Source organism: Oenanthe melanoleuca, chromosome 4A (genome assembly GCF_029582105.1).
Source record: "Oenanthe melanoleuca isolate GR-GAL-2019-014 chromosome 4A, OMel1.0, whole genome shotgun sequence".
In the NCBI taxonomy this organism is placed as follows: Eukaryota; Metazoa; Chordata; class Aves; order Passeriformes; family Muscicapidae; genus Oenanthe; species Oenanthe melanoleuca.
Genome location: NC_079338.1, coordinates 2258045 through 2543826, shown reverse-complemented (window position 1 = coordinate 2543826; position 285782 = coordinate 2258045). Strand labels below are relative to the sequence as shown.

Below are 285782 nucleotides of genomic sequence, written 5' to 3'. Positions count from 1 at the left end.
TGATCAGGCTGACAGATGGCATGCAATGCCATTTTCCTACTCAGCAGAAAATGGAAAAAATATAATAAAGACACGACAGAGATTAAAGTCTTTATCAATGAGACTTGAAATCTAGTGCACCATATGCTTGGTATAAAAAGAAACATTCATCTGAAAAAATTAAAGCAGTGCATAGGCTGAATTTATCTGTTACTCCTTGTAGACTCTGTGGTTAGGTTTTAATCCAGAATTTTAAACATGAGTGTAACTGCAGTGAGTGATAATGTGCTGCTCCAGCATCTTCCTTGCTCTCTAGTAGCAAGTCCTTCCCTCACTGCTCCAAAAATGAGATTCTCTCTGTGCTGAGGTGATTTTCAGGAATTTTCAGGTCAGCAGGAAATGGGCTGGTGCTCCCAGACCTGCTCCCCACCCCATTTGTTGGTGGCAGATCTGACCCAACGCTCAGGGCAGAGGGATCTGAGCCAGCAGAGCCTTTGAGATGCATCTTCAATCCCCAGGATTGTTTCTGCCAGGATTGTTGTGGCTGCTCTCTCCTGGGTGTTCCTTAGTGGCAACAGGTGAGGTTTGCTGGATGCTTGAAATGTAGGCTCACAAACTCTGTTGGTAAAAAATACATCCCTGCAGGGATGGCCATCACTCCTTCCTGGGAAAATGCCAGTGGCCAGTTCAGGTGTATGGAAATTCTGGACCCATGGTCCATCCCTGGGCACAAATTCACTGCACAAAGACAGAGTTTCAGAGCTGGAATCGCTGGGATACTCAGGTGAGTGCCTGGTGCTTGGAAGTCCCACTGGAGTTACTGCACTTGCTGAAAATCAGGTGTTCACTGAAGTGCATCCCCTAATCTGGAGCAGGGATCAGGTCTGAGGGAGCAGAGAAGCCAAAATGCTGCTGTGGGTGTCCCCTGAGGATGTGAACTCTGTTTATGCCACGAGATAAAAGTGGCTGGGAAGGCTAAAGGCACAGACAGCAGTGATGGCTCTGCTCCCACTGGGGCAAGGGGACATTTCCCAGCCTTAGTGATGAATTTGCAACACACAAAACTGGTGATTTGGAAATGTCACCATTTCCCCCCTCTTAACCCTACCTATTAGCTTGTTCTCTGGGGTAGGTACTGGTCTGAGCAGCAGCTTTTTTCAACCACACTCACATGAGAGAGCAGGAATTTGTTTGGAACAGGGAGAGAGGCCATTCAGCCCATTTTCATTCTCTTCTGACACTCCAGAGTAAGACAAGAGAAGAGAGATATTCAGTTTTCTTATTCATCCAGATGAGATTGCTGAGACAGCAGGACCATAAACCCAAAAAATTTTACCTGGCTGAGCCCTAGGAAAGCTTCATCACACACAATGAATATAAAGACAAAGTACAGCTTGTGTGGAAAACTGGCATGGGGAAGAATTTTTGGTTAAAAACTGAGCTCATCTCTGTTAAGAAACACTGAGGTGCTGGTTCTGTACCTTTTTAAAGATCACTCCTAAGTCACTGCTCAAGAGGGCACCTCCAAGTGCTTGTAGTCAAATCCTGCTCACATCTGGATTTTGTGGCATCATAATCAGGATATTAGTGCCTTATCTCATCAGTTTATCAGTTTAACCCAAATTCTCTTGTTCTTTTTGCCCCTGAATCAGAAATACCTAATTCAGAGACTGTAAATCCCATAATTTCTTGCTGGTTTAGGTTCATATTGGGTATGTGCAGCACAAGTGAGAGAGGCTGTGGATAGACCCAACTCAGAAGATGGCAATGTCCATGCTGGATTGTGCTGGAGGCCACTCCAGCAGCCAGGAGAGGCTGCAACATTTTCCTAGTGTCCTGGTTTGAAGGACAATTATTCTGCCAATAAAGGCAGAAGCTTCTCTTTGAAATGGAGAATGTAAACCCCCTCCCTCCAAATTATTATTATAATTTTGAAATTAAGGGGTTCTCAGGCAAAGATATGGGAATTAGGAAGAACAGTTCTTTACTAGGAAAATTAAAATAGAAATGCAGTATTACACAGAACAATCCCAACCCTGCCAGAGTCAGAATCCAAGCTGACACCCGTCAGTCAGTCAGGGTGTTGGCACAGTCCCATTCAATGGTGGCTGCATCCTCCTGCAGGGGCAGATGTGGTTCAGCTGGAGCAGTGCTCCTGGAGAAGGTGCAGTTTCCTCTGAAGCTCCAGGGATGATGTGGAAAGGTCTGGATTTCCTCTGGAATCCAGTGGAAAGAAGGTGCCTTGGTGTCCAAAATGTCAGTTTTGATCTGGGTAGGAAAGGCTTGGCTCCTCCCCTGGCTGGAGCATCTCCCAGTGGGATGATGGAATTTTATCAGTCATGCACTGGGACTCAGTGGCCATGAACAGGAGATATCTCCTGGAGGGAGGATGGGCTGTGGGAAGATAAAGATGATTGCCCAGCTGGTTTAAAGATGGCCCATGAGCAGATAATGTGTGCCAGGAGATCAGGGTCACTGCCCCACCCGGCTGCAGCAGATGGGGACAGAATCCACATTTCTGTCACATCCTGTATTGCAGCCCAACACACTTAGGAAATGCTCCCAGACTCTCATATGCAGCCCTGAGCCCAGGGATTCTATCCTTGAGATCCCTCATGGATATTTTCTTCTGTAACTTCCCCCTGCTTGTTTTTGAGCTTTGTAATCTTCTAGCACCCACTGCATCCTGTGGCAAGGAGTTCCAATTCACTCATTCACATATTCTCTTAAAAACTATTTTTTAAAATTATTTTCTGCTGGTTGTCTCCCATTCCTGGAGTCTTGATTGACTCCCCAAGGGCAATCCCATGACCCTGGATGTTCCTGGCTTTAGGATGTGTCAGCTTGTCAGGGCTGCATAAGAGTTCCATTGGAACAAGGCTTGGTCTCTGTGTTCCCAAGCAGCAAAAACCCACTATATTACTCAGCAGTATATTCATGCTATAAATACACATTTTTTTTCGCATTAATTCATCCTTATTTACCACAGCAGATAACAGAACTCCGGGCTCAGATCCATGCAGCAATAAAAAACGACAGAAATTTCTCCCAGATTATAAAGATTTGTCATGTTGTCACTACGTTTATTTTCTCCATCTATTTCTCTCCTTTCTGTGCATTGCTTTATGCTCTGCAGGGCCCTCAGGGGAGGCAAAGAGGGTATTGTTTTGAAAAATATAAGGGTTTTTTGATTAAAGGATACAAAATTAATTTGCTTCACAGAGCCTGGAAGCACATTATTTGACAACTGTACTTCACTGAGCAAACACAGCACACATGGCCAAATTCATCATGTTGATCACCAGACCCTGGCCATTTGTTCTCCAGACTGGGGCGTCTCTTTTGCAATTAGAGAACGTGAATTTGGTAAAACACATGGAAACATGGGTTGTTTTTTTCACTAGCTTGCACAAGGTTGGAGAGATGATGTGGCTTCAGCTCCCACTGGACTGGGAATAGTGTTGGAGCACAGCAGAGATAGAAGAGTCACAGTGGCTCTCTCTGAAGGGTAGACTTTTCCCTTTTAAAGGATTGGGAACTGAGATTCAGAGTCACATCTGCATGAGCAGCAGAGCATCATCCCTGCCCTCATGCTGGTGCCAGTTACCAGGCACTGCACTCTGAGCTTATTTTGGATGTGTGATGCTCTCAAAACAGAGCACAGCCAGTCCTTGGGCAGGCACCCTCACCAACTGGGAAACACAGCTGATGACAATTGGCTTTTTTGGGTATTTATGCACCAGAAAAGGCACATCTGTGCTGTGCTGTCCCCGTGGGTGCAGCTCCACTGGGACATGTCCCTGATGCACAACAGTCACATTGCCTGCTGAGCCTCTGTTTTGCTTTTTTGTTTTTGAGGAAGAGCCCAAAATTACTCACACAGGCAGAAATGTCACTATGGAAACAAGGAGACAGTTTAGCCTAGTTTGGCCAGTAGTGACAGAGCTGCTCTAATAACCCAGAAGATGGTGAGACCTTGGCTGTCTGCAGAGAGCTCCTGGGGAGCACAAATCCTTAAAACTTCCAAAATGTCTCTATATTGGGCCTAACAGACATTATCAACTCTTTCTTATTCTCACAGCACCTTCCCACATCTGAAGGACTTTGGGATGGGATGGGATCTGAGCAAACCTTGTGAAGACACCCTTGTTTTTCCCATCCCACTGGGTCAGATCTCTCCATCAGCTTGTGTTTAGCAATCACATGATGTTTGCACTCACAGAGCAGTCCAGGTGTGTTTTCTGCAGCCCCAGGCTCAGGATGGAGAATGTTATAAAAACAAGTTGGATGAAACCCTGCTGCTTGTGAGCTCTGGAGAGAGTGCACATCCCCATCTCCCTTCTCCCCATGATTTATTGGCCTCCATTTGCCTCAGTCCATGCAGAGAGCTTTCAGGAAGCTGCTGCTGTAACCATTTTTCTCTGCAGATGTGTTCTCTGCAGGGTCTTACCCCACAGCCACTTGTCTGAAAGATGAACATGAGGAATACATGGAGATGAGACCCTTCCTGCAGATCAGCAGCAGCTCTCCCTGCCAGCACAGACTCTCACACCTCCTGTGCTATGAAACTAATTTAAGTTGAAAATACAATTAGAAGCAGCAATTCTGTAATGCCAGTGTTTTAAATACCTTCCAGGCAGCTTTGTGCCCAGAGAGAAACTCGATGTCACATCCAAGTGGATGGTCCCCAAAGAAGGCTGGGTGAGAATAAGCTCCTAAGGACCCCCTCAGGGAAATTTTGGATCTTTATTCCTGCCAAAGGTGGGGAACATGCCTGGGGCTCCCACCAATCCCAGAGACCCTCAGCTTGAGCCAGTTTCCCTGTGGCAAACAAAGTAATGAGTCTGGTTGGGATGGTTTGGGGATGGTTGGGGCAAATTACTGGTGAGGAAGGAAAAGAGAAGGAAAAGAGAGGTTTTAACCATCCTGGGCACATCAAACCTTCTCTGTCCCAGAGCACCAGAAGTGCTTGGTGGCCTCAGAGCTCCTGCAGGTATCAGGACCAGACCTGCTGCCTGGGAAGTGTTTCCAGCCATGCTGGGAGCTTCAGGGGAGGTTCACACTTTAATCCATGAGCAACACTCAGCTTTAGCTCAGCCTTTGAGCACACAACTTCCTCCAGTGCTGTCAGTCACCATCCACCCCTGGAACAACATGAGAAAGCAAAATCCTTCTGCCTTTTCAAGCCTTTCCCCAGCTCAGGTCAAAGTTAGCTTGCAGGGATGATTTTTGTCACTCTCTCCATGGGAGCAGCTAAGCCAGTGCAGGGGTGGGAGATGAATTTGGGGAGAGGAGTAAGAGACACACACAGACACACTCCCACCTGAATTTCCTCAGCATCAGAAGATGCTTTCAGTACAGCCAGGGAGCTGTGACCAAAGGTTGGCACCATTTCAGAAATGCATGATTTCCTCAAAAAAATATATATAGTTTTTAAAGATAATTAATTGATCCATTTCAGCTTTTGCTTTTTATTCTTTTTTCTTTTATCTGCTATTTCCTCAGCCCATCATTCCTAATCTGTAACTGTGTCATCTTTTACACAATCACATTTCTTACAATAGGCAGCTTAAAAGAAAATTAATCCTGAAGGGTCAAATCTATCCTGGTCCTTTCTGGGCTCTTGTTTCTGATCTGATCCATTTTTTTTCCATGCTGCTCCAAAGCAGTGGAAACAAATCTTCCTGCAAATCACTGCCTCCTTCAGCCTGTGATTCCTCTTATATGATTCATTTAGTTCTGTATAGGAGATAAAATGAGGCAAGATGATAATTTTTTTCTCACTGAGGCAAGTTTATATTGGGACTTCCTGGAGTCCAGCACTTCTTACTCTCCTTACTCTCACTGTGGTACTACTAAAAACACACAGGAAAGTGAGCTGGTGAAGAAAGGCTGTGAAAAATGTGAGGGATCTGTCAGGTTTCTCCACGTTAGGAGACACAAGGGTTTTGTCTCAGGCTGCTCTAGTAAACAGAATGTAAAATTGCAGAGTGAGAGGTAGAATGATCTCCCATACACAGTATAATTTCTGTGGGAGGGAGATGTCTGCACCATTAGTTATCCTGAACATGTTCTCCTTTGCCTGCATGGTGCTTTCGATCTTGAGTCTCAGAAATCTTCCCCTTGGAGAACACTGAAGTGAAAGGCTGAATCAAGGATGAATTAATTGTGCTCAGTAATTGCAGTGCTCACATTACCTGGTCCTTCAGAGCAGTGGGAAGAGCAGCTGCTCTGCCCTGGCAGGTTCTGCTCCTGAAGAGCAGAATGTTGGATTTTAATGCTTATTTCAGTCCCCAGCATCTCGGGGAGCACGTGCAATGTTTGCTGATGCCAAAGTGGTCCCTGCCCTGGGATGAGCCCGGGCAAAATGCAAGGTCCTGCTGAGCTTTGCCAAGGTCTTGGCTGCTGCAGAGGCACTTCACATTCAGCCAGGGAGGCTCTGGTGAAGGAGCAGCACAGACAAACTGGAATTTCAGCGTTGGCTTGTCAGCTTTCAGCCCTTTTCAGCTCTCTATGTCCCTTTACAGACTGGAGGTCACACTGGCAGCTTGGCCAGGGCTGCCACCAGAGACCTGATCAACCTGGTGACCCCTCCCATGCCAGCCTCCCATGGCAGAGAAAGCTGGTGGCTTTAATTTAAGACTCAAACAGTGCTGTGACAGCTCCACTCTCCCACTAACCACCATCCTTCCCAAGAAACTTGCCACCAACTGGGGAAATTATTCACCTTTGTCAGACACTTTGATGTGAGGCAGGGATGCTGTGGCATCCCTTGTCACCACAAGTGGCAGGGACTATCTGTAAAACTGCATTGGAGAATAAGAACAGTCCCAAAAGGCATGTGTCAGTATTAATTGCCCACTGAACCCACCTACTTTTAATTTTGGAGGTGTTTCTGCTGTGCTGCTCTGAGCTTTTCAGATCTTTCATTCAGCACAGGTTGCTTTGACTGGTCCAGAGGTTACTGAGCACTCAGGGTGTGCAGTGGGGGAGAAGGAGGGAGAAAAGAAACCTGAAACTTGAATATTCCCTGCAAAGATGTGCTGCTTTTTACCCACAAATCAAGTGCTCTTTGAATTTCCAAGGCTCACCTCCTCTTCCAAAGTGGCACAAAGAAATTCCCAAACCCCTCAGAAGAATCTTATGCCCATTGACTTTACAGCACATTGGAGAGCAATCCATAATGAACATAGATTGCCAAAAAAAGTCACAGAGATCAGCCTGGATGAACATTTTGGCTCTGGATGCAGCAGTGCCAAGTCAGAAGACAAGCAGACACACACAGCTCAACTTTTTTCATAAGAGCACACTTTAAATGGATGTCATCCCTATATATTTTTTGCTTTTAATGTGAAGTTTCACTACTTTAAAATTAACTTCACTTCTGACATATAATGATGTGATTGTTCATCACATCTTTGATTCTACATTAGCTGTTGGAATTCAAGACTCTTTTTTCCACCTTTTTTTGAGTGTTTTAATAACAAAGTTCAGTTAAAAAAAAAAAAAAAAAAAAAAAAGAAGAAGGTTTGTCCTCATATGCATTTCCCATGCGTGTGTAAAACTCACAGGGCTGATCTGAAAGCCCTCCATGAGCTTTTAAAAACTCTACAATCTATTGCTGTCGTTTCATATCTAACAGCAGGTGCTATTAAAGGACATAAAATATGTCAACGTAACCCTGGAGGAAATGGGAAGGGAGCACCGTGGTTGCAGAGCTTTGTGTGCAGCAGGAGAGTGACAAGTGGTGGGTGTTTGCTTCTGGCACGTTCCCCTGGCAGCCTCCTTGCCTGGAGGGGTGCAGAGTTAGGCACCAGCTCTTTACAATATGAATTGCAAATTTAGATCCTTTTTTTTTTTTTTGGGGAGGGGGAGTTTTTATGGAGGAAAAAGGCAGGGCACTGCTTCTTGTTTAGCAAACAGATCTCCTGATGTTCCCAGAGGGGGAGGGAAGGGAAATCCCTAATGATACAGGAGTCATCAGTCATTGTCACACGGGTGTAAAGGCATCATTACCATGTCAGTGTCATCCCTGGGCTCCGGGGAGAGGGGGCTGGCAGGCACTGGGACTAAGTCAGAGAATCCCAGAATAGTTTTGGGTTGGAAGGGACCCTAAATCTCACCTTATTCCAACCCCATAGTGCCATAGGCAGGCTCCCCTTCCACTAGACCAGGTGGAAAATCTTGAATGATTTTCACTGCAACCCAGAAAACTTCTTCCCAAGTAGTAAACTGGGAACAGAAAGAAGCAGAAAAAATTCTGAATTTAGATCCCATCTCTGAATTTCACTGGAGCTGATATATCCCCAAGGCTCTGGGCTTGGCAGAGCAGAGGGTGCTGATATTACCTGCATTTCCTAAATGTGGGATCTCTCCTCTGCATTTCAGTTGCATTTCAAGCATCCAATGAGATTAAAAAATTCTCAGTGGCTCTAAACACATGTATGTGTGTTTATACAGATAGATACAGATATCTATATAGATATCTAGATTTATATATGCATGGATATAAAAAATATATATACTTGTGTGTGTATATTCATCCCTACTATGAATCTAGAGTACAGTGTTCCTCTAGCCCAAATTTAGATTAAGGGCAAAAACCTGGTTTTCACAGAATGGTTTGGGTTGGAAGAGACCTGAAAAATCTTCTACTTCCAAACCCAAGCAGGGACACCTTCCACTAGACCAGGTTGCTCAGAGCTCCATCCAACTTCCAGGGATGGGGAAGTGTTCAAGTGTTATTTCATCCTGGCAGCATCCAACAATTGAGGATTTGTGCCTTTAGGAATTTTCTGCTACAGCTGGGCTCTTGCTTGTACAGCACATGGAATGCAAGCTACAACCTAAAATACTCAAGGGAATTAAAAGCATAAAGGCTGTGGAGTTGTAAAGTGAAGGAAGGAAAGCATTGGTTCACTGTGAAAAGAAAGAAGGATGTATTTCCTCTTTTGTTCTTATTACATCGTGGATAATGTCAGTGAAGGCAAAATGCAAATGGCACCAGGAAGAACAGAAACTTCCCCTAAATCAGGGTTTCTCACTGAAACCTGTCATGATTTTGGTATAAGAACAAGAAAGTGCAAATGATGGCGAGGGATGTCAGTGCAGGTGAGGCATGGGGTGTTCTGAAGCTCAGAGAGGATGAGTGCTCTCAAGGCAAAGGGTTCTCAGGACACAGGGATGGGGCTGGAAGCTGCTCAGGACTGGCAGCAGAACACTTTCCTGCCTGCTGTGAATCCTGGCTCCTGTGCACAGTTTGAAGCAATCCAAAGTAGGCTCTGGGGCAGATAAATTACATTATTAGCTGTGTCTGACTTACTACCTCACTCTGCCTGGAGATTGCTCTCTTCCAAGGACAGGGATTGGGAAGATTCACCCTAAAAATGTTTGGACCACAGAGGGTCCGTGGGGTGTGACTGCAAAACCCACCCAACCTCAATGTGACAACAGTACAAAAGTATATACACATACAGAGGTGTGTATGTGCACTGGGGATGTTAAAATCCAAAAAGTAAATGCTGTTACAGAGCCATGTTCTTGTGTTGTCTTATGTTCTCAGCATTATGTAGAGGACAACAACAAAAACAGGGAAGAAATTTGCTACAAGCAGAATAACTGCAGCTTTTGACATGCATTCAGCTGGGGAAAGGCAGAATGGTATTAAAAAAAATAACAGAAAAGCAAAAGCCCATTTTTCAAATTAATTAAACAACCATAGCAGCCCAAATTTTGGTAGAGTCCTTTGAAATGCAGAGTTATCACTCTTGCTTTAAAGCTGGCTGTAAAGCACATCCTTTATCTTCACTCTCCCAGCCACCTGCTCTCTGGAGATGAGTCCAAGGAATTGCAATAAAACCCTGCAAGTGGAGCAAGGCAGAGGGAAGAGGATGACTCCAATCACATGTCCAAGGATTTCCTGGCACAATATTAGGAGTCAGCCATGGGGTGCACTGGGTGTTGGGTGTCCTCTGAAAACCCCAAATATCTCCACAAGTGAATGTGGACCTCTAATAAAAGTTGCCCCACTGTGCTGGGATGGGTGCAGAGCCTGCTGGGGTGTTCACAAAGGGAAAAAAAAAATGGCATTTTCACTGTCATTTACCAAAGTGATCCATTTACTGCAGTCTGCTTCATCTGAGGCTCTCCAGCTGCTCCTGCTGTGCATTAATCACTGACACAACCCTGGGGATGGCTGCAGGAGCTGGGTGCTGCTGAGGCAGGCAAAGAGAAAAAGCTGCTGCACAAAACTGGAAGGGTTTTGGAAGGGCTTGACTGCAGCCCTGCTGCAATTTTTAATGTGCCTGTGATTTAAGGCCACAGAATTACAGAATGGTTTGAGTTGGAAGGATCTTAAAGATCATCTGGGACACCTCCCACTGTCCCAGGTTGCTCCAACTTGGACATTTCCAGGGATCCAGGGGCAGCCACAGCTGCTCTGGGCACCTGTGCCAGGTTCTCCCCACCCTCCCAGGGAAAAATCTCTTCCTGATATCCAACCTGAACCTGCTGCTGTTGGGTTTTCCTGGGATATTTGTTTTTATCTTACCTTATATTTAAATATACCTATATATATAAACAACAGGATGGGAATGCTGGAGCACCTGTCTCAAAATTTTATTCCACCACAACCACCAGTCTCATTTTACAGAACCAAGCAAGGGAGGTGGAACAGCTTCAGCTGCTGGCACAGCAGAAATTCTCTTTGTTACAAAATCTTTTAAAAACTTTCTAGCCAATAGCATAGCATTAAAAGCTGACAAGTGTTTGCTCAGGCCAATTAATAAAGCTACAGATACATCTTGCTTTGAACAATGCTTGCTTGTGATAGCTTAAAACAATGGATAAAGCTTCATTATTAAGCTTACATATTTCTACCTTCTTGTTTAACATATTTTCTTGAGGTCTGTCTCTACACAGCTCACAGTTTCTTGTCCTTGCATCTTCAGCATTCTTGCATTTCTCCATCCTGAGTGTAGTGGTTTTGGTTTGCTAATTCGAAATTTTTTTGTTGTGAGATAGGATTAGGAGCAAGGTAAAATAGGCTTAACTTTAAATGGTACAAAGAGAAACTATAAGAAAAAGAAATAATAAAAATTAGAATGAAACTTTAGATTATTTTTTTCCACTGAAAACGTTTAGAAAACGTTTATTTTTTAAATAAACAGTTTATTTTTTAAATATTTTTTATTAATATATTTGGGAGAGGAGACTTGTGAAGCTTTGCAAACCACCATAATGAGATTTGCTTTCACAGAGCTTTCTGAGAGTTCTATACCTTTTCTGTTTCCCAGATGGTTTTTTTTGCAGCAGTTTGCCTCAGAGAGCGGTGGGTGATGCTGAGATGAGGGTATTGGTGGGTCCCCAGCAGAGCAGCCTTTGGGGCATGTCTTGGGCTGCAATACAGGATGTGACAGAAATGTGGATTCTGTCCCCATCTGTTAACCCAGCTGGGGCAGTGACCCTGATCTCCTGGCACACATTATCTGCTCATGGGCCATCTTTAAACCAGCTGGGCAATCATCTTTATCTTCCCACAGCCCATCCTCCCTCCAGGAGATATCTCCTGTTCATGGCCACTGAGTCCCAGGGCATGACTGATAAAATTCCATCATCCCACTGGGAGATGCTCCAGCCAGGGGAGGAGCCAAGCCTTTCCTACCCAGATAAAAACTGAGATTTTGGACACCAAGGCACCTTCTTTCCACTGGATTCCAGAGGAAAGCCAGACCTTTCCACATCATCCCTGGAGCTTCAGAGGAAACTGCACCTTCTCCAGGAGCACTGCTCCAGCTGAACCACATCTGCCCCTGCAGGAGGATGCAGCCACCATTGAATGGGACTGTGCCAACACCCTGACTGACTGACGGGTGTCAGCTTGGATTCTGGCTCTGGCAGGGTTTGGGATTGTTCTTTGGAATACTGCATTTCTATTTTAATTTTCCTAGTAAAGAACTGTTCTTCCTAATTCCCATCTCTTTGCCTGAGAGCTCCTTAATTTCAAAATGATAATAATAATTTGGAGGGAGGGGGTTTACATTCTCCATTTCAAAGAGAAGCTTCTGCCTTTGTTGGCAGACACCTGTCCTTCAAACCAGGTCAGGGCAGCAGATTTTGGGGTGCCAAAGGGAGAAGGGTAGGGCAGGACAGCTCACTTCTCCTCACTAGAAAACAAGAAATCTTCAGGAAGACAGAGATTCCTTTCCTTTACTCACAGCTTGCAGCATCACTGGCAGCCAGGGCAGGGGGTGGGAAACAGGGAAATAATTTGGGAGCTGGAGGAGACCCAGGAAAGGCTGGCAAGGTCAGGGGAGGGGATGCTCTGGCAGGGCTCAGGGCATCCTTGCAAACCCTGCCCTTCATCCAGGTGGCTGAAACTGCAGTTTGGCAAGACAAAATCTGCATCATCCAACTCCAGCGAGCTCCATGGAAGGAGGCCAGAGCTTTTCTGGCTGAGTGGATGCACATTCCTGGCCCATTAAATGTTTTGGGGGAATATGGGCTGGAAAGTGGTTTTTATGCATGCTGGCAACAGGTTTTTTAATAGGGTCACTACCCAGAATGGCTGGGATGGTATTTATATTGTAATGTATATTCTGAAGGTATAATTTGCTGGAATTGTCACATTTATGGGAAAATCAATAACGTTTTGAAACTTCTTTAATGTTTTGTGTCACATGTGGTGCTTAGGTAAAATAATGGGCTTCATCCTCATTTAGCAAGAATGATACCTTCATGTTGGGAACCAATGTTTTAAAAAATTCATTTCCACATCAGATTTGAAGCTGGGTGTTTAATATAGAGATGTTAGGGGGTTTTGATTAATATCTTCATTCCCTTGTTCATAGAGCAGTGTTATTAATAATGGCAAGCAAAATTGAGACATTTTTCATGCAGGTTTTTAATGGAAAATTTTATTTGAAAGTTTATTTTGGAACAACAGGTATTTCATACAAGAAAAAAAAAATATTGGTTAGTTTGCAGCCAGTTATCCTATCAAAAATCTCTTGCTCAGAAAGGTTTTGCTGAGCTAAGGGCTATTTCCTTCATCATCTCTCCAAGGAGGCAAGGGCATCTCAGCAAATTCTGCTGAATAGAGCCTTGACAAGAGATGCAGATTGACATTACAGCCCAGAAAACGTCTACAAGCAGCTGTCACAGCATGTTCTTATTATCAAATCTCACATTTTATTGTCACCAAAACCGAGATGGAATCCTTATGGCCGTCCCTGACAACATTTCTGTATCAAATGGGAGGCTCCTATTCCCAGACCTAATGAGCCCTGAAACCTGCCAATGGCCCCAGGCAGAACATGGCCCAAGCTGGATTTGAACAACGTGGAATTTTGATAGAAATTTTGCTTTTTAGGTGGGAAGAAGGGCTCATTTGTGTGAGAAGTGTCTTTGCAAAGCTGGGCAGGGAGCTGGGAGTGCTGGGCTACGTGCTGCTCTGGTGGTCAGAGGTGCATCAGCTGAGCACATGGCTCTTTAATTGAATGCATAAATAACAATACAGGAGGATCTGAGAGTGCAAACAGCCCAGCTGTGATTTGTGTCTCCCACAGAGCCCATCCCTGCCAACCCACCCCTCCCCAGACGCCTCTTTCAAAGGTGGCACAGCCCAAAACCCTCACTTGCCAAAAAAGTTTGAAACTGGCAGGAACCTCTCTCAAATCCCTTCTCCACAGCTGAATCCCCATATCCTCCCAGCAAGTGCCTCATGTGCTGTGAACATTTTATTGGCTCATTCCCTGGAGCAGCCTACACAGGCTCCTGCCCATCCCTGCTGGCTCCTGTGCCCTGGGGAAATGAGCCTGGAAACTGAGGAAAACCCAGACAAGCTCCCAGTCCAGCCACAACAGCACAGTCCTGTCCAGTTAGGCAGAGGAAGGTGAACTTTCATGTGAGCAGAATGGGAAAATAACAGAAAATTGCAAGGAAATACTATTTTTGTGTTTTTTTTGTTTGTTTGTTTTTTTTTTGTTTTTTTTGGGTTTTTTTTGTTTGTTTGTTTGTTTTTTGGTTTTTTTTTTTTTTTTTTTTAAATAAATCTATTTCCAGCAATACTGCTTTCTTCAAATGTTTCTCTCAGATTTTGTCTTGCTGGACCATCCTGGCTTGCTGGATGCTGGACATGCTGCTTGAGCAGCTTCTTCCCAGGGCTGATACAAGCCCAAATGCCCCCAGCCCATCCTGTCCCTCCTGGGGAGGGAGGCAGGCTCAGCAGCAGGAATCAGTAAAATGAGCATTTTCAGCCACACCAAGGTGATTGCAGCCAGAAAGACCAGAATAGAGATTTAATCAGGGCAATGTGCTTTTAATTTGCTTTTTTTTTTTTTTTTTTCCTACTTTGTAACAGGCCCACTGAACAGCCTGGGAAGAGGAATAATTAAAACATGAGGCCTGAGAGCAGCCTGGGTAGCAACTGCAAAAAATTTCGTTGAAAGCCAGGTTTAATTGTGCCTGCCAGCTGCCTTCCAGCAAACTGCTGCCACACCAAGTGCTTTGGAGGGAAAAGGGGACCATTTGCTGAACAGCTTTGATGTTCTGGGCTTGCTCAGGCTGCCCTGGAGGGCATTTCATAGAATCACAGAATGGTTTGGGTTGGAAGGGACCTTAAAGATCATCTCAGTCCACTCCTTGCCATGGGCAGGGACACCTTCCACTATCCCAGATTGATTCAAGCTCCATCCAGCCTGGCCTTGGGCACTTCCAGCTGCTCTGGGCACCTGTGCCAGGGCCTCCCCACCCTCACAGGGAGGAATTTCTTGCTTATATCTGATTTTATCTGATTTTATCTGATTTAATTGATGGGTTTCTCTCTCTTGGGGAGCCACCACAGAGCTTCTCTGCCCCAGTGTCAGAGATGAAAACTGGGATGAGATGCTGGGGAAGCATCCCTGTGGCCTGATCCCAGAGCAGCACAGAGCTCTAAAGCACAAAAAAAAAATAATGACCCAAGGTCTTGCCACAGCCTTAGAGGAAAAAGCTGATGTTGTTCTCTTCAGTCTTTTCAAAAACTAAACAGTCATTTTTCTATAGAGCAGTGGGGGTTTTTTTATTGATGAAAATCTAGAAGGTTCTGAACTCCTTCAAGAAATACAAAATCCCCCTTCTCCCTTTTTGCAAGCCAAAGTTACTGGATGTACTGAAATGAGATTCACCAACATCAGTCCTCTGATCTGCATTTTATGAAGAATAAACTCACCTTCAAACCCCTCCAGGCTCTAGGCAAACCTGTAGGAAGCAAACAAGTGAGAAACTTTTGCCTTCTGATACTTATGCCATCCCTGACATGATATTTTATTAAAATTATGACCTGCCCCAGCTGCAGACTGCCCTCCACCTGCCCCAACAGTCCCTTTCCAGACCATAATGTCAGAACCCTTAGGAAGGGATCTCCCATTGCCCTGCCCACTCTGCATTTGCCCTGCAAATTCTGTAAAGCTCTGGAGCATTTAAATCATGAAAGAGAAGAAGGAGGACAGGAGCTTGTTGTGCTGCACAGAGAATATTGTTTTCCTCAGCACCATTTTCCTCAGGTGCCAGGGAAGGCAATTTTGCTCCCTCTTCATTCCTTGTGTCTCATAAATGCTCTGCAGTTCTGCTGGAACAGAAATCAGCTCCCAGAAGACATTTTAAGAGTAAATTATTGTTGGATACTGCTGGGAACCAGGGGAAAAGCAGCCTTGAAGCCTTGGGTTTCTCAGGCTGCTCAAGGACAAGGAATTATAACAATGATTAAACACCTGCTGGAGATGAGATGTTTTGCATAAAGCATGTTTTCAAAGAGGTGTTGCCTTCTTGGACCAATGAGTTTCCTCTATTCTGTTTTGCATAAACTACCCTATATATAAGTGTAGTGTTTATTTAAATAAAGCTCTTTCTGCTTCTCCATTACATGAAAAACTATGTTGCATAATCCTTTCTGCTGCTCCTAGAGCCAAAATGGAACAGAAAATAGTCCCAAATTTCCTGGCAGGAGCCTGTTACCAGTGACAGAGCAGCTCTTGGGGCTACAGGGCAGGGGTGCAGCTCCAAGTCAGGATGAAGCTGTGGCTGTGTGTGTGGAAATGCAGCAGCTCCATGGTTTGTGAACCCTGGCAGGAGGCACTGCAGGAGCTGCACTTCCCTCTGATCCCAGGGGAAAAGCAGAAGCTCCCCCCACAGTCTTTAATTAACGCCTGGATAATGAGAAATCTGAGTGTGGAAACATTCCAGCAGCACAGGGCAGAGTTCACACTCATCTCCCAGTGCTGGATCCTCCCAGCTGCACAAGCCCCACCAGTGGTTGCTCCCAAAACATCACAGGAATTGGCACACGGGAATTCCCAGCCAGGGCATCCCCACCCTGCTGGGGCTTGGCTCAGGCTCCAAAACTCAAACTGGGAGGGGAAGACCAGGACAGAGAGCACCAACTGTGCTGGCAAGCTGGAGGCAGATGCATCATCCAGGGAGGAAATGACATTCAGTGGTTAGTCTGGGGACGTGGTTCCAAATTTCTCTGTGCTGCCTGAGCTCAGTGACTGGCTGTGATAAATATTCCTGGGTGGAATCAGTTTTTCCCAATGTCCTAGAGCCACTTTGTGAAGCATTCAGGTGGGCATCTAAACCCAGAGCAAGGCTGGCTGTTTGAAGATTCTTGTCTGGAGAACTGGGAAATTATAACAGCAAACGAAATTACAGCAGAGCAAAAAAAAAAATGCCATTTTTGAGCAAGGTGTTACCTGCAAAACCCAGGTGGGCCCTTCCCTCCCCCAGCACTCCCACTGCAGTGTCCTGCTGTAGCAGGAATATGATTCTTGTTCAAAGAGACCTTTTTAAAAGAGGAAATAGCTATTTTCCACCCACAGGAGGAGATGGAGGTCAGTTGTCCAGGGTGACCTGGTGAGGCTTGGCAGGGACAGCAGCAGATGGGGGACATGGGCTGCCAGTCCCCGGCCAGACTCTTGTCCCTCCCAGCCAAATTGCTGGTGACTCAGTAAGTTTTTTTTCATTTCCTTCTGAACCTCCAGCAGCTGTGAGCTGTGGGGCTGAGGGCAGTGTGATCCCCATACCCAGAGTCTAAGCAGGTTTTCCAGTTCCTAAAATCTAGGGTAGATTAGAAAGTCATTTTTGTTGTCATATTTAGGTCTATTAGTAGCCTGTCAGATAAATTATCTCTGATCTCACTGATGACACTTGGTTGGGCTCCAGCTCCAAGCAAACCACAACTCTGCTGGTGGCTGACTTTGTTATTCCCAGCCAGTTGTCAGCAGGAGAAGAAAAATCATTACAAATTTTGTCACTTCCATTTGGTCCAGATTGGACAAACCAGGATGGAAACTTTAATGCCTCATGAAAACAGAGCCATTGACTGTAAGTGGCATTTGCTGGCTTTTCCTCTCTGTGCTCTTTAGAGCCATCTCTGAGCTGTTTGTGGGCTGCAAGTGTTGGAGTTGGAAGGGCTGGATGCTGGCAAACACGATCACCCTTCACCTGGATGGGGGGGTTCCTATGAGAGACTGGATTTAAACTAAAAGAAAAGAGATTTAGATTAGATGTGGGAAAGGAATTTTTCCCTGTGAGGGTGGGGAGGTCCTGGGACAGCTGTTGCTGCCCCTGGATCCCTGGAAGTGTCCAAGGCCAGGCTGGACAGGGCTTGGAGCAGTCTGGGATAGTGAAATGAGATGAATTTTAGAGTTCCTGCCAACCCACACCATTCCATTATTCTATAATCTATCAATGTGTGCTTGCAGGGAGACAAAATGAGAATCAGAAATTATCAGCCCCAAAGCCTTCTGCCTTTTAATTTATTTGTGACCAATGAGTGACTCGTTGTTACAACCCTCTCCCATTTTAAAGAGTGTTTTGGCAGGTTTCCACCCACTAATACCATATAGATAATTCTCTCACAATGTACCATAGATAATGCAATTAGCCTAGAGTTTCCATAGACATGTTTTATATTATCTACTTAAAATAATCCTGTTTCCTTGCTGTAATCTAATCTAGCTGTGACTTGGTGTGCCCTAAACAAGATATATGGTTGAAGGCAAGATAGAAATGCTAAACAAGGGGAGGACAGGTGCTGTACCCTTGTTTTTCAATTAAGACACTATGGATCCTGAGTAGATTCAATGCTACATCTGTGGCACTTTTGTGTGACAGAAAGGAAAGGAAAGGAAAAAAAGGGAAAGGGAAAGGGAAAGGGAAAGGGAAAGGGAAAGGGAAAGGGAAAGGGAAAGGGAAAGGGAAAGGGAAAGGGAAAGGGAAAGGGAAAGGGAAAGGGAAAGGGAAAGGGAAAGGGAAAGGGGGAAAGGGAAAGGGAAAGGGAAAGGGAAAGGGAAAGGGAAAGGGAAAGGGAAAGGGAAAGGATCCCTTGTTTACATATCAGACCAGATTCTGCCTTGCATTTTCATACACCCTGTGCCCTCTGGGTTGCACATCTGGTGGGTCTCAGCTTAAATCCCTCAGGTGGGTCAGTGCCACAACTCCTGTCCCCAAGGCAGGGACTCTTTTTTGTGCCCAGGACACTGAGCTCTGTCAGTCAAAATCCTGGGAATGGGCACTGATTCCTCCTGCCCTGAGCCACACAACCCACAAATGAGCTTTCCTTGTAGACATGTATATTTTATAAACAAACATTCAGCCTGCAAATTCCAAACATCCTTTAGAGTTGTTGTTACAGCTGAAAATCCTGATGGATGTAGCAGGGCTCGCAGGTATAACACAAGCAGTGGTTTTGCCAGAGTTTAAAGTCAGATTAGTCAATACAAATGGAGGGCCTGGATGTGCTTGTAGCATCAGAGATGCATCATCTGTTCGAGCTTCTGAGGGCCCTGTTCAGCAGGGCACTGGAGCATGTGCTCAGCTGCAGGAGCATGAATCCCATCCCTGCACCCTGTGGGATTCCTGGCTGTGCTCAGAGATAAAAACTCCTCCAAAGTGGCTTAAATACTCCATGAGCAGGGATGGAGTGGCTCCTCAAACAGGTTTGAGTTTCAGGATGTTCCTGTTTGTGTGGGCTGAGTACCCCACCCTGCTGTCACCCCCTGTCCCCAAAGCCACATTTGTCCCCATTTGTCCCCATCTGTCTGAACAGGCTGGTACCTGCCTTGGACCATGATTTCCACTTGAATCCATTCACTTTGGCTTCCCTAGGCTTGTGTCCCAATGCAAGTAGACAATTTGTTCTACTCCCCTTCATTAGAAAGCTGGCTTTCCCCATTTATTATCTCATTGAGATAAAATAATATATACCATAAAAATAATTCCAGATTTAAACTCCTGCATTCATAGTCCTTCCCATCTGCCTCTCTTTTTTCTCTTTTTCTTTTTTCTTTCTTTAAAATTGCTCCATCACCACTGAACTGCAGTGTCTCTAATCCATGTGTGGATGAGGATGCAGGAAATCCAAATTACCTTATTAATATACAGTAATTTCCAAAAGCATTAAAAGCAGACACGAATTATGGCAGACGCTGTAAAGCAGCAGAAAGAAAAAATCTAATAACATGTAAAGGAAGAGAAAACCGTGCTCCGGAAAGCTTTTTACAAGTTAAAGAAGGATGATATAAAATCCAGTGGGTAGGAGCATCTGGAGATTAAGTGAATGGGAGCATGGAAATGCTTGTCAGAAATGCTGAGCATCCCTCGCACAGCTCAATCACCAGTTAATTACCACGGCTCAATCACCAGTTAATTACTGGTGAAGGGGTCGCTTTGTTCTGTGGCTGTGAGATGGTCTCAGCCTATTAAAGGCTCCACGTATTGATGGTTAGTTCCTTTTTTCCTTCTGCTTTTACTTAAGATTGAAGCACGAGGGATGGATTTTTGTGTTCGGACTCGGTTGTTTATTAATTCTTATTTATAGTACAGAGAGTTTTGCAGCACTTGTAGCTAACGAGCCAAAAAAGCGAGAAAATGTTGGTAGATTTAGTTACAAGGTCTTTTAAAGGTAAACTATCCAATTAAAAACTAACATATATATTATTTATACTTTTGACCCAATAGCCAAACACCCGTGACCCACAATGCGGGATTTTCTATCCAACTAAAAACTACTACCTGAAACTAAAAAGAAGGAGCAAGAAGGAAGAAGAGACAACGCCCAAGAACTTCCATCTTGTTACTTATTGCTATATTCTATATACTAGACTTATAGTCTATATATATAAGTATAGATAAGATTATATATAAGATTCTATATAAGATATAGAATATAATTATATAGAGAGATTATATATTATATATATAAGATATATATTACTATATATACTTATGTAGTGTATATATATACTTATATAATGTATATATATACACACTATATATACATATATATACATATATACATATATATACTATTTATATATATATATATACACATATATACATATACATATACATATACATATACATATACATATACATATACATATACATATACATACTTATATATTACTATATTCTATATATTACTGTATTCTATATATTAGGCTTATTACTATATTCTAAAACCGAAAATTCCAAACCCTTTACCATGTGATATTTCACACTGCTACACACCAGTGCTTTTAACTCCATCACTCAATTTTTGAAGCCTTCTCCAAGGCTCCAATTTAAAAGCAGTGTTATTTTAGGGGTCAGCGCCAGAAAGCACAGAAAGTTCAAAACTCCCTGGCTTCAGGGCTCCAGCAGCAGCCCTTCTCAGCGTCCCAGGCAGCAGTGATGTCCCGAAGGCAGGCGCTAATGGCAGCATTTATCACTGCCATCACACTTCATTACCGCGGTTTAGAGTTTAATGGAGCGAGCAGAGGCTCCTCTGCCTTGCCCCCGGCAGCTGCTCCCGAGCGCTCGGGATGGCGCTGTAAGGGTTAATTTAGGGAGCACGGCAGTGTGACAGCGCTGCTTGGCCTCGCTCAGAGGGAAATCAGAGCTGGGGCAGATGGTGGGATGTGCAGAACCCAGGTGGGATGTGCAGAACCCAGGTGGGATGGCAAAACCTCGGGTGGGATGGCAAAACCTCGGGTGGGATGTGCAGAACCCCAGAGTGGTGACAGAACTTCAGGTAGGATGTGCAGAACCCATGTGGGATGTGCAGAACCTCAGGTGGGATGTGCAGAACCTCGGGTGGGAGGTGCAGAATCCTGGGTAGGAAGTACAGAACCCAGGTGAAACATGCAGAACCTCAGGTGGAATGTGCAGCACCCAGGTGGGATGCGCAGAACCCAGGTGGGAGGTGTAGAACCCCAGGTGGGATGTGCAAAACCCCAGGTAGGATGTGTAGAACCCCAGGTGGGATGTGCAGAACCCGGGTGGGAGGTGAAGAACCCCAGGTGGGATGTGCAAAACCCCATTGTGATGTCTCATGACACAAAGAAGGCAAAATCTGGCCCAAAAAAAAGGGAGCAGCAGCCAGACATGACACCCACAACGCCAAGGGACCAGCACAGAGCTCTTCCTGCAGGTCTGTCTCTGCCCCAGCACGAGGAATTGGAGGATTTATGGCTTTTGCAAGTCCCCTCTGATCAGGGCAGGTTTATAAGAGTGTGTATAAACATGAACACTCTGTGATGAGCAAATAATGAGAGCACCTCCGTGAAAAAAGAGAAGAATGTGCAAATGGTTGAGCAAGCAATGAGCAGTTTGCAAATGTAGAGGCAGCAGCCAAAACTCCTGCTGCATGATGGTGTTTTGGATGCTGGTTGTCACACACAGCAACCCAGCCAGGTAATTTGCTGCCTTTAGAACTGAAACAACTTCATTTTTCTTGCTTGAAGTGTTAGCTTGGTGCCAGCTGCTCTTGTACTGCCTCTGTTGTTCCTTGCCTCTCATCAAGCACGCTGCTCTGCCGTGGGGAAATGTCAGTTTGAGAGATCCCACAATCTATTACTGCCCCAATTCATCCAAATTCGTCCAGCTACTTCAGTTATAGGGTCCAAAAGGGCATAGAGAGCCTCAAATTTAGTATCCAAGTCACATAATACATGTTAAAGAGCTTGGAGAGTTAAGCCAGCTTCAGCTACCCTGCTTTAATTTTTTAAACTCCAAAGCTCCCTAGAAAGCGTCTTCCAGAGGAGGATAGTTACTTAAATCCTAAACACTCTGATAAAAATGCTATTTAAAACATTGGGATACATGAAAAAGAGGCACTTGAAAGTGAATAAAACATTCAGCAAAGTAATTGTGCACACACATAAAACACTCACCCCGTGCACACTCTGCTGGTTTTGCATTCTAAACTTCAAATAATGGCCCATGAATTAATGCTGAATATAATGTGAAGGTTATGGAATGAAATAAAGTACAGTAGCAAAACAAACCCCCCAAACTCTATAAATAAACCCTGCCTGCTGTCCTGAGCTGTCCCCCAAACACACGTTCTTGTTCCACCCATGAATTGTGGTGCCTTGTATACTGTCCATCAGGGATTTAATTTCATTATTTCATCAAGGGAAGATCATAAAATCCGATTTTACAGCTACTGTAGAGAGGCTGAAAAGTGCCCAGAGAGGAGATGGAGTACACTGTTATTCCTGATTGACTCGAGCCAGATTGATTTCATCATGAGGGGAGTATTTATTAAAGTCTTCTCAGCCACTAAATAATCAGAATGATATAGAGTTTGTACCTGTGGTAAAGGAATTCCCTCACCAACATCCCCTGGACAGGCTGGTGAGCCTGAGGATCCCTCTGCAAGGGTGAGATTTTCATTGGTAGCACATTTAGCATAAAATGTGGCTGTATTTCCTGCCCCATCTTACACTCAGCCTCTTTTAGAGACCACCTTGTGCATAAAATTAACTTCCATCCCATCTGCACCTTCAAACTTAGTGGAAGAGGCTGGGTGAGTGGCCTGGATGGCTCATTTCAAAGCATCTTCATAAAGACACTGAAATAAATGATGAAGAAAAGCCAGCCCAAACCAGCTCTAAATCCATCTGCTGTCGAAATGTAACTTAGGAATCTTTATTTGAAAATAAAATCAGGCATCTAATTTTTCTCAATTTAAACTTCATGGCCATCCCCTGTGCCTTCCTGCAGGTGCCCAGAGGTGATGGATTGTCTGTCCCTGCTGTGAAACTGGAATTCAAGGTGAACCTTTTTTCCTTTCACCTTTGAAAATATGAAGTCTAATATTAATACAAGGAGTAATTTTTAGGCCTTCCCAGGTGCAAACTGGGCTGAACCACAGCAGGGCTCAGAGGGGCAGAGCTCAGCTTTCTCTCTTCTTCCAGTCTCCAAAACCTCTCCATCATTCCAGTCTGAATTTTGTTGAATTTGGGTATAGGAGCAGTGGAAAGGATAATGAAACATAGTTCCTCATGTAATGGAGAAGCAAAAAAAAACTTTATTTAAAGAAACACTACACTTATATAGGGTAGTTTGTGCAAAACAGGATAGAAAAGACTCATTGGTCCAAGAAGGCAACACCTCTTTGAAATCATGCTTTATGCAAAACATCACATCTCATGTATCCAGCAGGTGTTTAAACATTGTTATAATTCCTTGTCCTTGAGCAGCCTGAGAAACCCAAGGCTGCTTTTTCCCTGGTTTCCAGCAGTATCCAAGGACAGAATTTTATTCCATGCCCATTGGCACATGGCAGCCTGGCTCCTGCAGGGAAATAGTGAGGGGATGTGTTCCTCAGGGGATTTTGCCTTGCCCAGAACCTGTCAGTGCCTCAGCACTGTCCTCTGCTCCCTGGGAAGGGCAGGGTCACCTGCCTGCAAATCCTGGGCTCCTGTTCCTGAAGGAGGAGTGGGAATGGCAGGAGAGGGTTACAAACACCTCTGGCTGGTTGGATTCCCTTGAGGATCTCTCCAGGGTGACACTGAGAAGGCAGCAGGGCCACCCCAAGTCCTTGGGCTCCAAGCCAAGCCCAGGCACTGCCAGTCCCAAGGATTTCTGTGATGGTTTGCTTGACTCACAGACAGAAACTCTGCCAGAAATCCTATGAAAAACCCAATTTTTGTGTTGAGAATTGGAGGCTTGGGGCAGTGTTACCAACCCAGTTTTAATTTAGAACCTCCTGATAATCTGGTGCCACTGAAGTGACAAAGTTGGACCCATGCTCCAACAAGGTTCTATTGATGTCTGGCCCTGCAGTTAATGTTTCCAAATATTTCTGTATTTCCATCAATCACTGAGAGACTTCTTGTTTCTCTTAGCATGCCACATGCTGGAAGCATCCCCTCAAAGGGCTGCCAGGGCAAAATCAGAACCTAATCTTGTAAGGAAAAAGCTTCAAAATGGCCTCAGGTTTGAATACATTAAAAATGAAGATAAAATTCCTGCTGGCATTTGAACATGCTGAGTTGATCCCTGAGCCTCACTGTGCCCACAGCTTGTCCTGGAGTTTCTCCTTTACTTCTGGAATCATGGGTTTGGGTTGGAAGGGACCTTCAAGACCATCCTATTTCATCCTCCCTGCCATGGGCAGGGACACCTTCCACCATCCCAGGCTGCTCTGAGCCCCTTCCAGCCTGGCCTTGGACATTTCCAGGGGCAGCCACAGCTTCTCTGAGAAACCTCTGCCAGTGCCTCCCCACCCTCACAAAGAAGGATTTCTTCCTAAAATCTAATCTAAGTATGCCCTTTTTCATTCCCCCTTGTCCTGTCCCTCCATCCCTTGTCCCTCTCCAGCTCTCCTTTAGGCTCTGGAAGGGGCTCTGAGCTCTCCCTGGAGCCTTCTCTTCTCCAGGTGAGCACCCCCAGCTCTCCCAGCCTGGCTCCAGAGCAGAGGGGCTCCAGCCCTCTGAGCAGCTCTGTGGAAGTGCAGAATTTGGGGGAGTAACACTCAAACCCTGAGCTCTAAACATGGATCAAGGCCCCGAGCAAAGTTTATCTGCCTTTGGTGATTGGCAGCCCAAACTGCCTCTGCTCTGAAGAGACCAAAGCTGAAACTAAGCTGTCAAATCATTAAACCAGATCAGGCTTTGGTTCAGGTTTCCAGCCCATCCAGCCCTGTGCATCCCAGCCCTGCTGTGGATTCACTCCCCTGGTGGAGGAGATGTCTTTTTTTCAGGAATGAACAGTACTTTGGTATTAATACTGGCACAGCCCTTCCCTCTAAGGGATGTGCTTCCCTTAGCAGCAGCCCTACACAAAGAAGAGGGATCTCTGAGAACTATCAAAACCAAGAGGTCAGAAGGGAAGCAGAAGAGTTCAGGTACCCAAAAGCAGCCCAGGGCACAGCTGGTAAGATTAAATTGTTCAGAGAAGAACAGCAAAAAAAGCTTTTCCTTGTTCTCCTCCCAGTACTATTTTAATCAGTTCAGCAGAAGAAATCCCTGCAAGGCACCTCTCACCAGTTTATTTATTTTACTGGTAAACATGTATGAAATGACAGATATTCCTATGGAAACTTGAATCCTGTGGAATTTGACAGGTCGTAGAAAATGAGGCCAGGGGCTTGTAACAAGTGATATGTTCATTACCTTGCCTGTGCTGAGATAGCAGGAAATACCCACCTGGCTTTGTGAGAGAATTTCTGAGGACAGATGTGCTGATTTCTGCAAAGCACTTGGAGACCCAGCATGGAGCAGCAGAGCCAGTGTGTTGTTTGGAGCTGGGCCCTGCTCCCCATGAGCACAGCAGCAAAGCTGGGGCCCAAAGGTGCTTTTCAAGATTTCCAAGTGCCTGACCTTCCCATTTCAGCAATACTTGGCATTGCACTCACATACACACACATACATACAAAAACCAATAAATGAGATTTAATCGTTTTTTTCCTGGTACTCATACAGCTGCACTATTCTGGGAATCATTTTGTTGCAGCATTCAGGGGCAAATTAGTCTTGCCAATAATTGCTGAGTGACAAGTGTGTTGTGTTTTCTCCTCCTGGATGTTTCCATCTCTCCCTCCCCTGTATTTAACACAGATTTTTGACTTGCTGTTCTCTGCACTGAGGATTCTTGTCTGTGATTCTTGTCTGACACTGTCAGGGGAGATGGATACCCAGGCTCTCTTCCCAGATAGGTTTGTGCCAGATTAAAGGATTCCATTATTTGGGATTTGGTTGCTCTGAGATGAGGCTGGTGGATGGTTAATCCAGAAATTGGATGTTTATGTTGTTGCTATCGAGCTAGGATGCAGAAAAAAAAAATATAACAACATGGCTTCCTTCATGAGGCAGAAAAGAAGCAAAAGCAAAAATGTTTATAAAGAAGCAAGCACACTTTTATAGACTAGATCATGGAGCTGAGGGTAGACTTGATTTCATTGGGGCAAGGAAGGTAACACCCCTTGTCACATCACATCTCTCACACACCCTGCAGATGCACAATCTTTATTATTAATTCTTTCTGTTATGGTTTCCTTTGAGCAGCCTGAGAAAATCCAAGCTGCTTTTTCCATGGCTATCACCAGTATCCCACATTGTCCTCAAAATTGGTTCTCCCAGTCCTCAGAGTTCAACCAGCCACTTTTCCCCCTGTGTAAATCCTGAGGCACCCATCCATCCCTGGAGCTGGTGCCCTCTTTCCTGGTCACTCCACTGCTCCCACATCACGTGGAAGTCAGCACTGGACTGTGGGGTTTCATCCTCCTGTGCCTCTGACACACTCAGGGTGCTGTGATCCCTCATGTCTGGCCATGCCTGGGGTGGGAGATGCACAAAGTTCACAGAATACCCTGAGCTGGAGGGATCCACAAGGATCCTCAAAGGACACAACTCCTGAGTTCTGTTAGTCTTTCAAAATCTGAGCCATGAAAATTGGGTGATTAGGGAGAAAAAAAAACAACAACAACAACAAAAAACAAAAAACTCTGGCCTGTAACCAGGAGTGTGTTTGTGGGATTGAGAAATTGATGATTTTCTGCTCCTGAAGATGGACTCCCAGTGCCTGCACCCACTGCCCTGCCTGGGGCACTGGGTCAGGGTGCCAAGCTCTCTCCCCTCTTTTATTCCCTCCCTACTGAAGTCAGAGCAAACTTTTCCCTTCATTCCCCTCTCTTCCCCACCAGGCAGGGATGCAGAGTTTCAGGCTTTACTTCTAGGCACAGGCAAATGGTTTATACCAGAAACCTCAATATTCCCTGGAGCCTCATCCCTCCAAATCAAATTTTGCCCCTCACCAAGGTCTCACTCCACTCCCTGTGTGCTGTCCTGCATTGGAGGCAATCCCATCAGTGCTCTTACTCAGACCTGCAGCTGAAATAAAATGTTTCTTTGTACAGAAAACACTTTTCCAAGAGCTGGCCATGATAGAAGCAATGGATAAGGATGCTCTCCCTGATGGACCATGGTCACTCTCCCTCAGCCTTCAGCCCTTGCTGGGGCTGGGCAGTGCTGGGTGGGGACCAAACCCTCTGCCAGAGCTGCTGGAAAATGCCTTTTTCAGTGTCAGGGCTCAATCTGTCTGGGAGAAAATCTCTTTGATCCATTCTCCTGGCATTTGCAACAGAAATGCAGCACAAACCTATTCCTGTGGGAATTCTCTGAGACACCAGGCTGTTTAAGATGAGCTGGAGATCAGCACAACAGAGGCAGCTCAGCTCTTCTTTGGGTTGTAAAAGTATTGTCAGGCACGATTCTGGGTCAGGAAAAGGTGTGGTGGAGCAGGAAAGAGCCTCCAGCCTCTCAAACCACCCCCAAAAAACCATATTGCTGACCACAATATTTTGGCTGCAGCTCTCACAGGAGTGGCTGGCACACCTCACCCCTCATCCATCCTTTCTAACAGCCCCTGCTTGCCATGAAAACAGCACCAACTTTATTCTGTTGCTCTTTAGTTTCTTGAACATTATTCCCAAATTGTAGCTCTGGAAAAGATTTTGACATCCTCAGTAGGAGTGAGGGGAATGAGGAGGAGATTGAGCCACACAGAGCTGTATATAATTAATGAGGAAACTTCTACCCATGAGGTTAAACCTGGGTGAGTTACTCTGAGCATTGAATTCTGGGGTCTGGGAAAGATCATTTTAGGGCTTCATGGATTGTTTTCTCTGAAAACAAGTTTAATATTGTCTAAAAGTATTATCAGCAGATGTATGAAACTACCATGTCTGCTTATCAAATACAGAAAACTGTGATCTTTTAGGAGAAATCTGCTGCAGGAGGATGCAGCCACCATTGAATGGGACTGCTGCCAACACCCTGACTGACTGATGGGTGTCAGTGGTTTGGGATTTTTTTGTAATACTGTATTTATATTTTAATTTTTTCCTAGTAAATAACTGCTATTCCTATTCCCATATCTTTGCCTGAGAGCCCCTTAATTTCAAAATTATAATAATTTGGAGGGAGGGGGTTTACATTCTCCATTTCAAAGAGAATCTTCTGCCTTTATTGGCAGACACCTGTCCTTCAAACCAAGACAATGTGGCAAAACAAAATCCACCCCCCATTGTTTATTGTAAAGATGGGTTTCATCTGCCCTGAGAGGTGGGAGGTGCCACTGGCTCCTCTGGGTGTCCCTCTCCCCTGGGGGACACAGCCAAGGGGTGACAAAGTCCCTTTCCACCTTCTCACCCAACCAGGTGAACATTCCCCAGCTTCTCTCTCAGTTCCTGGGTAATTAATACAGCTGGAAAATAGAAATTGTAGGTGTTTGATTTCCTTCCTGGGGGAATGTTGTTGTTCCATGCCGTGGCTTTTCCTCCCAAACTCTTTGTAAGTGCCCCCCCTGCACATCCCTGAGGACCTGCTCAGGTACTTCATTAGGGGCTCAATTACCTTGAATTGAAATCTGGCCTCCTTTTCTATTTTTAACAGTAGCCCAAAATTAAGGCATGACTCAAGGAAAACACCAAAAAAACCCCATTTTTGTATCTTGCTTGAAACTGGAGGGAGATTGACTGAAACAAGCAGCTGAAGGGGGCTCAAAATTGGGGAAAACTCACCTGCAGTGCCACTTCTGCACATGGAGCACATCCATCAGCCCCAATCCTGCTCCAGCACTGGGATCAAGCAGGAGACAGCACCTGGAAGTAAGGCAGGTCTGGAGGACAAGCATCACTGCTCCACAGGGAGTGGAACCCTTCCCAAATGTGGGAAATGGATTTGTAAGGAGTTTTCAGGGTTTAATAGGAGGTTTCTATAGCATGTGTTTGTATGTAAATTTGGAAATAAAAATGTTATCTTAAAAATACCATGGAATAGGACAGATATTGTTAAGAGAGGAATGGAGCTAGAAAAAAGTTTCAATGGGTGGCCTTGCAAATAAGACTAAATGCTTTAAAAAAAACAGAACTATGAAAAATGCATTGTAATAGAACCCACGAGGGGTGATTTTAAATGATTGGCTTTAAGGCATTTTACAACATGATGTGACAAAAGCTGATAGGCCAAGAAACACTTATAATGTATTGTAATTAAGAAATAGTTGGCTTCTGATTGTGATAGTGTGAATTGTAACATCTGTCTCACCCTTCATACGAGACTAAAAATAAAATAAAAGTTTTTTAAAACACCTCTCAGTTGCCCCATCTCTAGGTCAAAAAAGAGCAAAACCCAACACCAATCACTCCTAACAGCCAAATGACTTCTAAAAAGAATTTAGTGCTTCCTGGAGCAGAGCTGGAGCTGTATTTCTGTGTCATCCTGTCTGGTAATTGTCACTTGTTTGGGCCTGTGGCTGCTTGGCAGCAAGGATGGGTAGGCAATAATGCAGCAGATTATTAATTATGCTGGTTTATAAACTCTCCATCTTATCTACAAACAGATATTTACTCTGACAAGGAGCCTGTGCATCCAGGCACAGCCAGCTACAAGGTGTTATTAATTGCAGCACATGGCTGTTTACAGAGATACAACCCCTCTTCCACCTCAAAAGGGATTTTAAACTGAGACCTCTCCCAGAAACGTGTGTGAAAAATGGACCTGAAATGAAATTCTTCACCACGATGCTATTTTTAAGGCAGAATTGCATTTTCGCTCTCCAGGCACATCAGCCCCGCAGCAGGGGCGTTAGATTAAACTGCAAAATTTAAATAAATGACACTTTAAGGATGCCCTGGAGTCAGGCAGCTCCTGGAGATGAGATGTCTGCAGGGAGGGAGCAGCAGTGTGGTTGTGTGTGGGCATCTCTCCTGCCTGGGGAAGCTGCTCCCATGGCCCCACCTGACCTGGGCAGAGCCTCTTCTTCCCCTGGCACTGCTCAGGTGAGCCTTGCACATCAGAGCAGCTGGAAGAGCTGGGGGTTTGCTTTTAGGGTCACCATGGTGGTCAGAAATGACCCAGCTCAGGAGCTGGCACAGCTCCCTCTGCCCCATTCCATTCTGGCAGCCCAGTGCCATGGTTTTCCCAACATAAGCCCACAGGGGTTTTATTCCTGCTCTCTTCCATCAGCTGGGTTTTGCACAGGCTCAAAAATTTGGCTGAAATACGGGGATGTCCTCAAGATGCAGAGAATATAACATTGATAAACATCTTATTAGCATTTTCCCAATAAATGTTTTGTCCTCTCTGGTAGGCAGAGTGTCCCTGTTTCCCTGAAATACCCAGGCTGCCCTCACCCCCATCCTCCCCTCCTCGAGCTGTTGTGACAACACAGACACCCATTTTTACAGAACAACTCACCCTTACTGATGTCAAATGTTGTTAAAATAATCTTCCTAGAAAGCTGCTTGATTTATGGTTACTTTTTACTGCTGGGCTTTTTTTTTTTTTTTTTTTTTTTTTTTTTTTTTTTTTTTAAGAAAATCAATCCTTTTGTACTTTCCCCTTTGAAAAATTCCTCCAGTAAATTTCCTCCTCTGAACTACTGTGACAGAAATCACTTCCCTGCCCTTTCTGCTTTTTAAGAAATGGGAAAATCAGAGGCAATAAATGACAAACCTCTGAGCCTCATTGACAGAAATGGGATGGTTCTGAAAAACAAATATTATTTATAGTTATCACTGTTTTCCTAGTTTGTTCCTGTTTTTCAGCCATGTCTCCTGAGCTGTGCTACATATCTGAAATGGCATTTTGGGCTTTTTTTTCCATGTTATTGGCATCTCATGTCCCTGTGATGGTGTGGCAGCTCAAATCCCAGTTTACTGGAGTGCTGTAATGGTTTTGGAAGCAAAACCAGTGAGACACTCTAAGTCAAAGATACAATTTAATAGGAAAAAAAGAGAAAAATAAAATACATGCAATAGTACAAAAGAAAAACCACTGAGAGTCAGAATACAACCTGACACCCTGCTAGTCAGGGTGGTAGTAGCAGTCCAGATGAAATGGTCTTGTAGAAAGGTCTGGTAGCTCTTGTCCTCTGGAAATGGGTGGACAAAGGCTGCTCTGATGTTCCAAATCTCAGTTTTTATCTAGGTAGGAAATGTTTGGCTCCTCCCCCTGGGTGGAGCATCTCCCAGTGGGATGATGTAATTTTATCAGTCATGCAGTGGGACTCACTGGCCATTAACAGGAGATATCTCCTGGAGGGAGGATTGGAAAGATAAAGATGATTGCCCCACCTGGTTTTTAACAGCTGGCCCATTAGCAGAGGATATCTCCCACAGAGATAAGGATCACTGCCCCACCTGGTTTCAGCAGAAGGTGATAGAGTACAGACTTTTGGGCACATCTTTACATTGTAACCTAGGACAAGTGTACCAGGGGCTGCCCAGGAATTTCCCTACTGGGGGAAGTGGTTAAATAGGATCCTCAGCTGCTCCAGAGGCTGGAGGATGACTCAGTGCTTGCTCCAGGCTGTGAGAGTTCAGCTGGTTTTGTCCTTGTAGGGAGCTGGAGTTATCAGCCCTGCTGCTGCACATGACAAGCAGTTCCTCAATCGTTTTATGCAAAAGTTCACAGTAGGACAGTTTTATTTTTGGATATGGCAATGAGTGAAAGTTTGGCAGAAGGAGGCAGGATTTGGATGGAGGAAATCAGACAGGGCTCCACCCCACGTTTCTCCAGCTTGGGGAATTTTGGATTTGAGCACTGACGCCTGTTTTCTGTGCACACAGCAGAGCTTTGAAGCCCCAAAGGAGATATCAATAAAAACAACACTTAGGAGGCTCTTGAGAGAGCCATATTTTTGTCCAAAACTCACTCTAGCACTTCCCTGGGTGTCACAAGGACGCCACCCTGTCCCTCCCAGCTCACACCAAGTGTGAGGTGACCCCAAATCCCACCGAGAAAACACCCCTGCAGGATGATAATTGCAAAACCTCAGTCCAACCAGCAGCTCTGCTGTCATCTCTACATCCATCAGATGCACCTTGTGGGAGGGCAGAAGGCCTGAGATTAGATTGCACTGCAATCTTCAAGAAAAACTGCTTTTTGATGACAAAAGTGATGAATTGCTGTCCGTTCTGGGAAGATCATATCTGTGTGTGGCAGTCAGAGCTGTTCAGTGCTCTGAGGCTGAGGGTGATGAATCAGTAAAGTATGGCCTGGAACTCATCCAAGGGAGGAAAAAAATCTCTGTTTTATACATATATACAAACATACCTCCACACATGGGTTTCTTGAGTCTGAAACTCATTTTCTGCTGCCCAAAGAGCAGCAGTTTTCCATTAAATAACCCAAGATTTCACCCACTCCCACCTTTGTTTGTACCTAGGACAGGATGTTATGAGGATGAGGAGGGAAGCTGATGATGCCCCATATAATGAGGTTTCATTAATAAGCTGTTCATCTCACATTTATGACACATTTTTTCCCAGGCTGTGACTGGTCTAGGTTGGACAGAGCTTGGAGCCACCTGGTCTGGTGGGATATGCCCGTGGCAGGGGCTTGGAACAAGATGGGCTTTAAGGTTCCTTACAATTCTCTGATTCTATCATTCTATAACTGTATGATTTTACAAAAGCAGGTATAAAACACACAGCCCCTTCCCCAGGCACGCTGTGATTGAGACATTAAATGGAGAAGAAATTGCCAATCTATTAAAAGACATCTGCTTTTAAAGATAAACCCAGCCCTTGTTGCAATTTCCAAGGTGACTCTTTTATTTTATTCTGAAAACTGCCTGGAAGGAGGCTGGAGGAGAAGCAGAGGGGATCATTCCTCCTGTGCCCCAGCCCTGTGTAGCTTCTCCACTGGTCTGGGAGGAAAAGCTGCTGCTCTGGCACCTGCTAAAACCTGGGCAGGTTTTAGTGCTGCTCCTCATTTATGGTGGCAACTCCAGGAGTGGCTCTGGCCACATTTTCTGTTTGTTTTCTGGGCAGGCTGCCAGGTGGGAAGGGGTCAGGATATGCAAAATTTCATCCAGCATCACCACAAACAGGTTGTAAAATACTCACAGCACCTACAAGCCGTGCAAGCCTGGGATCTGACAGGACACTGGCTTCTCTCTTCCCCAAAGAGAGGGAAAAACAGCATTTAAAACACTCAGAGCCTGCTAAGGTTTGCTGTCAGGGCCAAATGTCAGGTTTCTAAATATCTTTACAATGGCCTTAAGTGTTGCCTGGAGGTTTGGGGTTTTTTTTAAGCCTGTCTTTGATCCCTTGGGCAGTGATCAGGAGCCTCTCCTGGAGGCACAGCAGCCTTTGGCAGTGGGCTGAGGGCACAAATAATGGAGGAACCTCCTCTGAATAGGATCCTAGCCTGGTTTGTGCTTGGAGGGTCCTTAAAAATCATCTTCCCCTGTCCCAGGCTGCTCCAAGCCCCTTCCAACCTGTCCTTGGACACTTGCAGGGCTGGGACAGCCACTCCCTGCAGTGCACCAGGAAATTCACTGCCTGGAATGCAGTAAATCTGCATACAGGCTGTCTTTGTAAGACAGAGGTTTGGGTGGATAATTTATAAGGGATGGTAATAAAACAGACTGCACAGTTTAGATCTTAATAAAAACTGTGATGCCTTTTGTCTGATTTTATGGGCAAATTTTATTAACTTAGTGCCTTTGTACCAGAGAGGTCTGACAGGTTCCTTATGGCTGAGAGCTCTCCTGAGCAGCAGCAGCAGATCAGAAACATTCAGTGCCTGGCAGCAGGAGATCACAAATCCCTTGCAGATCCATCCTCCTCAGGTGGGTCAGGGCAGGGATGGAGCTGCAGGAGAGGGGGAATCACAAAATTATGGAATATTTTGGGTTGGGAAAGACCTTCAAGACCATTCTATTCCACCTCCTGCCATGGGCAGGGACAACTTCCACTGTCCCAGGTTGTTCCAAGCCCCTTCCAGCCTGGCCTTGGACACTTGCAGGGATCCAGGGGCAGCTTCTCTGGAGGAGCTGCTGGCCTGGAGCCACCCCAGCTGGCAGCCCTCGGGGACAGCTGGTGCCTGGGAGCGCTGGAATTAGGAATGGTTTGCTAACAAATCTCATTCCAAGGCATAATCAGCAGTGCTCAAGCACCCATCCACAGCCCCCTCTGTGTGCCACACCTCACATCAGAGAGTCACCCAAAAGTGTGGGGCTGATCCTGGCTGTGTGGCTGTGACACAGGGATGTCCCTGCTGGGGATGGGTGAGGGGTGAGACTGTGGGGGATGGAGCTGCCCAAGGAAAACCCATAAATCCCACGGAGAAGTTCCCCAAGGCCACTTCCCCCATCCCATGGCCATGGTGGAGGGGACAAAGTCTTGCATACAAGTGTGAGAATCAGCACGTCAGGAATTCACCTAAATTAACTTAACAAGGCACAAATAGGGGGTGGGTCACTCACAAAGGGGAGCTGGACCTAGAGAAGATGCAAATATCCCCACCAATGCCACAGCCCATATAGAGATTATCTGTGTGGTTTTTTTCTCTGCTGTTTCCTGCAGGCAGGACAATGCCAGCAGACATGGGAGGGTGGTGGGGTTTGATTGGGACCCAAACCCCATCCCAAGGCATCCACACTGCTGAAGGACACAGCCAACATCCTCCTCCCTTGTACTCCAGGGTTAAAAAAAGAGGGGAGGGGGGGGAAAGGGAAGAGAGAGCAGCAACATTCTCGTTTTGTTGCCATAGCAGCCTTCTGGATTATTTAGACTGATAGCATTTGTAAAAATTCAACAAAGGGTAAAGGATCACTTGGAAATGGGAGCAGATGTAACAGTGTGTGCCATATGCCACTGGGAAAAAAAAAATCTATTGGCAAAGGCAGCATCATCAGAACGAAAGCCTAACCCATATTGTGCCACGGAAAATGTCACTTTCTCTAGATTACAGGGTAGAGCTATGAAGCAGAGAGAATTCTGTTCACATCTATAATTGCTGGAAGCACAGAGCCACGGGGAGGTGGGCTCAGCTCCCCTCCAGGGCTCCATGAACTGCCATGTGACACAAAGGAAAGGTTGTTAACATTAAAAATTAATTAACCCTCGCACGCAGCTTAATGGAACTCACTCCTGAGAAATCCTGCCTGCACAGTGGATGAATTATGAGGGGCTCTGTGAGTAACAGTGGAAAGCTGCTGGGTTTACACCCTGGGCTGCTGCTGCAGCAAGGGCTGCAATGGTGACAGATCAGAGCACCAGATCACACCAAAGAGCTGCTGAACCCCTGATGGTGCTCAGGGGGCTTATCCTGAGCAGGGGTCAGGGCAAAGGGAGGGGACTGGAGGCCAGGGACTGGCAAGGAGTGCAGTGGGTCCCCAGCATCACTCCACTGCTCCTGGAAAGCACAGCCCAGTGCCCCTCGTGAACCCAGCTAACACCAGAGTTCTGCCAGAAGGGCACCTGAGGGATGAACAGAGCACATCCAGAATGTGGATGGATGAGGCTGGGCAGGGCTTGGAGGGAGCTGGGACCGTGCAAAATGTCCTGTCCCTGCAGGGGATTGGAATGAGATGAGTTTTAAGGTTCTTTCCACCCCAAACTGCTCTGTGATTCTCTGATAATGCTTGGGAGGATGAAGCCTGGCCAGGCAAAGCTCTGGTCTCACCTCCAGAACCCTTCCCTGGAGCTCCCCATAACTGGAGGCAGATAAGCAAGAACTCCCATTGCCACTCACACGAGACTGCATAGGGCTTGAAAGGCTCTTATTTATCAGATCCTCATTGTGGAAGGGGTTATTAAACACCCAGACCTTCCTACAGCAGACTGGGCATCAATCCTGGCCATGCTCCCTTGCTCACTCCTGCTGCTGCAATTTTGAAATCAAAAAATAAATCAGAACGGCCACGTAATTATAGGAAATGAGGACACACATTAGGCTGGAGCAGCAGGGAATAATTATTTGCTGTCCTTCAGCACCCTGAAGCAAACAGGAGCAGAGGGGAGGCTTGCTGTGGGCAGGAGCTTCGTGTTGCCCACCCTGGCAGGGGCACAGCACCAAGCCCTGGCAGCCAGGGGTGGGAGGTTTGGCACAACCAGGAGAGCCAAAACCACGTGCAGAAGGGAGGGAAGGACACAGCCAGAGGCACAGCAGGGGTGGAGATGGGGAATGGAGCAGGAACATTCCAAAGTGGAGCACACAGAGCCCCTGAGTCATGCAGGGAGCTCCCAGACACAAGAGCCATCACCAAAGCCAGCCTCGAGGCCAGCAAGAATCACCTCGTCTGCAATTTCCAAGGAAAAAAGTTGCTTTATTAAATTGCCAGCCTGTGGAAAAATCTATATCCTGTTCCTCTTGAGAGGAGAGAGACACATAAAATTTGGGCTCGTTTTGACAAGATACCTTCAGTGAGTGTAAATCACTCATGGGTTGATTAACTTCTCTTCTTAGGCAATTCTGCAAGTTAAATGACAAAGCTTCCTCTCCTCCTGAAGGCTTTTACTGAACTTGTAATGGATCCAGGTATACTAATGTCTTTCTTTTTTATTATTATTATCATCACAGAGCCAAGGCAGCGTTACTGCCTGGGAGCTGTTTGTCATTGTACAGGACACCACTCGCTGTTTACCTTGTTTTCTCCTCAAATACCAGCAAATTAAAAAAAAAAAATGGAAAGAGAATTTCATCAACCATGGCAAACGATGCCTTTTTTTGATGCATATGCAAAACAGCAAATTAGGCTGATGCTCTTCTGTTTAAGACACAAAAGGGTTGGGATGCTGGATATGGCCTCTGGGAGCAGCACAGGAGGGAGGGGTGGATGGGGTTGCCAGAACCAAATATCATTAAAAAAATATTGTAGATCCTCAGAAAACTAAGAAATTCCCCAAACTGGCCTTAAACAGACAGTTTATATCTGTGATAAGAGTGGCAGAAAAATCCCACAGGGCTGGGAGTCCTTGCCCATGGGATATTCATCCCTGGCCCTGTCCTGGCTCCAGCCCCCACTGCTTCTCCCTGCTGAGATGCTGAAGACGAAAATTTCAGACTGCTGAAATTAACTATTTTATTCTAAAATTAACTATTTTAATTCAAGGCATAATTATATCAAACAGCACTTAAGTGCTTGGTGAAATTCAGCCAGAGACTCCTCCCAAGGTGTCTGAAGGGGACACTGAGCACCCTGGGGTGTCACCTGAGGCATTTGTGACCACCCCAGGGGCTGGAGGAGTTTTGTTCCCTCTGTGACTGTAGGAGGAGGATGAGCATCCCTGCTCCTGGCTCTGCACACCTTCATCCCAGCTGCTAAACCAATGTTTTCCCCTGAGAAGCTGCCTCCAGGGTGGAGGAACTAATTCCATCTCCTCAGCTTCACCTGCAGCGTTTTGCCTGTGAAAACACAGCAGCACAACAAAGAAAAATCTTTATGTGTGTTCTACTCATATCTGAAAGTCTGCAATGTAAAATATAATCGTTTTTAAGCCTACTTGCAGCAATATTTTGCTCATGCAGGACAAAGAGCTGGGGCTGCTCCCCTGCTCCTCCTCCCTGCAGAAATTCAGATAAAAGAGAGGAAAAAAAAATCCTGCAGCTTCCTACACCAGGCTCAGGCAAAGCAGGGATGTGCTGTTAACACAGAGGAGTGATCCTGTGAGCTGCTGGAATGTTTTCTTGGGTGGACAAATAATAAATGCTGACTTCTCTGGGCTCTAGTAAGAGCAAGGACTGCAGAGGAGGGATGGATGAGCACCCACCCTGAGAAGGAAAAAGCTGGAAAAGCTTCTCCAAGCCCAAGGCAAGCCCAAGTATCTCTGTGGTGAGTTTGATAAATGATGGAATACGTCCTCAAAAATAAACTCTGTCAAGGAAAACTGATAGCAATAAAGGAGTTATGAGAGGAGAGGAAATTAGCCATTCAGAGAGAGATAACCTTGCAAACACTCAGTATTCTGACACAGAAGGAGCAGAACCGACACGCTCCTGCTCTCCCGCCCGTTCCAAAGAATCCCAGCTTTCCACAAGCTGTGAAAAGGATCGTGCTTTATCTGCTCCTTCCCAGGTTCAGCTGAGGTTTCAGCAGGAGCTTGCTGAACCATCAGTGCCTGCAATTAACACTTGCAACTATTTTTACAGCGGGATCCGGGCTGGGTGTTGGAGAGCCCCCGGAGAGAGGCTCAGGCGCAGTGCAGCTCTTGGGGGGAGCATCACCCTGACCCCACAGGCTGCTGCCTCCCTTCCATCCCCACCATGGAACCCTGGGGGAGCCCTGAGAACCTGTGTTGGGTTGATGTGACAGAAATGTGGATTCTGTCCCCATCTGTTAACCCAGCTGGGGCAGTGACCCTGATCTCCTGGCACATATTATCTGCTCATGGGCCATCTTTAAACCAGCTGGGCAATCATCTTTATCTTTCCCACAGCCCATCCTCCCTCCAGGAGATATCTCCTGTTCATGGCCAGTGAGTCCCAGGGCATGACTGATAAAATTCCATCATCCCACTGGGAGATGCTCCAGCCAGGGGAGGAGCCAAGCCTTTCCTACCCAGATAAAAACTGACATTTGGGACACCAAGGCACCTTCTTTCCACTGGATTCCAGAGGAAAGCCAGACCTTTCCACATCATCCCTGGAGCTTCAGAGGAAACTGCACCTTCTCCAGGAGCACTGCTCCAGCTGAACCACATCTGCCCCTGCAGGAGGATGCAGCCACCATTGAATGGGACTGTGCCAACACCCTGACTGACTGACGGGTGTCAGCTTGGATTCTGACTCTGGCAGGGGTTGGGATTGTTCTGTGTAATACTGCATTTCTATTTTAATTTTCCTAGTAAAGAGCTGTTCTTCCTATTTCCCATATCTTTGCCTGAGAGCCCCTTAATTTCAAAATTATAATAATAATTTGGAGGGAGGGGGTTCACTTTCTCCATTTGAAAGAGAATCTTCTGCCTTTATTGGCAGACACCTGTCCTTCAAACCAGGACAGAACCTCTAATCTCAGCCTAACCCTTAGGGGGGCCCTACTGGGGACCCTAAGCCCAGGGCTCAGTGTGGTCCTCCCTGCTGGGAGCACAGCAAGCGCTGCTGCCCTCTGAATGTCATCACCAAACAGAGCTTGGGACATCCAGAGCCCTGAAATTAGTCAATAATTAGTCAGAAATTTGTCAAAAAGAGCTTCCAGGTGTTATTTGGGATGCAAGGATCAAAGAAAGGACTGGAGGTCTTTGGGTTGTGCAGAGCTGAGCTCTCCTAGCAGGGAATTTGGGAGCAAGAGATGATTGTGAAACTGTCCTAAGGATGAGATGCTGGTTTATTTGGTAACAGAGTAAAGCCAGTGTGGCTTCATGGAGCTCTCCAGCCCTACTGCAGATCCCTCAGGCAGGACATGCTGCCCACTGCAGGTACTAATGTGTCCTCTCATAACGTGCCAGACACTTTCCATAAGCAGAAACAACAGGCTGGAGCTGGAAGCTGTGGATTGTTAAGTCTGGAATTGAGTTCACCCTGTGTCTGGGGTACCCCAAGTCTCTGGTGCCATGGGGAGCACAGAGCCAGAGGTGTTACCCAGGCTGAGGATGTGAAGAACATTTCATTATTCAGTTCCTGGAGTCACCCAAGTGTTGTGCTGTGGATCACTCACAGCCACAACAATCATTTTTTGCCTCTTTCTTTTTTTGCAGGCTCTGCAGAGACAGTGACCACTCACCCTGCCCCAAAGGGCACCTGCTGGAAAGCCACAGGCCTGGCAGGAATAAGTGAAAAAGCTTTCAATACAGTTTTCTTTTTGGTATAAACCCAAGGGAGGCTCCACTGTGAGTGGAAGGAGGGAGGATGGGAGGCTTGGAATGGGAGGAAGGTCTCAGGGCTGCCATGGGCATCACTGTCCCACAGGAAAGCTGCAGGCACCACCTCCAACTAATTTAATTTGGGGAAGGAAGGGGCTATATTTGTATTTGTGGCAGTATTTCACACCCCTTTGGTGGCAGGAAGGGCTCATTCCCTGGCAGCCACGATACAATGATTCTGCTTTTTAATCTGCCTGGGAGAAGGGGGATAATTAGTTACAAAGCACACGTGCTAAGAACATGCAATTATAACCATTGGGTTATAATTTATGTCTTATCCTTCTGTGCAAAGTAATTAATATAGTAAAAGATTATTTATACCTAAGTGAGTAGAAAGCAAAGTTAGCTCTGCTCAGCGTTGGGACCCAGCTGAACAAACCAAAAGTGGCTGGGGAAAAAAAAAAAAAAAAAAAGGCAGGGAGAGGCAGAGAAATTCCTGAAGGAACAGGAATTGGTGTTTGGGAAAACCTCCTCTTCTGGGCACCTGACAGTGGAGGAAAAGAGAGACCTGGCTGGTCCTGCTCTGCCTTTCTTCTGCTCCCCCTGCAGCTCCTCTATGGGGCAGGGTCTGACCCTGGCTTTATTTTGGGGTTGAGATTTATTAAAGAATAATTTGGAGTCTTTGCTCCCCATCCAGTAACCAGTTTTCCTTGTTTTCTGGAGCAAGCAAGGTGAGGTCTGGCCCATCCAGAGGCCACCAGCAGGGAGGGGCAGGGCAGAGTGTGGCAGGAGGGACAGGGACAGCCACCAGTGCCACAGGGAAGGGAAACTGGGACCAGGAGCCAGCCCTAAATACAGTCATGCCCATGCAATAATCTGAGCAAATTATCAGGGATTAATTTTTTTCTGATGATGCACAAGCAGTCAGGACCTTGCAGTTTAATGAGCTTTTTTTCCCCTCAGCTGGTTCTCAGATGTTCCAGCATCAGTTCAACATGTACATTTTTATTAAAAATCGCTGCAAACTCCTGCCAGGTCACAGAAATAGGGAACTATTAACCCTCAGTGTCCCAGGGAATGTTGGAACATGCCCAAGGATCCCTGGGATGAGGTTTCCTTGCCCTGCCCCTGCAGTTTTTGGAGCTGCAAGCCCCAGGAGCAGAGGATGAAGGCAGCAGGGATGAACAGAGCCCCTCCCCTGCAGGACCCCCTTGGTCCAGGCTCAGAGGCAGATTTTGTGTGCCTTGGCTCTGTTTCCATGGCAATTTGCTTGGGAGCACCAGTGCAGAGGGAGCATCCCCAGGGGATGGGCAGCAGGGCTGGGCACAGGGCAAGGGTGGTGCTGCTGGCAGATCTGTGCATGGAAAATGGGGAAAGAGCAGGCACTTGGACTTCCACTTCCATTTCTTTAATTGAATTCAACTTCCAAACTGCTGCTTTTCTCCTGTGCTGGTGGGATTCACAGCCCCCAGCTCCCCCCCAGCTGCTCTCTCCTCTGTGTCCCATCTGGGCATGGAGGAGCCCAGTAAACCCCAAAGTAAAGGATCAAACACAGCTGCCAGCCCATGACATGGACAGATCACCAGGGAAGAGCATGAAGGCTTTGGCTTGGGCACCAAACAGCTGAGAGGGCTCAGCACAGTGTCCTGGTTTGAAGGACAGGTGTCTGCCAATAAAGGCAGAAGATTCTCTTTCAAATGGAGAATGTAAACCCCCTCCCTCCAAATTATTATAGTTTTGAATTTAAGGAGCTCTCAGGCAAAGATATGGAAATTAGGAAGAACAGTTCTTGACTAGGAAAATTAAAATAGAAATGCAGTATTACACAGAACAATCCCAAACCCTGCCAGAGTCAGAATCCAAGCTGACACCCGTCAGTCAGTCAGGGTGTTGGCACAGTCCCATTCAATGGTGGCTGCATCCTCCTGCAGGGGCAGATGTGGTTCAGCTGGAGCAGTGCTCCTGGAGAAGGTGCAGTTTCCTCTGAAGGTGCAGGGATGATGTGCAAAGGTCTGGCTTTCCTCTGGAATCCAGTGGAAAGAAGGTGCCTTGGTGTCCAAAATGTCAGTTTTTATCTGGGTAGGAAAGGCTTGGCTCCTCCCCTGGCTGGAGCATCTCCCAGTGGGATGATGGAATTTTATCAGTCATGCCCTGGGACTCAATGGCCATGAACAGGAGATATCTCCTGGAGGGAGGATGGGCTGTGGGAAGATAAAGATGATTGCCCAGCTGGTTTAAAGATGGCCCATGAGCAGATAATGTGTGCCAGGAGATCAGGGTCACTGCCCCACCCGGCTGCAGCAGATGGGGACAGAATCCACATTTCTGTTACATCAACTGTCATATCCCATCTCTATCCAAGGCAATAGCTGGATGCAAAATAAAGGAAACAAACCTCAGCAGCAGCAGCCACGTTTTAGAGCCAGCAGAGATGCAGCAGTGAGGACAGAACCTCTGCCTGAAATGCAGCTCAGGGAAACTCCCTCAGTCCAAGGGGTGGTGGGACAAGCCCAGTTTGGGAAGGGGTGGAGGTTTGGGATGGCTCAGGTGTTCCTGTGCCTGCCCTCCAGCTGCTCCAGCTGCTTCCTGACCCACTCAAACCCCTGTGGCAGCTCTTGCCAGCCCCAGGTGGGATCCTGCAGGGATAAAGGAGAAAAGAGGGACAAAAGGGAGTGTGCTGGGTGCTGAGTGACCCAGGGGAGGTCATGGTTCCATGCAGGCAGCACATCCCTCATGCCCTGGCTCTGCAGGAGCCTCCCCAATCTCTCCAGCCAGGGGATGCTGCTGCTGGAGTCACTCAGGGCAGGGCTCACAGAGCCTGAGCCCTGCTTTCTGCTGCTGGACCAGGGCTGAGCATTTCATCCCTGGGCAGAATCAGGTATGAGAAAGCAAAAAATAGCTTGGGGCAAGGGGTGAGGAACACACAGGCTTTGCTTTCTTTTTTTCTGGCCCAGGCTGCTCCCAGAGTAATTTGCAAGTAATTTGACAGTCATTCTCCCTGCAAGAAAAATTGGCTTTTTTACAAATTAATGAAGGATTCTTGCTCTTTGACAGTGCTGTAGGCACACAGGTGGTGTGGTGGGAGTGCAGATAAACAGTCCTGTCCATCTGGCTGTGGGTCTGCCTTGGCTTGACCAGCCCTGGGGTGTGACACTGGACTGGTGGTTTTGCTCCTCTGGGTGGGTTTTGTTGCTCCAGGCTGGAGCTGTTGCTCTGGGCTGGGTTTTGCTGCTTGGGCTGGGTTCTGCTGCTCCAGGCTGGGTTTTGCTGCCGTGGGGTGGATTTTGCAGGTCTGGATGGGTTTTGCTGCTCTGGGCTGGTTTTGTTGCTGTGGATGGGTTTTTCTACTCCAGGCTGGGTTTTGCTGCTCTGGGTTGGGTTTTGTTGCTCTAGGCTGGGTTTTGCTGCTCCAGGCTGGGTTTTGCTGCTCTAGGCTGGGTTTTGTTGCTCTAGGCTGGGTTTTGCTGCTCTGGGATGGGTTTTGCTGCTCCAGGCTGGGTTTTGTTTCCCTGGGCTGGGTTTTGCTGCTCTAGGCTGGGTTTTGCTGCTCTGGGCTGGGATTTGCTGCTCCAGGCTGGGTTTTGCTGCTCTGGGCTGGGTTCTGATGCTCTGGGGTGCACTGGCATTTGCAGAGCCACTCTTTGCTCCCCTTCAGTGGGAAGGATGAAGCACAAACCACCCTGCCCTGTGCAGTGCCTCTGCTCAGCTGCTGCCCTGGGCTCGAGTGCTGCTCCACAGCTCTGGGGGCCATGGGAGGCATTGTCAGCAGGAGCTCATCACTGCTGCTTCCAGAAACTGTGCTACAAAGCACTGTCATGAAAAATGGATAGAGAGAGGCCTCCAAACACTGCTCTGCCAGCAAATACCTGCTCTGGGTTTCCTTCCTTCAGCCTCTTTTCAGGGGAGCCAAAGACAGTGGTGATGCTGCAGAGCATCAGCCCCTTGAAGGATGCCCCAAAGGGCAGATTTGGGCTGGGTTCTGCTGCTTTACAGCAGTGCTTTTTATGGTGTGAAACCCCATTTTCATTCACAGCCCTGCCAGGAAGTTTATTCATCTGTTTTGTCCTGGGACAGACCCATGGTGCAGCCTGGGGGCCGTGGTGTGTGTGCTCAAGGGGTGAGTAGGGGGTAAATGGTTCAGTGATGCTCCTGCTGAGCAGCATCTTCCTGTCCATCATCCCAGCTGGGCTTTTCCCATGGGGAAACAGGGGCAGAGCTGGGATGGAGGGCAGGAAAGAAGAACTGATGAGCCCAGGACAGCCTGTCACTCCTGATGATCAGCACCACTGGGAAACACTCAGTGAACTGGTGCAGGGGGAGAGGAAACCCCCTTGGGTCTGTGGTTTAATGGTTCTGTGTTCACAGCTCTGCTGAGATTGCTCTGAAGCAGAGGAGCTGCTGCCCTCAGTGCCCAGAACCACTCTCAGGACCCACTCCTCACCCAGGTGCAGACCCAGAGCCAGTGCATTGGTGCTGAGCACCCCACCTCATTTGGGCTTTGGTGCCCACCACAGCCTCTGCTCCTGCATCCTCTGCACTGACCAGCACATCCCTGTGCCCAGACATCCAGAAAACCACCAGGAGGGGAAGGATTTTGGAACAGAGCCATGGCTGGGAGCTCTGGTGGCACAGTGCCTTTGCAGCACTGCTCTCTGTCCTCCTGCCAGCAGCACCCAGAGCATCCAAGAGGATTCTCCAAGGCCAGCAGCTGCAGATGAGAGGGCAAAAGCCAAGCAGCACTTGGAGCTGACAGCTTTGCATCTGGCTTCTGCTCTGAAGGAAGTAATTAACAGGAATAATCACCCAGGAGCAGCAGCATGCCTGGGAGGGGAGCAGGGTTTGTCATCACCGTGATGCTGGACAGGGGGATGGAGCCACCTCCTCCAGGGGCTGGAGCAGCAAAAGGCAGATGAGTGCAAAAAAACTCTGGAAAAGGAGAGAAAAGGAGGCTCCAGGCAGAGCCTGGGGAGTTTCCTCCACACCAGGCACCAGGCAGGTTTCTCAGAAGACATTCAATAATTCAGTGGTGGCCTGGCAGGGAAGCAGCACTGTCATGTTCTGAATGTTTCATCTGGCAGAGCAGGGATCAACTGCCCCAGCTGCTGATGTGGTGATCAGGGCACTGAGAGTGAGATAAGGGAGAGGAAAAGCTCCCCCCCTGTGGGATTGCTGACTGTCCCCATCACTGGGACCCCTGGAAGGGAGCAGGGCCAGACCTGGCACTTGTCACCTCCTGTCCCCTTTGTCCTGCAGCACGGTGGCACCTCCTCTGCACCAGCCTTGCTGTGTGGTCACAAAACTCTCCTCACCTGGCTGCAACACCCACAAGGGAGCAGAAAGATCCTAAAAAATGTAAAAGAAAGCACTTGAAGCATTCCTAGGAGCTTGCAGGCACCTCTCTTCCTTGCTGCCAGCCACACTGGGAGGGGGGTGTGCTCCCCAAATGCCACCCAAGGGGGACAACAACAGGTACCAGCAGCAGGATCCAGGATCCTGGGTGGGGACATGGAGCCTTTCAAGGCCCAGTGGGGAGTGGCAGCCACTCTGCCTCCTCAGCCTTGCCAGAAGACTTGCAGATGGATGTTAAAGGCATTTAAGTTTTAATTTTTTATGGTGTCTGACAGTTTGTTTTAATTAAAGCTGCACCAGGGTGGGAAGGGCTGGGGCTGGGCTGCCCTGGCAGATTCTGGTGGTTGTTTCACCCACAGGTTTGGAAAAGGAGCAGGATGGCCTCTGGGGGCACAGCCCTTTCCTATTTATTTCAATAAATGGCTCAGACTGAGCTCAGCTCAGACTGCCATCTGTACTGAGTCGATTTTCTAAGACAGAAGAACTGAAGAAACTCCTCCAGGCTCCATCACTTCCAAGATACCAGATACAACAAGTCATTGAAACCCATCTTTTGCACTTAAAATTGGCATTACACACAGCCCTGGAATGGCCTTTGAGCACTGCTGGGGGCAATTAGGATGAAAAATCAGCCCGGGAGCTGCTGGCCTGCTTCTGGGAAAGAGAAACAGAAAAGCTCCTGGTTTGGGTGCAGCAGCACAAGGCAGGGGGGACTGCTGGAGTGTTCACCCCTTGCTTTGCCTTTCACACCAGCCCTGCTCTCAGCCAGTCACTAAAACCAGGCATGAAACAGACTTAATTACGTTAGCAAATGGCTCCCAGGAAATAATTAACTCTTTTATGGAAGTGACCTCATTAGGCACCATTAGATCGGGCAGGAAGGAGCCATCTGGTGCCTCTGACATCACTGCTCAGGCCAGGGCTGGGATGCAGCCACGTCCACCTGCTCTTCCCGGGGTTCACTGGGGTGATTTCCTGATCCCAACACACATATCCACCCCCATCTGGGCTGAAGGACACCTCAGTGGTCACTGCCCCTGCAAGGGAAGTTCAGTTGCTGGTCCAGGAGATGTGAGTCCTGCACGGACCTGCAGCACAGCAGCTTTGACAGAGGGAAGGTGGAAGAGCACAGATGAAATCCTGAAAAAGTCAGGGCTGCCTAGGCTGGGAACACATCTAAATCAATAACCAGGCAGCCCAGTATAAATGGAGATAATTAATTACCTCTTGCTGCATTATTTATTATTGCAGGGATCTATCATTTTCTATAATGATTCATTATTTTCTGCTTGCTCCCTTCTGCAGCTCCTAAACCCTGGTGCTGAGTCAACTCCAGTCCTGGGCAAATGTCTCACCAGGGAAAAGCAGCCCTTCAAAACTGCTGGGAAAGCTGGTTGGTGTCCAGCATGCCTGCAGGTCAGCCTGCTCCTGAGCCAGGGAAAATGAGCAGCCCCTGTTTTTGGAGAGGGAGTTACTGATGCTTGTGTCCAGCCACGCTGGGCAATGCACAGGGCTGGATGTGCTGCACCTTCACCTGTCAATGGCTCTCGTGGGGGTGACAAGAGGGGGTAGAAAGAGCCCCTGAAAAAAAAATCTGAACCTGTATTTGTGGAAAAGTTGTTTAAACTGAAGGAGGAGGGTTGGGCTGTGGATGAGCCGAGCCTGGTCCTAGGCTGGAGGCAGGAGGCAGCAGACAGAGAAGAGGCACAGCTGGAAAGCGACTCCTGCTTCTCCCCATCTCCCATCCCTGAGGCTGAACTCGGCTGTGATTACGTTTTACCCGAGAAAACAGCAATATTTGCCCTGTTATCTGCCCGGCAGCTGCAGTGAGCAGCCCCGAGGGCTGGGAGCACTCTCCTTCTAACACAATAAAAGCCATTTATTGCACCCATCGCCAGGGACAGCCAGGGACAGAAGATATTTGTAGTTTCCCGGTTTGAAGCTGCTCCAGCCTCAGCTTCCACAGCAGGACCCAGAGATTGGGGTTGCCCAAATCTGGGGTGCCCTGGGCTGAGCCCGCTTTGGCTGAGTCTTCCTTGCCTGTCCAGTCACTCTGCACTTAAAAAGACACTTTTAAGTTTGAAAATCTTTTCTAGCCAGCTGGGAATAAACTGGGTGACTCGGTTATTTTTCTGCAGGTGTGTTGGTGTCCCGTGAGACACAGGAGGTGATGTCAGGCTGGTGGCTCGTCCTGATTGTCACTCCCAAGTCCCGTGTCGGGAGCAGGGAGATGGGGAGGAGAGAGATGGGGAGAAGGGAGATGGGGAGAAGGGAGAGAGCAACGGGAATTGTCGGGAAAGGGGGATCGGGATTAGGGATAGAGCATCGGGAATTGTCGGGAAAGGGGATCGGGAGGAGGGATAGAGCATCGGGAATTGTCGGGAGAAGGGAGATGGAAATTAGGGATAGAGCATCGGGAATTGTCGGGAAAGGGGGGATCAGGAGAAGGGATAGAGCATCGGGAATTGTCGGGAAAGGGGATGGGGATTAGGGATAGAGCATCGGGAATTGTCGGGAAAGGGGATGGGGATTAGGGATAGAGCATCGGGAATTATCGGGAAAGGGGATCGGGAGGAGGGATAGAGCATCGGGAATTGTCGGGAAAGGGGGATGGAAATTAGGGATAGAGCATCGGGAATTGTCGGGAGAAGGGGGATCAGGAGAAGGGAGAGAGCATCGGGAATTGTCGGGAAAGCGGATCGGGAGGAGGGATAGAGCATCGGGAATTGTCGGGAAAGGGGATCGGGAGGAGGGATAGAGCATCGGGAATTGTCGGGAAAGGGGATCGGGAGGAGGGATGCAGCAGCAGGAGCTGCACGACCAAGCAGCAGAGAGCAGGGCATGAGGGATGCTGACAAATGTCAGCGGGCTCCGAGCATCAGCTCTCCAGGACGCCAGGGTGGCTGCCAGGGAAGCAGCGGCTCCAGAGCCAGGATTCCCAGCGAGCTCCGGGAAGAGGCTCGGCAGCGCTGGGAGCGATTGCCATCTAGAGGTTTTTGGGAAAGCAGAGCCCTCGACCCTCCAAACGCAGCCCGAGCTGTCACACCAGCCCAGGTGACACGGGGGCTCCTCCCGGACTGGAGGTGGCCGTGGTGTCCCAGGACAAACCCCCGGCCCTGCACGGTGTCCTGGGACATCACTGTCCCACAGCTGGGGGGGCTGTGTCGGGTCCACTAGAGAAAATGTGGTTGTGGCTGGGTTTGGCAGCCCTTGGGATAGAATCATGGAGTGTTGAAGATTGGAAGGGACCTTAAAGATCATCCAGTCCCACCCCCTGCCATGGGCAGGGACACCTGCCACCTTCCCAGGCTGCTCCAAGCCCATTAACCTGGCCCTGGACATTTCCAGGGACAGCCATAGCTGTGCCAGGGCATCCCCACCCTCACAGGGGAAAGATTTCTTCCTAATGCCTAACCTGAACTTCTCCTCTTTTAGTTTTCACCCATTTTTCATTCTCCTGCCACTACAGGACCATGGGGCCCAAGAGGCACAGCCACAGGGATGTTCTGTGCCTGCTCCCAAGCCATGGGCAGCCCCCAAACCGGGACCTCTCTGCCCAGGGATGGGTGTGGGCTCTGCTTTGTGAGATGGTGAAGTGCAAAGACACTCCAAAAGGGATTAGCTCACAAAGATGCCACCCCCAGACCCACATCATTTCAGCATTGCATTGCTTGCAAAGGGATTTTTGTGGCACGGTGGCAAAACTCATCTGTCCTCTCACAGCCTCCGTTCTCAGGTTTTGATGTGCTCAGCAAAAGACAGGTGTGGAGTGGGTTTGATTTGATTATTATTTTTTACGTTAATTACATTTGAGGCTTCCCTGCTCGTTGATGTCCTCACAGAGCCCTGATCGCTCTCCCGGGGCAGCGCTGCCTTTCCTGCCTCCTTCAGAGCAGCATTTTGCAGCTGGGTGTAACCCACCAAAGCACCGACGGCTTTCAGGAGCACAGAAGAATTTAATAAGGGTCTTGGCGAGTCTTTGAAAGTCTTTGCTGCCTCGTGGCACCTCCAGCCCCGGGGCTGCATTTCCTTACCGACCTGTTTATCTGCGATGCTGAGAGCAGTGTCCATCCCCAGGACACTGATAGTGTTATTTAGGTGAGCAATGGGACATGCCTCCCGTTCTACTGCTTTGTGAAGCATGAATTCTCATTTTTTAAAAGCAGGGATGCCTGGGAAAGTCAGCAGGCAGATCCTTTACTCCATGCTGTGCTGAGCCGCAGGTGGAAGTGCCCCCAAAAGCCCAATTCTGTATTTTGCTTGAACGTCTTGAGGAAAAATGCTGCTTTCCAAAATCCCATCCTTCCTTCCTGTTGAGAAAGGTGCATTTGGCACAGCTGCCACTGAACCATGGCTGGGGGGTCTCAGGGTGACCTGTCCTGGCTCAGCCGGGTCTCCCTGAAGGGCTGGACACTAAAATGTGATTTCCAGTGCCTGGAGGCTGGGTGGTGCCCATTGACACACCTGCCCTGCCCAGGAGGGCCACGAGCAGCATTTTGTGTGGTTACAGGGAGCATCACTGTGATGGTGATACCTCATGGCCCCAGCAGCCAAACCCCTGGTTTATAATTATAATAAATAAATATATGTGTTAGCATTGAAACCTTTTCCTGCACAAGCCTGATTTGCTCAGCCACTCCACAAAGTGCTTTATTTTCCCATCCAGCCATGGGGTATCTCTTTTTTTTTGTTTGTTTTTTGAAAACTCCACCCTTGAGTGGAGCTGGCATGGCTGCTCATCCTCCCTCCTCCTGGTGTTTGAAATGAAACAGAAATCCAGCTTTCATTATCACAACAGGCTGTGGGAAGAGTTAAATTTGGGATAGTGGAAAGTGTCCCTCCCTATCCATGGCAGGGGGGTTTGGAATGAGATACCTTCTAACTCAAACCATTTTGTGATTTTATGATTTGAGGACCAGTGGAGGTTTCTGGTTCTCCTTCCAAGGGTTTAATCTGGCAGTGAAAGATTTCCCATCAGAAATTGTTTAGAGAGTGCAGGATTAGGGTTTGCCCAGATTTTGGGGTTTCAAGTGCTGAAGAGTTCCAGGAATGTCACTCCTTAGCTGCAGGGACAGCAAATCCTGCCCCACCACACATCCCATCTCTGAGCCAGGCAATCCCCACATGGGATGGCTGAGAGGGCACCAGAGGCTTAGAAAAAAGGGAAAAAGAGAAGGATTGGGAATTGCTTAATTAGAAACAGTTTTCTCCTTTAATGTTCTGCAATCACTTTGAGGTCAGGAGAATTATTAGTAATATTAATAGCTGTATTTCCAGAGAACTAAAGTTAATAGGACCCTAATTGGGCTGTACTGTCCAGCACTAATTGCTGAGCTCCAGCAGGAAGCTCATTAAGTCTTCCAGCCCTTCTCCCTTGGCAAATCTTATTTTTTCTAAGTCCACATCCCAGATAATGTGGCTGCAGAGGGTTGAAGTGTTGGGATGAGCACACCAGACCAAGGGGGCTGAGCCTCTCAAGGACTCTGCCCCTGTCCTCAATGTTTTGACATCTCAGGCCTCTTGTCTTTGTGTCCCCAGGTGGGCAAGGGAAGGTGTTTGCTGCTGGAGGTGGCTCCCAAGTGCAGATGTTTGGGCTCTGAGCAGGCTGGGATCTCATTCCACCCCATCCATGGCAGGGACACCTTCCACTATTCCAGGTTGCTCCTGCCTGAGCTGTGGTGCTCTGGTGTGACCATCAAAGGAAAAACAAACAAAATACACTCAAAATATCGAAATAAAGAGCTGAAAAGCTGCAGAAAGGAGGAATTCTTTCTTATTTTTTCATTCTGAAATGCAGCAACAGCAAACAGAAGGGTAGAGACATAATGAAGTTCCAAACCTGCCCATTTATGTTTGAAAAAAATGACTATGGAGGAAAAGAAAATTTCATCAGGTACAATTAGGTTCTCAAAATTACCACTTTTTATAAATTGCATGTATTTATGTGCGTGTATATATATATATATGTATATATATACACCTCCACAATACAAAGTGAAGATGATCTCATGCTGATGTCACTATATATAAATAGCATTGTAAAAGCACCTTTACAGGGTCAGTCAATTTTGCTGCCATTTTATATTATTCTTCCTTACAGAATTCAGAGAAATGCTCCAAAATATATAAAATGCTCCAATTTTACCTTGGGGAGCAGGAAGGGGAGGCACAGAGCTGTCACTGGGAAAGGTCCTGTGCCATTATGGAATTTTGCTTTTCTCTGGAGGTGTTTAACAGCATTAGCAGGCAAGAGTTTACAATAAATAGAATAATGCAGCCCTTGGGACTGTGCTGTACTCACTGTGCTTTGTTTTAGTTTCTAATTCCCTCCTCCCACCCATGGGGCTGGCATGGAATCAACCACTGCCTCCACTTAGTGAGGATTTGGAGCAAAGGAGCTTTTCCACCTAAAGGCTGGAGCCAACTGAGAGGGGGAAAAAAAAACTCCAACCAACCAAACCTTTTCATTTGTATTCCCTTTTAAGGGCCAGCTCTTGGCAGGCTGAGATGATGGGATTGAAGGAGGAGCCTTTCCCAGGCAGGTGCTCAGCAGATGCAGCAGCAGAACAGGGATGGCCTCTGGGCCATGTTTATGTCCAAGTGGGCTGGTCAGGAGGAAAGGGGAGGCCACATGGAATCCCAGTGAAATCCCAAACCCTCCCTGGATGCTCCCCACAGAGCAGGGGTTGGATCTTTGCTGCCCACACAGGTTTGTGAAATGCCCAAGCACTCCTCTCACACCCCCGTGCAGATGGGCCACACTTGTGTTATTAAATAAAGCAGCTTCTGGAGCTGGGGGGTTTTGTCTGGCCAGCTTTTTGTTTTTTGGGTGTTTTTTTTTTTGTTTGTTTGGGTTTTTTTTTTGTCTTCTTGTTTCTGCTCTGGCACACCAGAGAGATTTACAGAAACATCAAAAGGCCTGAGAGTGGAGGGGATGGATGTGCTGAGCTGACCACTGGCCCCTGGATTTGTCAGGCTGGTATTTATTACAGCAGGGGAGGCGACAGCTATGTTAAGATCAAACTCAAAAGTCAACAGTGAAATTGCATCAAGGCTGGCCACCTTCAAGCAGCTTCCCAGTAATCCCTGCTCCTTCCCTCTGACAGCACCAGGAGAGGGGAGAGATAAATTAGGAGGCAACAAAATGCATCAAGAATACAGGAACAAAAAGCACAGGGGCTAGTGAAGGCTGTGATGTGGAAAATACTCCCAGGGCTGAAGGCTGCTCCTGTGCTGATGCCCTCAGATGTCTGGAAAAGGGTCCAGGCATCAAAGGAGAGGTGGCTGTCACCACAGCAGCTCAAAGTGCTGCTAATCTGGCTGTTAGAAGGTGAGAGCTCCGGGCAGCTGCAGGGCTGGCCAGAGGGGAAAATAAACCGGGATGCTTAGGGGAAGACACTGGAATGACAATCACTTTGTCCTCTGAAATCTCCCATCAGGAGTTGAAAACTTCAAGACAGAGGCCAAGCAGTAGTGAGGACTAGGGAAGGTGAAGATTGGTTTTGTTTTGTATTCCAGAAGCTTTTCATACTAAACAAATTTGCTGCAAAATGAGCCAGTCAGTGCAAAAAAGCTGAAAACACAGGGTCCATTCTTTAAAAATACAGGGATACACATTTACAAGACTTCTTAGTGCATATTTACACTGACTATTTTGTTTTCTTTCTAGACTTAAAGCTGCCATAAACCTTCAAAGACTTAAGGACTGTTTCAACAGCTGAATTACAAAACAGCCCAGTCACAAATTACAAAATAAACTTGGATGGTTTAAATAAAGGGGAAAAAATAAACCACGTGATTCACTTCAGTACAGATTTATATAGGAAAGATCATTCTCTTGACACGCTGTCTGTGGCTGTGAAATGGCAAACTTCAGTATTTTAATTCATGCTTTGATATTTTGGGTTCTGAAGTGAAGCAGCTGATTGGGCCCCTGTCAGACCACAACCCTGCTGGGAGGGAAACTGCTCGAAGCCATCTGCCCCCCAAAAACTCTACCAGATGATGGTGGTGGAAACCAGAGTCTAAAACCAACTTAGAAGATCTTTTTGAAAAGAAATGTATTTTCTTCATAAATACAGTACAATTACATTTTACAATGTCTTTTTACTTCCTAGACATAAAACCACTAACTTTTACAAAAGAGTTCCTATACAAATACATGAAAAGAGAGACCCCCCCCCCATCACTCTCCACAGCCCCTGGCATGGAGCAAACTCACAGGCAGCAGGGTGAATCCCAGGATAACCTGTGCCAGACCCAGGGAGCTCCCTTATCCCAGGGTTTTCCTGCCCTGAGCACTCTGGGTTTGTCTGTGTGAAGAGCCATGGTCCAGCTGGAGCCACTCAAAAGGAAAAAAACAAGAGCATCACTTTTTTTTTTTTTTTTTTTTTAGTTTAAGCTGCTCCTGGAGCAGGAGATGTCCTTGGAAATGGGTCTGGCCTAAAACTCTGTGAGTCTCCCCAGCACAGGCAGCTTCAAAAATCACAATAAAGGTGATGCTCAGGAGTCACCCCAGCTCAGGCAGCCCCAAAAATCACAACAAAGGTGATGCTCAGCTCTCAGCACAGACCATACAGGCAGAACTTCAGCTCCACCACACAAGGTGACCTCATGTTCCCCTGCAGGCTCCTGAGGAGCAACTCACACATGGCCTGGAGTCCTCAGACTGCTCTAAACCCCCAGGAGCTGCCAGGTAGGAGCTGTTTAATTTAATAACAAAAGTCTCTGGGTCTCAGGCAGTTCCCCAAGCAGTTAAACCACAAAGGAACTGCCCAAGGGAAGGACTTGGGAGTTTGGCCATTCTGTAAGCAGTGAAAGGAAAGAGGAAAAATAACTACACTTCATTTTCTTGTTTTGCTCTACAAAGAAGAATATGTGGCTTTCTTTATAAAAGCTACAATTCTGCTTCTAATAGCCGAGTTTAAGAAAAACTCTTCGTCTAAAATTTTGGTTTGCAAAGGTCGTTGCAATCATTGTTAAAAACCACTTTCTACTAGAAATAAGCTCTACAGAAGGCAAAGGGACTAGGTGTGCAGTTTGTCTCCTTAAAGCAGTTTCTGTTTTAAAAACAAAATAAAAATCTGTACAGAGACTGAAGACTGTGGTACACATCTTCCTCAAAGCAAGCAGCTCGTTTACATTCACAGCAGGATGGCTCTGAGGAAGCTCCAGGGGAAGAATACATTCCTGATGGCTCCCAGTTGTCAGCACAGGAAAATGACCTCCAACTTCCACAGCAAAGTTTTGGGGTTTTTGCTTTTTTGGAAGAAATTGAAATTACAAAATAGGGCAAAGAGCCTGACCTAAGCATGTAAAACTGCACCATCTTCCAAAATTACTTCAATGGGCAAGGAACTGCCAAGGCTCCTGCAATCCTGATGGTTCAGGCTGTCAGACACAGCCTGGCTTCCATTTCTGGAGGAGATAGTTGCTGTATTTTATTCACAGAAAGCTTTTATGTCCTTTTTGATTTGTAAAAATAAAATGCAGTAGCATTCCACTTGCAAACAGTGAGCTGCAGGGAAGATAAATCAATTATTTTCACCTGAACAGCCAATACTGATTGGGGAAAAATCAGTTTCCTGAAAGAGGTTTTACCTGTAAAAGATCCAAATTTTCCCAGACATTTTAGAATTAATGTGAATCAAGTGAGTTGTAACTGTTTATTTAGAGCCCTACAGTCATAAAACTTCTTTCCAGATGGTGAGAAGTATTTGTAAAGATGGAATATAACTATTCCTGACTCTAAGGGAAGAGAAAAGCATTCAAACATTTCTTCCCCCTCTCACACAGACACTCAATGGCATTTGATTTCCCTTGTTGTTCATTTTAAGCCAAACCCACAAAATATAATATAGATATTTATGCTGAAATGGCAGAAAGTTGGACACCTTGAGCTAATGAGAAAAGCTGCATTTTCAACAACTGTGGAGGAGGAAGAGAAATCAAATCATCCAGGGTGGGCATTACTTCATAAACTGTAAAGCCAAGAGAAATAAAAGCAAGATATTCTCAGGGATGAGAATGAAGTGGCAGTGGACAGTGTGCCTAGAAAAGGGTGGGGAGTGGTTCAGAGGGAAGGGAGGTCTGGAACTGTTTGGAAAGACACTGTCCCATTGTCCCACTGTCCACTGTCCCACTGTCCCCCAGGCACAGCCCTGCAGTGCAGCTCTGCAGTGCCTGGAGCTGCCTTTGGAGGGCTTTGTGCCTGGCCAGTGCATCTCCCACCCCACCCTTTGCCACCTCTGCAGCCCTGGGAATTTGGCCTGAAGATCCCTGACCAGCAGCAAATCTGCTAGAAACGGTGGGAAGTGTGTTCCTTGGATTTTAAGTGATGATCATCAAAGGAAATCTCAGGGCTGACCTTTAGGCACCTCCTGTCCCTCCCACTGTGGAGCTCCTGTGATCCCTGTTGGGCTGGTAAGGCCATTTCATTTGAACACCACAGCAGTAGTGACAAACAGGAATTAAAGACATTCACTAATTCTGTGATAATTAACTGCTGGATTTCCTTATTTCTGGGGTGAAACAATCTGAAATGAAAATTTTGCTACTCTAATGCTGCACAGAAAGCTGAAAGTAGCCAGGTTCCCAGTGTGTGACCACTGGCTAATGAAATATTTTAATATTCAAGTACAAAAAAAGAGTTTTTAACAGAAATTAATATTGAAGTGTTTTAATAAAATGCAAAGACAGTAACAAAAAATACTCATGTACTTCTATTGGTCTTAATATCTCCTTATAGTTTCTGTAACCAAAGCACTGCTGCATCTGTGCTAGTTCCCAAAAATCTGGAAGTGAACCTCATGACTTAAATAAGTAACTTTCTTCTGTAATGCCTCTGGGACTTTCTCTAAGGTGCTCTCTCCACTCAGATGAAGTAAAGAAGTATTTTGAAAGGAGAGAATCTGCCATCTGAACCTTTGCTTCTCTTTAAAGCTCTACCTCTGAGGCTTTGCTATGTGAAAAAGAATCCAGTCTCTCCAGAAAGGAGGGACATACAAAGTTGAAGGGCATTTGAAATACAGAAAAGTCTGCTACAGAGAAAATTCTCCACAGATGCAGTAGAATAAAATGTTAAATCTGAAATACAACAGGGCTTCCCACTTGAGCTATGGTAAATTTGAAGTAGTTTCACTAAAGACAATGGAATTGCCGTGTCAGAAATCTGATCTAACAGATCAGGGCTGGGCCTGTAAATTCTCCTTATTAATTTATGTAAAACATGAATGCAATATATTATTTACTATCCACTGTACAAATTATTGAAAAAGTACTTAAGTACAAAAGTGTGGCAAATCTTGCAAAAGGAACTACAAATATGAAATGCGACATTAATCACCGGAGTCGTTTGTTTTAATAACAAAATAATTAAAAAAGAAATTTGGGAAGTTAAAAAAAACAAAGGTTACCACACTGAAAATGGAAATCTTTTCAGCCTATGAACATGAAATACCTATTCTGAGTTCTTACACTGAGAGGAAAGAGGAAGTGAAAGGGAAATGTCCCTTGATCACAGCTCAGGTTTATAAAAGCTTCCCAGAACATCTGTATCCTAAAACCATTAAATGATGCTCACAAGTCCCTGGCTCTGATCACTTTAAGGCCATCAAACTCACCTTACTACATTCAAGCTAGACATGTAACCAGCACCTGTGAGAGCAGGTACTTCTGCTTAAGAGACTTTAAAAACACTGAAATGAAATACCAGATGTAGTGCACCTAAAGTCTAGGTTGTTTTTCTCCAGATGTTACCAGATCCAGTATTTAAAAAATAAAGGGGGAAACTTTCAAAGAACAAGTGTTACGGGTTTTTTATAATTTAGAACAAATTATAAATTAACCTGTCCAAACTTCTGAGACATAATATACAAGAGCAAACAGCTGAGTGTTCTTTTATTACTCAGGTACTACATTTTTCTTTTCCCAATAAAAATGTCTTTTAAAAATTTCTTGCTACTGTTATCCCAGCTCAGATCCTGGCACAGCCTTTCAGATGAGGTATTCTACCATCTCTCCATCTGGGAGGTCCTGCCCCACAGTCTGAACAGGGGCTTTTCTTTCAAGAGTGCTGGAGTGGAAGAGTGGCCCATCTATGTGATGAGGAAAAACAAGAGACAGACAATTAAAGGTGAAACTTCAACAAGGTTAGAAATATGACATTAACATTTTAAGTCATCCTGTAGCATTGGCCAAAGACAACTAATAGGTTATTTAGCTTTAAAAAATCCAATTCCCACATATGCAGCCAGACAAATAAAGCCATTTTATCAAATTCCCTTTGGGTACCACCCACTGATACACAAATCCACATAAAACTGGAGTGGCTGCATTTAAACCAATGCAGTCAGGGTAGATTTTCACCACCAGACTGTTCTCCCTCGATACCCATTAAACAGCACAGCATGAGCAGGAGGTAGAGCCCAGCCAAACACTCTCTGCTATAAAGAACAGCAGCATTGTAATGTGTCTGTAAGGAGAAGAGGCAAGGTTGTGTAATCTGCATTGATTTGGCAGAGTGGGCTGGAAAATGAGCAGCTCTTGCCAGCTGGGAGCTCTGTGGGAAGCAAATTCAGCTCCTGGGACAGTCACTGTCAACTGCATCTCCAAGGCTGAAGCTGGTCCTGTGACTGGGATGGTACCAAGACAGCTTTGTTGTGATAGTTCCCTCTCCTTCTTCTCCCTCCCCCTCTCAGAGTCCACCTGGCTTTGGATGCCCACTCAGTGCAATGGCCAGTTTGAACAGCCCATTTTCATGTGTTTAAACCCTACATCCTACTCACAACTTACTTCAGAGTAGGCACTGACTCAGAGACTGTCCAGGGATTTGCATCTCCCTGTTCTCAAGTCTCAAATCTTGCTGCACCTCCCTGCCCAGTGTGCCCACACTCATGCTGCCACTCTTCAGGGTTTTCTTAAATTCCTTCAGAGCATTTGAGACCACTCAAATACCATCACACTTGTCCCTGAAATCAACTTGCACACAAAAACTAACCCCAGTTTGCCTGGAGGGAGAAAGGGAGGTCAGGGCTGCCCCACAGGTGGTGAGTGGGTGGCAGGGTCCCCCCAGGACTGGAGCTGAGCTCTGTTACCTGTTTTCTCTGCACTGTAGGTCAGGTTGGTGCTGGGGAGTCGTGCTGGGGTGGGAGCTGCAGGGGAAGGAGCAGCTTTGCCCTGCTCACTGCCCCTGTCTGTCTGGGTGCTGCAGTCTCTGCTGCCTGTCTTGGAGTGGGCTGACAGCAAGGGTGTGGAGGGGAGCACAGGAGAGGGGGTGGAGGGGATGGATTCTGAACGATATTCTGTTCCCAGCAGAACACCTGTGTGGGGAAAGGCAAGGAAATGTCACAGTCACAGAAAACTAACTCTATCAGCCCTGCACCACTCTGCACTGATTGCTCCAGGACCTGGAAAGTGCTCCCAGCCTCAAGAGGCAGCACAGGTTTGCCTTTCCACAGCACCTTCCACCCCTGGGTGCTGAAGGAATAGCAGTGTCCTCATGCTGCTGCTTGTAGGTGGGCACTAACCTGCACACTCTGAAATCACCTGCAGCAGGTCCTCATTTACATTTCAGAGGTTTTTACTCTCAGTTTTGGGCCTGTCTTCTCCCAGGGAAAAAAAAAAATCATCTGGGATTTGCTTTGTTACAACTCCATTTCTCAGAACACTGCTGTTGAGCCATTCCAGACAGGAGTCATGTTGGTGCAGGCCAAACACTACAGGACAGAAATCCTGATTAAAATCTCTGCTCCAATTCAAGGAGACTTTACACCTTGAGCCAGCTGTAACACCCAGCTGAAAGCAAGTGCTTGGGAAGCCTGAAAACTGTATCCCAGACATCCCTAAAATCAGGTGGCAACTTGGGAATAAAGGTTTACAAATTTAATGGCAGAGCCTGAGTATCAGAAATCACTATTTCCAAGAAGTGATTAAAATAAGCAGCTATTTCAAATGTGTCCCATCCTGCAGGCCAGGGCAGCTGCTCTACCTGTCCAACACATCCCTCTCTGCTGCTCCTGCCTCCCCTCCAAGCAGTGGCTCTGTATCAGAACTCCCACTGGTATTTGGAAATTACCCAGGCTGCCCTTCCAGCTCTTGTCCTCCCTCTTCTCCTCCAGGATGGGGGTGCTGCTCAGCGTTGAGGAGTGGGAGAGCAGGCCTGAGCCAGCGTTGGAGATGGACATGAGGGACTTGGCAGGTCTCATGGAGGAGAGCTGCTCAGTCTTGCCAGGCTCCTTGCGGGAGCGCTGCTGCAGCACTTTGATCATGGCGTCCTTCTCGATGATCTGGGCGTGCAGGGTCTTAATCCTTGAGGGGAGGGAGAAAGGACAGGCTAAGTGTCTCCCATCTCACTGCACTGAGGCCTCAGTGTCCCCTAGTGTGACTAGGGCTCCCTCAGGCACTTGGAGAGGTGGAGGGAGGATGCCAGGAGATTGTCCTGGGCACTGACTGTTCTCTGACCCATGGAGCAGATCATGTCTGATACACCCACCCACCTCTGGCTACTGGAAACTGCTCTCAACAGCCATGGAAGGAGCTCTGAGACAAACCTGAGAGTTATGGGCAGGACATGAGATCAACAGAAAGAATTCATTCACTGTGGGGAGTCTGCATTGGGCCTAACCCCAGGGTAAACAGCTCTGTGAGCTTGTAAAGGGGTGGCTGGAGCCTGGGGTCTAATCAAGATGCCCTGAAGAGAGAAGAGGAACAAGCTAGATGCAAAAAACCTAAGACAAGACTTTTTTGCATTAGCCCTCAGTATCAAGACAGGTTTTGGATTGCTGTTTACACTTCCTTGGCCAAATGAGTGTCTGGCACTTGACACTGACTGCTGCTGGTGAAGACACAAGAATTTCTGGTTCTGAGGCGTCTACCCAGGCAGTTAATTTCAAATCCCTGTCCCAAAGAAGGCAGGTAGGACCCAAGTGCACTCTACCTTCCCTCCATGTCGAGACATCTCCTGTTGGCCAGCAGGATCTCCTCCTCCTCCTTCTGGATGCGAGCCTCCAGTGAGGTGTCATAGCTGGGGTTGGGTGAGTGGCTGATCACCGTGGTGTCCCTAGGAACAAGCAGGACAGCACATGAAGGACCTGCTCAGTTTGGCTGCTTCCCCCCAGCAGCACAAAAGTACCACTCAAAAGGAACAAACAAGAGCATCCAGGTTTTTTTTTGAGTTTAAGCTGGCTCAGCGTCTTCCAAAAAATCCAACTCCTAACTTCTTTTGTGTCCTAGTGAAGAAGGATTACAAGAACATGCAGTTCATTACAACAACCTCTGTCCATCTCAGGCCAGTGCCTCACCTAAACTCAGTCACTACTCTAAGCTGATCAAGGAGCCAAATCCAAGGACACAAGCACGGGAAAGTAACTTTTCTTCAACTTCAGATAAAAAGCTTTTTCCCTTCCCCTTCCAACACTATCACACAGGGGATGTGAATATCAAAGGGAATGAGGCATGGAAGTTTCTTAAGTGAACCTAAGCAGCTTGGTTCAAAAAATATGGAATAAGATGAAAAGAGTTTCAGACTGATTCTATGTAACTGTGATAGTTGGTCAGTCCACTAACCAAATAATGAGTATTTCATTCTACTTGTGAATGTGGAAGGGCATGAGAAGATCATTCAACAAAGAAACCCAACCTGACCCAGTTCCTGCCTGGGCTCTAAAGCATACTTCCTGCAGCCTCAGCTTCCCACAGGATACCACTTTCCACTGTTAAAGGAAAAAAAAAGAAATCTGGACAGTGCAGATGAGGCTGCCACTGGAATTAGTGGAATCTAGATGGAAATGGAAAAGCAGAGGCTCTTTCCTGACTGGACAGCATTCTTGTCCATTTAATGAAACCTGAGCAGCCTCAACACATCCCCTCCCACCCCACGATAAACAATAGACCAGGCACCAACTTATCAGCCCACACTGAAAATATAACATGGCCTCTAAGCACAAGCAGCAGCAGGAGCCTTTAGGGAATCTCTGGGGAGGTGGAAAACAGTGCACAAGAGGCATCAATACCCTAAAATAACAGCTTCCTTCTGGAGCAAGATAAGATAAGTCTTAAAACACTAACACAGCAGATCTGCAGCTTCACCCCTGTAATTCCAGTGTGATCTTACAAGCTGGGAAGCCAGTTGTGATAACATCCCTATCTGGATTTGGCTCATGAAACAATCTACAATAAAATCTGCTGTCCAGAACCATAAACTAGTGAGCAATGAAATTCCATGTAAGCAAGGCCTAATGCTAAGGAGTTGCACTCCAGTAACAGCTCTTGTTTACCAACCAGCTGAGGCACTCAGGCCCATTTACAGCCATAAGAAGTGTTTCTGTACAGTTGTCTTGGAATGGGAGCTCGTTACCAAATTTCAGACACCCTTCCCACCCCCACAAGCAGTGCTTTCCACACACAGCAGAATGTTTTGAGCAGAATTTCCTAGTAGATGCTTCTGGTTAGTAACCAGACAATACCACAAAGTAATTTGCAAAAACATTCTGGAGAACAAGGAAGCCATTCAGGGTGAATGATGTGAATCACCAAGCTCACCCCATCTCACATGACTTCAGCAAGGACTGATTCCTGTTTTAAAAATAAAAAAAAAACCCAAGCCTCTTCTCCTTTGGATCAACAGCTTCTAGGAATGGCTCAGAACAATTCTAGTCTGGAAAATGGATCCTGCATGTGGAGGAATCTTCCCCTGGAAAAACGTTTCTAATTGCTGGCAATTGCACAGCTCCCAGGAAGAGCAGCCAAGCTCCACTTGCTTGCAGAGCTCTGAGGAGCTGTTCAGACCACAGGGTGAGCAATCACAGGAAGATGGCATGACAACATTCCTGGGTGGGAAATATGACATTCAACTGGAAAAAGAAAATAATCCCAGTACTGTGAAAAGTCCCATTTACCTCTGAGCAGCCACGGTGGCAGCTGCATCCAAAGCAAACTGTCTCATCACACTTTCCTCCAGGTATTTCTGCTCCCACTTGGTCATGTCAGCTTCCAGAGCAAGGATCCTCTCCTCCTTCTCACGCAGGAGCTCCATGAGAGCTGTGGCATTGTACTCAGACACATTGGCAGCCTGAGATGTGCCCTGGCGCTGATTCCCAGCAGGAAAAAAACAAACCAAGCAAAAACAGAAGTCTCAGGATGCAGCTGTAAAGCTCAGGGCTGGCTGCTTTGCTTTTTGCACTGGTTTGACACAAGAACCACCCCCAGAGGGAAATGCAGTGGCTTTATGCTGTGTTGGGCAGGCTAACAAGAAAATATCTGAGATGGAAAATACTCCTCCCAAGGCCTTTTTTTTCCATGTGCAAAGCCCCAAATACACATCCCAGAGCTGGACTGTGCTATACAGGTGTGATGTGCACATCATAATCCCTTCCATAATGCCTGATGTGACACAGACTGACTCCCAAGTGTTCAGCAAGGCACTGACTAGTATCATCCCTTCAAAAAAATGCATCCAAAATACTTTTAAAGCATTTGATTACTAAATTAATATGATCAGTGTACAGATGGGGACTGAAATACTGCAGTTCTAAAGTAAGATTTGGAAGGCAGGCAGTGTTCCCTTTCAAAGTAAGGAAGTGTGGAGATTTGCTCAGGTAATAGCTCAGTGACTAAAAATTGCAGTTTTATATGGAAGTCTCATGTGGGATTAGCAAGACATTTGACTTAAAAATTATTTAAAGGAATAGAAATTGGGCAGACTAACTGTTTGTGCTGAGCTCAGAATTTTTAACCATGACAGGAAAACAATTATTGTGTTGACTCAGGCTCAATGTAAAAAGTTGTGGGATTTAGAGTACCTTATTTTCCAAAAGTATAACAGAAAAGTTTATCAAATTACTGTAACTCCTACTAAAACCAGTGCAAAACCCCAAGATATAAATATCTATTCTTATGCAGAGATGGAAGTTAAGGGATAAAAGAAATCTGAAACAAAATGTGATTTAGAACACAGGCCTGCATCCTATTTCCAGTAAAACTCAGACACCTGACAGTTCATCTGTATTTAACATAGGCTGAAATAAATGCAATTCTTACCACACCTGCACAATCTACTTCTCATTCATTCTTTTCACTGAAAAAGACTCATAATAATATTGCAATACAATCTATGTGAAAGTCCCATCTATTTCCATCAACTGCATTTACAGAATTGGCTTTGCTAGTTTAGTCTTGTGTCCTTTTTTTAAATTCAAAAGGTTTTTGAAATGTCTTTTCAGGCCAGTTGTTAATGAGTTTTATATAAAATCCCAAACTGTGAAAAAAATAATTTGAAATAATATAACCATGGTATTTAAAGGTAAAGCAGCTTGTAGCTATGAGCTATTTGTGCATCTTGTCACAGGATGGATCCCCTATTGCTCCTTATCTAAATTCGCTGGTCAAAACAGAATTAAATCAGGTAGAAGCAATATAGCAGCCAGGAAATAAATTAATGTAACTAGTGAAAAAGCAGTTTTTTAACAAGACAAGATTAAAATGCTCTGCCTTTCTGTTCAGTGTGGGGCAGGGCAGGGCAGGGCAGGGTACCTGCTGCATGCGCAGAGACTCCAGCTCCCTCTCCAGCCGCGTGCGCAGCCGGTGCTCCAGCTGCTCCCTCTTCTCACACGCTGCCTGCAGCTGAACCAGGGCCTGCTGCATCTTCTCCACCTTCTCCACATAGACCTGCTTCTTCTTCAGCTGGAGCCAAGAGAGAAAAGGCAGCACAAACAATGAGAATGAGCGAGTGAACTTTGGGCTTTGCTACTAGCCAGGAAGAAGAATGTCCGGGTGATTTCCAGCACCTGAAGGGAGCCCACAGGAAAGATGGAGAGAGATTTTACAAGAGTCTGGAGAGACAGGACAAGGGGGAATGGATTCCCACTGCCAGAGGGCAGGGATGGATGGGATATTGGGAAAGAATTCCTCCCTGTGAGGGTGGGAAGGCCCTGGCACATGCTGCCCCTGGATCCCTGGAAGTGTCCAAGGCCAGGCTGGACAAGGCTTGGACACCCTGGGATAGTGAAAAGTGTCCCTGTGGCAGAGGGTTGGAATTGGATGATCTTTAAGGTCCCTTCTAGCCCAAACTACTCCATGATTCCTAACTGCTGTGCTCTGGACTGGACACTCAGGATTTTACAGCTCTGTCCCAGTTCTGCTTTCCTGCTGGGTGTATTTGTTCTTTTTGTCCTCAGTGACCCCATGGTAACTATGGGGAAACAGAGGACATTATCTGTGGCAAATGTCTGAGAGCAGCAATGGACTAGAAAAGGGCACCAGGGACTGAAACAGTGTTTGAGTGACTTGACACACGTTTCCAAGGTAACTGCAGCAGTGTTTAGAGCTGGTCCCCAAGTTGGGAACACTCTCAGTGCAATATTGAAAATTGCTGGCAGCATTTTTACAAAATTAAGCAGAAACTGAATCAAAATTTGTAGCATCCTCTTGCAGTCTGATCACAATAAAATAATAGGATCAAAGCACACTCAGGTTCTCCCCATGCCAGGTTTATCCCAGCAGTCTGGACATTGGTCTTGGCCTGAGAGGTCCTGCTCTGTTCCTGCCACTGCCCTTCCATCCTCCTCCACTGTTCAACCAAGCTGCCACCCTACCTAACTAGAAGCAACAAAAAGAACCCCCAAGTAACTGTCTTAGCAAGGTTAATCCACAGTTCTGGCAGAATAAAAACAAACTAAAATATAACTTTAATATAAAAGAACATATCCAAGGCCCGGCTCTATTAAAATATAGAGAATACTGCACACCTGTGGGCATTATTTTCTGTTTAGGAAAAGACTAACAATTGCAACTAGCTGGCCCTGTGCAGCAAATCTGGGGCACTGCTTTTGTTGCTCTGATTGTCATAAACCCTGAAATACAAAAATAGCAGGAAGAAAGCAACTTTTCCCAACAGCCAGAGCCAAAGTTCTAGAGAAGCACCACAATGCAAAACACAGACTCCCTTTTGTGAGTTCAAAGAGCTGCTCTACAGCTCCATGGAAGAGAAGTCCACTGAGGGATATTAAAGACAAAAGACACCACTTTTGGCTCAGGAAGTCCTTCTTGGAAGCAGAAAGGATTCTGTGAAAGTATCAGGGCTTGCTGGCCCCATTCTGACAGTGTTCCCTAGGAATCTGCTCTCAGATTCAGCAGGCACAGGATACTTTGATCTGAACAACACAAGCTGTTCTTACATCACATCTTTGTTCCAAAAAGGTCTTATCATGTGTTTCTTTAAATATTTTCCCTTTTCTCACTCCTGTTCCTTCAGGCAATGTGAAGAGCAGAGACAGAAAAATCTTCCAACACCATTAATCCCAGACAGAGTATCCTTTTCTTCTCTCCATAAAGTCAGCAGGCATCTAATCTCACAGCAGGGATGATGCTGCCTTAGAGGATTTTCCCCAAACAAGAATTTTATAATAAAAGTTACAATAAATAGTGAGCAATCCAGCCAAAGGACTTCCTACCAGTGCATGTACAGTAGAAAGGTATTTTTATTCTTTGATTGCTCAAGATTTCAAGCTTGTTTGGAATGGGAGGGATGAGAACATTTTAATGTAACTTAATAGTCTGCTGCTGCTCTGCAGAAAATCAATAAACATGTTATACTTAATGCATCTTTTTATTCCAGACCATAGTACTTGATAACACCAATTTAAGGTTTGTCAGTTGTCCACTCCACTAAGTGTGGATTAATGCACCAGTTTTAAACTTAGACTGACAGCAGCTCAAAGGAGTCAAAAGTGATAAATACAGGGTCAGCAGCAGAACCCAGAAATGGAGAGCACTCAGTATCTTGAGTTTTGACCTGGACAAGGGTGAGGATAAACTCACTAGCAGTAAAAAACATGCATTGAGCTGAAAAATAATCTCTTCAAAATCAGCTCTCCTCCCTCTCTCCTCTTTATAAAAGAAGCTAAGGATGAGGTGATGGACATTTGATCTCATTACCTACTACAAAGCATTTATATTTCTGATCAGTATTTTAAATAAAAAGGTAAAATCTTGCAAAAGCAGCCACAGACAATATTTTACAGTTTCACAAGTAACAAACCTGAGTATGCATATGTGTGGATTAACGTTCTGGCCTGCATTCAAAGAATACCAAGAGCCCAGCCAAAAAGCAGAATTAGGACACAGAAATTCCACTGAAACATTCACTTTGAACGTGCTCCCATCAGCCAAACCTGCAGGTGAAAAGTTGCAACACAAGCTGTTGCCCAAGCTCCCAGCACTGCCTGCACACGCCTGGCTCGGGCACCAGACCCAACCTACAGGCACAGCTTGTTCAGTGGCTTTGCAGAAAGACAACTTCTTTTTATTCCCTTCACAAGATGCACTTCATCTTCCAGCACCAGGAAGAATTAGGAATGTTGGAAGATTTAGGGCTGGTGTGTGTATTCTTTTTGACAGCTTGAAATCAAAATTAATTCATGAATTCCTCAAATAATTTTCAAGTTTTTGGAACCCGAGTGTTCAGGAAGCTTTAAAGGCATGGGATGTGCTCCAGACAACTCAACTTTCCTAATGTCTAATGTCAGAATCATCCTCTTTCTATGAGATAAACTCATTTCATGCACTTGCTGTCCTCAGTTAAGTTACTGCATATTCTGGCATTCTCATTCATTTTCAGCTCTACCACTCTGCTACTGCAAGTATTTGTGAGAATAATTCACCTTTCTGTAAACCAGGATTCTCCAGAAGTGGTAGAAGGGAAATCTAAATTTCTCCATTTTTGGTTTCCATCTCTCTGACTGGATCTGAACTCTCAATGTAAAGAGGATCAGGAATGATTCTTCCAAGCACAGAGGGATTTCATTACCAGAAATCAAGAGTAAAATCTTGTTTTCCTAAGACAGAAATTGGAAACAATTTCCTGAGTATTGCCAGGGTGCTGAAGACATAACTAAGATGGGAAGAAGGAAAAAAGGCAGCGTGCTGAGGCTTGTTCCTGGTCATTTGCCATGGATTCCCCACCCTCTCTCTCCCATCAAATAACCAAAACTGGCTGCTCAGTGCCAAGGGCCACAGCAACATCTACCAGGGCAGGGATGGCATCAAAGGACACAGGAATTCTCTCCTCTGCATCAGCCCTTGCAGTGAACACGTGCTCTAGATAAGAGCTCATTCCTGAAGCTTTACAAGGATGCAGTCACACCCTTTGGGATGTAATTTTAAATAAATTTGACAAGATAGTAATTTTCCTTTTGATGGTACAGCATTTAACTAAGAAGCAAGCTCATGTTCACATAATGTATTGTAACTGCTTTGCCTCCAAGGGTGCTCTGAAAATGCAGAGCATTTTGCTAATGAGAATATCTTTATTTTAACACCTATTTACGATGTAAGATCTCAAATAACCTCAGTGCATGTCTGGAAGCACAGCAGGATGACTCTATCCATTCCCAGCACTTCCTACAGCACAATTTTAATAATGTGCTTATCATCTTCAGGCCAATCCCTGACTGCTTTGGAAAGTGTCCTAAACAAGCATCAGAGGTCAGGCTATAATTTTATGAACAAAATTTTCTAACTAAACCAATGTAAACAGGAGCAGTCACTCTCCAGTTGCCATTTACTACAAAGTTTATGTAAATTCTGCAACTGGGCTGAGAACAAGAAAAATAAAGATGACCATGACTGGCCTGGGCTCTGCAGACATCCAGTGCACAAAGAGCAAAATAATGCAGGGAATATCCCAGCTTAATTTAATTTCCCCTTTCTCTTGGCAGGTACTTGCATGGTCTAAAATCAGTGAGACAAAGTTTCCTCTCAGAGACAGGGGATATTTGATTAATACTGCAATTGCCCAGCAGAAAGAGAATTAATAATATTCTCAAAGCCAAACAAATAATTTTCCTCATTTATTTAGGCTTTGACAAACAATGCAATGCCTTTCAGGGACCCCAGGTCCTTGCAGAAGGCAGGCTCTGAGGAGGGCACAGAGGTTTCAAGGAAAGGGGGCAGAGACACACAGGAATGAAGAATATTCAGTCAAGTCACAAGGCACAAAGGAGGCTGGAACATCCTCCAACTGGAGCTGCCTGTGCAGGACAAACACAGCCCTGGACACAGCAGGTGAGGGGGAAGGATCTTCTTTTTGCAGAGATTCATTGCTTCCAGATGTGTTACTCAGCAAAGATTTTATTTTTTTTTTCCTGGGGAAGAAGAGAAGACTTCCTGCAATGATTCAGAATTCCTCTGGGCATTTTGTCAAACCCAGCCATTACCCTCTTCATCTTGGACAGCTCCTATTTCAGCAAATTGGTAACACTCATCAGCATCTGCTTGTCTCCCACCCACTATTTCTGATGTCTTCAAAGTCCTTTGTTTAATATATTCAGGGTGTTTTCATAACATTCTGGGTTTATCCTAAAGCTGAATCCATTCAGATGCAGCTGAAAATGTGTTTCCCCACAAGAATCTGCCTGCTATGGCAGAAATGTAGTTAAAAAAAAAAAAAAAAAAAAAAAAAAAAAAAGAACCAGCAAGCACGTTTAAATCACCTCACCCTCTTGCAGTTGGAATATATTCCTCTAGGATGCCTTTGAAGCCTCAGTTTGTTTGAATTCAGGCCCAACAAGGCGCCAGTGGCCTCAGCAAGAATTCCTGCTGAAACAATTTGGTAACACTATCCCCTTGCTAGGGAACTGTGTTTGTGGTATGGGAATGTCACAATGTCGTCGCCCCGTTTGTTTGGGTTAAAATAAAAGTTCTAACTCTCAAAGCCACCTCTGGAAAAATCACTAACAGGCAGAATATGTGAGACAGTGACATGGCAATAAAAAGGCAGTTCTGTCACAAGAATACAGCTCATTATTGAGAACCAGCCACAGGGAAATCAGGGAGGTTTCTTTCCTCTGCACCCAATCCATCCAGGAGTGACAAGCCATCCAAAAAGTGTCCCTTTTAGAAGCAACTCCTTCCTGAAAGGAGTATTAGGTAGCTCTCAGAGTCTATGTAAAACAAAGCTGTGCAAACCAGTATTAGCTTTTTATAGACTCAGGGAAGTGACTGGAAAAAACTAGACCAGGCATCAAGCAGACAGCTCTCCTTTGGGTCTCCTTTCTACAAGCCAGAGCTCTGTTCTGAAAGTATCTAAGGCACAGCATAAAAAGTACAATAGATGTCATTGGGAAGTGTATTTTTGTATTTCCCCCCAGACAGAACCCTCAGTGTTACCAGAAACAGAGCATTTTTTCTCTCCACGCAAGCACAGTGAGGAATGAACACAGTATCTCAGCTGGTATCTGCTTCATGTGGAATTCTGATGAATTATGGATCTTAGAACTTCTAAGCAATTTTAGAAAAGATATTTCATTTAAACTTGTCCCCTCCCTTATTCCCCAGCTTCTACCCATTAGAGAGGTCATCTCTCTCTTCTTCCCACTGCAAGGTGTGTGTGTGTGAGGATGGCAAAGAGCAGATAATCTTATCTTCCTGGTGGTTGTCACTATTCTTCAAAGCTGTCTCCTTGAGGCACTCAGTAAAAAAGTGGTTTGTAAAGCAGTGGAGCAAAGGAGTACAAGCTACACTACTATAAAAAACCCACAAACCTTTCTTAAGTTGAAGTGTGGTCTTCCATGGTATAAATTAAATAGGGTAAGCAGAAATGACCAAATTTGAGGAAAAAAAAAATTAAAAGCAGTAGCACTTGTAGCCTCTGCACTCAGCAGTTGTGGTTAGATAAAGTATTTGGCAGCAAACTCCCTCCTGCAACATTCCAAGTCTGGTCAGGACTGGCAGCAAGTCAGCATTTACTCAGTGTCAGGTGGGTCAGGATGGTCCTTTTTGCAAAGCCAGCAGTTCTGGCCCTGGCCCAGAGCAAAGTCCAGTTTAACTGCTCCAGGCTCTCAAGGTGTATGTGAGCAGATGGGGTTAAATCCTGTGTGACCAGCCACAACCCTGCTGCCATCCCACTGAGACCCTCACACCAACCCATGATCCAAAATCAGGATTTTTCATTGCTTTAGCCCCAAATATTATTATCACTAACTGTTTCTGATTGGGATATACATTTTTAAACTAACACTTTTTACCTCAAATATGTTCAATTTATGTCAAATGTATTACATGTAATGAAAATAATGTGAAGTTTTGATTTCAGAAACCACAGACCAATACTTCACTAGAAACAATTTTAGCAAGCTGCTGATTTATGCAAAACTGTGGAACATTTACTAAAGGGAAGAACAAAAATAGAGAAGTGAAAATAAGGGTTAATAACTGTGTATCTTTATGGAGAGTAGAGAAGTAGTGAAGTTTAAATATTATATATAAAACATATACATACTTAGCAATTCTGTTCGTAGACACATTTAAGTTTGCTTTAAATATTTATGACCATTCACCCTATTCTGCACTTTGCAGAAATAAACCCCACACTATCAAAAACTTCAACGGCAGCTTGTTCTAAATTTGAAGAGCCATTTCACCCCTGCTAACAGGGGAAGCATTCTGTGCATGTCTACTTTTGCATCCACACTGTACTTCAGGATCTCCAAGATCATTCCTTTCTCCATCACATTTAGCATCTCTTTATCTCTCCTTTCACTTTAACTTGGATGCTAAGCTCCAGGATATATAAAAACCCTCAAAACTCCACAGGTGTAGACAAGTGTCTACATTTTACACATGGGTGGTTTTGTCTAGACTGGCAATTCAAGACAAGGGTTTTGAAAATAATCTAAACTCCAATTCCAATGCAACATTTAAATTCAGTTCCAGTCATATATGGCTTATAGCTCCCCCTAGAATGGAAATATTCTTTTTATAAAGGATCTGGTGCATACAAGGCAAGGTTACTTTGCTTAAGAGGAAGTCAAAATGGAATGGGTAAAAAGAAAAGTTGCAAATGTACATTACAGGAGGCAGCAACTGAAATATGCATCCCCCCTCAGGCCCTGAGCCAGAGTAGCTGCCAAATCTGAGCCTCAAAAACTCCACCCTCTTCTGCAAGACCAGTTTGGAAATTCCTGACACTTACAGGGACTAGTACCTCAGATTAACCTGGTCAGAATAAAGAAATAATCCACAAATTGTTCATATCTCTTGGCCACTGAATGCCACTAACTCAGAATGGTGTTCCCAGCTCCTTCTCAAGGTGCCCTGAGCTCTGAGCAGCTCCTTGGCCACTTTTTGGAGTTACCAAACAGCCTGGGGATTGGAGAACTTCCCACAGTTCAACTCTAATGAGGCAACAAATGCGTTATAATCCTAAGTATTTCATTAAAAAGTGATTTGGGAAACCAGCAAAAGTGACTGCTCACCATTTGTTTCCCCTTCTTCTCTCTGACCTCTAAGAAAAAGCAGAGTTAATTCCTGCTCCCTCACTGAGACACTTCCATATTTATCTACAGCAGGAAGGGTGGCACTTCCTGCACACCCTGGGATTCAAGCAAAGGTTGGATGCATGTGACCACAAGCCCTCATGCAGATCATTTCACTCTGCATCAGCCTAAGTGTGGTTTTTAAGCTATCATGCAATTTAGCCCAGTGTGACTTACCTATTTCACTGTTCTACCTAGGCAGAAATACTTTGCCACAGCACTGAACTCAATTCTTCTAGTAAAACAAGAGCAGTCTTTTGAAAATAAAACATATAATTATTATTATTATTATTACCCCTCAAGGCTTCAACTTTACTGTGAGGGAGCCAAAATTAGTGCCTACACAGAAATTCAACCCAGCCAAGTGCTGTGTGTGCTGGCCCAGCTGATCAGAGCACCTCATCCACACTGACTCCAAGAATTTTCCAGGGAAACCACAAGGATGTCCCGTGTACTTGGAGTTAGTGACACACCAGACTTTTAAATAAAGTGCTGAAATTTGAATGAAAGCCAAAGAGCTCCAATACACTGCAGAATCAATGACAGAACACTTTGAGAGCCAAAGAGAGCCATGTCACATGTAAATTACCCTATAACCTAATGCTCCCTGTCCCCTGAGTGAGTGCAAGTCAGCCATGCCAGGCTAAAAGAGGTTATGACAACAGGGAAACTCACAAAAACATCCTACATGAGCAGAGCAAGTCCAGGGGAGATCCAGAGGGACTGAGGGAAGGTTTCCATAAAGAGATTAAAGCAAGGGAAAAAAATAAGGAAACCAGGGAGGCAAATTCAGAGCTCAGAGAAGAGCAGGCTAAAACTCAGAAATGAGCTACACCTGAACCTGGGAGAAGATATTCACTTAGAATATGATCATTCCTCTGTTGGCAAATGGGATCCTGAAGGGAGAGAGAACTAAAAGCAGACAAGAGGAGGGTTTGAGGAAAGTCTCTGAAGGCAGCAAAATTCAGGTGGACACAGGCACAGTGCCCAGCTGAGGGGGAAGCTGAGTGCTGGTAGCCAGGGAGATGGCAGGGTTGGAGAACAAATCTGCAGTGAGGAAGTGTGCTTGGTCAGGAGATTTCCTCCTGAGACTCTCCATGGAGGAAGAGTAGGAGTAAAGGAAGCAGAGGCTGGAGTGGGAAGTGGGGCCCTTGAGAGGAAAGGACGGACACCATGACGCAGAGGGGCACAAAGGTGAGACCAGGAGTGGCAGGGACAAGGCTACAAATAAACTGCTGTGAAAGCTGCTCAGCTAAGCAGCTCAAATGCATTACCCCCTCTTGGGAGGAAAGGCAGAGAAAACAACTAAGGTCATGCCCAGCTTATTACAAATGCTGGGCACATACAGTGATCTGCACTGTCCCCACACCTGGCAAGGGGACAAGCTGCATTCATCTGATATTACTTGAAAGTCCATCCAGACCTGAATTCCTGCCAAGTTCAGCAGGTTTCCAGGCTGAGATTCCACTTCCAGCCCAGTTTTACAATTTGAAACGAAAACAAAATATGGCTGCTTAGACAAAAGCATTTCCAAGGAAATAAGAGATTTGTGGCTTATCTGTTTAGCTAGTCAACACAAAGCTAAGCCGATAGAAACAGCTTTGAAGAAAGCAGATTTCCTTATAACTTCCACAGGACAAACTCATTCCCACAGCCACTTCTGCTGGAACACAAGCCACCCTGACTCCTCTCTTTCAGCATCCTTACCTCCTCCTCCAGTTTCACCACCTTGGCCTGAGCATTGTTCAAGGCCTGGTCCCGGATCTCGATGTGTCTCCGCTGGTCCTCGTTGGTGGAGCGGGCAGCAGCCAGCTCTATTTCCAGTTTCTCTTTTTCTCTCTGTGTTTCCTTGTCTAGGGATAAAAAAAGTGATAGTTGTCAATGCACAGCACTTGTCTCTGCCCAGTTTTCAGGAGCCTTTCACTCCAGAGGTGAAGAAAAGATTGCACTGGGGCTTCTCACAAGAAAGGGAATGCAAATCTAGTGCTAAGAGGGAAAATAAAAGGACATGGCTTTCAAAGAAGAGAAGGACCTGTAATCCTGAAAAACAAGTATGGTACCTTCAAGCAACAATGTGCCACAAAGATAGTCAGAAGGAATAGAAGGTGCATCACTCAGTACAGTTACTCAGGTAATTTGCTGTGATTATGCAGATGGTTAGTGAAACTTGGCACCCCTTCACCTCTGAGCTTGCAGCAGTGGAAAACAAACTGAGTAATTTTAATATCTCAGGTTGGGGAGAGAGATAGTAGACTGGTGTTCCTGAAAAACTTGTGTTCTTTTTTTCCACACTGATCCCCCTCAAACTGGGAGTTCTGTCCCTTCTCAGAGGAACCTCCAGCAATATCTTCAGAGGAGTCAGAAAACAAGTCAGCAGTAAGAGCTCCTCAGTCTTTTTCTACTGCCTGTAAAAATGACCCTTCTGTGCCAGAAGTGAGGCACATACATCTGTTCTGTCCCTCCTCAGAGCAGACCTGCCACCCCAAACACAGCAGCTCATCCTTTGCTGCTGCTCTCCAGGAAAAGCTGGACGTTGTTGAAACAGAAATGCTGAGTGTTGCAGGAACAGGGCACTGCAACATGAAGGCATCACCTTCATAAAAAAATTAGATAGGATAAAAATAATTGGAGACTGGAAAAATTATCACACAGGGGTGTAAGGCAAAGCCACAACACAGAGCTGATGTCCTCTGTGTATGTTGCCATTCCCAGCTCAAGCCAACCAGCTCCAAAGATAACATTAACCCACTTGCTGGATACACAACCACAGAATACTCCCTGGAGTGATCTACACCCAGCACTGATGACACCAGAGAAACTGCATTCCAGAAACCAATATCCCACGACAAAGGAATGAGGACAAGGAGTGGAAGGCTTGAAAAACAGGAACGAGGTGCTGGGTGTTAGGACAGGCTGCATATGGAGAACACAGGCCCGTTTGTGCAAGCATGTGCATAACTATATTTACAGGACCACAATTACTCCCTTTCTTCTGCCAGCAAAGAGCCAGGAGCAAAGCTTTAGCAACACAGAGTAGCTAAAGATTCCCTTCTGCCAGGGAATCAACACAGCCCACACACAGGTTGCAAAACAAACCTGTCCACCAGCAGCACCCAGAGCTCTGCAGAGCAAACCCTGAGTGCAGCTCAGAGGCAGCTCAGGACACAAGGACAAATGTCATCACCTGCTTATTTTTTTTGCCCATCTTTTCCCAGCATTTCTCCTCCACCCAGGAATGAGTTGCTGCCAGTTGAGCATATTAAACTGTACTGCAGAGACTGAGCTGCATTGAGACAAGGTGGCATTATGCCAGCAGGTATCAGTCAGTGCTACCAGGCTGTTAGTTAATCAGGAAATGCTTGCAGAGAGGCTTTTGGAGGTTTTGTTGCAGACTTTTCTCCAAATGAGAACTGCTTCACTTGACAAGTGCCTGCAGCACCCCCAGAAATGCTGGGACTGATGAAATTTCCATGTTCATCCAAAAGAAGAGGCCCCACAGCTTTGACCTCCCCACATTTTCTGGGTGCACCTATGAACCTCAGTGTCCACCCAGCAAAAGGACAGACTAAATTCCCAGACTTCCCAATACCACCAGGAGTTTGGAATTCACTCCCTGACAGCCATTTGCTTGCAAGGCAAACCACAAGGAATAAGCTAAAGATGACACAAGAGAGGGACACCAGAATCTGTCAGGGTAGCTGCAGTGTCTATTACACCACAGAAAAACTCTGTTTTGCAATTTTATTGCACTACCTTTTTATATAACAATTGGAGAAAAGTGAGCATTGTCAGAAGGGTGGAGCACACTGTGGGATGAGAGAGAAGTTGGCCCGGCGCCGTCGGCCTCAAGACATTTCAGAACAAAGGAAAAGCAGCATTTCAAACCCGTCATTTTGGTTTGCCTTGTGATAAATCCACTGCTGTGGACAGAATTCCTGACCCTCACCCAGCCCAGCAGACTGCAGGAGTGTTCATCCCCTTTATTTTTGCTGAACAGGACAGGGCAGTGGCAAATTAAAGAGGAAGGAGATAGGAGACCTACCAGGCTCCTCTCCTACTGGCCTTAACTCATGCCAGAACTCCTGTCAGCCTGGGAAGGTTTAATTTCAAAGCTTTCAAGGAATAAAATAGGTGGATAAAGTATGTAAATTATGGGGTAAACACTAATTTTACAGTTTAACTGCAAATTACCTTTGCTCCAAAATCTCTAATAAATCCCATCAGATAGACTTTACACACTGACAGAAAAGGAATTCTTGGATCCCACCCCTTTTCTCCACTGCCAGTTTTGGTCTGCCAGTGCCCTGATTTCTGTGCTGATAATTAACCTGCTGCACTGTCCTCCTTCCCAGGGTGCCTGGAGCTTTCCACTGACCCACAATGGCTGTGGAACTCACTTTGTGCAAAGAGCTGGGAGATGGTTTTCCGATTGTCTTCAGACCCCTCAAACTCCTTCTCTGCCAGCTGCTTGTTGGCTGTCTCCATACGTTCTGCAAAAATATTCAATAAAAGCAAATTAAATCATTACAGACTTGCAAGCATTAAGTTACATCTGCTCAGGGCATTCCTGATGCTGGGGGAATGGATCTCCTAATTCTACAGCCTATCAGAAGTTGGCACTCACTATTGAAATGTTAAGGAAATACACTCAATGAGACAAAACAGGTTAAACTTCAAAAAAAGTTATTTTAAACATTTATAACATAGAAGTTTGTTTTTTCAATTTATACCTTTATTTTTTCCACACAAATAAATTCTACCATGCAATTAAAAGATCTCTTATAATTCCCCACAAGATCTTAACAGAAGATTAAATCACTGTTGTTCAATTACCTGACCTGAGGGAATAGTGTAAAACCCTAAAAACAGCTTAACAGCTCTGCTGCTTCAATAAATTTGTATCAGTCTGAAAATTAGAATGAAATGTTTATTCTGTGTTTTATTATTAATACGATTATTTAATGCAGGTCTTTGTGTACAGTACTGGGAAATGTATGGCTTTACTTCCTGAATGCAAAACAGTTTCTGTCAGTCTTAGTAAAAGACATGAGGCAGTGAGAGCATGCAGGACAATCAGAAGGCTTCCTAAACAAAAATTAAATTTACACTTTAAACAACTGTTTGTGCACCTTCAAAAAATCTCAAATTGCAGATGTTTTCCACCTTCCAAACTAATGTTTAAACTTTTACCCTCACTAAGGTCAAATACCACTCAACACCACTCTGCTGCCAGCAGTGGTGCTGCCTCAGCCTCTTAGCAAGAACCAGACACCAATAACATCTCACTCTGGAAAAGGAAGGGAGATCCAAAAAACCAGATGCCTACATTGATAAGGAATGACAAGACCTTCAGGAAGAACAGACACTCTGCAGTCTGCATGTCAGTGCAAAAAGGGTCACTGGACAGGAAATAAAGTGAACGTGCCTGGTGTGGGATTAGGCAGTCAGCAAAACCTCTTTCCATTTGTGTAAACTGAACAAATTGTACAAATTGTCTCTAGGATAAAAGACATGAGAGAATTCCAGGCTCGCATCTGGTTTTTGGTATTTGGCTTATCACATGTTTCTTGTCAATGAGAAACAGGCTGGAAATGAAAGACTACAGCCCTCTCCTAAACCTGTCTTTTCCATTCTTCCAGCAAGTGCTTAAAATCTCTGACTACTGAAAGCACCTGAGTATCCTGTCCTATTCCAGTTGTGTCAGACACTGAATTCTGCAGCAAAACCCAGTCCTGCCAAGAAAGCATAATAATAAAAACCCCCAGCATTGAAGAACAGAAGTTTTACTTCATTTACCTCTTAGATCCCTGTTGAAATCATGAAGCCTACGGATTTCTCCTTCCAGTTTGTTTCTCATGGCCTTTTCCAGGGCATCCCGCTTAGAGGATGATTTCTCCAGGTTTTTGTATGCCTCTGAAACTTGCTGAATTTCTGTTTCCAGCTGCAGTGGAAGTAAAAACAAGCACTTACTATCTCTCACTAACAAATTTCATTGTCTCAGACCGGAGATTACTTTGTCTCAAGTCTTCTTTATTGAGGGAAACCCACACTTCTACACTAAGAATGAAAAATAAAGTCTCAAGTCCATGATGAATCCCTCTATAGAAGGAATACCAGTGGCTGAATAATTTTGCAATAAAATATGCTTTATCCTTCCTTTTAGCCTTCAGTGTAAAGCTTCTCTGATCATCCAGAGCAGAAGATTCTCTCTAACTCTCCTTGTTAGGCATGGTTTGCTATGGAAGGTGGATCCACACCATAGCAAACCCCATCAGCACTGCCAGTGATCAGCAGGGAGGTGGAGAGAAATGCATTTGTATCCTTCTGTCATTATCAGGAAGCTGCCAAACAATTCTCTCAAGTATTTCCTGGCCAGAAACTTTCCAAAAAAATACAACCAAATGAACATATGTTCCTGGTAAGAGGTAACATGGGGAATAATGAGTGTGGAAAGCCACACTGGTCACCTAAACTCAAAGACAAGCAGCCACACATTTTTCTGGCCCTGAACACTGCTCAGTGCAAAGAGCACGGCAGGGCCCACAAAATCCTAAATTGCTAAGTAGCATCAGCCTTTCCACAGCTGCAAGGCAAAAGCAAAGCTGACCTGCTGCCCAGCTTTAAATCACTGGTCATCAAGAAGTCATTTCTGTGAGGCAGCACGAAAATACCTCCACACATTAATGATGGGTGTCACTGGGGTATTTTCTTTTAAATGTCTTAGCAGTATTTACTCTGCTTGTTCCATAAAGCCAAAGGCGGCAAATAGCTGGGTTCAAATCAAGACATTAAGTTTTCATGGAAATTGTGTGGTGTTGAGAGAGGGACAAAAGGAGTGTTAGTCCCAGTCCTGCAGTCCAAATGTCTTTAGTGTAGCCATAGCAGCACTAGCTGCCCTGCACACTGTGGTGCCAACTAGTTTTGTAGCAATGTCCCCTGTGCCTCCTTGAGTGGCTGTGGTCTCATGCCATCCCAAACAGGCCCCTCCTGCAGCTCTGAAGTCTTTTTGGGAAAATGAAACCTGCTGCTATCCTGGACAAGCCTTAACTTAGCCAAGCAAGCCAAGCAGTCAGCCTCTTCAGCAGCTGAGGAGGATGTGCTTTTGAGCATGGTCCATGAACTGTTGGCAGAAATCTGAAGGCTTTGATTCCATCTTCTGCCAAAGTTAAGCTGATGCCCAAAGGCAGAGGACACAGACTAATCAATCTGCATACAAAAGACTCTAAAGTACATAATCAATCCCTTCAGCAAAGGAATCCAACAGCTGCAGATGAAATGATTCAATTAGGAACTAGAGCAGAGACAGGAGAATGCCTGAATTCCACAACCACCCACCTTCTGCAGCCGGGCCACCTTCTCATAGCACCCATCCAGCTCCTGTCGTAGGGACCTGTTCTCCTCTGACAGGATTTCCACCATTTGCTGGGCCCTGGAAACGATGGCAAAAGGATCTACTTGCATCTGCTGGTAGGGGGAAGGGATCTGCTGGGCCCTGGGCATCATGGAGTAGGAGTCGCCCTGCTGCTGCTGCGGGCCCAGGAAGGGCTGGCATAGTCGGTACAGGTCGCCCTGATGGACTGGGTTGGACAGGAAAGGCTGCTGGGTCCTTGGCAGGATGGCAGGATCTGCCTGGCTGGGAGTCAGAGGTTGCTGGTGCTGGGAAGGGGACAGCCTAGAGGGTGGTGGAGACTGGAGCAAAGTCAAAGATCCCAGGGATGTCAAGGAAGAAGTCGGGCTGTGGTGGTGAGGTGGTCTCTGTTGTAACTGCAGCTGCACATCTGGGTTCTGCCTGGAAAACACAGAGCACAGGCTCCATCACAGTCATGCAGGGGAAGGTGCACAAAACCAGGGACAAGGGGTGAAGCTCCTGTGCACAGGTCTTCCCACACAAAAGACTCAAGTGAGGCTTTCTTCCATTTTTTAAATCTGTTTTTAAAAAGCATCTCAAAATCAAATCTTTAGCAGAAAATTTATTCTAAGGGCACAAAGGTGATTCCTCCTGAGACTATTTTTTTTACAGAAATACTAAGAGAAAGTGCATCAACAACTACTGGCCAAAATTATTTTCAGAACTTTTCTCCACACTTTGTGGATAAAACTGCTCAACTAAGGACTGCTAGGAAGAGGCTCTTTTGTTCTGGCCTTAAATGTGCCATCTGTCATCAAGAAAACAAGTAATTTTCTTCTGCAAGCCAGGATAGACAGTTAAGAGCACTGGCTAAACTTGATGCCAGTATTCCAGCACCACTGATGTGAGCTTTCTGAAATATCAACCGACAAATACCAACCAAACTGCAGCCTGGTTAAATGAGACAATTAAAGGATCTGAAAACCAACCCAAGAATCAGAAGCAGCATTTTCATTCCAACCTGCACTGTGCTATGCAGTAGGTGTGTTTACTGCTCCTAACAATAACCTCTGCAGGCTATCAGAGACATATCTAACAATCTATAACACACCTGAATCCAAGCTACACCTTCTCACATTTCCCAGGCTCTGGAGATCCCCAGCTCAGCTCCTGCTGCATTAGCCAAGTAAGAAATCTCTCTGAGAAGACTGTGTGGATTTATCATGCTTGGATGACCTCAGGAGGCAGGATTTGCTTTCTCCTCCAAAAATATTCAACCTTTAACTTCTCTGGGTGTTCTTTATCCTAGCAGTTGAAGTCCCTCCCTCTCCATCCTGCAGCCAGTCTCTTCTTGAGCAGAGTTCAGCCCAGAGCAGACCCAGTCTGGCATTTCAGCATGACCTGACACACTCCTGCTGCTCTGACAAAATTTCCCACTCTTTGGGATGCAGCTCAGCCCTGCAGCTGGAAAAGCACACACTGTTGTTGCACCTGGCCAGAGCTGCTACAGAATACCCCCCTGGCTGCCTGTGCTCCCAGGAGGGACTCCTGCTCTGCAAAGGATGGACAAGGCAGCTCACAGCATTCCCACAGCACCAGGAGCCCTGGAGGGACTGAAAACAGCAAGCAGGAAGCTGAGCTGGGAACTAAAGGGTGACACAAAAAGCTTCTCAGCCCAAGTGCAAACACTCACTACCATCCTTCCTGCTCTCCAAGAAAGCAGGAATCACTCCTTGTACCCAGCACTCACATCTGGGCATTACTCACATCTGGCAGCAGCGCAGGGGAGGTCAGCAGCTCTCAGCCCAGCACAGGGTTCACTATTTCAGCATCATGCCCCTCATGTCTCACTGCCCTGCTCCCAGCAGAGAAACCTCCAAGCTCCCGCTCAAATTCCTTAATGGGGAAACAAATCTAGCCTTTGTTAACTAAGAAAAAACAGAATCACTGCTCTAGCTACTGTTTCTCCTTCTCACATTCAGGTGACTGTGGTCCCTGCCAGCAGCATCATTTCAGGAGCTGTATTTCCCCAGAAATAGTAATTTGCAGCATGAGGATTTCAGGGGGTCATGCAGAAGAGTGATGTGCAATTAATTTCCTCAGGAATGTTCAGTTTAGCAGCAGCAATTTAGTTCTTCTCCTCCCAGGGGGGCAGCTCTACTTATTGTTGCATTATTTCATTAACTCCATTTGCCAGTTCTCATCATGAAGAATGAGGCAAAACCATCACAGGCCATGCTCAAGGTCACCTGGTTTGTCTCAGGTAGTTTCCAGCTGCTTTCTTAGCTCACCCAGTTGTGTGCAGAGTTAAAACTTTGCATCCTCACAAACCATTCATCTCCTGGAGTTTATTCTTTACCCATCACCACAGCTCTGCTTAGATGCTGTAATCAATTAGGGAATAACCTTGCTGTGACATTTCATCTGTGATGACCTACAGAGTTAGATCAAAAAGAAATACATTCCCAGTCTTCCTCATGGATGCAAAAAAACAATTTTCAAACTACAAAACACTTTTCCAGTCTGAAAACAACCTGGAGCAGTTACTCAGGGAGACTGGTCTCAGTGAGTTAACCTTATAAGCCTAATGAGGATGATTTAGATGCCAATGGTAACAATTTGAGCTATTTGACTAAAAAAATCTCCTTATTCTGTCAACAGAGACCCAGTGGAAGAACCTTGCTATCCTGAACACCAAAGAAACACAACAGCAGCACTTTAATTCTGAAGGGACAGCTGAACTGACATGACTTGTAATGATCCTTTTTTAAAAAAACCTATTGCAAAGAACAACTCTAGGAAATCGTGGCTGAGTATTTCTAAACAGGATACATTTCCAAGAATTCCAGCATCTTGGCACTCACATCTAAAGCCTCTCATAATCTTGAAATTATACCAATCTTGTGGGCTCAAGCTAGAACATGAGAGCTTGGAGCCTCTAGCTCTGTTACCAACAGAATTAAGGCTCCCAAAATGTCACAAATCCATTTATATTCCCAGCAGAATGAGATAACACAGCTGGGTTAATACATCCTACCTTTTAAAAAAATATTTAAAAATCCCAGTAACCTCACAGTGACACCAGACTTTTTAAGATCTTGCATGCAAAATTTTACATACACATTCAAAGAACTTTTTGGCATCCCCACTATTTACAATTTTGTCTTGTAAAATACTTACATACATTTTGTGGGTAAAAAATACCTGGCTCTGGGATTTCTTTACATTAACAAGAGAACTGAAGAATTTATTCCTCTGGCAAAGCAATTTTGAGCTAAGAGAGTCAGAAAGGTAAATGAACACAATTTGGATTTTTCAAGCTTTTTAAGCCACACCACAAGATGTAAAGGTAAAAATGACTATTGGTGTCACCTAACAGTATTGCTGATAAAATGGTAGCAGAAAATGCCCTCCATGAGAGAATGAGTCCTCAGGTAACCCCACAACAGTAATCACAATTTTATCTGAACCAACCACTTCAGAAAAAATGCAGACTCTCAAAACACATATACAACAAAATTACACAATCTCCTTCCATTTGCCTCAGTGTCACTGAGACCTGAATAAACCAAATGCAGGGAGGAAAAAAACCCTCAGAGCAATTATCCCCACAAGTGTTTGGGTTTGAAATCATAACTTCAAGGGCCACTTCTCTGTGCACCATGCAGGAATTTCTGCTCCCTGGCATGGAGCACACAGGCCAAGTGCAAACCTGGATTTATGGCTCTGCAATCCAAGGGTTACCCCAGCTTTTCAGGCAGGGAGACACAGCCAGGGCAGCTCTGCCCTTTGGGGGGCTCAGGCTGCCAGGACAGAGGGTCACACACAGCTCTGTGGGCAGAGCAGCACAGTGGGGCAGGCAGAAGAATGAAGGCATCAGGAAAGGTCTCTGGCTCGTTAAGGGTTTTTTTTTTTTTTAATGCCTTCCCAGCTTTTCCTGTTTCGTGTTCAAGAAGCTCCAGTTCCCCTCTCTTCCCCAGCCCTCCTGCACAAACCAGGAAATGCTGTCTGCAGGAGGGAGCAGGCTCCACTCCATTACACAGCTGAAATCAAACCCAGGAATTTTTGTTCTGCTGCCCAGTCATACCTGATTAGCCCCCCACTTTGATGCTGCTCAGGGGAACACGGTGCACAGAGTGAGTTACTAATTATGGGACAAATTCTGCAGACCTCCCTCTCAAAAACTTTCTGTGAAGTCAATGGGATTAATCACCACAGCAGGAGCTCAGTCACTTGGGCTCCAGACAGGGGATGGTGCTTGAATCAGAGAGACAAGGAGCTTCCTCTGCACCCAAAAATGCATCAGACAGGAGCTTCCTTTGCATCCAAAACTGCATCAGAGAGGAGCTTCCTCTGCACCCAAAAATGCATCAGACAGGAGCTTCCTTTGCACCCAAAAATGCATCAGACAGGAGCTGCCTCTGCACCCAAAATAGCAGACAAGGGCTTCCTCTGCACCCAAACTGCATCAGAGACAGGAGCCTCCTCTGCACCCAAAAATGCATCAGGCAAGAACCTCCTCTGCACCCAAAAGAACAGACAGGTGCTTCCTCTGCACCCAAACCTACATCAGACAGGAGCTGCCTCTGCACCCAAAAGAGCATCACACAGGAGCCTCCTCTGTGCTCAAAAATGAATCAGACAGGGGCTTTCTCTGCTCCCAGACCTGCTCCAGCTCTGGCTGTGCTGCCACAGGAGCTCTTGCAGCCCCCAGGACACAGAGCCAAGGCACCCACGCTCTGCTCTCAGACTGAAGGGTTATTTTCACCCCCGATGCTAAACTGCAGCTGAAGTTTTAGGGAACGAACCCGACTCTGGAGCTTCACATGCAGCCAGGCCTGTTCTAAACTTTCTTTAAAATTTCCAAAGAACAGCAGAGAGGCCTCCGGCATGCCCGGTATTTACATTAAACCAACATCATTACCGACATCCACCGTTCCCAAACTCACACCGCCCAGGAGCAGGTGAGGCAAACTGTTTGCAGACTGGTTTAAACTCACCCCACAGCCCATTCCTTTCCCAGACTGGGGAGGGTGAAGCATGAGAATGCTGTGAATTCCCCAATGTTTATCTTGCTCAACGAGTTTTATTTAACCGCATCATTAGGTCACCCTCAAATTCCCCCGAACAATGAGGGGAAAAACCCGCAGAAAAGGGTGTGGCTTCGGGAGCAGAGAGAAGGGGCTTTGTTTCCTTGACGCACAGTTCAAAAAATGCACACATTTACCAATCCAAATGAATGCCGATAAACGCGGGGCAGGAAAGCTGGAGCTGCAAGGACACCCCTGGTGTGAGGCACAGGCTCTGCCCGGAGCTGTTTGCCTTTAAAATCCCCACACCATCACCCAGCTGCACCTTTAGCGACACAGAAGGTTTCTTGTCTAAATGACAGTTTCTCTTAAAGCGTGTGGGAGAAGGAGGGGAATAGAGGACTCGCTCCCTTCCTTTGCTAAGCTGCTCTGTAATTTATGGATTAGTCTTGCAATTGTTCTACTGCTCCAGCATTTGCTTGCAAAGGAAACCTCTCCTCTGTGCAGCTATTTAGGTTAAAAAGTAACCTCATTAGATTCCCAGTGCTTTGAAGACAAATTTCAGTTGCTTCCCCTACTGGAAACCTTGCCAGCTGAACCTTTCTCCTCCCCCTCCTTCCCCCCACCATGTTCTTTCAAAGCAGCCAGGATCCATCCAATACAGACAAAAATCACCCTGTCTAGAGGAGCTGACTGTTGGCGTGTTTTCAAATACCTCTCCCTTGAACAGCAAGCAGGCTATGTCTCACTGCATAGAATATAAGGAGTATTTCTGATGCAGCAGAACCACGGAGGAGCTGTTTCCCTGTCCCATGTGCACAGAGGTTTGAGGCCTTTGAATTTGCAAAAACATTTGCAACGAGCTTCTACAATCATTACCCCCCTTAAACCCTTTACTTCCCCTTTTCCTGGCCTCTTTATTATTTATTTAGCCAGATCAAAGGGCCTTTTCATCAGGCTTGTATGCTGCTGAAGTCATTTCAGATCACAAACAATGGTGGACAAACTCTGAAAATAGCTCCTCATAGGGCTAGGAAGGTTCTGAGCAGATTCAAACTCCCTAAAGCTCAGAATAAGCTCCCAAATGCTGACTGGTTTCTTCATGCTCCTCTCAAAATGTGCAAACACAAATTCACAAATTCTCCATTTACATCCTCCTGCTGCTCCTCTGAATTACCCTTTTAGCTTCAAAACGAGGCCAAAATCATTACAGCAGATACCACCCGGTGTCAGGCAGAGATGAGATGCTATGAGAACAGGTAAAGTAAAGCTGGGGTTTTAGCCCACCTTAATAAAACTTCATCTTCCCACATGGACATCAGTGTTTGGCTCAAGCCAAATCCAGCTCCTTATCTAGAGGGAACCAGAACAGGCTGAGATTTCAAATGATGCAAGAAAAATGAGCAAAAGCTGAACAAGCAAGTCTGGGATAAGGCACAAACCATAGTCCATTTTCCTTTACTTAGTCTTCAGTCCACTGAAAATAAAATTTTAAAACCTCTACAGGAAGCTCAGAGGTGATTTTTGCTACCTGTGCCATTATTGCTTTCATTCACTTTCTCCTTTCCTATGTGATGCAGTTTTAAGAAAAATCTTTTGTCTGGCAGATGTAAGTAAAGAACAACTTAAGTCTTGCAATAAGTAACTGCAAGTTTCTACAGTGAATCACACCATAACTTTGGCTTTTGCAGGAAAGCTTTTGTGAGGCTCTGGAGCCTCAGCATTAAACTTCCCCATACCATAAAATCAAGTTGGCTTGTTTTGTTTTTTTGGTTTTTTTTGTACAAAAGAATCAGGCCTCCCTGGTCAGCTACTGAAGCAGGTAACAGTTCTCCCAGACAGTGTGTAGCTGAACACAATGTGTTGTCTCATGTAATGAAGATGAAGGAGAACCTGCCTCAGGAGTGAAGGTGATGGAGTGAGTTTTATATTGTCATTCCCTAGTGGCTATCATGGGGCTTGTTTTAAGGTCTGGCTTACCTGACTGAGCCATACTCAGGGGGATGCTGATACCTCATCATAGGCCCATCAGCTCTTCCCTGCTGGCTCACACGATGGTCACTATAGAAGTGCCCCGAGTCCTGAGCTTTGCAGTTCATAGACGGGGTGGACACGTTTTTGTAGGGATACTCCGGGGGAGGCCCCCGCTGCTCCATTCCTTTCATGCTGGGCTGGGAAGGGGGCTGCACCGAGTTCTTGTAGAACTCATTGGAGCCGGAATTTTTGTAAGGGTCGCTGGACTGCTGGGGAGAGAGCGGGGACAGCGGGGAGAGCGGCGCGCTCGTGACGGGCGCGTGGGCCTTGACGCCGCTGGTGGCCAGGGACAGCTGCATCAGCCTCTCGCTCAGCGAGCGCACGTGGCCTTGCTTGAGGTCCTTCAGCCCCTCGTCCTGGTGCACCTTCCCCGGGCTCACCCTCTGCACCGTGGGCCGCCCCTCAGTCCTCATCTTCTGGTTGGTGACGCCGGTGACGTAGAAGGCGGCGCCCACGCTGGCGTGCGGCTGGCCACGGAAATACTGCGACTGCACCTTGGCCTCCTCGTAGGTGGGCAGGTCCTCGCTGTTCTGCAGCCGCGGCGAGAGCTGCTTCTCCATGATGCTGTTGTCCACCTGTATCTCCTGGCCCTGGGGCTCCTGGCGGGCAGCATGAGTCACGAGCTGGTGGTCCTGGGAGCTCAGCCCTTCGTTCTGAGCGGCCGGGCTGCCGGTGCTGCTGAAAGGGGGGGCATTCCCTGTGGCTTGCTGGTGTAAGGCGAGAAGGTTGCGGTTGTCATTTGGGTTCCCGTATCGGAGCTGCTCCTGCAGCAGGCGCTGTAAAACTGTCGTAGCTGCTTGCTCTTCTGAATTCCTCATCTCAAACTGTGGTGCCTTTTGGGTGGAATGTAAAAGCTGCCCTTGACCTAAGGAAAGGAGACACGGTTATTAGCGCCTGAGTGGATGGAGGGAGAGATATTCAGGAGCAATGGTTTGAAATACAGAAAAAAAAAGCAGGTTAGATTACCAAAGGTTCCCATAACAATGGGGGTCATCAAGGCCCTTGACCTAAGAAGGACTTGCATGCCCGGGGGGCAAAGCCTCAGAAAGGTGATGAAAGGTGACTTGAAAGTTTATAGGCAACTCAATCGACTGCAAGCTGTAGGGATGCATGCCAAATACCTCAGACAGCATCTCCGGCAAAAAGGAGACATGGAATTCACAGGATGATGGTAAAAATGCCTGAAACCTGTTTGCTTTATACTTAGAGTTACCAACAGAGAAATACACTTCCCATATTTGTAGGCAGACAAGGACTGAAGTGTGAAATCAGCAACTTGCCAGTTTTAAAGAAAGAACAAAAAAAAAAAAAAAAGCCCATTGAGATAGCATATGGTTCAAAAGAAGCAAAGAAATCTCTCAGCTTTATCTCTCAGATAAAGCAATTCATGAATACCTAGTTAGCCAGCAGGTTTTCAGAGTTATGAAATGCCCAGAGTGAGATCAGCATCTCTTCTCCCTGCTGCAGAAAACCCCAGGCACGGTACAAGCGAGGACTCAGGAACTTCCTGCTATACAAAGGCAACCAAATCCTCACACATCTAAATATCCTCAGTGGAGTGCATGCAAATGCAAGGAGAGGAAAAAGAGTTGTCTGATCTAAGGAACAGAAAAAGACCTCAGAGTGGCAGGAAAAAACACTGTGTCCCAATGAGAGAAACACAAAGAGCCAATGTCAGGCACATCCTAAGCACAGATGAAGCCAGTGACCAACAGCAATTACATTTTGCTCAGTCTCCCAGCAGAGTCAGGAGTGTGTCATGGAAACTCAAGCCCACTGGCTTTGCCTGAGCTGAAAAATCAAAAATTAATGATACCTTTGAGACATGTAACTGAAAGCAGAGCTACTTTTGAGCTAGAACAGCTCAGAATAGAGTAAGGCTCAGTTGCTGGCCAAGCTGTGGCTCTGTCCTGACAGCACAACACGTGTTGGTGTTCTAGCATTTTCTTTTTTTCTGTACTACATTGTCCCTTAGCAGAAGGTAACTTGTTCCCAGCAGTTTGTTCTGTGGCAGAACCAGGAGGCCTGAAGGGTCTGCTTTGTGCTGCATCTCCACAACCTCCCCATTTGCTCCCTCAGACCAGCCAACCCCTGCAACACAAGGACTCACACTGGGCACACAAAAGCCTTCTGCAAACCTTAATGAAGGGAAAGTTAAAATCCACCTCATTCCAGGCTGCTCACCACAGCAGGAATTCAGGCCCCCTTAGCTGACCTGGAATGTGACTCCTCAAATCCTGTCTGAAGTGGCACATACCTTTGTCCTTCACTTGGAGTTCCCTGGTGAGGAGGAGCAGTTCTGCCACATGGGGGGACACACTCAGCCTTCCTCCTGCAAATCCAAGATCTCCACTCAGAGATGAATTCAGGCTCCTCTTCAGCAGGCCAGATCACTTGATACTCTCCTCGTTCCCAAAATAATTCTGAGAAAACCATTGAAAACATCATTTTAATCAGCAGATGAGACCCTAGAAATAATAAACCTTGGCCCATATTTCAGATTTTTCCTTTTGTAGCTTCTTGTTTTCTCCCAGAGCCCAACAATTTTGATCCCTTTAGGAGGAATGAACCCCCGTGTCCCCAGCAATCTACTCCAGCTGCTGCTTTAATCATGACCATTTCTGCTCCAAGATTAAATGTTGCCAAGTAATGCTTTGTCCCATCTGTGCCTCCAAGTGAAACAGTGATTAAAACCCGCTAATTCTTTAACTCCATTGTTTTATTTTTTGCTCAGAAGGAAAGCTGCAGCACAGATGAGGATGCCCTGTGCTAATGGCTCCTTTGCCAGTGGTGCTGAGTATTTCAAACCGTGTCAGCAGAAATCCTCTGCTGGAGGGTGACACGGTGCAATGCTTGATAAACTTCAACACACTGTGCCTCAGAAATGACTGTGAGAATGATCAGTTTGTGAATATTAGCTTTATTTTACAGACTGGGAAAGTCAGAGGAAGAAAAGGACACTGACAAGAGTTTATGCCAGAAATACATTGCAGAGCACAGCTCTAATTCCCAAAACACTCTTTAATTACGTTACTTTCCTCCTTCAGAATATGAAGCAGTAAAGAAACTTTAACCATTGAGAGGAGAAGCAGGAGAATACAGAACAATGTGTATTTAGCATGTTACAAGAAGCAGTCACTGAAGGTGTCCTAAAGAAAAAGGCAAGCAATGCAAAAGATGTGGAACATATTCATACACTCACTGTGTTCATACTTTAAGGAAAGGCAATGAAAACAGAACTAGTGAAACTAAAAATATTCATTGATACGTATAATTTAACTTAATTTCCCGGAATGTTGCAAGAAATAAAGTGAACAGATGTAGTGAAGGAATGCAGACGTGGATACTTCTGTCTCTGGCTTATTACAGCACAAATCCACACCCAACAAAAACTATCTCAGATCTGCAAGTTAAATACTTGAGGTGTCAACAGCAATTTCAAGGCACATGAACAATATCTAAGGAGAGAACAAGGCAGTGCTGTGTGGTGTGGTACTTCAAGATGGTGGTTGAAAAAAGCAGCTAATGTCAAATTCTTAACTGGTGACTTAGCTCGAGAGGGATATATTGAAAACAGCTGCCAGCAAATATGCAGTAAAGAACCTTTAAACCAGGCATTAAAGATAGCAGATAACTAGAGCAATTTCTAACCTCTTTCCCCAGTGTTGCACAAGAGAAGTTAAGGATTCCTCGTCCCCCTCACACCAGAATCATCACTGACTTCTTTTTTAAATTTTTTTAACCAAGCTGCCCTGAGCAACCCTTTTATTAGAGCATAAAAAGGCTTTTATTATGCAATATGATGCTGCCTTTCCACCCAAAGATTTCTTTTGTCTCAACTGGAAAAATCTAAGGAGGTGGGGGGGATTGTTTATTTTTTTAATACAAAGATACAACCCAGCTTGAAATTCTGCCTCTCTGCCTTAAAGATTTTTTTTCAACAGACAAATCCAATCTGTGCATGTTTAACTCCTTCAAATACTCCAGGAACCATTTCACACACAGAGCTTCACTCCTCAGCACTACCAGCTCATTCTGTGAGCACAGTTCACACTGACAACATTTGTTGGAACTCAATAATACTAATTTTAGTGTTGGTGTAAATTAGAAATCAACCTGGAAACCCAAAGCAAAAGGTGGGCTGAGATACAATATGAAGATATTCTGGCCAACAAATCTGCTTTCTTTAAATACCAACTGGTAGCCTATTTTTCCAGTTTTATCCCATTATTTTTAATTAACAAAGAAAATCTTGTGCAACTAACTTGGGTGGCAGCATTCCTGGAATCTGCTTTCTGTGCAGGCTGGAAACTCCTGGCAGAACCAGTGAGTTAACTTTTCTATTAACGAAACACAAAAATGAGCAGCACAATCGGTGCTGAAGCCCATGTGGTATTTATTTGGACACCAAACTCTATTTGTGTCAGCCTCTTCCAGCAATTTCGGTTTTCATCGTGCCAAAGATGGAAATTAGTGAGATGCACTGGAAAAGTTGTTATGATAGAGCTGGAAGGAAATTGGGAAGGTTCTGTAGAAACTTTAAACTTTTATTTGGGGGTTTAGCCTACATCTATTATGATTAATAGGGCTGAAATCAGACTGCCAACAACTCTGCCAAGCTGTATGGATTACATGGTGCACTCTCCATAGCCACAAAGCCTAGAAATACCTTTTCCAGTGGAAAAATCAGACTTAGATCAAATCTCATCCAAGGAGCCATGGTGAGATTTCCCAGGTTGAATCAATTTTGCAATTTGCTCCCAAGCATGGAAGCTCTATCATCTTACACCTCATTCCAAACTCTGGTCTGAAATTACTCCTGGTAATTTGAGGGAAAAGCTCTTGAGGGAGCATCAGAACCTAGAACTGGTAGAACTAACACAGGAATTGCAAATAATGCTTCACCATGCTGAGATCAAGAATGGGCACAAAAGGAGGGCAGTGTAGGTACTATTTAAGGAAGAAAAGCCTCATGTTTGCAGGGCATTGTGTAAAAACCCAGTAGCTGGAGCTTCTGTCTTAAACATCATGTAATTATGCACAGGAACCTTGCCAGTCCCTCGTGAGGAAGGAAGATTAATGAAAAATTTAAAATGATAACACTGCCAGGCTGTAGGGAACCAAAGCAGCACATTTCTGTGCAGCATGCAAATATTTTCCAGCAGAATAAAAATAAACAAGCTTAGACAAGTGAGCGACTCACCACTGTTTGATGAGTGGCTCTAATGCTATAGCTCAATTAACCTGCATGGAGCAATAATAACCTCACAAGCAAAGAGAAGCATCTTTCTTTAGCTTGTGAAACGAAGAGGAATGCAAGAGTCCCTGTGAGGACAGCCTGTGCATACTTGCCCAGAATTACTGCTTAGCCAAGGAGCTAATTAGCTTACACATCAGGTGGGATGGGAACAGGTTCACCACCTCGTCAGGGCTGCAGTACAGTTAAACACTTTCAGTTTTACTCCTAAGTTTCGTGTCACTCACACCTGAAACAATCCAGTGACAGACTTCAAATTCTCTAAAGCAATTCCATGGTTTTTCTTAAAGGATGTGCTCATGATACTGCCCATCCTGGTTGGCAGCAGGGGATGGGATGCTACCAGGTAGATGAATTTTAGGATGGTTTTTTAGGTGCAGGTTCTTCTTTAGGTTCTTCAGACAGACCTGCACTCCATAATAGAGGAGGGGACTGGAAACAGTGTGGAAAGGACCAGCTGTGAGGTCCCTGGGCAATACTCCCATGCTGAGTCACCCCTGGGTAATGGAAACACTCTGCTGCTCCAGGGCCCACGCAAACCCCAGCAGGCTGATCCCTGATCCTGCAGAATTCACTCAACCTGTGTCTCCATGGCCATTGGAACCGTGGCTGTTCTGCACAAACACTCACTTTGGAGTCGTTGGGAGCACCAGGGACTCAGAGACAAGGTCCCAAATTATGCAATAAGTAGTGGAGGTTATCACTGAATGCTCTTTGCTTCCTTTCAATCCTACCTGAGGAGGAGGAGGAGGAAGGGAGAGAATACACACCAGGAGAGCCCTGGAGAATAAAGGTTCCACATGTCTGGTGCCAACAGCCAGACCTGCAAGGCAGCACTCAACAAGTCCCAGCTTTGTGAAAGTGCTTTAGCACCTGCTCCTAAGCAGGAGGAGGTTCCAGACTCCAACCATAAACACCTCCCCAGCTCCCATTCAACCCTCCCAGCCCTGCCTGCCTCCATCTGCTGCCCGTGGCTCAGGTGATCCCGGAGGGTGGCACCCAGCAGGTGCATGGAGTGCTGCCAGCATTACTCATCTTCATTCCAGAAGGGCAGAGTCACCGGGCAAACGAGAAAAACTTCCTTCTTTTAACGAAAAACAAGAACAATGTCACCCGGAGGGGGGCAAATAAGATGCATACCCATTGTATTAGATCATCGTGCTATGAGAACAACGACTGGTCCTGGTTTTAACAACTCTCCCAGCCAAACTGAGTCCACCTGAGCAAGGATTAGACTGTCCCTAACCCTGCCCCTGAACATTTGTGTCACTGGGACCACTACAAGGAAGACTTGCAGGCCTGAAGAAAAGACAGCAAGTGGCTTGGCCAAGCTGGAGATAAGTCAGTCAAGACATCAATGTGGGAAGATCTCCTCTAAATTACATCCCAAAGGAAAAAACTGGAAAGACCTTACTTGACCTTTGAATTACTGCTCCCCACACTAAAAAGTATCAATTTCTTCACAGGGAAGTTCCTATAATCTTCAGCAACATAATTTAGGCTTTATATTACAAAGGGAAAAAAAAAAAAAAAAAAAAAAGAATAAACACTTACAAAGCCCGGTATAAATAGGAATGTGTCATGGCTTTTAAGCATTTTGAAAAGAATGCTATGGAATTTCAAGTTCCTCCATAAAATTTTAAAAGTCACAGGGGCAGGAGGATTTATTATGAATACACCAGTCTAATAGGAAAACCAGCTGGTTTTATGGAGAATATTTCTACATGAAGACATCACACCACTCAATCACCTAAACTGTTAAGCAGCTCTACCTAACACTGCTCACACATCTGCAGAGTCACAACCCTTTAAGGGCAGGTACTGCCATTTCTGCATAATTAATGAAACACAAATTCCAGCACAGGCAATGGAAGCTCTGCTACCAACTCCAGAAAGGCCAAGATCTCACCTTTTAGATGTCTCTTCTTGCTAAAACCAGCTCAAGCTCACGCAGCTTTAGCCACACTTCAGAGATCTGCCTCCCAGCACAGACCCAGCAAGATTCATCTGCCTCAAACTTCAGCCATTTCCAGTAATTATCCTTGCAGAAGTGGGGGATTGCTGCAAGCCCAAGCCACAGTTTTAATTCACCATCAAGCTTTGTTTTGTGTTTTAGAATGCTCCACTTCTCGCTGCTGCTGGCACTCAGGCAGCGCCCTGCTTCTGTCGTCAGCAGCCCCTGTCCCACAACTATCCCAACTATGCCTCAGCACCAGTTTCATTGCATTGTGTGGTTTCTCCATTCCTTCCCTGATTTAGTCCAGGCCTCTCCTCGGGGCTCTCAGATAATGAAAACCATGTGAGAGTAAAATGTAATCTTCAAACACGCAAACCAGTTTCATGTGCATTATCAGAAGGGAGCAAAATGTTGACAGTGCATCATTTGTCCCTACAGATAGGATCAGACTCTTTTAATTGCTGCTGAGATTAAAAAAAAAGAAAAAAAAAAAGATAGGAATCATCATCTACGTTAAAAATAAAGTCAAAATTCAAACCTAAAACTTAAGCAGTCCTGAAAACAAATGAAATATGATTCCCAAACAGATACATCCATTTTGTGTCACCTTAAGGTAATTTTTCCTCATATGCCAGTTGTGACAATCTGAAAATTTATATCATAAGCTGACACAAATGAAAAAACGTAGGTGGAGGAGGATGCAGGGAAGAAAACAACCACTGTGGCCTAACTTAAGCATGGAATATTCTGGCTTTTTCTAGCAATACCGCAATTTAAACTATTTTAAGCCCCCATATGGAGGAGCTCTTCTTCTTTCAGAATGCAGTTTCACAGAATTTAACAGGACTAACCAGAATTTGGAAACCAGGCAGAAATGGTCCCTCCTTTGGTCTAAGGTCTGCTTTTTGTTCCTTTTCTTTAGAAAAAGAAAGCTAAAATATAGGGAATTTGCCAGTTATCAGCCAGAGATGCTGTGGCCCAAGGAAGGGCACAAACCAGTGCAGCACTGGGACAGCCCAACACCATCAAGAGATCTCAGTGGGTACCATGGGTTAAAAATATGCATTAAAACTAAAAACCTGCAGAAGATCCAGCCCACCACATTTTTAGACAGCAAGGATGTTATAAAAGTGGTTTTGGTGTTGTTCTTTTATCATAACCACCTGGGCTTTTCATGTGCACCTTGTAAAAAACCTTTAATTACCTATAAGATGATTAATTGAGCCTCACCACCACACTGGGAGGAAGATATTACTCCATTCACTTTAGCACAGTGGTGATTGGCTATGTCCTGGCCTACACTGATGTTTTTTGTTGCCACAACTATGTCACTCAGGGAATTAATTTCTTTCAATGCAAGTATTCCAGCAACCACTCTAAAATAGATGCAGTTACAGTAGGAAATAATTGGGTTTAGGTGTATTGCTTAGGAAACCACACCAGCACAACTTCTGCCTTGCTAATATAAACTTCATCACAGCTAGAAAGATTTTCTGTAGCAACAGAACAGCAAGCACAGATCCTGCCTAAATGGATCAAGGATGTTGGCACCCCAGGACTTGTGCAAGCAGAAGGCAGAGGAACTTTCTGTGTTTTCTACAGCTGGAGAGGATACTCAGCAGCTGCAGAAAAATAGTTAAGATTTAGAGCCCTAATGAAGGAAATGAACTTCACTGAGTGCACAGAAACCAGAGGTAACACAGCTCCTTGAGCACAAATCCAAGGTGATTAACCTTCCCTGCTCCCCCTCAGAGCTCAGTCAATGCCAGCAGGGCTGTGCAGGAAATGCATTCAGCTCCCCCCTCCCTGAGGAATGCAGTGCCAGAGCCTCTCCAGGCTGGAAAAGCTGCTGTCCTGGCTCTCCCAAGGGAACACATCCTGCAGTTTGCCTCCCCCAGCACCACCCTGGGCCCTGATCTCCATCGCAGCCTTTGGAGACTCCCTTCCAACCCCCTGAGCAGCAGGGGATGGGGCCAGCAGTGTCCCACACACAGTTTCTGTTGCCATCCCTGCTCCCCCAAATCAGAAATCCACTGGGCTTTCAACACATGCTAAATCCACTCATTCCCCCCAGGGATGCTAAGCTTTTTAAATAACTTTTTCTGTACTAAAGAAGATCCAAGTGCTCCACACCCAATCCCAACTCGACAAGAGCAAGAGCTGCTTTCTCATGTAACTTTGGAGTGCTCTTTTCTGCCTGCTCTCCACAGACCCCTGATCTTACCCAAAGGAAGGGTGGAACAGGCTATGTAATGGCTCTTGGTCTCGTCAACCTTCATCATTTACAGTAAAAAATTTGTTTTTTTCCAATACAAGTATCAGCACTCAGCTGTGATGACCCCAGAAAATTCCAGATCACCACCTCCTTGTGCACCTCCACAGGCTATCCCAGGATCCCAGACTGGTTTAGGTTAGAAGAAACATTAAAACCCATCTCATTCCAAGCCCCCAGCACAGGCAGGGATGCCATCTCACACTGGTTTTGAATTCTGGCTCTCCAGAAATTCAGAGGATGTTTCAGCTTTGTTTCTTTTCACAAAGACAATGGGAAAACAAGGAAGATATGTTTTCCCAAGCCCCACAACAAGACAGGCTAGCCCCAGTATGAAGCAATCAAATTTGTTTCAGCTGAACACAGAACCACCCAAATTAGAACAGCAGGAAAAGTCCACCAAACCCTGATGGGAACAAAGTCACTGAAATGTGGAATTGCTTTCCTTGAGGGTTACAGTAAATAACCCTAATATTAAGTAATTCTTTCAAAAAACAAGTTGTGTAGAGACACGAAACATTTTAAAGCTAATAAGTGACACAACTCTTAGACAAGGTCTTACAAATGCTAATTAATTCACTAACCAAAATCCTGAACTGGATTAATTCATAAGCATTCATACAAGAGAACTGTTCAACAAAATTTTGGTCTACTATTAGACACTAAGTCTTTTGCTAATACAAATAAGCCTTTTAAAACCAATTTTATTGGATCAGTGAAATTTTTTGTCATTTACACAAAGTTTTGTTCTATACTGTGACTGATGAACCTTATATAGCCCAACAGTGGCTACCAAGGAAAATGACCAAAGACCTCTCCAAATACCCATGAAATTTCAAATATTTAGTACTTAAAAAAAAAAAAAAAAAAAAAAAAAAGTTATTTTAAGCTGAGACACAACCAAACTAGACAAGAGTCATTCTCAGAGAGGACGAGAAAGTAAAAAAGCAGCAAGTCTGAATGGCAGCATTTATCTCTGAAGCCTTTCTGCAGGACCAGGAATGCAGAGTGCCTGCCAGGACGAGAGGAGACACTCAGCTCTTGGGAACAGGAGGGACCCTCCTGTGGGAGCTGCCCACGACAAGGATGACACATCCAACAACCACCACAGGCTCCATCCCCAGGGGAGACTCCAACACACCTTCCTGCACCTAAGCTGAGCACCTCACACAAACCTCTCCACTGTACTAAGACAGGATTTTAAAGCTTTGAGAAGTTTGTTTCCACAGGCCTTTGAATTCTGTTCTCAGGGGGTTTCAAAAATTCATATTTCGTTTTCCATTCCTATTCACTCCTCATGCACTGAGCTCTCACTGACATCAAATGTCTGGTTTGCCCTGAATGGTCATTTACTTACAGGTAAGTTTTAAACCTATTCTTACATTTTAAATTACATCCAAGTGTCCATGTAAACATAAATTCCATCAACCATGAAAAACTCCTTTCACTTTCAGGCATAGTAACCAAGCAAGAAAAGAATACATTGCATATTTAAAAATTATTTGCTCCTAGGAACAACTTCATATTATTTTTCCCCAAAGTTGTTGGATCTTTTTCCTGTCCTGAAGACAACACTTCAAGGCTACTCTGGAGAGCCAGGTAATATGCAAGATTTGGATATTTGCTCACTTTAGAGTTCTCCATACAGCCCATCACTTTCACATGGACACAATTCCAGTATCAGATCCATCCAAAGCATGAATCAAATGCTTTTGTACAGGCTGAAGGTATGGCCATGGAGGCTGCAGCATGAAGCTCTTCCTGTGGCCAGCACTGCATTCCAGAGCTGTTTGGGAATACACTCTCTCCTGTATAAAAGGGTTTAACAACTCCTGCAGCCAAACTGGACTCACAGGGCAGGTATGTGCCTGCTCTTTCATAAAAGACAATGATTTTAGTCTACAATACGATGCTGTTGCCACATATGGGACACATGCAGAGAGAAGATCAGGCACCAGGGGATGTGGAAGTCCAACCTAGAAAGTAACTTCTCATCAGAAAGTAAGAAAAGGAAAGAATTCCTGAAAGGAACGAGCTTAGAGAAATGGGTTGTGGCCCAGATTCAACACAATGGACTAAATCACTTTGACAAATCCTCTAGTGCTTCCTGTGAGTATATAACCCCAGCAACAGGCAGCTTGGAACACTTCTATGAGGAACCAAGTCCTCTCTTGTATTTCAGTGGACAGAAGAGGAGAAAGAGAGCCCTGGACCTTATTGGCAATCCCCAAGAATGGCTGTTCTCACACTTTTATAAACACTTGGTCTCCATGGAAGGGGGATACCTAGCAGCAAACATTGGCAACTAAGGACATTCCACTCCCACTATATCCACAATAGCAAGGAGGGAAAAAAAAAAAATCCATAAGGCTGCTTTGATTAGGAACCCTTTGAGAGGACTTCTTCAAAAGTGAGTGTCTGAAAATACCTTGAAATGTGGGAATGTGCAACAACAGCCAGATGGGGGGAAACAGGCATCTTACTTTATTCTGAAAGCATTTACACTTCAGCCCAAAGTGGGAACATCCAATAATCCAAGAACCTTTGCCAAGAACAAGGTCATAGTTTTCTTTTTAATTCACAACAGAACCCAGCACACAACAGAGAATCTTATCATTTAAGGTGTTTGGAGCCACGTTACTTTAATACATACTCTGAACGTGTAAGAACTTTATTATATTGGGTTTTGTCCTCCCTGCAAGTCAGAGCTCTGCAGCTCTTTAAAAGTCACTAGTAAGAATGAAACAAGAAGTGCACAAGGAGCTCTGCCCCACAAGACATATAAACAGACAAATTCTTTCACTGCCAGAAGTATTTATACATTAACACTCTCTTGGACTGTTGATAATTCTAAAATTGAAGACCTATTCCTGTGTATACATTACTACAACAATCTAAACCAAGCTCAGATTTTGCTCCACATTAAGAAAATTAAACTTTAATGAGCTCAAATTTTGAGCTATTTGTTCATTGCAGTGATAGTGAGCCCCAGTCGTGGAGCAAGGCATCACTGTGCTGAGCCCTAGCAAGAATTAAATGGTGCAAGTTGTTCTATCAAAATAATCACCAAAAAAAAATATAAATCACATTACACTCAACTGGAAACAAAAGGAAGGGCTAGAAGTGGGAGAAGCATTTAATGCTCTGAGAACTTGGGGGTTGCAAATTCCCAACTTCACTGTCATGGTTAGGAAAATGAGTTAGCAAAGCAATGCAACTTTATTTCTAAACAAACAAAAAGATTGGTCAGTCTGCTGATGCAAGACAGACTAAAGAGAACAAGAGAACTATTAAATTATCTCCACTTCTGGGATTCTGGCTATTCTTTTGCAAAGTGAATGGCTTATGCTAATCAGGATGCATCTGAAATGCATCATTCAAGCCTTCTTGTACAAATATAGTTCTTATTTATCCCAAAAGATCCCCACCAGCTGGCAATGTTTGCATACAATGTTAAATCCAACCTCAAGAGCCCATGCATTATGAGTCATTTTACACTTAAAAACATTAGTACCCTTCAGGATTCTCCAAGACGGTGTATCCCACGAGAATTTTAGAGAAATTCAGCAATAATACACTATGTTACCATCCAACTTCCTCTAGCACAAAAAAGTTACAAGTTTTCAGTTGTTCGGTGGGTTTGGTTGGTTTTTTTTTTTCCCCTCCTAACAGTGCTTTTCCTCCAGAACATCTTTGAGGAAGGAACAAAAGGATTTGCACCAATCCCTCCTATATGAATCAAATATTTATGCTATGCCCTCTTGAAGCACTTTCATCTAGTAACCTATGGAATGTGATCTCCTGACCTCCACACTCAGGCACGTCTAAATCAGCTGCCCTTTGAGCTGTATTAAAGGCCACAGAGAATTTTTATACGTTTGTATCACAGGCATATGAAAACCTTGTGGCCCAGCAGGGGCATTTTCTGCTACAAAGCCTCAGTCCAAAGCGTGCTTTGGGAAAGGGGAATGCTTTGCTTGTCCCACGTTTATGGCACAATCCAATGGCTTGTGTCACAGGAACAGGCAGGATGATGAACCACACTATCAGCACATTTAAACCAGCCAGCACAATTTAAATTAAAGTGTCATGGCAAACTCCAGCCCCACATCCCACCACATGCCCATTCTGCCCACTCCACACTGCTCAGTTCCCTTCTGCCTCCAGCCCCCTCCCCAGGGCAGCCAGTGCTGCCTGCAGAACACCTCCAGAATGCAAAGAGCTTGTGGGATGAGCAGGCACCCCATCTGGAAATCCCACCCTTTCCTCAAGAAAAATAAATCATTCCGTGTTGTCTTTGTGGCCCCCAGGAATCTGTGAAGGATGGGGTTATGTTGCAAAAAAGTGTCCTGGAAGTAAAAGAGAGGGAGACCAGGTGTCCCAGATGAACCTGCAACTTCAACTACAGCACAAATTTTTCATGACCCTGCTCTCTCAGAGGAGCAGTCACTGAGGTAACCCTGGTGAAAGTCTGACCCAGAGATTTAACAGGGTCATGGTCCTGATGGTAGAATTCATGTTTTCACAGCAGCCCTGAAAAATCGACGTGATGCTGCCCATCACTCACACGAGGGCGTAAGGAAAGCTCGAGAACACAGTTCTTGTGTTCCCACCCTGACCTGGTAGAAAAGGCTCAGAAAAGTGCCAGAAAAATGTGAGACAGCAGCCAAAAGCAAGACCCTGTCCTCTGGCCCAGGATGGATCCTGGCCCCAGTTCCCTCAGCAGAGACTGAAGCACCCCCAGTGAGGGTCCAGCAGCTCAGAGCACACTGATTTGCTGCCCCACCTATTCCACTTTCTTTTCCCACAGAAATCCCTCCAGGGAAGAGGAAGGGGGGAAAAAAAAACCTTCAAAAAGAAAGAGGAACAGGGAGCAGGACAGACCAAAATTAAGTATTTCCTGTATCATCCACAGGAAAAACCCACGCAGTGGGGAAGAGCTCAATGTCAAGGCTGGTTTCACCACATGAACAGGCAGTTCCTCCTGCTGGGGGATGCTGTGTGGTTCCACAGGGAACAATACAATCTGCCCTGACACAAGGAGTCCCACTACCAGCCACACCAAATTCCACAGGTCCTTCCCTTGCAGAAATGGTTGTAGCAAAGAAAGAAGGAGGGGAAGGAGGAATGTGGGTACAGAGCTGGGGGAGAAGGAAAATGAGACATTCACTGTGGTATTATCACTTGTAAACCAGGACACACTCAGCACTTGGCCCCCACAGAAAGAAGTATTCTGCAAAATATGTTTCCCTGCACAGAGACTGGGCCTCCATCCAGTTATTATGTGCACATGTCCCTGCTGCGTTTTCAGTCCTACTTCGGGGGAAAAAAAATCTCAAAACAAAGAAAACATCCCCTCATATTCACCCTGCACAGTGCCAATCGTTCTCCTGACCATGTTCAATAATCTGTTAAGGCAGGTTAATTATGGGTGCAACACTTTTACACCTTGTGACACAGCAGTAAAGCACTCAATGTAAAACAAAATCCAGTGTGAAACAAGGAATCAGCCGATCGTGGCAGCCCTGTTTGCACGTGTGATACATAAATGCACATACATGCTCCTCTGAGCGGCACAACCAGCAAAGACAATCTCAACACGTGGATTACAAGCACAATGACCGCAATTATTTTCTCAAAAGAAAAGAGCACCACAAGAAACGGCTGCTTTCAAACACAGCCTGACACAAACTCACTTCAGCGACTTCCACCGAGTTTTACTCAATCCAATTACACACAAGTACATCACTATTCATTTTGGCAATTTACTAACACTGGAGAAATAGGTGGATGAGCATATTGCACTTTTTTTTTTTTTTGCAAGAATTTCGCAGGATGAAAAGTAAACTTTACAGGAGACAAAAGTGATGGACAAAAGCTGACAGAGCAGAGAGCCAGCCTAACTCCCAGGTTAAGGCTGAAGAAAGAATGCAGAGTCCCTTGCAGCATGAGCACATCTCTTACCTACTGATCTGCTGAAGACAAAAGGGTTTTCTTCTTTTCAGAAACTGGACACTTGTAGCTCGTTGGGTCAGTCACACAAAGCTTCCCTGCTGCCAAAGGTATTCTTTTTCCCTTCGGGTTTTTGTTGTTGTTGTTTGGTTTTTTTACCCCAGAGAGTAAAGGGCAGAACAGTGGATTCAGCAGGGGCAAAGGGTGGAATTCGAGATTTAACGGGCTGGAGAACTGCAGAGCTCTCTCCAAAAGATGCTGTATTTCAAGGCGCTTTCATTTGCAAATCCTTCTTCATCCTCAGTGTCAATAAAACTGGAGGAGGGGGAGTAAACTTTTTTAACCGCAGAAATCAACCGGACTCCACAGAACGGGGAATGTGCTACGAACTCGATTTGCGGCTCGACTTTTATTAAAAATAAATATACTTTCAGAACACGCAACCGAGCTGGAAGGAGGTAAAAAAAAAAAAAAAGATCCCAGAGTCAACCAGGACCTGCCCGCGGTCGCTGGGAGGAGGATAGCGGTACCTCGAGAGCGGCAGAATAAACACAAAGAGGAGAAAGTCCGCGTCCGGCGGTGGCAGCTGGGCTGTCAGTGGCAGCGCCGCCCGGGGCCCCGGCAGCGAAGGGCGGCCCGCGGCATCGCGCCGGGCTGGGCTGGGCTGGGCTGGGCTGCTCCGCGGTTACCTGCGCGCCACGGCGGAGCGGCGCCGGGCGGGCTCGGCGGCACCGGGAAGGCTCGGCGGCACCGGGAAGGCTCGGCAGAGCGGACGGCACGGGCTCGGCTCCCTCCTCCGCCTCCCTCCTTCCGCTGCTGAGGGCGCGGGCGGCCCGCGGGACGCGCTGGGCCGGGGCGGGCAGGAAGCGCCGCCGCCCCCGGGCCCGCCCCGCCCGCGGCACCGCCCCCGCCCCGCTGCGCTGCGCTCCGCCCGCCGCTTTGTGTGCGGACACACGGACACGCGGACACACGGAGCGGCCCCGGGCACGGGCAGCACCCGCTGCGGGTCCTGGCCCTGCAGGAACCCCACCCTGTGCCCGGGAGCGGTGTGCAAACGCTCCTGGAGCTCCGGCGGCTTTGGGGCTGCGCCCGTTCTCTGCCCCAGAACCCACCGGGGGAAGAATATATATCCCAAATATCCAACCTAAGCCTCCCCTGACACTGCTCCAGCAGTTCCCTTGGCTCCTGTCCCTGCTCACAGATCAGAGATCAGAGCTGCCCCTCCACTGCCCCGAGGGAGGATGAGGTCTCCTCCAGGCTGAACACACCGAGCGACCTCAGCCACTTCTCGTAAAAGTTTCCATCTAGACCTTTCCCCATCCTCACGGCCTCCTTTGCACACTCCTCATAAGAGTTTCCATCTAGACCTTTCCCCATCCTCGTGGCCTCCTTTGTACACTCTTCTAAAAGTGCCCAAAACTGCTCAAAGCGTTCGAGGTGAGAACACCCCAGTGCAGAGCACAGCAGGACAATCCCTCCCTGGCCTGGCTGGTGATGCTGTGCCCGGTGCCCCCCAGGACAGCCCTGGTCCCTCTGCAGGAGGAGCCACCTGGGCAGCTGTGGATGCACCTACAGCCCCCTCAAAACCAACCAAAGCCACTGGACTGAAATGGGTTTATAGCAGAGTACACCAGCCCAGGACTCACCCCTTTTTTTGCTGGCCAAATGCTGAAAATAAATGAGAGCGAGGCAGGAACTGATCATGACTAACTGGATATAAGCAGGGTATTAAAGGAGATCCCTGTTTATAATGTTCTGCTTAAAACCATAATTTGCATCATGTGATCTTCCAAAGCTTAGGATATCCTAATAGGAAATATCCACAGACCTCTACTACTCTGCCACAGCTGGAAATAATGGTCAGTGTGGAAAGATGAGACTGAAGACACTTGTCCCCAAATACAACTCTGATTTTGCTGTGTTTCATTTTATCACATGATAAAAGATGGTGGCCACATTTACTGAAGGCTTTAGTGCCTGGAATCACAGTGTGGAATTTCAACTCCTAAAACAGTTCAGCTTTAAACATTCCACAACCTTTACAGCAAAGCATGGACGTGTCATCTCTGTGCCTGTGACCCCACTCAAAAGCCTGTAAAAGGAACCCAAAATGCTACTAAAAAGAAAGACTTAAGGTTTTTTGGGGAAGATCTAATAGAGGATTAGTAATGGCAGTAACACAGTCAGCTCTGCAGTGGAACCAGTCTTTGCATCAGAGAAGCAAAGCTCTTGTTCTGAAATGGGCCAAGCAACACCAGCTTCTCCTCACCAGTCCCTGTAATCAGGGCAAATCCCCAGTCCAAACAAGGCCAAGAGATAACAAACTGGTCCTTCAGTAGGCACTTATTTGTGTACAAACAATCCTACCCTGCCTTTCTCACAATCCACCTCCTCCTCCAGCTTTTGCATAGGGAGCACTGGAATCCTCCCCCAGCGAGGCCATTCCTGTCCTGAACTCCCCAGGAGGACAATCTCCCAGTGACAGCCTCCTCTTGGCTCCTGGTCATTACCTTGTAATTTCAAAAAAAGAGCAAAACAAAAAACTGAATGCGGCTGTCACGGTGTGTCCACAGCTGATTTAATACATAAAGGCCTGATCATGCAAATATGAAGGCCACTAAGCAGTGCCAATTTGGTGAGGTTTCAGCCTAAGATGCCACCAGCTTCCAAAAAAAAACCTGAAAGTGCAAAAACTGACCATATGTTAAATCCTTGCACTGTGAAATTTGGCCTTCATGTGAGGAGAGAATGGCATGCTTCAGCCATTTACCTTTTATTTCAAACACTCTGAGCAAACGAATCCTTTCGGACATTTCCAACTCCTAACATTGAAAAGAAAGACTTGGACAAAAATTCAGGAAGTCAAATTACAGAAATCCCAAATGCAGCATCTATAAACATCTATTTTTCCCCCCTCATAACCAGCATTCATTCACTGGAATGTTTTAATGGAAGAAATGCAGAAACACATGTAAACAGCTAATTAACATCTCATAACCTTACAGTTTGAAAAGCCAAAGGAAAAAAAAAAAAGGCAGTGGAGAAGCAGCTACTGAAGGCCACATTTGCTGGATGCTGTGGGGCAGTGTTGCAAGGGAAATGCACAGCTAGAGCGAGGGAATGAGTTATAAACTGTGCTGCAGTCACACATCCTGTCTCCCTCCCACATGCTCAAAGAAAATATGGGAGTAAAGAGAGGAGGCAGAGTCATCAGAAAAGCACAACTATTGCTTCATGCAGGCACTGGGGAGCAAGGAGCCTTGCCCCAGGCGTGTTAACCTGGGCTCCTCTGCTGCCTGTTCCAGGAGCACAGCTCATGTTCAACACACACAACTGGAGACACCAGCCTCATCGGGACTGCACAAGAACAAAGCTGCATGAAATCCAAACTCTCTTCCTTAAAATGCTCTCCCCCTGTATCCTCCCTTCACCCAGCTCCCCGCCCAGCCCGGTGCTCAGGAGCTCCAGCACACATCTGAACGGCTGCCAGCGGAGGAAGCCAGCAGTTTCCATCCACACATCACGCCACAATGTGGGAATTCAGGAAACAGCACAAGAAAGGGGTTCCTAAGAACTGTTCCAGCGTGCTCAGGCCAATTTATGCAATCACACAAAGGTCACGGTGGTTGTGCTAAAACACACAAAAGATAAGTGCTATAACAACAACTAACTCAAAGTAGGAGAATAAAACTCAGGCTTAGCAAAACCTGGAGTTGCTCCACCTACAATTTTTGAAGAGATTGTCCTTCACATTCTTTAAAATTCCTCCATCTTAAAGTTCCTCCCTCCAGGAATGGCTGTAACTCTGCCGCCCTTTGTCCGCCAGCAGCTGGAGCTCAGGAAGCTGCTGATATTATCCCTCCTGGACAGACACAGCTCAGCTCAGCATCCACTCAGCACAGAGCACAGGGGCCTGGATTCATTTCCGTGCATCTCTGATCTCAGGCCAGTTTAACAGAGCTTTTCTTCTTGCACGTAAAAATAAAGCGTTAGCAGGGCTCAGAAGTGGCATTTAGCTCTCAGGGCCAGACAGAATGTCCCCACCTAAGTGAGGGGTTCTTTGCCTATAAAATACATTATTGGGCAAAATAATGACCCTATAGTAAATAGACAGTAATACAAAGAAACTGTCAAAAAAACTAAGAAGAGGAGTTGAGGATGTTGGCCAGGAATGTGAGCAGGAGCAAGGAACAGGGATTTCTAAAAAGGGAGAGTGTATTTCTTGTCATAGAAGCCAAAGTCAGAATCCCAGAATGGTTTGGGTTGGAAGGGACCTTAAAGCTCATCTCATTCCACCCCCTGCCTTGGGCAGGGACACCTTCCACTATCCCAGGTTGCTCCAAGCTCCATCCAACCTGGCCTTGGACATTTCCAGGTCAGTTTGACAGATACTCATTGAAGAAAATGAAACAAGCAAACCAACACGTTTGGGAACACAGAGCAAAACAAGACTAAAAGATTTCAAACCTTGTAAAAACCACAAGAAATGTGTGGGGAAAGCACCAAGGTACCAGAAGGTTGAGTGGTTGGTCCAAAGTCAGGCTGGGAGCTCAGTCTGCCCTGCCTTGCTGCCCACACGCACAGTGAGCTCAGCCATGCAGCACTGCAGATTTTGCTGCTGTTTTACCACCTGGTTTCAGCACCCAGCACCTTCAGGGTGCCCATGGCCACCTTTAAGTCACATGCAGAGGATTTGGTGCTGCTGCCACATCCAACCCTGAGCTATAACAAGGCCTGAAAGGTGCCCTCGGGTCCTGCTGTTGGGTATGGCTGGAGAGCAACTGCAATTTCTGAAGGGAAACAGAATCAGACAGATGAGAGGTTGAAGCATGAATTACATGAGTTTTCTTTCACCAAGATGGCAAGAACAGCTATTCACCGAGCAACAGCACCAGAAATTACCATGACATGCATGGAATTGCTAGAAAAATTCTATTTCTCAAAACACACGAGCAGCAACAGTAACACACTACTTATTCCTCTGGCCTTCACTAAGTAACTGCTGTGTCTTTCTGCACAAGTGTATTATTTTACCAATTCTACACAAGAAAACCTTAATGACCACATAACTTCTGGGAGGGAAGTAACTGATACAGAAACCTCTGCAAAGGCAACTTCATGTCCTGTCTCTACTGTGATTTACAGTCTAACACAGCCTCAGCTCATCTAAGATTTTTCATGCTGCTGTGTGTGAAGTTTTAAAAGTCTGTCAGTCTGGGAGGTGCCTCTAATGGATTGTAACTCAAGTGCAGCGTGGTTCCTGGGGTGAAGAACAGACCTGCAAGGAAGGGGGAGAAAAGGAACAGCTTACCACAGTGAAATGTAATATAGAGGTCAGCAGTGACATGTCACCCCTGAGGTGATTGATCAGGTACCACCTGTAAGGAGAATTATTCTAACTGCTGAACCTTGGCCCCTGTCTGTGCAGAGCTGCAGAAGAGAGCTGTGTATCCAGGGGAGTGGTAAACAACTGCCAACCATGGAAAAACAAATGTTTCAGCTTTGCCCTAAATGCATTCACACCTCAGTGCCCTACAGTTAAATGTAGTTGGGACAAAATAAGGTTAGTCTGGACAAAGTGATTTTCTTACAAAATACTGTTCTTCTCCCAAAGATGGACATGTGAGCCTTTAACTGATGTCTATTGTATGTTAACAACCTTGATGTAGGAAAGTTGGCCACTCCCTTGCTTCTCTGCACTCCTAAGTCTCTTTAAAAAGAAATGTGTCTTTAAAATCTGCTGGAATTAATTGAAAGATTCCCTCAACTTCCAGTGGATTTGGAATGAACTGTAAGAGTAAGGCATGGAGGCACTGAACTTCAGCACAGTATTTGTTTGCTCTCAAGGACTAAAGATTGTGTGAAATTACAAGTGAACAAGATGTACAGCAGGTTCTGCAGCAAAACCCAGACTTGCTGATCCTGATATTTCAATGACCATAAAGCCTAAGAGGGGACAACCATGGCTGATTTGATACTAAAAAGCCCAACCTCTTCAAAGCCTTCAGGCCTTAAAATGGTGCAGCTGTACTGATAAATACCATGGGGATGGGGGACAGGGGGTGATCTTTGATTTAAAGCCCTTGCAACTCATTTTTAATGCTGATGTCAGAAGCAGGCTCAGAAGTGAGACATGAAAGAAGCCAAATCAACAGAATTTCTCTGGCTGGAAGAACCTTGCATTGCCTGGGAAGGGTAAAGGCATGGTCTCAGTAAAACACTCAGTGCATGCAAAAGCTCTGCTAATTGCAGGAGCAGAACCACCTTCCCCTGCTACAGAGAAGCTGTACTGAAGAGTAACCAGCTTATTCTGAACATGAAATTAAAGAAGAGAAATGAAAGGAGAAAAAAATGCTAAGTACAAAAAACATATTGAAACAAAAGAGATTAATTTATCTTAAATAACTGCTTCAAAAAATGCCAATTAGAACTTTTATGAATACATAGATGTGCTCCTAAAAACAGTCTTTCCCCTGTAGTAAGCTACAAAAAGACTTATAATTAGAGAGAGCAAGATATCAAGTTACAGGTAATTGATTAACATTTAATTTTCATGTAAATTAAAAACTAAAAATAGAACCATGGAACAAAGTCTGATTAGATTTTACAATCAATTTCAGAAGCTGCTGCCACATTCTAGAAGAGCACCAGCACTCTCTGCTGGTGATCTTTGTTCAATAATTATCAAGAGAAAAATGAAGGATGAAAGTGCATTATGTACACTTGATATGAAATGCCATTTTTGTTTTAAATTGATGATTAATTAGATCCCTAACAATTTGGCCAACAGCAGCTGTAAGAGCTAGCTATGCTTTTGGAAACAATGCAGTCATTACTAAGAACTGCATTTACTCTGGGCAATCATCACTCACTGGAATAAATCTCACTGTCTCAAATAAACATTTGATGTAAATGCTTCTCTCAGCAGAAAGCACTTCTGTGGTGCTGCCACACAAAGACAAGCTGGTGTGAGAAATTCCCATGATGCCAAATCCTTTGGCTCCACCTTGACTTTACATCAATTTTTGGGCTATGCCAAGAAAAACAGCTCTCCTTAAAAAAGTCCCAGCACAGCTCCAACACCTTCCCCAACGGGAGCCAACAGTGGGAATGCTGCTGTGTTCTCATCAAAGCAAACCTGCTCCCAGCTCTGTCTCTGTTCCACCTTCTGCCAGGAAGCTGGAAAAGCTTTGATTCCTCTCCCCAGGATGCACCCAAGTTGTGTCTCCTGGATTGCCTTAAACACCTGAGCCAAAGCTTGCACAGGGGCAGAGAGGCAGCAAAATTAAACCCAAGCCAAGCACCTCAGTGCCAGCTGTCCCAGGAAGAAGGGTTAAAAATTGGCAAATTGAACCCGTGTGCAGCTCATGGAAGTGTGGGAAACAAAAGAGACAATGTTAAGGACAGAGTATTCATTAGCAAAGGGCTCAAGTTTCTTGGCTTCTGCCATCTGCTTCCCAAAGGCCATTTTTCAAGGTAGCTTTTTGTTCTTCAGTTTTGAATGTAGCTGAGGAAAGACATCCTACTCCTTCTTAGCTAAAGAACTAAAGCTCAGTGCACATTCAATGGCTTAAAATATTTTGTCTTTGTAATTCCCTGGGGACAAGAAGGGAATGCAATGTCAGAGATGGGTTTTTTCTCCTGAGATTTGGATCAAATTTTTACCTGACACAGCTGACCCAAAAACCTCAGACACCTTCATAAATATTCATTTACACTATGATATTAAATACATAAAGAAATCCTATGTTCACAAAAAAATTACACAAGAATTCATAATGCTGTATATATCTGAATATTATGTGTAGCTAGATATACAGCCCTTTTGACTATTTTCTTTTATGAAGTAAAAATTGGGAAGAAAAACTCCTGAACTAGAGAAACAGCTCAGAGCCCTAAAAAGAACACACTCTGCGGTAAAAATAAGTGTTTTAACACAGTTGTAAGTCAAAGTCAGGAATAATTGTTCTAATGCATTCTGCTCCTGACAGAACTCAAATTTAGAAGAGCTTCACATCTGCTGAGAGTCCCAAGGAACTTTTTAAGCATTCAGGATCACTGACACTTGGCAGAGGGGGACAGAGTGACAGCCAAATGCCAAGCACAGCTCTGAAACACTCCATGAGGAACAGACATTCCTGCCTAAGGAGGAAGAGCAAGGTTCCCACTGCAGAGAAGGACAAGAGTTTTGAAATCTGAAGTTTTCTACTCTTCAAGGAATTTAATATTGTGGACATGACAGGATCCAGCCAGAGACCAGTGATCTACAAGGGATGAGAAGATGCTCAAAGCCTTGAGAACCTGAGCACCTATAGGAAATTACCATGATTACTTTTTTAATATTATTAACTATACATGCCAGACTGCTCTTAAAATATTCTCTTCCCACATTCCTACCCACACCTTTACCTTTGTGCCATAGGAATTCCACATTCAGCTCTGCCCCTTGATCATTAATGCAGACTCCTGAGTTTCAGACTTCAAAGCAAGGCAGGATGAAGAGTCACAGGCTCAGGACTGGGACAGCAACAAACCCTCCCTGTGCAGGAACCTCCACCTTGTGTTCAACTCCACAAACACCTCCTTCTATCAGGACTGGGAAATTCAGGGGTTTATGTGGAGCTTCCCACAGACTAAGTTAATAAGGGAGCCCAACAGTGCCTCATCTCCTTCCAAACACTGGTAAAAAGGAAATGAGAAATGGGAAAGGAAATGAAATGGGAATGTCTCCTGGGCTAAGGGAAAGAAAGATCTGAGTCCTCTACAAATGCAAGGGAAGAAACCAAAGGCTTTATTATGTGCAAATGCACTTGTCCAGGAAAGCTCTTCTCTTCTCCTAAGCAGCACATGAGAATGTTCTTAGGGAACCCATCATCATCTACAACCCTGGTGGTGGCTTAGGTTTTATTCCTGACTTTTCTAATTTTCCCTCTCACCTTCCCTTATTCTGCTGCTCAAAATGTCTGCATTCCCAGCTTCCCCATCTCTTCAGGTCCTCCCCTGCCATGTGCAGCACACTCCCAATACCACCAGCATTCCTGGGAGCTCCAGCCATGCCTCACTTCTCAGAGATTCCAGCAGTGAGACTGACCTACAGGTAACACGATACAGATGAAGAAATTACAGCAGAGATATATAAGTTACAGATCTGTACAAGACCCTAAGGGACTTGGGGACTAATTTCAATGTAACTTGCAATCAGCATCCCTTTGAGTTACATTTGAAAATTACACCAGTTTGGCCCAGATTAAGCCCCATCAGGCTTGGGCAGAAAGGTAGTCTGGGCTTTTTCAGCTTTATTTGTAGCTGCTCTTAGATCACCAACTCACAAGGAAATTACACAACACCAGACTAACACAGGTGCAGTTCCTTTAGTGGTAAGAAAGCTGCTAGAGATCACCAAGCTCAGGAATTTTCATTGACAGCATGATCTATACCTGCTCTGAGTTAAACATTGCCATGGTGCAGTGGGAGAAGTTACACACACTGCCCTCATCAGCCTCATGATCACTCACAAACACCGGGCTAAAATGATGGTAGATGGTGTTACAGAGCAGAGATTTACTTGCTGAGAAGGTGAACTGCAAAGCCAAGCTCAGAAATTTCTCTGCCTAACGAGAAGGTTGCAATTAGGTCATCGCTGAGCGCTGGGTAACCAGAGATCAGAGCAAAAACATTCCCACAGAATAACTCAGATGTGACAGCAGGTACTTGGAATGAGAACAAGGATTTCATCCACATAGTCCTGCTGCTGAACTATGTGGATAAACAGTGATCCTGATGTAGCCAGCCCCCAGAAGGACAAGCAGGTGTTGGAATACACAGACCCAGCTCAGCACAAGAAAACTAAATTCAAACAGGAAAGCCCATGTCCAACTTTGATGAAACTTGACAAGGAGCTCAGAGCAAGTTTCAGGTCAGAATTCTATTTAGGTTGTGGATGAACTGGATCCAGGCTACAACATTTTTTTGTATCTTCTGGACTCCAGTTTGAGCAATGCTTCTTATTTCTGAACCCTATTTCTGCTAAAATACTCCATCAGTTCTATGTCCAACCCTGCTCAGCTCAGGCTGGGTATTTTGGTAAACACAAGACCTTTAGTCAAACACCAAGGAACTACAATAGAACACTCTCCAGGCTGCTTCTGGTCACTGAGACTACCTCCCTTGGATCCTGCTCATGGAATTACCTATCCTTGGGGCAGACAGGTCAGGATAGGGGAGATTTGTGGGTTAATGGGATACTGTTCTGATCAGGGAGATTAGGTTACAAGGCCATGCCTTTGGACACTGCCTTCTTCACTACAGTGGCACTTCAGTTTACAACTGGGGATTTCTCCTAATTAGATTGTACTTTTAATTACTTATGGCCTATATTATCTGCAGAAGCTGCCCAACACCTAAGCCTTAATACGGATAATTGGAATAATCATATTCTTCCCTCTTTTGTAAAGCACCTTGAGCCTTGCTGATGAGAAATGCTAGGATGTGATTAGATGCTTAATAAAAAATTTTCATTAGAAAGAGGAATAAAAATGAAAATTAACTAAAATGGGAAATACTGCACTAGGGCTGAATTGAGAATCATTTATCAGAGGTGATGCTGACAATTTTAACCTGAAAACTGAGTGGAGATCTTCTTTGCACCAGAGTCAGGGTCTGGATGTTGTGAAATTATGAAATATGAGTTATGAAATATGGAAGTGCTGGGCTATCCCACCACGTGCAGCCAGCACCAGGAAAAGCAGCAGGTGTTCAACATCACCCCGGTTCTGTGTCCACCACTGCTCCTCCACACTGAAGATTTGGCTTTCCAGCCCTTACCTTCCCCAGAAAGTATCCTGGAAGTGAGGCAGACGGGCTTTGAGCTGCTTAGACCATGTGGAAGAAGTCACGGTGAATATTTATGGCGCTGCCTGACTCAGTCTGTGAATGAAATCCGCAAAGCCCAGACCGCACCGGGGGTGGCCGAACCCAGGCACGGATGCAAAGCTTTTAACCCTTTGGGGGTTATCACCCTCCGAATTTGCTCACTCAGAGATCAAAGCAGGAGGATTTGGAGGTGTTTTTGTTCAATTCAGAGCTGGGGCAGGTGCGGGCGAGCTCGGGGAGAAGGGCAGAGCAGGAACCACCTCTGGGGCAGAGGCGCGGGTACCAAAACATCCCCAGCAGTGGACGTGGCAGTGGAGCCGAGGAGAGGCCGGACAGAGAGCAGGGAACGCTCCCACACACTCTCAGCAGCCCTGGAGCTTCGCCACCTCCCCTCACCCAACCTTCCCCAGAACCCCCGACCAGCGCGGGCTGAGCCGCAGCACCGCCGGGCAAAGGAGGAGCAGATCCCCGTGAGGGCAGGGACAACTCCCGGCCGCCCTGCCCCGCTCGGGGGCCCGTCCCGGGCGGTGCTGAGGGCTCCGCGCCGGCCTTTCCCCGCGCCGGGCGGCGGCCTCGCCCCGCGGCCCCTCAGCCCCTCACAGCGCCCTTACCCCGCGGGCGCCGGGCCCCGCGCTCGCCCTCACGTCCATGGCGGGCCGCTCCCCGCGGGCCGGCAGGCGCTGAGCCGCGCCGGGGAGCCGCGGCCAGGGCCCCCCGCCGATGCCGTGGGGAACTTTCAGCAGGCGGCTGCGACTACGGCGCCCGGCATCCCCCGGCGGGGCGGCGAGCGGTGCCGGCCGGGAGCTGTAGTTCCGTGAGGGCGGAGGAGCGCCGGGCGCCGGCGGGGATTGCGCCTCGGCCCGGGGGAATCGCGGAGACACCGCGGCTGGAAAGGAGCTCTGAGAGCATGGAGAGCAGCTTGTGAGTGATGCCCGGCTTGTCGGCCAGCCCGGAGCGCTGAGTGCCACGTCCGGGGATAGACACCTCCGGGGATGGGGGCTCCATCGCCTTCCAATGTTTAACAACCTTTTCCGTGACGAAATTCTTCCTGATATCCAACCTGAACCTCCCCTGGCCTAGCACTGGTTGCTTAGGAGCAGAGCACGACACACACCCTCCTGTCAGGGAGTTGTGCAGAGCCAGAAGGTTCCCCCTGAGCATCCTTTTCTCCAGGCTGAGCCCCTTTCCCAGCTCCCTCAGCCCTTCCTGGGGCTCCAGCCCCTTCCCCGGCTCCCTCAGCCCTTCCTGGGGCTCCAGCCTCTTCCTCGGCTCCCTCAGCCCTTCCTGGGGCTCCAGCCCCTTCCCCGGCTCCCTCAGCCCTTCCTGGGGCTCCAGCCCCTTCCCCGGCTCCCTCAGCCCTTCCTGGGGCTCCAGCCCCTTCCCCAGCTCTGTTCCCCTCCCTGGACATGCTCCAGCCCCTCCATGTCCTTTCTGAAGGGCTCAGAACTGAACACAGCACTGAGGAGTGGCCTCACCAGTGCCCAGTCAGGGGGATGTCACTGTGCTGGTCCTGCTGCCACTCCATGGCTGGGACAGGCCAGGTGCCAGTGGCCTCTTGCCCACCTGGGCACACCTGGCTCTTGTTCAGCTGCTGTTCACCAGCACCCCCAGGGCCTTTCCCTCCAGGCACTTTCCAGCCCCTCTGCCCCAGCCTCAAGTCTTCCATAGGGTTGCTGTGGCCAAAGATTTAAGTTTTTACTTTTTATTTCACCTGGCTCTTATTATCAGCCCCCTGAACCTGCTCTATTACCTTCATCACATCATGAGGTTTCTGCAATAGCTTTGCTTCTAATCTTTCTTCCATAATGTTTCCAACAGAAACTCTCAATGAAAGCAATAAAATTGTAAAAGCCAACCTGTCAAAGAAGTGTGAGCAGGCAAAACTTAAAGAAAGGCCCTGGAAACTCCATCACTGAAATACTCAGCTACTGGCCATCAAGTGTTCAGCTCCTGTGGTCTCATGTTTATGTGTTTCATCCATTTTTATTTACAATTTAATTTTATTTAAAGCTGACTATCTCTCTGGCCCTGCTGTGCCATATTTCCTGTGTTGAACACAGGACAGTACACAAAACAAGCCAGGAGAAAACAAAAGGATGTTTTAGAGATGTGAGTAAGAAGCATCCAAAGTCTGGTGGAAAAATGCTTTTATAAGCAAAGACATCTGTGTGTACAGAGCATTATTAGTGCTTGCTGTACTTAATTAGAGATAGCTTTTGATGGAGAGAGGAAAAAGGCAGCAGAGGTAGTGGCCACACACCAACCTTGCACTGTAAATACCCAGAAAGGAGGGCTGGGGGAAAGTCTGTTATTGCTCCATGGGAGTCCAGCAGCACAGGGGCACAAGACTGACACAAAAATGGGCTGTGCTGTCACGAGGCCTTGTTTGCTAGAGCCAGACAAGGAGGATCTGTTACAAGACATGGTGGAATGTTTGTTTTTGTAGTACTGGATTTCCAAAATCCATGGTCTTTTTGCAGCTGACAAGCCTCCTCCTTTCTTTGCCTCCTTCCTGCAGCTGTCGGAGGTCTGCACCCTGCCTGGAAAACATGAGCACAGCCCAGCAAAAATGTGCATCATTCATGTGCCAGCAGACAATGCTTGGGAGAGTTACAAAGGAGGGGAGGAAGAGGAGACCACAAAGCTGCAGTAATTTGCATTATTTCTACTTTCTTTGCAATAATCACTTTTGGCTTTAAACTGTAACAAGTATTTATTTCAGAGCAGCTTTATCACACTTCAGCATTATTGGGTCTTAATTCACACCGCCCCACGACCAGGTAAAATTTGGCAGAGTGTGTCTGTTCTAACACATACTTTTATTTCATTTTGGTAATATTTTATATATAGAAATTAACTGAAAAGCAGAGTCTGTGTTGTGACCTGCTGCTTACCTCAGGGACTCCCTCCATGGTCCATCCTTAATGCTTTGTGCTGTGCAGAATCTCCTGGGAGCAAACATTGCTGGGGATTTCACTGGGAACCAAACCAGGCCATGGCTGCCCCACAGCACTGACTTTTCCTGGATCCAGCAGGAAGATCCACCAGCAGTTCAGCTGGAGCAGTGCCTCTCCTCAGAGCAGAGCCGTGACTGCTGCCATAACCCAAAGCTGAGGCTGGAGGAGTCCCAGGTTTGGTTTTGAGGCACCCTGTGCTCACATTTGGGCCCTGCAGCCCACATGGAAATCCAGCTCCAGGCACTGGAATCACAGTGCTGGGCCTTCCCTGACAGTACCTGCAATTCTGCCATGTGCTGAAGCCACACACAACCCTCAGTGTCCAACTGTGCAGTTTTACCATGCTACATTCAGTGCTTTTAGGACCACAAACTTGAACAGAGTCACACTGCAATTCTGTTTGCTAGGGACTTCATTTTTACCTGTCTCAGTCTTCAAAATTCCCCCTGTATTGACATTAAATACATTAGTTGCCCACTATGAGGCAAGTTCTCTGGATTACAAGCAGTTGAACTTGCATATTGCTTACTTGATTTGCACATTTAAAATTTCATCTTACTTTGAGGGGCATTGAAGTTTTAACATAACAGCACATCTGTGGCAATTTACTTCCTCAACCAAGTTCACTTTGATGATGACTGGGTGCTTATAGAACCACTGGACAAACACAAAAGGAGATTTGGAAATATTATAATTAGAGCAAATAGGAAAAATAGCTCAGATTTTAGATGCTAGAAGGTATTTTAACGCAGATCATTCCAAACATCTGAAATAAGGACAACATACAAACTGGGAGCACTTTAAATATGTTTATTCAGCAGCTATTACAACCAACCTCCAAAAAACTGGAGTCCCCTCTGGTTTCTGAACCGTGTCAAGTGATGAAAATGCCTCTAGGATGGAAGCTGGACAGTGCACTCCTGAGATAAACGTCTAACAGGGATTAATCTCTTTGAAAAGGCAAAATATAAATATATACACTCTAAATTCACAACAACAGCTTCAACTCACTACGTTAATTCAAGTGGGGTAACAGTGGACAAACCCACACCATGTAAACTGCAGTCGGAAAAGGTCTCAGCTCTCTGCTGCTGCCTGGTGCTCCAAGGTCCCGCTCCAGGTTTCATTCTGGGATGTGCCTCTGGCAGAGCTGGATACGGAAGCGCTGAAGTGCTGGATCTCAGGGGCTGTGCACGGGACCGGGCGTGGGGCTCTGCTCTCTACACGTTGCTCAAGGCATCCACACCAGGGAGAACCTTACCTGGGGGAGGGGAAACACAGCACAGCAGGGTTAAAGATCTCTCTGTGCTCAAACAACTTTGCAATGTTCAAAGGGATGTCATTTTTAAAAGTAAATCAGGAATTGATTTGGCTCCACCTTGATCACGGTGGTTCCATGGACCTGCTCCACACAGTAAATCCACCCAGAGCACAGCTGCACTCAGATATCAGCAGAGATTCTTAACACAGCCCAGCCATCAATCCTCAATTAACAGTAATGGCACATTTCTGTCCAAGTCTCTGTTAGGGCCAAATCCAAACACCCAATATCCTTTTCTATTAAATTTGATAGCAAACAGATTTTGATTGGATTTAGGGAGTTGCTACATACTTTCTTAAATCCCTAGTGGCATGTAAATAGAATTCTGAAGAGCATGGTGGAAATTTTAAGAATTAATTAAGAGGAAAATCCTCCTATGAGTCTCAGGTCTTCAAATAACTAAAACACCGAGGTTGAGACATTTACATGTCTCTTTCCAACTGATGGAATCAAAGAATATGCTCATCTTTGAGTACAAGGGCCTAGATTAATATAGTGCAACATTTTCTGAAGCATTTTTAGCTGTTTGTCCTACTTTAATAATGAACAGACACCACTCTGGTTTTGCCTTTCCTCAGAAAACAACCTTCTAATGCTCAAGCTATACAGCAGGGCTGAATTGTAACACTATTCACAACTCACTAGTTTGTTGAGTTTTCAGGGATTTTTCCCCCCTTTTTCATTTTCAGCAGCTTTTCTAATTAGCCAGACTTCCGTTACATTTAAAAGATCACACACACAAACCCATATTTTGGGCCAAAACGTAGCAAGTTTTGGCTTTTGAATACACAGCATTTCCTTCAAGCCATCTGCATTCTTTCCCTTCTCCATCACTCCCTAGGCAACAGAAACAAAAGCTCTGTCTCCCATCTCACTCCTGCAAACAGCAGCTGCAAGGCAGTTTATTGAAGTTTCTCCTCTGCAGAGGAGTTGAGAGCACTGGATAATTTACACACACTGGGAAACGGCAAATTACCAGAGGAAATGAAAAGTCGTTTAGAGAACAATGGAACTCGTTACAAGAATCCCGGCCATCCTCACCATTTTGAATTCCAAGTGCCCTCGTGCAGGTTTGTCGGTGAGCACCAGAGGGCTCCCCAAAACCAAAGGAATTCCAAATGAGAAGAGGAGACTTCTGGCAAGAATTCCAGTTCTGATGAGGTTTCCCTAACAGAAACTGGGCATTTTAAAAGGCTGGTTGACATATCCTGAGGGATAAGTGACAAAATCCAGCCCACTCTTGTTTTCTATCTATTTTCTGGGAGAGGCACGCTGTGCTTTTTGCAGGAATATTCCATTTTCCTTCCTCTCTTCCCGTGTGAGGGCTACAGAACAGCAGCAAGAGGAGCTTGTGGCGCCAAAGCTACAGGACTTCACATGGTGGAACAGAAAAAACTCTGTTGATGTGCTTTCTTGACTGCCAACACATGGTAGAGTACCCAGAACTCCACATTCACTCAAACAAATAAAGATAAAAGAGGATTTACCCTCTAGCAGCTCCAGGCTGGCACCACCTCCTGTGCTGACGTGGCTGACTTTATCCTCAGTGTTCCACTTGGCACAGCAAGTGGCTGTATCTCCACCACCTGTAGCACAAACAGAATCCATGAGATACACAAGAAATTCAGATTTTGTCCAACTGAAGGCCCAAGCTGAAGGCCAGAGGAGAATGTGAGGAAAATATATTGACCATTATTTTTAATCACAGTGCTGGCCACCACAAGCCTCCTCCATGCATTTAGAAAAATAAGAACAAACACTTACCAATAATGGTGATGCAGCCTTTTCCAGTTACTTCTACCACTTTGTCCATCAAGGCTTTGGTTCCTTTGGCAAACTTGTCCCACTCAAAGACTCCAACTGGACCGTTCCACACGATCTGCTTGGCCCTTCCCACAACTTCAACAAACTTCTTCACACTCTCAGGGCCACAGTCCAGGCCCTAAGGGAAGTGAGAGAAGGCACAGATACACTCACTGCTGATCCCCCAGCTCAAATCCCCCTCACCCCAGTCATGAACAAGAGTTTCTCTGTATGCAGGGACAGATTTGTCAGCAGCTGCTGCAGGAAGGTAGAGTCTGGGGTGGTATTTATCTTCCTAACACCAGTAAGTCAATTTCAAATCAGTATCAGATTCTTGAAGCCTTACATAGAAAACTTTGCCAACCCTACTTAAATTCCAGTCAAATAAAAGGGATTTCTACTGCATTCATGTCTGCAAGCTGGGAGAGGAATTTTGGTGTTTTAATCCAAATCTCACAGAAGCTACTTAAGACTAAGAACTCAGAACAAACAACAGGGCTTCAATTTCATTAAACCAACCAACCCTACACAGCTTGACTACCCTCAGAATCATTTGCCAAGGCTCACAATTACTCTTTCTACTCCTTTAAGAGGTGTCCTACCCACCCTATTCCTTTCTGCCCCTCCTGTCAGCCCCTTTCCCATTCAAACCTACCATCCAGCCAGCAGGAATGCCTGAAGCCACTGTGGCCTCCCCAGTCTGTGCATTTTCATCAAATTTGTCAGCAGTGATGAAGTCAACAGGCAGAGTGATCTTCACACCATTCTTCTCGGCCTTGGCCATCAGGTCCTTGACAATTTTTGATCCCTCTTCATCAAACAGAGAGTTGCCAATCTAAAGGAAACATTTGGGAAAAATAAGAGGCATCTGTTTAGCTCCTGGTCATGAGAGAACATCAGAACCCATGCTGCTCAGGCAGCAATTCTGGAAAGACTGTTTTCCTAAAGCACATGGAGAGACACAGCAGTAATCTGAGTTTTGCAAAGGGGTTGTCAAGTAATTTCTCAGTGCTCCCTACTCTTGCAGAGAGCCAAGATAGCCAGTGCTCAATCCCAGGACATATAAGGGGCATTGAGACCATGTTCTTCACTAGGAGCAGACACAGAATTGTTCTCCTACCTCCATGTTGTTGAGCACTTTGAGGAAGGTGAATGCCATTCCACCACCAATGATCATCTCATTGACCTTATCCAGCATGTTATTGATCAGCTGGATCTTATCCTGAACTTTGGCTCTGGTGAGAGAGAAAAGGAAAAAGAATGAATTATTAATATTGTGACTATGGTATGTCAAGGCTGTTCTAGAGAACGATCCAACAAAAGAACTGTTAGGAATGGGCAAAAAGAGAATTTCACAAGTTAGCAGGCCAGCATTAAAATTCAACTTACTAGAGCATTATTCAGCCCTCCATATCTTCTTTTCTATTTAAATATAAACCTCATTTGGCCCTTTAGAGCCTGATTTCCCCTGACTGCCCAGCCAAGTTAATTCACTTGATGAAATGCACCTTACAGAGCTGCTGTGCTGGATTGAGCACACATCTGATGAAAACTGGCTGCAATTAAGTATTTCTGCACAGGAGATGTGCACTTGGTTGTGCACCTTCCAGTCCCTTTGCACACCAGGTGCTGGGGCAGGGCAGAGCCCATGCAGCCCCAGCAGGGCCCCACTGCACAATGAGAGGTCGTGGCAGTTTACAGAGTGCTGAGCCTGAGCACTGCTGAACCCTGAACTGGGGGGAAAGGTCACTGACAATGTCTGGGCCATCACGTGGCTCTAACTGCTCTCCTGGCTCAGCTGGGCAAAAAACTGCTAGAGACTGTCTCAATTTGGGGAACTTCAGAGGTCAGGAGAGACAGTGAGCAGCCAGATTGTATCATCACAGAGCAGATGTATCAGTTAGCTCCTCTCTAATCCACATCTCACATCTCAGGAGTCAGCTACAAATCTGAACTGCAGGTACACTTAAAGGAAAGCACTTGCTTAAACCAAGCAAAAATAACATGCCATTTGTTAGGGGAGTTAGAGAAATACAGTCACAATGTTCTTCAGTCTTACCCTCCAAGAATGGCCAAGAAGGGCCTCTCTGGACTCTCTAGGGCCTTGGCAAAATAATCCAGTTCTTTCTTCATGAGGAAGCCAGCAGCCTTCTGAGGCAGATTGACACCTACCATGGAGCTGCAAAATTAAAGAGTAAAGTGAGGAAAGGAAAAATTTACATGTAGAAACACTCCTATGTCTCACAGCATTACAAAATCAACCCATTAGTCAGCTGTTGCAATGAGAACAGCTACCACCTGCATGAAAACACACACAGGGGCTTTGTTTTCCTAGTGTCATAAGACAGCTGTCCATGAATAATTTCTGACATTGGTTTTGCACAGAAATATTGATTTGCAAGACATTTATCATCTCAACTAGTGATCCAAGACACTGGAGGACACAATAGCCAAGAGCAGGGAATTCTTCTTCCAAGAGGATTACTGCAGCCTGCAAGTACACATATGTAAAAATAATCACTCTGAAGTGATTAATATTTTGGAAAAGAGGGCTGTTGTTTGCAGGATTGTTGATTGCAGGACAATTTATACAAGCCCTAAGTAACTTTCAGATCTTCCAAGTCTAAAAAGAGCCAATGCAAGTCTTAAGATCCTGTTTCAGCTTTCTCCTGTACCCAGAGACAAACCTGAAGAAGCATACACTGATGACAACTACCTCCAGTAAATCCACTACTGAGAACAAACACAGCACAGTGACAGTGGGACAAGCCCAAAAGGAGCTCAGGGGCAATATTTGATGTGTTTCCACAGCAGATATTGTTCTGCAGCTCTGCCTGTGGAAGGGAAATGGGAACCCACCTGTGAGCTCGGTGTGCAGTGCCAAAAGCATCATTGATATAGACATCTCCCAGCTTGGAAAGAGAGGCTCTGAAAGCCTCCACTTTTGCAGGCTCAGCCTTGATCTAAAAAGAGAAAGAATAAGTTTGTACCCAGAGGCTTTGGCTCTGAATAATCTAACCAGTATCTTCATTTGCTTTTTCCCAGTGCAGCAGAAATAATGAAGTTTAAATGGTTTAAATTCCACTTTAAGCTACCCTAGACTAAATATTATTGCTGAAACTGTTCCCACTTCTGAACTGCAGCACCATGAACCTTTCAGTCTCTCTCCAACAGATTTCCAGTGCTGTGTGGTGAACACAGGTAGCACAGGAAGGGTATAGAGAGACAAGGCAATGCTGAGGTCAGGCTAAACAAATTCATGCTCACTCACTGAACAAAGCAAGCACAGTCTCCAAGGGACATAGGTAAAAAGTTGAGCTCTTGAAAGACTGATTTAGCAACTGCATTGAGGATGAACCAATAAACAGGTGTATTTCTGTTAAGACTCCTCCCAGCATCCTACCAAATCCTCACAGGACGGCTTATGCAGTTCAGCTTTCCTTCCCACCATGAGGAGCCAGCAGAGCTCACTAGGGCAGCAGGGGACTGCCCAGAGGTAGCTGACAGCCACCTGCTGCAGGGGAACAGCCCAGACTGGAGTCAGGCCAGCCCCTCTCCAAAGGCTTTTCTGCTCCCTCAGTTCATCACCCCACAGGAGGCCTCTGCCAGCACCCAGATGTGACACCACAGGGACACTGCCAGGAAGGCACTCCAAGAGGTAGCAACAGAGTTCAGCACAGCTTTGGGGGCCCTTTTTAACAGCTTGAGCAGGAGACAAGCCCAAGGGACCACACAAGTTATAGAACAATGATGCCAACTGCTCCTTCACTGAGCAAACTGCCTGGCTGTACAGACTAAGTGCTCCAGTTAGAACCAGTCCCATCTGTGATCAGAACACAAGAGGCTCTGACAGAAGGAACCACTGCATCTACTCTGCAAAAAGCACCAGTCAGCAACTGCATCACTGTTTCCACAGCACTGACTTTCACCTCTGCTAGAAGCACCACTGTCCCTGGCACATCCCCTGTTGTGCTCAATGCAGTGTGTGCTTCCATATGCACACACCCAGCTTAATCACCTGGGAATTACAGAAGCACACAAAACCAAGGGATTTCTCCCAGAGAAAATTAAATTCTTGCCTCACTCTTCTCCCTGCCACTATACTTGCAGTGGCACACAGTTCTAGCAGTGAATAATTCCAGATTTGCTCAATTTCCCCCTGCCATCTGCACAGGCTCATCAACTCTCTGCTGTGTTCCTAAGCTGCAGGAGTCCTGTGTCAGCCCATAAAGGGCACCAGTCCATGTCAGCATTCCCTCCAAGAACTGATCTGACCAGAGGCAAGGCCCCTGTAAAGCCAGCAGGGTCACCATTGCTAAGAAAAGCAGCTGTCTGGAGCAAGCACTCTGCTGACCTTCAACAAAATGTCAGAGGTGCAAGGCAGCCTGATTCTAGAAAACTTCTCTGAAGAGCAGACAGGCTGAGAGGAGGGTTTGGTAGTCTCTGTGCTGCAGAAATATTAGCCGTGTAACCCAAACAAGAAGCATCATTCTTATGGGACTTGTGGCAACAAACTGTCTTCAAATTTATTTTCATTTTAGAGATCTAAAACTGAAGCCGAACAAGCAGCAGTTTCTTGCACAGCTCTATTTTGTTTCTTTCTCCTTTTTTAACAGCTAAAGCCTTTCACTTGAGCTGTTTCATCTTGGAAATTCACTGTATCCCACTCAAAACTTTTGCACAACAGTGGGACACACTGAGCTAAAGATCTCTGCCATCCAGTTAAGAGCAGGTTCCCAATCAGTGCTTTAGAGAGGCTGCTGGCTCTTCAGCAATCTGCAGCAAAGAGCAGATAAGACCAGAGCAGGCACCCAAGAAAGCCAGACTTGAAGTTTCACCTTGTTCCCTGAAGCATCCTTGCCTTTCCCTTCCTCTTCAACGTGGAATCGGAGGTTCTCCAGCAGGATGACTGAGCCAGCAGCAGGATTAGCACAGGCCTTCTCCACCTCAGCACCAACACAATCCTTCATGAACAAGACCTCCCTGCAAACACAAGACACACTCTGTAACCTCACCTGTGACTTCCTAGTGAGAGAAAAACATCCAGCTGCCCTGACAGGGAGAGCCTGCTGCACACCAGGCTGCTTTAGCACTTTACCTGCCCAGGAGTGCCTTCAGCTCCACAGCTACTGGGGCCAAGGAGAACTTGTCAGGCATGGGGACACCGTCCGGGCGACCCAGGTGGCTCATGAGAACCACAGACTTGGCCCCATGGTCCAGACAGTGCTTGATGGTAGGAACAGCTGCCTTGATTCTGTAATAGCACAGGAGAACTGATTAGTAAGGACTCAATTAGAGTTTATCAGGCAGGCAGGGTAGTACCACTTACACATGAGCCCTGGGAGTTGTCCCTCAAAAAATAACAAAAGAAACAGCACAAAAGCTGAGCATGACAATTCTTTAAGAAAGCATCAACAAAATTCTCCATCCCATCCTGTTTTCATACACTTCACTGTTATCTTCCAGGCAATGTAGGACATGGAATTAAAATGCATTTTGTAATCTAAATCCTGCTGATCACTCAGCTAAGAAATGCCAGGACACACTACCAGGCTCCCTGGGTTACCCTGGGATCCTGCACCAAAAGAGAAATGATGAGCAGTGAGAACATGGTGGTAAACAAAACTGGCACCTGCCTGCAAGTGGCAGACAAGCAGGGCTAGACATCTGGCACCATTCTTTCTAAACCCAGGTTCTGTGTGCTGCACTGCAACAATTATTCTAACAAAGACAGCAAGTTACCACAGCCCCAGGGTAAGCAAGAGACACAGAGATAGTAACAGAGACAACTTTCACATACAGCCTAAGAGATGCGGCTGTCAAATGGTCATAGCCAACTTAAGAAGTTCAGAATGTCTAAAGTAAGAGATTTTTTTTTTTCCACAGCAGCCACAGTGAGTATCAGCCTTGCAGTTAACTGTAGTTTGCTAACCACTGCAGGGTGTTTAATTAAAAATTGCTGGACTTTCTCTGACACCTTAAATACTCTGGTGTGAGCAATGACAGCTTAATCATGGTAATGTTCCAGGTACTGGGGTGAAGTGAGAGACACAGCAGACTTTGTGGCCTCCATCTGGGATGGAAATCACAGCTCACCTCTGATTGTTTGTTATTTTGTGATCCTTCATTGGAACATTGAAGTCAACCCTAAAAAAAAACCACAGAAGCAAAATTAAATATTCAACAATTGTATTTTATTACTTATTTATTTAATTTTAAATATTCAACAAATGAGTGAGGGAACCTGCCAGTAAAGGTGCTGGTTAGAAAAGCAGTGTTACAATTAGAATTAGATTAGAATTTAGAATCCGATGTTCACCTCTGCTCTGCCAACAAGCTCCATTCTGAAATCAATGTGTTATCAGCCATTTCTGCTTGTGCTAACACCAAAAATGGAGAACAACCATTGCTAGAATAACTCAGGGAAGCTGAGCCACCAAACACATCCTAATCAGGACCAGAGCAGCAGTAATGCTGAGCAGAAATAAATCTAGATATAACTCTTTATTTTTTAAACAATATTATTTCAGCTCCACAACAAGGAACATCCAAAGAAAAGGGAATGAACGACTAGTGACCTTGTGCTCTCTGATGAGGTTTCTGAAATACTTGGCTGGACTGCTGTGGCCAGCAGGCAGTTCAAGGAAACTTTAATTTCTGTCCTCTGCAGCTCTAATCTCCCTGCAGCGAGTGCTGTGGCTTATCCCATTCTCCCTGGAAGACCTGACTTGGATCCTGAGGTAACTTCCTGACCCGTGCCAGCTGAAGGGCTGGCAGGGAGGAGCTTCAGCAGCTCTCCTGGCATCCCTTGTGCCCATGTGCAGGAAGCTGCGTTGCATAACCGCGAGGCAGAAATTGCTCACTGAGCTACTGAGGGAACGCCCATGGCTGGAAAAGCGAGTGGCAGAGAGCAGAGTGTGCATCCTTCATCCTTCTACACATTAAAGAACATCCCAGTTCAGCAAGATGAGTGAATGAATCCCCCTGCAGCCCACTCAGCACGTGAAACAAATGGGAAGAAGGACAAAAGCTGCCAGCAAAACAAGAGTAGCTGAGCAGAAAGAAATTGAACTGGCAGCCCCACAGCACAGTGGTCGAGTTCTAGAAGGGGCAAAGAAAAGCACCATTATCCTAAAAGGAAAGAATAAAAGAACAGTTGGCTTTACAGAGCCATCAAAACTACAAAAGAAAGGTCCAGCTCAGCCTTCTTCACCCCTGCAGACAATTGAAATCTGAGCTCCCCTGAGCCCTCTGCCCTCCCCATTCTCAACTTTTCCTGAAGCTTCGGCATCAGGACCGGAAGCTAAGCAGCCAAAATTACGACGAACGTGAGAACAAAAAGAAGAGGTATCGATTTTAGTACTACTGACAGCACGTGGTGACTCGTTTTAGAGGGGTGAGATGCAGGCAGGAGATACTGAGCCTGGCAGCTCACCTGCTTTTTTTGGGTAGCCCCTCACAGAACAGCAAAATTAATTAATTAGCATTAATTAAGGAGATTTTGAGTGGGCAAACCCAGCCCATCGCCTGCCAATGCACGGCTGCTCTCTGTAACATGACTCAGAAATGGAAAAAACCCAGTCAGATGGCCAAAAAATTAGTCAGGTATAGACTTCTACAGAGACAGAAAGATCTTTTGTTGTACCAGACCTAGAAAGTGCACAGAATCCTGAATAAACTTCTTCAGTACTTGCTACACAGGCTGTTTTCTGATAATCAAATTTTTAGGGAACTAGTTCAAAACAAAGTTAAAGAAACAAGGGGTAAAAAGATCAAGTTGTCTGTCACACTGCCAATAAGAGGAGCTATACTTCTGCTACCCCTTCCTACTCACAGAGTAGATAACACACACGTAGTAACCACGTTGTAGTGACCTTGGACAAACTACCCCGTAATGAAAGTATTTCGAGCAGGATATATCACGGTGTACCTTGGTGCCCTTATCTCCCAGGACTTGGCAACGATTTCAACACTAGGCTTTCAGGCACTGATGCTTTATAAATAAGCCATGAATGCCTATTTTAGGGTTTCAGACCAGGATGTGCGGTGACGCCCCATCCCTGGAGGTGTCCAAGGCCAGGCTAGAAGAGGTTTGAAGAAACCTGCCTTAGCAAAAGGTGTTCGCATCCTTGGCATGGGGGTGAAAGGGATAAGCTCTAAGGTCCCTCCTAACCCAGGTCATTCTGTGATTCTATGGTTCTATTCCTGCTGCGAAATGCTGAATTATTATTGGATTTGAATAACCGGGCAGAGCCGTATCTTCACTTGTTTATTGCAATGCTTTTTCAACTTTCACTAAGGGAAAAAAAAAACAAACAAGTAAATAAGCGTTTTTTGGGGGTAGTTCTCCGGAATAAAAGCACGGCAGGCTGGCAGGATTTCTCCTCAAGCCGCCTGTGGCGAGCGGGGTGATCCAGGGCGGCAGAGCCGGGCCGGGATTTACACCCTGCCCGGCCGCCACGTCCCTGCAGGGAGCCGGGCCGGCTCCATGATGAGACAGGAGCGAAAAAAAAAAGAAGAAACGAAAACCGCACAAATCGACACGTGCCCGGCTCGAGCTACGGACTGCTGCCGGGGGCACCGGCCCGGCCCCAGCGTGGAGGATGGAGCAGGGCGGCCCTCAGGGCACGCACATTCCCCCCGCAACGCCTCACCTCATGACGACGCGCTTGCCCTTCACATCCACCTTGTCCAGGGTGAGTTTGTTGGAGAGAGACATGTTTGCTGCCGGCTGGAATGACCCCGCTCCTGCTGTACCCGCTCCGCCCGGCCGCCTCCGCGCTCTGCCGCAGCGCCGCCCGCGCCGCCGCCACCCAGAGCGCCTCGCCCCGCCCCTCTCGCCATCCATTGGTCCGTGCTGTCCGTTCTGAGTTCCTATTGGTCAGATCTCCTGTCAGTCAGCGGGCATCCCGCCTCTCGGGGGCGGGGCTGCGGCTCCGGCCCCGGTCACGTCCCACACGCAGCCGCCGCTCCCTGAGGGCGCGGGGAAGAGCGCGGGGCTCTATCCCTGAGCACCAAATTAACGGGTCCGCACCTTATCTGAGGGAAAATCACCCCTGAATGGTGTCTGAACGTGTGCCCGCTGCTGGGAATCCTTCAGAGGAAGGGCAGCCACTTCACGGCTGAGCCGTAGGCCTGGGGCAGGCCAAGTGTAAAGGATGAGACAAAACCTGGGATATTTTTAAGCCACCTACATAAATACTTCTCGAAACAACTGTTTGAAGGGATACACCTTGCAGCAGCACGGTTTGACAGAATCACGGGGTGATTTGGGTTGGGAGGGACCTTAAATAGAATTTTGTTCCACTTCTTGCCGTGGGCAGGGACACCTTCCACTATCCCAGGCTGCTCCAAGCCCTGTCCAGCCTGGCCTGGGACACTTCCAGGGATCCAGGGCAGCCACAGCTGCTCTGTGCCAGGGCCTTACCACTCACAGAGTGAGGGTCAGGGAAGATTTTTTTGCTAATAGCTAATCTCAACCTACTGTCTTTCAGTTTGAATCCATTCCCCTTTGTCCTGTCACTCCAGGCCCTCATAGATAGTCTTTGTCCCTCTTTCTAGCAGGTTCCCTTCAGGTACTGGGAGGCCTCAAAGCCTTCATTTTTCTGGGCTGAACAATCCCAGTTCTCTCAACCTGTCCTCATTAAAGTGATATTCCATCCCTCTGATCATTTTGGTGCCTTCTCTGGTCTTGCTCCCTGTGCAGAGCTGGGGACAATCCTGCCCTCTGTCAGCTCAAAGCCATTCCCTGTTGTCCTGTCACTCCAAGCCCTCATAGCAGGTTGGTGGGTGCAGCCAAAAATCACCTTCCCCAACATACGTGCAGCCTCCAACGCAGTGCAGCTGGGTGACAATAGCACAGTGCAATGCTCTGTACTGGGTGAAAAAAGGAGCTCATGTTCTTTTGTCTTTTGCCCATAGGATAGGCCTTTCTGTTGCTGACAGGGTTATTTTTTTGCCACGCTCACAAAAATGTACAGACACCGCTGAGAAAGTGATGGTAACAAAGTCAGGTCTCTGCTGACAGAATGGTGCTGGAGAGAGTCCAGAGAAGGGTAACAAAGCTGGGGAGGGGTCTGGAGAGTCAGTCCTATGAGGAGCAGCTGTGGGAGCTGGGGAAGGGGCTCAGCCTGGAGAAAAATGAGACTCAGGGGGAACCTTCTGGCTCTGCACAACTCCTGACAGGAGGGGACAGCCAGGCTGGGGGTGGCCTCTGCTCCCAGGGAACTGGGACAGGAGCAGAGGAAAAGGCCTCCAGTTGTGCCATGGGAGAGTCAGGCTGGACATTAGGAAGAGTTTCTCATGGAAAAGGTTGTTAAGCATTGCAATGGGCTGCCCAGGGAGGTGTGGAGGCACCATCCCTGAAGATGTTCAAAGGACTGGCTGTGGCACTCAGTGCTCTGGCCTCATTGATAAGGCAGTGATGGGTCAAAGATCAGATCCAGTGGTCTCAGAGGTCTTTTCCAACCTAAATGATTCTCTGATTCAAATCAGCATGCACTGACAAGAAATGAAACACAAAGGTACCTAGAAAGCCAGACTAATGCACTGCTCGCTCACACATGGGTGAAAACAGCCAGCCTGAGGCAGAAGGGTGGGAGTCTCCTGCTGCAAGACTTGTCAGAAGGCTCAGGAAAGCCTGGATGGGCCTCCAAGACATGTTAAAGGTGTCAGTCCCCACATCAATAAACCCTGAAATACACAAGTGGGAACAAACTGACAGGTGACATGAAATCTCCTGTGAGGTGGTCACCAATCAGGATGGAGCAGACCAGGAAACATCCCTTTTGTTTGTCCATGTGTGCTGCTGTAGTCCATCTTATATTGCTGTAACTCTATAATCAAGGTTCAAATTAAATTAGGTCCAGTAATGGTCTCAGTGTTGACAGCAGAGTAAATCTGGGGGTGCCCAGGGGTCCCTCCTGTGACGTAGCAATTCAGACCCAACCTTGTAACTCAGAGCCCCTGGACAGTGCTCACAGTGTCCCCAGTGGGCAGGGACATCTGGAAGTGTCAGTGTGAATCCAGCCTTCACCAAAGCCTGAGAGTCAAGCCCTAAACTGCTCCTGGTTCCAGCCTCCCCTCAGGAGCTGGCATTGCCTGCTCCAAGCACAGCTGGCCAGAGCCACCTCCACCTGCCAAGCCAGAAGTGGCAGCAGGTGAACAAACCTTAGAGGGACTCTGGTGAGGAGATAAGAAGGGGTTCTCTGCATCTGTAACTATTTAACTGTTCTGAAATTAATCCCTTTCCTTCTTCCGGTACTACTTCATGCTGTGCTGCTTTCTCCGAAGGCAAAGGTTAAATTCCTCCATGCTGACTCAGAAAGGAAAGCTGCAGCCCACAACCCAGCCCTGGCAGCACCTCCTGCTTTCCCTGGGAAACGGGTTCATTCATTAGGACAAGGCTTTAATTTCAAAAGCTTGCCTGTCACCTCCTGGGGGTAAAGAAGTGTGGAGCAGGAATGTCACACCTGAGCACCCTCAGTGATTTAGGAATCCCTGTGCCACAGCTGAGGGAAAAGGGACAGCAGGACACCAGTGAATCCCCAGGCAGACAGGACATTCAGCAGGAAAGGACTAAGCAAGCCAAAAATAAAAATGACCAAGAGTACTCTACTCAATAGGACCAGCTCCACTATATCCTAATGGTTTGGAGAGTACTGGATAACAAGTCTGGAGCAATCTTGATGCACTTAAAGATCATTGCTCCAGCAGAAGTTCAGCCATAGCTCATTCAGTGTTGTCTGGTTTTATCCTTGTTTGCTTTTCCCCATTTATTTGTGTGAAGAACATGAGATAGAGGAATAGGGAGGATGTCACATGAGAACTTGAGGTGGCAGAACACAATTACAGATGGGGAATGGCCCAGGCAAGAGAATTTGTGTCTTATAAAAGGGATTACAAAGAAAGGAGAAGAGATTCAGACACACATTCAAAGCTCACTTCCACGCTTGAGTCACCTCTCTGTCCTTCCCTCCTGTTGTGAAATATTTAGAATACACTGCAAATATTGAAAGAAAAAAAGCCCGTGCAAACAGTTCAACCCCTGCACTTTTAAATTAACCAGTGCAGCAAAGCCAGGAGGGCAAAGGGCTGGTAATGACAAACCCAAGGAGCTGGGGTGAGACCTGTGACCATCCTAGGAAGTCATTCCCAGGAATATGAGGCAGCAGCTGTACTTTAGACTGGCACAGCTCTCCTGCAAGATCCTGCTTCATTTATCCAACAGGAACAGGACTGTGCAAGTTTAAGCAGGCCACAGGTTCTGATGGGGTGTGTTTGTGAGGGCTGTGGTTTGGAGACAAGAATCTGCATCTCCATCTGTACCGTGTGACCCTGCAGAAAACTTCCTGCTTATAGAACCACCCACTGCAGCTTAAGCCTGCCCTTAAAACCAGGCTGCAGCACAAGGTCTGAGTGCTCTGCTCTCCTTGCAGGGGGAGATGGTCAATATTCAAGCACAGGGATTGTGGAGGAAAGATAAAGAGATCCGATCTGGAGCTGCAGGAAAAGCTGCCTGAAGAACAGGCACAGTGCTAAGAGAATAAAGGCAGACATGTCCTGGCTGCTCCCTCACCTGGCCAATGCCTGCACAACCTCATTCCCAGCTCCTGCAGGGACAAAGGGCTTCAGGCTGTCCAGGCATGAAACTGAATGATAAGTTAATTAAAAAATGCTGAAGAATGCTCTGTGTCTTTTTCCTGCACCTGAGTGTGTGTGTACAGCTCTCCAACTCGCCTTAAAAAATTTATTTTAGAGATGTGTTTAATGGGATACAGACAACCCAGTTTTACCTGGTCAGCAGTTTTCCTTCATGACCAAGCAGACATGGTACAAATTCACAGCTACTACTTAAATTGTCCAGTCAACTGGAAGGAAAGAAAAAAACCCTCACATTGCCCATAGCACAGCTCTGCTATCAAGGCAGATGCTGAATTTGGAATCAGAGTCTGACCTTAAGGCCTTGTCATACTGCTCTGCAGAGATGTGGTCTGAAAATGTTACTTAATAAGGGAAAAAAAAAGAAAGATCATCTTAAAAGATGATGCAGCCACCCTGAACTGAAAGCATCTAGGGAGTGGTTCAAAAGAGTCTTAACAAATGTTAATTCTCTATTAAAACTGGCATTTCTTGAAACCCAATGAAGGTTGCTAGCCAGACTAATGCAGAGATTTTTTTATCTGTCACAGATTAGGCCAGGCTACTTGATGAGCTTTTGGTTTAGCTTTTTATTTATTTATTTTTAATTCAGCCAGAGCTAAAACAGAACAGTTCCATTTGAAAGAAGGCTCACACACTGCCTTAACCTGAAATACCTCAAAGCCTAAATTAAACAGTCCCAAATATTTTGGTTACAAGTTTTGTGCAACAAACCTGCATTTTCCAAACCACAAGTGCTAAAAGTGACAGTTTCCACTCCTGATGGGGCATACTAGGCCTGAGACAGTCTTAGAGGATGAAATTACAGGGTTGTGTCTTAAGGAAAAGTAAAATTCTTCATGTTGGGAACACTTGGATATAACTTAAACTTGATTGTGACACAACAAGGGTTAATTGGCACAAACCAAAATACGGGAAATTTCATTCTAACATAAGAGGGTGAGTGACCCTGGAAGCCCATCCTTGGCCTTTTGCTGAGACAGCTACAACTATTTAAAGGAAATGAAATAATATGATTTAAAACAGACTTGGGATGCTACATTTTTATTTCAGAGCTTATAATTGCCACTAAAATGATGGAGGCACAGTCTTTAAAGAATAGGAAACGTGAGACAACATGTTTTGAGATGCAAAGAACTGTAACAGCCCTACATTAACATTCCAACCAGCACTCACTTCTCCATTCTTCATCCCTAAAACTGAATAACAGAAGTTCTCCAGTTTAAAACATTTTGTTGGAATTTCTAAGCAAAAAAAAAAAAAAAAAAAAAAAAAAAAAAAAAAAAAAAAAAAAAAAAAAGCACATAGTTTTTAATAAATAGAAGTGTTTTCCTGCTTCCATTTTGTTCTGGCAATTTCACATTTTTTTTTTTTTGTATAAAATTTCAAGTGTTTTAAACTTTTAAAAGAAAGTAAGTTTGGTAAGATTCAAAGAGTAACTTTTAAAGCCTGGAGCATATGTACTTTTTTATTAAATAGAGCACAGGTTTATAAATAGCTAGACACAGAAAACAATAAAATAGACAAAGGAGTAATACAATATTGTTTGTAACTGAGTGTTTCCACATGATACTTGAAATTTCTGAATCCAAACTGTCTCCAACAGAAGCAACCTATTTACATATTAAAACATTTACATTTGGGAAAACATTGAGTTCCCACACGATTCCACTTGCACTGTACATTCAAACTGAAAGGGATTTTGGTTCTTCAACATAAAGCACCTTTTGTAATATTTTAATCACAAGATAAGCATCCTAGAAGTCACTACCTCACCCTTGGGGAGTGCTGGACAGAGAACCTGCTTTCAGAAATCTGAGTTTATCACAACTACCTTGCCCCCACCTCCTTGGGCTCAGTTATTTCCTCTCCCCCAGAGCCTGATCCTCTCTCTGGCTGTCCCCTACAAGCTGCTGTTCCTTATTCCCTGATAATCATCCTGCATCTCTTTAAGTGTCCTGGTTTGGAAAAAAAATCTTATTTTGCTGTACCTGGATCAAACACTGAGATTCACAGAAAATGATAAAGCCTAGGGAAAAAAAATACCTGTGTTGGGAAAAAGTTGGAGGTAAAGCCATGAACATTCAACCTTGACAGCATCTGGACAACAACAGGTTGAAGACAAAGTGCTCTAAAAATATATTTGGAAATTGTTTAACAAGTTCTTAATGCTGCTTTATTTACCAACAAGGAATTCAAGCCTGAGTTACCTCCCTGTCTCCTGCAGTGGGAAGGTGATGTGTCATTTCCATGCCATCCACTCCCCAAGCAGCACTGAAACTCAGCTGCAGGAGTGACTGAGACACCCACAGCACAGACAGAAATATGTAAATACCTCCCTTCCACCTGCACCTGTGCCAAGAACATGGAGAAGGAGGATAATAAACAAGACAACTGAAATATTTGCATGATTGTAAAGCACTAAAACCCATCCTAACACAAACAGGTTTAGGTAACAATCTGCTTTGTAAGAACAGCTCTGCTGCTGCAAACTGAGAACAAACCTCATGGAATGCTGTGCAGTGATGTGTCTCAGCATGTAACACCACATATTACATACAGGTGTAAGCTAATTTATAAAAATACTCTGTATTCATGTAGAGATATTAAGAAACCAAATCCTGCTACAGAAATATTTTGTTTCTTGAACCAGCAGCAGGTGATACTGCTCTCCTCACTGCAATACAGGTACCCTGATTTCCTAACATCACAACCCCCAGCACAGCTCTTCTGCTCTCACACAATGGGATTTTTCTGGTGGTTCTCACATAAAATGCAAGAGCTGTTTACTCAGGACTTTTTACATACACAATCTATGCCCTGACATCAGCCTTTGAGTTAAAAAGCAGAACATTAAAGAGAACCTCTTTGTCTTCACCAAAATGAGCATTTCTCTTCTACAAGCACAACTGGTACACATTTACATCATGAACTGCACTTCATAATGAAATTCAACATTATTGAATTGATTAAATGCAGCAATTGCTGCCAAGGACTGCCTCAGCAGTGGCTGGGGAGAGCAAGGTTCAGTGAGTAACAAACACCAGCTACTGCTGATGAGCATCTCTTTGTCACACAGTATATTTCGGATATTAATTTCATGATCAAAAGCTGCATTTTGATATTGCAGTTCATCAACAAATGACAACTGTCTGAATTCACCATGCCTGGATCTGCACAGACCAAGCAGAGGGGGTTTGGATCAACCAGTGATTCTGGGCCATTCCCAGAATACAGACACTTCACAAGCAAAGAACTGTAAAGATTTTAAAGTCTGTGACAAACTCCCCTGGTTCACTGAAGCAGTGCAAGTAGATCCTGATGGTGAGCACTGCTCCTTCCTAAAGCTGAACACTTTGGCTAAAGCCACCTCACACTGATAGTGCATTCAGGTGTCTTTGCAGCAGTTTTTGGCTTAGGAGAGGTTGGGAATGAGCAAAACTCCCAACCCAGACAACCTTCAGGCACAGTCTCAGGGCAGGAGAGTCCTGGGCAGGGTGTGCAGAGCACAGTGTGGCTACAGCCCCAAACCTCCCTGTTTTCTGCCATGCAGGAATCCAGATCCCACGGAGATGATTTGAAGCCTGGAGTGTGAAAAGCTGGAACCAGATGTTGACAACAAGAAAAGGCATTGGAGAGGACCCATTTCTGGCAGAAGGCAGGCTGTGGGAGTGAGAGGGTTCTGAAGTAAGGCACATCTCTCTGCAAACAGAACCTTCAGGATTTTGCAGATGCAAATTCACAATTTTTTAACACAGTACTGAACTCCACTAGGCATAAAATAGCCTGGTAAATCAGGGAAATCAGTTTCTGCTTCCTTAGTTTCCTTAATTGTATTTTGACAATTTGCCAAAATAAATGCTATACTGCAAGCTCCATGGAATGGGAACATAGCCCTGTTTGTGAGCATCAACAGCCCCACACAGATATTTTTGGTAGGTCTAGATTAAAAACCACAGAAGACCCTGGAAAGTCACTGCAAAAACTACCTCTACACTGAAGACAAATACATCCAGGAGACCTGCACAAGGATCAGGACATGCACAGACCTCACAGCTGTTCTGGTTGTGTTTTTTACTTCGGGGTCTTTTTGCTGTGCCTCAGTGGGAGTGGGAGGAGCTTTCACAAGGCTGTGTCATCCTCTCCTCCCAGCTCCCCCAGCAGCAGGGAGTGCTTGTCGGGCTCGCCGAGCGCGGCGCTGTTGAGGGAGCGCCTGTCGGAGAGCAGGGAGCTGATGGAGGCTCTGCTGTAGGTGATGATCCGATCCACCAGGCTCAGCCCGGGGGAGCCAGGCCTGCCCTCCTCCAGCCCCACGTGCACACTGATCTCTGAGGGGCTCCTGTGCCTCAGCTGGCCACGGGCACGCAACTGCAGCTTCTCTGAGCTTGGCTTCTGGTACCTAAGGAAGGAAAAACAGAATATAGCAATAGCTCTGAAGCTGAAGTACACTGAAATATTGATTATGCACAAGCCAGAGACATTTATAATTTGACCAACACACTAAGGCCAATAAGGAATTTCCCACTCTGAACACTTCTGATTTGTACAACTCTTCATATTAGAAATTATAAACACTACTCTCTGCTTAACACAGACTTTCCTGAACTGTTCTTCAAAAGCCTTCAAGATCTCTCACAGTCCCACATTTATTTTCTGTCACTCAAAGTAGAAGACCTGAGCTTCAAACCCAAGTTAAAAACCACAAGGCTGTTCCTACTCACATCTTTAAGAGCAAAGAAGAAAGCACAACAGAGACTGAGGAGGCAGCCATGGCTGCAGAGCCCATCCAGGGCTGCAGAACCAAACCAATGGGCAGGAAGACACCTAGAAAATGACACCAGCAGTAAGTTCAGAATAGGAACACTACATTATTCATATATTAATAGATACAATTTCACAGAGACTGTCTAGTTTTAGGGTTTTTTTGTTAGTAAATGGGATTTTAGTTTAAATGATTGATATTTAATACATAAGGATTTGTGGTTTATCTCAACTAGAGCCTCAGTCTGAAACTAAGAGGTGGCATGTCCTGCTCACCCTGCAATAAAACTGCTTGTTCACAGGATCAGGCTCTTTCAATAAACCTTTTATCTTGAAGCTATTTTGATGTGCTAAGCACATCCACAGTAGCCATGGTGTGGGAGGAGGACAGCTCACAGATATTCCACTGCAACATCCCCAGGCAGAGAATTCTGCCCTTCCTGACAGCCAGAAATAAAGACAATGGAAACTCTCCCACACAACAGTAAATCACTGCAACCCTCTACTCACTGACCCAATCCAATTAGTGCAGGCAGCACTCACACACCTGCAGCTATGGGAACTCCAATGAGATTATAAATCAGAGCAAAGACAAAGTTGATCCGGATCCTCTTCACGGTTTTCCTGGATAAATCTATGCTTGCAACCACATCCATCAGGTCATCCTGTAAGTTAAGAAGTTTATTGGAGCAGTCAGAGAGACAAATCACACAGGTGATGTCTTCATAGTCCTGTTTCACAGCTCACTGCAGTGCACTGGATGTAGCAGTCTAATCACATTCAGCCCTCTGGAGGCTGCTCTGCCCAGTGCCAATCCATCATCATCCAAAAACCATCCACTGCACCTCCCAGCAGCTGCAAACACTGACCACAATCTGCCAGGGAGTGGCTGATGTGTAGGAAGAAGTGCCTCTGACTCTGGAGGTGCTGTGGTGTGTTACCCAAATGTAATTTATGTTTGCTGAAGAACAGGTCACTTTGTCTTCCTTTGCCACTTTAATTACCCCAAAATGTGCAATATCCAGAAAATGTGTAAGTTTCCTTCACGAGGTAATCACTGCACTAAACACAGTGAAGAAAATCTCTACTCCAGTTCTCCAGCTGATGGAGATTGTGCACCTCTGGATCACCCAAAACATCCTGGGCATTCTGACCCCTCCTACCAGCTCCCTTTAACCTGATTTCTTACCCTGATGAGAACCACATCAGCTGCCTCAATGGCCACATCTGTGCCTGTGCCAATGGCAATTCCCACGTTGGCCATGGCCAGGGCTGGGGAGTCGTTGATGCCATCTCCAACCATGGCCACCCGCTTGCCTTCGTCCTGCAGCTGCTTCACTTTGGCCACTTTGTGAGAGGGGAGAACCTCTGCAAACACTTTGGTGATGCCAACCTGAACAGAGAGACAGAGGACACAGCTTTTCCAGCAGCTGTCAAAGCTCCTGCTTGGAATGATGTGGCTAAGAAGAGTGAAACCCATTTATCCCTCGTGAGCTAAAGACAAAACCCAGCTGATGATATGCAAACAGCTCTGAATTCACAGCTGATGTTACTTCCACTCAAAAACTTCTTGCACTTTTTATTCCAAGTTTTCTTGAGCTACCATCTTTCCCAGCAGACCAGCCACCAGCAATATGAACATGCCACAGCACCCTCCCTGCTGCAGCCAGCTCCAGCCCAGGCACAGACCACCAGCCCACCTGGGAGGCAATGGACCGAGCTGTTTTGCTGTTGTCACCGGTCATCAGGACAACTTCCAAGCCCATGCTCTTCAAAGTGCACACTGCCAGCTCAGCCTCTGGCTTCACGGTATCTGCAATAGCTATCAAGCCACAGAGCACTCCTGAAAACAGAAAGAAAGTGTTTGTAATAATGGCCTTCATTAATTTAGGAAACAAAAAGTAACTTTCCCCCCAAGTAAGAACAGTTCCAGAACCAGTTCATCCTGACAGTAAGAAGTGGGATGAGAACAGGTGGCGGTACAGCAAGGTTTAAAGCTGATACAGAGAATGGACTGCACAACCATAATGAAAAAGGAATTTATTTTTTCACCTTTTTCCCCTTTTGCTTTCTTTGAAGTCTTTGCCTTATACTATTATGCCCAACTCTCCTGTCAGCTAAGAAAAGCAGGAAGAGCCTTTCTCATAAGAAAATGCTGTAAAACTGATTCATTATCTCTTTTCATCCCACTACCCTGCTTCAGGTATAGCTGTTATGACACACTATTTATGAATCTCTGTGTATGTGATGTTTGATGTGGTATTTAGTGGCAATCGAACTGAGCACAGCAGCAGCCCTGAACTCACCATCCACAGCTGCCAGAACAGCCGTGCGGCCTCTCCGCTCGTGCTCCATCATGGCTTTGTCCACCTCATGTCTCACCAGGAGGCCATTCCTGGTCATCCATTCCCTGTTCCCAATCAGAACTGAGTATTTCTGAGAGGTCACTGTAGCTGAAGGAAGAAAACACAGTGCTACCATCATGTGGATAACCAGGGAATCCAAACAGAAATAAAGAATTTCTCAATACTTTCTGCTCTGCCATCTCTTCATGTGACCTTCACAAGAGAGACACCAACACTTCTTCAGTCCTGGGGAATCACCCCATGCCAGAGGGCCAAAACCCACAGGTCAAAGGACAGTAAAGGTCAAGTCACCTTCCCAGAGCTTCTGATTTCTATGTGTTCATAGAAATGGAGCTGAAAGACCTAACAGTGAGCTGTTCTTATCAGTTATGCAAATACACACAATTTTAGCAAGCAAATGGAAACTTGGGATGAAGCAAAGTAAAACCAGAGAGAGCTGACAGACAACTCCTGTCTGATTTTGCAGTCCCATATTCAACATGCAACTTGAAATTGTATTTAACTTCAACGTTCTGAGTGATGTGTGAGCACGCAATAAACTAATGAGCAACTATGTAATGTGTGCCTAGATGTCAGCCCAGTTCTCCAAGGCAAAAATAAGGCACCTCATTCCCAAAGATCCCAAAGACACAGAAGCAAAAATTGTCCATTTATTCTTTAACCCAGAATCAACTTACTTGGTAGTTCAGCATCAATGATCAAAGCAGACTGCACTGATACATCTGCATTCTCCTCAATGTTCACAAGTGTCACATTTTTAGCATTGTTTTCTTCAACCATTCTGTTTTTCCTGTAGAGTAATGCTTCAATATTGGTGACTTTGCAACTAATTCCACAGCCTGGAACTACCTGAAAATCTGTACATGTTCCAAGGGTTTCTGAGTTCAGCTCCTAGAAAAAGAGGATGAAACATGATGAAACTATAAAGCACACAAAATATAAGTGCAGTTTGAGCAAAGAGGAGAAGGGAAATAATCATCAAAATCTAGGTCTGAATGGTGCTTTTTAACACAGTGTGATTTATGCAGCTCCACAATTTTCAGCTTTCCCAAGTAAACACAGCAACTACTCAATCTGCATGAACAGTCTGGTGGTATTGATGAAGTCCTGCAAGAGAGGCTCTTCCCCAGGGAGAGCAGGCTGTGTGTGGAGCCCTCACCTTCCTGCAGTACTTTGTGATGGCTGCTCCCAGGGGGTGCTCACTGCTGCTCTCTGCTGTCCCCAGGATCGCCAGCAGTTTGTGACGAGGGAGGAGGTTCCCCTCCACCAGGAACTTCACCTGCATCACCTCTGGAGTGCCGTGGGTGATGGTGCCTGTTTTGTCAAACACAACCACCTTCACCTGCAGGAAAGCAGAAGGTGCAACATACACAATGAACTGAGCATGGAGGTGCAGATTCCTTGGAGAGGCACCCACTTTAACCAAACTCCTGAACATGGAGTGATCACCTAACACAGAATTCACAGAATCTCTGCATTGGAAGGGACCAAGATCATCCAACCCATGCCCTAACACCTCAACTAGACCATGGCAACAAGTGCCACATCCAGGGATGGTGATTTATTATTTACTTTTTAGTTTTAATTATGCATTTTAAGATTACTGTTTATGTGATTGCACATTTTTTGATTGGTGCTTTTATGCTGTTTATGTGCCTTGCATGAGCTTTTTAGGTACCATGATTGGCTGCTGTCTAGAATTTTGCTGTTTACTTTTATCTTAGGTTTTTTAATTTTGGTATTCTGCCTTTTAGGTTTTTTTTCCCCTTGATTTAGTACAATTTATGTTTCAGTGGCCTTGAAGGGTTTTAACAAGTTGATGAAAAAATGGCTTATTTTGTACAGTTGTTATAAACTAAGAAATGTAGAGAAAAATTGCTAAGCATGCAAAGTATGCAGAAAAACAACGAGGCAGCAAAATATGGAGAAAAAGAGATAAATACAGTTTGGCTGGTGGATACAATGCAGACTATGGCCTGGACTTGTTCAGAATTACTACAATCATCCTACTGCACTCTGCCCATCCACCCAACCCTCCCAGTCACACAGAACACCCCGAGCTGGACGGGACCCACCAGGACATGCCACCACCTGCTCCAACAAGAGCTGGCACACACCCCCACCCCCTTGGGGTGCTGACCTTGTGTGCCATCTCCAGGGGCTCCCCTCCCTTGATGAGGATGCCGTGCTGGGCGCCCACGCCCGTGCCCACCATGACGGCGGTGGGGGTGGCCAGCCCCAGGGAGCAGGGACAGGCGATGCACAGCACCGTGATGGACGCCTGGAACGCGAAGCGCAGGATCACCTCTGCTGCTGAAAGGCTCTTGTTGTAGCCCTGGGCAGGGAGGGCACTTGGTCAGGGAAAAAATCAAACAGCAGCAACAGCACACTTGGCTATGTATTGTCTTGGAGTTTGCAAACATCTAGTATATCACTGTGTTAACGCTAAAGCACAAAGCATGCAAAACCTGAGATGAATGATTAATCAACCGACTCATGTTCTACACTGCATCTACCCTCAACTTTTTTATTTTCCTAAGCAAGACACCACATGCTACAACTCTTTAATGATGCACTGTAATAAAAGATACTCCATCAAAAGATATACAGTAGGGAGAAAAAAAAAAAGCAGGTATGAAGATGGTTTTCCTTGAAACTGAGAAATTCTAATCAGAAATAGTTTTGAAATGCAAAACACTGTGGGGATCATGACCCTCCTCTAGAATTTGTAATGAGGATGAATTCCACTGATGTCAAGATGAATTTACACAGAGCTACACACATAATTGGAGCTTGTGACAGGAGGGATTTCCTTTTCCCACAGAGAAAGGATGGATGGTGGGAAATTTGACATTTAATATTTGCTTCTTTTAATTAACTTTTTTTAAATCCTAACTTACAAGAGTTGATTAATTACTGTGGATTCTCTTTAAGTATAAATGCAGACATGATACAATATAAAAAAGTACTTCATGTAAAAAATGTAATAACAAGAGCAGTAATAGTCAGCAAGTGCCTGCAAGGGTAATCCAGAAAGGGAACCACTGCAGTCTAATGTAATTTTAAGGCTGTTTATTAAATATTTCAGAAGGTGTTTAAGGAGATTTACTTACCAGAAAGTATTTCTCCACTATTTCAAAATCCACAAACCCAATTATAATCCAGGCAAAAAGGGTAACCACAGAGACAGCCACAATAAAAGGAACGAAGTAGCCACTAAGTTTGTCTGCAAATTGCTGGATGGGAGCCTGAGAAGGAGAAACATCACTCAGCACCATTATGTTTGTGTCTGAAGGCACAGAAGAGAAGAATCACAGCTGCTGCTTGCAGCACACTTGGCTTGCCACACTTCATTATTACAGATTTACTTAATAAGAGGATGAGACCTGGCTCAGCAGACAGGATCAAAGTCCTTATTCAGCAAGACACTTGATTATGCAGCTGCAATTCAAATCCAAGCAGTCTCAGCCACCCTGCAGTGATTTGGTGTGCTGGTGCCTGCATGAGACAGCAAACCTCAAGTGTTAAATTGGATTATACTCTACCTTAGAGGTCTGGGCCTCCTCCACGAGTTTGACAATCTGGGACAGAGTGGTATCAGCTCCCACGTGGGTGGCTGAGATGAGAAGGGACCCGTTCTGATTGATGGAGCCTGCAATAACTGTATTGCCAGGCTTCTTGGTCACAGGCATGGCCTCACCTGAGAAAAACAGACAACACTGCTGAAAAAGCACCTTTGGGACAGCTGCCACTCCTAACAAGGGGGAGAACATCAGCTGCATCAGCTTCACTTCCCCTCTGCAGATTTGTTTAAAGGAAATGGACTTTACTCTTGGAGAAAGCAAATGCTGACCTGTGATGAGAGACTCATCCACCATGGAGTGTCCTTCAATAACTCGGCCATCCACTGGGAATTTGCCTCCTGGGACCACTTTGACAATGTCCCCTCGCTGAACCAGCTCCACATCCACTTGTTCCTCACTGCAATGGTGCAAATGTTTTATGAGAGACTGGAACTGGAGTGACTCAAGCAAAGGAGCTGACACTACACACAAAGCACAACCCCACTGGCTGGCATTAGTGCATACAAAAATGATCACAAGAGAGTCAGGGTGCTCTTTAAATTGCCTATTTTGTCCTAATTTTTATTACTTTCCAGTTAATTATTTCCATAATTTCATTTACTTCCCAGTTAAAAAAATCCACCTGTGTGTGTTATGACAGCAAAAACAAAACCCAAAAAAACCAATAAACAAAAGCATTGTTAATTCTGCATTTTAATATTTTTATCTGCTAGCTAATCTGAAGTTATTTGCTTCATAGTTCTATAGAACAGCAAAATTTGTCTGTGAATTAAGCACATTAACAACAAAAAAGGAGCAACAGAAAAAGCAAATGATAAAGCAAGATACCTTAAAAGAACGTTATCAGGGCCCAAGGTAACAATAGTAGCTTCAGTAGCTTGTAATGAAATTAGTCTTGCCAGTGCTTCTGAGGTTTTACCCTAGAATAATAATTTTCACATTTTTCTGACTATACTATTGAAAAAAAAAAGCTGGGTAAATGACAACTATGTATGTTGCAATTTACCCTTCTAAGAAAACACTTTCTACAAACAGTCTAAGCCAAACTTTTATTAGTTCAGTTATTAAAGATTATTTTACAACACAGAAGGTTAAAAGAACCCAGCAGAATTTTGCAGGGGATGATTTTCCAAGGCTCACAAGAGCCTGAAATGGTTCTCAGGGCTTGGTTTGTGCTCCCCTCACCTTTGCCACGTGCTCCAGCCAGCGGCCCAGCGAGATGAACACGAACAGCATCGGGGGGGTGTCGAAGAAGGTCACAGGGTTGACTTTGGCCCTCTCAGCCATGGCCACCAGCAGGATGATGGAGGAGTAGAGGAAGGCAATGGATGTTGCCAGCACCACCAGCACGTCCATGTTGGCTGTCCTGTGCCTCAGTGCTCGGGAGGCCTGGATGTAGAAGTGCCACCCCCCGAACACCTGCAATGGCATTTCACACCTCTCTAACACACAGCAGCAGCTTTTCCTGTTCATTTGTGGTATTTGCCTCTTTCCCTGAACAAAATCCCAGCTCTAGCCAGGGCTGTGATCCTCCCACAGTGCTCTCAGGTATTCCCAGTGCCCTCCTAGTGGGACTCAGGAGCTGCCTCAGGTGCACAGCAGCTCCCCACAGCCTGTCCTGCCCCTGAGAATCCCCAGCACTCATTATTTTGGCAACAGCAGAAGCACATAAAGATCTCAAAAGTATTTTGTATCAGCATAATCACATTCACTTCTCAAACTTAATTTCTCCATCACCTTCCAATTTGAGCATTTAAGCTCAACAAAGCAGTTGTTGTCATAACCCCACTCACCTGTACAGGGACACACAATAAAAATGACAGGAAATTCATGACTGACAATCCTGGCAGGAGCTGGTACTCCAGGACCATGGAGGAGTGGAGGGCCTCCATCTCCTCAGTGCTCATGTTGTGATGTGCGTGAGCATCCGAGAGCTGGCTGTCCATCACCATCATGTAAATCATCAGGCCCATCACAGGGATGCAGAAAACCAGGCTCACCACAAAAGACCTTTTCCACCTCAGATTTAAAAAGAGAAAAAAAAAAAAAAAAAAAAGGGAAAAAACTCTTGTATTGCAGTCAAGTTCTGGAGAATATTTTAAACTCTAAGTCTGCATAGCCACAGAAAGAAATCATAAATTGATGGTTGAGTAACAAAGAGGAATGAAAGATGTTTAGGGAATCTTAGTATGTTAAGGAATACTTACTGCCTGATTTCCTGTTTGTGATCCAGATGACTGGCAGATCTATCCTTTTTGACTAAGGAAGTAGTAAAACCTAAATCCTAAGGGAAAAAAAAAAACAAAGCACAATAATAGAGAGAACAGTTGGTGCTAAAATGCACTTTGTGATCAGTTACTGCCAAATTACTGATTGTGCCAGCCTTACCTTTGGTTAACTTTATTAACAGTTCTGATATGTTACTATTGTTTAGTTATTGTTGTCTGTTACTATTGTTTAGTTACTTTCCAAAAAGAGAAAAGCAATCTAATGTACAAATGAACCTTTCTAGAATAAAATACTATTCTAAAATGTGGCTTTTAAGAAGAAAATGGTTGTTCTTAAAGCACAGAAATTGAGAAACTGAAGAAGAAGACTGAGAAACTTATTTTACCTCTCACCTGCAACAGTATTTTATTTTTAAATAAATGTTCTTTATTTTTCTAAAAACCTATAGGTGGTATCTCCAAGTTTACCATGACCTGGATTTCACAGTATTTTTAAAAACTTAGCTATGTTTTAAGAGAATATTTTTAAGCCAGAACACACAAATTAGCTGCAGAAACCTGCAGTAAGAAAAAATAAGATTGAAGAAGAAAAACCAATTTTTTGGCTTTAACAGCCTTTCCTTCTATTTCTGGGGTGTGTAGGACACTGGACATTTTAGGAGACTTGGTGCCTACATGAAACTCACCTTTATGACCTGTATGACATCTCGAGGACCAATGGCCTCAGGGTCATATTTGATGTGGGCTTTGTTGGTTGCAAGAGCTACAGAGCAGTACAGAACACCATTGGTCTTCATGAGGGTGGATTCTATCTTGTGCACACAGGAGGCACAGGTCATCCCTCTCACCTGTAAAATAAAGGTTCCTTCCTGTTAGCAAGGCACAGGTTACTTGGCAAATGCATCTTAATAAGGAGGAAAAGTCCTTGTCACTATGCTGCATTATTTTTGATTTTTGGGGTGTGAGCACTATAGAACAGAAAAATAGTTTGGGCTGGAAGGAACCTTAAAAACCATCCAGCTCCAAGCCCTGCCATGGGCAAAATCATGGTGCTCAGGACACCCTCCAACCCTTCTGGAGGAAGCACAGCATGAGGACAAGGTTATTAAGCCCTGCTAAAGCTCTGATGGATGTTCAGCCTCAGGGCTGGGGGACACTGAGATACACTCAGCTTCAAAAAGAAAAAAAGAAAGGTAAATTCTGGCAATAGGAAAACCAAACAGAAAAATACAGGAATATTTCTCTGCATTTTCAGTACAGTAGTAGTGAGCCAGCAGAGTTTGCAGGGCAAGATAAAATCTGTGATACATACCTGATATACACTTACACTCCATTTTTTATAAATTAACCTCTACTACAAGATTAAACTCTAGAAGTGGACACTAACACAGGCATATCCAACAGATAAAAGTAATAAAAGCTGAGGGAGGCTGGGTTTAATGATCAGCTTACAACAAGTTCCAGGATCCCATCTCCTTCCCCACAGTTCTCCAGCACGGTGGCTCCAAAGCCCAGCTCCCGAATGAGCTCTGCAATAGCTGCAGGGTGAATGACAGCAGGGTTGTACCTCACTTCTGCCTTCCCTGCCATGAGGGCAACAAGGATCGAGTGGATTCCTAGGAAACAAAATACATGAGTGGCAGATCAGGCTTAAGAAACATCCTGCATTTATTTTAACACAGTTTACTGAAATTGGGAAAGCTTGTGTGTATGTAAAGAAAAACATCCTCGTGTTTGGAAGCTACACCAGCACCTCAGTGCAGGTGTGGCAGATGAGCAGCATATCTTTAACAGTCAAATTACAAACATTCTGTCTATGCTATATGAAAAATTATCTATTTTCCCTTAAAAGAAGTTCTTCTAAAACACAGTGCTGTGTTTTTCTCTGATCTGCATTTATCATTTCTGGAAGCCTTTTTTAAGGAGAACCTGTATGAGAAAGAGCAGATCTAACAGGCAATCCTACAGGACACAGAGGATTTGGATTCATCCATTTCCTAGGATGAAAAAAATTAAAATCCAGGCTGACTTGAAACCCATCCATCTTGATTACAACAATTAAACACAGCCTGCATTAATGACTCTGTTACATCACAGCCTTGCAGACATTTGTTCCTGCAAATGTAATCACCCTAACCACTGCCCTGACTCTCAGAGCTAAAATTAACCTGTGTCCCTTTAATCCAGTCACACTGTCCCTTCTCACAGCTCCCTAAAGTACACTTCTGCCTTCCAGCTACACACCTGGGAACCTCCTTCCAGCAGGAAAGAGCAGCTTTACCTTCAAAAGGATCTCCTATTTAATCCCAAAGTTCCTTGGAGCACTCAGCTGCTGCTTTTGCAACAGCAGTGTCTGGGCAGCACGTCCATAAAGCAGCAAGGATGTCCCTGTTCCCACCTATGGACCAGAGGTGAGGAGGAACACCTGTCCTGACAACCCACCCCTTAAACACTGCAAAAACCAGATGGATTCTCCAAACAAATGCTTGGAAATGTAACAAACAACACTGACACACATCTCACCATCCTCCCTTCTGAGATTCCTCTCGATGTTGGCCACGCACGAGGCACACGTCATTCCTGTCACCTGCACATAGCACTTGGAGATGGTCTTGCTCTCCTGCCTGCCAAGGTGGGCTGGTGGCACTTTGGAGGGTGGCTCAGGCTTGTGAGAGTCCAGCTGTGCTTCAGGGCAGGGCTGAGCTTTGGCCACAGGGAGTTCTGCCTTTGCTGGAAAGGAGATTGCAGTTTGTGACACTGTGCAGAGAGGGGTGAGCTGCTGTGACACTGCTCTTCACTGAGACTGGAAATGGAAATGTGGTTGTGCACACCTTGTCATTCTGATCCATCCACCCCTCTGCCAGTTCAGAGTCAGCAAAAGAAAACAAGACAAAGGTGGGCCACTGATCAACTTAATGGCTTGTTACTATTCTTCCTTTTGCCTTTCCTCATTGTGTCTGATCTGTTGTACATCCTGTTGTACATCTCCTGTAGCTGTAAGCAAAACCTCTGTGTTGCAACCCTAATTTTACACACAGTTTTACTGACTTTACCTGGAGCACAAAGCTGAACTTGTAAGCAAGTGCATGTTTCATAAGCAAAACCAATGTCTTTAACCTTAGAGAAAGGCTCTGGAACTACAGGCTCCTTACAGCAATTCAGAGGATCCTGTTTGTGCAGGAACAAGGTGAAAAGGATTAAATGTGAGCACCCAACCACTTCTGCAGCTATTGACATAAAATAGCATTTATCTGACATATTTATATTGTCAGACATCTCAATGATTTGAATGATGTATTAAAGGATGTGCATATTATCCTTAATGATCTCAGCAGCAGTGAAGATATAAAGCTGTTCTTGGCAAGCACAAAGCTGCTAAATTTCATCTTGAGTGGTATCAAATCCTAAGCATAACTACACAATCCTTGTAAATTTAATTTTCACATGTCATTACCTGGAAAAGATGCATCAAATCCCATATCCTCTATTGAGAACCTCAAGTCTTCTGGGCTTGTTTGGAGTGGGTCATATTCTATAGTCCCATTTCCATTTGGGAGAGAGACATGAACAGACTTCACACCTGCCTTTTGGGACAGCACTCCCTCAATGGACTGCACACAGGAGCTGCAAGTCATGCCCTCAATATTGATCACAACAACTTGAGTGAGGGGCTGGATGGGATCTTTGGAAGCAGGGAGAGATTTCAGTGGAGACAGTGTGGGCACAAGTGCCAGGTTCTCATGCTCCTCAAAAAGGCTGACCCTGAATCTCTCTGGAGACACACTCTCCACAGCTTTCCTCAGCTGTTCTATGCTAATTAAATTTGGGTTGTAGCTTATAGCAGCAGATTTGTTCTCTAAAGAAACCACAGTGCTGGTCACTGCTGGCAGTGCTGATATGGTGCTCTGGATGTTGAGGACACAGGAACTGCAGTGCATGCCCTCAACTCTGAACACAACTGTCTTTATGCTGGAGTCTTCCCTCTGTGATGCCTCTGAGCTTCTGGGCTGAGCATTCCTCAGCCTCTCCAGGTCAATCCCACTGAGCTTCAGGGGTCTAGGCTGCTTTTTGAAGGCTGCTGTGAAACCTGCTCCTTCAATTTGCTGTTTTATTTCTTCTGCTGTGATTAGAGGAGGCTGGTAGACAACAACAGCTTCTTTATTGTCCAGGGACACTGGAAATTAATCAATAAAATAAGTGTGTGTCACTGCCTTAAGCATAATAAGCACATCACAGGAACTTGTCAAAGCTTTCCAGCAACACTTTAAATGGTCAGAAATGTAACTGCAATAGAAAGGAGATTTCATTGGTTTGGTAAAGATCAAACAACTTAGTTCTTCAACCGATTTTTGTCTAGTACTACATCAATTTTCAACTCCTCCTTAAATTTTTGCCCTTTCTCCAGGATTTTCACAAATGGCATCACAACTTCTTATTGAATTTATCCTGTTTTGGGGTCTATGACAATACACTTATCCCAAAGCTAACTATATCAGTAAGCTGGCCCTGCCTTTTAGGTTTTTAATTGGATAGAAAAGATGAACTATTATTAATTAAAATTTTAAAAAGTCATCTGTTATTAGAAATTTCTATAATTGGTAATAAAATTACAGAACTACTCCAAGCTCTGTATCAAATACAAAACAACCACTGAACACCATTACACATGTAACAGACACATCCTTCCCACAATATGAGCTCCTTAATTTCTAGTCCACATTAAAAACATAATTAAATACCCAGTCCCACAGAGTCACTGTCACACCCAGCTATCTCATCCAAAACCTGCAATGCCATCAGAGGACAAACAGCATGGCAACCTCAACTTACATAAACTCACTAAGGCTGCAGCTCTAATCTGTTGAACTCCTTGCAGTTTGCCAGCTTCAATTTGCACAGAAACACACTCAGGCTTTACCTCTAATCCTCTGAATGCCCTGCAGTTTGCCAAGCTTCCCCTCGATGGTGCTGGTGCAGGAGTGACAGGTCATGCCTTCCACCTTCAGGCGGAGCACAGCGCTGCCGCTCGCTGGGGACCAGCTGGAATCCTCCCAAGCTCCAGCTGTTACCTCTGGCACAGAGATGTTCAAATCTACTCCTGGGACCATCTGGGTAATGTGCTTGCCATTGGTGATGGAAGGGATGAATTTCACCACTGCAGTTCTTTGATCAGAGGACACTTTCACATCCACGATGCCTTTGTTCCTCAGCAGCGCAGCACAAACCTGCCTGGGCGTTAGGGCTGACTGGGCAGGGAGGGTGAGGAAAATTGTGTCAGGTAGAACAGGTTGTGGGATTGAATCAGGCAGGGTAGCATCAAATCCCATGTCACAGATGGCTTCCTGCAGAGTCACTGGGGTTTGCAGCTTGGAGTCGTAGATGACGATGGCGTTCTTGTCCTCCAGAGAGACCTGGAGGGGATAAACAGAGCAACTGAGCAAACTGCAACACAAAGAGCTGGGAACTGACTCTGCACCAGGCTAGGAACTGCTTTGACTTGCAAAGATTAGCAACACTTGTCCAGCATAACCTTCACTATTCACCTCAGAGAGCAAAGCCACCACTAAGTAACTCCTGCTGTCCTGTACAACAAAAGAGCTGAGAGAACAGATCCCAACCCCACTCCCAGCTCCAGAATCCTGCAGGAGTCTGTCCTTGCAACATCCAGACAGCACCAAGGCACTTACTGAAACTTCCAGAGCCAAATTCACTTGAATTGGGATGACTAACCCAATTCAACCCCTGGAGCAAAACAGCCCATAGAAGAAATTGGAATAGGTTAGCAGTAATTCTAATGCAGTTAGGAGTAAGTGTCCTCAGGCTGCAAGGATGGAAGAAAACTCTCTCTGAAAAAACCCACAGCTTTAAGCAGCAGTGAAAGGAGCCTGGCATTTCCAGGCAATGAAGGCACAGGCTGGTAACTTGCTGTGAACAAAAACCTGCTTAAAACTTCTCCAAAACTCACATGAGACACCTGATATGTGACAAACATTAATGAAGCTGTTTTTTCTCTCTCTGTATATTTGGGTGATCCAGAGACATCCTCATTTGGTAATAACCTTTCCCATCTGATGGTACACACAGCCTCAATTTAATTTGCTCCCAACAGATGATACACCAAACACAATAATTGCAGTTTCCAAAAGGAAAAAAGCAATGCCTGCCAGAGGCCCAACACATTATCAATTCAATTCTATCTTTCCTCTGGGCAAAGGTACAACCTAAAGACCACAGACATAATTAAATTGTATCAGTTTAATCATTTTAAGAACCACCTTTCCTCATTTCTGTCCCAATTAAGGGCCTTAGCAGAATTAGCAACATGGGCATTTATTGGTTTCTTTGCAGAATAACCTGAAAGCATCTGTTTGTCTGTATTAGTCATCTAACATTCATGTCCCTTGCTGACCTAATTCATGATCACTATAAAAAAAGGTGTTTTATTATTCCAAGAGAATTTTCTGAATCAACTGATCTGCCTAGACTAGAGCTCTGATGCTGTAAAAAGGATAATTACTAAATATGACCTCTTAAAATTTCTTAAGAGTCCTGCTTTACTCAGACTAAGGTTTTGCAATGTATTGAAATAGCATTCAGCTTTGGGATAAGGGATTTACCTAAAAACCTAAATAAAAAAAGTCTTAATGCTGTCCTTTTGAAAACCTACTCCCTTTCTTATGTAAAAGACACTGAGGATGCACATGGTATAAATCTCCCAATCCTATCCAAAGTCACAGAAATCACCTGAGACAACACAAGGCTGACAAAATGACATTTTGATAGAATAAGAACAAAGAGAAGATCCTGAAATCAGATTGTTTTGGGGTATTATTTCACAGGCTGCTTTTAGCCTTTACCTAGGTTCATGCTTGCAGACACCCAGTGATTTATCTGGCCATGCACAGGGGCTGCTCAGAGCTCCAGGGCTCTGCTGTCACAGCACAGACTCACCTTAAAACTCCTTTATAGCCAAAAAACTGTCTTGTAAATTTTGCTGCTTTTCACCAAAATTTCTGTACACAAACACCTATTTCAGGCCACAGGGAACTGCTGTGAGCTGTGCAGCACCAGCTCTGCAGGGAAAGTGCAACACAATGGGTCTTGCAAAATCAGCTCCAGACTGATCTCACACACCCCAAATTAAAATTGTGCCCAGTTCTGGGAAGGGAAGTGTTCACCTAAGATAATCCACTAAACAGGAGTAAACTATTGATAAAACCAGGAAGTTATTATTTTCTTTGGAGAAAAATCAACAACCACAGAATGTAACATTAGTCTTTCAGAATACAGATACTAAATAAATAAACTTTCCAATTTTCTGTTGCTAAAACTGTTCTTTCTACCACAGGCTGGGTCACAAAATTCATAGAGTCTCTCAGCTTTTAAATTGCTTCCATTATTAAAACTACTATAAAAACTCTGTAAAATTATGTGTTCTGCAAGGATGATCAGCTCACCCTGGAATATTCTACAGTCCAATACTTTGCCCATGACAGAAGAAAGACCAACAATGCTGCTCTCTGAGCTAAGAAAAGTTAAAACTAAGTCAGGCAAAGAAAACCTGAATTAGGACAAACTCTGTTCTTGCATTTCCCACTGCCCCCCCCCATTACTTCAATATACTGAATCAATTGTAAAGGAGAAAATTAAGAGCAACAATGGCTTAATTCCTACTGCAATGAAGCAAGCACCTGTTTTTATCTTATTTACCAAAAAAACACCAATAGGCCTCCAACATCAGCTGCCAAGAACCAGGGAATAAACTCTTCCTACATTTTTCTCCTCTCTCAGAGCAGTTTCTCATGGTTTTCCATCCAAACCTTTGCAGAAGCAGTGCTAGAGTCCCTTACTTTGATGTTATGGATCCCATTCATCTTCCCAAGGTGCTGCTCAATGCTCTGGACACAGGAGTTGCAGGTCATCCCCTCCACGCTGATGGCCACAGATTCTGCCTCCATTGTGGATTTCTACTCTGGTCTTCTCATTGCTGGTGGCTAAAAACAAATCAGGACATTAGTTCCTCAAGAATTTCATAGAGATTGAAATGAAAACAGGGATGTAGTGAAAGGACCCCATGGCAGGGATAGGAATAAGAGCAGCTTCCAATCCAAACCATTCTGAGATTCCAGGATTTAACAGAAGAACTTCACCACATGTAATTCTGGTAGATGCAAAAATCTGAGCAGATATCAGGAGAATAGAAAACTTCACATATTTATTCCCATGAGTTTTCAAAAAGGGAAAGTGTTCAGACATTTATTATTTTATTTGGGTTACACTGGAGATCATTTAATTACATACAGCAAGCTGTGATTCACTGGTGTGAGATATTAAATTATACGGAGAAGCAGGAGAGGCAAAGGGACAGCAGCTCTTGGAATGCTGAAACAATTGGATCAGCCACAGCTGATAACTCTGTTTTTCCACATTTCTCTCTCATGCATTGCCCTCTGTTTGCAAAAACAAAGTGATATTGAAATTAGCCCAGGAAGCAAATCAAGCTTTTTGCCCCACCTCATTCAGAAAGGTTTCATTTCTGCTCCTCTGAAGAGCTTAATTACTATTTTTGCTCATAAAAACAAACCCAGAAAAAAAAAAAAACCCCAAACTACCGAACCTAAATGAAATTTGTAGAAATAACAGCTAATGAAAATGCCTTCTTTTGCTCAATGCATCAACTGTTAAGTGACTGAGGGGGAAAGAGGGTAAAAGAAGCAAATACCCAAATTTTTAGTTAATATTTTTAAAAAAGCAATGCAAGGTTTCATTGACAGAGAGGTTAGTGACCAGGGAAATTATCACAGTTGATGTTGGGAGCAATAGAAGCAGCAGGAAAATCTGATGAGTAATTGAGGAACTGAAGTGAAGCACAAGCTTAACTTGTTTTCTTACCCTGAGGACTTATCTTGGAAAACTCAATTACATTGATGTTTAGTAAAATAAATTTTTCCTGCTCCATGGTGACATTTCCAGACTGTTCCCTGGCACAGGAGGCCTGAAGGGTTCTGCTTTCACTTTGAGATGTGCCACAAACCATGTAAGAACACAAGGAAGTTTCATCATAGAAACAGGTTTATCTCCCTGATGCACAAAGACTAAATGCTGAACTTAATTAACAAGCAGTGAAAGAAGTATAAAACTGGGAATATTGACTTTTTCAATAGATGAAATAAGACAATTCTACCTGAGGAGTTATCACAGATCTCACTTCTCTGCTTATACAACAACTGAGTTATTGGAAACACTCAATATTTGTGTGTGACTATCCACACATCAAAGAAATGTAGAACTGTCACAGGAACTATCAACCAACAGGAAAATATATTCTAAGCAAATTTCATACAACAGCTCCCTTCTCAGGCTGATCTGCACACTCAGAGGTACAAAATACTTTAAAAATCACTAAGTTACCTAAGCAAACACTTGCTTTCCTGGCATCCCATTGACATGTGATTCCCTGTGCTTTCCCCAGCTCTTCCCTAAGGAATGCTCAGTCCACACCCAGCAAACAAGGACAGTAACTCCAGTCAGGACACACCAACATTCCCAAAGCCTGAAACACAAATAAAGCTGGAAAAAGCACTTGACTTACAAGGAGCTTTGTGAGCACAACCAGGCATGTGGGACTAAAATCAGACATCACAGACAGACTCAATCTGCCCTCTGGTAAGGTCTGGAGAAATGTGAATTTAAAAGCATTTCAGGTACCTGACCAACCTGAACTGCCCTGTTACTGTACTTTGAAAACAAAAATAAAGTAAGAGGATACCTTGGTTGTGAGCTGCTGTCTAAAATAATCAAAGGTTGGCAAGATGCTGCCTTGGAGGAGAGCTGTGAGCCAGGGAAAACCTGCTGAGCTCTGGCTGCCTTGCCTGTGCTTTGGTTTAAGAGATTCAGGCTGCAAACACAACAATATCCATTTTTACAAAACCAGGATACAGTGTTAGAGGTTCTCTGTCAAGCAAGCAGCCACACTCACAGTGCACTGAATTAGCGCTGATTACAGTAAACTGCAGCCAAATGCCCAGCAACACATTAAAAACCCAGCTGTTTAAATATGTAAAAATAACATTAAATTTATTTTCACATCTATTATTATTACAGTTTGTATGGGCAAAGTGCTGCCTCAATTTTCTCAGTCTGCTTCCTTTCCCTTCTGCTGTTCGTTCACAAACACAGCAGAGAAAACCCTTTCCTGGAAGAGGCTGTAATTCAAAGAAAAACCATAAAGGCATGTGGTAAAAAAAGTTAAAATTTATTTTCCCTTTTTTACCCCTCAAGGCCTTAAAGTACTAGGATTGAAACCAGAACTTCCATCACTAGATTTTATCTGCTGGACCAAACTGTCTCTTCTTTTTGTTCTCTGGCCTTAAATTAAAGAATGACATGATCTCTCTGACATGAGCATCACTCACAGCTCCCTGTTGGTGGGGATGTGGATTTTTATTTGCTTAGTTGCTACTTAGTTTTTATACTAATTTTAAAAACAGGTTGTCCTTTAAAAAAATGAGCTCTGTCCAAAACTAATGAGCAATACTTGTCTCTTCAGTCACATGGTATTATTAACACTGAATTGTTAATGAGCTGTTTCTCAAACTCTCTTTTCTGTACAGCCTTGCTGAAATTTCCAAAAACCAAACTGTCTGGATTTCCTGTGCTCCTGAAGCTCCAAAGACATTTTGCTTTTAGAAGGAAATGTAGGGTTATACACAGTGACTCTAAATAGACAAATCCTTTTTTCCTCCCCTTGCAAAATTCCCAGGACAACCAGTTAAACTGAAATTTAACCTAAGGCTGTATTCTACCTTGTCGTATTAATTTCATTTCTGATGCTCTGCCTTCCTTACAAGTGCTTCAAGGTAGAAAGAATTTGGCTGAAAATTGAGTATTTGTCATATTTCCTTCTGAAGTCCATGATTAAGCAGACTGAAAATACCTGTTGCACCAATGAATTAGGACTAGATCCACAAAAAAGGTACAAAAATGTTGACAATTTAATCCTAGCTCTCCTCATTTGGGCTAACATTTCCCAAGTTTACATAAAAACAGGCTTAGAAATCAAAATTCATATATTCCACATCAATGACTTGTGCAAGTTAGCACAGACACATCCTTTTAATTATAATGGATTTTCTTATAGGGAAAATACTTGAAAGCGAGGTCCTGAACAGACCTGAGATGCATAAGTTATGGATTACACAGGTTTTAGAGAAAAAAATAATGCTTTTATTCTTAACCAATGCATTGCTCCATCTATAAAACACCTTTACCATCAATTAATAAAGAATTTCAGAATTTGACAACACAAAGAAATGGCAGCTGTCTTTACAAGTTACCAGCTCTGTATTTAGTTCCGTTTTCTTGAAGGAAATCAGTTAATGCTTCTATGAAGCAAATGAAGCAAGAGAAAGAAATGATTTCTACTTCCAACAGAAATTTCTCCCTATGGAAAGTAAAATTCAATAGTGATCAAGCACAAGGTGACTGAGACACACATTCATCTCTCTGAATAGTTTCTTGATGTGCTAACATCAGTCACTGTAAAATATCTGAAGAAATAAGGCTCAATGAGGTCAAAGTCAAGGAATCCATAAAGCCACACTATCAACAAAAGAAAATTTAAAATAATGAGCAATGCAAAGAGGAAGTTACAACACCAGTAAAAACTCAAGAGCCTCATTTAACCCTAAAAAGGCCCTTTGGTACATCTAATATCTGAGCTCACCCAGGCATCACAGAGCAGCAAAGCTCTGTGCCCCACAGACACACTTAGTACCAGTTTTTGGATTAGTAAGGATACAACCAGGAAAGACAGATGCTTCTGGTTACCTGTACAGCTCCAGTTCTCACCAGTTCATAATTACCTTGAACTTATAGCTGCTGAAATTAAAAGAGGTCACAGCTTGGCAAATACCACACAAATGCCAGCAACAGAATCTTGCAGGTTTAATTACAGCCTTTGGATTTTATGAAATTTCTAAATGGCCAAGTACTACTTAGTTCAGTCTATTTATGGCAGCAGAAAGCTGAATTACTTATTACATTAAATGGAAAAAAGGTGCCTGTCCCTCAGTGTCTGCAGGGACCTATGGAAAAGAGCAAAGGGCAGGAAAGAGAAAAAGCTGCATCATCTCAGCCTTGGGCTCAAAAAGTGCCACAGAGATGGGTCCAACAGGGAAGAAGAAGGTTTTATAGAGTTCATGGGCAAACAGAGCCACTGGAAAGTGTGACCTGATAGGAGGTATGTATGATAGGCCCATGGATAGGTGAGGCTTAATCATTGAGAGAGAAACTGTGCATCTGCAATAAATGTCACAGCTACGTGACACTTCAAAGAGGTTGTAATTGATGTTGCTCAAGACCTTAACAAGCCCTGCTTGCTCAGCGGAGGATGGAAATTGCTCTCAGGGAATTTATTTCTATACCAACTGCATAGGGGAAAAAAAAAAAAAAGCACACATTGAAAACATTCTTTACTTCTAATGAGTCTTACAGTACTGAGACAAATTCTTAGCAAATCCTTTCACTCGTTCTTGGCTTTCCACAACCTCCTGAAGTCAGGTTTTTGGAGAATATGAATGTTTCCTTGGAAGAATCATAGGAACTATTATGAGTAGAATATAATTTATAACCCCTTGTTATGAGCACACCAAGGTCAATGGGGGCTCTTCAGTCTTAAGCTTAGTCTCAAAGTACTCAGCAGAACAACATGGAATGCATTACATAATAAAAATAAGAAGAATAAGACAGCAAACTACATATAATGCTAGCTTTTGCTTCCCTGCTTTGCCAACTGGGAAGGAAACAAGCTTCAGGTCTTTTCTCTACTAAGAAAATACATTATTAATTTCTAATCAAACTGTGTTTGTGCTCACACAGGGCAGTGTCACACAAAAAGTCCTACACTACCAAATCTTTGCCTATTTCCATCCACACAACTCAACAAGCATTTAAGTACAGAAACTCGACCTTTGCTGACCGCAAGATTTAAAATTTTAACTTTACACTACTTACATACCATTTCCAGAACACGAACACAGGAAGGCAACAGTTGTGTTGCTCTTGCTCATATTCACGAGATTTCACCCCAAAACATTATCCACAAATATCTCTCCTTTTCTAGAATATCCACATTATGCTTTTAATCAGAAAAAGGTGCTCGTGCACAGAGTGCTGCCATCAGAAGGCGGCGTGAGGTGACATGAGACTAAACACTAAGGAAGGTGTTCCAGAGGGATGAGCTGGAACAGGAACTCAGTGACTTTCTCTGGCCACTGAAGGAGCACAAGAGGGACTTTACCAAGTAAATGCAGACCTGCTGCGTGCCAAGCCCCGAAGCGTGGATGCTCCCCGATGAGCAGAGCCCGCCGGGTCCCTGCCCCGCTGAGCAGCGAACGCCGCTCTGGCTCCGAGACACGGAGATGCCACCGAGCGCTTCGGGGGTGACGCCCCGGGGCATCCCCGACCCCCCGGGATCGGGCACCCCACACACCGGGCGGTGTGCGGGCTCCTTGTGGCCGAGCCGGGAGCGTTTTGGGGCCCGGATCCTCCCGTCCCGTCCAGGACACGCAGCCGCCCGCACACCGTGACAACGGCCCGGGGGCAGCCCCGGAGCACGGCGGAAAGCGGAGCCCCCAAGGCGGGTCCGCACGCACCTGAGGCGGCGGGAGCGCCCCCGGCCCGCGCCCACAGAGGGAAGCAGGAGCCCCCCTAGGGTCCGCAGCGCCGGGCCAGCCCCGAGGCGCTAAGGGAGGGGAACAGCCAGGGCGGGACGCCGAGGAGGGCGGGCAGTGACGGAGGGGGGCAGCCCCGAGCGGGGTCCGCACGCACTCACCGGGACCGCGGCTCCGATCTCCGATCGCCGCTCCCGGCCCGGGACCGCCGGGCTCTTCCCCTGCCGTGCCACGTGACCGGCCCGCCCGGCCCCGCCCACCCGGCACGTGACGCGCTCGGACACGTGACAGCGGCGGGAGAGGCGGGGCCGCTGTCGCCGTGTCGCGACAGGAACCCGCGCGGCCACCGCAACTACGGGGGCTTCAACGCCCCTTCCAACCCAAACCAGCCCGGGATTCTCTGATCACCAAGCACAGCATGAGCCCACAACCGTTCTTTTCCCACCTCATTTCTCTGGTTGCTTCTACTGCAAACAGAAGTTTAGGCAGAGATGGAACCACCAAAAATCCGCTTCCTTTCCACCCCAAATCATTCTGCAGTTCCCCAAGAATTCATTAGGAAAGTCCCTTTGATCCTGGGATACTGCCTGCTCCAACTCAAAACCGAATTGAATTTCTTCACAACTCTCAGGGGTCACAGGACAAGCAGCTCACTGGCAGAAGGATTCAAGCCATGGCAGAGGGATTAAAGCCATAAAAGACCCTTTGTGGGGAAAAAAATGGGATCTCAACTTAAATATTACAACTCAGATGTAAGAGGATGTGCACTCCACAGTGGGAATGCAGTGAGGTTGATTCACACACACATCTGGCTAAATGAAATCTCAACAAAGTTCTGGGCTTGTCCTTTATCCACCAGTGATCTCTACAGCAACAACTGGGACTGTGTAGAATTACTTGGGAGTTTTGACACTATTTGTTATACTTCCACAGAAGCAGAGCACAGAGGAAACCTCAAAGAGAGAGACAGGTTTCTAGGTTTGTTTATTAGACCAGGAATGCCACTGTCCAAGTGGTAATCAGGAACAAATACAATTACACAACCATTTTCTCAGTGAAACTTTAGACCAGTTCATTAGAAGCAGAGGCTGTTACTCCCTCCATTCGCTTGGAGTGATTCTGCCAACAGGTGAAAAGCCCCACTCCACATTAAGCTGTGTGAGCACCTGTAAAAAGACAAAACCCAAGATTATTTAACTCTGAAATCAAAGAAACCTTTGGACATAGGGTTATTTTTATTGTTTTCAGCTCCGATTTCTTGTTATTAGAACTTTCTGATTAAACAAGTCGAATATATTTATATTGAATAGTATTTAAATATTCAGTTTTCTGTTTCAAAATACTCAGAAGAAAGAATCTGGAATGCAAAACCCCACCACCATATTGGTATTTTTATCTAGAAATTTTGCTGCTGAAAGCTGTTCCTGTAGAGGTTTGAAATCCTAATTAACATACAGAACATTTGTATTTCTGATACATTTTCAAATCAGGCAAGACTGATGCAGAAATTTGAGTAACAACTCAAAATCCAGCTGAGAATTAAAAGAACTTTCACCTCTATCACATCACAATTTGCTTACATAAGAAGCTCCTAAATTCTGACCACCCAATTTATTTCAAACAGGCAAAATTGACACTTTTAAAGTTTGCAGCTGGAGCCACAAGAGAGTGGTGACAAAACCAACTTACATAGCCCCAGACAGCAGAGAACATGCTGGCTCCACCAAGGAGAATCATGGTTCCAAATTTATCGTGGAAGGTCGGCTCGTGCTTGCGATGAGCTTGTCTGACTGCAGTGTGCTGGATGCCACGAGCTGAGGAGTGGTAACACGCACAGAAAAAAAATACAATTAAAATAAAAAAATAAAATAAAAGCTCACACCATTCACAATCTTCATCTCTCATCAACAGAGAGGCAAGTGTTAGTGTTAAAAGACTAAAAACGCTGGAAAAATATTCATTTGGATTTAGAACTCTGGAATGATTCCAAAACACAGGATATACACAAATACTTTTATTTTTTTCAGCTCTCTCGATTTCTCTCTAGAAAGTTTTTCCTTAAGTCTAATTCCAGTAAAAAATAAAATCCTTTGTGTTACCTTTCTTTAGTATTACTGTTTCTCTAATAAAATATTCTGTTTAGTGCTTAGCATTTTTAGATTTCTATATGCCAATATCTATCCTGGCAGTATTTGTATTCAAGCAATGTCAGGATGAAGCTCACCATCAAATTATAGGGTGAAGATAGTGGGTGTGGATAACACCTGCCTCATTCCCTCGGGATTTTTGAAGGGAAGAAAACTGAAATAACCCGTGGGCGTGAGATAAATAATAGAGAAAAAAAACCAGAGTGATATCTTGAGATGATGTACATTATAAGTGTACACTATAAAAGGTACACTTATTAAAGAGAAAGCAGCAGTGAAAAATCGAGCTACAAAAGACAGATTGCCCATTAGCTGTGTACAAAGCATTTGATAAGAGGTTGTTGTGTGCATAAAGATATTGCAATATAAGACCTTTTAGTGTCAGGTCAATATTTTGCATCTTTACCTAACCACGGTTAGAGAAGATGATACTACATTCCTCGCATGCCCTGTAAAGCTGCACAAGGCGTTTTTTTTAAACATAAAAAAGCCTGATTATCTACCGATATACGTTTATTCTAGTAAAGGTATTTTAAGTAAGGTTTATTTTATCCCGCACCTCGGGATAAGCACATCGTGACCCAGGACCAAAGGAACAGACACTGCGGGGGCTTTAAGGGTATTGTCTACCCCTTGTCACCACAGGTTACCAGGCCAGAATGTGCCCTCAGGTACTAGGGAAAGAAAGCACCAAGGAAAGGAGCCCTATGTCAAAAAGCAACTAGGAGATAAAAAGGGCTGAGAGAAAAAAAACAGTGAGGCGGAGGACGCCAGAGCCGCCCGCAGCCCCTGAGGTGCCCTCACGACCCTCTCCGGGGGCACAGCGAGTCGGGGCATGAGGGACAGACCGCACAGGGGAGGGCACAAACCGGGGAAGACGCCCTGAGGAACCCCCCACACCCCAGAGCCGCCCCTGTGCTTACCGACGAGGCTCTGCGCGGTCCTGGCCAGCGGGAACATGACGAGAGCCCAGCGCGTACCCTTGACGCCGGTGAAGAACAAAATGGTCGCGGCGGAAGTGGCGGCGCGGCGGGGGCCTGTGGGTAACGGCGGGCTCCTCCTCGCTGCGGCGGAGCTCCGCGGCCGGGACGAGCCGAGCTGGTGATTCCCTGGCTGCGCTCCCGCACCTCCCGAGTACAGACAGTCCCCGTGAGGGACCGAGGAACGGAGAGCAACGGGTACGGCTCTGACGACAGCGCTAAATCTGTCCCGGTCAGAGCTGCGAACGCAGTGTCAGGATGGCCGAGTGGTCTAAGGCGCCAGACTCAAGGCGTTCCGCGCCTTCCCGCGGCGGGTTTGGGTGTTCTGGTCTCCGTATGGAGGCGTGGGTTCGAATCCCACTTCTGACACCACTTTTTTTTCACCCGTCTCATTTTTCCGAAAGCGCTGAGTTAAAAAGTCTGGGATTTTAGTGCTAATAGAGATCCGAAATAATTTTAAAATAAAACCTGAAGGGTGAGTAAATCCTCCTCTCTCTCCCTGGCGATTCTGCATCAGAGCCTTAATGCACTACTCACCTGCTGAGGCATTCCCCTCTCCAACTGGTTTTTAACAATATTTGTAACAGCAATTTTAACAATATTTGACCCAGCAATTTATAGCGTGTGTATGTACCATGAAGCATGTATCCGAAGCAAGAGGGAGAACTTCATTACACTGAGGGTGGCAGAGCACTGAAACAGCTGCCTAAGGCAAGATGTGAAACTCCTGTCTTTAGAGATATTCAAAACCCATCTCCAAGCATTTGTGTTGTTCAAAATGTGGATTATGTAAAATTTTCTTAAGAAAGGATGTTCTTTGATGTTTGATCTTTGCATACTTTCTAGCCTAATCAACAAGGAAGGAGATTTAGTCCATGAAACAGCAGGTATCAAGCTCTAAGTGATGTCCAGATAATGGGGAAAAATACTTTTTGGTAGAACTGCCTTGTTAAGGTTTAGGGCTTACCATGTTTCAATTATTTTAGCTTAGGAGGAGGTTAACAAAGCTTGGGAAGGAGGATGTGCCACTGATAGCAGACACAAAGAATGCAGAATTTATGGCCCACAAGGACATCTTGCAGAACTCCCACAATAAAGAATAAACTAGCAAAGCCGACCCAGTAACTAGGCTGAAATCACTTCCAACTGGTGAAAGGTAATTCCAGCAGCGGCAGGTCACGACCACCGGCCGAAAAGAAGAGAAAGAGCATGTGCTCTAATTAGTATGAGAAGCAAAGAGAACTAAACAATAGAAAATAGAATACTAATTAACACGAGAACTACATTACTTGTATGTAGTGAACACAAATTTCTATTTAAAACGTAAAAACAGTAAAATATTTTGAGAGTTGGCGTGCTTGATTCGTGGAACAGCACTGCGCACCCAAGGCTAGCACAACTCTAATATAAATCAATCTCTTTCTGAGTGTGTAATTACTGGCTTGCTGCACATCAGGTAACGAATCCGGTATCTCAGTGGGTAACACTGTCACCTGCTCCGGGAGTCCCTGTCTCGGATGATCTCCAGAGATCCCTTCGAACCGTAAGGGATTTGTGATGCAGCAATCGCCGCCACCATGTCCTGGGGTCTTCCCCTCAGGGCCCGCTCTCCCCTCAGGCCTCGCCCCGCCTCCCCTCGGGGCTCCGCCAATGGCGCGGCTCCAGCTCGCCGCGCTCCCGCAGCTCCGCCAATCAGACCCCGGCAGGGAAGCTCGTGCCGGCGCCTCCGCCAATCGGCGCCTCGTGGGCGGGGCCTCACTGCCGGCGGGGCGGGGCGGGTGGAGCGGAGCGGCCATGGCGGGGCTGCCGGGGCCGCTGCTGGCGCTGGCGCTGCTGCTGCTGGCGGGATGTGGCGGGCCCGGCGCCGCGGGGCAGCGGCGGAAGGAGGTGAGGGGAGCCCGGAGCCCCCGCGCCGCGGTGCGGCGGGTTCTCGCTGGGCGGGGTGAGGGCAGCACCGGCCGGGGCCCGCGGGGTGGCCTGGCCTCGCACGGGCTCCGCGCCCTGAGGTTCGGCCGGCTCTGAGGGGAAGGGTCCTCGTTTCCAGATTCTTCAGCTCTTGATAGGAGCGCCGTACGAGTGGTGTCTTCTAGTGCATGGGATTTGCGCGGGGGAGGATGCGTGTCTTTGGTGTAGTCACTAAGGTGCAACTTACTTCCACACATCTGACCTGCAGGGCTTGGATAAATCCTTCTGTAGAAGTGTATATACATGTGTTACTTGTAAGTCAGAAAAGAATAATTTATTATTATTGTCATGGTGAGATTCTTGGGGCTGTCCTGTGCAGGCTCAGGAGTTGGACTTTGATGCTCATACTGGCTTCCTTCCAATTCAGGATGTAATAAAATGATTTCCTCTAACGCATTTATCTGAAGAAGGGTGTTAATGACTGGAGAAGTGCTTTATGATAAATGTTACATATTATGCGTTTTTCAAACTAATGCCTCTTTTTAAAGTGTTACAGATTTGATTGTCTCCTTTTTAAAGAATACTTCAGTGTAGCACTCCTCTGAGTTTTTCAAATATATTCTGAATTACGGTTCTTTTTTTCTAGCGGTGCTGAAAATATAATGTTGAGGTTGGTTCCATCTCTGCTGTTGATTCCACTGCCACAATTTTTGAAAGCTGAAACAGTTTGATGCTTAGTGTAGAAAAAAAGGCTGTGGAGGGGATGGAGGTGGTTGGTACAGCTGAAAGCAATTCTTTAACTATTGTTAGGAGGAGCTGAAGGTCTTCAGCAGCCTGGTCATGCTGAGTGCTTAAAGCTGTGTGTTACTAGGAAGTTGAAATTAATGAATTATGTTGACATGACTGTCAAAAGCTTCTGTGAGTGCCTTGCAGAATGTTACTGAAGTATCGCATCCCCTGGGTGGTGTTAAGAAAAGCAGTGCAGATATTTGCTTCAAATCTAAAAGCTTCTAAGACTGTACTGTGAGACTGGAAAAAAAGACAAAACAACCCAACAGTGTTGCTCTGACTTGGTTTTCAGATGGTGTTGTCAGAAAAAGTGAACCAGCTGATGGAGTGGGCCAGTAAAAGATCCGTGATCCGAATGAATGGAGACAAATTCCGGCGCCTGGTGAAGGCACCTCCCAGAAACTACTCAGTGATTGTGATGTTCACTGCTCTTCAGCCTCACAGACAGTGTGTTGTGTGCAAGTATGAGCTCTTCTAATCCTAAATTATAACTTTGAAGTCATCTGATGCTTTGTAGGAAACTAAATTTAAGAACAGGGTTGAACTTTGGCACACGTGGGAGGAATATATATGGGCAAGTTACAGGATTGTCTTTGCAATTTAATGTGTGGGAATATGTGTGTAATGTGTTTGTGAGGAAACAGCATAAGCTTTAGTTTTATCTCCCTCCTAAAATAATCCCTGCTTTGCAGAAAGAGTGTTTACTCTGGGGAAAGACACAGTGAAAGCTCAAATTCGCTGGCTGAAGAAATTTTTGTAGAATTGTTGCTGACCGTGGAGCTTAAATGTTTTCTTAATTAATATGTTGCTTGGCACTTATTTACAATTCCAATATCCTGGATCCTTAACTATATTACAACTTTTCTGTATTAATCTGGAGCTGGCAGAGGTCTGTAAAGGTGATTTTTTTATACCTAATCTGTTGAAATTATTGTTTCTCACTCTGACCTGGAAGAAGGGGCACACCTGGCCAGACTTTGGTGCTCTATGGACTTGCAAATTGTGAGCAGCTGGGCTCCATTTCACTTTTCTGTTAGAAATTACCTCATCTTGTATTAGAGGACTCAACAAATCCTATCCTTCTATTTAAAAAAGCAGGTGCCAAAAGCTTCACCTGATGTTAGATGAGTGTCTGGGCTTAAATGATTTCATTAACACTTAAACTTTCTTTTGAACCCTAGAAAATTAATGGGGTGGGTGGGCACAGCTCCCTCAGCTGCTTTACAACTCATGCTGTGGACAAACCTGTTTTCTAGGCAAGCTGATGAGGAATATCAGATTCTGGCAAACTCCTGGAGGTATTCCAGTGCATTCACCAACAAGATTTTTTTTGCTATGGTGGATTTTGATGAAGGCTCAGATGTGTTTCAGATGGTAAGGCCTTTTTCTCTTCTAACATTGTTTTTAGTTTGGATTTTGGAAGGTAAAGGTGTTACATAATTTATTGTTGTAGTGAACAAAGGAATGAAGAGTTAAAAGCTGTCACTCGTGCAGGAAAGATGAGCTGAGCATGTTGGTAGGAATATTAACAGAACTGACAGATGTGGAATAGGTGCAAGGAGTGAATTGGTTTCTTTGACTTTTTTTTCCTGTGTTTGTCTCCTGTAATAACTGATGGTGCAATTCTTAATGGAATTCTTCTGTGGTATGTGAAAAGGCAAGATAGAAAGCACTGATGTCATTAGGAACAGCTATTACAATTTTTAGATTACTAGAGAATGATAGATTAGGCTTTTGCTATGGGTTGACTAATTTCTTTTCAAGTACCCAGCCATTTTTCTCTTCTATTACAATTATTACCATTTTTTTTCTCTAGCTGTGAGAACATTCAATGTACACTTGCAATTGTAGGTCATATTAATAGTTCATTACAGTCTTTCAGATGTCACCTTTTTTTTAAGGGTACTAATCTCTGTTTAAGAGCTACACAGATTAGGCAATGTTACTTTATTAAATGGAAGCATTTGAACTGGGGAGTTGAAGAGAGATGTCTTTTAATTACTCTTGTTAATTTTTTCCTTAGTGTTACATTAAAAATGCATTCATCAAGCCTTCCTAGATTTTAGAGTCATATATTGGTATTTTGCAGATTACTTTCAGAAGTAGTATTTGGAGAAGAAACAGATTTTTAAAAAAGTGTATGAAATACAGAAATGCAAGCTGAGTGCTGCCTACTGTTTTTTTTAATAAGTTGCGGCCATTAAATCAAAGAGCTAACTTTTCTGACTTAGTAACAATATTGCAAGCCAGAAATGGCCTAGAATTGTGTTACTAAATAGTCCTTTTGTGGGCTATGTCCATATCCTCAGTGAACTCTCTCCCTGCAGCTGAACATGAATTCTGCCCCCACCTTCATTAACTTCCCTGCCAAGGGGAAGCCCAAGCGAGGGGACACCTACGAGCTGCAGGTGCGCGGCTTCGCGGCGGAGCAGCTGGCACGCTGGGTGGCCGACAGGACAGACGTGCATGTGAGTGCAGACACCTTCCCTCAGCTCCCCTGTGCATGGCCAGCATCCCCTGTGCAGGGCCAGCAGCCCTTCCCTCAACTCCCCTGTGCAGGGCCAGCAGTGCTTCCCTCAGCTCCCCTGTGCAGAGCCAGCAGCCCTTCCCTCTGCACCCCCTGTGCAAGGCCAGCTGGGAAACTTCACTTGTATTCTGTGCCTCCTGAGCTGCTCTAAAGAGCTCATCTACAAAATCTAGTTCAGATACATGACTGCATCTTTTCAACTTCCTTACAATCTCTGTGCTGATATTTTGTATAATTTAATTCTCAAATATATAACAAGATGGTAAAACTCATCTCCTTCCTTCTCACTCTCTGTTTGTGAGGAAGAAAAGCAATCTCTGAATTATAGAACAGAGTAAAGTTGTGTAAAACTAAAGTTATAGTATTGGTGGAAGATGCATTGCTTGCTTCCCGAGTCAGATTTACACAGAAAACAGATGTGTGCAATATTTTTTCCACTCAATGTATTGTGGGTTTTTTAGCAGAAGTGCAGGTATAGTGTATAATCCTACTGAGAATAAATAATTTCACTGTCCTCTGTTCAGATCCGTGTGATAAGGCCACCAAACTATGCTGGGCCCCTGATGCTGGGGCTGCTGCTGGCTGTCATCGGAGGCCTGGTGTATTTGCGGGGCAGCAATCTGGATTTTCTCTATAACAAAACTGGCTGGGCCTTTGCTGCTCTGGTGAGTAAGCATGACTCTTGTCTCCCTGTTGTACTGAGCTTTGTAGCAGTTCCAGTTTTTAAAAGCTTCTGTGTTTCGGGAGTCTTAAAGCTGGTAGGAGAAAATGAGGTACAGTTAGTTTTACTTTTTGGTAGATTGGTAACCTTATATGATCTTAGTCCTTTCAGTTCATTAAATGCTTGATTTTTGTACAAAGATAAAGTGAGGCATTTCTTAGCCTGTCTTCTAAACCAGTACATTTTGGTACAAATGAAAAGATAACAGGTTAAATTAAAAATAAGAGAATCCTTATTAAATAGTGTTTCTTCTTTCCTTTTCAGTGTTTTGTGTTAGCAATGACATCAGGCCAGATGTGGAATCACATCAGAGGCCCCCCCTATGCTCATAAGAATCCCCATACTGGACAAGTGGTGAGTGTTGCCTTCCCTTTCCTTTCTGCATTTCTGTTGTATTTCTGCAGAATAAGGCTGATACTAAGAGACAAATCAGAGGGCAAATTCTGCTTTTGGCTTCTCTCTTTGTGGGTGAGACCAGCTTCTCCTGCAGTGAGCAAGGCAAATCAACATTGCACAAATGTTGTATTTCCAATGGTGAAAGGATATGGTAGTTCTAAATTACTTACAGCACAATAAAGGTATTTATGGGTTAAGTTCTTATGTGCTAAAAATCCTGTTGCTGGGCCTGGCAATTGTTAATTCATACACTCATCTAATGACTTCTATATAAAACCATCTTTCCTCAAGTTTCTGAGGTAAATTAATATCCAGTGACCTCAGATTTATGAATCTATTTCTTGGGAAAAATATCTTTTTAACATAATTTGAAATACACCTCTCTGTTCATAACATAGACTGAGATGCACTGTAAAGTAGTTACAGTGTTCTGAGAGCATTGCATCTGCTCAGGTGCTTACACATCACATCCTGGTTTTTCTCTTGGTTTTACTCAGGGAATTAATTTGGTGAAATGTCCTTCTGTGCCTGGTTAGATGGGTCAGGCCCTCTGTATTCTTCTGTAGAAAGTGGACAAGCTTTTTTCCCTACTTAGATACAAGATCATAACCCATAGGGATTAAAAAATGGTATTTTCCCCACACATTTCAGTTTTTCTGTTAACCCAGAGGTGAAAAAGATTTCAAATGCTTGGTTCTGGAGCCAAGTGGGTTGGGTTCACACACATATTGAAGGGATTGCCCCTAACCTAAGAATCTCAGTCAGGTACTGGATCAGATTTGGATCACATTATGATGCAGGAGGGATTTTGCTCTTGTGGGATTTTGCTCATCTGGACTGAGAATCTGGACCACAAAGGTTGTAGCTGCACTTGCACTTACTGTGCAGTCTGAATGAGGCTGGTTGTGCATGGTCATAGAAGGATCTTTGTTGCTGTTGCAGCTCCCTCAAAAATCAGTGATCAGCAGCTGAAATCATTCATGCTCCAGCTTCTCTCTCTTCTGAAGAAAACAATGCAAACCCCAGTTCCAGGCTCTGTAGCTGTTGTTAATCACGTCTAAGTTGTCTCCAGTCTTTTCTAAATTTAATTACTCTTTGTCTCTTACAGAGTTACATCCATGGAAGCAGCCAAGCCCAGTTTGTGGCAGAAACACACATAGTTCTGCTGTTCAGTATCCTTCCTGGGAGAAGCATGTGGTTGGTGCCAGTTTTTTGGTCAGCAAATGCTGCTGTCTTTTCTGTGGTGCTTTGTCATGGCTGTAATTGCCACCTAACACTGATGCAGAAGCTTGTAAAACCTTTTTTGCACTGACAACTGTGCTTTTCCTGTGCCTCTGATCTTTAAGTTGAATAGAAAAATATTTACTGCTTTCTCACCTTCTTGTTTAAGTACCAAGCTGAACACATTACTGAAGTTGTGGATCCCTGTGCAATCAGAAGTTTCTTCAGGATACTCTCTGTTCCTCTGTGTATGTCTCTCTTCAATGTCACTTATTTCTTGCTTTGATGTTGAATTTATTCCTCTATCACTGATCTTTTATTTCTTTACTTACCTTTTTATCATCTTACCATTTGTTCATACTTATGATGCAGGATTTTGCCCTGCTGTCAAGAAAGACAAATGGAAACTTTCAGGTTGAGAGTTTTACCTTTCTCATTGGTTCAAAAATGCATCTTTGGGGCCATAAGAATACATTTAAATTCAATGTTCTATTTTTCTATTCCCACATGTATGTTTTTGATCCATCATTTGTAACTTCAGTAATTTCTGGCTGGAGCTTTTCTTCTATGTCTTGGCACCTGTATCAGAATACCTTTTTTTTTATTCAGGACCTTTTCTTTTTTTTAATTTTTTTAAACTTAAAACAGGCACTTGGAGGAGAACTTCTGATCTCTTTCTATCACTGTACTTTTGATCCACTTTGTCAAATTCAAAGTAGAAACTTTTTGTTGATGTTTATTTGTTATACTGCTCTCCATCACACGATGAACCCAACCCACCCATTGCTGGAGACATTTTAAATTATTAAATTTGGTGAAGTTTCTGTGGGTTCAAGGCACTTTCCTCCTGTGCTGAAGGTGGGCTGTATCTGAAATGGAAAGATCCCTGATGGTCCTGATGCAGTCAATGATAAGTATTTTTCCTTTCAGTAGGTGACTTGGGACTGGAAATTTGTAGTGAAATGGAATGAGATCTTTGGGAATTGTGTCATTTGTTTCACTGGATTCACTACATTGCTTTGCTAGGATTCATTCTTGGCAAATACCAAGCCTTTTGTGTTGTCTGTGCTTCTTTAATTTTACAATTTTTTTTTTTATTATTTGAAGAATTAGAAAAGAAATATTGCCTCTTGAAAGACTGCCTGTTAGATTAAATACTGCCTGTTTTATTTGTTCTGTTGGCTGAGTGAATGCAGAAGCTGAATTCCTTTGGGGATTTTCCAGTGGAGAACAGCAGTAGGAGTGGACCAAGCTCTCTGGGAGGAATGCTGCTTCATAACAAGCTGAGATAATAAATGCACGTTTCTAATTTTGCCTGAACACTTTCCAGATTATATTTTAAGCTTTGCATTTATCTTCTCTTAAAAGCTGACATTATGAAGGTCTTTCAGTTTTTCTTTTTTCCCCCCTATAGTTGCTGATTTGACTGGGAAGTCTTTGATTTTTCCAGTGAGTCTTAATGCCCTAGGTATGTGTGGGAGCTGATTTTTAGGGGACTAGGAGTTTTGTTTTGAGTCTTTGTCCTTTGTTGGTTTAGCCTTAAACAGCATTTGTAGATGGTGGAGTTACTTTAGGAATGGTCCTTCTGCATGAGGCTGCTACTTCTGACATGGATGTGGGGAAGAGAAAAAGTAAGTACTGATACTTTGCTGTGAGGCTGTTTGATACACATTTAACAGAAATGCTTTGGCACTGGGGGGTTTTGTTCACTCCCCAGCTGAGGAGAATCATTTGGATTTTTGACAGTTTTTGAAGTTTCTTAGCAAACTGCAAGATAGACTCAAATCTTTTCGTGGATGGAGAGAGATAAAAATGCTTTGCAGTATTTGACTTGTAAGAGGGAGAAGAAAAGACTTATTCTCAAAGCATTTGTATAAAATTGATGTAAAATTGGTGTTAATTTCCTATTTCTCAACAACACGAGTAGAGACCTCATCTGACCAAATCTGTAAATACTGCATAAGGCTTTGAAAACCTGAGTCACTGAGATGTTTGCAGGGGCAGCTGTCCCATCACAGCCTTTCCCTGTGCATCTCTTGCAGTTATGTGCATTGCTGGCATTGGCTTGGTGGTGCTGTTCTTCAGCTGGCTGCTGTCTGTCTTCAGATCCAAATACCATGGCTACCCCTACAGGTATGTCAGGCTGGGCCCTGCAGCCCCTGCTCTCCTGGGCTTTGGGCACAGCTGCTCCACTGGAGCTCTGCTGCCTCATTTGCACGAAGTAATTTCTAAAAATGCTCCACTGGTTTCTCAGAATAGCAATATTGGTTGATAAAATCAGCAGAAATAAGAGTGTTTCATGGATATTGTGATTTTTCAATCTAGCCAAAGCAAAGATTGTGGAACTCTCCTTTTCATCCCATTGCATATTATAAAATACTTCTATTTTCAGAATGATATCTCAGCCACTTTATACTGCCAACAAACGTATTTTACCCCCTATATTTCTCTCTTCCATATTCATACATCTTCATTATTAATCCTTTTCTGTGAGAACAGGGAGGATGCTTTAAAGCTGCCTACATTTTGGGATTGCTTCTTTAAGGAGTCTCATATTGTTAGTTGACCACTTCTATCTATGTCTGATACAGATACCTTAGGTGTGTTTGCTAGTTTTTATGGATTTTGAAGCAGTAAATATATGTTGAAGGACCAGTTTCTCATGATTTCACCATCTGCAGTGACCTGAATTTGTCTATAAAGTTAAACCCATAGAGATTATGTCCTCTCTATGAAAAATGTGTTCTTATTTAAAAGTATCTAGGTAATAAAACTTGTTATTTTATGAAGACTTTTCTTAAGAGCAAAAGAGAGCTGAAATTATTCTCTTTTGATAACTGGTAAGCTGCAATGATCTTAGATGCTGCTGCTGACTTTATTGTAGGGAAGATGTGGTTGTCTTTGGTTTTGAGTTATTAGAAACTCATTTTTAAGTGACTTCACAGCTGCTTTTGTTGTAGCAGTATCAGACCCAGTTTCTCATTCTGATTTTCTTTGCATTTATAAAAGCTAAGTGGAATGTTGCACAATTTTGTTTCTTACGAAATTAAGAATGTTTTTTATTTTGCTCTTTGCAGTTTCCTGATGAGCTAAAGGATTCCAGAGTCTGTGACATCAGGAAGGTGGTGGCTCTGAAGTTGGCTGTGGTGGAATGAGGAGCTCAACGTGTGTGGTTTGTGCTACCTCTGCTTACACTGAGACAGTTAAACACTGAACCAAAGACAATGTAGTGCCTTAAATACAGCAAGCAATTTGCTCTGAAGGACACAGAGTGTTAAGATGCAATCTCTCTTTCATAAGCTTTACATCTTCTTAAGCAACTACTGCTGGCAAAATTCAGAACTTAATGCTTAAAACTACATTTCCATGGACTAACTAGAAATGGTACTTTCAATCCACTTGAGTTATCTGTTTACCATGTTTCTTTTTTCCTTGAATTTTCACCTTATTTCTTGTTTGTGCATAGCAGGTGACAGCAGCTTCTCTGCCCTGCCTTTTCATGGTTGAGGAAACAGCTTCATGTACCTGGAAATCTTTTCCTTCAGCCTGTGTGCAACCCTTGGAGCATGCTCCAGATTCCTGTGTGGAATGTGCTTATCCTAGGGCTGTGCCTCATTTTAGAGAAGAGTTCTTAAAGGCTATATGATGCAAGAGGTTGTTTCACAGATGAAGGGGGAGTTTTTGACATGTAGAATGGAGTTATTAATTAATTAAATCTTTCTTTGACAAATGCTGAAACTGCAATGTTTAAGTTGTAAACTTTGGCTCAGAGCTGGAGAAAAAAATTCTTAGACTGGCCAACACTCACACTCTTAAAAATACAAACCAAAAGTACAAATGTAACTATCTATGTGTTGCATGAATTCAAAGTTGCTAATTTACTTTCAATTTACTGCCTAGAGCCCTGGCAAACAAACAGATACCAGATGTGTGGTAATTATATAAATTCTTGCATTGTCCACTTGTTTTCTCCACATTTTTATCCTTTGGGCAGAGATGTCTTCTCCCAGGATAAACATTGTTACCCCAGGACTCATTTACAATTGAATGCATGTGCTGCTTGCTCTCTCCTTTTGTTCTCTCACCTCACAAAGATACTTTGCCTTAAGAATTTTTGAGTGGAAGTCATTGTGCCTCAGCAAAAACTGTTGAGCAGGTCAGCAGTTGTACTACAGGAAATCCTTGCAGCCAGATTCAGTAACTCTTCCTTCCATAGGCTCTGGTGGCTTTAGGGGCTCAAAGTCAGACTTTTGTCGCTCTCCTCTCTGAAGGGGTTACAGAATCTGGATGTTTGAAATTGAATCTCAGAAAGGATTGTATCACTCCAAGTAGAATGTTATTTTTATGCAGTTTTGCTAAATTAATACACATCTCAAGTGCCTTAACTTGACTAATTTTGTTGTTGGATGTTCAACTCATTGAGATGCATTTTTCTATGCCATATGGAACGATAAGCCTTAGAGGAGTGGATAAATTGTGTGCCTGACTGCATTTTGGACAAGTTTCAATAAAACTTTTTAGTCTAATCCATGCTCCTGTGTCTTTGAATTTTGACATAAAACAAGACAACCTCTTTCCTTCCACTGTTGTTTCAACATGTTAATCATAGCCTGTCTGTACAGAGTAACCTGAGTATGAGTGAGCAGACTGGATTAGTAGCCTGTATGTGTTTATGTGGAGAGTTACAGCCCAGAATGTCAGCAGTAGAGATGCTCATGCAGCCAACTGATAGCATAAAGATTACATGATTTTGGCTTGTCTTTGACAGCTGTCATGCAGTGAAAATCTTGGATTCCTGGAGTTCTAGACAGATCAACTCCCAGTGTTTCTGGAGGTGGAATCTTGTTAGCACTGTAGATTTGTCTGAAACAACTCAGCACTGTGGCTTGCTTTCCTGCCCAGTTGGTAAAACTTCCCATAAACTTTTTCAATTATAATTTATTCTGTCCTTCTAAAACCATCCAGTTCCATATGGACTAAGTTTAAACAGTGGCACCTTATGCAGGTGCATGCTGGAGTCAAGTTTACCTTCCACTTGAGGGGGCCATGATGTCAAGAGTTTGGGATTTTCCTCTTTCCATGCTGAGATGAAAATAATGCTCCTTTTTTCCAACAGTTTTTCTGCTCTCTAGGCTGAAACTCAAGTGCATGGAAGAGGGAACGGGTGTAGTAGTGGAGCAGAAGATGGAGTGCTTGCAAGGACCAGTGGCAGGTTTAGAGAGGATGAATTCTGGCAAGGTTTGACTTGTGCAGCAGTTGAGAGGTAATTGGTACCCAGGGTGATTCTTTGGGCCAGGGGCACTGGCAGCTCAGTGGCTGGTTAATGTAACACAGCTGGGGCCAGCAGAACAAAGGTGGACAAGGCAATGCATTCGAGACCTGCTGTGGGGAAACTGGGAGTTGCTGAGGACATCTCCTTTAGAAAGTGAATCATTAAATAGCTCAGGAGTGCCCTAAAAGCTCACCTTGAGAGAACATCTGTGATAAAGGGAGGAAATGGTGTGTTCTGCAGCTGAAAGTGGACTCTGTGGTTTTGTTAATGTGGCTGGCCTCAGTGAATGCTGCTTTTTTCTGCTTTTGAGAAGGAGCTGTGGTGTATTGAGAAGATATTTTGGAATAATTTAGGGAGCTCTCTGCACTAAGCACAAGACAAGATAGTAAATTTAAATTGATTCATCTGTGTAATGGTTTGCATTATGTACAATTTACTGGATGCTCCTTCCTTCAAACCATTCTAGTGTTCAGCACAGAACATGATTTTCATGAAGCCCTGGCACAGCTGGAATTTTAGAAGTACTGAAGAAAGTCAGTTTAACCTTCAAAATATTCAGAACATCCAAAAAGAGTCAGATCTGTGAATGGCTTCTGCTTGTTTGAATATGCTGCCCATGACATCAGATGATGCCAAATGATGGCATCTTGTAGCCAGACTTGGTTGGGAGAGAAGAATGGTCTGTAGTGTTCCTCCAGGGGCTATTGGCAGTGATTTGTGGTAGTTTCTTTTAAAAAATACCCATTCTATAATAGAAAAATACTTAAACTGAAATCAGATTATTTAAGAAGTTAAAATTTCCATGTGCTTTCATCTGCTTTGAGAAATAATTCTCACAAAGGATTTGAGAAAGTACTGGCACTTGGTTTCTGTGTTGGACCTTGGTGGTTGCTATTTTCTCATGCTGAAAAAGTTTAATTCTCAACTACAAACCACTGCTCAAGTGACTCCACACCATTCCTTTGGACTTTCCTATGAGGATTAGAGCATCACCAACACAAAGAACAAACCCAGGCCCTTGAGTGAGCATCACCTGTTTTCAGTTTTTTAATGCTTTTTGTCTGAGGAATTTCATTGTCTGAATTTTGTCTGAGAGAGTTTCATTGCACATAACCTGTTCCAATTAACAGTTCAAATCTTGATCATTCCTACAAAATTAATTTAAGCATAGCTTTTTATTGGTCTGGATTAATTGTGCTACTTTTATCACAGATAATAATATGAAAGAGATGTATATGTAGTTTGTATTTCTAGGTCAGAAGCACATTGAGTTATTAAAATATCCTCTTGTCAATTGATAGCTATACATGTCTTTCAGCCATGTTCCTTTAAAAGTAGGGTAATATGTACTTAAGAAAACTAATTGCTATCATTATGGAGAGAAACAGTGGGTGTGCTGAGACTGTGCAGTGGTTTGTCCTGCAGGCTGAGCTCTGAATCCTGACTCTGCCCAGCCTGTTGGAGCAGGGGATTTGCTGAGGAAACTTAACTGGGTGCAGGATGTGAAATGTGTTTCCCTGCAGATGCACTCAGTATCTGCCTGTACACAGATTTCAGTGTACAAAAAGATTCTGTGCTTCTCCAGTCTGTTTTTTCACAACCTTATGATAATGTCAGGTTTTATGTTCTAGAGTGATTGGAAGCATTTCCATTTTTACTTTATCTCGACCTTTCCTCACAGTAGGTTTCCTTTCTCATCTGTGACTTCAGATAGAAGTTATGAACTGGAGGCAATTAAATTTGAGTTTTTAAACTGCTTTCAAATACCTTCCCCAAGGAAATAGTGAAAGAATAAAATATTAGAGAGCAATAGTAATAAATCTATGTTCCTCTAAATCAGTGGGATATTAGTTGGTAATGCTGACTAAATCCCTTGAGGAGGAAAATGAATGTTTTGTGTTCCTATTTTAATCACACAGTTGGGAAATAATGCACAGCTAAGACTGGGTAATGCTTCCTGTTTCCTTCATCTCACTGGTGGCAGAACACCTAGAATGGCTTTTTGCAATTTTTAATAGAATTTGTTGCAGTTAGTTAATATATTTTTTTTTCCTCCTCCTAAAATCGAGTGAGAAGGCAGGTAATGCTTTGATATTCGACAGAGTTTGGTAACAGAGGTGCTGCTAAATCTGCTCTCTGCTATTACTAAACTCAGCAGACACATGGTGCAGGTTTTGGGTAAAATGTTACATTCTAAAGCCAATTTTGTTTCGACCTGTATGGAGAATTTCCCTGGGAGATGTGTAAGCTTGGATGTGCTGACGTGTGAAAGTGCTGTTGGTTCTATTACCACAGAATGAAATGGGTGTTAGGGGTGATTTGCTTGGGTATTTTCTCATGTTTCATATATTGCTTTATGAAACCAGGTGAGTAGGTACGTTTTATTTTTTCTTTAGTTTCTGCAGGAAAATATATTAATTTTCAAAACTGGTTTTCTTTACAGTAAGTGGCTAATACTTGTCACCTGTTTCAGATTGTGTGATACTGGGCTGGGCTTTCATGGTCTGTTCTGTTTGGTCCCATGTGGTGATGGAAGCTCACACACAACTCCAGCCTGCTGAGTTCAATCACCATCTCACAAAAACCTTCAACAACTTTCCCTTGAAGAGGGCTGCATTCCAATCCTCCTTTCACAACATTCTAACATCTGACAGGAGTGTGGAAGCTGCTAGTCCCAGCAGGGAAAATTGTCTTGGCATACTTAGGTGTAACTGCCAATGATGCATTTCCTTATCTAGAGAATTTTCTGATCAAAAAGGAAAAGTTGTAGCCAAGCTGGGCTGAAGCTGCCCCAGGCAGGGTTTACTTGGGGCTGCTGTGTGTGGTTTAGGTTATCCCTGTCTTGTTTGGAGTTCCAGGGCTGGTTCCTGCAGAGGATGAGGGTCTTGCTGCTGCTCCCCATGGAAGAGGAGGGTCAGATGGTGATCCCTGGAGAGGCTGAGGGTCATTCTGGTGATGCCCACAAAACAGGAGGATCACTCTGGTGATCCTCTGGAAGGAGGAGGGTGGTTGTGGTAATCCCTGCAGAGGAGGAGGGTTGTTCTGGGGATTCTCACAGAGTAGGAGGGTCATTGTGTGCTGTTACTATGCGCCTGCTCCTTGTTACTCTCTGTAAGGGTGCTGTGTCTAAACGCTGTGATGAACCTGCCCTGGCTGAACCGAGGTTGCAGAGTTGCCCAAGGCGGCGGTTCTCCTGCAATGACGCGGTTCCTGTCGCTGTGTGACAGCAGCTCCTGTCCCCCGCTGTCCATCCCCGGGATGTGTCAGCGCCTGGCTCCCGCCGCCATGGCCGCGGCCGCGCGCTGGGGCCCCCTGCTGGGCACAGGTGTCAGTGCACTTTGTTACAAAATGATGTCACGGGCCTCGGTCCATGACGCCATCGTGACGTCAGCACGGTCCCAGCCAATCAGCGCGGGAAAGGTTGGAATGGTGACGTAAACTGCCCTAGCAACAGTCGGCCCGGCGCGGCCCAATCAGAAAATAGCTGTGGGCGGCCACGAGCCAATGGGAGGCGGCGGAGGAGGACGGCGGCAGGAGGCAGGTCCCCTCAGGCTCCCTCCGATAAGATGGCGGCGGCGCTGGCGATGGCGGCCGCCGCGGCTTTGTCTGCGCCCAGCGCCTGAACGCGGCCCCGGCCCGGGCGCTCGCTCCGCTCCGAGCAGCGGCGGCGGAGTCATGACCGCAGAGCCCGTGAGGTAGGGCCGGGGCGGGCGGCTCCGCGGCTCCGCGCGGGGTGGGGCGGGGCCGGGCCCGGCGCGGCGCGGCGCAGCCTTGGCGGGACGGGCGGGAGGCGGGATGGCGGCGGGGCGGGTGGGGGGGAGCAGCGCGGCGCTCGGCCCGGGCGGCGGGGCCGGGCCCGGCGCGGAGGGCGGGAAGGCCCCGGGGGCGGCCCCCGCCCCACGTGCGAGCGCGGCGGGGAAGCTCCGCCGGGCCCCCGGCCGCGCCTCACGCTGGGCACGGGCAGCGGCCGCCGCCGCCGGGCCGCGCCGTCCGGCCGCGGGGCTGCCGCGGAACGGCGGCAACCGAGAAACGCCCGCCAAGTGGGGCTGAGGGAGGCGCCATGTTAAAGTGTTAATAAAGAGTTGTCTTTGTGTGCTTTCGGTTCTGTCCGAATAATCGCCGGGGCTCTGACCCCGCAGTCCATCACCCACAGACGCGCCGCGTGCCTCAGGCGCCACACGAGCCATGAGGTGTTGGCGCTTGACCCTCACAAACGCATCTTCACACCGTGTTGGAGAAACATCCCTCTGTCGTTAGTACTCATCACTCTGCCTTTAGTGCTGAGCCTTGGGTAAAGTTTTTTGTGCGGTCATATTTGTGTATCTTCACCTCCTGCCTTATTTTGAGTAGTTCATAACTGCCGTGGCATTTTAGACCAAAGTTAGAGATAGTGGTTTATCTCCTCGTTTATACTGCTTGTTTTTGAAGTCTTAACGTTTCCAGTTAGGAATCTAGAAAAAGGAAGGTTTTGATGATTATCATCGCTGTTGAAGTTGATCACATGCTGATGTAGGTCATGAGCGTTTCAAATACAAATTATTTGGTGCATGACTTCCCAGCACTTAGCAGTTTCTTCTGCTTGTATTTTCTTCCTTATTTTGTAAGACAGGGATTGTCCATCTCTCATCCTTTTTCCTTCTTACTCCCACTCTCTCTGCTGTGTGTTCTTCAAGGACTTTGACAGTTTAAACAACTTCTTTTGTGGGAGTGATTATTTTGTTGTGTGGACTGAAGTGCTAGTTAAGGGGTTTTCTCCTTTTTCTTTTCCAGCCCTTGAAAATCAGGTGAAGAGTTAGATCTTTTTGTTCTACAAAAATCAGAGTTACTAATATTTCTGGTCTGGTTTGCAGTCACCATTCGTATTTTATATTCTGAAAAACGTTCTTCCATTTGATTTGCTTTTTGTTATATTATGATTGTCATATTTTGTTCCCTGTTGTCCATAATCTTGTTTGTCTTTTTTGGAACCACTTGTTCCTGGTCTATAATATGCAGAGTTTGTACTTAACCCTTTCCACATTCTTATGTTGTTATTAGTGCCACAATTAGTGTTTCTAGCAAGGGGCTGCTTTGGAGGAAGAGGATACCAAGCCTCATAAATTTTCCATACAATTCTTAGATTGCCTGCAGAGAGGATGGGATTATTTCAGATTATTTGTGATCTTAAAGATCAGAAAGCGTGGACAGAATAGATCTGAGGTCGTGTGCAGTCTTTGGGTGGGATCTGCTCACAGAGTAAGCAACCCTGTGATAAATTGCTTTTAAGTAGATGACAACAATCTTTTGCTACTCCAAACTTTCCTTCTGTTCACAAACTCAGTTCTCATTCAGTTTAAATGTTAGTTACAACTCCCATCCCGTGCAGAGCTCATCTTGAGTAGTTTGTTCTTCACAAGATCTGTGTCAGGAGCTGGACATGGCCCTGCAGGGTCCCAGCATTTCAGGGTTGTGATGAACCCATTGTATGGGCTTTGCCTTATTTCTGTCCAGCCCAGTTCTTCTTACAACTGGAGTCGGAGAGAAGGAAATGAAAAAGAAAAACACACCCTGTCTTCCTCTTTTGTTCCCATTTCCCACAAGTGCTGTTAGCTGTCAGCTGCCTGTGTTTCTGTCACTTCATCCTCTGCTCTCTGCAGTTTTGTCCATGTCAGAGGTGTGCAGAAATAAAGGACTGGGAATCGCTGTTAGAATTCTTGGGAAGATGTGCAAAAAACTGAATTTGAATTGAAAATCTACTCCTAGCACTTGTGGAAGATTGACTTCCAGTGTTTTAGGGGCAAATCATCAATCATTACTAGTCTGCTCCCAGAGAAGTTTTAAACTTCTGTTACAAGAATGCTTTTATTTAATATTAAGATCCTAGGAATCTCCCATGTCCCAAATGATGAAAACTTGAATAACTTCCTAAGAACTTTTAAAAAGTGCTGCCTCTGTAAATATTTATAAAGATGCCTCAATAGCTTTTGCCCCAAAAACTTTTGGTTTTTTTCTTCGTCATAGTGACCTAACCTGTTCCTACCAGTTCATACACTGTACAAAATAAGTACAGCAGAAAAGAAAACAAGTTTTCAATCTTCCTCACTTGAACTCTTTGGTAGTCAATGAATGTAGTGTTGGTTTTTTTAAATTGGCAAGATAGATTTTGTTCTTGGGGTTTTTTTTATCCAGACTTTTCACCTCACATTTTGATACTGGTCATTTGGTCTTAAAGTTTTCTTTTAAATTGTCTGCATAAATTTGTTTTTCTTTTAAATTGTCTGCATTTTTGAGTCAGTTGAATGTCTTTGTTCTGAGTGATATTGCAGGGTTGTTTGAGGTGTGTTACTTGATGCCAGGATGATATAATTGGAAGTAAGTCAACACATAATCTTCTGTATTCCCTAAAGGGACAGTAAAAGTTCTCTGTCTTCCACACTGTTCTGGAATGGGTATAGGCAGATTCTTCAGTTCTTACTGAAGAAGAGCAAAACTGTGTCATTTTAAGTGCCAGGTATGCCCCAGAACACATATCTGCAGCACTTAAATGAAGTTCTCTGGGAGAGAAACTTACTGCAGAGACTTTGTTATTTCTGGTTTTGTACAATATTGTCTGTTAGGGTTTTGCAAACTTTATATCAGGGTGTTTATAGGGCTTAATTAAAGGTATCTTCATTTTCTAGGAAACAATTTGCTGTGTAATACAAATTCTGCAACAGGCTGCCCTTAACATTGTGGAATTTGAAATTTTCAGTTCTGTTACAGACTAACTCCATGTACCCTCTGCTTGAAGGGTGGAAAAGAGAGTGCTTTTTATGTGCCTTTGCCTCACCTAAAGAAAATACCAAAGTAATGCTAAAATAATCTGTGTTCACCATAAAAACAAATGTCTGCAGCCTGTGACCAAGTACATTTTAAACTGGATTATCAGAAGTGTCTTTTATAAAGGGGAAGCCTAAGGATAGTGCTGAACCTCATGAAATCACATTTTGTGTTGCTGGAGCTCAGCTCATGCCTGCAGGTCATTTGGAAACATGAATGAGTTCATGGATGGGTCAGTGGCAGGCTGTTCCCTTGGTGTGGCAGCAGGAGAAAGAAGAAATTATAGAACATCAGTGGCAAATATAATGGAAGGTTTTATGTTGACTTTAAGAGGGGAAGTGTCCTGATTTATTTACTAAAGGAGGGGCATAAAGCTTTCATAGTCTGTGATGAAATGTAGCTGTCACTCAGGGTGTGTGATGGATTGATATGTGTTGGGGTTTTTTTTTAGAAAAGGAGTGAAACCTTGAAAAAAATCAAGAACTTGATGACACAGGCTGCTGACCAATGTCAGCTGTAGTGCCATTGAAGCAGTTTATTTGCAAGTCCAAAAGCTGCATAGTTGTAGAAATTTCTGTCTGAGTGGGTCCAACTGTAGGCTTTAATAGGTTCAGCCTAGAAGCTTTGTTGGGCAAATGCATGTGTCATGTAAAGCAAAACTGAAAAATATGCAGTAAATTTGAGACTGAGATGCCTTTTATCTATTAAAATGAAAACCTGTGCTTTGGATAAGCTGCAGCCCTCAAAGCTGTGGCAGCTGTGGCTGGGAGTATGTGGGAGAGTTGAAGGGCCAGGCTTTGATTCTCAGCAGGGTTGTACTGAAGGAGGTTTTGTTGAGAACCTGTTTTTGTTGAGAACCTGTGATCAGCTCCAGGGAGCAAAAGGCAAATGAAGCAAAAGGCATTTTTAGAGTTAGGGATCCCTGATGTTCTTGGTTGTGAGGCCTCTCCATCCTTCCCACAGTGTCTGTTTAAAGATTTCAAATACATCTTGGATTGTGTATTATATGTGCTAAAATGAGCTTCCTTTCCTCAATCAACTGAGTAAGGTGTGCACTTTACATGATCTTTGTATCATAAAGGTTCAAATGTATTTAGATTTTCAAGATTTTCAAGTGTGGCTTCAGTCTTTTCCAGCTTGCAGTGTATTTCACCACTGAAGTTCCATTTCAGTGTGGCATTGAAACCAGCATAATAATGAGATTGTTTGTCTTACTTTTGCCTTGTGGGTTTGTGATGATGTTGCTTGTTTGGGTTTTTTAAGATCTCATTTAAGGAAACAGGTTAAAAACAAAGTTTTTTTGTTTTTTTGTTTTTTTTTTTTTTTACTTCTTAGTGAATGAAGTGTCATAACTCACACCATGTTAACAGAAAGAAATTGTGTCATCTTCCTTGAACAGAATAAAGGGTCTCTTAGTGATTTTGAACTGTTGCTTTCTCATTTCCCTTGTGTGTCTGGAGGAAGATAATTCTGTTTACTTGTCTGAACCTGTTATGCTGTGTTTAAGCTCCAAAATTACTTCATCCACATCACTGAGTGTCTTCAGCTGTACTAGGTATCACTTGATTAAGTCCCTGTGGATTAAAAGTCAGTTCTAAACAAAGTGAAAAAGTGAATGTGTGTTAACAAAGTGTTAGGTACAGAATCTCATGAAGTTCTGGATGCCTCCATCTCTTTTCAGTCAGAGCTTTAGTGTTCAGGTATTTTCTGATGTAGTCAGTTCAATGTGGTACAATTCCTCCTAAATACAAGAGAAATAATGAAATGTGATAATGGTCATCCACCAGCAGCTGACCCAGAAATGTTTTGGTCCTCCATCTGAGGAGTCACTTGGAACCTGACATTGTCCTGGGTGATCTCCTGTAGCTGTCTCTGCTTGAACTGGGGGTTGGATTAAAGGATCTCCAGAGTCCCTGCTGTGGAGTGAGGAGAAAGGAGAGGACTGGGTGTGGATGGCATCAGGTGTGTGCAGGGTGTGAGGGTTTGTGTCCTTGGGCATGCCAACACAGATTGTGTGAATCCTGAGTGTCAGACCTCACTTGGTTTGGCAGAATTGGTGTATCAGTGTAAGTTAGGTCCAAAATATGAATCTGATCTGGCACTTAGAGTGTCATGTTGCTTTTGCCTGCAGAAAACCATTGTTGAGTTAGACAAACACTGGGATGAAGTGCTCTGTTCCCCCACCATTATAAAACCATATTTTACTTGTTTAACTAGTACAGTGGTAGGTTGGGTTTGTATTTTTTCTGACAGAAGTGGATTTCTTAGGACATTGGAGGTGTGGTATGTTCACTCCATTTTTTAAATTGGGATAAGAAAATAAAACAGCTCCTGCTGGAGGTTTTATCCTCTCTCACTCTTTCCCACACCTTTAAGCTGTTTCATTCATGTCTGTTCAGCCACAATATTGACATATTTTATGTGAAACAACAATGTAGGCTCTACCCTCGTAACCGAAATCGCTGAATTGGGCTAGTTCTTATTCTTTTGCTTCTCATCAGGAAAAACTTCTATGAAGATTTGCAGATGACAGAATACTGGCCTGATTATATCAAGCCTTAGGAGCAGTCTCTCTTCCCATCATCCTAAATAAAATCTTGAGAGTTTTGCTGTGGGTTGTTGGACTTGTGCTGTTCACACAGGGATAAAGTCTGAAGCAGTGAGTAGCAGTCTACAGACCAGCAGTTTAAAAGTACATCTGGTTTTATTTTTCTGTAATTATTTTTCCTAAGGATTGTTTAATTTTGTCTCTTTAATAGTCGTTCTGCAGTTTCAGTTTCAAAAGTGAAAAATGACTGAGACTTAATTTGAAGCAACTGTAAACATGAATTAAAAAAACTTGTCTAAGATTTTCCTGTGTTTAAATTTTAAAAATAATTCAAGCCACAAGTATTGAACTTAAGGAAGGCATATGGTTAAAAAAAAGCATATTTGTCAACATTGGGATAAATAAAAGCTGGAAAGGGGCTCCTGTGCCACTTTCAGGAGCCACTTGAAATGCAGATGAGGGACTCTTGTTTAGAGTAATAGTTGGTGTTTGTTTAAAGAAATGCAGCTTTCCAATTATTGTTCCAGATGTTGACAATAACTGGGACATTCCCCACTTCCACTTTTAAAGCATTTGAAGAAAACAAATAGAAACAGGATGCAATAACAAGGTTTTCAGTGCAGTTTCAGAGGATAGTCCAATGTGTCCTGGGTTTGCTGCTGAGGTGGTCAGTGCTGCTCCTTCCACTGCCCTGGTTATGAATTTTCATCAGCTCACCTGCCTTCAGAACAAATATGATCATGTGAATGTGTGGCAAGTTGGATCCAAATGCAAAACTGCTTGTTGAAATTTTATTTGTGCAAGGTGATGTGATTTGCTTTGGGGAAGCACAGCTGGCACAGGGGGTGAGGTTGTGTGGGTACCCACAGTGTCACTGTGCCACTGCCCCTCCTCAGCTGGGCAGGGGAGGGAGAGCACAGTGAAAAGTTCAGGTTTTGAGAAGGACAGGGACATCAGCAATTGCTGTCATGGGCAAAACAGCTTGGGGAAATCAGCTTAGTTTATTGCCAATCAAATCAGAGTAGGGTAACGAGAAATAAATCCCCAATGTTTAAATACCTTCTCCCCTCCTTTCCTTTCTCCCAGGTTCAACTTTACTTGGCTCTCTGCCTCCTGGTGAGCAGTGCAGGGGGATAGGAATGGGGGCTGTGGTTCTGCTCACCACACTCCTCCCCAGCTCCAGTGTGGGGTCCCTCCCATGGGAGATGTTCTCCATAGACTTCTCCCCTGTGGGTCCTTCCTAGGGGCTGCAGCTCTTCCCAAGCTGCTCCAGCGTGCTCCTTCCCCATCCCAGGGGTTCAGGGAGGGGCTGCTGCAGCAGGGGGTGCCCGTGGGCTCACAGCCTCCTTTGGGCATCACCCTGAGCAGGGGTGGGGCCCTCGATGGGCTGCAGCTGGGTCTCTGCTGCCTGTGGACCCTCATGGGCTGGGGTGGATCTTTCCTCTGACCCTGATGTGCCTCAGTGTCTGCTGGGTACATACTGCTCCTCACTCCCAGCTGCTGTTTTGCAGCAGTTTTTTTCCTTTCCCCATAACCCCAGAGGCACTACGGGCACTGATGGGCTCAGCCTTGGCCAGCAACCTGTCCCTTTTGGAGCAGGCTGGTATTGGCACAGCTGGACATGAGGGAAGCTTTTGGCATCTCTGCACAGAAGTTTGTCACCCTTGTACCCCCCCACTACCAAACCCTGGGCACACAAACCTGGTACAGGTAAGAACATCCAGGGAACAGCACTCAACAGCCAGCTGGAATGAAGTATGTTATATCTGCATTAGGACACAACCTATCTGGCTCTTTATTCTAATTATTTGTGGACTCATTTATAGGTAATTTGCCCACTCTGGATGTTTTGTTGTGCTGTAAGGGCCAGGCATTTATTGTTTGCTTTAGCAGTACTTGCTCTGGATGTAGGTAAGGAATGGTACATTCCAAGGTAGCTCCCAAGGTCACAAATCAGGTTCATGGCCAAATCAATAATAGCAGGGCACGTTCCCTTTCAGTCCTGTTTTAATTAGGCTGAACAGTGTTGAAATAGCTCTACAGTGGTGGGGAAGGCATTTACTTAGAAAACTCAAGTGTGAAAACACTAATAGTATGGGGACTGTCAGTGTAGAGGAGCCTGTTTGCCTCAGTAGTGCTTCAGAGATAGTTCTACATTTTTAGGCTCCTATATTTATTAAAAACCACACATTTATAGATTGTGATCGATTTCATAGTGACTGAGTCTGTACTGCAAAGAATCAGCATTTTGCAGAAGAAGCTTCAAACAAAAATAACAGATTATTATTCTCAAGTGTAAATTAATGACATAAAATCACTTTTAACAAAACCAGAAAAAGCATTGCCCTAAATTAACATTTCTCTCTAGTGAAGTATAGTAAGTGTAACATCTTTACTTAGATTTGACCTGGTATTCCTTAACAAAGGTTTATGGTACAAAGTGATGAATAATCAAGGGAAAAAGCAAGTTGAGAAGACTTTTAGTATTAGTTTGTAGATTCTCTTTTTTGATTGGTTGTCAGCAAGAACATTTTGCTCTGAAAATGATAATTTTACATTAATTAGGATAAGAGTTAGTGAATGGTAGTAGATAATGTTCCAAGTACTAGTCACAAAGACACATGCATACTATTCTGAATTCATTCTGTATTGACAACAGTAGTGCTAAACTCATCTATAGCTCCCATTTTCTTTCTAAAATGCTGTTACCAAAACAAGTTATTTATAAACTAAATGAGAGAATTCCACATGTGTGGCTTTTTTGTTGTTACTGTTTTTACTACCAAAAATGTACTTTCTTGTGGCCTTTCTAAATGTGCTTTATTTCTTCAGACCATCTGGAATGGATATAAAATCTCTTTATATGCTTTTACTATCAAATAATTCTGAACAACTCTAATTTTTTTTTTCACTTAATGTGAGTAAATTGTCATTAAATCTCCTTTCTAAAGGAGAGCATGCAAGCTGTTAAGACTGCAGTGTACCATTATCATCTTCTGTAATGTTTTCCAAGTGTGCCTTCCATCCATGAGAAAAAGGGAAGCCCAAGATTAGGGAACTGGCAGTTGTGTAGCAGCATGAGTCCAGTAATTAGAGGGAAAGACTTTTGGACAGATTGAGAGAAAAATTTTAAGGTACTCTTGAGAGTTAAAGAGCTTTGTTCTGCTCTTTCAGACTTGCTCCAGTGATTGATGGTACATTTGTAGTCTCAAAAGAAAAGTGCCCTTCACTCATGCAGAAAATCTTTTCATTGCAAAGTGTTATTTTGTTTTATTTTGAGTATCTTGGGAGATTTAAAGAAATTGCAGATTATTTTTTTTTTCTAAGTGGATGGTTTATGCTATTTTATGTGGTTATTTTAACTGGTTGGAATAGTCACTGGCATTGATGTGAGGTTATTCACTCTTGGCTCAAGAGAGCACTCACCTGCAAGTCCTTCTGATAAAATGAGATTTTTTTCCTAGCAATAACAAATTGAAAGTCAGAAGTTAATAAATGGATGTGTTCAGAGCAATAGCAGTGATGATAAAGGTGACTGCTCTGGGTGAATATTCAGAAGTTTTTATGACTAATAAAACAGGCACAGAAAATGCAATTTCTTCTTGCAATTAGAAGACTATTTTGATATTAATGGGGAAACAAACAGTGGGAAGGGTGGAAAGCCTTTATCTGGGCTCACTTCTGCTGGGGATTGGGTAGGTCAGGAGTGGGAAAAGGCCTGGAGCAGCAGATAAGGGCTGATGAGTCAGGACAGATCAGCTGCAGATTCCAGAGGGCTGATAAGGAGGGGAGGGAGCAAACAGCTCAGTGGCAACCTCTGGACAGGGCCTGAACACCTTGGCCTCAGTCAGGCAGCTGGAAAAGCCTTGTCCTATGAAATTCTAGCAGTTTTGGGAGAAATAAACCATGTAAAATGCCAGGGGTAACATGGGGGTTATGAAATGAAACAGCTTTTCAAGGCAAGCCTGGCATGGAGATGTTGCTTTTTACTGCAATCAGTAAATGTACCCAAGACTCTTCCTGGGGTCTGAAAGTGTCTGGTGGAAGTTGCCAGGGGATTGTTTTTGATGAATTAATCATCAGCACTCAAACAAACAGAACAAGGAATGATGTGGTCCTGCATGGTTGTTTCTTGACAAAATTAACACACACAACATGTATGTGATGGTAGATTTAATAAAAGTTTTGCATCAGCAAACTTTGATATTCAGTGGACCTGTCACATTCACTGTCATATTCATTGTCATACTCAGTGAATCTGTTTATTTCTGAGTTTGCAGGTGAAATTTTTCTGTTTGTTCTAGTGGTTTATATTCCAAAGGTGTCAGTTTTAGTAATAAAATAAAGATTTAATTTTTCTAACCTGTCTGGCTTCTGACAAGTAGAATATTAATTTTTTGCTGTCTTCATGTCATAGCAGCATTACCACTCAGACTTTCTGGAATTTTGTCAATAATTGTAAACAGTGGAAATGACTTAAAATAGACTTTTTATACTTTTTTGTCAATAAGGCTGCACCTACTGTTTCACTCAGTATTTGCAAAAATTATGTTTTTTGTTTGCTCTGATATACTCATGCAGAAACAAATGTTTAAATCTCTTGTGGATGTGTAATTGAGATTAAACATAAGTTTTCAAGCTTAATAAACTGGGGTGAGGTGTGTGACTCTGAGTATTGTTTGTATTTTAACAGTGAAAGCAAGTTGAATACATTGGTACAGAAACTCCATGACTTCTTGGCTCACTCATCAGAAGAATCTGAGGACGCAAACTCTCCTCCAGCACTACCTAAAAACAAAAGTATAGGTAAAAAAGACATTTTATGTTTATTTTCAATGTAAATGTGATTCTAAAGCCAACTTGATGTTGTTATTTCATTATATCACACTTCACTTGGGTAATTATACCAAGTCTTAATATGATTTATGTGGTGATAGCTTGATAAATACACAATAGGCCTTTGGTACAATAATTATTTCTGTTCTGAATTTTCTAAAGGTGAAAAAATCTAATCATCTGGTAATTTCCCTTCTCTGAAACATGAGCTATCAAACACTCAGGTGTTTGCTGTGCTAGGAGTTCCTTGTTCAGTGTTCCTGAATTTACAAATGCAGTGTCTTGGTTTTTCTGCTGTAGTAACACTTTTGCAGTCCTTGTAGGTGTGGAAGAAGTTATGGAGATTATGCTTTCATAGTAATTTGAAAAAAGATTTCTACATATAATCTGGAAACATTTGAAAAGAAAATAATACTTAAAAAAAAACTAGAGTCCTACACTAGGTCAGAATTGATACTGGAGATTTTTGCTTCTAAGTTTTAGAAATAGATAATAAAGTTTAAACACTTCCATGACATTGATTAAAAGTGAAATTATTTCATGTCAGTACTGAATAAAATCTGTTTCCAAATTTAACTTGTTAAATTTGTTTCTTATTTTAACTTGGACCGGATACAGGTGCAAAATCTTTCAATCTCTGCTGCTTAATGAGCTAAAAGTTGTGTTGATGTGGTGGAGTGCAGGAGAGGAGTGTGCTGGCTGTATTACAGAGTTTATTTTCAAACTCCTGTTGTCTTATGTAGTATTTTCCATGGGGTTTCTGGTGTGTAGTTTTTATCTTTTGATGTTTTGTTTAGAGAGAGAATCTGCTGCCTGTGGCACTCACCTCCTCATATCAGCATCAAACTGAACCGTTAGCAAAGGAAAAAGAAACTACTCTTGTAGTGCTTCAGCAGAACAGAAAAATAAACTGTGATGTAAATGCATCTCAAAGTGGAATTTTGCTGAGGAGCACACTGGGAAAAAGAAATCTGCTCCCATTATATCTGCAGTTAAAAATTAGCATTTGGTTCCTTGCTGTAAAATGCAGATTGTCTTTGAAATGGATACACTTGCAAATTATAGCAGACATGTTGTAGTGTTGGTTTTGAAATCTAAAAGAACGTATTAAAGTTGAAGAGTCAGAGTTAAACACTTAAATATTAGGAAATGCCAGAATTTACTGTGCAAATTCCCTTCTCTTCCCAATGTTCTGTGCATAACAAAAATATCTTTAGCACCTGTGCTTCCTTCTTTTTTTTTTTTTTTTTTTTTTTTTAAATCCAGAAGGTGCTCATTACAATCAGAAGTTATGGATGTGACTGGGCCAAATCAGATTTATTTAGTAATGGATCTTGCTTTGTCCAGCATTTGGAGGATATATGAACTGTGGGGTAGAGTGTTGTGAGGAGGGAGATGATGATGAAGGTGCTTAAGTGTGGCTCAGGAAGGCTGGATGTTAGAAACCAGTTGGGTATTAGCTGATATGACTTCATACCCTAAGCTTTTGGCCCTGCCACACACAGAGGTCAGTTAAAACAGGAGGCAATACTTCTTTATAGCTTTAATAATACTCTTTATCCCCTCTGCACTGGAACTGGATGTCTCCCTCCTTTCCACTGCATGGCTCCCAGCCAGGAGAGTCACAGAGAGCTCAGGAGAGCCAGCCTGCCTACTCTTGTTGCAAGAATGGAGCAGCAATCCCAGGGGAAGCTCTGCTCCCTGCTAGCCCTGGAGGGGCTGGGCAGGAGCAGCCAGGTCAACACTGAGCTGGGAGGGGATGGCAGCACACAGGGTCCTCAGTGGGCACATGGAGAAACTGGCACTGCAGCACATTCAGCTGCTTTTGGAATAGCACATGGAATGAGGCTGAGTGCAGAGTCTGCACACACTGGGGCTGCCAGAGCAGGGGGAGCTCTGCCAAGCTCTTCAAGCTGGTATTTTCCATGAGTTTATCACTTGGCAAAAGTTGGTCAAGAGTAGAAAGTGGGCAGAATCCAAGCTCCAGCAGAAATGTCACCCTCCTTCCATATCTCAGGTTCCTCCCTCACAATAAGAAATGCCCATAATAATCTAGAGAAGTTTCAGATACTTAAAAAGGCCAAAAACATTGTCTGCTTCCATTTTGTATTTGCTTCTTCACTTGTGGAAATGGCTGGATGGTTTTCCCTGCAATTTACTCAATTCTGCAGAGGTCAAATATCCAGCATTGAATTCTCTAAGTGATTCAGTTTTTTCAAAGTACAGAAATAAATTGTTTGGTTTTCCCCAAAACTGAGTTTAAAGATAAAGAAGTTGCAGTGCTAGTAGTCTTCTGTTAAAATCACAAATAATCCAGATAAGTATCCTGTAATTATACTTCCTACTCAGTAGCATCTGTTAAAATCCTGCTGTTCCTAAACTTTTGGAGCAACTTCATACAAGAATCATTCAATCACTGAACTCCAAACTTTCCCTCCCTTTTCCAGGACTGCTGGATTGGAGCAGGTGCCAGTAGGTTACAGGTCTTTAGGCTTTATATTCCACAGTTCCAAAGCTTGAGCAATAGGAATTCTCCTCAGAACTTGGATCAAATGGGATTTTTATCTGTGATTCCATGATCTCAGATTTAATACTTTGTTATGTCAAGATGTGTGAGAGAAAATACTTGCAGTAAATTCTTAGAGATCAGCAAAACTGTACTAATGATACAATTTCTGCATGCAATTGCCCTTGCAGTGCTTCAGTATTTCTTCACCAACAGCAAGGCTCCCAGAAACTGAACTGAAAGGGATTTCTGAATTATTTCTGTAAAATTTATGCGACACAGTGGAATGTCTTTTCTGTTGTGCAGCAGTTTGTCTCTGGAAGTCACAGTTACCTCTGTCCAGGCTGGTGAGACACAAACAGTGCTGTGATGTGCAATGTGGTGAACTTCTGCTGTTCCTTGCATTTCAGTGGACTCCTTTAATTTCTCTCCATAGGTAAAAATAGAGAACCTAAAGGAAGCCCAGCTTCAATGGAGAACAACAGGGACGAGGTAGGAATAGAAATGCTTTTGAATTCTAGTTGCATGTCTAGTGCACAGTGGCTGAGTTCACTCTGTTGCTTTTACAAAAAACACTTCAGTAATACTGTCAGAAGCTGCCATTAATGTCATCCTCCTTCATCCTGTTACTCAGATAACAGTGGGTACAGTTGTTCTTTAAGCAAATATGCTTCCTTTAAAAGAAAAAAATGGTCATATTAGATCTGTGTTAAACTGACTAGAAATTTTTCATGTGGTCTTCCTTGTTTCTGTCTGTTCTCCTGTTGGAAACATTCTGGTGGACAAGATCTTAACATTGTAGAGAAAACACAAATGCCAGTGTCCTGCCTTAGTTTGTCTTTGCTGCTGTAAATTCAGGTATTTTCAACTGCCCACACCTAGTTGTGATCTGAGTGCAAAAACCACTGAAAAAATGAGTTTTGCTGTGAAGGCATTCAGTGCTGTCTGGCACATGAGCCACATACCAAGAGTCTATTCTGGCAGTTTGTGGGTGCAGACTACTGCTGCTCCTGAGTGCCAGAGCCCTCTGGAAGGGTGTGTTGGAAAAGGGGGATGGTTTCTTCACATGGCAAGGAGAGCATTTCCAGACCTATATGAGCTGCTGACTTCTCACCTGAAACTCCAGAGATTCAGTTTAACTGAACTGGCATGACTGTTGAAATTGTCACTTGTAGTTACTGCTTTTCCTGCTGCTCTTTTTAATTTTTTTTTTTTTTTTTAATAAGGGCACTGGTGATTTCTGAGCTGTTTCTAGTTAATGCAAGGAACTGTTTTTTGACAGCTCCCTTGGATATAAACCTGTTGACTTTTACATTTTTTTCTTGTTTCTAGGGAAGTAGTTCTTCAGAAAGAACCAAATCATTAGGATTATCCCGATCCAAAAGGTTGGTTTGGAAAATAAAAACAAATAAATTACTTATTGGGTGTGTGTAGCTATAGAGAAGTGAGTGCACTGTGTCAAATATTTTTGGTCCACACCAGTATAAATTAGTGAACTTATGGAATGCTAGTAAAACAAATGCCTCATAGTACACTTAAAATTCAGACCTTTTCTCCAGATGAAGGGTTAAGATGCTAAAGCTTGATTGTTATTGACAAAGACAAGATTATCCCTTATCTTCAGGACAAAGGAGTTTATCCAAGAGTTCCTTCAGCCTTGCTATTTGTACATGTAGGATTCTTCCAAAAATGTAATTTGGGTCATACAGAATAAAAGGTTCACTACTGGGAGAGTGCAGCATCAGACTGTGCTGTTGAGTTGTCCTGTGCAGAAATTGCCATTTGCTGTATCCCTGCTTAATCCTTTTTCCCTCTTTGATCTAAAAAGTATGGAATGAATTGTTTACCAGCTGCTTGAACCTAAAGGAGACAATTACTTGTGTCTCAAGTAAGAGCAGGCTTAGTCCAAACTCCTCCTCATCTGATTCTCAAATTCTGTCCTCTGTGGTTTTTATGAAACCCCAGTGAGCAGTGCAGGGAGTTGAGCTTTCAGCTGCTGCCTTAGTACTGCTCTTTAGAAGTCTGTATCTCTTTTCACTGTCCTTTTTATCCAAGTTGTTTTATTTTATCATGTCTGCTGGAATTAATATTCTTCACTCTCCTTTTTACATTTGTCTTGATGCCATATTTGCAAGTGTGGCTTTAGGTTTGGCTTTAGTTTCTCCCTCATCTTTTAAATTTAGTATCCTGCTGAACTCTTTTCATTTATGTACCATTTTACTCCTGTTTTTTGCTGTCTGTCTTATCACTAAAGGGATTTTCACTCATCCATTTCTCATGCTGTACCTTACATTGACAAAACCAGTATCCTGCAGTAGTTCATGCATTGCCTTCAGACTACTGAAAATTTTGCTCCATATTTTGTATTATTTTCTCCCCATTCTGATACAGTGAATTAATTCATTTTCATAGATTCAGTTTTAAATTGTTTGTGTGGAATTCTATCAGCTGATCCTTTTGTTCAAGTTGGCTTTTTCATTTCTTTCTGCATTTCCTTTATTTCCTTGCAAGCATCTCTTCTGCCAAGATGCTTTTTGTAATTTGCTAATATCTGTGTGTTCTATTTGTGCTGCCTATTAAACCTGATGGATAAAATGATGAATAAAATTCATGAGCAGACATTCACTTCTGTTTCATTCAGACTTGTTTCCTGGAATTGTGACTTTCTTAAAAACATACGAATCCTTGATTTTACAGCAAAAAGATTTTATTAGTACATACTTCTCTTTCACGTGGGAGGGGAGAAATCCTGTTCCAAACCAGAAAATTACCCTACAATTATAATAACTTGGAGCATCCCAGCTCATAATGTCTTTAATTAATTCAAAAAGAGCTGAAATTTTTCACAGTTCATATGGCGTTTTGCCTGCAAAGCTTACCTGGATTGCAGTTTGTACTTTTTGTCAGAACATGGGGTTTTTTCTGTCTGTGCAGGAAACCTACAGTTGTAACAAAATATGTTGGGTCAGATGATGAACAAATCGTAGATGAAACTGTAAATGAAGATATTTCAAATGAGAACTCAGAGAATGATGTAGATATGCAAAGCTTGCCTAAAGGTAGGTCATGTCTTTTTTTGTTTTGTTTTGTTTTGTTTCTGAATTCAGCAAATTAGCCAAGATTATGATGCAGCATAAATAATTCACTAGAATGCACATGCATTAGTAAAATGCCTCTTGAAGGTCCTGTTGGTTTTCTGTCCACAAAAAAGAGGAACCTGAGCACTTTCAGTTTGGAGCCCAGCAGATTTTAATCTGTGGGTGCACAAGGATGTGCTGGTGGCTTAATGCCTGCTAATATCTGTATAAAATCATCACAAAACAGGGGAAATAATTCATTCTGGTGTTTTTTTAGGAGTCTCAAGCTCTGTCACTTGGAGGTCTTATTTTACTATTCTGTCTTTGAGGTTATTAGCAATTTCATAAAAAAAAGCAAAACTAACTCTGGAGGCAAAAATGTCTTTATTGGATCTATTTTTAAGCACCTTTTAGAAACAGTTAATACTGCAGGCCTATATCCCTCTGCTCTTAGCTGCAGTGTGAGTTGGATTAATGTCCTCCATTTCTCACCTATGAAAGTTACAGGAAAAATTGCTGCTGTTCACTGTGTGAGTAGCAGTATTGACAGCAGTCCCTCTAAAATGATTTTTTTCAGAATATTAGATTATTTTCAGTGTGCTCACAACAAAACTGGGCTCTTAAATAGGAAAGATGTGTTTTTTCTTTCATGTAATTTTGATTAGTATTTTGTTTAAATGAAAATGTCTGATTTTGAATCTTGTTAAAGACAAAGCAGGTTTTATTCTAATGCTTTTTAATTTATTTCATACTGAAATAAATGAAAATGAGGGAAACTGAATAGATGGGGCAAAGAGAGAAAAGCATAGGGTTTGGAGGGATTTAAATGATGTCCTTTATTGGTAGCAAGTTCCTGTCCTACACCTGCCAGCACTGTGCCAGTTCTGTCCTGCATGTGCCACAGCAGAGCAGAAAGAGCAGAATTTACTCCTCAGCCCATTCAGTCCTTGGTTTCTGTCCTACAGCTGCAACACAGATGTAGTTTGAAATGTGTGGTGTTGGTTTCTTTTTTTTTTTTTTAATTTTCTTTTATTTTTTTTTTCTGTGAACATCTGTGCATTCAAAACTTGGTTGAGTTTTAGTCAACAGATTGCTCTGTTTTTTTCATTGACTTTATTAGAACTTTTGCACTTCACTTGGATGTGTAATGGTTTCCAATTTCTAAATAAAATTATTCTAGGTACAGTGGTTGTACAGCCTGAGCCAGTGCTGAATGAAGACAAAGATGATTTTAAAGGGCCTGAATTTAGAAGCAGAAATACCGTTAAAATGAAACCTGAAGCTCCCAAAAAGCGTGGAGGTAAATACAAGTTCAAACATCTGTTGAAACGTGTTTAAATTGTTGCTTATGACCACATTTGGTATATCTAAAAATTGTCCATATTTCTGATAAATTATTCTAAAAATACCTCCACTCTTCTGGCTTTTTGTTCATTAAGGATTTTAGGTGATAGAAATTAGCCTCCATTGCTGCCTCTGCAATGCAGCAGTGAAAGCTAAGATTAGTTCCCATTAAACTCTTTATTTTCAGTAGGTATAGGATGCTTCATTAGGTGCAGTTGCTTGGTTGCAATCAGGTGTTACAGGTATTCCTTTTTAAAGGAATTGGAACTCCATTGATAGAGGAACATTCACTGACTCACCAAAAAAGAAACCATGTTTGAGCAGGGACATGTATGGGCAGATTATCCATCAGTGAGCTAAGAAAAAATCCTAAACCCTCAAACAATATAAAGACTTTCTTGTTTTGCTTTGATATTGTGGGAAATTCCCTTCCAGTGGGCCCTTCTAAGGATTACCTTTGAAAAGCTGCTCTGTCAGCTGGTTTTCCAGAGCTGCTGCTAAAACTGAGAAGTTAGGTAGATTATAATACTGCAAGAAATTAATTTCTCTCTTTTTTTTTTTTTTTGTTTCCCAAAAGCAAAGGAGAGGAGGGAGGATTATGTATAATGTAGCCAGTAAGAATGTAGATATTTTTGTTAACCCTACTAGCAATATCTTAGCTCACACCCCTCCAGCAGTAGTCAGGGAATCCATACAAACAGTCTTGCACACACTCTTCATCCTTCCCATTGAATCATTTAAGATCCTTGCTCTCTTTTAAAGTAATTTGCTGAGTGCTGTTTCTGTGGGTGAGGGTGAGTGAAATGTCACCGTGTGGAAATGTGCTTGTGCATACACCTGAGCTCATGTGTCAGTGACATTTTGGGCATTGATGTTCTCCCTAAATGACAAACTTTGGAACTTGATTCTGTTTTGTTCATGCAAGGTGTCCTGTTCACATAAGAATGCTTTTTCCATTTGTGCTTATAACAATTCTACATTTGATCCAATAGAACTCTTCAGGGGTACAGTGTTAAAAAGATAAGACACTTGTGCTTGAGCTTTGTGGCCTGTGTCTGCATCCCCAAGGCAGTTTGTATCACCTGCCCTTCCAGCCTTTTTAATCTCCATCCCTGGGGAATTTGCAGGCCTTCCTTTGTCCATCTGGACTGATTACTCATGTACTATGCCTGACATATAGGTATATATTTAAAATATTTGCATTCCTGGTAGGAATTATATGTCCTGTGTGTACTAGAAATAGTGGTAGAAGCAGAACTCTTGCCTTTCTAGCAACCAAATGCTCTTACCTAAGACTATAAGAGGCATTGTGTAATTATTTTCAAATTTTGTGTCTGCAGCATGGTTGTGGTTGTATTTTTGCTAATAAATTTGGTTAGGAATGTTTTTAACCAAGTAGTTTCTCAGTATTAACGAATTAGTAGTAGTTTAATTTCTGTGGATAATCATCATTTGTAGTAGTAACATGGTTTACAAAGGTTTGCCTCATAAGTTCTCTCTTTTCCTACTGCCAGCTTGCAGGTTTGAGGAAGGAGGCCATAGTGCTTCCTTCCCCTTGGTTGTGGAAAAGAGGGAAGTGGCTCAGGGCTTGGCAGGGAATCATGTTCTCCCTGGGTTGGCTGGGCCCCTCAGTGATTCCTGCAGCAGTTTAAGGACTGTGCTGTGTGCCAGCCTTGGATTCTGTGCTGCAGTGTGGGATTCTTTCCTGAGGAGTGTGATGGGATGGGTGTGTTCATCCACAGTCACAGCAGCATTTGAAACCAGGGTTTGAGCTGGTTTGGAGCTCCTGAGAGGGGCCTGCAGGTCCACAGGCTCTGCAGGATGTGCAGTCAGGAATGGCTGGAGAGTGCACACATCCTGTATCCAGAATTTTATCCAGAATTTTATCCAGAATTTCACAGAATTAGTGTGGAACAGCTGTTTCACTGCCCCCTGAGCCATCTGAGCTTGTGCTTCAGCAGCAGATTGCTGGGAGCTTGTGTCTTGAGGATGTTCATTCAGTTCCTTAACTTGCTGGTGTTGGAGCTTGGTTCTGATGATATAATTCAAAATAGAAAAAATACAGGGTTTCAGATTGTAGTCATTAAATTCAACTGTTTAATTTCCTTATTGGCTTAATTGCTGAGCATGACAGCAAAGGACAAATTGCAGTTAAGTAATCTCATCAAACCTGTATCTGCTTTTTGGGCTTTTGGAAGTGCAGGACTTTGACAAATTATTTCCCCTTTTCTGCTGTTGAAAACAAAAAGATCTTCAAGTGTTAATTAGGAGCCTGACATGGAGTTAGCATGCCAAGTTCAGCCCTTCTGAAATAAATTGGGGGGTTGGCATTTAAAAAAAAGCTTTTTTGACCAAATGTAGGTTCAGCAGCAGAGTGGTGCACACACCATGGGAGCAATCAGCAACATGGGGAGAACATGTGAATTACAGCAAAATTGTAGTTTCAGAAAAACCCAAAAACCACCATTGAGAAGGGAACAAAATGTGAGAAAAGGTTTTTTGGTCACTGTTACAAGGATTACTTGCATTTTCTGTAAGAGTCTTCTGTGTTTTTCTTTGAGAAACTAAAGCTGTGTGTGAAAGAAATGCCATAATACAAACATGAATTGCAGTGGTATTTGTTGAACAAAGATTAAATGGGAAACATTGTCCAGAATATCAGAGCTGCTCTGAAAGAATTTTACTGATGACTTTAATTTAGGTGTGTTTTCATGAGGAGACCAGCTAACCCAACTTGAACCTCTCAAAGGGAAAGAACTGTATCTTGACCACAAGTGAAGCATAGAAATCAGGGGAAAATTCAGTGTTTAAATGGCAAATGGTTACAAAAAGATTTCCCTGGTGGTGGGTGGTGCAAAAACAAAAAGCCTGATAGGCCAGAATATTGCAAGAAAATGCAATAGGGATATACAGGTTTCTTAAATAAGAATGAAAACAATTAATATGTGGTTTGTAATCCTCTCCATAGAAGAAGGACTCCATGGAATTGTGAGCTGTACAGCTTGTGGGCAGCAGGTGAACCACTTTCAAAAGGATTCCATCTATAGACACCCTACACTGAAGGTGCTTATTTGTAAGGTATGTGGTAAACAGTTCTGTTTGCTTTTGTTGCAAAATGTCATATTGGTTGGTTTGGGTAGGATTTTTGTGGGAGTAATTCTTGTTCATTAGTCAATAAAGTTTTCAGTCATTAGCTGTCACAATTAAGGAAACTAAAAGGAGAGGGAAAAAATGCAGATATACTTAATGAATTTATATTCCTTTTTTCTTATATCCCAGTTAAACTGGTGGTGGTTTCTTTGTTATTTACTTCTACAGCTTTAAGGGTATAATCTTAGTGAATTTTTAATGTTAAGTGATCTGAAATTTCTGCCTACTCATAATGTATTTTAAGAAGAGATTCAAGTCTGCATCTCCTGTAAAACATTCCATGTAACACAGCACTGAAATAAGGAGCAGAAAAGCAGCTTCAGAGCCATCTCTGTTTCTGCCAGCTTCTGGTCTGTTTTAATTTATGTCAGCTTTGCAGTGCTGCTCTGGTCTATAATCTGAGTCTTCAGCTGTGTGGCTTCCTGGTGGCCCCACACAGGCCCTGAGCTGGCTGCAGAGGGAAGAGGTGGGACAGGGCAGGAAGGAAATGTCCCTGCCTCCTGCTGTGCAGACCTCTGCTGACTTTCAAAGAGCTGCAGAGATCCCTCTAGCATGTTTCTATAGTGGTGGAGATTTTGTATTTATAAAGCTATTCCTAAAGACAGAGTTCTGTGTTATAATGTTCATGTAGCATTTCCCTGCTCTTCCTCCTCCTCCTCCCCAGTTCCTCATTAATGTTACAGACTCAGCTGACAGGCTCTCTCAGCCATGCCCATCAAGGCTGGTGTGCTGGCTCTTCTCTGCATTCTGGCTTGTTTCTTTTACAAAATGTCCTTTACAAAAATCAGCTCACAAGGTGATCCTTTCCCTTCTCCATTGGAGTCCCAGCTCTTGCTCCTGGCCTTGCACACTCATGTTCCTGTGACCTGGGTCATTTTTGTAACCTGGTCAGGATGTTGGGCTCAGCAGCAGCTCTTGATGGGGAGCTCTGCTACATGAATTACATCAAGGGCTGTTTCCCTTGATTTTCTCTGTTTTTATTTAATTGAACATGGCCTTAGATTAATGTGAGAGGGAGGAATGGAAGCCCTCATTTCCAGCTCTTCCATTATTTCTGTGCCTAGTTCTGCCCTTACTTTTCTCCTAGTTAGCTAAAAGTCCCAAACCTGAGAAGCTGTTTTCTTTTGATTGCAAATGTTCCCTCAAGTGTCTAAACATCAGATTTTACTGAGGTTTTATGTTGATTTTGGTTGTTTGAATAGTTTATTTGAACAGATGTGCAGGTCTGTTCCAGGTAATGGGGCATGATGATTGTCAATTCAGGTGATGAAGCCTCTTCTGCATTCTGAATTGTATTAATGCCCGTTCAAATTAGAGCTACAAATCTGGGAAAACATTCTTCAGTAACAGCTGGGGAAAAAATGATACCAAACCTTCAAAATTTGGGGTCAACAATTCAGCAACTGAAGCCATCAGTACTCCTTGCTGAGTCATTTGTGTTTTTTTATTGCCATTACCAAATGTTCAAATGAAGATGCTTTGTTTGCACCTGGAAATGGAATTTTTGGATGTTAACATCATGCTGAAGACAATTTAATCTAAAGCCTTATGGCATCACATGCTAACATAAGGAGCATCCAGCTGAAAATTGTAATTTATGTGGGATTGTGTCAGGGAGGATGTGGTGTTGATTTACCTAGATATAATAGATGGAAGAAACATTCAAACTGGAGAGAAGTATTCAGCTGATGTTCTAAAATATACAAATATGCAGCCATCAAACAAAAGCCTGGTTAATTTTCAGACAAACCTTGAACCATCTAAATAAGTCATGGTTTGTCTAAAAACCATGAAGATGTTTTTTAGATTAAAACAAATGTAAAAGGCTTAGAATGCTGAAGACCTTGCAGCTGCTGCTTTTACTGGCTTCCTTCTAATGCATGCTGAAATCTAATGAATTGCTGAAGCCCAGTTGAGATTTAATAAAGAATTCCTTGTCCTCTCTCTTTCTTTACAGACTTGTTACAAGTATTACATGAGCGATGACATCAGTCGTGATTCAGATGGGATGGATGAACAGTGTAGGTAAGTGTACAAACACTGCAGTGTGTGCAAAATGGGAAAGTGTACAAAACCTGCAGTGTGTGTAGAATGGGAACGTGTACAAAACCTGCAGTGTGTACAGAATGGGAAAGTGTACAAAACCTGCAGTGTGTACAGAATGGGAAGTGTACAAAACCTGCAGTGTGTACAGAATGGGAAAGTGTACAAAACCTGCAGTGTGTACAGAATGGGAAGTGTACAAAACCTGCAGTGTGTGCAGAAATGGGAAGTGTACAAAACCTGCAGTGTGTGCAAAATGGGAAAGTGTACAAACACTGCAGTGTGTGCAAAATGGGAAAGTGTACAAAACCTGCAGTGTGTGCAGAAATGGGAAAATGTACAAAACCTGCAGTGTGTGCAGAATGGGAGAGTGTACAAAACCTGCAGTGTGTGCAAAATGGGAAAGTGTACAAACACTGCAGTGTGTGCAGAATGGGAGAGTGTACAAAACCTGCAGTGTGTGTGAGATGGGAAAGTGTACAAACACTGCAGTGTTTTGGGAGATGGGAGAGTGTACAAAAAGTGAAGTAACACCCACAGCTCTACTGGTTTGGGGGTCTTTTTTCTTGCAGTTGTTACATTGACAAATAAAGACAAGTACATAAGAGCTGAATTAACAATTATTTGTCACCAAGAAATACTCAGCGCCAGGGTTTTTTTAACTGTTTGATTGCTGTTTTAGTAATGAACAGAAAAACATTTTATAAAGAAATCTAATAACAAACACTTGTAAAATATAACATTTTTAACTAAATAACATGCCACCTTCCTAACACCTTAAAGATGGGGAAAGAATCTGACATTCTAAACTCTGAGCCAGAGAAAATCAGTTCTCCAGATGCATTTCCCCCTTTTGAAATACCAAGGCACTTCTCTGTCCTCTGTCAAATATCTAAATGCGTAATTGGGTTAAAATTGTGCAGTCTGTGGTTTCTATGAACTTATTGTCCACCAGTTTTCAGTCTTCATGTACTGCAGTAGTAATGGATGAGTTAAGGCTAGGAAGACTTAAGCTTGTTAATCTTGCTATAAAATAAATCACAAATTTTCAGAAGAAAGAGGTAAAATGAGATTTAATTAATTTTTTTCTCTTCTTTAAAGAAATCAGTATTGAAATTGTGTTTGAAAATTACTGACCATTTCAGCTTTGTGAGCTGTTAATCTAATACATGAATTTTCTGACTTTGGAATTCTCCATTGAGCTTTTCAGCAACACTCTCAGTAACTATTTCAAGTAATGGGTATCTGTTCATCACCTGAATTTTTAAATATGTCAGCTTAATAATGTGTCACCTTGTTGATGTGGAGACAAAACTCTTACCTTTCTCAATCTCATTGCAGGTGGTGTGCTGAAGGTGGAAATTTGATTTGCTGTGACTTTTGCCATAATGCCTTCTGTAAAAAGTGCATTTTGCGCAACCTGGGCCGAAAGGAGCTCTCGACTATCCTTGATGAAAATAACCAGTGGCACTGCTATGTTTGCCATCCAGAGCCTTTGTTGGACTTGGTCACTGCCTGTGACAGTGTCTTTGAAAATTTAGAACAGTTACTTCAACAAAACAAAAAAAAGATGAGAGTTGAAAATGAAAAAAGTAAAATATGTGATCACACAGTCAAGTTTTCTCCAAAGAAAAATAATGCAAATTGTAATGGGGAAGAAAAAAAACTAGATAATTCATATTCAGGTTCACTAACGTATTCTTATAAAGCACTAATGGTGCCAAAAGACTTGCTTAAGAAAACAAAAAAACTGGTTGAAACTACAACAAATCTGAATTCTAGCTTTGTAAGCTTTTTGAAAAACACTGCAGAAAATGTAGAAATAAGCCCAACTGTGCAACTGTGCCAGCTGAAAGCTTTTAAATCTGTGCTGAGTGACATGAAAAAAGCTCATCTGTCACTAGAAGAAAGCCTGAACCTGGAGATTCAAGCATTGAATGTGAAAATCAAAGATAAAAATACCAAAGAGAAAAAAACTGAGGTTAGATCAGAAAAAAATGAGGTGAAAAAAGATGAAGGAAAGGACCAAGTCCCATTAAAAGAGGATGATGCTGCACAGACACAGAAAAAAGTTGTGTTGGAGCAGCCTGACAATGAGCCCATGGATCAAAGTGTTCCCTCAGTGGAACAGACAGATAACAAGGCAGCTCCTGAGGAAGAGAAAAAGTCAGGCAGAAATGAAGAACCGCAGTATGAGCCCAACAGTACAGAGGCTTTAGACATGGATATTGTGTCCATCCCCTCGTCTGTTCCTGAAGATATTTTTGAGACTCTGGAATCTGCTATGGAGATTCAGATGCCATCAGATGAGCAGGACAGTGGAAACACAGCAGCAGATCATGAGACTCCAAACTCAAATACAAAATTAAACACTCCTGTGAAAGACACCAAAGGTGGTACCAAGTTAAAATCGTCGGCTAAGGGAACAAAAGAACTGATTGTAAAATTGACTCCAGTTTCCCTTTCAGAGCCCACAGTTAAAGCTGACGATCAAGACAGCAGCCTAGAAAAGGACAGTAAAGACAATGATGCATCTCAGGACGCTGATGCATCTCACGATGCTGATGCATCTCAAGACGATGCATCTCAAGCTGGGGCAGCAGACTGTGATTCTGGGAAACAAAACCACAGTGCTGACAGCGAGCCCTCCCCGGAGAACGACGCCGCGCCCGCGGACGACCCGGATCTCCGGCGGTCGCCGCGCGTCAAGACCACCCCGCTGAGGCGCCCCACGGACATGAGCCCCCTGACATCCAACTCCGAGGAGGAGAGCAACGACACAAACAACGACAAACAGAAGAAGAAATCATCCAAGCAATCTGGGAAGAAAAACGAGAAAAGAAATTCTTCTGACAGCACTCCTGATGGTCCCGATCCTGACAAACTTTCCAAATCCAAAAAGCCATATGACTTAGATCACAGCTCAGACTCTGATGAGTTGCCAGCTGTCCTTAAAGAAGCAGGGATGATGAGTCGCAGCTCCTCAGACAGTGAGAGCAACAGTGAAGCGCCAGCAAAGAATCAGAAAACTTCGGATTTGCAAAAGAGTCAACCAGTGAAGGATGAAAATGGGAAACGAAAAAGGAAAAGTTCCAGTTCCGGTTCAGATTTAGATGCTAAAAGAGGCAAATCGGGTAAAAATGCTGCTGCTGCTAAAAAGAAACGACAAAACTACTCTGATTCTTCAAACTATGATTCTGAGTTGGAAAAAGAGATAAAAATGTTGAGTAAAATTGATGATGCAAAGAAATCGAAGAAAAAATTCTCGCGAAAAGATGATAGTTATGATTCCTCTGAAGAAGAGCAGAGGAAAAAAGTAAGCAGTAAGAGAAAGGCAAATCTGAAGAAAAAGAGAGGTAAATCTTCTGAAGATGATGATGCTGAGAAGTCTTCTCCAGAGAAGGAAATGAATAACTCTTCTAAAGATAAAAAAACGGGTAAGAGGTCAGCTGCTAAGGACTCAAAAGAAAAATCTGCAAAGGGAAAACGTGATCAATCTTCTGATACTGAGAGGTCTTCACTGGAGAAGGAGGAGAGTCCTGAAGTTAAGAAAAAGAAGGATTTGAAAAAGAAAAAGGCAGAGGATGATTCTTCTTCTGAGAGTACTGAGAAATCAGCAAAGAAAGAGCACAAGTCAGAATCTTCAAAAGACAGGCTCAAGAACAAAAAAGGATCAGAAAGCAAAGCAAAGAAATCAGAAAAATTGAAAAAGAAAGGTTTCAAGAAAGGAGAAGACGATTCATCTTCTGATCTTGATAAGTCATCTGCAGAGAAAGTAAGTAGCAATTCTTCTGAAAATGACAAAATTAAAAAGGAACCTGTGTTTACAGAAAAGAGAAAATTGAGAGAGAGAGTAGCTAAAAGATTACACATTGATTTATCCTCTGATACTGAGAAATCTCCCCAAAAAGAAGAGAGTTCTGATGATGATGCCATGAGGCGTAAAAGACGAACTGACACGAAAGAAAAGAAAAAAATAAGCCACAAAAAGAAAATTTCCAAGAAAGAACAGAATGACTCATACTCTTCTGATGAGGAGTCTTATGAAGACACTAAGAAAAAAGGTAAAAGAGGATCAGCAAAAGAAAGTAAAAAGAGCAGCTTAAAAAAGAAAGTGGCAAAAAAGAAGGTGGTCGTCACTTCCTCTTCCTCATCTGAAGAAAATGAAGATCAGGAAGAAAATGATGATCAGAATTCCACAGGTGATGGAAGCAGCGACGAGCAGAAGATCAGGCCGGTGACCGAAAGCTTGATGCTGTCTGCTGGTGCAGCATTTTGTCAGTCATCAGGTGTGCAAAAGATGTTCATGTACACATATTGAAATACTAACAGAGGAACTTTGTGAGATGTGGGTGACATTTAATAATCTAGAAGCAAAAAACACCCGTCAGTTGGTAATTCTGCATTTAGATGTTTTCAGCCTGTTGGGTTTTCGGATACGGATTTGGAAGTTGTAAAGATCCCTTCCAGCCAAACTATCCTGTGGCTGTAAGATTCTGTGATTTCAGCTTGTGCCTTGAGTTAAAAAATGATGTCACTCTAAATGGAGGTGCTTTGGAAACTCCAGGCAGTATTTACAGCAGGTACTGCCTTGCAGTCCAGCTTTCCAAAGCCTGGCCCTTACCTCACCTGCCCAGGGACACTTTAGCAGAAGCTGGCTGGAAGGAGTAAATAATGTAGTGAACTCAAATTTGTCACCTCCTGTCTGAGCACTGGAGGTGACTCTGGAGACCTGTGGCATTGTAATATATGTTTAAAAATCAAGTAAATTATTTTTATGCCTCACAAGAGACATGTAGGCTTAGAACAGCTACTTAGAAATGTGCCATTGCTTATCATTTTCCTATGTTGTGTCTCTGTGCAGATAATACTGGGACTTGTAGGGCTTTTCCTTGAGTGCTGCCTTATCAGTGTTTTCCCCAGTGATGTCACTGCTGGGGGAAATTGCAGATAATTAATGGTTTGCATAGTAATGAAATGGTTTTTTGCATGTGGTTGCTGCCACAGCCATTAAAACTCTCCTATAGACAGAAGGCACTCAATGACAGTTTTCAGCACCACTAAAAATCAGTGAAAAATGCCTTAAAAATAGAATTGCTCATATACAGTTCATGGAATTGGTATTGAAATGGCCCAAGAGGAGAAAGTTGGTTTTAATATATCAGAAGGTGTCAGAGGCATTGGGAGCTGTTGTTTCATTTACAGGTCACAGTGGAAAGATTGGGTCATTATTGGAGAGATGGATAGCAGGGTATAGACTGAGCAAGATTGGGGATGATTGACAGCAGAGTTAGACTGAGAGAGAGCTGGCTTGGTTTAGGCTGGAGACAAAATGCTAAAAACGGGGTGTCTGAATTTCTGTCTGCAGATCACCTCAGAGCGGTTTGGAGGGGACTGAGCTGGATGTGTCCCCAAAGGACAGTGGTACAGCATTTATCGAGGAAAACTGATACAGATACTAGAAATATTCTTACACTGAGCATGCTCAAAGCTTGGAACTGGTTGCCCTGTTAAACTTTGGAATCTTTCTCCTTGGAAATGCTCAAAACTTGACTGACCAAGGCCCTGAAGTAACTGAGCTGACTTTGGAGTTAGCTTTGCTTTGAGGATGGAGTTGGAGTAGAGGATGTCCAGATGTCTCTTTCAGCTTTAATTATCATTGGATTCTGTGAAATTCTGCTTGTGCTAGAGCATTTTTAGAGGAGAAGAATGTGGCGTTTGTCTGCAGTTTGCTTTTGGTTTAATAGGTGAATTAATAAAATTAAGGAGTCTGTTGTAGGTCTGAATCAGCTGTGTAGATTGAGCATTGAATGAGACACAGGATCTGGTTTAATCAAGAGGATACTTTTATTTATCCTTTATTTAGGGACTTTTTGTGATCACCTTGGAGTGCCCCCTTGCAGCCTAGTTTTTGTCCAGCCTAGTTTTAGTCCCGTCCTCCAGTCCCCACAGATAGAAAATAAACAGAAGTTATGAATAAGGGGATCTCAGCTCATTAGGTTGCGAGGTTTCTTTCCCTTAATTTTACTACCTAGCAGATTTGTCTGACTTGCATGCAAGACAAAAAAGAGAGAAGAGCAAAGGGAGAGGCCTGGGTATGTGCTAGAGACAATCCAAATTCCTCAGCCCAGCCAGGAGAGACAGAGGAGCTCAAGGACAGGATTCACACTGTGCTGTTCCTTCTCTGTCACAATGTCTCACACTGTTGGTCTTCACGTCCTTTGTACATGAGATGGTGCCATGCAGTGGAGCTGAGTTTGGATATCTGCAGTAAGGATAGCATGTGGAATTCTCAAAATACAAATGTTTACACATGCTCATAGCATGAAAGCAAAAATAGGAAAGATTGGTGTTCGGCAGTACTTCCCTCCTGGCAGCAGGGCAGCCCTGAGCTTGGGGAGCAGTTCTGTCCTGTATTTGTTTGTGCCTTCTTTTCAGTTTGCACAAATTCCCTAGTGGAGCTTCTGACAGAGCAAATAACTTCTTAGGAAACTTATTTCTGAATCATGACTAGAGTGTTTAGTCTTGTATGTTTTGGTGTAAAATCCCAAATTCACAGTATGTAATTAGGAATGTTTTGTGTGTTGTAGCGAGCAAAATTGAAAAAAACTAGATTTAATTTTGTCAAGACAGGTAACTGGTAGAAAAGTGTTATTACAAGCTGTTTATAAGTGGGATTGTTGATGGAGATGCAGTTCATGTGCTGTATTATCAGATTTGCGTGTATTAAGTGCTTCCTATTGGGCTTTCTTTCCAGGAGATGAGATAGAGGCTCTGGCAAGGACTATCCCAATGGAGGAAGATGAAGATGATGATGATGACGACCCTGAGAATAGGTATGATACCCTCCGTAAGGACATAAAATTGATTAGAACACACGCTAGGCGTGGGCGCAAACCGGCGCAACGGAGGAGCAAGCAGGCGGCAAAGGGCACGGCCGCCTGCCCCGTACAGACTCGCTCGCGCGCCTCCCGCAAGCGTCAACCCGGGGCCAGAAAACCCAGAGCCAGGAGTGCCAAGCAAATGTCTAGAGGTGCTAGCTAACACGCCTGGCTAGGGGGTGTTCTGAAAGCACTGGGCTTCCTGGTGCACGTGGGAGGTTGGTGATGAGGATTTTGCAGGCAGGTTAAAAGCTGCTGCTGCTTCAATGTGAATTTTAGTTAGTTGTGGGGAGTAGAAGGGGACAGTTTTGCATCTGTACAATATGCAGTGCTGCAATATTTTCTGAATTAATTTGGTTATTACTGTTACTTCATATGCTTTTTAATTGAAACGCCTTTTCTCAATAAAGAGAAAGCACAAGTGTGGGGAAAACCATATTAGATATTTTCAGCTGTTAATTCCTGAGTTTTAATCCACTAGAAAGTACCTGAAGTGACTAATGTGAATTAAGGCCATGATTCTACAAGCACTGTGCATAGGCTCAACTGGTATCAAAGAGACTAATTATATATTTTAAATCTTTGCATAGATATTTTCAGAATTGTGGCTTATATGTATTGCTTCAGTTTGGAATTCAATAAAAAAGAATCTCTGTAAGATACAGTTAGCTAAGATATGTCATATTTTACCACTACCATTGTAGCTATCAAAATTAGCCTGGCTAGAAATGTAAAAGCTTCATTTCCTAAATGCACAACATGAAGTATGGCTCAGCTCTGAGCCAGAGGTTCTTTTTGGAAGTTACTGTAGTCAGACTGAAGAGCTGCTCAACAAATTTTTATACAGTGTTTCAGAAACTGATTTTTTTTTGTTGTTGTTTTGGCCATATAGCATGTGTGGGACCAGTTGCTGGTGGAGTCTTTTTCTGCTTCTGAGCCTTACTAGTTTAGAATATGGAATCCTTGTTTCCCAGAGTTGTATGTTTTGATATGTGGCTGAAGTAAATTTGAAAAACACTGTTTTCTCTCCTTTACGGACCTCAGTTTGGCATCAAAATGCTGCTGCTGAATTAGTTCTTGTGTGTTTTCAGTCATCAAATTTAACCCAGTAATTCAGCTCTTTAAAGAAAGATGCTCTTTAGGGACTTGACAGCACAGGGCCATAAGCAGAACATGTAAACTTGGGTATAACAAAACTTTAAAAAATTCTGCTTTAATTTCAGTCCTGTTTTAATTTCTTTTCTTCCTTAATTTTTTTTTCTGTTTTTGTTGTTGTGAGTTTCTGGTTGGTAACTAAACCAGTGCCCTTTGGTCAGAAGTTCAGTATTTACAGCACAAACATTTCTGACAGAGCTCAATCATGATTTAGTGTAAGAGCTATGTTGGGAAATGAATGAATGAACCTAATTGGTAACAAACAATAATATAAATTTGGGCTTTAAAAATCAGTTTCTGTACTTTGTTTTGAAACTACCTCTTTGTTAAGTTTTTATTTAGGGGAACATCTATTTCTGAGATGGGGAGGTATTTTGTCAATAAACAGTGTTGTCAACCTTCAGACATGTTAACTGGTAATGCAGTCTGACTTTGCCTTCATCATGTGTTGTACTTGGCACCAAAATCAGAGCTATAAACTGTAAAAAGATGGAACAAATTTCAAGAAGTTAAAAACTTGTTCTTCTGTTTACTCAACACAAAGTGTTTAAGTAGTTTTTACCTACTGATTCAGAGAAGTTGCCTATTTTCTTCTAGGCCAAAGAGGGTATCTGGTACCTGCTGGGTGTTTGTAGTGTGGGAACTCTCCTGTTTGCAAGTCTCTACTTTAGATGTTCTGTTATTTGCATACCTGAGGATGTGCATGACATGAATATTAATAGCCTTGAAATCATCTTTTTGCCAAAATGCAATATCCAAGTGGGTCATACTATGCCATACAGTGCTGTATGCTTTCATCTTCTGTTGTGTAACTATTATTGGTCCTTCTGATCTTTTAAATGGTACTGTTTGATATGTTTGCAGTAGTTCTGTTTATTAAGAAGTTAATAGTGTATTTGATGCAGAATGCCTTTAAGTATTTGATGGTTACAATAAATTTTTGTAAAACATTTTTCTTGTCCAAGCATTTAATTTAATCCAACTCTGACAGCTTGAAAATGAGCCTCTTCCAACAAAGGCAGCACAGTATTTAGAGCAAAGTGTTTGGCAGTTTTCACTTTTTTTTTTTTTTTTTTTAGACATGTATGACATTTCATCCAAATATTAATGTCTTGAACTATATTTTAAAGGGTTCTAAATGTACTAGTAGGATCCTGTAGGCCCATTTAAGCCATTAGTGCTCTAGCTGGAATTCTGGTGGCCTTAATAGCCACATCCCACCATCCTCCCCCACCCAAGGGCTTGTATTGAGCAATCTTATTTCTGCATATAAATAGTAGGTATTTATGAACACTGAGTGTGAGTTGATGTAATCTAATTGGTAATAAAACATCACAATCATGAACTAAAATTTAAAATCATGCCTTTTTAAGAGAAAGAATTTTTTTGCAGTGGTAGCATTGTCTCACCAAGATTTTGAGCAATCTCATTGTATTGGCACTGTAAAATTCTTGAACAAGAATGGTGCAAATTGCCATGGGGGCTTAACTCCACATCCTGAGAGCTTGCACCTACTGCTTCAGTTCTGCTGCAATGTCTGAAGGAGCTTTTAAAGTAGTCCTGCAGTGTAACCAAGCAACCCCTGGGTAATTTCCAGTCTGCCTCTTGTGAAAACTCTTTTCTTTTAGCACGACTTAAAAATCCATAGTAATCAATTTATTGCTTAGAAATGTATTCTGCTGGTGTTGTTCTTACAGAGGGGAAAGATCTTTAAATCCCAGTTGATACAAATTTGTGCATATGTGCTGTTATTTTGTTCTAGAGTTGGTTTTATGTGTCCTGGTTGAGGTTGCAGCCCCGTTCTGTGAGGCACTGGATAAATGTGTGTTGGCAGAGTGCTGTTCATACAGATGTCACCATAATTTAGATAAGGTGGAGTGGGGCATGTTCAACATGACATGCTCAAAGTCACAGCAGATCAGTGCAGGAATGAGTAAAATGCAGGGATTTTAAAATATTATTTTATTTTTTACTTCATTTTTGCCTGAAACTATGTGCTGGAGGTCATATGGCTCTCTGTGCCTCTTTATTAAATCCATTGCTGGTGCTCAACTGTTACATCTGAATGGTCAAAAATCTTTTATGTCCTTGACCTGAGAATATATTACAGTGCCTTTTGATTTCCATGGTTTGCTCTGGAGGAATATGAGTGAGGGAATTTTCCAACTATCATAGCTTGTTTTTCTTGCTGCTATTCATGCAAATGCTAAAATGTTAAAGCTGCCATGTGGAGTTTCTTAGCTTAGAAACTTGGTGACTTTAAATGGGTTTTATCATAAAATAGAAATATGATGTGTTATCCTGGTCAACATCTATTGTGGTTCAATTGAAACCCAGCTTCCAGAGTCCACTATTCAATTTATAATAATTCATATAAACTATTTATTATGTCAGTCATTTGTCACATGCTTCTACAAGCCTAATCTCTTTGGGTCTAATGTTGCTTACACTTAATCCTTCCTATCAGATATGTAGTTAATTAAAAATGGGCATCATTAATCCTGAACATCTTAAGAATGTCTCACTTTTTGGCCTAAATTCATGCCAGTAAATGCATTGAAGAAAATTCAGCTTTTCTCACCAACAAACTGTCCCATCTCAGTTTGGTTGCAAGTGGTTAAGTCTTTATCCTAGATAAAAAACAGGACTAATTTTCTAACATAGCAATAACTTCTCAATATTATTATAAATAATTAGCAACTATTCAGTTTACCCCATCTGGTTGTTGGTTGTGCTGGTGATTAATAGGAAAATGAGAGTGTCTTCTCTTTTTGGATGGTAGATTTTGTGCATGGTCTTTTTAGGTGTTAGATACATGTTTTTTGTATCCTGTTTCTCGTAAAAAAAAAAAAAAACTTCATTAAAGAACAAATTAAAATGAAGGTCTTGTTTTGCTAAGAACCAAAGTCAGCCTTTTAAAGGTGACTTGTGTAGAGGTAAGTATTGCCATCCACAAGCTGTGTTAACTTTCCTAATGCACTTGCCAAAAATAAGTCAAAGGCAGGACTTTCAGGATTCAATTTCAATTTTTTTTTCAGGTCTTTAGGTTTTTTTTCTCTTCCAAAACTTTGTGTTTTTATTAAACCAGACAAGTAGTCAGACCACTGCTCTCTGCATTTTTTGGAGTAGGAGACAAGGTTAATAATTTATGTTAAAAGCTGTTAAAGGGAAACTGGCCTGTGACATTCCAAGCAGTTTCATTTTGAAGAAAAAGTTCTGACCATTAAGAGATGGAGGAAATATAGTCTGAATTTCTTATATGAAAAGCTATTTGTTTCTGTTGCTGTTACACATGATGTGCTGGGTTTTAAAAAAATCAACAACCAACCAAACCCTAAATCCCTTTTCCAAATATCCTCTGGGAGGGCCTAATGCAAAATCATTTGGAAGAGGATGTTACTTATCTGTGGACTTTAGTAAGTTTTCTTTGGGTTCATGCTGTGATTTTTTGATAGATGTGGAATTGAAGTTCTCCAAGGGCACTGCTTGGTAAAGTTTTTTAATCAGCTTTTTCTTCTCAGGAGAGAGGGGGTGGGTATGTTTTGGATGCTGATGGATGGTCTGACTCACTGAACAATCTGAAATGTTTATTAAACTATTTTGCTTCCATCTTTTAATAATAACTGAGTATAAATTAGTATGAGAGTGTTTTAAAAAACTACACTATTGCTCAAAAATCAGAAAATACTGTGTGGAGTATAAGGAAAGATAGTTTGGGAAGATTCCCTTTGAAAAATTATTTTGTTTTAGGAACGCATTGCAGGCTGGAAAATGAAATACTGATTGTTAAAAGCTTATTTTATAGTGCTCCATAGAAGCAACAACTCAATGTTTTGTTTATAGGAAGTTTTGCTTGTGAGATCTCTGTTCCTTTGCCATTCCCAAGTGAAGCCTGGGTTGGGGTTCAGTTCATGCCTTTTGAGCTGTTGTTTTGACTGGTGTGAGAGCTTTCCCATCCTGAACCATGTACACACAGCATGCATTAATTCTCCCAAAAGGCAAGACAGATGAGGTTTCACCTAGAAAACATATATGTCTTTAAAATGGATGACCTCAGAATGAAAACTGTAGTATTCCTGATATTTATATGAGGAAGACCTAGTTTATTTTTTTCCCCTGCAAGTGCAAGTACTCTAAGTCCACTGTTTTCCTGTGCTTTTGACATATGTGCCTTGAATAGACTCAGACAAGATTTTTATGTTGCAAGTGCATGTAAAGAATTTTTCCATAGTCACTTGTGCATTAGCTGAAAATTTGTTCTGCAGTGAAACCATGGGAAGCTGAGTGGACAGTTTGTGGAGCAGGAAATAAGTGATGATTTTATCTGAAATTCAGGTCCTGTAGTGTTAGTCAGACTTTTTGTGTATAAACACATAAGAATTTTTGCAAGAGCTGCTGTAAGGCAAGTGCTTGTGGTTAGGTATCCAGATAGACCATGAATAAAATGAAATCTCTAAGTCTGTACATTTTATAACCTGCTGTAAAGCAGGAAACTTCTTTTAAAGAAGCTTTATACAAACCTGCTTTCTAAAAGCAAGTCAACACATTACATTTAATGTGAGATTTTTGCTGATAGATCCTGACTTGCCACAATGACTTTTCATCACGTGTCTTTTTTTTTGTTCAGCTTTCAGCCCTTTTTTTGAAGTTCTGAATGGTGTAGGATTACACTTGTCATTCATAGATTAATTTGAACAATGGAATAAATAGTGTTTTCTGTTTTACTTCAAAGAATTGCCAAGAAAATGCTTTTAGAAGAAATCAAAGCCAATCTTTCCTCTGATGAGGATTCGTCTTTGGATGAGCAGCCGGAGGAAGGAAAAAAGAAACCTGCAAAGCAAACTGAAAACACAGGAGATGATGGTAAGCACCAAAAAAGCATCTGGGAAAAAGTGGTGCTGTGGCACCTGTCATGATTTCAAGGATCACTTGGGAAAATGATGATTGTTAAAAGTTTTCAGCAAAAAATATTGCTGATTTGATATGTAGTTGCCACATAGAGGCCAATATGTGTGGTCATGAGGATTATAATCTCTTTTAGTCTTCTGTATGTTTATTTTTTTGTTACAGTCTGGTTTTTGTAAGCAATTAAGAAGTCCTAGGGGTTTGTGAAGGGTTATTATCTGTAATACACTGTAAAAAACAGTAAGTCCCACAAGTGCACAGGAGAGATTTGGCTAACACACTCACTGGAACAGGCATTCCAAGCATTCAGGCAGTGGCAAATACTAAACATTTGAGGAAACTGGTATGTTGTTGCTTGTAATTCCCTGGAAAAGCACAGTATTTAGCCTCAATTTATTCGGATTTTTATTCTTGCCCAATTTATGTAAGATAAAGTGGCTGGTATGCATGTGGTACTGACTCTTGGGTGTGACAGGAGAGAAGGAAAAGGAAGACAAGAAGTCTGAAAAGGAAGAAGGTGATTCTGAGTCGGATTCAGAGGAAGAAGAAACATCCAAGAAGCCCAGATACAGGCACAGGCTGCTGAGGCACAAGCTCACTGTGAGTGATGGGGAGTCTGGAGAAGAAAAGAAGGTGGTGAAACCAAAAGACAAAAAGGAAGTGGGGAAGCGAAGAAATAGAAGGAAAGGTACATAATCCACATATTTTCTTTTGGCCGTAAAAAGTACTTGCTTCTGTAAAATAAATCCAGAGCTTGTCAGAATGGAGATCTCAACCACTGTGATTTTAAAATCCCTGTATAAATTTCCTTGTGTATGAAATCTAGAATCCCCTTATATTTTTTTGATGAATAGCTTTATTTGAAATGTTGAATACAAGTGCAGCTCTCTCCACTTGCTGTATCCTCTGAATTGGAGTGGAGTCTTAGAATATCCATCCTAAACAGCAGAGGCAAGCCCAGAATGTCTAAATTTGGGGAAATCAGTCTTGTCTTTTATGTAACTGCCCCCATGTCTCCATGCTGGAATTGCAGTGGAGCAGGCTGGAGCTGAGCAGCAGATGGCACTGTGAAATGAGCCTGGGCTGGAGCTTCATTGTTGCAGGCAGGAACAAAGAACCTGTGGGTGTTTCCTGGCCAGGAAAGGTGCACTGGGCTTCTCTGTGCATTGTGTTGCACTAATGCCAGCCAGCTTTTGGGGTCTTCCACTGAATAAAAGATCCAAAGTGATTTGTTTAGCATTTTCCTCCATGAAAACTCATTTTTATCTGTTTGCATATTCACGTTTTCCTCCCTTACAGGATTAAAGCTCTACCTACAGCATTTCATGCAGGAGGAATAACTGTAAATTACCTTTGAATTAATGTGCCAATAAGAGGCAGCTCAGGGCTCTTCAGTGCAAGCCTCTGAAGTTGACTGCCCTCAAACAGAACAATATATTTGATTTCAGTTTGCCCTTTTTAGCCCTTATGTTATTAATGTTACCTTTCCCATGTATATAGATCAACTCATATTTTAAACCTTATAATTAATAAAATAATTAAACTTTCCTCTGTGTTCAAGGTCAAGCTGAAATTAAAGGTGTTAAATGCCATATTGGTGTCTTCATTACCTAAAAATTCCAGTAATAGCTTTTCAAAGTGGTTAGGAGAGTATTACTAATGCTGCTCTTTTAGGTTTATTTTTCATTGCTTTTTGAGGCAGTTTTGAGCTTGCATTACCTAAAGAAATGCCAAACCATAAATGTAGCAATGCAGTTTTATATTTTGTGTGTAAATAAGGGCCCTTTTTCTCAAAGTATGGTTATAAAATGACATGTAAAGCATTTGAGACAAAAGCTTCTGTTTAACTAAAAATCACCTTTTGTTTTTTGAAGTTCCACACTCTTCCCCAAGTTCTCCTCCATCATTTAATGCTCTCTTCCATTTGCTTGTAAAATAAATGTAGATATTCATGCTTAAGGACCTCAAGGCTTGTGGCACAATAAGCCACCCACCATGACTCAGCTAGTGCTTAAATTTTAACCCTTTATTTTCTATACCACTTTTATCCCTCTGGCTTCTTATAAATATGGGTCCCATATTGTCTGAAATTAACCTTGGCAGTGCTTATTGCTCTTAAGTTATGCAGTGAGGAGCTGCTGGCTTTGCAGTGATGAAAAATGAAATTTTTCTGCTTTCTTTTCCAAGTGAGCAGTGATGACTCCAATGACTCCGAGTTCCACGAGTCTGCAGTGAGTGAAGACGTCAGTGAGTCTGAGGATGAGCAAAGGCCAAGGACAAGGTATGAATAAAACTGAACTGTGCTTATCATGTGTTTATTTTGGGTTTTAATAGTGCAGTTTATGCAGGGAGATGTTAAAAGTGAAAACACTTTGGAGCAGTTTTAAAAATCCTTGATGATATTTGTATTTATATCACACCAAATGTGGGAATTTTGAATTTGTACCACAGTAGGGGACACACAACACTATGCTGAGCCAGTACAAAAAAAAAAAAAAATCAACCAAAAAATGGACATTTTCATGCCAATTACATCACTGTAAACTGTGGAATGCAGTATAAAACTAATGCTTTATAGTTCTGAGATTCTATAGGGTTTTCTCATTGCTCTGTGTATCCAGTGGGCCGAGCAGGAAGGAGTTTGGAAGTCAGCCCTATGCATAAAAGGAGTGCATATGTTATTAATTAATAATGTAGTACTTCTTATCTCTTTTTTGCAGTGATGCAGAGGATTGTTATGGGTAATCAGTAATATTGCCTTTTTGCTTCTTTAATAGATCTGCCAAAAAAGCTGAGGCAGAAGAAAACCAGCGCAGCTACAAACAGAAAAAGAAACGAAGGAGGATAAAGGTTCAAGAGGATTCATCCAGTGAAAATGAGAATAAGGTGCTGTATCATGTTTTGTAGTAATAAATAGGGAGTTTCTGACTCTTCTGCTAGTTGCTCAGGGTATCTCAAACAGCTGTGCACAAAAGACAGTAAGAAATCAAAACTTTTCTCCAGTGTCAATTCAGGCTAAAATTTGTAAAATGCCACCATTGTGGAGGTAAAACATTATGTTCAACTAAACCTTTTCCTCTCTAGATCTTGATAAAAATGCATGATATTGAGCTAAATGGAATTTTTAATCTAAATGTAGATTAGACAAATTGTAGGTTAAGACATTGGTAGTGTTTGGGTTTCTTTTCTTGTGTGGTGTAGGTAAGGGCTGATCTGATTTAGCACCAGTATAGGAGGAAAAAAGTGCTTTATTAATTAATAATCATTAGCTACTATCAATAATAACATTACCTTCAGTACTGCCTTTGCACAGCTGGTCTTATCTTTGATATCTCAGAATACTCTTAAAAAAGGCACTTTTTTCTTATTAGCTGAACTTCACCTGTGTAAGAATTTCTGGGAGCTTGTCTAAAAAAGAAGGGTTTGATGGTTTGTGCCATGATTTTCTTGCTAATGTGTACTTAATTTAATTTCTAACAGAGTAACTCTGAGAATGAGGACAATGATGACTCAAAATCTCCTGGAAAAGGCAGGAAGAAAATCAGGAAAATTATTAAAGATGATAAGCTCAGGACAGAAACACAAAATGCTCTTAAAGAAGAAGAAGAAAGAAGAAAACGAATAGCAGAGAGAGAACGGGAGAGAGAGAAATTGAGAGAGGTATGGTCTGGTTTCTGTCTAAAATTCTGTGTACTTGAATTCCTGATGATGTTTAAGATGATAAATTTCAACCTCAGTGTAATTTGATGAGTAATTTTTGAGAACTGCTTACATGCAGCCTTGTAAGCCACAAGTTTTGTCTGCAGTTTCCTGCAGGTTGACCTTGGTAAGTTTTATTTGACTGCTGTGACCTTAGAAAGTTGTTCCAGTTCCCTGCTGCTTCACTTCAGTGCCAAAGTTGTGATGCAGTAAAGAATTGAAAGTTTGTCTTTATTAAATAAATTATGGTAAACCTGAAGTGTCTCAAATGCTGGGTGTTACTCATGTTAGAATATTCCTCTGATGCCCTGTTTCTCTTTGCAGGTGATAGAGATTGAAGATGCTTCACCTCTCAAATGTCCCATTACAACCAAGCTGGTTTTAGATGAAGATGAAGAAACCAAAGAACCATTAGTGCAGGTTCACAGGAGTATAGTGACCAGACTGAAACCACACCAAGTAGATGGTAAGGAAAGAGTTTAAAGAAAAAAAAAGATTTTTTTTTTCTCCCCAGGGGCACAGCACATTAGGCAGACTGAATTAGAATAATCAAAATTCCTTGACTGGCAAAACCAGAATGTGTCTTTTTCTCTCCATATCCCCCAAGATCAGGCAATCTGCATCCTCACAGGAGTATTTTAGTATTTTCCAACCCAGTAGCCACATCTTCAATGAAGCTATGAATATTACCAAGTTCAAGACAAAGATCATCCCACATACAACCCACAGGACAGAAATGAATCAATAATTATCCTGAAAACTGCTTTCCTAACAGTTATCATGATCTCAGTGATCACAGCTGTGTCTTATTGGGTGAACTTTAATGAAATGAATGTTTAATCAGAAAACTTTCAATATTTTTTTCCAGGTGTTCAGTTCATGTGGGATTGCTGTTGTGAATCTGTAAAAAAAACCAAGACATCTCCTGGCTCTGGCTGCATTCTTGCTCACTGTATGGGCCTGGGGAAAACATTACAGGTAAGAAACAAAATTTATTTCTAAGTGCTGTTTAGTTCTCTTGCAGCTCAGAACAAGAAAATAAATACAGCTGGAATCCATTTCTAAAACTGTGCAATAATCTTAAGCAGGCTGTGGTTTTTCTGTCCTCCTCATTCATTTTTTTCCCTTAAACAATTTATTTTCTCGATTGTTTTAAAATTAATTTGCTGCTGATAAAGTACGGATTTATCAGATTTGGTTGTTTTTACTTTTTAATGCCAGACCTTGTGTGTAAAATCAGATGCTGTTGGGTTTATGGGGATTTTTTGGGTGACACAGAGGTGAGGATGATCAGAGGAACCAGTCACTCATGGTATGACCAGTTCAGGCAAACCAAGCTGCAGCTGTGGTGGGTGCTGGTGCACAGCAGGATTTTATCTCCAGCTCCAGCATATCTAAAAATTTGCTTTGTTTAGGGAAAAATAGGAGTGACAGACACTGTATTTTGACAGTCTGCAATTCTACAGAACACTTCAAAAATCACCTTTGGAGGGTGCATTTTTACAAACTTGATCCTAGCTTAGGTGGTGTGGCTCTTGAGTTAATCACACCTTTGAGTGGAGATTTGCAGTGCTGTTGTGTAGGGGACTTTTTCCACCTACACTTTACACACCATGTAGTTTGATAAAATACTTAGAGCAGCAGATATTTTTATAGTGATCCAGATGTGTTAATGACAGTAATTTTGGCTGTAACTTCTTGATAATCAAAGAAAGCCATAGTTAGAAATATCTGTCAGTGTAAACCATTTTGAAGGCTGGTGTTGGAAGCTGAGGTGGTTGTTTTTTCTCTGTGTGTCCATTTCCCAGTCACTGCTGTGCTCTGTGATGCCATTTGTTGTGAATTGTTGTGGTGAATCCTTGGAAAACACTGCTGCAGAGCTCTGCTGAGAGAATTTGCCTCTAAATACCTTGAAAAAAGTATGGGAAATTGCTTTAAGACTGAAGTTCACTTTTAAGAAACTTGACAGTGAATTTATTTTGTGTTTGGGACAAATGTTGGGAGAAATCTTAAAAAGTACTTGATAGAAGTTTAATTTGTGAAAATGACTGATGAAATGTCAAGGGAGGGTTTCTATGAAATCCTTCAGCAATTCAGAAGTATCTCAGTAGGTGAAGGATGTGTGCAGCCCTGGAACACAGAGTAAGGAGTGTATGAACTCCAAATACACCTGTATCAAAATTTCATCAAAAATTCTATTTGTTTAACCAAAAATATATTGAAACATGGCTGTTGCTGGTAATTTAATTACATGATTGAATAGATAACATTTATCTTTCTTTCCTAGTGTTTATTTGCTGTTCTGCCTGTTTTTTCTCTTGCAGGTAGTAAGTTTTCTCCACACAGTCTTGCTGTGTGACAAACTGGATTTTCGGACAGCTCTGGTTGTGTGTCCACTCAACACTGCCTTGAACTGGCTGAATGAGTTTGAAAAATGGCAAGAAGGTTTAGAAGATGAGGAAAAACTAGATGTAAGAGGCTTAGAAAGATTTCTTCCTGATATAACTGGATGATTTGATAATTGGGAAGCTCCACCACTTAAAGGCTAAGAAATGTGCTTTAACTATGTGAAAAATCTACTTGTATAATACATCAGAGGTATTAAAAATTAGACCACTGTTGAATATTTTAAGAGGAATTAAAAGGTTCTTTTCCTTTTTGGAAGGTCTATGAGCTGGCAACTGTGAAAAGGCCTCAGGAGAGGAGCTACATGCTGCAGCACTGGCAGGATGAGGGAGGTGTGATGATCATTGGCTACGAGATGTATCGAAACCTGGCTCAAGGCAGGAATGTGAAGAGTAGGAAACTTAAAGAAATATTTAATAAAGCTTTAGTCGACCCAGGTAAGTGGAAATTTATACAGGTTGTATAGTTTGGACTTCTAGGTTTATGTATATGAGCAAAGAAAATAAATAATCTTGGTAACATTCAGCAGATCTTTGTTGGCTTTTGCTCTTACAGAAATTTGTTCAGAATCAGCTCCATCTGCTTTTGTAAATAGAATTCTATAACAGTCTTTTCTATTAAATTAAATACAAGGAATATATTCTAGAAACTTTTCCTATTAAGTTTTTTTTTTTTTTTTTATTTGCTGGCTTTGCTTCCTTTGCAAAGAAATTGGAGGTATCTGTTGGGGACCCAGGGCTGTTTTAATCTGCTAATTTGTTACAACCACAAGCTGTTTTGTCCTTAATGGAAATCTACCACTAAGGGGGCAACTACAAACGAAGATAGTATTCAATGTACCTTAGAAGTGTGAAACAACAAGTGTTAATGAAGTGCTAATTAAGGGAATGCAGATAAAGCAGTTAATTATTTTTTCAGTCTTGAGAAACAGATGTCTGGTTTGAGCTGGGCTGAACTAGCAAACTTGTGTCAACATGTATGGAAGCGCTTGAAAATATTCCAAGTTGATATAAATGATTTCTCAGGTGGTCACTAAAAAAATTTTAGGATTAGGAAGGTTCATCAAAATACCAAAATTTCCAAATTCTGAACTGGCAGCTGATACCTGAAAATAATTAGGGTTATGCAAGATGTCTTAAAAACTGGTTTTAGAAGTTTTTACAACTTTGCTGTACTGTTGGTATTTCTCCTTGAGAATGCAGGTCTGGAAAGCAGAGTAAGTGGAGCTGGGTTTTCTTGGATTTTAGTTATCTGACTGGACTTTACATGACAGTATGTGATTGATTTTCTTTTTTTCTTCCCCCTTCTGATTGGTAATTATTGAGCTTGATTTTGTGAAGGTTCCCACTAAAGTAGGGCTGTGAATTCTGTTCTAATAGACAGAGTTTATTCTAAGGGAAAAAATAACTTTATAATTATTGGCATTGGCCAAGTGGAATTGATATCTCCAGCTCTTCAGAAAGGCTGTTGGAGCAGCTAAAACATTAATTAATTTTCTGCCAGCTTAACTAAGTCATACAATGGCTGTGGAGTCAGGGAAGCTCCTGTCCAGCAGCTGATGAACTGTCTTAAGTATTTTTGTTGATATATAATGTGTTGATTCCACACACATTATTTAAGCAGTGAAGGAAATACACTTCTTGCACTCCTCCTACCTAGGATGTAGTTATTAAGAACAAAAAAACCACTCCAATAACAAACCAAAAATGAGGGGAGGGACCCTGTTTTGTCAGTGCTATTCTGTATCTGATTTTCTCAGTATATTTCATTTATTTGGGATATTGTCAAGGAAGTGAAAGCTAATGGAGAAAAGGTGTGAATTGCTGTCTCAAAGTAATGGTGACAGAACAGTAATTTTGTATTTAGTGGGTCTTGTTCTGGTGCAGTGATGAAATAAAATGTTATACAGTAATTGGTTTTGTGGGGCTTTTTTTTTTCCTGGTGGAAAATGTAAGGGAGGGCAAACATAAGGGTTGTTACAGCAACATTGTCCCTTCATGGATTTGTGTTTGTGTAACCCCAAAAATACTGGACTGGGGATGTTAGGAGGAGACAGTGGCTGGTGTAACCTTCCCTGTTCCATCCCATGGTTTTTACATCCTCCTGTGTTCTTGTTCTCCTTCCAGACCTCTTCAGACACTGGGACAGAGCAGTGTTTGGGATTAGGTCATGGACTTGTGTCATTTTAATTGACCCTCACAGATTTTGAATAATTCCATATGAACATGCAGCTTGTTCTGTTCTCTTCCAGGACTAGTTGGTAGAGTGCAATCAGACCATTGGGAAAGTCTATCTTGAAATAACTCCTCAATTATTTTTGTAGAATCATGGAAACTTTAAGGTTGGAAAAGACCTCCAAGGTGGAATGCTGACTCGCCATGCCCACTGAATTAAACATTATCTTCCATGTCTGCTCATTTTTGGAACACTTCAAGGGTGAAACTCCACCACCTCCCTGGGCAGTTCCTTCTATGCTTAACCACTCTCAGTGAAGAAGTTTTTCCTAATACCCAGCCTGAACCTCTCCTGGCACAACTTGAGGGCATTTCATGTTGCCTCATCCCTTTCTCTATTTTAACTAATTGCAGAAAGACAGAAGTGTCTGTGTGTTGTTAACCATTAATTTTTGGAGCCATTTGGATTGGCTGAATCTGCATTGCAAGATTCTCACTTGTTTCCTGCTCTCTTGGTGGGTCAGCATGGACAGTTGAACATTCCAGTGCAGGAGAAAATCGTGTGTAGGCTTCTGCTGGGACTGGAAATAGGGAAACCTTGGCCTCTGGGAGCACTTCCTACTCAAAAAGCTGCAAATTTGGGATTTATCTGCTAATTTAATGAGATGTGTCTGGTGAATACTGCTGGGATAAGACACTATATAGGAGAAGCTTTGTTTCACTGTCAGGGGGAGCAGAGAGGGGGAAGGTTTAGCCAAAGTTTATGGGTGGAGAAGTGATTTCATTAATTAACCAGCTCTGCTATGTGGAAGAATGACAGGATTTTATACACATGCAGGATTTTCCAGGCTGCCTTGTGCCACTGCTGAAGGGCTGTTGGTTATTGATCACTGACAAAAATTCTGCTGCTGTTTAACCTGAAGACTTCTCTTAAATTGGCAGTTGTGTAAAGTTCTTGTAGACTTCAGAGGAACAAGAGAACTGTGTGTATCTATCTATATATATCTATTTTTTATGTATTTCAGTATATTAACATGTGCAAGTACAGTAAGAAGGGTGAGAAGATGAAAGTTTCAGAGGAAAGATTGCATGAGTAGGGCTTTTTAGCCTAGAAAAAAACCAACTAAACTGACAAATTTTCCACCATTTAAGAGCTGGTTATTGAAAGGAGTGTTGTCAGTTGGTTTTTACTTGATTAAGAGAAAGGAAAGAGCAGAATTTATTCAGATTTGTAGCAAATTGTGTTTTAGCAAGTGAGGCTGTGGAGTTTTCCACTTCTGTCAGACCTGCCCCATTCTCATAACCCTTATCTGAGATGGAGAAAATGATCTAAATGATCCCCTGAGGTCCCTTTAAGCTTTACATTCCTTTATCATATTTTGAGGAATGCTCTGTCCATAATGATTTGCATTTCTGTTTTGGAAGAACAAGGGAAAACCCCACAAATGGATGAAAATCTCTGCTGCTGAACTGTAGCCAAGATGTTAGTTCAAGATATCAGTGCTGCATTTCAGCCAAACAAACCATGAATAATGCTGAGATTGGGTTTTTTAATATTTTTACTGTCATTCACTTACTCTAAACAACAGGTTTTGAGGTGGTTTTTAAATTTAATTTCTTTAACTTCATGTGAATGAATCACGGTCTTTAATGAAATGAGGACTAGAGAAGAGATCTGTCACTGCTAGAGATGATTAAAATTAAAGAAAGGCTTTGTGTGTAATCACTCAGTGTTTTTCATTCTGTCAAAACTGGGAAGGTACAAGTCATTAAATAATATGGGGAAATGCTTCTGTGGCAGGTGGGAAAATTCAGAAAACATTGGCTTGGACAAGCCTAAGTGCATTTGGAACTCATGGATTTTCATAATTGTCTTCTAGACTTGTTTCAGAAGTTTGGGTTTGTTTTGTTTGGGTTTTTTGCTTGGAAAGAAATATTTTCTTGATTCCTTTTTCTTCACATGTAAGATTCAAATCTCTTTTAAATCACCTATAAATGTCATGATTAAGGTGACTGGCATTGATGTGTGTGTAGTCAGAGGTGTAATTGATTCTCTGTTGTTGATCACTGCCCTAGAATTAATTTTATTCTTTACAAGGCAATTTGAATTTAGTCTGAGACAAAATATTCTCAGTAAATTATAAAAGATTAAACTGTCCTGGCTGACAAATCCTCCTTTGCTCCTCAAATATTGGTCTTTTTAGTGCTGAATTGCTGAACCCAATGGTGGCTTTTCTCCAAGGTGCAGCAACTTGTCATGGGCTGCTTTCAGAGTTGAGAGTGCTGGAACTGAGGTCAGGTTTAGAGCTGGTAAAACATTTATTCTGAGTTACTACTTGGATCCTAGAATATCTTTTACTTCATTTTCAAGGAAAGAAGTTCCAGAAATTGTGCTAAGTCTGAAAACAATTAAGAGTAAGTCTGTCTGCCAAGTTGAGTATTATTTGTCTTATTATTAGAGTTGCTTTGCATACTGTGGGAATGTGTTGTGGTGTGGTTTTGACATTCCTTGTGCAGCTCACTTAAACCAGACTGATATTTTATCTCCTGGAAGAAAGCTGAGGACATTCCTGAGCTGACTTTCAGCTGCAAGGTGGCAATTCACTTGTCTGTAATTCAAATCAAATCTGGTTGTGTTTTATATTATCTAAGACTTCTGATTGCACTCTGTCCCCCTAGTGATATTCTTGCCTTAATGAAAAATTTCAGGTTACCTGGTTTTTGGGTGTTTTGGGATTGCCCAAGTGTCAGTAGATGGCAGCCTAAAGCTGGAGAGAAGGAAGTTTTAGTGAGTTTTGACAGGGTGGATGGAGGTGCAGCCATGCACAGCAGGAATAGACCATTTTAACAGGAATATGCTGCAAAGCTGAGGTTAATCCTTGCCATGAAGATTTTAAAATAACAGCCTTGATTTTACTAGAGTGGCTACTCTGAATGGTGATGCAAAGGCTGAGTGAGAACTCAATCAATGCTAAAAAATCTCACCATGAAACACATAAAAAAGAGTTTTAAAAAACCCTGAAGTAACATTGGTAGAAAAAATTTTGTATACTTTAGGCTGTCAGAGTCTTTGTGACAATGAAATATTGTGGAGAGATTTAATATTGTTTCTTTCCAGGTCCTGACTTTGTGGTGTGTGATGAAGGACACATATTGAAAAATGAAGCATCTGCTGTGTCTAAGGCAATGAATTCTATTAGATCTAGGAGAAGAATAATTCTGACAGGAACACCACTGCAGAATAATCTTATAGAATGTGAGTAGTTGTCTTTTATTTCCTTCAGTACACTTTTGCCTGTCAACCACAGAAGATATATTTAGTTTGATTGGAAGAAAAGCATTTGAAACAGTGCAGCTGCCTGTTAGGTTTCTCTGTATTGAGATGTGACACTTTTATTTTCTGTTTGCATGAATCCCATTTTGAACCACTCAAGCCTGATCTGTTTCTCCTAGATCACTGCATGGTTAACTTCATTAAGGAGAATTTGCTTGGCTCAATTAAGGAATTCCGGAATCGATTCATCAACCCCATCCAGAATGGGCAGTGTGCAGACTCCACTCTGGTGGATGTCAGAGTGATGAAGAAACGTGCTCACATCCTCTATGAGATGTTGGCTGGCTGTGTTCAGGTGAGAACAGTTTGTCCCTGACTCATTACTTCATTTAACAGCAGGGAAGAATTATTTTTGTCTCACTCTGATGAATCACCCAGAGGCCTGTAAACTTCTGATTTGAGAGCTCCATAAATCTTTTAACTTAAGTATTTTCACTGGTTATTAGATCCCTGCATTATTTGTGACTAGAATAACTTTGTATTTTTTCTCCAAATGTCAGTATATTCTAAAATACAAGTGTTAGAGGATACAGCTATTTCCTACTAGGAGACAAGAACATTTTGTGGTAAGGTAGGACATTAGTTGCTCTGAAATATTCTGTTTTAATTCCATATGCACATTTAAAAACTCCCTTAAAGTCTATACAGAAAGTTGCTGGTCCATAATTTGTCAGTTATTTCTTATTTTTTTTCTGACCTGCGAGAATCAGAACAGAAAATGAGAGAAGCAAAATTATTCAGATTCAAAAGGATGAAGAACTTGTTACTTTATACACCTTAGATAAAAAAAGCTTTGGATGAAGCCCACATGGATTTTCTCCCAGCCCTGTGCAGAGCAGATCCTGTCCATAGAGAGCAGCTCTCTCTTGTGGTCATTGGGTGAGTGGAGAGACAGAGTAGTGTCAGAGTCAAAAAAACCCAAAACAGAAGTAACATCTAGTTTTAGTATTCTAAAAAAAAAACAAAACTCAGAAGCAGTTCCCAGAGCAGCTCCTGGAGTTGCAGTGAACTTTGCAAGGACTTGGAACTGGTCATGGGCTTAGCAGGCCTAAGAAGCACCTGAATGGAACAGATGGGTCCCTGCATAAATTGCATTTCCTGAGCTGGTTTTCCTCCTTTGGGGCTGCAAAGCACCAGAATCACCACCAGTGATCCACAGTCCTTTGAGATACCACAAATCCTGAAGCCCTCAGGAGTCATTGCCATGTTCCTTGTGAGTGAAGCACTGTTTGTAAAATTGCAGAGGAAGGATTACACAGCCCTAACCAAGTTCCTGCCCCCCAAATACGAGTACGTGCTCGAGGTGCGGATGACCCCGATCCAGTGCAAGCTGTACCAGTATTACCTGGATCATTTGACAGGTATGTGCCTGCACTCTGATGGCATTTAGTAAGGGGCATTTTGGCACAGTTGGTAGGTGAAAATCAACTTTCTGAAGGGCTTGGACAGCAAACAAATAAGCTTTTAAATGTTTTTTTGTACTAGAATACTACAGCATTACAGGTCATTAAAGGCAGCTCAGATGAGTTAGATTCATTGAGACCTAAATGGAAATGTTATTTTGTGTTTTCTACCTTGGGCTGCTTTTACAAAGCCTAAATAGACTTGTCTGTCTTTTTAAGAGGACTTGTGTTTGTTCCTGTACTGAGGAGCAATGTGCTTTTATGTAAAAAATAAAATCATGTTTCTCATTATCAAGAAAAAGGAGAAAATCTAATTTTCACAACTTTAACTAGGAGAAAAAATGGCTGTGAGTGAGTAATTTGAGCTGTTTTACAAGAGATGTTGCAGTATGATGTGCAGCTGGAAAGAACACTCAGATCTGCACTGCCAGGCTCTTCAAAGGGGAGCTGAGTGTGGCAAACTCACTTCAGGCTTCACTCTAAAACATGAACTTTATTGTCAGGTGTAGGTGGTGGCAATGAAGGTGGAAGAGGCAAAGCTGGAGCTAAACTGTTCCAGGATTTCCAGATGTTGAGCAGAATCTGGACTCACCCTTGGTGTTTGCAGCTGGACTATATTAGCAAAGAAAATAAGGTAAATTAGATATATCAAAATAGTCTCACTTGAGAACTTTCCAACTAAGCTCTGCCAAACTCTAGGTAAAGTTTCATCAAATTAATGGAAATCTTTGTTGCTGCGGGGTCATTTTGCTGCTGGTTTTGTCATATTTTTCTTGCTGGGTATGTTGTCATTCTTAAAACATTTTGCAAGGCCAGGCCTTTGTAGGACTTGCCATTGTTTAAATGAAGAGTAAGCAGATGGCTGAAGGTTTAATAAAAGCTTCTGGGTCAACATAGTTAATAATTTCTGTTTTTTCTCTTTTGAGGGCTATTTTGATGAAGACAGCATGGATGACTTCATAGCTTCAGATTCTGATGAAACCTCCATGAGCTTAAGTTCTGATGATTATGCAAAGTAATTGAACTTTTATTTAGTTTGTTGGTGTTGTTTCCCTTATAGAACTGAAGTGATTTCTATAAAGTGAATGTTTATTTTGAATTTAAGTGTCTGTTAGAGTGTTTTCTTTCAGTGGGACTTAAAAAAAATAACAGGGTGTATAATGTTGCTTTTTAGGAAAAAAAAATCCAAGGGGAAAAAAGTGAAGAAAGAGTGTAGCTCAAGTGGAAGTGGCAGTGATAATGATGTTGAAGTCATTAAAGTCTGGAATTCAAGATCTCGTGGAGGTGGGGAAGGAAATGTAGAAGATCTTACAAACAACCCTGCATCAACAAAGTCAGATGAAGGTGAGTGATGAAAATGTGAGGCAGCTTCATTTTGCAAAATGCAGTTTGAAAGAGCTGTCAGGAATTCTGCTGTATGGCAGAATGGCAAATTCCTTAATTCATAGCTACAGCTCCTGCTACTTGTAATTATGTATTTATCCTGAAAAAACAAGGGGCATCAACTTAGAACTTGGGGGTTTTGAGGCAGGGAAGCTGCACAGTGAAATTTTTAAATTCAGAAGTACAAAGTTATATAACCTGGAAGATTCATGGAAAGCTTAGGAAATATATCTGTCATAATTTGTTGCATCTGGAATTTGAATTGGATGCTGAGCAAGCAGATCCATTGCAGCAGGAATACAACTTTTAAAGTTGTTACTTAAACTTTTTACAGCTGCACACTTAAGTTTTGGGTTTTTTGCTTGTAAAAATATAGCTTTTGTGTTCCATCTGGTATCACAGAAATAATTTACTGATTCTGTTATTATGTGTGTGTCTAATCTCTTTCCCTAAGTAATTTAAAAATTTCTGGGACAGTTCAGGTGAGAAATCTTTTTTTTTGCCCCCATCCCAGTGACAACATCTTGTAAATGTGTAAGGGATGGAGGGTGTGTATGTAAAAGATTTACACACACAGCTTAAATGTGTTAAAAAGGAATTACATTATGGGTAGGGTGAGTTTCTGTCTCTGCATCCCTTAAATGCTGATACTGCAAAGGCTGTTTTATCTTTTCCTGTTTAACTCTTTTCATACCAGTTAAATCTAATAATGAGGGAACAGTTCTGTAGTTCAGACATTCAAAGCCTTTAAACGGAGACTGTGTTCTCATCTTTGATTTTTATTTATTTTTCTTTGTTGTTGTTTTTTTTTTAAATAGGCAAAGCTACATCCTCTTCCAATCCTGGTAGCCCAGCTCCAGACTGGTACAAAGATTTTGTCACTGATGCAGATGCTGAGGTGTTGGAACATTCTGGGAAAATGGTGCTGCTCTTTGAAATTCTTCGAATGGCAGAGGAGCTGGGAGACAAAGTGTAAGTTCTGGACATGTTATTCAATATTTAGGAATATATTAGTCTGACAGTGTTCCCCATCCACTCTTCATTCTGCTGGGGCTGTTTTCTGAAGCAGACAAGCATGGTACACTCATTTTTGTCAGGGATCTTCCCACACCTGCATGTGCTCCTCTGAAGTCTTGCTCTGTTTGTCTCAAAGGTGGTATCAGAGGGAGGAAGGAGCAAGAATGAAGCAGTACAATAATTAAAATAACTCCAGAGATGAATTCTGTGTTTCCCTGTTTCTTTTTTCAGCCTTGTGTTCAGCCAGTCCCTAATATCTCTGGATTTGATAGAAGATTTCTTGGAGCTGGCTAACAGGGAGAAATCTGAGAAAGATAAACCTCCTATCTACAAAGGTAAGTGTCTCCTTCAACTGCAGTGCTGAGAACTCTTTCACAAATCTCTATTCAGTGCCCAGGGAATAGGTTTGAAATTAGTATTTTCACTGGGATATTGCATGCTCTGGACTGTCCCTGAGGCTGGCAGGGTTATTGTGCTCTCCTGCAGGAGCCCATTATGGACTCTCTGATTTCACTCTCTGCCATCCATGCTTGTTGTAGCCTAAGCAGATTAAGTGTCCACATCTGAGAGAAGGCATTTTGTTCAGTTCTGGTGTGTGGCAAATCCTGATCCCTCCTCCTGGGGGAGAGAGAGAGTGAAGGAAAATGAGGCTGCTTTAAACCAGCATGGAAAATATGGAAAATGTGAATTCAGGCTTTACATGTACAGCAGCAGGTTGGCTTGTGGATTTCATAGGGAGCAAGTATTGAATTAATTATTATCCTAGTGATGATCAAATGGCATGGAATTTTTCACTGGGATGTTCCCAGAGCTCCTGAGAATGGTGTTCTTCCTTAGCCAGAGTTTCATTCCCAGGACATGTGGATTGAAGAATTCCTTCAAGTCTGCCTTTCCTTTCCAGTCTCTGATCCAGCGCTTCCACGTGTTTGCACTTAGAGAAAAGGGAAAAGTGGCTCAGTGATGGTGACTGGAGATCTCCAGTATCTGTCTCTCACAGATTTATTGTTCCTGCCTGTTGCTTCCTATTCTGAATTTTGTCATCTCAGACAATACCAAGTGTCTTTTTGAGGAATTGTGCCTTTATTCTGAGATAATGTTTTAAGACTTTTGGGTGGTAGTTCTGCAATTAGATGATATGTCATGGCAAGATTCACCTTTCCTGACAGATCTCACCAATCTGCCTCTGATGCTGGATTGAATTGAGCAGTGCTGCTCCCAAAAACATTGTTTTCTTTATGATTGATGGCTCAGGGATATTAATTTTGTGTACATACACGTTGATGGCCAGAGAAGATGGAAGGTTACTGTGAACTGGGGAGAGAAGAAAATCCTCCATCAGCTGTAGTTAATTTTTTCCCCAATCTGACAAGAAGTTGCTGTTAACTCACAGGGTAATCAAACCCAAAGATTTTGCTGGATTTCAGTTCCAAAATGAGTTTGACCTTTGAAATCTCCTTTGGAGCATTGACTTAGCAGTGCTGGTTGTGTGGGAGACTGACTGACACTGGTGCTGTAATGTGAACCTGCCTGCATCTATTGGAAAAGTGCAATTAGTGCTACAGCACCTAAAGATGAGATGTAACAACATCTTTGGGACTTCTAAAATTAACTTTGGCTCCAAGTTAAATAGCTCTGCAAATTTATAAATACAGCTAGAAAGTGGGAAAAATAAGAGGACTTCCCCCACCAAAAAAACTCAGGTATTTTCAAATAATTAAATTTAATTTTACCCTCAGAAACTTTTTTTTTTTTATTATAAATTTCTGTCTTTAAATTCCAGTTGTTACCAGTCTAGTTATTTACACCCTCAGCATTTTCCTAACTTGGCTGTTGCATTTACAGGTGAAGGAAAATGGTTCAGAAATATTGATTATTATCGCTTGGATGGCTCAACCACAGCTCAGTCCAGAAAGAAATGGGCTGAGGAGTTTAATGATGAAACTAATGTGAGGTGAGATCTCTCCTGAGATATATATGCTTTATTTCCCCCTTTTTCTTTCTTTTGTTCCCTATTTATTATTACTTTTGTTGGCTTAATGACCTCAGGACCAGGTAAATGATGATCAGAACTCACACAGAAAACATGCAGCAATGTGTTTCTGACTTCAGATTAATCCCAGTGTACTCAGCAGTACACTGCAAGTGTTTCCTTGCTTTTTTCATTGCCTTTTAGATTGAAACCAAGTTAAATAAGAGACAGTGTGTTTATTGCAATCACTTTAAGGATGCAAGGACCTAGGAAGGGTGTGGCCAGGAAGCTGCAGTCCCTGGGCCACCCAGGAGCAAATTAACTCTTTAGCTGCCTCCAGAATTGGCTCCCAGCCCTCCACTGCACCTCCAAAATGTGATTTTCAACTCTGATTTACATAGAAGGGTACAGACTTGTATCTGAATAAAGTTAAGGAGCTTCACCTTCCTAGATTTGTTTAAAAAAATTAAGTATGTAATCATGATGAAGTCATTAATAATGTGCAGGGGAAAAAAAGTTAAGAAGTGAACTAATCCAGTGTTAATACTTTTAAATAGTTTATTCTGTCAGGTGTCTGTCAAGAACTGATTCCAGGGTCAACCTGAGTGAGATTTCTTGAATCTCAATAAACCCAGATATATCAGAGAGACAGTGTCATTGAGAGTTACCCTGAAAGTTGGCAGGCCAGGAAAGAGTTCCAATGGCATGGAATCTGCCTGTTTAAAATTATGGTTTAATTTGATGTAACTAATTTCATTAGAGCTTGAAAATACAAACCCCAAAGCTTTTTCTTTCCTGCCAGTTTTTGTTAACAGCTAATTTGCAAAAGGCCTTGATGTATATTTTTGGGAGTGTGTGTTTTGCTAAAAGTGTTGTCCTTGTAAAATCTGCATCTGTTTTAAGCTTAATACATTATTTTAATGAAGTTTTAGAGTTATTTCAGAGTATGAACAACTCCACAGTAACCTAGCAACGCAGGAACAACAGTTATTTTCCAAAATACTCAAATTTTGCAACTCTTCTGTGTTCCAGAGGCCGCTTGTTTATCATATCCACCAAAGCAGGTTCCCTGGGAATAAACCTGGTGGCTGCTAACAGAGTCATCATCTTTGATGCCTCTTGGAACCCCTCCTATGACATCCAGAGCATCTTCAGGGTTTATCGCTTTGGCCAGAACAAGCCTGTGTTTGTCTACAGGTTTTTGGCTCAGGTATGTTTCTGGCTGCAGTTTCTGTGCTGTTTTATCCTGCAGTCAGATTTGGGAGCTGGCACAGGGGGGAGTGTCCCTGTTTGGGCTGGAGTTGGAGTTTGTAGTGGCCCAAGTTGATGCAGTCACATTCCAGCTCTGATCTGGAGCAGCGTTTGGCCACTGAAGCTCATGAAGGAAAGAATGGTAAAATAAGTGACACATTATTCCCTGTGAAGTCCCCTTTATCTCACACTTTGTGTAACCCAAATTCTGGAATTCCAGCAGGGATTCACATCTAGACCCAGACTCAGAGCAGGAGTCTCAGCCTTTTTAATTTGCACACCACTAAAAGCCCTGAATGGAGCAGTCCCTGCAGAGGATGGTGGTGTTAGGGAACAGCCTGCCCAGGACAGTTCCTTCTGCAGCCCCTGATGGTCCAGCTGCTATAAAACCACATGGATACCACTTAATTTTTATAAAAAGGCATTCAGTCCTCACTTGAAAACTCATATCACACCCTACAGATGTTAAAGATAGGTATTAACTCAAGTGGACACTGATCTGTGCTTTAGGTAAGGCCATTATTTCTGTTAGGAGTGCCTTGCTTCATCTTCTGGTTCCTCAGGTGTGACAGAGGAGCCTGGAGACCTTTCCCAGTAGCACTTAACCCTTGATCCAGTCACTCTTTCCATCCCAGCTGAAGCAGATCCTTTCTGGGACACATTGCTGTCAGAAATGGGGTTTTTCTTCAGACTTCAGTTTATTTTTGTAGTTTTCTCTGTGCACTTTTGAACTGTCGATACCCTTTTTAAATTAGGCTGTTCAGAACAGACTGTGCTGTTCTTGTCCTTCTCAGTCATCTTTTTTTTCCAAAAAATAAGTAACTTTCCTTTTTTTCATCAAAGATCTAATTTTTTAGTACACAGCTGTGGTGAATTAGACTTGACTGCCTCCCTTTCCCTCTCCCCTCCACCACAGTGATATGGTATCTGTTTTCCTTTTTACAGCCTGCTCAAAGCAGCAAAATAAGGTACATGCTGTGAAAATTGCCATTTTTTGGTCATAATCCTACTTTGGGGAATTGAAGCAAAACTGGATCTCTTCAAAACACCACTAAAAGACCAATTTTCTTCCTCTAGTCAACAGCTAGATGACATCTGTGCCACGCACAATTCCTGCTGTGCTGCTTCCAGCAGGTTTTTCCTTTTATTGCTCAGCGAACAAAGGGCTTGAAAGGGGTCAGGGAAAGAAGGCAAAGAGAACAGCTGGGTTGTTATTTTGGGTTTTTTCCTACCTGTCTGTGCTCAGGGAACCATGGAGGACAAGATCTACGACCGGCAGGTGACGAAGCAGTCGCTGTCCTTCAGGGTGGTGGACCAGCAGCAGGTGGAGAGGCATTTCACCATGAACGAGCTCACTGAGCTCTACACCTTCGAGCCAGACCTGCTGGATGACCCCAACTCAGAGAAGAAGAAGAAGAGGGACACCCCCATGCTGCCAAAAGTGAGTGGTGGCCATCAGCAGGAGTTTTGTGCTGTAGAAACAACCTGGGTCTGTTTAAATGTGTTGCAGTGCTGGCTGCTTGGAGTGGAGGTGAATGGCAGGACACACAGTCAAATCCATAAAAAATACAACAAATCCTGTAATGAGCTGGGGGAGGAATTTCCCCTTTGTGTAATGAGAGAAAGATACTCATTAGAAAACCCAACTTTCAAACAGAGGCACTTTTTTCACGCATTTTGAATGAATAGAGGTTTTACTGCATGAAACCATGGAAAATTCAAATTAGCATCTGAGTGGGTGCTGGTGAAACCCAGCACAACCTGAATTTGTGAGGACATATCTGTGAGGTGGCTCTGGAGGTGAGAGTCATCTTAATCCAGTTTTCCTTTGCAAGGACTTTGGGTTTTAATTCCCTATTTAACTTCCTGTGGAGATCATTAGTAGAGATAAGGGAAGAGTTGCACTTAAAAATAAGCATTAGGGGAAAAAATAACTGGTTCCATTATTTCATTCTTCTTCTCCAAGTCAGTTTATATTTAGGATTAGGCTGTGAGTTTATATTTCATTTGGCAGGAACACGTCAGGGAGTGGTCATGAACTGGTTAAATTTCTGTGGTTTGGTCACTCTACAGTGTCTGGGCATTATATTACATAATTAATAGTATTTTATCTTTTTTTACATTCTTAGTTATTTCATTCTTTGTGCATTTGTACCTCAACAAAAACAGCCAATGTATCACCATTTGCTGATGGCTGCTACTTATTTTAAAAAATACAAAAATAGCTCAGAAACTTGTGAAGCAACCAAATCTGTTTACTTGAAACATTGATCAAGCCACTGCAATAATTATATTTTGAAGGTTTCTGGTTTTCTATTACAAAAATAAATCAGTTAATGAATGTGTTTACAAACTCAAAACCTGCCCCATCACTCAGTTTTACATATTAATTCCATATTAATGCCATCATCAGTGTAAGGTTTGTGGGAGTCAAGTTGAATCTGAGCTTTTAACCATTTCCTGCCTGTAAATAGAGCAAATCTGGGCACTGGAATTATTTTTGGATTTTTTCATGGTTTTAGTGGATGGTGTTTTGTCCCTTTGAAGATCATGCTGTGTGCAAATTTCTAATTCCTTTTTGCTTGTTGGCTGAAAAGTAAATTCATCTGTGTAGGGTTCCTCAGCCATGAACTCAGCTGACTATTCCTTATTTCATTGTGATTTTAGCCAAGCTGCATGATTCAGCTTGGTTATAAATCTCCTTAACAATTAATTTGACAACACACAGTATTTTGATAAATTGATTAAAAAATCTGTGGATAGGAACACATTTTATTGTAATATCAAATGATTACACAGCATTTAGAGAGAAGAATTCTCTTTGAGATCTTGTTACATGAGGGCAGGGTAAAAATACCACTTTTTTGTGCTTTTACATTATTTTAGAGTGCAAGGGGAGATCCAGCCTGGCTTTGGGAGAGCAGAGTCCTCAGGACATGGGGACAAGGAGGTTTGAAAATGCAGCTTTTAGAACTGGCCCCTTCTGGAACATGAATTAGGGAAACGTGTTCCATCTTTTCTCCAACCATCTGAGCATCAATGTGGAAAAACCTGTGGGGATAATTGATTTTCTTAGAAACCTGCCTGGCTGCACAGGGGAGGATCTTCAGGAATCCTTCAGCCAGGATTTGTGTAGGTTGAGGAGGGATAATTCAGAGCTAAGTGTTCTAAAATTGTATTCTAAAATGTGTTCTAAACTCCTTTTTAACTTCCTGGATGTAAGAAAAATCAAATACTTAATTCTTGTGTTTTAAATGGGATAGGAGAATTAATTCTGTGTTCTTTTACAAGTCAGGGAGTGAAGAAACAAATCCTGCTTGATTTTAAATCAGATCCTTGTGAATTATGGCTTTACAGCCATCCACCTTTGAGTCCAAGACCAGTTTTCTTGTTAAGGGGGGGGAGAAGATGTTGAATGCATTTATTTTCTGTGAAAATGACAGTGCACATGTGCATTCTGTTGTTTTCCTGGAAGTTTATCCAAGTTTCATGCCCAGTTTTAATTGGAGCAGCAGTTTTCTGCCCTCTGTGGTCCAACAAGACCTCAAGGTGTGGAGATTCTCAGGGAAAAGTGCCTGTGCTGCTACAGCCCCAGCTCCAGAGCTCTGCCCTCATCCCTCAGGAACAGTTCTGGAGTTCAGCTCTGCAGATACTTTGGTTAACAGAATATTTAATTTTTTTTTATTTTTAACTTTAGTATTAAATGTTCAGCTGGTTGAGGAAAAACCTGTGAGTTACAGCATAACTTGCATTCCTTCATGGAAGATTTCCTTTTTAATACACTGATCTTTCCATAGCATTTAATTTCTATCAGGATTTTAAAAAGACAAATATTTGTTTTAAAATTCAAACCCCTTTTTCAGTCTCACTTCATATTTTCATTCATCACCAAGATTTTATCCTAAAGCTTACAAACCAACTGATAATCATTATTCTATCAACAAGCTAAACAAAGAAATAATTATTCTGATTTTTTTTTTTAATGTGTGAGGTGAATTTATTATATTTTTTACTGTAACATTGAACTAAATATGAGTTAATTCCACATCCCCCTTTTCGAGCTCCCATCATTAAAGTCAATGCAAAATAAAGTTTAGACAAAGAAAAGCAAACACCCAATTGGATGTAATTTAAAGCACATTTGGAGGGCTGTGCTGGGAGGAGCTGGTGATTCACACCAGATAGGAGAAGGGTGGGACAAAGAGCAGCTCATTGATAATTGGTTAATGTAATTAACTTTTCAAACACGCAGAAACAAAGAGCTTTGTGCAGCTGCTGTGACAGGTCAGGATTTCCACAGCAGTTCCCAGGGTGGCTGCAGAAATCTGCTTGTTTGTGGGTACTGTTCTTCTGCCATTGTTCAGCTGGGATCATGAAATGCCAGGGTGGGATGGGCTGGATTCCTGAGCAAACCTGGCACAGAGAGGGCAGGATTGGGGCTGGAGGACTCAGCACTCCTGCACTCTGATTCCTCTCAGGAGAGGTTCAGTGATGTTTTCTTATTAGGAATTTTAGCCTGAATGCTGAGGTGTGTTGGAGCTGCCTCAATTCATGAAGCTCATCAGCCACACAAATCATGTAAAAAACCCTGTTCAGTGATGACCTTAGAAAAGGAGATGTTGAGATGCAACAGGAGCAGTTTTTATAGTCCTGTAGGGATCTTTTTCTTCATTCTTTTGCAGCATCACCTTGACTTTCAGACAAAAAGGTTTGACTTTTAAAAATTGGAAATGTTGATCCCAAAGTGCTGCTCATTGTTTGAAAGTTGTAGAGATGCTGTTTATGTATAATAAATGCAGATTTATTGATGGGTCCTGTCTGCTCTCCAGCCTAAGCAAAGGAAAAGCCACTGAGCACATTCCATTCTTTTTAGGTGCATTTATTGTTGTGGAATCTGAGTGCATTCCTGTGGTTTATTAAATGATTGGACTGTCATCTCTGTAACAGATTGTTAATCCATTGCTCTCCCTCTGAGGAAAGTTGTACTTTTAAATGGTTTCCAAGTTTTATTGTGCTGTGGAGTGCTCAGAGCTGCTGTGTGTGGAATGAGGAGGGAGCAGGAGGGAGACACAGGGAGCAAACTGGGCAGAGCTGCTGAGTGACTCCTCCCTTATCTCCTCCTCTGAGCAGGACACAATCCTGGCAGAGCTGCTCCAGATCAACAAGGAGTACATAGTTGGGTACCACGAGCATGATTCACTCCTGGACCATAAGGAGGAAGAGGAGCTCACTGAAGAAGAGAGGAAGGCAGCCTGGGCAGAATATGAAGCAGAAAAGAAGGTAAAGCTGTTTAATCAGTTTATATATATGAAAATAGTCTTTCAGGGTTTAGAGTCACAATTACCTTTTCAGTTTGTCTTTGGATAATTAAATTTTTTAATAGACCAATAAATAAATATGTGAAGCAAATCTTAACATAGGAAAAATGGAGATACTGTGTCTTTTGTGCTCTTTCAGTGCTGGTTCTTTCTGTGTGTTTGCTTTGTTACTTTAATTACAAGTTACTTTTACACCTGTATTTTTTTTCTAATTTATGATAAAACTCAACTGGTATCCTGTGTAATCCCTCTTTTCCCTGTGAGGGGCTTTGTGTGACACAGAGCTAACACACACCTTAACATATAAAACAACACCTAATAATACAACAGGAATCAGTGAAATTGCAGCAAGGTGGAACCCTGCTCCCATTTTGTTGACCCATGCCCTTTATTGTATCAGATACAGTTGGTAGTGATTTATCCCCACTCACTGGTGTGTGGGGTGCACCAAAGCTCTTTGTGGTGCTAAAACAAAAGCTGTGCCTTTACCCTTGGCAGGGTCATAAGGGAAATTCATGAGATGCCACCAGTGTTGAAATTCTCTTTCAGATATGTTGGTGTTACCCAGAATTACCTTCTGAATTTTAGTGGGTCAGGAACCATCAAAAGCCTTCCACAGAGTAAAAAAATTGATGTATAAATTGCCCACCTTGAGTGAACTGATGAAAAGGTTTGGGGAGGGAAAAGAGAGAGATAAAGAGTAAAATCTGAAGTTGCCCCATGAGAAATCCAAACGGGCAATGAGCTTTACATTCCTGCTAATAAACTGTGCATTTTATTTCTTCAGAATTTCATTACAGGCTGCTCAAACTCAACATTAAGTAGTGAGTTTTCAATCTAAAAAAAGTATCTTAACCAACTTAAGCTGTGCTAATAAGCCATGGACATTTTTATATCAAATATTTACAAGCTAAACTCAGAGATTATTCAGACTTGGGTTCCTCTGTGTCTCTCTCTGGGGGCAGCTTTGGCTGTGTAGTTATTACAGAATGATCAGAGTTGGTGACAAGTGCACTTTGTGTTTTCCAGGGCATGACCATGCGTTTCAACATGCCAACAGGGACCAACACAATGCCCACAAACTTCAACTCCCAGACATATATTCCTTACAATTTGGGTGCTCTGTCAGCAATGAGTAACCAACAGCTGGAGGTAAGGAGCACAACATGCCTGTGTTGCTGCAGGGGTTTTCTGTCATAAATTGTGGGGGTCAGTCTGAAATACCTTTATATTTTTAATAATTTGGAGGTTTGGGGAGGTGGGGGCAGTTTGCTTGTAGCTTTATTGAAGTTTAGCTTGTATGTATATAAACCTATTCCTGGGCAGATTATTGGGATTCTGGAACATCACCTGCATTCTTTGCAAGCTTTAATTACCACTTTTGAAACTGTAATATCTTCAAGTTTGTATGGTAGAAAATTTATGTGGGTTTCTAGCATCCTTGTGCTGGTCTGAAAACCTGTGGCTACAAAAATAGGTTTTTACAAATGCTGTCTACAAATTGCCAGGTTTATACATGTTGTTCAACTGCTCTGTGCTGAAATTCAGATGGGTGGCAGCTTAGACTCATTGACTTGTGCAAATTGAGAGCAGAAAGGCAATTGAAGTCTAGGTATGTACAAGAGAAAGATGAAGAAAGCTGGGGAAGAAATGTGTTTGGTGGTTCTGTGCTTTATAACTGATGTTCTGGTGTTTTCTCAGGACCTCATTAATCAAGGAAGAGAGAAGGTGGTGGAAGCAACCAACAGTGTGGCTGCAGCAAGAATCCAGCCCCTGGAAGACATCATTTCAGCCATAGTGAGTGCAGTGGGTAACCCTGGGCTTAAATCAGGAGTGGAAAACATGAAACATTATCAAACAAACATACTGCTACTGCAAATGGCCATCCAGCTAATGAGTGGCATTGTTAATGAGCAGCATTTCCAGCTGGTGGTGACCTTTATCCCTCAGTAACCCTTGGTGGTGTTTAGCTGGCACAGGAGTGGCAGTTCAGATCCGTAAGTATTTGCCATGCTCTGAAAATGCTGCTTTTCTAGAAGCCAGAATAGCAATTACAGGCAAGTAGTTATTGAATTTTGTGGATTGCTAATTGGCAGTTAGCATTTAGAAAATTGGAAGAACTAATAATCCTAGTTCTCGTTGTGGTGAAGCAGTTTTGCACTGACTGGAAGTTGGGCTGGTTTAACTCTTGGTGCAACTGTGAACATGACACCAGGTCTCAGTTACTATCAGGCTTTTGTTCAAATGACCAGTGCCAAGAAGATTTTGGGTTTTTCTGCTTTTCAGTGGAAAGAAAACTTGACCCTGACAGAGAGCCAGGTGCAGGCCTTGGCCCTGAACAGGCAGGCAAGCCAGGAGCTGGATGTGAAGCGCCGAGAAGCCATTTACAACGACGTCCTCGGGAAACAGCAGATGGTAAAACACCTTACATTTATTTACCTGCTGTCAGTGTTTGAATGAGGATCTTGTGTGGGTTCATTCCTGAGCTACAAGTGTATGTTTAGGCACATAAATATCCCTCACAGAATGGCCAGCAGTGTGCTGGGTTCATTGCTCAGCCTCAGTGAGGGAGAAGTTCATAAAAAAGCACTCGCCAGGTTTTTGAGCTGAAGTGCTTTGCTGCGAGGTCATGAGGCGTAAAGAGAAATCTGATTCCCAGAGCTCAGCCAGCCACTTAGCAAACACATCTTAGAAAGTGTTGGTAATGTTGTTTTAGCTTGAAATTACTTTGCAGAATCTGAGAGTTGCCCAGATGATGTCAGAGGGAAGAGTTTTCTCTAAGGCAAACAAACGCTGACAGTCCACAGGCGGGACTTTCAAAGGGAAGATGAATGGTACCTGACAAATGATGATGTAACTTATACCTGGGAATAATTTCACAGTAGAGTACATGTTGCCATGGCAACTCACCTAAATGCTGCCTGCAGCACAATAGCCAAGTCTTCAGGAGAACTGAGCCCTAAATGCTGTTACTAAATGGTTTCTGCAGTAATGGGCTGCTGAATGCCATCACATTAGGGATGGTGATAACAATGGGGCTTTTTCCCCCAGCCAGGCTGTCCCTAACAAATTGATTCCAGCTCTGAAGCTGATCCTGGGAGCAGGGGGACGGGTGGTGCACTCAGCCAGCTCTGCTTTCCCTCCACAGTTAATCGGCTGTGTCCAGAGGATCCTGATGAACAGGCGGCTCCAGCACCAGTACAACCAGCAGCAGCAGCAGCAGATGTCCTACCAGCAAGCAGCCATGGGCCACCTCATGATGCCAAAGCCTCCAAATTTGATCATGAATCCTTCCAGCTACCCAGCCATAGACGTGAGAGGAATGTATCAGTCAGTGTCTGGTGGGATGCAGCCACCACCCCTACAACGAGCACCACCCCCAATGAGAGGCAAAAATCCAGGGCCTTCCCAAGGGAAATCAATGTGATTTTGCACTAAAAGCCTAAAGGATTGTTAAAATCAGAGAAAGAACTTTTATTTTTTTAGGAATCAATGGCCTAACAGAACTCAACTGTAAAAAAAACTAAAAAGAATAGTTTGGTTGCTCCCCTTAAATACCATGTTCCATATTAGTGTTTCAGCTTTGTTTAAATAGGACATGATGTTTTCCCTGTTGTCAGTGATGTTGCCTAGAATCTTCTTACATATGTTGAGTACAGGAGATAACAAGTTGTTTTCAGTGAAAACAAGTTCCTCCCGTTACAGTAGCATCTCCACAGGTTTCCTGTCTAAACTCCTGCACTTGCTTTTCATGGCTGCAAAGCTTTGGGAAGCTTAGGAAGGACTGCAGGTCTGTATGTTCAGTCTGACATATGTGAATTGTAAACAGCTGAGTTCTTGATTAGAGTTGATTCCTCAAATTATGGAATACTTTTCTGCTTACCCATTTCTTTCTATTAGTAGGAACATTGTTACAGAACTAGTCTAGTTTCCTTCATGGGTCATCTGTGCTGAATGGAGCAGGGGCTGAAAATACTCTCTGAAACAGAATTGAGTGCAATATTCCTAACTACTACTGCTCTGAACCTTCTGAGGCACAGGGAACTGTGCATCCAGCCTTAAACACGACTGGGCCTTCCCCAGTCTGCTGCCATTTCTTGTTTTCAGTGGTGGAGCAGCAGCTGGGATGTGGGAGTGGGAGATGCCCTGGCTGTGAGTCCAGCACAAAGCACATTTCTGGTCACTCCTTCACGCTGGTGCTGCTGTCTCCTCCCATTGCCGGCGATGGGGGAGGGCCAACACAATTCACTTCCTGGCTTTTGGGGGTACAGGGGGGATGGTGGCCAGGCTCAAACCCTGGCAGAGAGCCCCCTTTAACGTGGCACAGCCATTGCCCATTGAAAATCCATACAGAGAAAGTGCTGGAGCAACTTCTAGAGCTGCCAGAACTGTGAAGTGACTTCATTGATAGAGGTGTGGTCATGCACTCCTCCCCATCCCTTCAGTTGTGTGAAAACTTGGGTTAGGACACAAAGAGTTTGATTTTGGTTTTGTTTTTGTTCTGTTTTGGATTTTTTTAAATATAAGCCAGAGATAAATTTCAGGTTTATTCTATCCCATTGTCACTCTCTTTGCCTACACTTGTTGTGCTTGTGAAGTTCTTATTAAATACAAATAGGGCTTTCCTTTTCATAGAGTTTGGTTGATTCTTACCCCCCAAAAAACCCTGTTGGTAATCCGGGGGCACAAGTAAGTGGCAGGAATGTGGAAGTGGTGGTGGAGCTCTGGAGACAGGTGGAGGCAGTGGCTCCAGATTGTGCTGAGCTCTTCTGATGCTGGCATGAACTAAAATCATCCTGGCTTCTGGGAAGTTTCTTGCAGGAGTTGGAGTTCTTGCCCTGAATGGACAAGTTTTGCATCTAAACATGCAGATGTTCCATGATGTGTCAGTGTGTGACTGACACTTGGTTTGTGACGTGGACAGAGGTTGGTTGGGTGCTGCACACCCAAGTCTCTGTCTTGGACTCTGATGACAAGACACCACAAAAGACCCTCAGTGTGTTCTAGTGCTCTGCCAGCCCTACAGTTAACTCTGATCTGGGGGAGGGAGCAGACAGAGATGTGCTGGCACTAGAAGAGACAAAGTGTGACTTTTGAGACAAACATTTGAAGGCAAATGTTCTCTGGGCAACTGTCACTGATATTCCTACGTGTTGTGAATAAGAGAAGTCATTTCTACCAAACCTGGGAACGTTAAATGGAGTTTTACAGTAACTCAAAGACTTAAATGTGGAAGTTTTAGGCAACATTGAAAGGCACATTTTATTTCATCCTGGACAAACCTATGGATAACAGAAGACCAGTGCACAAGAAGGAATCCAAGATAAGCATTGAAGTAAAACCTGGACCACTTTGCTTACGTTTCTCACTCGACATTTTAGCTGCATAACAATGTGCTTTGAGTATAACATCAGGCTTTAACCAGTACTTAAAGACAGAACATACATCAGTAAGACAATAAAAAGCTCATTTTTATATTTGTTTTAGATGTTTTAACTAGATAAAAATGGCTTAAGATGACAAATAAAAATGTTGCTTGTAATACAGTTTTGCCTGCTAAATTATCCACATTTTGTAACCTGTTTATTCCTTTGGATGTAAAGCGTTTTTGCTTAGTATTGTGATATTGTATATGTTTTGTCCCAGTTGTATAGTAATGTTTCAGTCCATCAACCAGCTTTGGCTGCTGAAATCATACAGCTGTGAAGACTTGCCTTTGTTTCTATTAGATGGCTTTTCAGTTCTGTATTAAATATCTTAAGTACTATAGAGAAGGTGTCCCCTCTTCCTATAAGGCTGTTTTGTAATATATATAAGGACTGGAAATGTGTTTTTAAAAGAGAAGAAGCATTCAAGTATGACAATATACTATCTGTGTTTTCACCATTCAAAGTGCTGTTTTAGTAGTTGAAACTTAAACTATTTAATATCTCATTTAATAAAGTGACCAAAATACATCAACGTGCCTTGTGCTACATTCACAGTCCAGCAGTAACTCCACAGGGATTCAGCTGGGAAGGTGTCTTTGGAGAACTGTGCTGTGAGTTGAAGCTCTTTCTGTTTTCTACAATGACTTTAGTGGATATAGCCATTGATTTCTTTTAAGGAAAACATCTGTGGTCTAGATTTTCAAATTACTTTATTAATAGCAGCTTCTGCCAATCTGTCTGTTAAAAATGAAATGAATAATCCAGCAGTGAGATGGTTAAAAGTGAGGTGAAGTTCTACTTAGTCAAATCAGAATAAGGTGCTGCTGTATTTTAACCTCATAGTTGTACTTCTCCCTTTCCAATGCAAAGAAAAGTGTAAGAAAGTTTAAAGCTGCCCTCTGCTCGTTCCCTGGCAGTGCTGGGGCTGCTCAGGGGTACAGCTGGTCTTGGTAAAGCTGAGGGAGGTGGAAGTGGTGTCTGAGGTGAAAATGTTGGAGCTGTGCTCCAAGGGGCCCTGTGGGCAGCGTGGTTTTAAATCTCCCTGTGACTTTTAACTTGGCTGAACACTGCTGGAGGGCAGTGGGCAGCTCAGGCTGGATGTGGCTGTCTGTGTTGGGCTGGAAGTGTCCTGGGATGAGTCCCATGTCCAGAGTGTTGTGCTGTGGTGTCCCAGCCCTGTTGCTGTGTCAGCTGTGCCCAGCCTGAGCAGCTTTTGCCTTTATCTCGAAAGCAGAACCACTCTGCACACAGTAAATGAAGCTAAATTCATCAGTTCAAGCAAAAAATAGTTTTGAAGTTGGATTGATTTTCAGTGTTTATGGAAAGCCAAATGTCCTAAATGTTCCCAGCTGGAGGAGTCTGGAAAAACGCTGGTGTAGCAGCACCAGCCCCAGTAATCACGTGGTGTCTGAACTTCCCAGACCTGCTCAGGTGTCAAATAACCCCCTGTGCCCCCTGTGTGCTGTGGAACCCACCCTGGGGATGAGGCTGCCATGGAGCACCAGCACAACTCCAATGTCTGGGAAAGCTGTGATGCTCTGAAGGGTCTGCACAAGCTGCTGCCCTGTGTGGCTGGGATGAGTGGGGTGAGTTCGTGCTGTGGGTGACCCTTTCATCCAGCCACAGCTCCTCATCCTGCTCCCCAGGGAGGAGATGCCTTGGGGGGTCACTGGGGGAGAGTGTTGGGAAGGGGCTGTGGCCAAGTGGGGACATTGCCCTGGAGAAGGGGAAGGTGGGGTCACCCCTTGTGTCTGTGCTCAGCCACTTCCAAGGTCTGATCTCAAACACCACCCTGGCCTTGCGTGCACAAAAACTGGAGAATGAGTGAGGCAGTAACTGATAGCTGAGCACCCTCAGAGCCTGACAGGCACAGCAGCTGCTGCAGGAGTTCAGCTGCACGGGGTGCTGCTCCTCTCCCTGGATTGTGGCCCGTGCCCACGAGCAGCACGGCGCAGGACGCGTGCCCTGGCCACGTCTGGTGCAGTGACCTGCCCTGCTCCGTGCCAGAGCTCCTGGCACAGCGAGGGAAGAGCCTGAGAATCCTTGGAATTCACTTCCCAGGGCTCCTGCTCAAACCCAGCACAGGCATGAAGTGACACCCTTGGTGTTCTCCAAGTGAGGGTTCAGCAGCTCTGGGGCAGTTGCTTTGGAAAAAGCAATAACCATTGCTGTCCCAAGGGGTGCAGATGTCTTTGTCTCCACATCAACACAACCTTCTCCTTCAGGAATGCTCCATCCCTGGGTGCCCTTCCAGGAACATCCCAGCCACAGTCTGGCAGCAGCAGCACATCTCTGCATGTCCAGCCAGGTGGAACAACACCAGGACACCTTCATTGCCTTCCAGCAGTTTCTGGATTTCTTCTGAGTTTCTGGATTCCCTCTGCAGTTTTGGGCTCTCCATCGCTCTCTCCACACAAGGTGAGTCTGGGGCCTCCTCTCCTTTTCCCCCTTGGAGAAAAGAGCCCCAAGCCACACATTGCACCCAGAAGAGCTCCCCACAGGCAGTGAGGTCTCCATGGGGATATCCCTGAGGGTGTGTGGGTGTTGCCACCTGTATGCCAGTGTCCAGACAATCCATCCAATCCATCCCTGTGCCCTGGGTCATGGGCCAAAGCCAGGCAGAGGGGCACTGCTGTGCTTGGCTCCACGTTGGCCTCTCCCAGGCAGCTCCCCTCTGTCTCTGCACCCTCCATAGTGAGACTCAGGCACTTTCCCAGCTCTATGCTGGAGCCTCCCTCCTGCTCTGCACAGCTGTCCCAGGATAATGTTTCCCACAGGGCAGCTCACCCCTCTGGGGTGGAAGGAGGCTTGAAGAGATGCCTTTTGTCCTGTTTGCTATGGTGTTTCCAGACCCACAGTCCTGAGTGCAGAACAGCTCTGGGCTCAGGGGCACAGTGGGATCTGGGGATCACAGCCACCCCCTGCAGCAGCCTTTGCCTCCCCTTTGAGAGAAGTTTTCCAGTTGGCTGTTGTGACTTTGAATCTCGTGAGCTGAGACCCCAAACAAACACTGTTTCCTTTTGCTGACTTGGGAGATTCTGTTAGCTTGAAGTAACCCAACATATTTTCCTCTCAGCTTTCCTAGCAGGGTCCATCTGCCAGCCCTGTAACACCTTCAAGCCAAAGGAGCATTTGGCTTCTTCAGGTGGGGTAACAGCTGGGCCAAGGGGGATGGGATGGGGTGGAGAGGTAAGAATGTCCACACAAACCTGCTGTGCATCACAGCCCTCTCCTGTGCCCCTCAAAATGCACCCCATGTCTGTGCTGGTTCCCTCTGCTGCTGTGCAGCTCCCAGGTCACTCAGGCCACTCACATCTTCAGCTGCTTTGTTGAACCGGAGCCAAACGAAGTAAATTCCTGTGAAAGAACCATTTGGGTGGGATTTAGCAGTGCTGAATTCCCCACCTAATGGATGCCCCACACAGGGCAGGACACCAGCCTTTACCAAGGGGTTTCCACTGGATTTTGCTTTTTGCAAATATGAGTTTTTTGAACCCAGATCCTGACAAGGCGTCTTACAGCATCCCTGGTACCTGTGTGTCCCTTTCTGGCAGGAGGCTCTGCTGCAGCAGCTCTTTGAGTTGGGTATCAGAAGAACAAGTCCAGTGTTGCCCCCATGGGCCAAATCATCTCCCTTTGGAATCGGTAAAAAATGCACTTGGCATTGCTGAGATCAGGTTTTGACCTTCATTTTGAAAAGGATCTTAACCACCAGATTTATCTTCAAGCACAATGGAAAGCTCTGGCTGGAGGGAGCAGGATCATCCCAGGGGGCAGAGCCAGGCTCCAGGGCTGAGGGATTTCCCTCAGCAGGGGAAGGTCAAAAGTGCACCTGAGGACTGGTGAGCGAGCGAGCTCCCGACACAGCAGCCGGGGATGAGATGTTTGGGCAGTGACTCAGAGGAAGAAGCTAAATAAACTCTTTTTATTTCAAACACGGGATTAAATTCCTTCATGTCTGGATCATTGAAGGTAAAGCTCCTGTAATCTCCTCATTGCCAACCCCAGCCTGTCGTCTGCTGGCTGCTGGACCCGCTGGGACAGCGAAGGGACGTGGCAGGGACATGGGAGGTGGCAGGGAGGGTGAGAGTCGGGAGCAGGGCTGGGCTCCAGGGCTGCTGCTCCATCAGTGATGCAGCTCATGAAGAAGCTGAGGTGTGGATCATCCCTAGGTCTGTGAAAATGTCCTGGGAATTCACAGGCTGAAGATGGAGCTGAGGTTTTACCGTGACTGTTTTGCAAGGAGGAGGTTAAGAAACACTGTGGACAAAGCAGTGGTGATAAGGAAAACCCAGAGCCACCTCAGCTGTAGTTGTTAAGGTTTTTGCACACTCCAGAGAAGCCTGTGTGCTGTCAGCCTCTCCTCCTGCACAGTGCCTCTGCCTCTGCAGCCCCACACTGCTGCTCCCACCGTGTGCTGAAATCCCTCTCTGCTGGCCACAGGGACAGAACAGGAGCTGGCATCATTGCTGGAAGCTCTCCCTGCAGGTCTGTGACATCCCAAGCAGGCAGCAAGGGCAGACATGTGGCACAAGTGTCACTTGTGTGCTGGCACAGCCAAGCCTCCCCCATGAGTGTCCCTGGCCTGGCCTGACTGGAGGAGGGCTGCAGCTCCCAGCTGGGCACCAGCTGGGAATATGAGGCTGCCAAATGTCATCAGGTTTGCTGAGCCCAGCTGGAGGAGAGGAAAGGTGACAGGACTGTGGGACCAGGCAGCTTTTGCAGAAGAAAATGCCACACAGCCATGAACATCCCAGCACTGCCTGCAGGGGTGATCCTCATCCATGGTAATTGCCTAAAAGTGAGGGTTTAGAATTGCTGCCGCTGTTTTCTATTTCTCCACAGATTTTTCATGGTGCTGCAGGTAAATCTCATGCAAGATGTGCTGGTTTTATTGCAGGACTGATGGGTCCATCCAGAACACAGCAGATGTTCCAAATGTTTGTCCTCTTGGTTTTGAGCAGGATGGTAAATCCATGGAAATGCCTCACGCCCCAAGGAGACCGAGCTGGTGCTTCCCAGACCTGGCATCTGATGTCATCTTCCTGCAGGAGTTTGGGCTCAGGTAATTGATCTTTACTGCACAAAGCCCTTTTGGAGGTGGATTTATTGTTCATATTGCTGGGGAAATACTGGGTTAGTTGTTGAAGAGTGCCAAAAAAAAAAAAAGGGCTAGCAAGAAATCTACAATATAAAGACAATTTTATTGCCAATAAGCTCTTAAAACTCATTTTTTTTCCTGTTTCAGTAGGACCTTATTCTTCCTGATGAAAATCCGGTCATAGCATCTCTCATTAAAAATAAAATTATTTTGAAATAAATAAATATATAAAATAAATATCATATACATTTTATAAATAGTTTTGTCCTTATGCACAGTATCCATGCTTACATCTGAATAATGTTCCTTGCCCCATTCCCACCCCAACAGCAGGAAGAACCCCACAAATCAGGACCAGTCCACGGAGCATCATCTATGTAGCAAACTCCCAGGCTGCTTAAGCAGGGCACCACTCAAAGGCTTTTCCTTAGCAGGGAGCCATCCCAGCTCAGCAGCAGCATCTGCAGCAGTTCTGTGGTCTTTGTCTTCTTCTCTTCATTTTTAGGTTGTTCTGGGGCTTTCTTTTCCCCAGTGATCAGGTTTGCTGACCTGCTCGTTCCTTTAAGCAACCATAACATTGAATATTCAGCCTCTCTTGTAGCAACCGGGTAACGAAAGTGAACGAAAATGGAAGATTAAATGTAGGGTTCCCTCCCTTCCCCTACCCCCAACCCCATAAATAACCCAGGTTCCATATACACTGGAAACAAGGAGGAACAGCAGTGTCTGAATTCAATGTAAGTGCTTCCCTAGGTCATCTACGCTTACAGGAATGATGGAATGACTATTAATAGAGTGCTCTGGGAAAAAGCTCGGAGCCCAAGTATGTACACTGCCACTGCAGGAGCCATCACCTGTAGTGGAAGAGGTCTCTGTACATGGCAGGGATTTTGGCAGGGTCCACAGGCCGGGGTAAGAAGTGGGTGAACTTCTGGTGTCTCTTAGTCCTGTACCCCTCGCGGGGGGAGCCGTCCTTGTTGAGGGCCACGTAGTACTGGCGCTCGGAGTCGGGGTGCTTGTAGAGCGTCGAGGCGTACGTGTTGTACCAGTTCTCCTCAAACTGCTCGCGGAACACGCACTCCCGGCTCAGCTTCTTCTGCCGTGGCCAGGGGGACAGAGAGACACTCGTGTCAGAGAGGTAAGAGACAAAACACTGGCACCCTTCCTCACTCTGCTTTTCTAGCATTTTGCCAGCTGCCTTCTCCTGGCTGCCCTGAGGATGAGGAGTGTGCTGCTGGGGATGAGAGCTGGAAATGGGCACAAGGCAAGACCCAAAGAGCTCTGGAGTTGGAGGAGGAAGCAGACAAAAGCAGGAGAAGGTGGGTGTGGATTTTGCAAAGGTGCTCCATGAATAAATCAGACACTGTCTACAGCTGTGGGCCTGGAGCCTCTTCCTGGAGATATCAGTATGTTTCAGCCTTCACTGGAACTCACGCTACTACTGTGGAATCCAGACCTTTTACTTACTAAAAGCACTACAGCTCCTACTAAAACTTACTGACTTACTTCTACTTTATGTGTAAGTGGCTTAATGTACTTCAATCCATCCAAAGGCTTTAATTCAATCCCTGCACCTTGAATCCTCCTTGAAAGATTCAGAGAATCCGCTAACTCACTGACTTCAACACACAGCAAAGCTCCAAACCCATCCAGGTGTGAGTCTGAGCTTGCTGGGGTGGTTGTGCCACCAGGCAGGGACATGTGCCCCTGTAGCAGCCCCCTCTAAGGTACCACACAGCCCAAATCCCCTCTTTTGGGTGAGAGAAGCAGCAGGCAGCACATCTAAAGGGTCTAAACAGGAAAACAGCTTTGGAAGTTCAGGACACACAGTTGGATGCACTGAGATGGGAATGAAAGCATTGCTCAGGATTTCACCTCCTGGAGTGTCAGTGAGCTGTGATGGGAGGCTGTAACAGGACCCAGAGGGGTGTGGGATGTCAGACCCCAGGGAAGACTTAGGGTGGTGATAGGTGATGTGATGAGGGTGTGCAGCTGGTCCCTCCTGTGCTGGCATCTGGGGACAGATGGCACTGGTATCACCACAGCCACAGCCAGCCTTCCCATCCAGCCCTTACAGCTGGGGGCTCTTGGCAGTGGCTGTTTGATGATGGATTTTTTGTTCATGTCCAGTGCTCCCTCCCATCTCATGTGCCTGGCTGCAGTGGGGAGCAGGGCTGTCCCTCTGCCCCAGGGCTTTACCAGCCCTGCTGTGCTGTCACAGAGGGTCCAGCCACCCCATCCCACACCACAAGGGTACTGCCAGGGTGACTGGGAGCCCTTTCAGCTGAAGGGCAGCCTGCAAATGTAGAGAGCTCTAATATTACAGCCACCATCCCTCTGCTGTAAACTATCCGGGCAGGGAATGTGTCCCCTCCGTGGCACACAGAGTGCTCAGCAAATGTTACTGCCTGCAGTAGATGTGTTTTGTAACACAATCCAGGAGCTCACCTGTGCTCAGAACCTGTTTTCAATGTTTTGCTGCTAATTAAGTAAAGCCTGAGGTGAGTTGTGAGACCTACAAAAGTCCTAGGCCACAGCCTTGGCCACCTGAGACCCAGGGAACTGCAGGCTTCTCTTCCCAGATCTGTCAATAAATACAGGCTGGGTTTTTTCCCTCCTCTCAGATGCCATCTACTTGGAATATGTTGGAACCTGATGACTGGCTGAACTCTGGCTGTTGCTTTGCCCCCATTCCCCTGTGCTGCACTGGGCAGTTTGGAGTACAGTGTTTGTGGAAAATGTTTGGCGAGTCTGGGGTGACTCTGCAAGGTGTGATTTATTCCCTTCCAAGCCCTGGGATGTCCCCACTGAACCTGACACCACACAGGCAGCAGGCAAGGTGCTGCCCATGACTTTTGCTGCCCTAAATATTAGTGGCATTTCTGAAATCCTTGGGAAGCTTTACAGAAATGTTGGCACGAGGTCAAGAGGGACAGGAGGAAGAGCTCTTTGTCCCAAGGGGACTCCACGTGTCCCTGTGGGGATGGCTGGCTCTGGCTGCATCAACACAGGCATCAGGCAAAACTGGCACAGAGGGAAATAAGAAACTGGCTGAAAATTTAAAAATACCGCTGCACTGTGATCTCCCAAAATACCATTGTAATGCTAATGCTGTTGTCAGGCACTGTTTTATGGACCTTTAATTAAGAATACTGGAGTGGCTTTTGAGTTCCAAAAGCCATCATTGTACAGCCCACGTGTCCCAGATTTTAAAACTCCAGGGTTATTTGGGGACCTGGCTCGTGCCGCCGGCACAGTTTGGAGCAGCCTTTTGAGTGTGTCCCTGCAGAGTCCTGCCTGTGCACAGGATCCCAGAATGGTGTGGGCTGGAAACAACCTTAAAGATCACCTCATTACAACCCCCTGCCGTGGGCAGGGACAGCTCCCACGACTGGCTTCAGGTCAATTCTCTTTCCAGATTCAGAGCTGTAAAATGTTACCCTATTTTTGTTTCTGTGTTGTAACATGAACACAGGCTCTAGAATTTAATTAACCCATCATGAAACTCGATTCACAATCAGAGCTGCAGGGTTTGAAGGAAAAAAGGGGGGGGCCACATGGGCTCATGTTCTCCAGCAGGCACAAGTGAAAGCTGAAACTGCAGGAGCTGCTGAGCAGCCTTAGAGTATGACAGAAGAGGTGCTGCTCCAGCCCTGCTTTCTGAAGTGTGCTTCAGGATATTTTGTGTTTTATGGAATTCTGATAATTTTTCTTTTTTTTTTTTTCTATTTTTCACATTTTAAATTTAATCACTGTCTCTTCATTTAACTGCTGTGCAGGTAGAAGCTGTTACAGACATGAGGTGGGAAAAAAACAGTTATTGGTTCATGCAGTACTTGATGATCAGAGAATCAGAGTGGTTTGGGTTGGAAGGGACCTTAATGCTCATCTCTGCCATGGGCAGGGACACCTTCCACTATCCCCATTGCTCCAACCCTGTCCAACCTGGCCTTGGGCACTTGCAGGGATGGAGCAGCCACAGCTTCTCTGAGCAATTATATAAACATCAGCAACTGTGTCTTAAATGGTGGAAGAGTCTGTGGCAGTGTCAAGTGGAAATGGGACAAGGAAAAGTGAGCTAAACTCATAGTTTACTGTTTGCCACTCAAAGCTTTTCTAACAGCTTCTGTGTATGCAGAGTACATGAGTTTTAACTTGTACACTGAGGCTTATCTGATGGTGAGAGGAAGAACTGCTTTCTGCTTTGGTTTAAAACTGGTTTATTTTATTTCATTTTATTTTTACTGTGATCCACCCTTAACTGAGCTAAATAATTAGGAATTGAGTTAAATTAACCTGTAGGAAGCACCTCTGCCCAGCTGTTAAGACCTGGCATTTTGACTGTAAGTCATAACACTTAACGAGTTTACACTTGGGGTTTTTAATCAAAACATGGAGAATTTTAGCCTTGAAAGGGCACTTCTAGGAAATCATGAGCAGCAGCCCTAAATTCCTAAAAGGAGTTACAGAGAATTTTACAATAACACTCAGGCCATAATTTCAGCTTTTGTTGGTTGAAGAGCCCTAATACGAAGGTAAGACCTGCAGATAGGTGCAGACCTAACCATGAGGAGAACAGAACTGATGTGTTACTCAGGCTCTGAAAATACAAACAGCTCCTGGCTTTATGCTAGATGTCCCTCTGCCTTTACCTGGACATTGCCATGCCAGTTCTGAAAGGTAAAACCTCAGTGTCAGGGTCAGATGTCTGGGGGCTGGGCACCACTGTGGGCTCTCAGAGCAGGAGTGAATCCTCCCTCAACCCCAATTTGCTATGTATCATTTATGTTAAAACAGCAGTGGCATCAAGGGTGGGATGGAGACCAGTGGCACCCTGAGGATGTGACCCAGCTGAGGCTGCAGTGCTGGCAGGGTGGGATCAGCCCAGCCTGAACTCACCGACCCATAGAGCTCGCCTCTCTCATTCATGCCGAGGTAGAGTCCGGAGTCCACCCCACGGATGCTCACCAGCCCCACTGCCAGGCTAATAAACTCCAAAATCCCTGAAAAAGAAAAGAACTGCAAGTCACATAGAGGAAAAAAATCCAACATCAGGCTCCAGCAACAAAAACAAACCAGCCATTCCCAGGAACAATATAGTTCTTAACTCTGTAGTCCCATCTGCGTGCAATCTTCTGATTTCCAGTCTGGGCTTCTCCCCAGCATTGTGAATTTGAGTTGCCCAAGAGGGATTATCTTTGCTAATGAGAAAAGCTTTGCAAGGTTTTGTTGGTTTGGGTTTGGATTTTTTTCATAATTATCACCAAGAAGACAGATGTAGAATCTTGTGCCTGGCCACTAGCAATGTCAGAAGGCTGTTACCATGCTGGGTTTTATTCTTCACCAAAAGGAGTGTGATTTTGTTTTCTGGAATAAGATGATTGTCCCACAGGATTTAAAGTCATGGATGCAGTAAGAAGAAGCAAAAAAGTGCTAGAAGAGATGTCTGTGAGGACCATCTTCATCCTGGCACTCCAGTGGGATACTTGCCAACCCAAAATGTATATACAAGCCATAGGGATAAAATCCAGCTTCAAAGCACTGAGGTAAAAATGCATCTTCCTTTGCAGCCTTTGGAGCCATGGCACTGCCAGTCCTTTCTGTCACCCCCTGCCACTGTTACTGCCAGAACCTCTTCCTGCCCCCATGTCCTCCTGCCAGCCTCTTCCCAATCCAGCAGCATCTGTCCCAGCCCTGCAAGAGCAACTGTTTTACCCATGGGCTGCAGCCTGCTATGATGGTGACAGATACTTTAAACATGAGGGGCAGCTCATTTCCTCTGGAAAGAAATAGCAGGGTCTGGCTGCTGCACTCCCACAGCTGGCAGCTGTTTCAGTGGGGGAAAGACTTGTAACAGGAGAACCTTTGGTGAACTACTTAAAAACAAACAGCCCCTACCCAACACCACAAGTGGTGGGGACCTTCAATCTTCCCAGGAAGACCTCCTGAAGGCAGTGGTGGGACTGTGCTGTTCTGGATTTCACTCACTACCTGTGTAGAGGTCATGGGCAGTTTTGCCCATGTCCAGTGCAGGATTAATGAGCTGGGAGGCAGAAGGAAGAGGGTTTTCCTCATCTCATTTGACGACTGCATGTCTCCATTGACTGGAGGGGAAAGTTGCTCTAACCTTTAGAGTGGCTCCAGCTCTCCTAATATAGCTTCCAAAACATCCAGCCCTGGGCAAGTGATGCTGCTTTGATCAGGTTACCTCCCAGAGCTCCTGTTCAAAGTACTGCCTTGGTCTAAAGGCACCGCGTGACAAGCGGCCACCTGAGCCAGCTGACTTCAGTGGCAGCCACAGCTCTGGGTCACCCCTCAGCCTGGGGCATGGATGTGGCAATTCTCAGACAGCACTGTATCACTGCCTAAATATAGGACAGCCCAGACAGCCATGGACACCCCTGACCCCCTTCCTGCAGAGCAGACTCATGCTGGGGTGCTGGCAGCTAAGCTGGCTGCAGCAATTCCTACCTTCCCTCAGACCTCTGTCCTCCTTTTCCTCTGCCCACTCTGGGGCTTGTGCATCTAACCCAGCCCCCCCTGAAACCAGCTGGTGCTAGGGGACATGAAACAAGGACTTGGGAGTGGCAAGTCCTAAAGACAAATGGGGAAACAAACCCCACAAAACACACTTTATGGACCAGAACAGACATTTTACAGAAAAGCCCAGCTACACATCCTGGCCCGGGGACACATCCTGCCTGCAGAAACATCAGGAACAGGCAGCACAGGCAGGGAAGGCAGCCTTTCCAAGCCAGACAGGCACAGATCCTGGCTCTCTTCTTGTTAGTTGTTGTGGTTTCTTAGCTGAAAAGAATCCAAAGCAGGGAGGAGAGAGGTGCAAGATGAGGGGTAGTTTCCTCCCTTCACTACCCACCAGTTGTGACACGAGGGAGTTACTAAACTGCTAAGTGCTTTTTCCCATCCACAGACCAGAAATTACCACAGCCACTCTTTGAAAAGGAGGGAGTGAGGGAAGATGGACAACTACAGGGACTGTAAAAAGTAAAACCAGAGTACAGAGACACACCCAGGAATGGGGGAGTCTTCCCCAGGCTGGAGACAAAGGAATATTCAAGTGAAACATATTAGGTAACCAGAGAATGGTAGACGGACCTTCCAGTAGATATAGACACAGTCCTCAGCATCAACAATTCTTTTGTCTCCTGTCACTTCTGGGAAGCAGGGAAATGTTGCTGGTTCTATTGAGAAACTGAGGGATGTCTAAGGCAGGGGAACCCACATCTTTTCTTGAGTATGCCCACACATCCTGTATGAGGCACATGAATCCAGGTCTCCAAAGACCTGGGAAGGACGAAGCCAGGAGCAGCATCAGCACCTTCCCTCTCTGAGCAGGAATGAGACATCCCTCACCTGGTGCAGGTTGGGTAGATACAGGTTTTGCAAATGAAATTTCTTCCAAGGTGTGCCCAAGACAATCTCTTCTGACAACATCCCTTCTAGTATTCCCCTTTTCTGATCTCTGAGTGGCACTTGGAGACATGCATGGAAGATGACTATGTTGAAAGAGCATTAAGAACATAACTTGAGCCCACAGAAGTCAGGAGACAGAGTGAAGGCTGAAAATGTGTGGGCGGATATCCATCCTGTCCTTAACTCACTCCAATTCTAGACAAAATTGCAGCTTCGTCCATCTGATCTCCAGCAGCACAGGGAGTGGCCACTGGGGCCAGCTCAAGAATTCTCTTTCCAATTGTAGCGGTGTGTTTTTGTGGTAGAGCATGCTTTTGTTTTTTTCTTTTGCTTTCTTTTTTTCTTTCCCCCAGGACTTGCCTCTTTTTACCCCTCACTTTGATTATTCATTCTCTTTGTTCCTTGAGCCTTTCCAGATAAGACTTGGAGAGATTTGATTAAGACTCTGATTGGATTCATTTACCACCAAAGCAGTGAATAATCTCCTGAGCTTTGCCACGGCCAGACCCACACACTCTCGCCTTACTCTAAACCATCCCTCAAAGAACAATTCAGCTCCCTGCACCTGTCTCTTCTTACATGACTGTATTCAGGAGCTGGGGTACAGAAACATCAGATGTTGTATTAATGGCTACAAACCTAAAGCTTCGGCTAAAAACCTCAACAACTGTTCAGCAACAGGTGCACTCTGGTCTGAATGTCAAAATTACAGCCAAACTTTCTCTGCAGGTCCCAGCAGCTTCTCTAGGAGTCTGTGTAACATTCCATCAGCAGGTTTGTAGCCCAGAAGAGTTTTGTTTTCTGCCTTTATTCATCTGCAGTGCAACCTCAAGGCCTCTTTCTCTCCTCCACTGCAGTGAGTAGCACCATTGGGTTCACTTGTTTAATGCTGCTGTAAAAGAAATGTGAGGCAGAAAAGGAGCAGTTCCTCCTGGCAGGGATTTTCCTGGCAAATTTCTCTCAGTTTCATTCTGAGAAGGATTGTCATGGGGTGCTAATGTCAGTCCAGACTCTCTCCAGATTTTGATCTTCCTTTATTTCTCTGTAGAGAAAAGTTCTGAGCAGATGCAGTGAGACAGATGCATTTTGGAAAGCACCTCATTCTTTTGGGGGTGACCTTGCCAGAGCTGCCAGTTCAGAGAGTGAATTTGGGCACTTCTGTAGTTCGAGAATGAGCTTTCTTCCAAACCTAGAGGGCTTTTCCGCATTTTACATTAAAGCTCCTCTAGGAAAAATAAGCTATGCTCCATTGTTCTTGCAAGAATCTGTGTTTTTACAAGTATAAAATACCACATTCCAGAAGACAGGTGTGATTTAGGAAGGCTCCAGTCCTTGACAGATAAGAGGCAGTAGCTCCTGTGATTGCTCAGGCAGTGTGGGTGGATGATGCCAGTACCTCCCCTGTGTCCTACAGTCACACCCCTAAATGTTGTGGTACAAAAGAATCTCTTAACTCTCTCTGTTGGGACCTTGTGACTCTGTTCTGCATCAGTGGGGCTTTGGCTATTTTCCTCTCTGGAAGATGTGGATATCTTGCACATCTGGTAGCTTTTGGGATGGCTGTGCATGGGAGGGTGCAGATACTGCCTGTCTATTCCTGAATCCCTTCCAAATTAAGAGATGGGGATGCCAAGTCCAGTTCTACCCTACATCCCACCTGCAGCTGGACATGTGCCTTGGGCTGTGGCATCACAGCCATCTATGGAGCACCTTAATTATCTGCTTATGGTACCATCAAGCACCTTCCAGCCACATGGCTTTGGTCCAGAATTTCTAAGTATTTCTCCAGATGCCCCAAGATTTAAGGCAGCTTTAAAGTCCTGCCCTGAACTCCTTGTCTACCTTTGTGTCCCTCACCTCAGTTTTGGAGTCCCCAGAATTGCTCAGGCTGCCTATTCCTGTTATAAGTTCCTTCTTTCTGACTGTTGCATGCAAAATTTAGGAATGCATCGATACATGACATCCTAATATGAACCATACCAGTAACATTGGAATTTAAATATTCATGGCTACTGAACGCAGATGGTGAATAATGTGTGCCAATACATTATTGCTTTGAGTCTCTGCTGAAGCAAGGCTTAGTCAAACTTGATCTGAACACAAGGATTCCAGTCTAATCCTTTGGGGCTTTGTCTTGCAATTACAACAAATAACTATTTATTTTACACTGCCTCTGGGAAAACCCTGAAGCAGAAAACTATAATATCTGAAGTCTGGTCTAGTTTACAGAGCTGGATGCAGACTGCTAAAACACTTAGGGAATGCCAATGTTTAGATTTATTGAAAGCACTGTGTGACTTAAGCTTCAGTGTGTAAAATCCATGAAAAGTTTTAGCATGTCTAACATGTTTCTTCCAAGTTTGAAAATATATTTTTTTTACTCAATCTTTATAAAAGACGGACCTGAGACAAACACTGCCATTTGAAACTGGCTGTTTAGTCCTACAAAAGGTAAGGAAAAAGAGCTGATAGACAAGAAACACTACGTGGCAGCTTGAACTAAAACCAACCAGATGCAATGGGGTTGCTTTCAACTCTTTGAACGTGGAAACCCATGGCGTATTGCAGCATGAAAGGTTAAAAGATGGGTGTTTTCAGGAGGTAATTAAAGAATACTTGCCCCACGAGCATATTAGTACCTGACTCTGACCCGCAGGTTATGACTTTCTTGTTGATTTAGGCAGGGACATGCCATGCACACACCTGGTGTTTATGGAAAGATAAGCTTCCCCAATTGTTCCAAAAACCTGCCTTACACCTCCAACAATAGCAGCGGCAGCACTTCCCAGAGTATCAGAACTGACTGGTTGCAAACAAGTAAAGGCAAAAAAATAATTCCTTTCACCGAGGAGTTAAATCACATGAAAACTATAAAAAGTCTTGCGAGCACGTCTTGCAACCTGTTGACAACATAGCTGAGATCACTGGCATGGGACTTGTTGATAGCTTATACAGACACCTGCACTACATGCTGGAGTAGCGGGAATTTCTCTTACTGTGCTCAAACTGACTGTACTCTTTTGCCTGTGGCTTGGGATGCATTTTTTGAAGATTACATATAGTCTCATTAGAGGTCACTGCTCTTGTATGCCACTGATACAGGCACTGCAGTCTTCCAGCTGTATCCCAGGCAGCAAGGTAAATCCACGGTGCTCTGCCTATTGTTCCATCTTCTTTCTTTCCGAGGTCCCCTAAGTGTTTTTCCCTCTTTGGCTTCACCCTTTCCTTTCCAAGAACCTTCCCAAGCCCAGCTCCTGACACCCCTCCAGCCAACAGATCCCTGCCCGCTCTGAGACGCTCTTCTAATCAAAGTCATGCATGTAAAAGAAAGCAGCTCACAAATATCTGCAGACGCCAGAAAGAAGGAGGAGTTAAAAAAAAAAGGAAAAAAGGAAAAAAAAAAAGAAACAACTAAAAAAAGTGAGGAATTTCTTTTTCCAACCTAGGAATTTCCAAGAAATTCCAACGAGGAACGTCTCTGTGTTGCCTCCCTCACCACTAACTTCAGAGGCACTGCTAAAGCTGGTCACCGTCCTCTTTTTTCTTTTTTTTTTTTTTACTTTTTCCTTTTTTCTCCCCTTGCGAAGGCACGTTTTAGTGCACCTGCAGAAAGGCTGAGCGCCGGGAGAGTAGGAAATTGGAAATAAAAACTCCCGCATTGCTGGGGAGTGAGCGCATTTGTTTAGGAGGCCAATTATATCCGTCCCGGGATGATTTATATTAACGGGGTAATTAGCTGTGCGCGTGGGGCACCTGCTCGGCACCCCCCGGCCCCTTACCGAAGCGGCTGTGGTCCTGCCGGGTGCCCTGCACCGTGCCGTTGGGGAAGATCTCCAGGTGGAAGCCAGTGCGGCAGTAGAGCTGCCGCCGCCGCAGGATGCCCTTGAGGTGAGCGAAGTCGGTGGGGGAGCCCCGCTGCAGCCGCCCCTCGATCTGCCCCAGGCGCTCGTTGAGGAAGCCGGGGGAGTCGGCGAGGGGCAGCCCGGCGCCCAGCGCGGGGGGGAAGCCGTGCAGGTCGGGGTCCAGCGCGCCCAGGAAGCCGCCCACCTCGGCCATGGGCGCGGAGCGGAGCGGCCCCGGGGGCGCGGGCAGAGCGGCGCTCAGAGCGCGGGCTGCGGCCGCCCGGCCCCGCGCTGCCGGCCCCGGCCCGGCCCCGCGCCGCCCGCGCCTCCCATCGCTGGATCCAGTGTCCCGCCGTCGGATGCGAACTGCACTTTATATACGTACACACTCCCCTTACATTGACATATTGGATATTTAAATGCAAGCCACACCTCACTGGCATCCCCTTTGGCTATTGCTTCCCTCCCCCCCCCCCCCCCCACCCCTTTCTCTGATCCATTTGGGTTGGGTTTTTTTTCCTAAAAAAAAAAGGGCCCGCTTCACTCCTTCTTTTATTATGAAAAAAATGGCAGGAAAAAGCTACACATCGCAGTGAGGCGTAACAGCTCTTGGCAGGTCCCCGCCAGCCGACGATGAAATCATGGAGCCCCCGCACGCACCCGCTCCCGCACCGCCGGCAGCCCCGGCCCCGCTGCGAGCCCTGCCCGGCTCCGCAGCCGCGACCCCCGGCCCGGAGGGTTCGCTCGGAGCCCCCGGGGCTGTCGGAAGCCCCAGGTCCCGTCGGTGCCCCCCACTCAGCATCCCCCGGAATGTACACGGTTGAAAAAAAACAACACGTGAGGAGAGGGTCGAGACGCGTTTTTCAGCCGAACGTGTAAAAACGGGACGCGATCTTTCTGCAAGGCGATCCCGCGGGCTGGTTACAGCCGGCGGGAGGGGAGGGAGCCCGCGGCGGGGCCGGGCAGCGCCGCTCGCTGTCCATCCCCACCTTCCCCATGTTGGAAACAGGTGTTTCCGCGCTCTCCCGGCCCGCCGACACCGTATCTGTGCCGGCAGCTGCGGCCGCGGTGCAGACAGACGGGGCCGGGCGGAGCGGAGCGGGGGAACCGGGGGGAAGCGGGCACAGACGGCCCGGCAGGGAGCGAGGGCCGGGAGCGTGCCCGCCCTGCCCGGCAGGCGGCGCTGCTGCTCGCGCCGCGCCGCCCCGGGGCGCCGGGCCTGCCGCGGCTGCTGAGGGGCCCAGGTGGGCCCGGGGCTGGTCCCTGGTAGGCCCGCGGCCTCTGCCGTGCCCCGCCAAGGGACAGAGACCCCACAAACAAACAACCACAAGCACCCAAAACTGCCCCCAAGCCACCACCCCGCTCTGCTGCAGTGGCTCCTCCGGGTGGCATCAGCTGAGGCATCGGAGATGTCCAGCTCAGCGGGTCTCCCTCACGGGGTATTCCCAGCATGGCATCTTTTCCCGAGCCAAAGGGTCTCTCCCCTCAGCGAGTCCCCCCATAGTGAGGATTCCCTCAGCGGGTTTGTCCCCTTATCTGGTCTCTTCCTTCAGCAGATCTCTCTGCAGTGTGTCTCTCCTCTTAGAGGGTCTCCCAGCAAGTCTTCTCTCAGAAGTTCTCCTCTCTCAGTAGGTCTCTCCTCAGCAAGTCTAGCACATAGGTGGAAGAGAACTCGGCATGTCTCTTACCTGACAAGGTCTCTCCCATCCAATGTATTTTCCTTCAGTGGGTTCCCACCTTGGTGGGTCTATCCTTTCATCAGGTCTCTTCCCTCAGATAGTCTATCCCATGGTAGATATAACCCCTCATTAATTCTTTCCCCTCAAAGAGTGTCTGCCCTACTGTGGATATGCTCTCACTGGGTTCCCTCCATAGCGAGTCTCTCCCCTCACAGAGTATCTTCCCCACTGTGGATTCTCCCTCAGAGGGTTCCCACCATGGCAGATCTTCCCTCAGGAAGTGTCTCCACCTCAGTGTGTTCCCCCCATTGTGAATCTCCCCTCAGTGCATCTCTTGCCTCAGCAAGTCTATCCCATGGTAGATCATCACACGGAGGGTCTATCCCCTCAATGGGTCTCTCCCTACCGAGTATGTCTCCCTCACAGTGGATTCCTGCTTAGAAGGTTCCCGCCAGGTCTCTCCCCTCAGAGTGTCTCCCACACCACGGATATGCCCTCAGAGGGTTCTTGCCATTGGAGTGTCTCTCCCCTTAGCAGGTCTCTTCCTCATCAAGTATATCCCATGGTGAGTTTCCCTGCAATGTGTCTCTGCCCTCAGACTGTGTCTCCCTCACAGTGTTCCCGCCATGGGGAGTCTCCCCTCAGCGTCTCTCCCATCAGAAAGTCTCTCCCCCTCATCAGATTCCCGCCATTGTGAGTCTCTCCCCCTCATCAGGTTCCTACCATGGTAAGTCTCTCCTCCTCAGCTGGGTTCCTGCCATTGTGAGTCTCTCCCCCTCATCAGGTTCCCACCATGGTGGGTCTCTCCCTCTCATCGCGTTCCCGCCATGATGGGTCTCTTCCCCTCGCTTGGGTTACCGCCATGGTGGGTCTCCCCTCAGCAGGTCTCTCACCTTGGAGAGTGTCTCCCTCACAGTGGATTCCCCCAGAGTGGATTTCCACCATGGTGAAGAAAGTCTCTCCCCCTCATCAGGTTCCTGCCACGGTGAGTCTCTCCCCCTCATCGGGTTCCCGCCATGATGGGTCTCTTCCCCTCGCTTGGGTTACCGCCATGGTGGGTCTCCCCTCAGCAGGTCTCTCACCTTGGAGAGTGTCTCCCTCACAGTGGATTCCCCCAGAGTGGATTTCCACCATGGTGAAGAAAGTCTCTCCCCCTCATCAGGTTCCTGCCACGGTGAGTCTCTCCCCCTCATCGGGTTCCCGCCATGATGGGTCTCTTCCCCTCATCGGGTTCCCGCCATGGTGGGTCTCCTCTCAGCAGGTCTCTCACCTTGGAGAGTGTCTCCCTCACAGTGGATTCTCCTAAAGTGGATTTCTGCCATGGTGAAGAAAGTCTCTCCCCCTCATCAGGTTCCTGCCACGGTGAGTCTCTCCCCCTCATCGGGTTCCCGCCATGGTGGGTCTCCCCTCAGCAGGTCTCTTCCCCTCAGTAAGGTGCTGCTCCCCACATCACCCCAGAGGAAGAGTTAAAATGGTCCCTGCTTGCAGGTCCTTCCCCCAGACCCAGGCAGTGTTCTCTTGTGAAGACATGAAGGAAATTGTGATACAGTGATGTGAAACATCCACCCGTGTGTCTGCAGTGGGTGAGGAGTCTGGTTTTTAAATGGGGTTTGGGGTGGTTTTTCCTGTCAGAACTGTGGCTATAAAAGGGGTGTTGATGCAGAACTTGACGCATGAAGCTTAAACTCATGTTTTTTATAGAAATACAGGCTGTTTCAGAGGTAGTAAAATCTGCTGAAGTGCATTTGTTGACTATTTGTTTATCATGTTTGGTTACATGGAGATACTGCTGTCTGAGGAGTTCAAGCATCCCACTGCAAAAATTATGGGTTTATTGCTGTAGTATCTATATGAAAACTCAGGTGATGAAGTGACTGAAGGAAATAAATTGTGCCTTGGTGAAAATGACAGAGGTCCAAGATGGGGAGGGGCCAGACAAAGCTGATGGGACCCCCCCAAACCTGGAATTACTGTTAAGGATGTAATCCTGTAAAGGCTGTGAATTTAATTTATTCACATAAAATTAACGTAAAGTGAATGATCCCACTACAATCAAAGATACTCTTATGTGAAACCTGGTTTTACTGATGTAAGTGTGAGGTTTGCCTGTGGATCCATAGCAAATTCAAGTTTTTGAATCCTTATTTTTGCACATGCCTGATCCCAGAAAATTAAGAAGTGAGAGGAAGACCTAGTTTTCACAGTGGAGGACTGGCCAAACTCTGCAGAGACCTCTGCCACAAACTTCAAACTCCTCTGCATCTGTCTACAATATCCTTAAACCCAAATCCACACAAGCACTTAGTGGAACACTTAGGAAACTGAGAAAGGTAACAGAGTTCCAAGATAAAGTAAAAACCCACAAACCTGCATGCTTAACTAATGTACAACAAAAGCAGCACAATCCCCCATCCAAGCTGACATTCCTCACTTAACTCTCCTGATTATGGTCAGCTTTTGAAGTGTCTGAGATACATTTTATTGAGAAATCATACATGCTGGTACAACATGTTCTATTTAGGCACAACAGGATGTGGAAAAGGTAGCTTTCTCATATTTTTTCTTTTTTGGCTTTAATTTCCTGGTTTATTTATGTTTTTACTAAGCTGAGGGAAAAAAAAAGCAGAGATTTGTACCCTATGTTTTTGAAGAAAAAGAGATGTATTTTAAGTACTGAAAGCTAGAATGACTCCTCCAAAAGCAGAAACAAGTTTAGCAATTTTTTTCATGTATGACATAGACCGCAGTTCTCCACTCAGTAATTTCTTAAAGGAGGACAAAAACTTGTGTACAATTTGTGTCACAGAACACAAAGTGTTACAAAATTAACTTTCTGCTCTGCTTTGTTTCAGTTACCCCAAATTTGTTCTTTGATTACAGTTTGTATTGCCCACCTTGGGAACTAAAATGGTTTCTGCCAAATTGCTCTGTCTTTCAGTTTTCAGAAGAACTAGCAATTATTTTTATACCCAGTTTGCTAAAACAGACCTTGCAGACCCCTTCCACATGCTGTAGAAGTGTATTTAGTGAGGTAGTAAAAATATTAATGGCATTTACTGTCTGAGTAATTTCTGTCCATAGAGAGCAGCTACATTTGGTATCTGGCTATAAAATGAAAGGAAGAGCAGGACTGGGATCAGGACAATAAATAAATTAGAAAAGAATAAGATAAATAACTGCAATGAGCCAACCCAGTATCTGAGCTACTAGATACTGCATATCCTCTGCCTGGGGCTATTCCATTTGGTAAAGAAAAGATCAAGACAGCTGAAATAATTTGAAGTAGCAATGGCCATGAATGCAAAAACAGACGTGGAGAATGTCTGAGGATAAAGAAACAACAGAGCCTTGAGCTTTAATAAATAATACTTCTGTTTCCTTAACACTTCCCACTTTGGGATCTCACAACAATCTATGTACACTAATTAATTAAGACTCACAACCAAGGTTACTGTGCAGCTCCTTTTCCCTGGACGGTCTCCTTTTCCACTAAGAGATGCTGTCCAGAGGATATTGATGGCTTTCTGTATTTGTCTGGGATTTTGGATGCATAGCAGCCCTGCTGGAGCAAAAGCTCTGCCCAGGTTTCTGTATATCCAGAAACCAGACACGTCCACCGTGAGCCTTTCTGCCTTTTGTGTGTGGTGACCATCTGTGCTGCACATGCAAGGAATGTCTGGGCTCTCCGGGCAGATAAACAGGGCAACCTCCTTTGTGAGGGGGTGAATAAACAAATTTTCTTAAGGGGAGCAGAGGATGGTTTATTGGTTTTTATCTTTGATTGGTTTTACTTAAGCTACTATTATTATTATCATCTTTTGTAGTACCACTTCCAGGCCACAGATCCTGTTTGTGCTGGATTCTGCATTAACAAGCGTGTAACAAACCTGAGTGCTTGACCTGAGGAATCTCACTGCTCTGCCTTGTGGAAGGATTTCTACTGGAAGGCAATAGAATCTCCATCAAGGTATAAAACTAGGTGTAAAAATATGGGGTTTTGACACATTTAGAATTGGTGGCATAATGAAGGTAAGTCTAAAGGATAAAGCTCTGAACTTGCCTGCCTGGGTCTTGGAATCAGATGCCTTAATAAATGATGTGACTTTCAAATGAGGAAGTAGCCAGCTCTTCCAGTTATTGATAGTTTGGTGTCAAACATGGATATGCTGATTTTAATTATCCCAGTGTGGATTAACAGTAAAAACAGAACTGTTCTGGCTCGACTCTGACTCATGGCAACTCCCATTTGAAGAGGATTGTTGTAACTGTGATCTGCAGTCTTTAGTGGAAAAAGTCAGGGACAAATATGTACAAATGAGCATCATGTGCAAATGAGCATGGGGGCTTTGCTGCCATGGTTCTGTCCCACTTGAAAATTGCAGGTTCCTTGGCATGGCTAAGGACAGCTTTGAATCCTGACTCAAATTATTCACATTAATACATCTCCAAGTGCTGGATGCTGACTGAGGAATGGGGAAGGTTCCTTTTTTGGGGCAAAGTGGTGCATAATATTGTTGGCTCCACTTGTAACTTTTTTTTTTTTCTAGGGATTTGGGCTAGAATTACAGGACCACTGAGTCATTAGGGCTAACAGCTGACATTTGGAGCTGGTTCTCAATTGGAGCTTGCCTCTTTTGCTGTTTTAGGGAATAAAAAGAAGGTTAACACCAGGACTCCTCTCTAGAAAACACAGAACACATCAAATACAAGAACTGGTTCTAGTCCTCCTCAAATAAAAAATGCTGTTCTTTATGAAGTTACTCTTCTAAGTCTGCACCTTTTAAAGGTAGCAGCTTCTTATGGAATTATTCATGACCATGGTGGGGTTTTTGTTTATGTTTGCATCAGTGAGTATTAGTCAAATACAAAACAGAGTCACAGCAAAGGTCTGTCTAGCCCCATATCCTGCCTCTTGATAATGGCTAATAACTTGTATATGGAAAACAGGACGAGTATAGAGTGATACTTCCTTTGGTAAACCCTCCCAGCTTCCAGTGGTTTCTGGTTTAGAGACCTTCCTGAGCTGGAGGCTGCAGCTGTATCATTGTTTTTGATATTCCTTGATGGACCTTTTTCCATAAAATTGTCTAATCGTTTTTTTTAAAAACCCACTTGTATTTTTGGCTGCCATAACATCCCGTGGCAATGAGTTCCACAACATCATTAGGCATTGTGTGAAAATGAATTTCCTTTTGTTTGCTTTTGAACCTGCTTGCTGCCTGCCAGTTTGAGTTGGTGCCCTGTTATTTCTGTTAAGAATACTTTAAAATAATCATTGCTGTTTACCTTTTCTGTGCTGTAACAGCATGTCTAGAACTTAATTGTTATTATCCTTGTTTTCCAGGTTGAAGGGCTCTGGCTTGCTTAAGTTTTCTTTGTGCAAAGTCTTTCTAACACCTCACAAAGTGTACAGCTTTGGTATACTGTGCTTCTTGCCCTTTCTGTGGCTTTGTATTTCCACAATTATTAGAACTGTGCTCAGTGTTGAAGAGATGGGCATACTGTGGGTTTATTCAGAGGAATAATACCATTTTCTACTTTTTTCTTTTTCTTCTAAAAATTCTTAACAAAATAGTTTTCCCCAAATGCTGACAGCTGACACTGTGCTAATATTTTTGGAGAATGATCCACTTCTCCAAGATTTCTTTCGTAACTGGTAATAGAGGATTTAAAGCATGGCAAGAATGGCTTTTTCCTCATCCATTATTTTTTATTCATGGACTTTGAGTTAAATATACTATTTTAACACCCACTGGCTTTGTATCATCAGCCACCTACCCACAGCATTTTCAGATCATTTATGGATTATGAAGCAGCAGGAGACACATCACAGACCCTATTCTGAGTCTGTAGGCAGTGCCAACATTCCTGACGTCAAACATTTATTTCTCTTGGTTATGATCACCTGTTATGTCACTTAGTCTCTCTTTCTTGCAGTAAGGTTTGTTCATGACCTGGATTTCATACCAAAGTTACTGGCCTGGCAATTTCCCTTGGGAAACCTGTGAGGATCATCAGTTAATCCTCATATCATTGTGTTATTTTCAAATGTGCTGCTGCCTTAAATTCATTCCCCTTGCAAAATATCTGTAAGTGTCTGTATTGAACATCAATACAAAGATTCATTGAGTTTTCTTGCTATCACCTTTTCACCTGGGACTATCTTCCCAATGCCTTAGGCAACTCTTGGTGCTGTTCAGATTGAGGCACAGATTTACACAGTGGAACAGAGTCTGTAATTTTCTGTGGTCAAGTTGCTTTGGGACTTTTGGCCCAGTATCTCTGTATCTGTCTTTAGGGATGACACTGGTTCTCTCACTGGAGACTAAAACAGAAATATATTGGTGTGAGAGGTGGAGTTAGAAATCTGAACTCAGAGTTATTCTAGATGTGGAGGATTAGGTGGGACATCCTAAAATAAAGAATAGCGGGACAAAAAGGGGGAAAAAAAGTAAAACAAAAAAAAATTTCTCTTGCTTATTCTGAAAGCCTCCAGTTTGGGCATTTTTGGTGAGTGAAGCTTCTCAGCTTTATTGCTGTTTTCATGTCAGTAACATTACTCAAGTTCCTTTGTACAGTACTGGGTTAATTTGTATAGCATGCTTATAAAGAGACACATAGAAACTTGAAAAACATAAATAACCTGATTTGATAATTCTGTAATTATTATTTTCTGTATATTAATTCAGTATACCTTGCTAAATTTGTTTTTTTTCTCTAATGAATCAGGTAATTAAAATGCAGCATTATTCTCCTGTTTTCACAAAAGCATCTAGGTACTTTGCAAACTTGGTTGGAGAAATAATAATTCCACAATCATCAGCCAACTGCCCCACAAATCATGATGCTTCATCACTAGATCTCTGTGGAGAGAGGAATGAATAGGCTGAGAAAAACACTGTAAAGGTGTATTTGTGATGAGTTCTGTAAACAGCCAAGGTATAGGGAGGACACAGTAAAGAGAGCACAGACCTGCTTGCACCAGATTGACACCCACAGAAATGTTTGTTTTCAGGAGAGCCACTTGAGTTTCATAACATGAGTTTCCTTAAAATCTGTCCTGAGAAACCAGGAGTTAACAGAACCCAGTTTCTATAGCCTTAACCTTTCATAAATGCAGTATTTAGTAATCACAGTTCTGGTAGATTGAGTTTCACGTGAGATCTCAAAATGTTTATTTTACAGCATCCTTTGCTGTGTTTGTGCAGCGTTGCTGTTGCCTTCCTCCAGATGGGAACATGCAGGAATGCAGAAGCCAGGTGGTTTGCTCAAGGACATGAGGATCTGTCTTGAGTGCAGTTAAGCAGTGCCTCACTGGCACTCAGTCACCTGGATTGTGTTTACTTCCCTGAGCATTCCTTAACTCCATGTCCTGCAAGGAAGTTACCCTGAGGATGTGTAGGGTCCCGAGCAACAAGCAGAAATCTGGATTCTCAAACTTCTGCTTTTATAGCATGGGATATTTAGGGAATAAAATTAGGGAAGAAAGATGAGGGGTATCTTCTCACGCAGAAGTGTTGGGAAATCCTGTTGCTGAAGTTTTCTAAAGGATTAGAAATTTCTCAGATATCTCCCTCAGCATTAAATGAAAATTTAAGTATCCTTCTCAAAAACTCGGGAGCATCAGTGTGGCAACGACTTTGAAGATCATGCTGGGGCTATGGTTTAATGTAGTTGGAATCTGGTTCTGTCATTAGAAAAATCAGAATCAAATGCAAAAGTTAAAATAAAATGACAGTTCTGCAGCTTCCTTTATAAACAAATCTGAAACCTTAAGGCCAGGAGAAGAGCACTGTGGCTACCAACTGGTATAACTCAGCTTAGGCTTGATAGAAGGAAATGATAGATCTCAGATATATGCTACCTCACAGGAACATTGTAATGAAATCCAGACAGCTTCAAGGGAAAAACAAAACCTATTGATTTTATTCCAAGGGAAGAGAGAGAGAAAGAACAGATGTGTGGAGTCTTCTGTCCACTTACTGCAATCTGCAGTGCCGACTTAGCCATTGTTTCTTCTCATGCTTCCTTCTGCAGAAATGCCTTGGTTTAGGCACCAAATGATTCAATTTGGGGTAGTAGGGAGGAGGAGGAAGCAAGGACCTCACGCAAGAACTGACCTAAACTCTGAGGAGGTTTGTATAATCTAATTTACAATAAAATGGTATTTACAATGTTATCAGACAAAGCTTAGCAGTGTTAAGTTAAACAGCATATAATGTGATTAGTGGGGGAGTCATGCCCATGATGTCATACACATTCTCTGAACTCTTGGAATGGGCAGATAATGGCTCAGGGATTTATTCTCTTGTGGCACACACGAAAAGCTCCGTAAAGGTTTGGGGGATGGGAAGGAAACGCGCACATGGCCGGGACCGCGCGTGGAGCTCGCAGCACCGCAGACGGCTTCTCCCTTTGGCGCAGAGCTCGACCTGTGGTTGCACCCTGCCAGCACAGTGCTGTGTAGTGGTTAAAACAGGCCTTTGGGAATAGTTTAGAAGCTTGAAATTCTATTCTTGACTCTGCCGCAGACTTGGGTTTTGACCGCTAAATCTTCTTTGCCTCTGGTAACTCCATTTTTAACTAGCAAAGGTAGTCAGCCGTGTCTGTGGAGTGCCCGGAGTGAGGAGCTGTATGGAGATGGAAACCACTGGCATTCTGTTCATTATGCAGAACAAATACAGCTAGACCACAAAGAGCTTTGCTGTAGATAACAGCGAGCAATTTCACAGCTCGTAATGGCCCATTCAGAGAAAATTAAATCTTTATCTTTCTGTTTCTCCGAGGCATGCAAAATGCTATGAAAAATTTTGGCTAGTCTAATTCATACGGATAAGCAATATGAATCTCACCTATAAGTTCATATCAAATGTAATCTAGACTGTATTTATTTTAATGTTCTACTTTAAAAAACTCTTGCTAAAAGCTGCTGAATCAGGCAGAGCTCCCTTTAAACTTTCAAGTTATTTTAGTGGTTGTGAAAGGACAGATTCTGGAACATGTAAGAGTATTTTACTTCCCATGTCCACCAGGCAGAATAAGCCAATATCGTTTCATGCATGTTAATGTTTTATAGAAACACAAAGATTGCATGAACACTTTTTCTGCCGTGGTGTGAAGGCTGCATAAACTGTTTAACTCTGCTGCAGAGAGTGACTAGGTAGTATTCCTGTTTTCAGTGATGCAAGGAATTAATATGGACTACACATGAGGTGAAATGGGAGTTGCAGATGTGCAGAATGAGATGGGGGCTGCAGACAGAGCTGAAAAACTTGAAGGAAGGAGGTGGACAGGAGGGAGCAAGAGAGCTTGGAAACTATGGCTCATGCAATGTCAACTCTATTATATGTTAAAATCAACTGCAGCACTTGCAGGATCCCCACCTTTTATCAGAACAAGTAGTCATTGTCTTGGCTGTAATAGTCATGTCAGTTTATGGCATTGGTGTGGATTTGTTGAGAAATGCATACAAGGATTTTATTTGACTGCAGAGAGATGCCATCAAGAATAAATCTTTGTTGTTCAGAAAGAGGAAGCCAAGCTTTTGTCTCTATGGCTGATAAATGAGGAACAGGGGCCAAGTGTAATATGAACAGAGCATTGGCCAGTCTGGTCAGACATGTGGGATGTACTAATAACAACAGGGAATGAAAGCAAAGCCTGCAGGTAGACACCTTTTAAATAATCAAGGCTGACAGTTTTACTACAGTAGCACTGTTTAACACTTTGTAGGTATGTGCTGCATCACAGATGCTGCTTATATTAAGTAGTCTGCAAGCATTACACAGCTTATTTAGAGGATAACTTTTATTTCATGCATTTTTACATTTGTTAATGTAATTGCAAGTGAAATATAGTTGCAGATGCTATTGCCAATGGATGACTCTGAATGACAGAGATACCAGAAAGACATTTTAGATGACCTAGATTAAACTCACAGAGGACTGGGCATCCCAGTTATTTCTCAACAGAACACAGAACATTTCTAACACAGAACATTTCCAGGAATGGGTGTTTCTGACACTCCTTATTAAAGACATGTACAAATAGTTATCTGATACCTGAGTAATCAGAGAAGCTGTGTTGAGGCAGATTGCACACAGTGCCTTGAGTCTTGAGGGCTGGATTATGGACATGCTGCACTACCATGGAGAGCTGTCCTGGCCCATGCCTCAGTTTTCCTGTCTGTAAAATATGGGTGTGGTGCTGTGTATGGAAACTGGCCTAGCAAAAGTATTTTGAATTGCTAGTGACAAACTCCAGTTAGGGATATACACAGTCCTTAAGGCAAAAGACTTCACAAACTGTAGAGTCTGAAATCTCAGTGAGCAAAATGCCTTCCTCCCAGCTCTCACAGGAAGCAAGTTAATTGGGAGGCCAATAACTATAATGAGGCAGAACCTGGGGTTTTGCATGTGTACAGCAAGATCCTCCCCTTGGGGCCAAATTCCTGTTCCATATTATGAAAGCAGTAAAAGGTCCCCTCAGCAGGTGCTGTGTGAAGGCATTTCAGCTTTGCCTTTGCCGTGCTGGAATTGCCAAGCTATTGCTTCCCTCAGTCTCCAAATGAATTCCCCAACTCAATGTGGAACAGCTGTGGGAGAGATACAGCCTTGAGAAAAAGGGTGGCAAAGGAACACAACAAATGGGGATTTAATCAAATAGCACATGGCTGTGGAACAGCATCAGTGTCTTTCTGCTCAGCTCTGCTTTGGGTAAGAGAGAAATTGTCTGTATCAAAGCTCAGAGGAGAGAGGCAGTGTGTGATCCCTGTGTGCTATTGAGGGTCTTTTGTGTGGTGAGAGTGAGCCAATGGCACTGGCACTGTTCATTCATGCAGTAACAGCATGCCTTACCTGAGAGGATGCCCAAGAACTGGAGAAAGATCTTTCTTTTTTTCACCTGCCTGAGTGTGGCTGCTGCCTCTGCAGAGAGCATCCAGGCTTTAGCCCTTGGAGCCAGGAAGTGAAGATGAAGTGGGACAAGTCTGGGAGGGTGGAAGCAATTCTTGTGCCCAATTAGGGCAAGTAAGCTTTTCCTTCATATATGATTGTGGAAGTAGTTGTTTTCTTCCTTATTGAAGCCCTTTGAAATATGGTTTGCACCAAAAAAAAAAAGCTCTCTCAACTGAAAAAATATTTTGCTAAGGGCCACAAATGGTGAGAGTTACTGTTTTTCACTTGAAATTATTTTATTTAATAATTTTTGAAAGGGAAGTTTGTTGTGTGTCAAGTCTACCTGCCTGAATTTCCAGAGTGCTTCATAAGAGCTTTTTGAAAATCTATCTACTCTGTCAAATACTGACTGTGCCTGTTGGAGTGATTGCTTAGTTTTAAGTGTTATGTCTGAAATATAAAGCAGACAGGGGAAAAAGGAAAATGAAGGAGAGTTTGTAACACGCAGAATATAGCTGGCTAATTACTGTGGCAGGATAATGTCTTAAAAACCCCCCACCATTATGAAACTCATTTTTTTCTTGTTTCCATGACATAGAATTTCCTTGAAATCTTTTGCTTTTGAGTGTGTGTGCACTTTCCAAAGTGATCAGAGCTAAATGGCAGCATCTGTCAGAGAAGATAAATGACCTACCAGCAAATCCTCTCAGTTAAAAGGAAGACAAAAATCTATGGAGTAGGGGAATGAGTTTTAAATTAGCCATTTCACTTAACTTTGCCCTAATGAAGGGCTAATCTTTGGACCCCTGCAAAACAAATGAGAGCATCTCGTTAGATCCAACGGAAACTGGTCATTGAAAAGGCTTTTGCCTTATGAACCTAATTGGAAGCAAAGTAATTCCTTTGATAGCTGTCTTCATTTAACAGTATCTTTCCTTTTTCTTGATTTATATACAGTAAATGAAGGACTCTGTTAATTACAAACACATTTGCCTGTTTGCAGGTTGACAACTAAATATGCTTGGGTGAAGCTGGGTAGAGCAGTCACAAAGCAGGCACAAAGGTCTGCAGTGCCAATTCTTCAGGGGGTGTCTGAGCAGAGCCTCCTGCAGAAGGCAGGAAGGGAGCTGCTCTTGAAAATCCTTTCCTAGATATTGAGGCAGCCATGTGCTCAGGGTTAAACAGATTGTGGGCCACTGTGGAAATTAGCTAAATTTACACAAGCTAAAACTTGACCTGGGATTTCAACAGTATTCTATGTATTACATTAGCTACTTCTTCTATTTTTGTATGTAATGGCAAAATAAGGGGTTTTTCCCCTTAAAATCCAGTAAATGGTAGAAAAAACATTGGGCACTTGATTGCTGTAGAAGCAGGATTGTGCCATTAAGGCAGATGGAAGGAATGTGTCGGTCATGGTCCCTCTACAAATGGGAATTATCTTGATTATAGTGTTAGCTTGGTAGTAGAATATGATCTCATCACTGTGAAAGATTACATGAAATATCAACTTGGCTGGTCTTAAACCAGCTCTGTTCTCAGTCACATTTTCAATTGCTGCAGCTGACACAGGGTTTTGTAAATTGAAGAGATGGCCATAAACATGGATTTGGCCCATGTATTCAAGTAAAAAAAAAAAATAGGGAATGGGTATAAAACATGACTACTTCAGATGGCTTCTCTTTGAGAGTTTATTTTTTTTCAATTCTGTTTTTGAGTCAAGTTAGGACTAAGCAAGACTTGAATACTCTTAATTTTACAGTACTTAGAACTGATATCAAACCTGGGAAGATAGATACCTGTCTGGTAGAAAGCCACTGAAGTCCATCTAGGCTAAAATGTGAATTATTTTCTACCTTCAAGAAATTATATTCTTGAGGAGATTGTGTGTAACACAGTCTTGAGCAGTAGGTGTTCTGGGTGCTGTAACCAGAGGCAAATTCAGAAGGTACATCAATTTGCTTTCTGTGCACATGCATTGTCATTCCTTTGGCTCTTGAACATTACACTTTATGCCCAAATTGGGAGATAAATGCAATTAAAAAAAAAAAATACTGTTCTCAGTGTGACTTCTCCAGGGGTTTAGTAGGTACCATGCACTAAATGAAATAAATTTGGAAATAAATGGAGGCCATTTGGGCATGATTGGAGCCATGGTGTGAACCCTGGGTCTGTGCAAATAAAACATCAGTAGACCTGCCAAGCCTAAGAAAAACCATTGTATTTCTAGGGATGTATCCCAGGAACAGCATTTGGAACACTGACACCATTATAAATGCCTGTTGTAGAGATAGTGATGAAACAAGGTGACTCTTAGTCCTGCATCTCTGTAATAATCCTGGAAAAGACTGCAAAAAAACATGAAGAAAGTTAATGCAGAGGTTTCCACCTGTGTACAATAGGCTCAGAACCACAATTCCTTTGATTTGTCTTTTAATGTTCAGAAATTTCCATCTTTGTCATGATGCTGGGAGCCTAACCTGAAGCTCAGAGGTGTTTTCTCTACTCCAAAGCTGCAGTGGCTCTCAGGAGGTGCAGGGAGAGATGTGAGGTTGTGGTGAAACACTCCCCTGCAGCTCTGCAGAGTCTGACAGCTTTTTGAGATGAAAGAGAGTTGTGCATTGAGTATCTCAAATTCTTTCCAAGGAATCTCGCAGATAGTTGGGAGTGAAGACAATGAGTCATTTCTTGGGAGAGGATTTTGGTTTTATATCCTCAATACAATGTGTTGCCATAATAATAATAATAATTGTTATTACAGATAGAAACAAATGCATCCAGACTGCAGTTTTGACCCAGTCTGTTTCTGCTGCTACTTTGCATTGGTATTTGCTGGTGTGAATTGTGTGGTTTTAATTTTTCTCTCAGTAACAGCATTTCTAATTATGCCAAGTGGGAAGAGCAAGAAATAGCACGACCCAAGTCTATGCTTATGGTGGGGCCTTATGCCTGTTTCATATGAGCCAAGCCTATGCTGTAGTTTTTTGTTTCTTTCAGGAGGTTTGAATTTTGTCTAAATAAACCCTGAAGCATCTAGTTTTTCATTCATGGATGAGAAATGTGCAGCATTTGTTACACTGGCTTAAGGGAATTTGCTTTTGTTGAGCTACTGAGATAGTGTACATTTTTCATTAGATTTTTTTTCTTTTTTCCCCCATAGTTTTCCTTTTCGTGGTTTCTGCTAATCAAATCTGAACTTAATACTTGAATCAAATTCTAAACTCAGATATTCAAAGTAGATTTGTGACTGGGCTAAAATAATTCATTCTGGCCATGCTGAACCCACCTAATCTACTCACAAGTTGTATTCTTGCTCTTTGTAGTGCAACATTTATGTCACCCAAGCAAGAAAAATAGATCTTCACATGCTTGGCTGATTCTTGTAAGCCACTGTTTAGTGAATAGGCCCTTTGGTGTGTCATTTTTTTCCTGCTTGTTTGATAAACTTGAGACATAGTTACTTTGAAGATTGGGCATTATCTACCTGTTCTGGGAACAGTTCCATGAAAACTGAGATTGGATCTCCGGGCTGCTGACAAGCTAATTCTGGACATTATTGGGAGCCTCAAGGTCAGTGTGCTTTCAACAGCAGAATAGAATTTCTGGTGTATTCATCTCTCATTTTAAATAGATCTTCCTAAACCTCAGCTATGCTTTCCTAGTGCTATGAGAATTCAGGCTTACATACATTGTAAAGGATTTTCAAGATACTGAGATAGGAAAGGAAGATGACCTTTAGACTCTAGAGAGGTTATTAAGTAACTGTGAGTTTTCACCCTAATGAACCTGCATTCAACCTCTTGGCTGAGGAAAGCCACCTTACTGTGTTACAGTAACTGATGTGAAAAGAGCTGCTGAACACGTACATGTTTTCTGGGAGACAATGCCAGGGATTTCTTGAGTAATTGCTGTTATTATTCATAGGCAGAACTAAAATAAGCCAATTTATTGGCAGTTTCAGTGGGGAGGTGAAAGAGCTGAAAGACAGAGATGCTGAGCTTGATTTTTCCAGACTAAAAAGAGGGTGTTGATCTGAGGCCACAGGGACCAGTACAATTTGTAGGTCCCACTCTTTTCTGACTGTCTGGGGGTGCATTTGCCCCCAGAATTCACCCTGGCAGTTGTGTGCAGTTAGGGGACTGTACTGCTGTCAGAAAGGATTATTGGGTGACTTCTGCTGTGCTGTCAAACCCTGCTTAGTTTTCCTTTGTTGCAAATTAGTCTGGATCAAGTATTTAGGCAGAGTAGAACTCTGTTGTGTGTTGACAGTGTATAGAAATCTGGCAAAGAGGATACCTTGCTACAAAGAGCAAGTGATAATTCAATCTCTTTTCCATTGTCAAACACAGTTAATGCTGTTACCTGCAGACTGGCAGGGGTTTTTCCCATACAACAGTTTGGATTGGGAGGGACTTTTAAAGGCCATCTGGTCCAATCTCCTTGCAATCCTCAACTAGATCAGGTTACTCAGAGTCCCATCCAACCTGACTTGAATATTCCTGACTTGAATATCCACCACCTCTCTGGGCAGCCTGTGCCAGTGTTTCACTGTCCTTGTCATTAAAAATGTCTTCCTTATTTCTAGTCAAGATCCATCCTTTTTGAGTTTAAAACAATTACAACTTGTCCGACTGTTCAGGTCCTGCTAAAAAGTCTGTCCCCATGTTTCTTATAGGCCACTTCTAGATACTGAAAGGTCTCCTTGGAATTTTCTCTTCTCCAGCACATCCCCATCCCTCCCACTCGTCCCCATAGGAGAGTGTTCCAGCCCTGGGAGCATCTTTGTGACCTCCTCTGGACTCACTCCAACAGGTCCATGTCCTTCCTGTGTTGGGGACCCCAGAGCAGGACACAGCTCTGCAGGTGGGGTCTCACCAGAGCAGGCAGAGAGACAGAATCCACCCTCCCCTGCTGCCCACATGCCCGTGGTGCAGCCCAGGACACACTCAGCTCTCTGAGCTGCCAGTGCACATGGCCAGGGCATGTCCAGCTTTTCATCCATGAGCACCCCAGAGTCCTCAGCAGGCCTGCTCCTAGGCTCTGCTCACTCCAGCCTGTGCTGATAGCAGGGGTGCCTTGATCTAGGTGCAGGGCTTTGCACTCTTCAGTACTGAGCTTCTGCAAAGAACCTGGAGTAGATGTTGGATTTGCCAGCTCTTACAAATCTGTATCGAGGCCATCTCCTTATGGAGTGTCAGGAGAAGCTGGGCCAGCACCCCCTGCCCTGTGAGATCAGTGTCCCTCAACAGGTGTTGGGTGTGCCAGAAGAGAGGATCCACCTCTTCCTTGGGAAGTCAGCCAGAAGGCCTTGCTGCTTCACACTGCAATCTCCTGTGTATCTCTGACCAACAGATCAGCTCTGGGGTGTGAATAATTCCCAGCTAGTTGGAACCAAACAGCTTTGTGATTAAAAAGACTAGCAGTCAGAACACACTTCAGTTTTCAGGCAATGGGGTAACAGACATAAACACAGTAACACATAAAGCAGGAGATTTAGGAATACAGAGTCTCTAGTCATTCCAGGCAGTGGAGAAACAGAGAGGATGTGTCCTGCAAGAGATACGTGTTCTGATATACACTCTGTGCATGAATGTGTGCAAATTGTTATCTTTCTCTGGGCTTCGGTTTCTCCAGGAAATAGGGAAAAATTGCAGTCAGATGAAATATGCCATGTCAATTATTTTTCTTTCTTATGAAAGATCCTTCCTCTTTATCCACACCCTGCAATGTGTGCCATGTTTTGCATGCTCTCTCTGAACACTCTGACTTGCTGACCTTCTTTGGGCAAATGAAGGTCTGATGTAACTTCCCATGAGTCCCATCTGATACAACTTCCTTTTGAACCCATCACAGCTGGTTTATGATGACTGGAGGGAATGCTGCAGAGCTCCCAAAGTTCAGGTTCTTGTCTGACCACTGTAGACTCCGACTGTCTGGAAAATCAGAACTGCCTCTGGAGAGAGTCCCTTGGCTTGCTGGAAAGTAGCAGAGAATGGCAGCTAAATTTAAACTTTAATAAAGGTTTTCTGAGCAGGATTAGGTGTTTATGGAATGTCTGCACTAGTGTATTGTATGAAAGAATATCTTAACGTTATTGCAATTGCATTTGAACAGGGGGGAAAGACACTACAATTGTTAATGAAGTGCTTATGGCTTTGTTGATTGCAGAAGTGTCCAGCTCCCAGTGCTGTGGAACTGCAGAGGTCATAAAGAGCTGGTGTTTAGCTTGGGTCTGCATGTTCAGACTGATGTGGCTGAGTCTGGATTATTGACTGCTGAAATACTGCCTTTGACCTTGCATGATTTGAGTATAAGTTGGCAGAAATCTTGCAGGAGTAACTTTCTCCCTCACAGAGAATCCTGTCAGCTTGGGATGAGACTTGCTAAGGCAAGACTCTGGTTTGGTCATGCTGGAGTCAGATCTGTGTATTTCTGAATTGAGGTCTGGATGAATTAAAGCCAAAGAAGCATGGTACTTGATTGAGAGGGTTTAAATCCAGGCTGTTCATCCCCTATTTTCAAGAGGTTCCCATCTGAGGAATAGATTTCAGGAAATTTTCATTGAGGGAGTGACTATTTAAAGAGTTGCAAGAGCCCTAGAAACCAGAGTCCTTTGTTCACAAGCCATGCACAGCACAGACAGCAGCAATTGCAGCAATCCCTTTCCCCAGGAACTGCAAACAAGCTTAACCCTGAGTTGGAAAGACCATACTCTGGAGAGGTGAGAGGAAATTCAATATCTGAGCTGAATGTATTCTGACTTCCTTGCAAGACAGAGTGCCAGCTGTACAAAGTTCTGATGATGATGTGATGAGGACCCAAGGTTCATGGAGGGCTCCAAGAGGAGCAGTCCCATGGGGTGGGGGACATGGGGTCAGAGTAGGCCTGTGTTTTTCTTATCCCCACTTGGATGCCTTGGACAGCTTCAAGGTAAACCTTTTGATGTCTCTTTTACAATGATCTGTTTCTCTACATATTTTGAAATATCTGGTTCCAATGGTACTAAAAATTTGCCGTGACTAAGAACTTTTCCAGTGCAAAGTACTTGTTAAAATACAACACGTGTCCAGAGCAGCCTTGAATAAAGATTGTTCTATTCTTCACATTATATTGAAACTTTGGCAATTTTCTTGTACTTACAATGTAACTTTCCATTGAAGTCTAATGACAGACTTAAAAGTAAAAAGTTTTCTGTGTTTTATAAAGAATAATAATTACCTTTACCAAGTCCAATCCCAATTTTTGAAGTCAGATATTCAGAGATGTTACTGTTTGTGTTTTTTCTTCTACTTTATTTCTAACAAGTGATTCTGAAAAACAGTGTCATTTTCCCCAGTCTGTTTTCTGAGCAACGCCATTTCTGTTTGCAGCCCAAACTTTGTCACAGTCTGGTAAATGTTCCTGCTAGACTATTTATGTCACCTTTCCACGTGCTGCTTTTGTCCCTGTCAGTGTGGTCTTGTTTCTTTATCCTTACAGTTGTTATTTGGCCCTGGTCTGTGTTTGCTCCCCCAGCTGGAGGTGGATGTTGCATGGTGCTGCTCCTTTTGGATCTCTCTGTTCTGTTGAAGGGAATTTTTCTACAACAGCAAGCATGTGGTATTTTCTGATAAAAGGAGTGTGCTCTCTTTTCCTGAAACTGATATTGTCTTCTCAATCCACCACTTGGATTTTGAGAGTTAAAATATTGCTTTTATTGTCATATTTCTCATAGTTTTCATGCAGCTGCCTGTTCTGTCAATCTGTTTAATTCAGTGAAAGCTCTGGAGTCAAGAGATACTGTGGAAAAACTGCCTTTTTTGATTCTGAAGAAATCAAACACAAACTTCTTCCTGTGCAAGTTTAGTTGATTATTTTATGATTTTCCACTAGTGAGATTTATACTGTGCAACTGTGTCCAACCAGCACAAGAGCTCAAAGCCTTTAGTACAAAATATTTTGATTAAGAGCTTAATACACCAGATAACCTTAATCAAAAGCAGCTCTTTAAATCTTTCTGTAGCAAATATCAGCTAGATTTTTCAAGGAAGGCTTGTGTATATCTTTTCTTTTTTTTTCATTTATTTATATTTTCTTTGCCTGTCTTTCTCTACTTATATTTGACAGAAATTGTATTTTTGTTGATGGCATGACATTTTCTTTTTGGATCTTATGAAATTATTCAGAAGCAAAATCCTTGATCATAATTATAGGAACTAGATAATTAAGGGCTTGTACCTTCTGACATAATATGGCTAGACAGGTACTTTTCATTTGGTGCCCTTGGATTCAGATCTTGAGTCCATTATTCTGCTTAATAAAATACTTCTTTGCAATGACATAAGGCTTTGCCATTACTGAAAGGGAAGAAAAAAAATAGATTAAAAAAAGCAGGTGAGGAAGATACAAAAGGAAGGCTGTGGTATTTTCTTCTTAAATAATTTATAAACGTTGATGTGAGGCTTCTCCAGCATGAGATATTCCTTCTCTATCAAAGTCCATTTTTTGCTCTCATAGACAGTCTGTATTAGATTTTGAAAACTTACCTGAAGTTTGCTATGATTGGAACAACTCATTCTCAGGACCCTGTATAGAGGCCACTTCCACAAAGAAATACCCTGCCCAATTTTCAAAATAAATGGTGTCAGATCAATAATAAAACCATGGAACCATCTGAGGTTTAGTCATCACCTTTATTTTCTCCCAGTTGTGTATGTTACACATGTGCTGTGTAAAAATGGAGCACCATGAGAGATTTGTGTTCCCCCTAGTTGCAGTTGTTATTATGATTTATCATATTGAGGCAGTGCCAAGGGGCTGGGATCCCCATGTGTTGTGTGCTGGGCAGGCAGAGGAGGAAGCTGGATCCTTCAGGAACCTCTTTTTTTTTTATTCAGCCCTCCCTGGGGAGGAGGTGGCCTTGATGCTGGACCCAGAAGGGTCCAAGTTTTTTATTGTCACTGCTCTCAAGCATAATCTTCACTTGGCACAAGCCCAGGGAGACAGCCCAGCTGGGTTAGAGCAGATCCATGCTGGGAGTGACTGCCAGGGACATGGGGATGAGCATAGGGGTGTTTGTGTGCATTAATCGTAAAATCATGCTGGGAGTGCTCTGGGGTAAATTCTCCTGTGTCCTCTCAGTGTTGTACTCATGTCTGATTTTGATTTGAGCAGGTGAATGACTCGAGAGCCCATTAGCAAGTGTTTGACCTGCTGTGTTCCCCATTTCCCTTCCCACTCTGACACTCCCCATAATTTATGTAGCTATTACACTTCAGCTGTAACTCAATTCCCAGATTTGTTCCTTTTACAGAAATCAGTACTGAAAGGCATAGCAGTGGAGGGCTTGGAAAAAACACCAAGTTATTTATTTAATATACATTTTTTTAAAAATAGCATTTTAATGTTTGGGAGAAACACAAGGAAGATGACTGTACTTCAGAAGTTCAGGACTGGTTTTCAGCCTCTTCAAATTTGAGGCTGCACCATCAACACTGAGTGATATCACTAAAGAACTGTGAAATGCAATTTCATTTTCTTCCCTCTTTCTATTCCCCTTGCAGAATAAAAAGCAGGGCAGAAAAACAATGCTGCTCTGACTTATTTATCTTTATCCAGTTCCTCTGTCAGTAAGGGGATGAAGCGAAAAATTCAGAACAAAGTAACTTAAAAAATCAAAGGATTAAAGCCCCATGTATGTGATCCTGATGAATTGGATGATTCAGAAGATGTTAACCAGAGCAGCAGCTGTAATGGAAGGAGAGTCTGTAGCAAACAGGTTTTCTGATTTATCGGGGTAATCAAGCATAGAAGTGGGCAGGCACTGGGTGGTACAGAATACCAACATTTTTTTTGTGCTGCCTGGGAGATATATTTGAACCTCTAGGGAAGAATTGCCCTCTCCCCCTTAATTCCCCTGAAGATTTTTTTTTTTTTTTTTTTTTTTTTTTCCCTGAAAATGAAAGCAGGGAATGAGCATCTCCCTGAATCTCATTTTAAATCTTCCTAAGTTTAAAATGGTTATTGCTTATTTATTATTTTTGGCAATGTAATAACCCTCACAGGAGATACTAATCCTGTGTGATGGGAACTCCATTCCCTAACATGAGGGAGATAATGAGGGTGGGGAACCTGGCAAGTATAAATCTAGAGATGCTGGTCTGCTCAGAAAAATGCAACAATTGCCCTGTGCTGTTTTCAGAGTGGTTTATTCTGATAGCAACTAATGGTCTTCAGATTGAAGACTTTTAAGAATCCACCCTAGAAATTACTCTTTTGCCCATCTCTACTGCTATTTTCCTTGCTTGCAATATCCCAACCTCTCTTTCATGTGTAAAATCAATGGGAACATGATGCAGACAAAGTTTAACATGACTTGACCATGCTCAGGTTCTTAGAGATCACAATCTAAGTCCAGTATGGTGGGACTGAGGCTTTCATCCAGTTTTGTCCCCTCTAATACCCATCACATTTTAACAGGCTGTGCAGGTTTAACTCAGGGAGCCCCAAGGCTCTCTAGGGGTTCTCCCTGAAATCCCTTGAGTGGTGTATTTGCTGAAAAATGACAAGTCTTGCAATTTCTCAGCCTGGGAGTTTTCTCCTGCACAGCCCTTTTCTTCTTGAGATCCCATCCCCAAAGAGAATCCTGTCTAGTCTTGACTGGGCATTTTGAACTTATACATGTTCATCTATTGCATAATCTATTTCTTTGGTTTTATTATTTGTGGGTATTTTCCAAAGTGTCCCCAGCAGCATGAGAGGCTCATCTTGGTCCCATCCACAGAATACCTTCCAAATGGTGCAACACCATCCATGTGTGTCAATTCCAGCCACTCCTGACTGGAAGGAGGAAAGCTTTTGTTTTCATCAATATCACAGGTTTTTTTCTTACTCTTATGATCTTTCTCAGTAGTGCTTTTGTCTGTTGAATGTTTATTAAGAAAATAATTTTTGTTTGCTTGTTACAAGAAGAAAGAAGTTCTCTGCACACATGGGATAATATTTGCTTGATTTCCTGATGTGGTTCTTAAAGCCAGAGAGTGAAAATGTTGTTATTGCCTCTTGAGATGAATATCACAGGAGTCTTTTCCATTGTGTGTGCATACAATTACCCAGATTTACTTACATTTTTAAATTATCACTATTATTTTAGTATTATAGGGCCCTCAGAACAGGCTATTAGTGGTTGTTATTGTTGGTTTTACCATGATATATAATTTTGTGGTCAATAATTTCTCTGCAAGACTTTCAACAAAGCCTTTACCAAGTCATGAGTTTGCTGAGAGGGTTGAATTGTCTTTCTCTTCTCCAATTGGATGCAAGTTCAAAACTATTCCCTACTCTTAGCTTTGGCCATTTGCTCTTTCTACTGCTCGGTTTGCTGCAGTTACTACTCTGAGATTAATTTTTCTGTGAGGAAAGAACGCTCAGAGGCTGGGAACCTGTTCCATTAGGCTGAATACAGTGTCTCCTTAAATGAGAAACCACCTAAAAATAATATTGGAATAATATCACAGAGCATCCAAGCAAGTAAAAGAAATAAAAAACAAATGAAGAAAACAGACTGCCTTCTGTGCCTTCAGGTGGAGCAAATCTGGCCTTCAGTAAATATTTTCCCTGGGTTTGTGATTTCATAGCTGAGCGACTCCCAACAGAACCACCTGTTTGCCAGCTTTTTATCAGCCCCAAGCTTCTCCTTTCTCCCCCAAGCCTCCTGAAAATGTTCTTGCTTTGAGCACCCCCAAAGCAAAGCCCCTGAAACTGCTGTGGTTGCCTGCCTGGCTGTCACATCCCCTCTTCCCTCCCACACTGGTCTCAGCACCCTCTCTTTGCCTCTCCTTGGCCATTCTGGCCCACTGAGTTTGTTCACCTTTTATTGCAGAAAGCAGTTCCATCTTCTGGGGCATTGCTCTGGTAGCAATTTAGCAATTAGCTCTGGTAGCAATTTAAGCAAACCTGGACGCCAGCTGGGACTTCCAAGGAAGAAAAATAAGATGTGTCTGAGAGAAAACAGGTGCACTACAGCTCTGGGTTTGGTGAGCTCTAACAATACATTTGATGAAGCAGCAAAAATATTTTGGGTAACCTTAAGAAAAGCTGTCTCCTGCACTACATTATCATTAATAATGGCACATTCCTGGTTTCAGTAAGTATATCAAGGATGTTTATTTTAAGGAGAAAAGGCACAGTTTATTTTGCACAGAACTTGCTTGGGAATGTTTGTCATGATGTGTCAGTGACAATCCCAAAGACCTGGTGTTGCCCTCTTTGCCTATCACTCCCTCCCTTGGCTCCCATCAGTTTGCATTCCTGGTATTGAATGTGTCTCCCCCAGTGAAAGGTACCTAGTATTTTTAACAAAAAGAGCTTTAGTATAATTGATATCTGCAAGAAACTGAGCTCCAAAAGCATGTTTTAACCTGTGTATTTTGTAAACACAACATGAAAAATTCACAGAGAATTTCTGTTACATCCTGAGGCAACTGTGAGTCTTTTCCAAAGTAAAGGCTAAGGAGCTCTATGGTGTATAAGGAAGAGAAAGTGAACAAAGAGATGCCAGATGGGAGTCTGCAGGTAGAGCTTGCAATTAGTATGTCTTGTGCACCCAGCTAAAGCTGTTTATTGTGCTGTGGCTGCAGGACAGACAACCTTGTGCAGGCACAGCATATTCTGCCAGCAGCTTTGTTGGTGGTTTAGGGACTTTACCTTCCTGAATAGCAGGAGATGCACTCACCTGGACTCTGCTGCTAGCCCAGGTAACAGCAAGTCCCCAGAGTGCCACCATTGTAACAGTGTCAGCTACAGGATGTGCATTTTCCATGCCCTGAGCTGACCTTGGGTGTGCAAAGGTTTGGCGAAGCTTCCCCGTGTAGACATGGCCTGAGGCAGGTAGGGTTTGCCAAACGTGGTGTTTAATGAGACAGCCAAGTGTGTGTAGCACACAGCAAGTTCAGTAAAGCCCCTGGGGGCTGGGGTCCCAGGAATGTGCTGTGATGGAGCAAAATAAGGCAATGATCCTTTTCATCCTGAGCCTGGCTCCTCAGGGCTGCAGCAGGGCGGGGCTCAGAGCTCAGGACACCAGCAGAGCTGCCTGTCTGCTGGAGTGGTTTTTGGTGCCTCTCTGCACTGACCGGGCTCTGTCCTCCTGGCTGGGTGCTCAGGGCACAGCCCTGTCCCAAGACACTTCCAGAGGCAGCAAGAGAGGGGCCTGGAGATGCTGAACCTGCAATGCAGAGCCAGGCAAAGGCCATGTGGTGTCATGGAAGTGCTGCCCAGGGGAGGGTGAGCCCAGAGGGAGGACATCAGGCTCAGCTGAGCATTTACTCCCTTATTATGAACTCCTGATAAAGGATATTTTATGTGGGATCCCCACATGAGGATGCTGTAATTTGGTGCCACTACAGAACAATCAAGTACATCATTTTTTTGTTAGAAACATAGTTATTCTGAAAAGCATGTTGGCTGGTTTGACAGTTTTTATCTCACAGATTGAGGGACAGCAGTTGCATGTTATTGTATTCCCCTAAAATGTTGTGACACTATCATTTCAAATTCTGTACCTCTTTTGTAAGTAAACCTGCACCTCTGCACAAATGAGTGCATCATGTCACACACACACAATTCAAACCTGCCTACTGCCCTGCAATTCTCAACATTTCTACAACTGGAAACATGAAGAAAAGAGTAACAAGTGGATTTCTAAAGGGTTCCAAAGGACAAGTGAGGTAGTTTTGGGAGGATCTATTTTGTCTTTTTTATCTTTTTTTTTTTTTTTTTTTGAGGCAAAGTCTTTCATGTTTTTTTGCTAGAAGAGCTGCTCACTGCTCTTGTGATTTGTGGATGAGGAGCAGAACCCACTGCTTTGTTCAGAGGAGGGAAAGCACTGATCATTGAGTGAGGCTTTTCTGTCTTTAGCACCTGCTGGGAGATGTAACACCTTTTAAATCTCAGAAAATGACACTTGATTGAATTTTCTTTCATTTCTAGATAAAGTTCTTTTTTTCTTTCACACAGCTCTTGTTCTTTTAGTTTGATTTAATCATAGGTTAGAACCATTTGAAATATATGGCTTTAGAGACCTCCTGGATGGGCATGAGACCACACCCAACAGATTTGTCTGTGTTTTGCTGGCAGAAGTTTAAACTGCAAGGAGAAACTAGTGGGAATGTTAGTAGTTGAAGTTCTAAAAACGAAGCTCTCTCTGAACACAATCTCTTTGAACGTGAGAGAAATTAGTTCTGTTTCATCAAGGAGATAAGAAAATAAACATGATCATTCCTTGGCTCTGAAATGCTTTTTATTCAACAAAGTAATCTCTGTTTGGAAAGACATTTAGAGCTTTCCTGCTTGACAGTAGCTTGCTCTCTGACACTTAGCTGTAGATTTTAAGAAAAAATAGAATAATGCTGCTTATTTTGTAGAATTTGGAAATGTTTTGAGAGGATACTGTGAAGCAAACAGAAGTTTAGGCCAGAAGGAAGGCCTGGAGGGTGGAAGCATAGCCCTGAAAGGGTAGGGCATAGCAGAGAGGGGGAGGAGAGAGATGGAAGTGCTGCTTGGCTCCCCCTTCTCCCATTTCTGCTCTCTGAGCACAACCTGAAGCAGATCCCCTGCTGATATAGAGGTCACACGGTTTATTTCTGTCACACTCATGTGGCCTTGCCAATACTGGGGGAGCATGAATCAGAAGCTTATTTTAAAACCAAAAATATATGG

General features: G+C 43.9%; 7 protein-coding genes and 1 non-coding gene across 9 annotated transcripts; 3 read left to right on the top strand and 5 right to left on the bottom strand.

Annotated features, from left to right (window-relative positions):
* Nucleotides 1-55831: 55831 nt before the first annotated feature.
* AMOT (angiomotin) lies at nt 55832-112983 on the bottom strand. Of its 2 annotated transcripts, none has more exons than XM_056491133.1 (13): nt 112812-112983; nt 88148-88313; nt 85837-86755; nt 78814-79267; nt 77275-77419; nt 75876-75968; nt 73186-73331; nt 63698-63847; nt 62065-62255; nt 60105-60227; nt 59244-59476; nt 58264-58488; nt 55832-57264 (listed from the first exon to the last, which is right to left on the bottom strand). In XM_056491133.1, exons 3-13 carry the CDS (start codon nt 86706-86708, stop codon nt 57164-57166), a joined length of 2733 nt encoding a protein of 910 aa, XP_056347108.1. In that variant the 5' UTR covers nt 86709-86755; nt 88148-88313; nt 112812-112983; the 3' UTR covers nt 55832-57163. The 2 variants fall into 2 exon arrangements, with proteins under 2 accessions (XP_056347108.1, XP_056347107.1); XM_056491132.1 differs by lacking the exon at nt 112812-112983 and adding an exon at nt 101341-102186.
* A 2969-nt stretch (nt 112984-115952) lies between these two features.
* Nucleotides 115953-127105, bottom strand: PGK1 (phosphoglycerate kinase 1). Its single transcript, XM_056491131.1, has 11 exons — nt 126936-127105; nt 124378-124428; nt 123380-123535; nt 123120-123264; nt 121141-121244; nt 120341-120460; nt 119402-119516; nt 118937-119116; nt 118243-118420; nt 117966-118064; nt 115953-116418 (listed from the first exon to the last, which is right to left on the bottom strand). Exons 1-11 carry the CDS (start codon nt 126998-127000, stop codon nt 116378-116380), a joined length of 1254 nt encoding a protein of 417 aa, XP_056347106.1. The 5' UTR covers nt 127001-127105; the 3' UTR covers nt 115953-116377.
* A 5703-nt stretch (nt 127106-132808) lies between these two features.
* Nucleotides 132809-157786, bottom strand: ATP7A (ATPase copper transporting alpha). Its single transcript, XM_056491430.1, has 23 exons — nt 157715-157786; nt 151731-151874; nt 148799-149291; nt 147335-148054; nt 146404-146610; nt 145333-145496; nt 144567-144728; nt 143860-143936; nt 143446-143671; nt 142838-143071; nt 142481-142572; nt 141922-142049; nt 141614-141768; nt 141182-141316; nt 140209-140403; nt 139228-139410; nt 138746-138959; nt 138009-138155; nt 137403-137545; nt 136892-137095; nt 136250-136367; nt 135663-135765; nt 132809-135340 (listed from the first exon to the last, which is right to left on the bottom strand). Exons 2-23 carry the CDS (start codon nt 151836-151838, stop codon nt 135064-135066), a joined length of 4485 nt encoding a protein of 1494 aa, XP_056347405.1. The 5' UTR covers nt 151839-151874; nt 157715-157786; the 3' UTR covers nt 132809-135063.
* Nucleotides 157787-158520: 734 nt separating this feature from the next.
* Nucleotides 158521-162296, bottom strand: LOC130253212 (cytochrome c oxidase subunit 7B, mitochondrial). The gene is made up of 3 exons (XM_056491591.1): nt 160624-162296; nt 159243-159367; nt 158521-158719 (listed from the first exon to the last, which is right to left on the bottom strand). The coding sequence occupies exons 1-3, from the start codon at nt 160658-160660 to the stop codon at nt 158645-158647; spliced, it is 237 nt and encodes a 78-aa protein (XP_056347566.1). The 5' UTR covers nt 160661-162296; the 3' UTR covers nt 158521-158644.
* On the top strand, nt 160933-161049 carry TRNAL-CAA (transfer RNA leucine (anticodon CAA)). Its single transcript has 2 exons — nt 160933-160970; nt 161004-161049. It is a non-coding gene; the product is annotated as a tRNA-Leu (tRNA).
* A 153-nt stretch (nt 162297-162449) lies between the features above and the next one.
* Nucleotides 162450-172765, top strand: MAGT1 (magnesium transporter 1). The gene is made up of 10 exons (XM_056491249.1): nt 162450-162567; nt 163667-163836; nt 164631-164748; nt 165702-165842; nt 166426-166566; nt 166887-166976; nt 168127-168190; nt 169796-169870; nt 170282-170372; nt 171317-172765. Exons 1-10 carry the CDS (start codon nt 162475-162477, stop codon nt 171330-171332), a joined length of 999 nt encoding a protein of 332 aa, XP_056347224.1. The 5' UTR covers nt 162450-162474; the 3' UTR covers nt 171333-172765.
* A 4118-nt stretch (nt 172766-176883) lies between these two features.
* ATRX (ATRX chromatin remodeler) lies at nt 176884-242665 on the top strand. Its single transcript, XM_056491017.1, has 35 exons — nt 176884-177206; nt 187551-187663; nt 190636-190691; nt 191532-191584; nt 193134-193258; nt 194457-194576; nt 197589-197698; nt 199728-199795; nt 201155-204102; nt 206571-206649; nt 212582-212712; nt 213230-213442; nt 214942-215035; nt 215532-215640; nt 216235-216414; nt 216778-216919; nt 217322-217431; nt 218778-218924; nt 219119-219296; nt 224152-224289; nt 224487-224662; nt 225611-225728; nt 226274-226404; nt 226697-226785; nt 226945-227114; nt 227972-228125; nt 228402-228505; nt 230013-230121; nt 231172-231349; nt 232637-232831; nt 236521-236670; nt 237738-237860; nt 238410-238505; nt 238995-239123; nt 239857-242665. Exons 1-35 carry the CDS (start codon nt 177016-177018, stop codon nt 240133-240135), a joined length of 7506 nt encoding a protein of 2501 aa, XP_056346992.1. The 5' UTR covers nt 176884-177015; the 3' UTR covers nt 240136-242665.
* Nucleotides 242666-247322: 4657 nt separating this feature from the next.
* Nucleotides 247323-258893, bottom strand: FGF16 (fibroblast growth factor 16). The gene is made up of 3 exons (XM_056491018.1): nt 258452-258893; nt 252138-252241; nt 247323-248334 (listed from the first exon to the last, which is right to left on the bottom strand). Exons 1-3 carry the CDS (start codon nt 258726-258728, stop codon nt 248089-248091), a joined length of 627 nt encoding a protein of 208 aa, XP_056346993.1. The 5' UTR covers nt 258729-258893; the 3' UTR covers nt 247323-248088.
* Between the last annotated feature and the right edge of the window lie 26889 nt (nt 258894-285782).

Bases quoted from the DNA above. Each gene is read 5' to 3' on its own strand.
- AMOT (XM_056491133.1), bottom strand. From the start codon at position 86,708: ATGAGGAATTCAGAAGAGCAAGCAGCTACGACAGTTTTACAGCGCCTG. The intron at 63,848-73,185 runs GTAAGGATGCTG...TCTTGGCTCCAG, and splicing joins TGGTGAAACTGGAGGAGGAG to CTGAAGAAGAAGCAGGTCTA. The intron at 57,265-58,263 runs GTAACAGAGCTC...CTCATCACATAG, and splicing joins CTACAGTGCAGAGAAAACAG to ATGGGCCACTCTTCCACTCC.
- ATP7A (XM_056491430.1), bottom strand. From the start codon at position 151,838: ATGGAGGCAGAATCTGTGGCCATCAGCGTGGAGGGGATGACCTGCAAC. The intron at 149,292-151,730 runs GTAAGGGACTCT...TATCCCCTCCAG, and splicing joins ATGGGATCCATAACATCAAA to GTCTCTCTGGAGGACAAGAA. The intron at 141,769-141,921 runs GTCAGCATTTGC...TGTTTTTCTCAG, and splicing joins GGATGAGTCTCTCATCACAG to GTGAGGCCATGCCTGTGACC.
- FGF16 (XM_056491018.1), bottom strand. From the start codon at position 258,728: ATGGCCGAGGTGGGCGGCTTCCTGGGCGCGCTGGACCCCGACCTGCAC. The intron at 252,242-258,451 runs GTAAGGGGCCGG...TTTCTTTTTCAG, and splicing joins GCAGGACCACAGCCGCTTCG to GGATTTTGGAGTTTATTAGC. The intron at 248,335-252,137 runs GTGAGTTCAGGC...TGGCCACGGCAG, and splicing joins GAGGCGAGCTCTATGGGTCG to AAGAAGCTGAGCCGGGAGTG.
- PGK1 (XM_056491131.1), bottom strand. From the start codon at position 127,000: ATGTCTCTCTCCAACAAACTCACCCTGGACAAGGTGGATGTGAAGGGC. The intron at 123,536-124,377 runs GTGAGCTGTGAT...GTGCTATTACAG, and splicing joins AAAATAACAAACAATCAGAG to AATCAAGGCAGCTGTTCCTA. The intron at 118,065-118,242 runs GTAAGTGTTTGT...TTTGTGCTACAG, and splicing joins AGGCTGCATCACCATTATTG to GTGGTGGAGATACAGCCACT.
- LOC130253212 (XM_056491591.1), bottom strand. From the start codon at position 160,660: ATGTTCCCGCTGGCCAGGACCGCGCAGAGCCTCGTCG. The intron at 159,368-160,623 runs GTAAGCACAGGG...ACCACTCCTCAG, and splicing joins GACCGCGCAGAGCCTCGTCG to CTCGTGGCATCCAGCACACT. The intron at 158,720-159,242 runs GTAAGTTGGTTT...GTCTTTTTACAG, and splicing joins TCTCTGCTGTCTGGGGCTAT to GTGCTCACACAGCTTAATGT.
- ATRX (XM_056491017.1), top strand. From the start codon at position 177,016: ATGGGAGGCGGCGGAGGAGGACGGCGGCAGGAGGCAGGTCCCCTCAGG. The intron at 191,585-193,133 runs GTTGGTTTGGAA...CTGTCTGTGCAG, and splicing joins GGATTATCCCGATCCAAAAG to GAAACCTACAGTTGTAACAA. The intron at 239,124-239,856 runs GTAAAACACCTT...TTCCCTCCACAG, and splicing joins TCCTCGGGAAACAGCAGATG to TTAATCGGCTGTGTCCAGAG.
- MAGT1 (XM_056491249.1), top strand. From the start codon at position 162,475: ATGGCGGGGCTGCCGGGGCCGCTGCTGGCGCTGGCGCTGCTGCTGCTG. The intron at 164,749-165,701 runs GTAAGGCCTTTT...CTCTCCCTGCAG, and splicing joins GCTCAGATGTGTTTCAGATG to CTGAACATGAATTCTGCCCC. The intron at 168,191-169,795 runs GTATCCTTCCTG...CAGCATTTGTAG, and splicing joins ACACATAGTTCTGCTGTTCA to ATGGTGGAGTTACTTTAGGA.